The 243,793-nt window shown below is 30.3% G+C and overlaps 29 protein-coding genes, 4 long non-coding RNA genes and 5 other non-coding genes across 53 annotated transcripts in view; 15 read left to right on the forward strand and 23 right to left on the reverse strand.

The window, feature by feature from the left end:
* Positions 1 to 1,396, forward strand: part of LOC103570319 (mucin-17) — an 8,435-nt gene extending 7,039 nt beyond the window's left edge. Inside the window, exons 3-5 of the mRNA XM_008548023.3 lie at positions 1 to 232; positions 290 to 382; positions 796 to 1,396. The exon at positions 1 to 232 is cut by the window's left edge and continues 5,731 nt beyond it. Of these exons, the coding sequence (XP_008546245.1) occupies positions 1 to 232; positions 290 to 382; positions 796 to 1,043 (573 nt within the window). The 3' untranslated portion in view covers positions 1,044 to 1,396. The remainder of the gene's footprint in view (positions 233 to 289; positions 383 to 795) is intronic.
* Positions 1,397 to 3,500: 2,104 nt separating this feature from the next.
* Positions 3,501 to 5,413, reverse strand: LOC103570318 (TD and POZ domain-containing protein 4). The gene is made up of 2 exons (XM_008548022.3): positions 5,254 to 5,413; positions 3,501 to 5,038 (listed from the first exon to the last, which is right to left on the reverse strand). Exon 2 carries the CDS (start codon positions 4,948 to 4,950, stop codon positions 3,994 to 3,996), a length of 957 nt encoding a protein of 318 aa, XP_008546244.1. The 5' UTR covers positions 4,951 to 5,038; positions 5,254 to 5,413; the 3' UTR covers positions 3,501 to 3,993.
* Positions 5,414 to 6,350: 937 nt separating this feature from the next.
* On the reverse strand, positions 6,351 to 8,396 carry LOC103570316 (TD and POZ domain-containing protein 1). The gene is made up of 2 exons (XM_008548020.3): positions 8,273 to 8,396; positions 6,351 to 7,655 (listed from the first exon to the last, which is right to left on the reverse strand). The coding sequence occupies exon 2, from the start codon at positions 7,598 to 7,600 to the stop codon at positions 6,653 to 6,655; it is 948 nt and encodes a 315-aa protein (XP_008546242.1). The 5' UTR covers positions 7,601 to 7,655; positions 8,273 to 8,396; the 3' UTR covers positions 6,351 to 6,652.
* Positions 8,397 to 9,327: 931 nt separating this feature from the next.
* Helicase (putative viral DNA helicase and primase) lies at positions 9,328 to 14,561 on the reverse strand. The gene has a single exon (NM_001414867.1). The coding sequence runs from the start codon at positions 14,512 to 14,514 to the stop codon at positions 9,742 to 9,744; it is 4,773 nt and encodes a 1,590-aa protein (NP_001401796.1). The 5' UTR covers positions 14,515 to 14,561; the 3' UTR covers positions 9,328 to 9,741.
* A 1,342-nt stretch (positions 14,562 to 15,903) lies between these two features.
* LOC103570314 (uncharacterized) lies at positions 15,904 to 18,013 on the reverse strand. The gene is made up of 4 exons (XM_008548018.3): positions 17,883 to 18,013; positions 17,032 to 17,130; positions 16,837 to 16,950; positions 15,904 to 16,747 (listed from the first exon to the last, which is right to left on the reverse strand). The coding sequence occupies exons 1-4, from the start codon at positions 17,931 to 17,933 to the stop codon at positions 16,172 to 16,174; spliced, it is 840 nt and encodes a 279-aa protein (XP_008546240.3). The 5' UTR covers positions 17,934 to 18,013; the 3' UTR covers positions 15,904 to 16,171.
* Positions 18,014 to 20,113: 2,100 nt separating this feature from the next.
* LOC103570313 (uncharacterized) lies at positions 20,114 to 22,243 on the reverse strand. Its single transcript, XM_008548017.3, has 4 exons — positions 22,114 to 22,243; positions 21,173 to 21,274; positions 20,991 to 21,098; positions 20,114 to 20,911 (listed from the first exon to the last, which is right to left on the reverse strand). Exons 1-4 carry the CDS (start codon positions 22,162 to 22,164, stop codon positions 20,192 to 20,194), a joined length of 981 nt encoding a protein of 326 aa, XP_008546239.1. The 5' UTR covers positions 22,165 to 22,243; the 3' UTR covers positions 20,114 to 20,191.
* Positions 22,244 to 25,260: 3,017 nt separating this feature from the next.
* LOC128667692 (U2 spliceosomal RNA) lies at positions 25,261 to 25,438 on the reverse strand. The gene has a single exon (XR_008403642.1). It is a non-coding gene; the product is annotated as a U2 spliceosomal RNA (small nuclear RNA).
* Positions 25,439 to 32,432: 6,994 nt separating this feature from the next.
* LOC128667693 (U2 spliceosomal RNA) lies at positions 32,433 to 32,610 on the reverse strand. The gene has a single exon (XR_008403643.1). It is a non-coding gene; the product is annotated as a U2 spliceosomal RNA (small nuclear RNA).
* Positions 32,611 to 39,604: 6,994 nt separating this feature from the next.
* On the reverse strand, positions 39,605 to 39,781 carry LOC128667694 (U2 spliceosomal RNA). The gene has a single exon (XR_008403644.1). It is a non-coding gene; the product is annotated as a U2 spliceosomal RNA (small nuclear RNA).
* A 6,977-nt stretch (positions 39,782 to 46,758) lies between these two features.
* On the reverse strand, positions 46,759 to 46,935 carry LOC128667695 (U2 spliceosomal RNA). The gene has a single exon (XR_008403645.1). It is a non-coding gene; the product is annotated as a U2 spliceosomal RNA (small nuclear RNA).
* A 6,977-nt stretch (positions 46,936 to 53,912) lies between these two features.
* Positions 53,913 to 54,106, reverse strand: LOC128667691 (U2 spliceosomal RNA). The gene has a single exon (XR_008403641.1). It is a non-coding gene; the product is annotated as a U2 spliceosomal RNA (small nuclear RNA).
* Positions 54,107 to 55,218: 1,112 nt separating this feature from the next.
* On the forward strand, positions 55,219 to 59,259 carry LOC103570312 (anaphase-promoting complex subunit 4). 2 transcript variants are annotated; one of them, XM_014442181.2, is made up of 6 exons: positions 55,219 to 55,418; positions 55,655 to 56,547; positions 56,993 to 57,216; positions 57,422 to 58,176; positions 58,689 to 59,124; positions 59,198 to 59,259. In XM_014442181.2, the coding sequence occupies exons 1-6, from the start codon at positions 55,313 to 55,315 to the stop codon at positions 59,226 to 59,228; spliced, it is 2,445 nt and encodes an 814-aa protein (XP_014297667.1). In that variant the 5' UTR covers positions 55,219 to 55,312; the 3' UTR covers positions 59,229 to 59,259. The 2 variants fall into 2 exon arrangements, with proteins under 2 accessions (XP_014297667.1, XP_008546238.1); XM_008548016.3 differs by lacking the exon at positions 59,198 to 59,259 and having other exon boundaries at positions 58,689 to 59,149.
* Positions 59,260 to 63,136: 3,877 nt separating this feature from the next.
* On the forward strand, positions 63,137 to 66,187 carry LOC103570310 (uncharacterized). Of its 2 annotated transcripts, XM_008548013.3 has the most exons (7): positions 63,137 to 63,232; positions 63,524 to 63,577; positions 63,647 to 63,834; positions 64,462 to 64,600; positions 64,682 to 64,828; positions 65,036 to 65,194; positions 65,258 to 66,187. In XM_008548013.3, the coding sequence occupies exons 1-7, from the start codon at positions 63,190 to 63,192 to the stop codon at positions 65,392 to 65,394; spliced, it is 867 nt and encodes a 288-aa protein (XP_008546235.2). In that variant the 5' UTR covers positions 63,137 to 63,189; the 3' UTR covers positions 65,395 to 66,187. The 2 variants fall into 2 exon arrangements, with proteins under 2 accessions (XP_008546235.2, XP_053594201.1); XM_053738226.1 differs by having other exon boundaries at positions 63,524 to 63,834; positions 65,258 to 66,082.
* Positions 66,018 to 66,883, reverse strand: LOC103570311 (hypothetical protein). Its single transcript, XM_008548015.3, has 3 exons — positions 66,521 to 66,883; positions 66,288 to 66,366; positions 66,018 to 66,231 (listed from the first exon to the last, which is right to left on the reverse strand). The coding sequence occupies exons 1-3, from the start codon at positions 66,597 to 66,599 to the stop codon at positions 66,018 to 66,020; spliced, it is 372 nt and encodes a 123-aa protein (XP_008546237.1). The 5' UTR covers positions 66,600 to 66,883.
* A 2,556-nt stretch (positions 66,884 to 69,439) lies between these two features.
* Positions 69,440 to 71,766, forward strand: LOC103570309 (ribosome biogenesis protein BRX1 homolog). The gene is made up of 4 exons (XM_008548012.2): positions 69,440 to 69,644; positions 70,007 to 70,124; positions 70,782 to 71,058; positions 71,133 to 71,766. The coding sequence occupies exons 2-4, from the start codon at positions 70,011 to 70,013 to the stop codon at positions 71,720 to 71,722; spliced, it is 981 nt and encodes a 326-aa protein (XP_008546234.1). The 5' UTR covers positions 69,440 to 69,644; positions 70,007 to 70,010; the 3' UTR covers positions 71,723 to 71,766.
* A 904-nt stretch (positions 71,767 to 72,670) lies between these two features.
* Positions 72,671 to 74,140, forward strand: LOC128667683 (uncharacterized). Its single transcript, XM_053738876.1, has 3 exons — positions 72,671 to 72,747; positions 73,361 to 73,526; positions 73,635 to 74,140. The coding sequence occupies exons 1-3, from the start codon at positions 72,717 to 72,719 to the stop codon at positions 73,912 to 73,914; spliced, it is 477 nt and encodes a 158-aa protein (XP_053594851.1). The 5' UTR covers positions 72,671 to 72,716; the 3' UTR covers positions 73,915 to 74,140.
* Positions 74,141 to 77,548: 3,408 nt separating this feature from the next.
* On the forward strand, positions 77,549 to 82,481 carry LOC103570308 (uncharacterized). The gene is made up of 5 exons (XR_548970.3): positions 77,549 to 77,659; positions 79,076 to 79,178; positions 79,258 to 81,840; positions 82,135 to 82,243; positions 82,467 to 82,481. It is a non-coding gene; the product is annotated as an uncharacterized LOC103570308 (long non-coding RNA).
* A 934-nt stretch (positions 82,482 to 83,415) lies between these two features.
* LOC103570306 (disintegrin and metalloprotease-like protein-1) lies at positions 83,416 to 86,689 on the reverse strand. Its single transcript, XM_008548011.3, has 8 exons — positions 86,441 to 86,689; positions 86,256 to 86,357; positions 84,964 to 85,021; positions 84,420 to 84,592; positions 84,176 to 84,336; positions 83,946 to 84,107; positions 83,667 to 83,789; positions 83,416 to 83,569 (listed from the first exon to the last, which is right to left on the reverse strand). Exons 1-8 carry the CDS (start codon positions 86,507 to 86,509, stop codon positions 83,521 to 83,523), a joined length of 897 nt encoding a protein of 298 aa, XP_008546233.1. The 5' UTR covers positions 86,510 to 86,689; the 3' UTR covers positions 83,416 to 83,520.
* A 125-nt stretch (positions 86,690 to 86,814) lies between these two features.
* On the forward strand, positions 86,815 to 87,760 carry LOC128667686 (uncharacterized). The gene is made up of 3 exons (XR_008403636.1): positions 86,815 to 87,276; positions 87,381 to 87,583; positions 87,683 to 87,760. It is a non-coding gene; the product is annotated as an uncharacterized LOC128667686 (long non-coding RNA).
* Positions 87,761 to 88,010: 250 nt separating this feature from the next.
* LOC103570300 (uncharacterized) lies at positions 88,011 to 90,088 on the reverse strand. Its single transcript, XM_008548006.3, has 3 exons — positions 89,975 to 90,088; positions 89,397 to 89,895; positions 88,011 to 89,291 (listed from the first exon to the last, which is right to left on the reverse strand). The coding sequence occupies exons 1-3, from the start codon at positions 90,086 to 90,088 to the stop codon at positions 88,012 to 88,014; spliced, it is 1,893 nt and encodes a 630-aa protein (XP_008546228.1). The 3' UTR covers position 88,011.
* Positions 90,089 to 90,925: 837 nt separating this feature from the next.
* Positions 90,926 to 92,382, forward strand: LOC103570301 (AN1-type zinc finger protein 6-like). Its single transcript, XM_053738878.1, has 2 exons — positions 90,926 to 91,548; positions 91,629 to 92,382. The coding sequence occupies exon 1, from the start codon at positions 90,931 to 90,933 to the stop codon at positions 91,519 to 91,521; it is 591 nt and encodes a 196-aa protein (XP_053594853.1). The 5' UTR covers positions 90,926 to 90,930; the 3' UTR covers positions 91,522 to 91,548; positions 91,629 to 92,382.
* A 137-nt stretch (positions 92,383 to 92,519) lies between these two features.
* On the reverse strand, positions 92,520 to 93,881 carry LOC103570302 (hypothetical protein). The gene is made up of 4 exons (XM_008548007.2): positions 93,734 to 93,881; positions 93,330 to 93,536; positions 92,833 to 92,928; positions 92,520 to 92,747 (listed from the first exon to the last, which is right to left on the reverse strand). The coding sequence occupies exons 1-4, from the start codon at positions 93,785 to 93,787 to the stop codon at positions 92,736 to 92,738; spliced, it is 369 nt and encodes a 122-aa protein (XP_008546229.1). The 5' UTR covers positions 93,788 to 93,881; the 3' UTR covers positions 92,520 to 92,735.
* Positions 93,882 to 95,192: 1,311 nt separating this feature from the next.
* On the forward strand, positions 95,193 to 97,317 carry LOC128667684 (uncharacterized). 2 transcript variants are annotated; one of them, XR_008403635.1, is made up of 3 exons: positions 95,490 to 95,754; positions 95,875 to 96,518; positions 96,639 to 97,317. It is a non-coding gene; the product is annotated as an uncharacterized LOC128667684 (long non-coding RNA). The 2 variants fall into 2 exon arrangements; XR_008403634.1 differs by having other exon boundaries at positions 95,193 to 95,754; positions 95,875 to 97,317.
* LOC103570303 (general odorant-binding protein lush-like) lies at positions 95,956 to 97,893 on the reverse strand. The gene is made up of 6 exons (XM_008548008.3): positions 97,600 to 97,893; positions 97,439 to 97,508; positions 97,118 to 97,194; positions 96,414 to 96,516; positions 96,254 to 96,330; positions 95,956 to 96,018 (listed from the first exon to the last, which is right to left on the reverse strand). Exons 1-6 carry the CDS (start codon positions 97,666 to 97,668, stop codon positions 95,956 to 95,958), a joined length of 459 nt encoding a protein of 152 aa, XP_008546230.1. The 5' UTR covers positions 97,669 to 97,893.
* Positions 97,894 to 99,421: 1,528 nt separating this feature from the next.
* On the forward strand, positions 99,422 to 107,194 carry LOC103570304 (double-stranded RNA-specific editase Adar). The gene is made up of 9 exons (XM_008548009.2): positions 99,422 to 99,521; positions 99,967 to 100,024; positions 100,482 to 100,513; positions 100,579 to 100,633; positions 101,535 to 102,362; positions 102,819 to 103,207; positions 104,051 to 104,345; positions 104,504 to 104,694; positions 106,171 to 107,194. Exons 2-9 carry the CDS (start codon positions 99,973 to 99,975, stop codon positions 106,267 to 106,269), a joined length of 1,941 nt encoding a protein of 646 aa, XP_008546231.1. The 5' UTR covers positions 99,422 to 99,521; positions 99,967 to 99,972; the 3' UTR covers positions 106,270 to 107,194.
* Positions 107,195 to 113,207: 6,013 nt separating this feature from the next.
* LOC103570299 (adipocyte plasma membrane-associated protein Hemomucin) lies at positions 113,208 to 118,908 on the forward strand. Of its 3 annotated transcripts, none has more exons than XM_008548003.3 (5): positions 113,208 to 113,403; positions 116,410 to 116,549; positions 116,616 to 116,818; positions 116,922 to 117,207; positions 117,289 to 118,908. In XM_008548003.3, the coding sequence occupies exons 2-5, from the start codon at positions 116,440 to 116,442 to the stop codon at positions 118,022 to 118,024; spliced, it is 1,335 nt and encodes a 444-aa protein (XP_008546225.1). In that variant the 5' UTR covers positions 113,208 to 113,403; positions 116,410 to 116,439; the 3' UTR covers positions 118,025 to 118,908. The 3 variants fall into 3 exon arrangements, with proteins under 3 accessions (XP_008546225.1, XP_008546226.1, XP_008546224.1); XM_008548004.3 differs by lacking the exon at positions 113,208 to 113,403 and adding an exon at positions 113,411 to 113,505; XM_008548002.2 differs by lacking the exon at positions 113,208 to 113,403 and adding an exon at positions 115,355 to 115,589.
* Positions 118,909 to 121,402: 2,494 nt separating this feature from the next.
* LOC103570297 (major facilitator superfamily domain-containing protein 6) lies at positions 121,403 to 127,748 on the reverse strand. 4 transcript variants are annotated; one of them, XM_008547999.2, is made up of 12 exons: positions 127,594 to 127,748; positions 127,052 to 127,519; positions 125,582 to 126,092; positions 125,016 to 125,510; positions 124,817 to 124,938; positions 124,497 to 124,722; positions 124,253 to 124,387; positions 123,912 to 124,181; positions 122,817 to 123,075; positions 122,453 to 122,743; positions 122,192 to 122,313; positions 121,403 to 121,697 (listed from the first exon to the last, which is right to left on the reverse strand). In XM_008547999.2, exons 2-12 carry the CDS (start codon positions 127,468 to 127,470, stop codon positions 121,578 to 121,580), a joined length of 2,970 nt encoding a protein of 989 aa, XP_008546221.1. In that variant the 5' UTR covers positions 127,471 to 127,519; positions 127,594 to 127,748; the 3' UTR covers positions 121,403 to 121,577. The 4 variants fall into 4 exon arrangements, with proteins under 4 accessions (XP_008546221.1, XP_008546222.1, XP_053594144.1 ...); XM_008548000.2 differs by having other exon boundaries at positions 125,582 to 126,071; positions 127,052 to 127,748; XM_053738169.1 differs by having other exon boundaries at positions 127,052 to 127,748.
* Positions 127,749 to 128,616: 868 nt separating this feature from the next.
* Positions 128,617 to 129,746, reverse strand: LOC128667590 (uncharacterized). Its single transcript, XR_008403533.1, has 3 exons — positions 129,365 to 129,746; positions 128,786 to 128,819; positions 128,617 to 128,701 (listed from the first exon to the last, which is right to left on the reverse strand). It is a non-coding gene; the product is annotated as an uncharacterized LOC128667590 (long non-coding RNA).
* Positions 129,747 to 131,520: 1,774 nt separating this feature from the next.
* LOC103570296 (tubulin alpha-8 chain) lies at positions 131,521 to 134,620 on the reverse strand. Its single transcript, XM_008547997.2, has 6 exons — positions 134,444 to 134,620; positions 133,538 to 133,782; positions 133,251 to 133,478; positions 132,699 to 132,957; positions 132,316 to 132,468; positions 131,521 to 131,840 (listed from the first exon to the last, which is right to left on the reverse strand). The coding sequence occupies exons 1-6, from the start codon at positions 134,618 to 134,620 to the stop codon at positions 131,583 to 131,585; spliced, it is 1,320 nt and encodes a 439-aa protein (XP_008546219.1). The 3' UTR covers positions 131,521 to 131,582.
* Positions 134,621 to 137,907: 3,287 nt separating this feature from the next.
* Positions 137,908 to 153,440, forward strand: LOC103570295 (monocarboxylate transporter 13). Of its 2 annotated transcripts, XM_053738305.1 has the most exons (6): positions 137,908 to 138,398; positions 138,503 to 138,799; positions 149,115 to 149,327; positions 149,398 to 149,524; positions 149,616 to 149,795; positions 150,865 to 153,440. In XM_053738305.1, the coding sequence occupies exons 2-6, from the start codon at positions 138,658 to 138,660 to the stop codon at positions 152,129 to 152,131; spliced, it is 1,929 nt and encodes a 642-aa protein (XP_053594280.1). In that variant the 5' UTR covers positions 137,908 to 138,398; positions 138,503 to 138,657; the 3' UTR covers positions 152,132 to 153,440. The 2 variants fall into 2 exon arrangements, with proteins under 2 accessions (XP_053594280.1, XP_014297661.1); XM_014442175.2 differs by having other exon boundaries at positions 137,908 to 138,799.
* Positions 153,441 to 154,037: 597 nt separating this feature from the next.
* Positions 154,038 to 157,470, reverse strand: LOC103570294 (UPF0547 protein C16orf87). Of its 2 annotated transcripts, none has more exons than XM_053738545.1 (4): positions 157,453 to 157,470; positions 155,985 to 156,186; positions 155,538 to 155,726; positions 154,038 to 154,374 (listed from the first exon to the last, which is right to left on the reverse strand). In XM_053738545.1, the coding sequence occupies exons 2-4, from the start codon at positions 156,033 to 156,035 to the stop codon at positions 154,138 to 154,140; spliced, it is 477 nt and encodes a 158-aa protein (XP_053594520.1). In that variant the 5' UTR covers positions 156,036 to 156,186; positions 157,453 to 157,470; the 3' UTR covers positions 154,038 to 154,137. The 2 variants fall into 2 exon arrangements, with proteins under 2 accessions (XP_053594520.1, XP_008546216.1); XM_008547994.3 differs by lacking the exon at positions 157,453 to 157,470 and adding an exon at positions 156,338 to 156,417.
* A 308-nt stretch (positions 157,471 to 157,778) lies between these two features.
* LOC103570293 (calponin homology domain-containing protein DDB_G0272472) lies at positions 157,779 to 164,294 on the forward strand. 2 transcript variants are annotated; one of them, XM_008547992.3, is made up of 5 exons: positions 157,779 to 158,030; positions 160,178 to 160,395; positions 160,473 to 160,630; positions 161,389 to 163,348; positions 163,900 to 164,294. In XM_008547992.3, exons 2-5 carry the CDS (start codon positions 160,315 to 160,317, stop codon positions 163,990 to 163,992), a joined length of 2,292 nt encoding a protein of 763 aa, XP_008546214.1. In that variant the 5' UTR covers positions 157,779 to 158,030; positions 160,178 to 160,314; the 3' UTR covers positions 163,993 to 164,294. The 2 variants fall into 2 exon arrangements, with proteins under 2 accessions (XP_008546214.1, XP_008546215.1); XM_008547993.3 differs by having other exon boundaries at positions 160,331 to 160,395.
* A 289-nt stretch (positions 164,295 to 164,583) lies between these two features.
* On the reverse strand, positions 164,584 to 168,057 carry LOC103570291 (conserved uncharacterized protein). Of its 4 annotated transcripts, XM_053738544.1 has the most exons (5): positions 167,706 to 168,057; positions 167,317 to 167,409; positions 166,166 to 166,361; positions 166,047 to 166,084; positions 164,584 to 165,416 (listed from the first exon to the last, which is right to left on the reverse strand). In XM_053738544.1, the coding sequence occupies exons 1-5, from the start codon at positions 167,785 to 167,787 to the stop codon at positions 165,178 to 165,180; spliced, it is 648 nt and encodes a 215-aa protein (XP_053594519.1). In that variant the 5' UTR covers positions 167,788 to 168,057; the 3' UTR covers positions 164,584 to 165,177. The 4 variants fall into 4 exon arrangements, with proteins under 4 accessions (XP_053594519.1, XP_008546210.2, XP_053594518.1 ...); XM_008547988.3 differs by lacking the exon at positions 167,317 to 167,409 and having other exon boundaries at positions 167,706 to 168,042; XM_053738543.1 differs by lacking the exon at positions 167,706 to 168,057 and having other exon boundaries at positions 167,317 to 167,695.
* A 619-nt stretch (positions 168,058 to 168,676) lies between these two features.
* On the reverse strand, positions 168,677 to 169,872 carry LOC103570289 (hypothetical protein). The gene is made up of 2 exons (XM_008547987.3): positions 169,301 to 169,872; positions 168,677 to 168,838 (listed from the first exon to the last, which is right to left on the reverse strand). The coding sequence occupies exons 1-2, from the start codon at positions 169,696 to 169,698 to the stop codon at positions 168,751 to 168,753; spliced, it is 486 nt and encodes a 161-aa protein (XP_008546209.1). The 5' UTR covers positions 169,699 to 169,872; the 3' UTR covers positions 168,677 to 168,750.
* A 288-nt stretch (positions 169,873 to 170,160) lies between these two features.
* LOC103570287 (conserved uncharacterized protein family 3) lies at positions 170,161 to 176,206 on the reverse strand. 2 transcript variants are annotated; one of them, XM_008547983.3, is made up of 7 exons: positions 173,557 to 173,889; positions 172,457 to 173,431; positions 171,599 to 171,780; positions 171,276 to 171,526; positions 170,817 to 171,043; positions 170,625 to 170,730; positions 170,161 to 170,546 (listed from the first exon to the last, which is right to left on the reverse strand). In XM_008547983.3, the coding sequence occupies exons 2-7, from the start codon at positions 172,578 to 172,580 to the stop codon at positions 170,276 to 170,278; spliced, it is 1,161 nt and encodes a 386-aa protein (XP_008546205.1). In that variant the 5' UTR covers positions 172,581 to 173,431; positions 173,557 to 173,889; the 3' UTR covers positions 170,161 to 170,275. The 2 variants fall into 2 exon arrangements, with proteins under 2 accessions (XP_008546205.1, XP_014297658.1); XM_014442172.2 differs by lacking the exons at positions 172,457 to 173,431; positions 173,557 to 173,889 and adding an exon at positions 176,132 to 176,206.
* A 281-nt stretch (positions 176,207 to 176,487) lies between these two features.
* Positions 176,488 to 177,711, forward strand: LOC103570288 (splicing factor 3A subunit 2). The gene is made up of 2 exons (XM_008547986.3): positions 176,488 to 176,595; positions 176,788 to 177,711. Exon 2 carries the CDS (start codon positions 176,813 to 176,815, stop codon positions 177,632 to 177,634), a length of 822 nt encoding a protein of 273 aa, XP_008546208.1. The 5' UTR covers positions 176,488 to 176,595; positions 176,788 to 176,812; the 3' UTR covers positions 177,635 to 177,711.
* A 7-nt stretch (positions 177,712 to 177,718) lies between these two features.
* Positions 177,719 to 179,691, reverse strand: LOC103570286 (60S ribosomal protein L27a). The gene is made up of 7 exons (XM_008547982.3): positions 179,656 to 179,691; positions 179,352 to 179,415; positions 179,053 to 179,150; positions 178,823 to 178,975; positions 178,440 to 178,574; positions 178,163 to 178,181; positions 177,719 to 177,794 (listed from the first exon to the last, which is right to left on the reverse strand). The coding sequence occupies exons 1-5, from the start codon at positions 179,656 to 179,658 to the stop codon at positions 178,446 to 178,448; spliced, it is 447 nt and encodes a 148-aa protein (XP_008546204.1). The 5' UTR covers positions 179,659 to 179,691; the 3' UTR covers positions 177,719 to 177,794; positions 178,163 to 178,181; positions 178,440 to 178,445.
* A 968-nt stretch (positions 179,692 to 180,659) lies between these two features.
* On the forward strand, positions 180,660 to 225,030 carry LOC103570285 (eukaryotic translation initiation factor 5B). The gene is made up of 15 exons (XM_008547981.3): positions 180,660 to 181,156; positions 181,653 to 182,350; positions 182,602 to 182,793; positions 182,864 to 183,243; positions 183,308 to 184,474; positions 184,600 to 184,817; positions 184,897 to 185,099; positions 185,186 to 185,451; positions 185,519 to 185,600; positions 185,686 to 185,867; positions 196,619 to 196,695; positions 196,773 to 196,980; positions 197,874 to 197,969; positions 211,335 to 211,496; positions 224,656 to 225,030. The coding sequence occupies exons 1-15, from the start codon at positions 181,110 to 181,112 to the stop codon at positions 224,761 to 224,763; spliced, it is 4,086 nt and encodes a 1,361-aa protein (XP_008546203.1). The 5' UTR covers positions 180,660 to 181,109; the 3' UTR covers positions 224,764 to 225,030.
* The last annotated feature ends 18,763 nt before the right edge of the window (positions 225,031 to 243,793 follow it).

Below are 243,793 nucleotides of genomic sequence, written 5' to 3' on the forward strand. Positions count from 1 at the left end.
CTGTCGGCTTTGTATCAGTACCCGGATAATTTTATGACGAACAAGGTTATTGGTGATTTGTTGGAAGCATTCAAATATGGAGAATATGACAGATGTCTGGTGCCGGCTATTGCTTTGATCGCGAAGAGAGAGGGCACTGATTGGACTTACAAGAATATTATCAAGAAATTGCTGCTGATGATTGTCAATAAAAACGAAAGCTATAAAATTTATGAAACTTTTAAGTTACTCGGTAAGATTTTTTTTTTTTTAAATTGAAGGCTGGGTTCAAATTTCAATTTTTTGTTAGGATATTTGCTGCGCCCGTTTCCGGTCGAAGATGAGGGAAAAGAAGTAGAGAAAATCGTCAATCAGCTGTGCGATATTTTGGATGCTGGTACTGGTGAGTTTCGAAAAAATTTATGAGATTTCAGGTTATGATGAATGGCAAGAAGAATTAATGTGCTGATTTTTGAAAATTAGATTTTTTTTGCAAAGCTCATATATGTATATTTATGTAGTCATATTTATATACTTTTTGTATAGTTTGAAAAGATAGGAAATTTGATGGGCTTTAAAATGAGTACCAACAATCCATATTTATTTTAAATATTTTTCAAGATACATCATATAACTATATATATCAAGATATATGTATATGAAATATTGAAAAATAAATATGGCTTGTGGGTACTCATTTTAAAGAGCATTGAATTCTTGATCTTTTTACAAGCTCATATATGTACATATATGTGTAAAATTTCGATATATCGATTAAAACACGTATTAATGAATAAACAAATTGGACTTTTCCAGTTGAACCAGAAATTCAAGAAGGTATCGCACTGACACTATTGACATTAACCCGACACTATTTCATCAGCATCAGTACGACACTTCTCCGTTGGCAGCCACCTCGTCCTTTAAATAACGAATTGCAACAATTGCTGCAAACTTTCTTCCAGTCACGAACTCCAGAGTACTGGAAACAACTCGCTAATAAAAGAAACCCTCGGTTTCCGGCTATTAAATATAAGTACAATCCCTCAACCCTAAGTAAATAAGTCATAACTACATAGAGATATAACTACAGTTTCATTTTTGTGAAACTGTAGTAATAAATGCGAACAAATACAATTTCTTTTTTTATTTTGAAAATCAATTTAATTTTTTTTTAAAAGCTATTGAGATAAAAAAATGTGTCTCATTATTTTCTATTTTATTTTTATAATTTTACTGTAATAATTAATTTCCCAAGTGATATTATTATCTAATTAAATTTAATTTAACTAAACAGTAATTAGCTGTATAAATACATAAATGTTTATATTTTTTATTAATATCAATTATCATTTAAGAAAAAATTACTGTATACTTGGCTAATAAGAGTTGACATTTCCTTCGGTAATTGATTTACGGAAATGTCAATAATAAAAATAAATAAATAATTTTATATGTTCACTGCAATATTTAGTACTTTCATTTTTTTTTATAAGCTAATTAATCATAATTTCAAAAAACATAATAATAATAATTAGATAGAATAATATGATGTTGCGTTGAAATATTTATAAATATAAATATTTAATTCAATATTCAATAGATTATTACTTTTTTTAACTTCCCGCTATGAAAATTAAAAATTTTTAAACATAAGGAACTTCGTTCCGATTCAGTTTTTGAAAATCAAGTTTTTATCAGATCTCAAAGTTTTGAGGTCCTGGGAAGCTATTCTAACTATTTTCAGATGTCCGCGCGCGCGCGTATGTGTGTTTGTAAATTTAAATATTTGAAAAATAATATATTGGAAATGAGAAAAATTAAAAATCGTGTCAAAACAAAATGGCGGCGATGATAGAAAAATATTTAAAATATTTAAAAAAAAACACTTGAGTGTTTGAACAAACCTTGGCGGAGAAATAATATGCAGAAGGGTGTCCTAATACACTTGGAGATTTGAATTAAATTGCTCCAAGTGTATTCCAGCTAAAAAACGTCACTTAACTGCTATTTCCCACCAGACGATGCCAGATGATTTTGCTCAGGAACGAGGAAGTTATCAGCATCAGCAATTCGCAACACCTTACACTCGAACTGAACACTTGCCACTTTACACTAGCACTGAATACTTAACTACACTACAGATACTTTGCAGAATTTAAATTAATAAAAGATAAATTTAACAATCACTGCACAATTTTACACGACTTAACTGCAATACTGTGTTTTAATTCAAACGTAAAGAAGACGCTGGACTACTACTGCCATTGTCGAGATACTGACTGCCGCTATCGAACCGTCAGTTGAAACAAAGGAATCGATTTTGCGATTCATCGACCGCCCCCACTTAGCAAAAATTTGAACGCCGAATACAGCGACGCGTAGTGGCACAAACTTGACGCGAAATTTCAAAATTCAAATTTAATAATTTTATTAAAATTTGTTTGTAGGTTTTTAGTCAAACGTTGCCATATAGCAAGAGCTTGAGCTAGATCATTTCCGTTTGATACAAACTATTTTTAATAAAATTATTAAATTTGACGCCATGTTGGCGCCACTACGCGTCGCTGTATTCGGCATTCAAATTTTTGCTAAGCAGGAGCGGTCGATGAATCGCAAAATCGATTCCTTTGTTTCAACTGACGGTTCGATAGCGGCAGTCAGTATCTCGACAATGGCAGTAGTAGTCCAGCGTCTTCTTTACGTTTGAATTAAAACACAGTATTGCAGTTAAGTCGTGTAAAATTGTGCAGTGATTGTTAAATTTATCTTTTATTAATTTAAATTGTGCAAAGTACTTGTGGTGTAGTTAAGTGTTCAGTGCTGGTGTAAAGTGTCAAGTGTTCAGTTCGAGTGTAAGGTGTTGCGAATTGCTGATGCTGATAACTTCCTCGTTCCTGAGCAAAATCATCTGGCATCGTCTGGTGGGAAATAGCAGTTAAGTGACGTTTTTTAGCTGGAATACACTTGGAGCAATTTAATTCAAATCTCCAAGTGTATTAGGACACCCTTCTGCATATTATTTCTCCGCCAAGGTTTGTTCAAACACTCAAGTGTTTTTTTTTAAATATTTTAAATATTTTTCTATCATCGCCGCCATTTTGTTTTGACACGATTTTTAATTTTTCTCATTTCCAATATATTATTTTTCAAATATTTAAATTTACCGCGTAATGATAATAATTAATAAATTATTAATAAAAATAAAAAATTTCGAGTATATTTTTTAGTCTGGGTGCATCCGGAAATCCTCTAGCTATAGCTCTAGCCTATTGTTGCCATGTAACCAAAGCTAGAGCTACAGCACTTCCAAATGCAGCCTGAATTTAGTTTTTTTTTGTTTTTAAACTACAAACTGTGGTTCATAAATTGAGTAATTAATATTAGTGTTTGTGTGGATAATTCAAATTAGTATATTTGAATATGAATAATGAAATTTTTGGAAGAAGCAAAATTAATTAATCACAAGTGTTTAAAATGTAAGTTTTTTTTTATTATTTTTTAAAAAATTGTTCCTTATTTATTTCTTATGCTCTAACAATAATTTATTGCTTACAATTATTTATTTAATTAATTACTCACAATCATTAATTTTTATTTATAAAAAGAAATTTCTGACAATTTTTCGCGCCAAAATTACTTTATTTTCAAATAACAACTAGAATAAAAATCGCGAACATATGGCTATCATTTTATAAAAAAAGAAATCTTACGATCTACTTCGTTTGATTTTTTAAACAATTAATTTTAAAGAAACTCAGAAAAATGCAAGTAATTAAAAGTTATTTTGCGCTTTTAAATTTTTTAAAAGTTGTTTTTACCGCTGCTATAATAAATTACATAGACTTTGTCATTAAGTCTAAGTGTAGCCGTCGTAAAATAGTTTATAAATTTCAAACAAATAAATGAATAAATTAATTAAATTTAAATCAAACAGACCCAGTCAATTATTAAAACTATTTTCTTATAAATCTAATCTATTCGTCAGTAACTTTTATATCAATAATAAAAGTTTCAAGAAACTAGGGCCAATTTTTTAATTATTGCGGTCATTATCTCTGGGTGTCGTTGAGACAAATCAACGTAATCACTCGAAGGAATTACTTTCGCACGATTCATTAAAATAAATGAAGTCACACGTTCTTTTAAAATAGGTGCATTATACACATGAGCGACTTCTAATAACTGAACCACATTACCCATGTTTACTTTGTTACCTAAAATTTTCTCACACACAATTTCCAGTGCGTTTATTTCATATGTCTTCGCTATTTTCAGCATTAAAATGCAGGCATCAACATTCGTTTTCGATGAGCCCAATTTCCCCTCATACAAAAATTGCATTAATTCTTCAGCGACTTGTATACATTCATCAGGCAGAGTCATACAATCTTCTTTGAGTTCTCTCATATCTATTGATAACGTTTTTTCAAAAACTGGACTGCGCGCTGCCAAAATTATTTTGTGCGCTCGAAATTTCTTGTCGCCTACTTTGACAATTACGTCACTGAATAGATGTCTGTCTGGTTTCAAATACTTATTTATATCTAGTGACACATCTGCCGTCTCGTACTCGTCATTAAATCCATACCAAGTTATCGTACATAAAACTTTTAAATTATACCCGCAAAATTTGCAAATATTTGCTCGGTAAATTCTTGAACATTTATCACAATTCACATAATGCGAAGGAATAGGAACGTTGTCAAAACAGCATTCTTCAGTCCAATTCTTAAAATCTGTTATCATCCAATCTTTTTTTGCTACTTGTAGTTCAATTACTGCAGTCGCTGGTTTTAGATTGTGCTTTACTACTTTTATCGACAATTTATTCTCAGCATTTATTATCGCACAGACATTAAACTCCAGAAAGGGAACTACGTTCTTCAATGGAAAGTATTGTGATTTTGCCCATTCATTTTTTTTAATTAATTTTATAGGAATACTACGAATTGTCTTTTTGACTTGCATTGATAGGCCGGTTTTTAAAAATATTTTAAATATTTAAAAGCGAACTGATACTTTTTTAAATGTAGCTGAATAATTCAAAACTTACAGTCTGTAAAATAAAAAGAAAAGAATATTAATTAATTTTTGAATGTCGTTTCGTAGGAAACTGAAAGCAGCAGACATGAAAAAAATTTATTTTAAATAAACTAGTAAACTACTTGGAGGAAACTTTAGATTGCAATCAAAATTCCAAAATTTTGATGCCTGGTACTTTCACTTACGTTTAATTTCTGACTGCGAATTTTTTAAAATTAATATACTTACATTTTATTTATTGACTTTTGTTTATTAATTGATTTATTAATTAACTAGAATTATCTAGAAATTAACTAGAAAAGAATAATTGGCAAAGAGACTACGAACTTTGATGCAGACTACAGTATGAACTGAGGTTCTCTTCTATTACTTCTAGGCCATTGTTCAAAAAAGGCCACGTGGCAATTTTGTGAAGTTATCAGTAAATAAATATCATTAATTAACTGTAATTAAAATATCCCTATAAATTTAGGGATATATATTATTCCAAAATTAGTAGATAATTAACAATTTTTGGATTTTTTAGATTGAAAAATCAGTACGTGCCATTTTAAATTTAATTATTTCAATTAATTAATTTTATTTATATGAGTCTTCAGTATCCCTTTAAATTTGGCGGTAAAAAATTCAGCAGAAAATTAAAAATCTCAAAAAAAAAAAAATCTAAGCGCTAATGGAAATTTAATTTCGGGTAAAAATAAAACTAAACATTAATTTATAAAAAAAAGAAAATTTTTATTACAATGCAATTAATGATATTACGTAATTATTTATCTTCATACATGACTTTAATTAGTAGAATTATTAATTACTTGTTAATCAAATCTTGAAAAATTAAAAAAATTTCTCATTTTTAATCAGTCATTTTTTTTAATTGCTTATTTAATTAAACGATATAATTTTAATTATCACATATTTTTAGTTATTAATACGTTGGCAATTATAATTAAGTAAATCACAAAAAAATCAATACTGAGTTTTAAATATTTAAATATTTATTAGTTAATTTCTTATACGAAATTCTAAGCCTCTATAATTCATGACTGCTGATTCGTAATCATGATGTATTAAAGTTTTTACTCATGTATTTTTATCAAATGCATAAGTTATATTATATATATATATATATATATATATATATATATATATATATATATATATATATATATATATATATATATATATATATATTTTGATAAAACAAAAGTACAGTATTGTACATAAATCTATTTATTTAAATAAAATAATTATTCATTGTCATTATAAAAAATTCAGAATCATTTAAACTTTTTTAATATTCTAAGTACTTTTGTACCCATTTTCTATCTTATCATAGTGCTAAAGTAAACAATAATTGATAATTATGTATCTAGTACTCAGTTAAATATTTAATTAACCCCGTAATTAATATTTTGTTATTTATTTTTTTTAAATATAGAAATTACGTGAATTTAAAAATTGTATTTTGTACTGCACAGAAGAAAATAATTTCTTGGCACAAAAAAATTTTTATTCGCCTTAAGAAATCCTTTTTTTTGTGTAGATATTTGATCAAAAACCGATTACAAATAATTATAAAATATGTAAAAAAAAAAAAACATTGAGAAATTTTAAATTAATCTGAGTTTTAGTCAATGACTTTTTCAATGATTTTAAATAATGACTGGGGTATGAATTTACACGACTCTTTAAAATTATCCAAAGTTAGAATTTCTCTGCGATTGTTCCAAATAAACGCAATCGCGCGTTGTTGTAAAATAAATACATCGTCTTCTTTCTGGTCTTCAACTAATTTTAGCAAATCCAGTACATTTTCTCTCGTTATTTTATTACTGAGTAATAATCCGCATAAATTAATCAAACAGGATATCTGATAATCTTTCGCGACATCAAACAATTTGACCGCTAGTTCAAAATCGTCATTAGCTTTGTCGACTTTTCCAGTGTACAAAAACAGAAATAATTCTTCTGCTGTTTCCGAATCAATTTTCGGTAATCTGATATATTTTTTTCTGAACTTGTTCGTAGTCGTCATCAGCATTGACTTGAAAACTGGACTTTGTGATACTAAAATTTTTTTATGACACGGAAATTCTCGGTGCTTTATTAGCACAACGACGTCACTGCATTCGATATTTATGAGAAATTGTTTCATATCTCGATACAAATTTGTTGCCATCAATTCGTCTTTGAATCCAAACCAGGTGATTTTGCATTTAATACTCAGGTAATATTTAAAATTATCATTTCGTTCAGCATTTGAGTATTGCAAGTAATAGTACGGGAAGTCGATATTAAAATTACAAGACTCTTTCCAATCAGGAACATCTTTTATGTGACAGAACATTCCGTTTGTTTGTAACTCAATAATTGCCATCGCTGATTTATCGAAAGTTTTTGTTATTTTGACATCCAAACTACTCAATTTACCCAATTTTACTGAAATATAAAATTCTCCACATGAATCTGAATCTAATAATATGATGCGATGGGAATCCAGCCATTCATCATAATTATCTTCTATTTTTAACAAGAAGTCGTGAGTAATTATTTTATTTTGCGTTGATTTGGTCATTTTATGACAGTGCTTTAATTTTAAATTGACTATAAATTTACAATAATTCAATTATCTGGAATGAAAAATATATAAATTTTTGACATACATTTGATTTTAATAGAAAAAATGATACAGAAGTCTTCAGCGGGAATGTAACTGACGATTTTAAAAATACTAAAATTAGCCGCGTCTAATAATTTGATTTTTTTGAAAAATTTAAAAAATGCATTTACAGTTTTTTAAATTTTCTACATGTGTATATTTTTAGTTTTATTTTTTTTTTTGTTTCAATTTAATTGTTTAAAAAAACATAGAAAATTTTCAATGTAGCAGATATATGACAATTTATAAATTTTTAATAAATAATTAAATTTAAAAAAGCGCGCCTGATATTTTAATTATCTAAGTGTGCATTTTTGAATTTTTATTAAAAATTTAAAAAATTTTTAAGTGTCTGCTATCTTTACACTAATACTAAATAATTTTTGAATTTTTTTTCAAAAAATTGCACCTTCAGTTTTTTCAATTTTCTACATGTGCTATTTTTAGTTTTTTTTTTTTTGTAATTAATTAGTAGAAAAAAATTCAATAATTATTAATTGTATAACTTCCGGATATGAAAAAAAAAGGTTATTTTAATTGTAAATGAGTATTGAGAGATTAAATTAAAATCACAAAGAAAAAACTCACTGTTTTGTAAATAAAAATTACCAGATTTTTCAATACTATTTTTATGAGTATTTTTTATGGGATTTATTAATTAACTAAACGTTTATTTACTCATTAATTGCGTGTTATTTGTTTATGTGAACACTACAACTATACGTATATTCAGGATATTAAAACAGAGTTGCCAAATATCTCTATTGTTTTTCCACTAATTGGTAATTAATTTTCCCCTAGATTGAATATTTACATCTTCCAAAATAAAAATTATTATTTTTTAATAATTCAAAAATTTAATCATTTGAAATTAATAGTGTTTGCTATGAAAATTAATATTTTAATATTTGTAAAGCCTAAATTTTATAAAATTTATTTTTTTAAATGGCGAAGCAGTAATCGATAAAGAAGAAATGGTTTTGAAAATTTTTTTGGCGGCATTTTGTTTATAATTAAAAAATTTAAATAAATTCAAAAATTAACAAGTGAGAAATGTTTACTACAATAGGGGGATGTCTTGTTACGTTTTATGAAAACAATTACAGAAATTTTGGAATTAAATCATTCAGACCCGCGCAGAAATGATTCAAAAAAATTCAAAACGATTCAATTTTAATACTATATAGATATACATTCCTCATGTTAGTAAATCGTTTTGTTTAATCAGGGAAGAAAGCAGGAAAGTAAGGATAGGAAGGAATTGAAAAGGAGAAAGGAACTTTCTTACCCTGGTTAAAAATACTGATTGAAAAGAATTGAGAAGCGGTAAATTTATAGAGCCTGCATATCTATATATACAAACAAAAGAATTAAAACTATTGAAAAGAATTCGAATTTCATCATTTTAAATTCTTTTCAATCAATATTTTTAAGCAGGGTAATCAACACTTTATAGATAAATTCAGAAAAATAATCATAGTCTGAAGCAGGAATCGAACCCAGACCATGCCGATTACTACTTTTTTTTTTTTTATATAAAGTTTATTTGCATTATCATAAAAAAATACATCTTTATACTTATTGCTAGGCTGCAAACGAAACTTAAACATTATGCCTGTTACATATTAGTATTACATACATGTGTTGTAATGTTGGTCTTCTGGTTTGGAGCTACTTACATTTATGAAATCTTTGATAAAGATTCTGTTATTAGTTTCTGATTGAATATGTGGTAAAAGTTTCTCTATATGTTAAGAATGACATCTATTGTTTGTGTATTAGCGGTGAAAAATAATAAAAAATATACCGTTACTAATTCTCGTAAATAACGCTGTAATGCAGAAAACTATGTATTCATACACACACATGTGTTTCGAAACTTAAAAATTAAAAGTTTTTTTTCAACCAGTCCGAAAACATCTAATAAAAATGAATAAATTCTCGCAAATTCTAAAGCTTCTATAAGAATGAATAAATTCTGCGAAGGAGTATTAAACATTTTTTCATACAACCACAAAAATCTATCATTACTTTTTTTTCTAGAAATATAGTATACATTACTCACTGGTTATGATTTGGAGACGATCAAAACGTTGTTCATTGGTATTGTAAAACTTATAATACGCATTCTTAATTTTAAGTAAAATCCTCGTTGCATATTCCATCTTACGATCAGTTATTGCATTAGTTGCCTTACTGACTTCGCGAATGATCAAGTCTCGCATTTGAGGAATAGATATACTGCAATGTTCATTTTCGGACAATAGTTCACTAATATTCCCGCATATTTTACCAAATACTGACTCTATCAAATTAACATGACTAGCATTTGTTGGTGGTAACCCAACGCCGATATATTCAATCGACACATCATTATTAGAATAGTCATTTCGATTACACAGTTTTCGAAAATGTTGGCTGAAGTCACTTATGAAATCGTTCAATTGGTAATTGTTTCTCGTTGCTCTCTTTGATTTCTCAATAGCGCGTTCAACTCGATATTTCAAGTCGTCCATTTTAATCGAATACCCAGTAACAACTTCTATTCCACAGAGATCCATTATATAGTACATGAGACTGTTATGAATCAGAAACTTTTTCATAATTTGAAGCGACGAGTGATTTTTTATCGTCGGTATCACCAGCCCGAATTTATTTCGCGTTAAACAAAATGTTGCATATATCGAATTGTAAAGTCCGATCGAAGTTGCCAATTCTTCAATAGACGGTTGAATAGTGCATTCATTTATGTATAAAAGTAATTGATTGTCATCAATAACCTCGCGGAAATTATAACACGGTTCAATACGATTCGTAAAATTGAATATTGAAAGTCGGTCTTTGATCGCTTCATCAGCTTCGATCTGCGGAATCTGATTTGAACACCCAAATATGAAGCAAATTGGGGTAAGTTTTTGGTAGCCTTTGTACAAATCCCGTTGGTCCATATGATCTTCACCGGTTATTGTTTTGAGCAGTGATTCTTCTAATCGACGCACTTCTTTGATGCAAACAACGTATGACTGAAAGGCCTTTATCAGATCCGGTGAAGGCGATGCTGCGGTCGCTGCTGTCGCAAGGTCGGATAGTACATTAAATACACTAGGTTCCGCTGCACGAATTATCAAATTGGCTAGGAATGACTTTCCGCATCGTGGCTCACCGTAATACAACGTGAACTTCCGGCAATTGTTGAATGGTTGAAACAGTAGTGCGCAGTGTTCTAAATAGTCCGTTATGGTCTTGGTATCGAAACGGAATATTATCGATATGCTTAATAACGCATTATACATACAAATGTCTAGTAGCTGCACAGGCTCATTTATTGTCGACTTCTTATTCCGTTTGACATGACTATTAGACCCAGTAGCTCTTTTCTCTGAATCAGCCTTTTCGGAATCGTCATTTGATGGCAGTCTTTGAAACGTTATGTTAAAAGCTCGACGAAAATTTTCATTTGTTTCGCAGGTAAACTGACTCAAATCAAATTTCTGCTTTGTCAAACCAAATGGATCACCTTGTAATGTAACAGACAGTTTTTTTTCTTTTGATGACATGATGCTTTCTCTCATTAATTGAATATTTCGAGAACGTCGCGTTATGTCAAATTTAACACGAATAATGTCCTCATCAGAGTTATAATATTCCATGAGAGACCACACGAATGCGACCGAAAATAAACGTTTATGCGGGTGATATGTGAACCCATTAATGATATTATCAAAGAGATCATTCGGGTTCGTATAAATTTCATAGTCAAATTGACTATCGCGCTTACCCCCAATAGCTTTGTACAAATTGTTCAAATCACTTTTATAAAGATTGTTGAAGACGTTGCTCAATGAAGATGTCGTTACTACAAAGTTCTTTTCATTTATCAACGAATCTATACAACGTGCTATGGCCATTATTGAATTGCAGTCAATACAGTGATACTGCATAACTGGTAACAAGTAGAATAATTCGTCTTCATTTTTTGAACTTCTGTCTTTGAGTATCCGATCAGTAATAGTATTAATTGCGAGTAAACGGGTTTGCTTATCGAATACAGATTCTCCTATTTTTAGCAAACCTGGAACCATTACTGACAAATAGAACAATTGGTCTTGTGATGTTAAGTATACATGGATTAGCTTTTTCCAATTGTCGATTCTAATTATCAGCTCGTCATTGATAATGCGCAATTGTGTTTGATAATTATGTCCGTTAACGTTATTTACAGTGGCCATTATATTCAAACTGCTATTATTACTATCGATATTTTCATTACTACTATCGCTATGCTCATTATTATTACCGGCGGTCTTATCGAAATTAGTCTTTTCATAGTTCGCAGTATTCTGACTGTAATTGTCGTATCTATTATTATGAGTGTCGCTTATTCCTATTGGCGGCAAAATACAAAAACTGCTTGCGTTTTCAAAATATAGCTGTGGTATTCCACTCATGTACAGACCGGTTATGTTATTAAATACACCACGCAGTGTACACACAAAGTAACGATATTTACCAAAATGGACATTTTTCACAGGAATATGTTCGTTGACGTAATTATACCAGGCGTTTTTTATAATCTTCATAGCCAAATTTCGACACTTAGACTCTGTTATTGATGAGTTTTTATTTGCAAATATTGGGATTATATACATCTGTAACTTGTCGTACATGAATCGTAATTTGCTGTTAGCTGTTGTATCACTAACGAAATTAGACATTTTGTATTCGATGTATAATGGGTCTTTATAGATGTACATTACGTTATTGTTCATAACGTTGCGATAAAAGAGTATTAAGTAACGACGAAAAATAGTTGTTACGATTTCTTCCAACATAAGGTCCGTCAAATGTTTGTACAAAGGTAATTCATCGTGCAAATATAAGCGGCATAGTTCGTCGAAAAGTAACACATCATAGCTAATTGATGTACTTGAAACTAAACTACTTGTTTTGTTTGGATTTTTTATACGCTCGCGACTAATATCACTTGGGGCTGAAATAAGTGCGTCGTTAACCAGCCGGGATTCAACTCGACGGCGCATGAATACAGAGGTCGCTAGTTGCTTCAATATTCGTAATGGCTCGGGAAAGATACGACCTAACTCAGCCATACAATCTATTTTTATCAAAGAGTCAAGGATCCAAAGCAACTGCCGATTATCATAAGAGTCATACAAAGTAATTGCGCGTCTAATCATTGCAAAAATGACTTGTTGGTTTTCTGCGTTAATCATAAGCTTTTGCGTTGTATACATTACCGACAGTACTAAAACATAGAAAGCGTAGCCAGCTGAATTATCTGGCTCGTGGCAAAACTGAACTAAGTAACTCAAGTACCGATGGACTCCCCGGAAGTTAACGCTATTTCCTGGGCTTATTTTCGTCTGTTCGTTTGATGAGAACGTATCAGTTATGGGTGTTTCTATTTGATAAACATGTCTAGCAATATTTCTTCCAATGCTGTCGAGAGTCAGTAAAATATGGCGTTCTAACTCTGTTGCGTCGACATGAACATGGTACAAAGGGTGCTGATGGGAATTCGCATTTCGATAGCATTTGTTGTAATTTTCCTGTAATAAATTCTGGACAAATTGCTGAAAGTTACGATTGTTGCTTTCTAGTATAAAATTTCGATGGCTCCGAATGAACGCAGGTATTTCACATGCTGCGGTATTGAACACGGGGCATAATTTTGGTATGCCATCATCACTATCAACTGATGGCTCACAGTCTTTTAGTATTGCAATTACATAGACCACTTCCATCTCCATGTTATCTGTTATGTCCCACTCTTGAGAAATTTCATCATGATATAACTGTTGTGTCAATCCGCCATGATGATTAAATACTATCTTAGCAAGAATTATATCCTTTCCTATATTAAAGTCATTCGTTAATTGCATCTCAAAATCAATGTAATCTACTGCAGATGGAATAATGTCGATATTGTACAGCTCATGGTTTCCTTGAAGCGACAAATTGTATATATGCCCATCGTGATCTGTTGAATATGGTAATGGTACGCGAGAAACATGGCTTATTTCATACCGTTTAAGTATGGGCTTCATATAATCCGATTTTGATTTATTGAGAACATTGATAATGTGTTCATATACGTTTATCGATACTGATACATTTATATAAATATGAACACTACATCCATTGTCTCGAAAACATGCGACCACATTTTCTTGTAAGTTTATAGACGATAGATCTAAATGTGAATTTATTTCCTTCCATAGATTAAGCAAAATATCGTCTAAGTATGAAGCGTACTGGCTACTGGTCATTTTTGATGCACATGTGTTTGTCTTACACGGTAAGCATTCTAGAACCAATGTTAACATTGTCACGTAATTTCTAGTCAAATCAAGATATAAAGCATGTCCACTTAAATGGAAAAGATCCTGAAAGTTCTCCAGAGAAAATGGCACGTTAGAGTCAAAATATAAATTTTTTTTGTTAAGTGCATCATATAACACTATTTTACTGCCTTGATATTTATTGATGTTAGTTATATGATATGATTCAAATTTATTATAAAATGAAGTCATTTGTGAAGCCACATTAGCATTATTTGCTGTATTGTAATGTTGCAAGATATTTTTCTCAGAAGCTTGAAATGCGCCTTTTTCTCGGGAGTAGTCGTCATTACCTACGTCTTGAGCTTCCTCAATGGGTAAAGGTGTATTATTAACGCTAGGGTATAGTTGATGGTGTGATTTTTCTATCGCAATAGGGTCATAACACTGACGTTTGAAATTACACTTTTCAGTAACATTGATACTATCATTGTTTCGTTTTTCACCAATGGAAGCATTAGTGAAGTCCATTTTGTCGATGGTGAAACACTGAAGGCTAATTTTTTCAACGATTACTGATCATTAAGAGCATTCTACCTAAGTAGTATAATATGTGTAATATATCTATCAATCGCATATTGACTTAAATACATGTCATATGGAATATATTTGTCGCTATGACAATATTCACTTATCTTTTCTGTTTTCGAATGCATGATAGTATCAAAGTCCGAATAAATTGTCGAAAATTCGGATTATTCTATTGTTAACAAATCTTATGTTTTAATGACTTAACATTATTCTGTATGTCATCACGACCCAATGACGTTATCGTGACGCGTATAACTTTGTTTTTCTTTATACTACAAGCTCTATCGATGAAATATCAAAATAATAGTCAATATACTGTTAAAAATTGAAAGGGCATGTAATAGTGTTCTATCTTTTAAGCATAACCTAAAAAAATTTAAAATAATGATAGCACTGAAAAAGTTTCAAAATTTTTTCAAACGATGTAATATTTTTCGCAGAAATGATTGAATCTTATATTTTTTGCAGGCGCAGCGATATCACTGGAATACAGCTATATACAATTTTATTTTTATGTTCATTTAGCTTTGACATTTTTTGATAGTCGAATTCTATTAACTCGGAACTTCCCCTCAGTCGTAACCCCCACTACGAACTTCGCTGTCCCCCACCCGATGTCATATATTTGTATGTGGATATATTCATAGCATATAAGAGCGCATGCGTGTAGTTTATTCTCCGATAGAGAAGGGGCATTCGATAGTCGGAATTTCTGATATTTCATAGATTAACATCGAGTTAATGGAATTCGATGTTATTGTTAAATTGTTCTTTAATATTTCTTAATGATGTACGCAATTAAGAACTAATTAGGATACCTACACATATATAAGGCATCATTTTTTATTACATCAAGTTGACCTTGTCGGCCACCTCGAAAATTTGTCATCAATTTCGAACGCTCGAAATTGATAAGAAGATATCGTTCAATGAAATTTGAAACTGCGCATATAACGATACAGTTAACGGAATAATTACTCTACAATATCAATGATATAAATTTTTGTGGTATTTAATGGTATTTACCAGTATGAGCTGTTTTTGTAAATCATCAAAATGCACTCTTTAATATTTTACTGTAAATTAATAGCCTGTTCTTACTTTAAAAAAATCATAATGATCAAATCCAAAAAAATATAAAAGTTTGAATAATAACATTGTTAAAAAATTTTAGTTGCAACAATAAAAAAATATGTATGTAGATAACATATATACTGTAATTAATAATAGATAAGCCAAACAATGCTTTTTAACAATTAAATTAATAGCAGCGTAAAAAATTTATCAATAAAAAAATTCATACTCAAAATTTTATAATTTCAAAATATCTTTATTTTTTCAAATGATTATTTATTAAACATGATATTTTTCTGTACTATATATAATTTGTGGTTAATTGCATTGTTTTTTAAGATCATAGTATACATTTTTCAGTTCTCAAAATTTGGAATCATGGAATTAGAATAACAAAATACAAAAATATAAAACTGATATAGAAATAAGTAAACATTCAATTTTTCATTTTAAAAATATTGTTAATTCATGTTCGCATAAATCGAATTCTTCATAGTTGTCACATGTAAATTTATGTTTCTTATTAATAATTTGTAGATACTTTCCTTGATCGTTCAAAATAGTTTCCTATTTCGATAATTTCATCTGTTGATAGCTCTCGTGTAATTCCATCAGAAATAAATAAAAATTTAGGAATCGATGACCTTACGGTGGGAGCAATGTTTGGAACAAAAGGTTCTGGGGTTATGGTTGTGGTTGGAGGCTTTGACGGAAATGGGAGTGCTGGAGCTGGTTTTACAGGGTTCGGAGAGTATTCGGTTGGTTTTGACGGTAATGGGAATACTGGAGCTGGTTTTACAGGGTTCGGAGAGTATTCGGTTGGTTTTGACGGTAATGGGAATACTGGAGCTGGTTTTACAGGGTTCGGAGAGTATTCGGTTGGTTTTGACGGTAATGGGAATACTGGAGCTGGTTTTACAGGGTTCGGAGAGCATTCAGATGGAGGGTTCGATGGAGATGGACATGTTGGAATTGGTCTGTCAGGAATTGGAGCAGCCTTCGGCCTGGGTTGAGCTGGTACAGATCTTTCTGTTGGTTGAAATTTGCTTATGATTTTTCCTATTGCTTCCCCTGCATGAGTCTTAACTTTTTCTACAGCCTAATAATAAACCACAAGTTTAATATTTGATCAAAAACACAGTAAATAAATTAATTATCAATTAAATAATCATAAAAATATATATTTACTCTATCGGCTTTGTCAGCAAATCTATATTTAGAATCACCAATAGCCCGTAAGATATCACCAGAAAGAGAATGCCTAGGTTTGTCAGAATTATCGTGAGGATGGAATATACTGAACTTAAAATATTTAAAAAGGTATTTTATTAAAATTTCTTATAAAAGTTATCGTTATATCAATTAATTTGTTAATTTAATTACCAATCTATCGACAGCATCACCTTCTCTATACTTTAAATCACCTATTTTTCGAAAAAAATCTCCAGTGTAGCTGTGTTCTGTTGCAGCAGCATAATTGTCCTATATTAATGTGGGAAATAAATTTCAAATTATAACCAAAATTACCCCGTGAAAAATGAATCATATGTGCTTTATATATGGTCTGCATATCGCTATATATGACTCATATATAGATCATATCTGACACATATATGAATCAGATATAGATCATATAGAATCAGATATAGATCATATATGAATTAGATATAGATCATATATGAATTAGATATAGATCATCTATGAATCAGATATAGATCATATATGAATCAGATATAGATCACATATGTGTCATATATGGTCATATATGACACATATGATTTATATTACATATCACCATATATGAATTATTTATGATCCATATATAAATCATATACGGTTTATATATGAATCGTAGATGTCATATATGACACATATAATCTACATATCATCATATATAGAGTATATATGGGTCATAAATGACGCATATATAAATCATATACGGTTCATATGTGGATTACATATGAATCGTATGTGACGTAATATGTATCACATATGACATATATACGACTATATATGATTTGTTTTTTACGAAATCTGAATACAGTTAATTAACTAAATTACCAATATATTAAATAATTGTTAATAAGTAAAAAATTTATTTACGTAATGTAAAACCAATTTTATGATCGAATTATTAAAAAGGGAGACATAAAAAAATAATTTTTATGTGAAACTTTCAATGGGAAAACAAAATGAATAATAAAAATAAAAATTATAACGAAATCGAATAATACCTGGAGAAATATGCAAGCAGACAGAACTATGATGAGTGATTTAGTCAACATTTTAAGTTATTTTGCGTGATAACTTGATGTAGTTTGAAGTAATATAATCTTCGAACTAAATTCACTATGATATAATTGATTGATTTGGTCGTCTATTTATACTTATAATTCCCGCCATTGAACAAACGTCATATCAGTATAATGATAATAATAATTTACAGAATAGATATCACGCTCTGGTTTAAATATGAAAAAGTTTCGATTATTGGATAAAATTTTTTAATTCAATCATATTAGGATTAATAAAAAAAAAAATTTTATGAAACATTATTTTGCAGAAATATGCTTTATCAATGATTTTAAAGGAAAAATCCTTAAACTAAAATACAAAATTTATTTTCTTATTATTTACTGAAAAATTATAATCTATCCTATATGATACTAATTGATTTGGATGTCTCAGATCTTTATTGATAAAAAACCATCTATTTACGTTTTTTTTTATTTTGACAGGGATGTTATTTATAGGAATCATTGCAGATCTAATGATTTAGTTCCTTTTAATCTCTTGACTTCTAAGCTACGGTCCAGTAGTTCAGTTGCTAATTTTTTCGGGTGTTTGAAATTTTTATCAGATTTTGATAGCGCAATTAATTGCAAATAGTTGTAGTTGAAAAAAAACAAATTTTATGCTAGAGTATTACATTTTATAAAAATTACGTTTCATTGTGACGGTTACTCATGAGTATAAATTGACTCATTTTTTATTTTTTGGTATGAACTAATTAATAATGTACGCGATAAAAACCTCATTAAGAATCTATCGACGATCGGTTTTATGATTTGAACAAAAAATTATTGGCTGATGTATGAAAATATTTTGTAAAATCTCTGTTATTCTTATTATCGTACCTTAACTATTTATTCAGTTATCCGGAATAGTATAAACAACATTTTCATCTTTTTTAACTTCCCGCTAAGAAAATGGACGATTTTCAAAAATTTCGGGAAGTTATTGTTTTCACCCCGATTTTCGAAAATCGAGTTTTCATCAGAAGTCGACGTTTTGAGGTCCTAGGAAGCTATTCTGACTATTTTCAGAATGATGTCCGCGCGCGCGTGTGTGTGTGTGTGTGTGTGTGTGTGTGTGTGTGTGTGTGTGTGTGTGTGTGTGTGTGTGTGTGTGTGTGTGTGTAAACTCTTTGTAACTTTTGAACTAATGAATCGATTTAGATGGTTGAGGTGGCAATCGAAAGAGCTTATTGGCCATCAACTTTCCTGAAAATTTCAGATTATTTGATAGAATAGACTCGAAAATATTTGCGCATTACGAAAAAAAAAAATTTTTTTTTTAGTTTTTTATTGATTTCTCAAAAACGACTTATACGATCGACTTCAAAATCCAATCAGCTCTAGTATTCAATAAAACGCGTCGATTGCCACCTCAAACATCAAAATCGGATAATTCGTTCGAGAGTTATCGCGGGAGAAAGAAATGGTGAAAAACGGTTTTTTCTAAATATTTTCGAAACGACTGACGCGATCGATTTCAAATTTTAATCAGCTCTAGAATTCAATAAAACGCGCCGATTGCCACGTCAACTATCAAAATCGATTGATTAGTTCAAAAGATATCGGCGTTGAAATGTTAAAAAAATAACATTTTATGTTATTTTTTCCGGATAAATCATAATATAACGTACTAAAATGTGCCTGATATCATACAAACTCATCTTTTTTATGGTTTTTTTTTATCATATAATGTCATCGAACTTGGTTTTTAGTTTAAATCATATTATCAACAAAAAAATCAATAAAACGTAGTTTTTAATATTTTTATCGGATATTTCATATTTTATTGTTTCTTACATGAGTCAAAACTTATTTAAATCTTGATTTTGATCCCTGACATTGATTTCTGCCTCAATACACTTATTTTACTGAACATAATTAGGAACTAAATTTTAAAAACCGCTTCATTGATGATTTTCGATTCTTAAATTTTCAAACTTCAGCATAACAGGTAACTTGTCAGAGCTTGAAAAGATCGTAAAAAAACAATTGCATGTGATAGCATTCTGAGCTCGAAAATATATCTACACTAATGTTTTCAAGCTCTTTGAGGCCGAAAACAGCGGGAAGTTTTGGGGCTGGCCCGCAGGGTCAACCGACGCCCAGATTTGTTTTTTTAGATAATACTAGTAACAAACGGAAGAGATAAAAAGTAATTGTAGACAATATTATTCTTAAATTTATATTGCGATCTTTATACATAAGAGTAATAACTAATATCATTCATATAAAATTTTTGTTTAAGTCTATGATGTGTTTTTTTTATCTTTGAGAGCTGCTTTTTTTGCTTCTGCCAGATATTTTCCAGCTTCAATAATGTCATCGATCGTTAGATCTCTTTGTCCTCCATCATATATGAATACGAAACGGCCTTCTGCTTTTTTCACGTCTGGATATGGATACACATCGTAATCGGGGTAGTATCCTGCTGATCCAGAAAAGTCTATAGATCCTGCAGGTGGTCTCGATGGATATCCAAGACCTGGCTGTGATCCTTTTTGTGGTGGGAAAGATGGATTATATGATCCAGAGATGTCTATAGATCCTGCCGGTGGTCTTGATGGATATGAAGGACCTGGCTGTGATCCTGTTTGTGGTGGGAAAGATGGATTATATGATCCAGAGACGTCTATAGATCCTGCCGGTGGTCTTGATGGATATGAAAGACCTGGCTGTGACCCTGTTTGTGGTGGGAAAGATGGATTATATGATCCAGATAAGTCTATAGATCCTGCAGGTGGTATTGATGGATTTGAAGGACCTGGCTCTGACCCTGTTTGTGATGGGAAAGTCGGAGTAAATGACGCAGAAAAGTCTGTAGATACTGCAGGTGGCGTTGGAGCAGGTGGTGTCGTTGGGGTCGAAGGATGTTCACTTCCTGAATGTTTCTTATTCAAAAGTCCTTGAAACATCCCGGAAATAACCGATGTTCCTTGTCCTACCTTATCTTTGATTGATCCTACTACCTGTTGATCAATTACCAATTCCGTAACCACTTATTGTATTTATCATTGCAACCATGAAAAATTATTTATAAAAACTTACATCATCAGCAGCATCTGCCGCCCGATACTTAAAATCACCAACACCTCGTAATAAATCACCAGGAGCCGTATGAGCTTTCCGATTACCGTGAAATTTCAATGAATTAAACTTAAAAAATTGAAAAATAGTTTATTAGAATATTTTTTAAAATTTTTTTACTGTAAATAAAATATTTTTATTACTATACTGTCAGCAACTTCAGCTTCTTGATGTTTGAAATCACCGATTTTTCGTAGGAAATCTCCAGTAAGACTGTGAGGTGCATTTGGTGCTACGGAATGAGGCTGAAAATTAATAAACAAAAATTTATAGAAACAGTCAATTATTTTCAAATATAAACTTTTATCCTTTGAATGATAGTATAACCGATTTCTTTAATAGATAAAATTATTTTTATTATTGATTTGTTCGTATTCTTTATTAATAGAACTGCAGTTTTTATAAAGAGAATATTAAATTATTACCTAACGTTGATTATTACATTTAAAAATAAAAATATGAAAATTATCTAAAAAATATGCCTCAATACTCTACAATATATAGAAATTATGATCTCCCTGATCAGAAATCTCATTTGAAACGATTCAATCCATTTTAAAGTGTACATCTATATACAGTAAATTTTGCCAACTTTGAATTGTTTCGAATCGTGTTTGAATTATTTCATATTAGGTTTCTCAATTAGAGTTGTTTAGTAACTTTTCGATAGTCGTATTCAAATATGTATAACATTCGGGGTTAATTTTAAAAAAGAGACATCGGACCGACATGCTAAGGATAGGATTCGCACGCGGGAGATCAGGGTTCGAATCTCGGTCAAGTCAAAATTATTTTTGAATATAAAAATCAACACCAACACATTACATATGCCATAAATAATAGAAACAATTATGATATTAATAATATTATAAGTATAATTAAGTTAAAAAAGTTAATAAAAATTTAATTTTACTTAATTCTGTTCTAATATAATAAAAATTTATAGTCAAGTTTACTAATGAAGTTTACATTCATTTTTCTTAGTAATTTTAACTCATATTTTTAGGTAAAGTTCCCAATATTTTTTTTCTCTGTGTAATTGTTAAACAATAATTAAATAAATAAAATATAGTCTAATAATTACCTCAGCAAATACACATGCAGAAAGAGTTATTATAAAAACTTGAATATACATTTTTTTGTTGTTTGTAAAAAAACAATTCAAGTATTATTTTATGTAGTTCAGACAAGACCTTAATTAACTATAATCTGAGAGAATGATTTATTTGACTATTTATACGAATATTCCCCGCTATCGAAAAATATATATCTGTGTTATAATAATATAAAATAGTCACGGCACTTGTTTAAATAATAAAAATCATTAGCATAATTAAACCGTAAAATAATTATTACTTGTGTGAAATATGAAATAAATCAAATTTAAGTTAAATTGGATGAATTATTTGTTTGCGTAATAATAGTCTATCACTAAACGTCGATAATTCAGAAAAAAAATATTTTTTTTAATTTTTATATATCATATAAGTTGAAACTTATAGAAAAATTTTTCTCTGCCTAATTATCATGAATTTGTTTTAGATGAAGTTAGAAAAATATTTTGAGACAAAGATTAAAGCGTAAAAAAAAATTCATGCTATTAAAAATAATATTCTAATAATATGTTTTTTTTTTTTTTTTTTTTGCTGAAATTCGGTTGAAATCATGCCTAAGTCATAGAATTTTTTTTCAATAAAATTAAATGAAAATAATTTAAATGAACTATCAGTTTATTACATTACAAAAACAAAAAATTGTATTACCATAAAACATCATGTGACAAAGATTAATTAATGTATGCTTTTTTACGTAAGTGTTTTAAAAGTAATTGCTAACAGTCCATGTGTCGAATTAATTTATGTTTTTTCGATTTTTTATTTTATGTTTTTTTTTTTTTTTTTTTTTTTTTTTTTTGTAATTAATAACTTATCAGTAAAACTTTGTGACATTTCTTTGCAGTAACTTAATTCTTTAATTTATTAACAACATTATAATTTGAAGCAGCTTATAAAACACTTGCACATATATTTAACTCATGACTATGAATATTTGAAAAATGTAAATTACGAAGTAACGAAATAAAATTTAAAGAAATTAATTTTTTAATAAAAACAATCGTTAGAGACATACGATTAAACAAAATATAAATTATAATCATTATTTATATAGAATGTTGATTTTTATGTGCGTTAATGATAAATTGAAAAAAGAGTCGATTACGAAAAAATTTAGTTCTTATCTATAAGCGACATTTTATTGTCAATAATAATTATCATTAATTTAGTAAAATAGTTTGAAATTCAAAAATTCACATGAGGATCCTCATTACATCCATGTTTTTGGGATTTTTTAATTTATTTGGTCTACATTCTTCAATGCGTTCTGATTACGTAGCAGTATAAATGTTACTGATTACTGATTACAAATCTGTAGATTCCGAAGAAATTCTTCGTAACAAAAAAAATTTCTAATGAGGTTAATTATTACAAGATTATACTTTTAGTTGATCTACATAAGAGTTTTGATTATAATTATAATTCAGACGTAATGATGATAGATCCTAGGTAAGCTAGTTATTCATTAATATAATTAGGTGTATTCAAGGTTAAACAAATTAGAAACAAATTGTCTTATCACAACTATAATTAAGCTGTTAGTCATTACAGCATTTGATATTTAATCGAACCGATGATCAGAAAATTATGTGTTTGAATTTGAAATACATTAATTCTTGATTTTATATAACAGTAGACATAATCATAAAGGAACATCTATCTATCTAATTATGATTAGAAGTAACATCTATTATCAGAGATGATCTTATATAAATGCATATGTAGTTATAATTAGAAATGTAAACCTGATAAAAAGATAGCTTACATGCATTTTTATATCGGATACCAATCGTGACCATAGATGCATCTATTTCAGTATATAGGCTTCCATTCTAGTAAATAAATCCACGGTTCGCATCTAATTATCAGATCTGAGAATCATTAATTTCGGTTGTACCGACTGACCCTGAGTACCAATTATTACCGACTGGGATAAAGAAGAGTGCTGGTATTACCGACACTTGCCAGTGTCAACAACCGAACTTCCGGAAGTGGGTACTCAAATATATTATCAGCCAAAAAGTCCTTTACTTGATAAACACATTCCGCTCTTGAGAAACTTGTCTAAAAGTTGTGATCTGTATATTATAATTTTGAGTTAACAATATTTGTAAGAGTAGAACTTGAATATTATAATTTATTTAACATAAATTACTATAAAACTTATTTCAATTTTTATTCATTCTATAATATTCAGTAGTTGAAATAAATAATATAATTACACTCAAGAAGTTATTGAAATAGTATTTGTATACTGAAAGAGGGATTTTTTAGCATTTAAGAAGATTTCTTAATATTTAAGAAATCATTTTTTTGTGTTTAATCCATAATTTTTTAAATAGTAAGAAAGATTTGGGTTAGAAGTTCAACGTGGCCTAAAAAAAAAACTTATAATAGTCGAGTTTAGATAAATGTAGCATTGAGAAAAAATATTTTTATCTCACAAAAAAAATGTATACAATCGAGAAATCAATTTTTAGTAGAAGTGAGTGAATTCTCATGTCATAAAAAGGACACTGCGGCAATACTGTAACTACGCGAGTTTCAATCAATATCTCTCGTGGGAGCACCCGAATGTAGATATCAAGTACTTTTGCCGTACTTGTAATTACAAATCGCTAAAGCCTAAAGCCGTAGCGTTGAAAGACGTCAAGGCCCACTTTAGAAAGGCTCATCCAGGTGCCTTCGCGAAAGATGTTGACCTACCCTTCGGAGAGTCCGAGCTCCCCGTCGTCAAAGATCGAATCCGCAAAAGCAGAAGTCCAAGACGTAAAATACCCGAAACAAATAGTCCCGAGTCAGTAAAATTTATTGGATGTATATGAATCGTGCTCGAAAACTTTAAATTATTTTATTTATAATTTAACCATTTGTAGAATTGAGCGTTAACAATACTTATTTATTCCAAGAATATTTATATATTTTTTGAAGATGTCAAGTATTCTTTGACGGAAAAATAATTTTTATTCGAAAAATATCCAATATGAAAATTTTTGTTCGTATAGGATTTGGTAAAAATAAGAAATTGTGAAAAATGAAAAATTTTTATTTTTCACTATTATGTGAAATTCAATAGTCTAGAACGAACCTAGAAAGAGATGTTTTATGTTTAAAGGTATTATTGAGCTGCACCAAGCGACACTGCAATGCCAGGGCAACTCGTGACAAAACCGGAGCAAGCCCCGGATTTTCGTCTGGTTTCAAAAATCAGATTAATATACTGGATTCTCAATGAGAATCGTATCAGATATTAAGCTGATAAGAACAGATTAAATTCACTTTATTTAAAGTCATTAAAACTTCCCGGTGGAGGCGAACCCCCACCGGGTACAGCAAGTGTTTTTCTTATTATATAGGTTCAATTAACATAAAAAAACACTTATAGAACAATACATATATAGATATTCAGGTGGCGGGAGTCATCACATTGAATATATACAGGAAAAATTAGTCAAATAGTTTACATAGTCAAATATCGTATTATACCCGCAGTGAATCAATCTCTGTGGTGTAAAAAAAGAAAAAGGAAAACAAATTGTGTACATAAGGTACGGTCAATGAAAATAATATTTACATCACCCCCTTCCCCACATGACAATGGTCCAGCATTGTATGCAGCGAAAGGGGTGAGTTTAGTCAGCAGAAGTAATATATACGAGAAAAGAAAACATATTGATAAATACGCATACACCATAATAAATAAATAAATACAATAGTAAATTAGCGTGTGTGTATGCGTACATATATGTATAAAAATATATATAAATAGTTAATAGCGCGTAGCAATAACGACAGTGACAGCAAACGTCAGATGCAGTAGTTAGCGCGCGAGTCAGTAAGGAATTTAAAAACATTAATTAAATTTGCAGTGGCGGCGATCGCAATGGTGGAGGCACTAGGAAAGACGACAGTGGTCCATTGGTCAGGTCCGTGTCAGGGCGGACGCACGAAGCATCCTCGCTTGGCGCCACGGTACCAACATACTGTCTTTGACCAGACACATGCTCCACATATATATCCCGCGCCCAGCGAATGGTCTCCGACACAATGAGACGTCTCATCAGACGAGCATAGTATGGTGAGATACTAAGCGCCCTCAGAACCGCCTCATTGTTAGGGTCCCATCCACCTAGAGAGCCGACAACGATCGCGTCAATACGCACCTGATACCCCTGCGCCCTTAATGCAGTAGCGAGCTCATGATACGTATCAATCTTAGATTGACGCGCATCATCGAAGGCTACGCACTGGTTCTCAAAGGCTACAGTGACATCTACAATGAGCACCGACTTGGCCCGTTCGTTCCTAACAACAATGTCAGGTCTGAGACGTGCCAGATCCCCGTCAACTCCCTGAACGCGCTTATTGACTCGCGTATCTCCCGCCGCCCTCGAGGCCTGTGATACCCTGTTGAGTATGGAGTTATGCCTTAATTGATATGCCGCTGAGTGCGTCATACAATGATTCAGGACATGAGGAAGGGATTCCAGGCTATATCCGCACACTCTGCAGCGTTTATCTCGCTGCCCCCAACGAATTGCCCCGTTAAGAGGCAAGACGTCTAGGCGCGCACGATGGATAAAGCGCCACTCTGCGAAACGAATATATTTACCATCCCGCAAACAGAGATTGCTCTCACGATTGCGGGCCGTGACCTGCCATACCTTACCCTGGTCCTTCTTCATTGTAAGCGTCTCATAATAAAATGCTTGGGCCGCCTTTCTTAGGCGCCATATTACTTGTGATCTTAAACTAGGGCCAATTAAAGCATAACGCCCCTCAACGTCCTTGCACTTTAGTGCGAGCTCCTCGTTAGCAGCACACCATTCCCACGATAGGCCAAACCGACTAGCTTGACGCCTTGTCGCGATCCGCACCCTCGACCATAGACTTGGGTCACCTTGGTTCCGCGCAAACGGTCCTTCCAGTGAACCCGAAAGATACTGTGCAATTTCTTGCATCGAAGGTTGGTGACTTGTACGTCTCTGGACCGCCTGCTCAAGTGAGGACTTCGCGATTTCCGCCACTTCAAGGTCTTTACAGGATAACATCCTAAAAGCCTGAGCGATGACAGAAATGTCCGCTAGGTCCGCAAGCGGGAGGATACCACCTCCACCCTTCCACGGTTGCAAGTAAACTACTTCGGCACTTGCTCTCTGTGGAAGGTGCATCCAGCCTTTCACCAACTTTCTCAGCACTTTATCAGCCATGATCAACGGTGTCTTATCGATCTTTCCCCCCCGTAAAATATAATCAATCCGTGGCATAATAAACGTCCGAAGAGCGTCCATTTTTTGCCACGGAGCAAGAAGAGACCGGTCGATCGATCTAGCATCAGCTAGCATTTCACCTATTGTAGCAATGGGAGTCTGGTTAATGTTGAAGCCCACAGGGACGCCCAGGTAATCATAAGACTCTCCCTCCGCCAATGACTTTAGTTGCCCACCGTCAATGTTGAACTTGGTGTCAAGTACACCACGCTTACTACCCTTGCCGGAGACGTGCAAGGTGACACATTTTGAGGTGTTGAACTTAATGCCAACCCTTTTAGCGGCAACACTGACAGTCAGCAACATCTGCTCCATGTCCTCCACACTATCAGCAACAAAGCAATAGTCGTCGGCATACGCTCTGGAGGCGACCCGCTTGGTCTTTAACATGTAGCCCCGATTAAGTTCTTCTATCGCTCGGAGAACAGAATCAGTGCCAATGTTAAAGACGATCGGACTAGTCGGACATCCTTGCTTTGTTCCTCTCATGAGAAGAACAGGATCAGTAAAGCCCTCACTGGTACGAACCCTCGTCGTGCACCCAGTATACAAACTCCTTATCAGGTCCTGAAACACTTTGGGTGCTCCAATCCCGTCAATAGCATCATATATCACCTCGTGTGGGATGGATCCAAAAGCATTGGAAGCATCCAGACACGCGATGATCACATCTTTACCCTCACGCGCTCCATCCGTTAAGACTTCTTGAACTACATAGTTGTGCTCTAGACAACCTTCGTACTTCAAAAAGCCTTTCTGGGCGGAGGTTAGCCTGTTCCCGTTGACAACAAAGTTCGTCAGGCGATCAGCAATCAAGGCGGCGAAAAGCTTATAGATGGTATTGCCCATCGCGAGGGGTCGCCAGTTTGACAGGTCGTTTCGGTCTCCTTTCTTGTAAATTAATACAGTGTTAGAGACTTTCCACGACACTGGTATGGCCCCTAGACGGTAGCACGCATTGTATGCTGCGGTGAGCAGTCCGGAACCAGGATCCATCCTCTTAAGGTCACTGTACTTCAGACCGTCGGGGCCAGGTGCAGTGTCCTGCATTCTGGCCAACCTCCGGCTGACCTCAGTGGCCGAAAGAGGAACGATCAAGGCCTCGGCCAACTCATCGCTCTCGTCCAGTGGCCATACTTGTCTCGCTGGCAACTCCTCATTGAAGGGAGAATCGTCAGAGTACAACGCGCGGAAGTACCTGTCGACATCATCCTTAGGCACCTGGCAAGAGGGTGATGGGCCTTCAAGCACCTCCTGCATCGCTTTCCTCCGATTCTCCCTGTACAATTTTTGAATACGGGTGGCAGAGCGGATTCTGCCACCGTTACCCTGTTCTTGAGGGCCTTCGCGAACAAAATTGCCTCCTTGATTATTGATTTCCGTCCGACCTCTAGGTTTCCCTCGACCTGCCGGCCTGGATTCTGTGGTGCCCTGAAAGAACACAGACAGTTCCCTGTCCATCTCCTCCAGTTCATCCCAGGATTCAGTAGCGTTAGCCATCGCAATGAGTTCTTGACGCTTATTATCGCGCAAGACCACTCGCGTAGGCCCAGCCATATTCCTTTGGGTCGGTTGTCGCTGGTTTTTCCGGCTTTGTGGGGGGTGGGAATTATGACGCGTAGAGTTTGTTGTGGTTTCGCGCCGCGGGTTTGGCAAAGGGGGGTTTTGGGAGTTACGCGGTCGGCGCAAAGAAGTATATGTGTCGCGCTGTAGTATGCGGCCCGAAGCGTCACGCGGGACACCCGAACGACCGCCCGGGCACGGATCTAACCCATGGTTTACATCTCCACTGTCGTCATGGTTTAGCAAATTAAAAACATTGGAGGTGTGTAATACCGGGCTATTATTGGTGACTCTACTACTATTGTTAAATGTGTTGCGTCCACCATTGCGACCGCCGCGACCGCGTTTAACTCGCGTCCATTTATTTATGTTAACTACATTGTTATTATAATTATTGTTATTATTAGAATTACTGCTGCTACCGTTCAGGACAGTGACGCCATTAGTATCACCGCAACTGCTCAGGCTATTAAAAATATCAGGTGTGATGCGCCTACCGCATTCACACCTGATGCAAGAGTTGTTGTTGTTGTTATTGTTATTGTTGCAGTCACGGTAATTGACGCCCCTGCCGCTCCCGGCAGCAGCAGTGTGTCGACTAGAACTAAAAATACTAAAAAGGTTATTGCTGTCATTGTCGCCATTGCTCGCGCTATTAGGAGTGTCCGCCCTGCCGCCACCAGTCATGAGACTATTGTTTGTTGTGGATATATTTACTGGGTTATTGACTAGACTATTGTTTTGTGTTGTAATACTATTGTCGTTATTGTTGTTTGTTGGACTAGAATTTTTGCTATTGCATGAAATAGTAATACTGTTGTTGAGCGGTGGGTAAGTGGTGACGGCAGGGCTGACAGTCCTAGGGGCGGGAGGCGTAGCCATGTTTGGGGGTGAATTTATAATAATTTGGGGGAACAGATGCTGCTGCGGATGGTCCACGTCGCCCGCAGATGGTGTTGGAGTTGACGTGGACTGCTGCTGGTGTTGTTGACTGTTCCCCGTGCCCTCATCATGGTCATTATCGTCGGTATTGTCGCCAGTAGCCCCATTGTGCACCCTATCGGCCTCTCTGATGGTGCCCAGTCCGCTTGACGTTGTTGGTGGTGTCGTTGGGCTGCTTGATATACGGGGCGAGGTAACAGAGCCCCGTATCACTGTGGTTGTGACCGTGGCTGTGGTAATAGCCGCTATGTTGGTGGAAGTGGCAACGGCAATGTCCTTTCTTGGTCGACCAGGTCCCCTTCTGGCAATTACTGGAGTTGGCGGGGCAGATTGTGCCCTTGTACCCCTGGCGACTGTAGCAAATGACACTGCAGGCGTCACCAGGGTCGCAGAAGATGGTGGTTTGCTGTTAATCGGTGGAGGGGGCACACTGCCTGCCCTCATTGACCTGGTCAGGACTCGTGATGGTGGTGAGGGAGCCTTGGAGGCGGCCCCGCCGCTGCCTGGGCTCTTTGAGGTAGATGGTGGTATTCTCTCGAGCCGGACTACTACCTTCTTCTTCAATAATACGTTGGAAGCCACGGTCGGCCTGGACTTCTTTGGCAGGACTGAGCACGTGTAGCTCGTTGTAGTATTAACAGAGGGCGTTGTTATTGGTATTATTGTTGTTGTTGTTGTTGTTATTGTTGTAGTTGCTACTGGTTTGGGGGTGCATAGGCGACTACTGGGACCGATGCCGGCAGCGCTAGAGCATACCGGTGGGGCACTGGTTCCCGTACCCGCTGGACTTCTGGAGATGGTGGTTGAAGTGCTAGCAGGCGACGGACGTGTACTGGGCCTGCTGGGGGGTGAGCGAGTAACGGGACTTGAGTTTAAGGGGATGCTACGCCTCGCGCTTCCGCTTCGGCGGTTCCGATCTTTAACGACGGGGAGCTCGGACTCTCCGGAGGGTAATTCAACATCCTTCGCGGAGGCACCCGGATGGGCCTTTCTGAAATGGGCCTTGACGTCTTTCAGCGCCACGGCCTTAGGCTTGAGGGACTTATATTTACAGGTACGGCAAAAGTACCTGATGTCTGCATTCGGGTGCTCCCGCGAGAGATGTTGATTGAAGCTAGCGTAATTACAATACTGGCGCAGTGTCCTCTTCATGGCAGTAGCACAAAGAGGGCACCGCACAGGAAAAACAAAAGGGAATTGGAGCTCGATCTCCATGTTGAATATCGCCGACAAGCCTCACACAAAGAGGTATATGACTACCCCTTTAGTCGCGGGGGTATCCCTGGGGAACGGAAGAATACGGAAGAACCGGTACGGGATAAAAGGGGAGCAAATTTGTATTTGCTACCCTCTTACACCAAGGGACCGTGATAGGAAAGAGATCGGTACAGAGTTGCAAGGGAAGCAAATTGGGATTTGCCACCCCCTGAACCCGAGGGACCGGGATAGAAAAGAGATCGGTACTGGAGCGACGGGAAGCAATGGGAATTGCAACCCCTCACACCTTAGGGACCGGGATAGAAAGAGTTTTCGGCTACTAGAGAATCGGGAGAGCGATTGAGATCGCTACACCCGACGACTAGCAGTCGGGAAAGAACGAAAGGTATATAGGAGTGAGAGAGAGCAATTTGTATTGCCCGCTCCCGAACCTATAGACCGAGAGAGAAAGACTGTGGCTCTTGTATTGCGGGATGACAGTGGATATGCTGCCACTCGCAATTGGGAACCACAGGAGGGAACGAGAGAGTGACAAGATACGTCACAAACCCGAACAGAAAGAGATAGATGGGTAGGTAGTTGGAAGGATAGAGACTGAAGCGGTCAGTTACCAGTGAAACTGGTTAACTTGTTGCTAACAAGTCTCCGGGAACGGTTTTCACCGCGAGGAGTAAGTTAGGAACCTACTTTATCGACTCGCGTCAACTGGTAAGTTACCTAACCCGGAAATGGGAGAGAGATAGGGTTACCGACAGTTGTCAGCAACGACTACCAGACTCCCGAGAGTAGGTTACTATTTGATTAGTAACCCGAGGTAAAAAAACGGATAAAGGGAAGGTAAGTAGAGAAATGAAGAAAAAGAGGGACCCCGTAAACTAATAAATGTATGAGACTTACCTTTGACAGCCACCACAGAACCGAACTCCACTTGGTTTTGAAGACCTCCGGGGACTCCGAGCTGCTCGTCGTCGTGGCACAAATAAAATCACTTCTCGGCAAAATATCACAGAAGGTGTTTAATAAATAATAATATTGCACTGACTCTAAATTTAATTAAATAAATAACTTAAATAAATAACAATAAATTAAATAAATAAGTTACAATAATTTAAATAAATAAGACCGCACAATGTATAAAATAAAAACTCTGTGAATTTGCGTCTAAAATTGTCATAAAGGAACTAAGGTCAAAGTGATTTTTTTCAAGTAAAAAAAATTTTTTAAGTTTAAATTACTGCTGGGGGTCTGTTGTCCCCCGCAAAAATAGGTCAGGTATATCTGATTTTTGGAAACAGTCTGTGGGAGCTGCACCCGACGGCACTGCAATGCCAGGGCAACTCGTGGTCAAACCGGAGCAAGCTCCGGGACTCGACCGAATTCCAAAAATCAGATTAATATACTGGATTCTCAATGAGAATCGTATCAGATATTAAGCTGATAAGAACAGATTAAATTCACTTTATTTAAAGTCATTAAAACTTCCCGGTGGAGGCGAACCCCCACCGGGTACAGCAAGTGTTTTTCTTATTATATAGGTTCAATTAACATAAAAAAACACTTATAGAACAATACATATATAGATATTCAGGTGGCGGGAGTCATCACATTGAATATATACAGGAAAAATTAGTCAAATAGTTTACATAGTCAAATATCGTATTATACCCGCAGTGAATCAATCTCTGTGGTGTAAAAAAAGAAAAAGGAAAACAAATTGTGTACATAAGGTACGGTCAATGAAAATAATATTTACATCACCCCCTTCCCCACATGACAATGGTCCAGCATTGTATGCAGCGAAAGGGGTGAGTTTAGTCAGCAGAAGTAATATATACGAGAAAAGAAAACATATTGATAAATACGCATACACCATAATAAATAAATAAATACAATAGTAAATTAGCGTGTGTGTATGCGTACATATATGTATAAAAATATATATAAATAGTTAATAGCGCGTAGCAATAACGACAGTGACAGCAAACGTCAGATGCAGTAGTTAGCGCGCGAGTCAGTAAGGAATTTAAAAACATTAATTAAATTTGCAGTGGCGGCGATCGCAATGGTGGAGGCACTAGGAAAGACGACAGTGGTCCATTGGTCAGGTCCGTGTCAGGGCGGACGCACGAAGCATCCTCGCTTGGCGCCACGGTACCAACATACTGTCTTTGACCAGACACATGCTCCACATATATATCCCGCGCCCAGCGAATGGTCTCCGACACAATGAGACGTCTCATCAGACGAGCATAGTATGGTGAGATACTAAGCGCCCTCAGAACCGCCTCATTGTTAGGGTCCCATCCACCTAGAGAGCCGACAACGATCGCGTCAATACGCACCTGATACCCCTGCGCCCTTAATGCAGTAGCGAGCTCATGATACGTATCAATCTTAGATTGACGCGCATCATCGAAGGCTACGCACTGGTTCTCAAAGGCTACAGTGACATCTACAATGAGCACCGACTTGGCCCGTTCGTTCCTAACAACAATGTCAGGTCTGAGACGTGCCAGATCCCCGTCAACTCCCTGAACGCGCTTATTGACTCGCGTATCTCCCGCCGCCCTCGAGGCCTGTGATACCCTGTTGAGTATGGAGTTATGCCTTAATTGATATGCCGCTGAGTGCGTCATACAATGATTCAGGACATGAGGAAGGGATTCCAGGCTATATCCGCACACTCTGCAGCGTTTATCTCGCTGCCCCCAACGAATTGCCCCGTTAAGAGGCAAGACGTCTAGGCGCGCACGATGGATAAAGCGCCACTCTGCGAAACGAATATATTTACCATCCCGCAAACAGAGATTGCTCTCACGATTGCGGGCCGTGACCTGCCATACCTTACCCTGGTCCTTCTTCATTGTAAGCGTCTCATAATAAAATGCTTGGGCCGCCTTTCTTAGGCGCCATATTACTTGTGATCTTAAACTAGGGCCAATTAAAGCATAACGCCCCTCAACGTCCTTGCACTTTAGTGCGAGCTCCTCGTTAGCAGCACACCATTCCCACGATAGGCCAAACCGACTAGCTTGACGCCTTGTCGCGATCCGCACCCTCGACCATAGACTTGGGTCACCTTGGTTCCGCGCAAACGGTCCTTCCAGTGAACCCGAAAGATACTGTGCAATTTCTTGCATCGAAGGTTGGTGACTTGTACGTCTCTGGACCGCCTGCTCAAGTGAGGACTTCGCGATTTCCGCCACTTCAAGGTCTTTACAGGATAACATCCTAAAAGCCTGAGCGATGACAGAAATGTCCGCTAGGTCCGCAAGCGGGAGGATACCACCTCCACCCTTCCACGGTTGCAAGTAAACTACTTCGGCACTTGCTCTCTGTGGAAGGTGCATCCAGCCTTTCACCAACTTTCTCAGCACTTTATCAGCCATGATCAACGGTGTCTTATCGATCTTTCCCCCCCGTAAAATATAATCAATCCGTGGCATAATAAACGTCCGAAGAGCGTCCATTTTTTGCCACGGAGCAAGAAGAGACCGGTCGATCGATCTAGCATCAGCTAGCATTTCACCTATTGTAGCAATGGGAGTCTGGTTAATGTTGAAGCCCACAGGGACGCCCAGGTAATCATAAGACTCTCCCTCCGCCAATGACTTTAGTTGCCCACCGTCAATGTTGAACTTGGTGTCAAGTACACCACGCTTACTACCCTTGCCGGAGACGTGCAAGGTGACACATTTTGAGGTGTTGAACTTAATGCCAACCCTTTTAGCGGCAACACTGACAGTCAGCAACATCTGCTCCATGTCCTCCACACTATCAGCAACAAAGCAATAGTCGTCGGCATACGCTCTGGAGGCGACCCGCTTGGTCTTTAACATGTAGCCCCGATTAAGTTCTTCTATCGCTCGGAGAACAGAATCAGTGCCAATGTTAAAGACGATCGGACTAGTCGGACATCCTTGCTTTGTTCCTCTCATGAGAAGAACAGGATCAGTAAAGCCCTCACTGGTACGAACCCTCGTCGTGCACCCAGTATACAAACTCCTTATCAGGTCCTGAAACACTTTGGGTGCTCCAATCCCGTCAATAGCATCATATATCACCTCGTGTGGGATGGATCCAAAAGCATTGGAAGCATCCAGACACGCGATGATCACATCTTTACCCTCACGCGCTCCATCCGTTAAGACTTCTTGAACTACATAGTTGTGCTCTAGACAACCTTCGTACTTCAAAAAGCCTTTCTGGGCGGAGGTTAGCCTGTTCCCGTTGACAACAAAGTTCGTCAGGCGATCAGCAATCAAGGCGGCGAAAAGCTTATAGATGGTATTGCCCATCGCGAGGGGTCGCCAGTTTGACAGGTCGTTTCGGTCTCCTTTCTTGTAAATTAATACAGTGTTAGAGACTTTCCACGACACTGGTATGGCCCCTAGACGGTAGCACGCATTGTATGCTGCGGTGAGCAGTCCGGAACCAGGATCCATCCTCTTAAGGTCACTGTACTTCAGACCGTCGGGGCCAGGTGCAGTGTCCTGCATTCTGGCCAACCTCCGGCTGACCTCAGTGGCCGAAAGAGGAACGATCAAGGCCTCGGCCAACTCATCGCTCTCGTCCAGTGGCCATACTTGTCTCGCTGGCAACTCCTCATTGAAGGGAGAATCGTCAGAGTACAACGCGCGGAAGTACCTGTCGACATCATCCTTAGGCACCTGGCAAGAGGGTGATGGGCCTTCAAGCACCTCCTGCATCGCTTTCCTCCGATTCTCCCTGTACAATTTTTGAATACGGGTGGCAGAGCGGATTCTGCCACCGTTACCCTGTTCTTGAGGGCCTTCGCGAACAAAATTGCCTCCTTGATTATTGATTTCCGTCCGACCTCTAGGTTTCCCTCGACCTGCCGGCCTGGATTCTGTGGTGCCCTGAAAGAACACAGACAGTTCCCTGTCCATCTCCTCCAGTTCATCCCAGGATTCAGTAGCGTTAGCCATCGCAATGAGTTCTTGACGCTTATTATCGCGCAAGACCACTCGCGTAGGCCCAGCCATATTCCTTTGGGTCGGTTGTCGCTGGTTTTTCCGGCTTTGTGGGGGGTGGGAATTATGACGCGTAGAGTTTGTTGTGGTTTCGCGCCGCGGGTTTGGCAAAGGGGGGTTTTGGGAGTTACGCGGTCGGCGCAAAGAAGTATATGTGTCGCGCTGTAGTATGCGGCCCGAAGCGTCACGCGGGACACCCGAACGACCGCCCGGGCACGGATCTAACCCATGGTTTACATCTCCACTGTCGTCATGGTTTAGCAAATTAAAAACATTGGAGGTGTGTAATACCGGGCTATTATTGGTGACTCTACTACTATTGTTAAATGTGTTGCGTCCACCATTGCGACCGCCGCGACCGCGTTTAACTCGCGTCCATTTATTTATGTTAACTACATTGTTATTATAATTATTGTTATTATTAGAATTACTGCTGCTACCGTTCAGGACAGTGACGCCATTAGTATCACCGCAACTGCTCAGGCTATTAAAAATATCAGGTGTGATGCGCCTACCGCATTCACACCTGATGCAAGAGTTGTTGTTGTTGTTATTGTTATTGTTGCAGTCACGGTAATTGACGCCCCTGCCGCTCCCGGCAGCAGCAGTGTGTCGACTAGAACTAAAAATACTAAAAAGGTTATTGCTGTCATTGTCGCCATTGCTCGCGCTATTAGGAGTGTCCGCCCTGCCGCCACCAGTCATGAGACTATTGTTTGTTGTGGATATATTTACTGGGTTATTGACTAGACTATTGTTTTGTGTTGTAATACTATTGTCGTTATTGTTGTTTGTTGGACTAGAATTTTTGCTATTGCATGAAATAGTAATACTGTTGTTGAGCGGTGGGTAAGTGGTGACGGCAGGGCTGACAGTCCTAGGGGCGGGAGGCGTAGCCATGTTTGGGGGTGAATTTATAATAATTTGGGGGAACAGATGCTGCTGCGGATGGTCCACGTCGCCCGCAGATGGTGTTGGAGTTGACGTGGACTGCTGCTGGTGTTGTTGACTGTTCCCCGTGCCCTCATCATGGTCATTATCGTCGGTATTGTCGCCAGTAGCCCCATTGTGCACCCTATCGGCCTCTCTGATGGTGCCCAGTCCGCTTGACGTTGTTGGTGGTGTCGTTGGGCTGCTTGATATACGGGGCGAGGTAACAGAGCCCCGTATCACTGTGGTTGTGACCGTGGCTGTGGTAATAGCCGCTATGTTGGTGGAAGTGGCAACGGCAATGTCCTTTCTTGGTCGACCAGGTCCCCTTCTGGCAATTACTGGAGTTGGCGGGGCAGATTGTGCCCTTGTACCCCTGGCGACTGTAGCAAATGACACTGCAGGCGTCACCAGGGTCGCAGAAGATGGTGGTTTGCTGTTAATCGGTGGAGGGGGCACACTGCCTGCCCTCATTGACCTGGTCAGGACTCGTGATGGTGGTGAGGGAGCCTTGGAGGCGGCCCCGCCGCTGCCTGGGCTCTTTGAGGTAGATGGTGGTATTCTCTCGAGCCGGACTACTACCTTCTTCTTCAATAATACGTTGGAAGCCACGGTCGGCCTGGACTTCTTTGGCAGGACTGAGCACGTGTAGCTCGTTGTAGTATTAACAGAGGGCGTTGTTATTGGTATTATTGTTGTTGTTGTTGTTGTTATTGTTGTAGTTGCTACTGGTTTGGGGGTGCATAGGCGACTACTGGGACCGATGCCGGCAGCGCTAGAGCATACCGGTGGGGCACTGGTTCCCGTACCCGCTGGACTTCTGGAGATGGTGGTTGAAGTGCTAGCAGGCGACGGACGTGTACTGGGCCTGCTGGGGGGTGAGCGAGTAACGGGACTTGAGTTTAAGGGGATGCTACGCCTCGCGCTTCCGCTTCGGCGGTTCCGATCTTTAACGACGGGGAGCTCGGACTCTCCGGAGGGTAATTCAACATCCTTCGCGGAGGCACCCGGATGGGCCTTTCTGAAATGGGCCTTGACGTCTTTCAGCGCCACGGCCTTAGGCTTGAGGGACTTATATTTACAGGTACGGCAAAAGTACCTGATGTCTGCATTCGGGTGCTCCCGCGAGAGATGTTGATTGAAGCTAGCGTAATTACAATACTGGCGCAGTGTCCTCTTCATGGCAGTAGCACAAAGAGGGCACCGCACAGGAAAAACAAAAGGGAATTGGAGCTCGATCTCCATGTTGAATATCGCCGACAAGCCTCACACAAAGAGGTATATGACTACCCCTTTAGTCGCGGGGGTATCCCTGGGGAACGGAAGAATACGGAAGAACCGGTACGGGATAAAAGGGGAGCAAATTTGTATTTGCTACCCTCTTACACCAAGGGACCGTGATAGGAAAGAGATCGGTACAGAGTTGCAAGGGAAGCAAATTGGGATTTGCCACCCCCTGAACCCGAGGGACCGGGATAGAAAAGAGATCGGTACTGGAGCGACGGGAAGCAATGGGAATTGCAACCCCTCACACCTTAGGGACCGGGATAGAAAGAGTTTTCGGCTACTAGAGAATCGGGAGAGCGATTGAGATCGCTACACCCGACGACTAGCAGTCGGGAAAGAACGAAAGGTATATAGGAGTGAGAGAGAGCAATTTGTATTGCCCGCTCCCGAACCTATAGACCGAGAGAGAAAGACTGTGGCTCTTGTATTGCGGGATGACAGTGGATATGCTGCCACTCGCAATTGGGAACCACAGGAGGGAACGAGAGAGTGACAAGATACGTCACAAACCCGAACAGAAAGAGATAGATGGGTAGGTAGTTGGAAGGATAGAGACTGAAGCGGTCAGTTACCAGTGAAACTGGTTAACTTGTTGCTAACAAGTCTCCGGGAACGGTTTTCACCGCGAGGAGTAAGTTAGGAACCTACTTTATCGACTCGCGTCAACTGGTAAGTTACCTAACCCGGAAATGGGAGAGAGATAGGGTTACCGACAGTTGTCAGCAACGACTACCAGACTCCCGAGAGTAGGTTACTATTTGATTAGTAACCCGAGGTAAAAAAACGGATAAAGGGAAGGTAAGTAGAGAAATGAAGAAAAAGAGGGACCCCGTAAACTAATAAATGTATGAGACTTACCTTTGACAGCCACCACAGAACCGAACTCCACTTGGTTTTGAAGACCTCCGGGGACTCCGAGCTGCTCGTCGTCGTGGCACAAATAAAATCACTTCTCGGCAAAATATCACAGAAGGTGTTTAATAAATAATAATATTGCACTGACTCTAAATTTAATTAAATAAATAACTTAAATAAATAACAATAAATTAAATAAATAAGTTACAATAATTTAAATAAATAAGACCGCACAATGTATAAAATAAAAACTCTGTGAATTTGCGTCTAAAATTGTCATAAAGGAACTAAGGTCAAAGTGATTTTTTTCAAGTAAAAAAAATTTTTTAAGTTTAAATTACTGCTGGGGGTCTGTTGTCCCCCGCAAAAATAGGTCAGGTATATCTGATTTTTGGAAACAGTCTGTGGGAGCTGCACCCGACGGCACTGCAATGCCAGGGCAACTCGTGGTCAAACCGGAGCAAGCTCCGGGACTCGACCGAATTCCAAAAATCAGATTAATATACTGGATTCTCAATGAGAATCGTATCAGATATTAAGCTGATAAGAACAGATTGAAAGTCGCTTTATTTAGCCATTAAAACTTCCCGGTGGAGGCGAGCCCCCACCGGGTGATACAGCAAGTGTTTTTTTTTTCCTTAATATTAAGTTTCAATATTCATTACAACAAAAACACTTATAAAAAACATTAAATAGGCAATATCAATGTGGCGGGAGTCACAATGAGTATGTATAAGCATATAGCAGTCAAGGAATTACATCAATGTCATATTAAAATACCCGCAGCGAATCAATCACATGGTATCAATAGCAACAAAAAAAAGGTCTACATAAGGTACAGTCAGAGAAATAATATTTACATCACCCCTTTCCCCACATGGCAATGGTCCAGCATTGCATGTGGCGAAAGAGGTGAGTTTAGTCAACAAAAATAGTATAAAAGTTCATAAATATACGTAGATATGCATACACAATAATAAAAAATAGATAAATAAATAAATAAATAAATAAGTACAATGAAGTATGTGTATGCATGTAATTATGTATAAGTAATGTATAGCGCGTAACAATAGCGACAATGACAGCAAACGTCAGGAGCAGTAGCTAGCGCGCAAGTGTTTAAATTAATTAGCGGTGGCGGCGATCGCAGTGGTGGAGGCGTTGAAAAAAGACGACAGTGGTCCATTGGTCAGGTCCGTGTCAGGGCGGACGCACGAAGCATCCTCGTTTGGCGCCACGGTACCAGCATACTGTCTTTGACCAGACACATGCTCCACATATATATCCCGCGCCCAGCGAATGGTCTCCGACACAATGAGACGTCTCATCAGACGAGCATAGTATGGTGAGATACTAAGCGCCCTCAGAACCGCCTCATTGTTAGGGTCCCATCCACCTAGAGAGCCGACAACGATCGCGTCAATACGCACCTGATACCCCTGCGCCCTTAATGCAGTAGCGAGCTCATGATACGTATCAATCTTAGATTGACGCGCATCATCGAAGGCTACGCACTGGTTCTCAAAGGCTACAGTGACATCTACAATGAGCACCGACTTGGCCCGTTCGTTCCTAATAACAATGTCAGGTCTGAGACGTGCCAGATCCCCGTCAACTCCCTGAACGCGCTTATTGACTCGCGTATCTCCCGCCGCCCTCGAGGCCTGTGATACCCTGTTGAGTATGGAGTTATGCCTTAATTGATATGCCGCTGAGTGCGTCATACAATGATTCAGGACATGAGGAAGGGATTCCAGGCTATATCCGCACACTCTGCAGCGTTTATCTCGCTGCCCCCAACGAATTGCCCCGTTAAGAGGCAAGACGTCTAGGCGCGCACGATGGATAAAGCGCCACTCTGCGAAACGAATATATTTACCATCCCGCAAACAGAGATTGCTCTCACGATTGCGGGCCGTGACCTGCCATACCTTACCCTGGTCCTTCTTCATTGTAAGCGTCTCATAATAAAATGCTTGGGCCGCCTTTCTTAGGCGCCATATTACTTGTGATCTTAAACTAGGGCCAATTAAAGCATAACGCCCCTCAACGTCCTTGCACTTTAGTGCGAGCTCCTCGTTAGCAGCACACCATTCCCACGATAGGCCAAACCGACTAGCTTGACGCCTTGTCGCGATCCGCACCCTCGACCATAGACTTGGGTCACCTTGGTTCCGCGCAAACGGTCCTTCCAGTGAACCCGAAAGATACTGTGCAATTTCTTGCATCGAAGGTTGGTGACTTGTACGTCTCTGGACCGCCTGCTCAAGTGAGGACTTCGCGATTTCCGCCACTTCAAGGTCTTTACAGGATAACATCCTAAAAGCCTGAGCGATGACAGAAATGTCCGCTAGGTCCGCAAGCGGGAGGATACCACCTCCACCCTTCCACGGTTGCAAGTAAACTACTTCGGCACTTGCTCTCTGTGGAAGGTGCATCCAGCCTTTCACCAACTTTCTCAGCACTTTATCAGCCATGATCAACGGTGTCTTATCGATCTTTCCCCCCCGTAAAATATAATCAATCCGTGGCATAATAAACGTCCGAAGAGCGTCTATTTTTTGCCACGGAGCAAGAAGAGACCGGTCGATCGATCTAGCATCAGCTAGCATTTCACCCATTGTAGCAATGGGAGTCTGGTTAATGTTGAAGCCCACAGGGACGCCCAGGTAATCATAAGACTCTCCCTCCGCCAATGACTTTAGTTGCCCACCGTCAATGTTGAACTTGGTGTCAAGTACACCACGCTTACTACCCTTGCCGGAGACGTGCAAGGTGACACATTTTGAGGTGTTGAACTTAATGCCAACCCTTTTAGCGGCAACACTGACAGTCAGCAACATCTGCTCCATGTCCTCCACACTATCAGCAACAAAGCAATAGTCGTCGGCATACGCTCTGGAGGCGACCCGCTTGGTCTTTAACATGTAGCCCCGATTAAGTTCTTCTATCGCTCGGAGAACAGAATCAGTGCCAATGTTAAAGACGATCGGACTAGCCGGACATCCTTGCTTTGTTCCTCTCATGAGAAGAACAGGATCAGTAAAGCCCTCACTGGTACGAACCCTCGTCGTGCACCCAGTATACAAACTCCTTATCAGGTCTTGAAACACTTTGGGTGCTCCAATCCCGTCAATAGCATCATATATCACCTCGTGTGGGATGGATCCAAAAGCATTGGAAGCATCCAGACACGCGATGATCACATCTTTACCCTCACGCGCTCCATCCGTTAAGACTTCTTGAACTACATAGTTGTGCTCTAGACAACCTTCGTACTTCAAAAAGCCTTTCTGGGCGGAGGTTAGCCTGTTCCCGTTGACAACAAAGTTCGTCAGGCGATCAGCAATCAAGGCGGCGAAAAGCTTATAGATGGTATTGCCCATCGCGAGGGGTCGCCAGTTTGACAGGTCGTTTCGGTCTCCTTTCTTGTAAATTAATACAGTGTTAGAGACTTTCCACGACACTGGTATGGCCCCTAGACGGTAGCACGCATTGTATGCTGCGGTGAGCAGTCCGGAACCAGGATCCATCCTCTTAAGGTCACTGTACTTCAGACCGTCGGGGCCAGGTGCAGTGTCCTGCATTCTGGCCAACCTCCGGCTGACCTCAGTGGCCGAAAGAGGAACGATCAAGGCCCCGGCCAACTCATCGCTCTCGTCCAGTGGCCATACTTGTCTCGCTGGCAACTCCTCATTGAAGGGAGAATCGTCAGAGTACAACGCGCGGAAGTACCTGTCGACATCATCCTTAGGCACCTGGCAAAAGGGTGATGGGCCTTCAAGCACCTCCTGCATCGCTTTCCTCCGATTCTCCCTGTACAATTTTTGAATACGGGTGGCAGAGCGGATTCTGCCACCGTTACCCTGTTCTTGAGGGCCTTCGCGAACAAAATTGCCTCCTTGATTATTGATTTCCGTCCGACCTCTAGGTTTCCCTCGACCTGCCGGCCTGGATTCTGTGGTGCCCTGAAAGAACACAGACAGTTCCCTGTCCATCTCCTCCAGTTCATCCCAGGATTCAGTAGCGTTAGCCATCGCAATGAGTTCTTGACGCTTATTATCGCGCAGGACCACTCGCGTAGGCCCAGCCATATTCCTTTGGGTCGGTTGTCGCTGGTTTTTCCGGCTTTGTGGGGGGTGGGAATTATGACGCGTAGAGCTTGTTGTGGTTTCGCGCCGCGGGTTTGGCAAAGGGGGGTTTTGGGAGTTACGCGGTCGGCGCAAAGAAGTATATGTGTCGCGCTGTAGTATGCGGCCCGAAGCGTCACGCGGGACACCCGAACGACCGCCCGGGCACGGATCTAACCCATGGTTTACATCTCCACTGTCGTCATGGTTTAGCAAATTAAAAACATTGGAGGTGTGTAATACCGGGCTATTATTGGTGACTCTACTACTATTGTTAAATGTGTTGCGTCCACCATTGCGACCGCCGCGACCGCGTTTAACTCGCGTCCATTTATTTATGTTAACTACATTGTTATTATAATTATTGTTATTATTAGAATTACTGCTGCTACCGTTCAGGACAGTGACGCCATTAGTATCACCGCAACTGCTCAGGCTATTAAAAATATCAGGTGTGATGCGCCTACCGCATTCACACCTGATGCAAGAGTTGTTGTTGTTGTTATTGTTATTGTTGCAGTCACGGTAATTGACGCCCCTGCCGCTCCCGGCAGCAGCAGTGTGTCGACTAGAACTAAAAATACTAAAAAGGTTATTGCTGTCATTGTCGCCATTGCTCGCGCTATTAGGAGTGTCCGCCCTGCCGCCACCAGTCATGAGACTATTGTTTGTTGTGGATATATTTACTGGGTTATTGACTAGACTATTGTTTTGTGTTGTAATACTATTGTCGTTATTGTTGTTTGTTGGACTAGAATTTTTGCTATTGCATGAAATAGTAATACTGTTGTTGAGCGGTGGGTAAGTGGTGACGGCAGGGCTGACAGTCCTAGGGGCGGGAGGCGTAGCCATGTTTGGGGGTGAATTTATAATAATTTGGGGGAACAGATGCTGCTGCGGATGGTCCACGTCGCCCGCAGATGGTGTTGGAGTTGACGTGGACTGCTGCTGGTGTTGTTGACTGTTCCCCGTGCCCTCATCATGGTCATTATCGTCGGTATTGTCGCCAGTAGCCCCATTGTGCACCCTATCGGCCTCTCTGATGGTGCCCAGTCCGCTTGACGTTGTTGGTGGTGTCGTTGGGCTGCTTGATATACGGGGCGAGGTAACAGAGCCCCGTATCACTGTGGTTGTGACCGTGGCTGTGGTAATAGCCGCTATGTTGGTGGAAGTGGCAACGGCAATGTCCTTTCTGGGTCGACCAGGTCCCCTTCTGGCAATTACTGGAGTTGGCGGGGCAGATTGTGCCCTTGTACCCCTGGCGACTGTAGCAAATGACACTGCAGGCGTCACCAGGGTCGCAGAAGATGGTGGTTTGCTGTTAATCGGTGGAGGGGGCACACTGCCTGCCCTCATTGACCTGGTCAGGACTCGTGATGGTGGTGAGGGAGCCTTGGAGGCGGCCCCGCCGCTGCCTGGGCTCTTTGAGGTAGATGGTGGTATTCTCTCGAGCCGGACTACTACCTTCTTCTTCAATAATACGTTGGAAGCCACGGTCGGCCTGGACTTCTTTGGCAGGACTGAGCACGTGTAGCTCGTTGTAGTATTAACAGAGGGCGTTGTTATTGGTATTATTGTTGTTGTTGTTGTTGTTATTGTTGTAGTTGCTACTGGTTTGGGGGTGCATAGGCGACTACTGGGACCGATGCCGGCAGCGCTAGAGCATACCGGTGGGGCACTGGTTCCCGTACCCGCTGGACTTCTGGAGATGGTGGTTGAAGTGCTAGCAGGCGACGGACGTGTACTGGGCCTGCTGGGGGGTGAGCGAGTAACGGGACTTGAGTTTAAGGGGATGCTACGCCTCGCGCTTCCGCTTCGGCGGTTCCGATCTTTAACGACGGGGAGCTCGGACTCTCCGGAGGGTAATTCAACATCCTTCGCGGAGGCACCCGGATGGGCCTTTCTGAAATGGGCCTTGACGTCTTTCAGCGCCACGGCCTTAGGCTTGAGGGACTTATATTTACAGGTACGGCAAAAGTACCTGATGTCGGCATTCGGGTGCTCCCGCGAGAGATGTTGATTGAAGCTAGCGTAATTACAATACTGGCGCAGTGTCCTCTTCATGGCAGTAGCACAAAGAGGGCACCGCACAGGAAAAACAAAAGGGAATTGGAGCTCGATCTCCATGTTGAATATCGCCGACAAGCCTCACACAAAGAGGTATATGACTACCCCTTTAGTCGCGGGGGTATCCCTGGGGAACGGAAGAATACGGAAGAACCGGTACGGGATAAAAGGGGAGCAGATTTGTATTTGCTACCCTCTTACACCAAGGGACCGTGATAGGAAAGAGATCGGTACAGAGTTGCAAGGGAAGCAAATTGGGATTTGCCACCCCCTGAACCCGAGGGACCGGGATAGAAAAGAGGTCGGTACTGGAGTGACGGGAAGCAATGGGAATTGCAACCCCTCACACCTTAGGGACCGGGATAGAAAGAGTTTTTGGCTACTAGAGAATCGGGAGAGCGATTGAGATCGCTACACCCGACGACTAGCAGTCGGGAAAGAAAGAAAGGTATATAGGAGTGAGAGAGAGCAATTTGTATTGCCCGCTCCCGAACCTATAGACCGAGAGAGAAAGACTGTGGCTCTTGTATTGCGGGATGACAGTGGATATGCTGCCACTCGCAATTGGGAACCACAGGAGGGAACGAGAGAGTGACAAGATACGTCACAAACCCGAACAGAAAGAGATAGATGGGTAGGTAGTTGGAAGGATAGAGACTGTAGCGGTCAGTTACCAGTGAAACTGGTTAACTTGTTGCTAACAAGTCTCCGGGAACGGTTTTCACCGCGAGGAGTAAGTTAGGAACCTACTTTATCGACTCGCGTCAACTGGTAAGTTACCTAACCCGGAAATGGGAGAGAGATAGGGTTACCGACAGTTGTCAGCAACGACTACCAGACTCCCGAGAGTAGGTTACTATTTGATTAGTAACCCGAGGTAAAAAAACGGATAAAGGGAAGGTAAGTAGAGAAATGAAGAAAAAGAGGGACCCCGTAAACTAATAAATGTATGAGACTTACCTTTGACAGCCACCACAGAACCGAACTCCACTTGGTTTTGAAGACCTCCGGGGACTCCGAGCTGCTCGTCGTCGTGGCACAAATAAAATCACTTCTCGGCAAAATATCACAGAAGGTGTTTAATAAATAATAATATTGCACTGACTCTAAATTTAATTAAATAAATAACTTAAATAAATAACAATAAATTAAATAAATAAGTTACAATAATTTAAATAAATAAGACCGCACAATGTATAAAATAAAAACTCTGTGAATTTGCGTCTAAAATTGTCATAAAGGAACTAAGGTCAAAGTGATTTTTTTCAAGTAAAAAAAATTTTTTAAGTTTAAATTACTGCTGGGGGTCTGTTGTCCCCCGCAAAAATAGGTCAGGTATATCTGATTTTTGGAAACAGTCTGTGGGAGCTGCACCCGACGGCACTGCAATGCCAGGGCAACTCGTGGTCAAACCGGAGCAAGCTCCGGGACTCGACCGAATTCCAAAAATCAGATTAATATACTGGATTCTCAATGAGAATCGTATCAGATATTAAGCTGATAAGAACAGATTGAAAGTCGCTTTATTTAGCCATTAAAACTTCCCGGTGGAGGCGAGCCCCCACCGGGTGATACAGCAAGTGTTTTTTTTTTCCTTAATATTAAGTTTCAATATTCATTACAACAAAAACACTTATAAAAAACATTAAATAGGCAATATCAATGTGGCGGGAGTCACAATGAGTATGTATAAGCATATAGCAGTCAAGGAATTACATCAATGTCATATTAAAATACCCGCAGCGAATCAATCACATGGTATCAATAGCAACAAAAAAAAGGTCTACATAAGGTACAGTCAGAGAAATAATATTTACATCACCCCTTTCCCCACATGGCAATGGTCCAGCATTGCATGTGGCGAAAGAGGTGAGTTTAGTCAACAAAAATAGTATAAAAGTTCATAAATATACGTAGATATGCATACACAATAATAAAAAATAGATAAATAAATAAATAAATAAATAAGTACAATGAAGTATGTGTATGCATGTAATTATGTATAAGTAATGTATAGCGCGTAACAATAGCGACAATGACAGCAAACGTCAGGAGCAGTAGCTAGCGCGCAAGTGTTTAAATTAATTAGCGGTGGCGGCGATCGCAGTGGTGGAGGCGTTGAAAAAAGACGACAGTGGTCCATTGGTCAGGTCCGTGTCAGGGCGGACGCACGAAGCATCCTCGTTTGGCGCCACGGTACCAGCATACTGTCTTTGACCAGACACATGCTCCACATATATATCCCGCGCCCAGCGAATGGTCTCCGACACAATGAGACGTCTCATCAGACGAGCATAGTATGGTGAGATACTAAGCGCCCTCAGAACCGCCTCATTGTTAGGGTCCCATCCACCTAGAGAGCCGACAACGATCGCGTCAATACGCACCTGATACCCCTGCGCCCTTAATGCAGTAGCGAGCTCATGATACGTATCAATCTTAGATTGACGCGCATCATCGAAGGCTACGCACTGGTTCTCAAAGGCTACAGTGACATCTACAATGAGCACCGACTTGGCCCGTTCGTTCCTAATAACAATGTCAGGTCTGAGACGTGCCAGATCCCCGTCAACTCCCTGAACGCGCTTATTGACTCGCGTATCTCCCGCCGCCCTCGAGGCCTGTGATACCCTGTTGAGTATGGAGTTATGCCTTAATTGATATGCCGCTGAGTGCGTCATACAATGATTCAGGACATGAGGAAGGGATTCCAGGCTATATCCGCACACTCTGCAGCGTTTATCTCGCTGCCCCCAACGAATTGCCCCGTTAAGAGGCAAGACGTCTAGGCGCGCACGATGGATAAAGCGCCACTCTGCGAAACGAATATATTTACCATCCCGCAAACAGAGATTGCTCTCACGATTGCGGGCCGTGACCTGCCATACCTTACCCTGGTCCTTCTTCATTGTAAGCGTCTCATAATAAAATGCTTGGGCCGCCTTTCTTAGGCGCCATATTACTTGTGATCTTAAACTAGGGCCAATTAAAGCATAACGCCCCTCAACGTCCTTGCACTTTAGTGCGAGCTCCTCGTTAGCAGCACACCATTCCCACGATAGGCCAAACCGACTAGCTTGACGCCTTGTCGCGATCCGCACCCTCGACCATAGACTTGGGTCACCTTGGTTCCGCGCAAACGGTCCTTCCAGTGAACCCGAAAGATACTGTGCAATTTCTTGCATCGAAGGTTGGTGACTTGTACGTCTCTGGACCGCCTGCTCAAGTGAGGACTTCGCGATTTCCGCCACTTCAAGGTCTTTACAGGATAACATCCTAAAAGCCTGAGCGATGACAGAAATGTCCGCTAGGTCCGCAAGCGGGAGGATACCACCTCCACCCTTCCACGGTTGCAAGTAAACTACTTCGGCACTTGCTCTCTGTGGAAGGTGCATCCAGCCTTTCACCAACTTTCTCAGCACTTTATCAGCCATGATCAACGGTGTCTTATCGATCTTTCCCCCCCGTAAAATATAATCAATCCGTGGCATAATAAACGTCCGAAGAGCGTCTATTTTTTGCCACGGAGCAAGAAGAGACCGGTCGATCGATCTAGCATCAGCTAGCATTTCACCCATTGTAGCAATGGGAGTCTGGTTAATGTTGAAGCCCACAGGGACGCCCAGGTAATCATAAGACTCTCCCTCCGCCAATGACTTTAGTTGCCCACCGTCAATGTTGAACTTGGTGTCAAGTACACCACGCTTACTACCCTTGCCGGAGACGTGCAAGGTGACACATTTTGAGGTGTTGAACTTAATGCCAACCCTTTTAGCGGCAACACTGACAGTCAGCAACATCTGCTCCATGTCCTCCACACTATCAGCAACAAAGCAATAGTCGTCGGCATACGCTCTGGAGGCGACCCGCTTGGTCTTTAACATGTAGCCCCGATTAAGTTCTTCTATCGCTCGGAGAACAGAATCAGTGCCAATGTTAAAGACGATCGGACTAGCCGGACATCCTTGCTTTGTTCCTCTCATGAGAAGAACAGGATCAGTAAAGCCCTCACTGGTACGAACCCTCGTCGTGCACCCAGTATACAAACTCCTTATCAGGTCTTGAAACACTTTGGGTGCTCCAATCCCGTCAATAGCATCATATATCACCTCGTGTGGGATGGATCCAAAAGCATTGGAAGCATCCAGACACGCGATGATCACATCTTTACCCTCACGCGCTCCATCCGTTAAGACTTCTTGAACTACATAGTTGTGCTCTAGACAACCTTCGTACTTCAAAAAGCCTTTCTGGGCGGAGGTTAGCCTGTTCCCGTTGACAACAAAGTTCGTCAGGCGATCAGCAATCAAGGCGGCGAAAAGCTTATAGATGGTATTGCCCATCGCGAGGGGTCGCCAGTTTGACAGGTCGTTTCGGTCTCCTTTCTTGTAAATTAATACAGTGTTAGAGACTTTCCACGACACTGGTATGGCCCCTAGACGGTAGCACGCATTGTATGCTGCGGTGAGCAGTCCGGAACCAGGATCCATCCTCTTAAGGTCACTGTACTTCAGACCGTCGGGGCCAGGTGCAGTGTCCTGCATTCTGGCCAACCTCCGGCTGACCTCAGTGGCCGAAAGAGGAACGATCAAGGCCCCGGCCAACTCATCGCTCTCGTCCAGTGGCCATACTTGTCTCGCTGGCAACTCCTCATTGAAGGGAGAATCGTCAGAGTACAACGCGCGGAAGTACCTGTCGACATCATCCTTAGGCACCTGGCAAAAGGGTGATGGGCCTTCAAGCACCTCCTGCATCGCTTTCCTCCGATTCTCCCTGTACAATTTTTGAATACGGGTGGCAGAGCGGATTCTGCCACCGTTACCCTGTTCTTGAGGGCCTTCGCGAACAAAATTGCCTCCTTGATTATTGATTTCCGTCCGACCTCTAGGTTTCCCTCGACCTGCCGGCCTGGATTCTGTGGTGCCCTGAAAGAACACAGACAGTTCCCTGTCCATCTCCTCCAGTTCATCCCAGGATTCAGTAGCGTTAGCCATCGCAATGAGTTCTTGACGCTTATTATCGCGCAGGACCACTCGCGTAGGCCCAGCCATATTCCTTTGGGTCGGTTGTCGCTGGTTTTTCCGGCTTTGTGGGGGGTGGGAATTATGACGCGTAGAGCTTGTTGTGGTTTCGCGCCGCGGGTTTGGCAAAGGGGGGTTTTGGGAGTTACGCGGTCGGCGCAAAGAAGTATATGTGTCGCGCTGTAGTATGCGGCCCGAAGCGTCACGCGGGACACCCGAACGACCGCCCGGGCACGGATCTAACCCATGGTTTACATCTCCACTGTCGTCATGGTTTAGCAAATTAAAAACATTGGAGGTGTGTAATACCGGGCTATTATTGGTGACTCTACTACTATTGTTAAATGTGTTGCGTCCACCATTGCGACCGCCGCGACCGCGTTTAACTCGCGTCCATTTATTTATGTTAACTACATTGTTATTATAATTATTGTTATTATTAGAATTACTGCTGCTACCGTTCAGGACAGTGACGCCATTAGTATCACCGCAACTGCTCAGGCTATTAAAAATATCAGGTGTGATGCGCCTACCGCATTCACACCTGATGCAAGAGTTGTTGTTGTTGTTATTGTTATTGTTGCAGTCACGGTAATTGACGCCCCTGCCGCTCCCGGCAGCAGCAGTGTGTCGACTAGAACTAAAAATACTAAAAAGGTTATTGCTGTCATTGTCGCCATTGCTCGCGCTATTAGGAGTGTCCGCCCTGCCGCCACCAGTCATGAGACTATTGTTTGTTGTGGATATATTTACTGGGTTATTGACTAGACTATTGTTTTGTGTTGTAATACTATTGTCGTTATTGTTGTTTGTTGGACTAGAATTTTTGCTATTGCATGAAATAGTAATACTGTTGTTGAGCGGTGGGTAAGTGGTGACGGCAGGGCTGACAGTCCTAGGGGCGGGAGGCGTAGCCATGTTTGGGGGTGAATTTATAATAATTTGGGGGAACAGATGCTGCTGCGGATGGTCCACGTCGCCCGCAGATGGTGTTGGAGTTGACGTGGACTGCTGCTGGTGTTGTTGACTGTTCCCCGTGCCCTCATCATGGTCATTATCGTCGGTATTGTCGCCAGTAGCCCCATTGTGCACCCTATCGGCCTCTCTGATGGTGCCCAGTCCGCTTGACGTTGTTGGTGGTGTCGTTGGGCTGCTTGATATACGGGGCGAGGTAACAGAGCCCCGTATCACTGTGGTTGTGACCGTGGCTGTGGTAATAGCCGCTATGTTGGTGGAAGTGGCAACGGCAATGTCCTTTCTGGGTCGACCAGGTCCCCTTCTGGCAATTACTGGAGTTGGCGGGGCAGATTGTGCCCTTGTACCCCTGGCGACTGTAGCAAATGACACTGCAGGCGTCACCAGGGTCGCAGAAGATGGTGGTTTGCTGTTAATCGGTGGAGGGGGCACACTGCCTGCCCTCATTGACCTGGTCAGGACTCGTGATGGTGGTGAGGGAGCCTTGGAGGCGGCCCCGCCGCTGCCTGGGCTCTTTGAGGTAGATGGTGGTATTCTCTCGAGCCGGACTACTACCTTCTTCTTCAATAATACGTTGGAAGCCACGGTCGGCCTGGACTTCTTTGGCAGGACTGAGCACGTGTAGCTCGTTGTAGTATTAACAGAGGGCGTTGTTATTGGTATTATTGTTGTTGTTGTTGTTGTTATTGTTGTAGTTGCTACTGGTTTGGGGGTGCATAGGCGACTACTGGGACCGATGCCGGCAGCGCTAGAGCATACCGGTGGGGCACTGGTTCCCGTACCCGCTGGACTTCTGGAGATGGTGGTTGAAGTGCTAGCAGGCGACGGACGTGTACTGGGCCTGCTGGGGGGTGAGCGAGTAACGGGACTTGAGTTTAAGGGGATGCTACGCCTCGCGCTTCCGCTTCGGCGGTTCCGATCTTTAACGACGGGGAGCTCGGACTCTCCGGAGGGTAATTCAACATCCTTCGCGGAGGCACCCGGATGGGCCTTTCTGAAATGGGCCTTGACGTCTTTCAGCGCCACGGCCTTAGGCTTGAGGGACTTATATTTACAGGTACGGCAAAAGTACCTGATGTCGGCATTCGGGTGCTCCCGCGAGAGATGTTGATTGAAGCTAGCGTAATTACAATACTGGCGCAGTGTCCTCTTCATGGCAGTAGCACAAAGAGGGCACCGCACAGGAAAAACAAAAGGGAATTGGAGCTCGATCTCCATGTTGAATATCGCCGACAAGCCTCACACAAAGAGGTATATGACTACCCCTTTAGTCGCGGGGGTATCCCTGGGGAACGGAAGAATACGGAAGAACCGGTACGGGATAAAAGGGGAGCAGATTTGTATTTGCTACCCTCTTACACCAAGGGACCGTGATAGGAAAGAGATCGGTACAGAGTTGCAAGGGAAGCAAATTGGGATTTGCCACCCCCTGAACCCGAGGGACCGGGATAGAAAAGAGGTCGGTACTGGAGTGACGGGAAGCAATGGGAATTGCAACCCCTCACACCTTAGGGACCGGGATAGAAAGAGTTTTTGGCTACTAGAGAATCGGGAGAGCGATTGAGATCGCTACACCCGACGACTAGCAGTCGGGAAAGAAAGAAAGGTATATAGGAGTGAGAGAGAGCAATTTGTATTGCCCGCTCCCGAACCTATAGACCGAGAGAGAAAGACTGTGGCTCTTGTATTGCGGGATGACAGTGGATATGCTGCCACTCGCAATTGGGAACCACAGGAGGGAACGAGAGAGTGACAAGATACGTCACAAACCCGAACAGAAAGAGATAGATGGGTAGGTAGTTGGAAGGATAGAGACTGTAGCGGTCAGTTACCAGTGAAACTGGTTAACTTGTTGCTAACAAGTCTCCGGGAACGGTTTTCACCGCGAGGAGTAAGTTAGGAACCTACTTTATCGACTCGCGTCAACTGGTAAGTTACCTAACCCGGAAATGGGAGAGAGATAGGGTTACCGACAGTTGTCAGCAACGACTACCAGACTCCCGAGAGTAGGTTACTATTTGATTAGTAACCCGAGGTAAAAAAACGGATAAAGGGAAGGTAAGTAGAGAAATGAAGAAAAAGAGGGACCCCGTAAACTAATAAATGTATGAGACTTACCTTTGACAGCCACCACAGAACCGAACTCCACTTGGTTTTGAAGACCTCCGGGGACTCCGAGCTGCTCGTCGTCGTGGCACAAATAAAATCACTTCTCGGCAAAATATCACAGAAGGTGTTTAATAAATAATAATATTGCACTGACTCTAAATTTAATTAAATAAATAACTTAAATAAATAACAATAAATTAAATAAATAAGTTACAATAATTTAAATAAATAAGACCGCACAATGTATAAAATAAAAACTCTGTGAATTTGCGTCTAAAATTGTCATAAAGGAACTAAGGTCAAAGTGATTTTTTTCAAGTAAAAAAAATTTTTTAAGTTTAAATTACTGCTGGGGGTCTGTTGTCCCCCGCAAAAATAGGTCAGGTATATCTGATTTTTGGAAACAGTCTGTGGGAGCTGCACCCGACGGCACTGCAATGCCAGGGCAACTCGTGGTCAAACCGGAGCAAGCTCCGGGACTCGACCGAATTCCAAAAATCAGATTAATATACTGGATTCTCAATGAGAATCGTATCAGATATTAAGCTGATAAGAACAGATACTACACTTTGATCTTAGCTTATAGAAGCCGAGAAGCGATACTACATTGTGCTTTTAAAACGAATTTAACAACTTTAAAACAACAATCTTATAAGGGACAAAAAATTTCGCCGGGCGACATCTTTCGGAAACTTGAAAAAATTCACTTGTCTCACTCTGACAGTCCTTGTCTAGCACTCTATTCACGCTGTATATAGACGTCTAATCGATACTCTTTCCATGCAACAGTAATTAAATTCATTTGCAAAAAAAATTTTTTTTTTTTTTTTTTGGTGCCAGAGGTGGAGTGGGGGGAGGTCATTTTGTGACCATTTTTGTAACTTATGTATTTTTCTTTCAACTTCTTAATATAAAATTAACTATATTTTAGTTTCTATCTAAATAATCTATCAATAATTATTAAATTTATTGACGGTAAAAAAAAAATTTTTATTTTTTCGGGAAAAATGGGTCACCCCCTTAAAAAATGAAAAAAAAAATTTCTGAAAATTGAATAAATTAAATTTCCTTATAAATTACTTATAGTTTACATAAAGAAAAAGTATATTTCAGATAATTATTGAATGCAAGAAAAGAAAAAAAAATTTTTTAATAGTTTTTGTGATAAAACAAGTCATAAAAATTTTTTCACATTTTACAAAAACATAATTTTTCTAAAACAGTCAAAAATAAAAAGCTACTCGACCTCCGATGTGAAAGTAGTTTTCTTATTCTTTCTGTATTTTGAAGTTTTAAGATAAAATTAAAGTATAGTAGTGTATAAACTTTTGAACCAGTGCTATTTTTGTAACCTACTCGATGAATTATGATAGAATATGTTGAAATTTTTTGAAAATTCCATTATGAGGACAAATGCGAAAAATAGATTTCTATAGAACCTTCTAAAAACAATTCAAAATAATGATCAATAATTATATTTTCAAAAGTGATTTTGAAATAGGGGAAGGGGGGGGGGCAAAATGGGCCCCCAAAATTGAAGGGGCCCATTTCCCGCTCTTACCCTATTCAAGGAACATTAAAAAAAAAAAAAACTTTTTCCAAAATTTTTGGACCCCCTCATAAAATGAGATACGAACTCCGCGCATGCGCATTCAAAATTTTCATCTAGATGTCTCTAAAATACTTTATCATTATTATTATTTTACTGTTTATGTTTACAAATTTTTCCAATAGTGTTTTTCTACTTTTTCTATTTATTTACAAATAAATAATTAACATTAAATATAATTACTAATCAAAAGTAAACATGTCCGGTACAATAAGACAATTAGAAGAACGTCAATTAGCTACGGAAGTAACAATAATGCGATGGTCTCCTAAAATGGACCTTTTAGCTGTTGCTAATAAAAAAGGTTAGTTTTCATTTTTATTTTTTTTTTTTTACACAAATTTACTAATCAAATTTATTCATTTTATTTGCAGTCATTACCAAAAGATAAAATGATTATTTTTATATTTATTAGTAACTAAATTAATTATTACCATAAATAAATTTAAAAAATTTTAGTTAATGAATAATACTCTGCATTTTTGTATTGCTGGTCTACGTCAAAAAATGATATTGTCTAATTAATTTTTTTTTCTCCAGGTGAAGTGTCGCTACATCGCTTGACATGGCAACGAGTTTGGCTGGTAAACCCACCAGAAGAATTCGAAGTAATTTCCAATTTATCATGGCATCCTGATGGTAAATTATTAGCCGTCTCGTATGACAACACAAAAATCCTTCATTTAATTGACATTGAAAATAAAAATATCATTCATAAGCAAGAATACAAACCAAATAATCACATAACTTGTATGTCTTGGTTGTCATTATCGACCCAAGACTTGGGAAATGATAACTTCAGTCAATTAAATTTACAAAATAATGATAATAAATCAGTATTGTCACCTACTGGTCCATATTTGCCGCCATTACCCACTTTGAACCATACGTTCACACACGAACCTGGACGCAAAGAGTTCACGGCTAAAAATCTTGACATACTTTTCCTGGGTCATGAATCTGGTGAGATATCGATGTATGTATTCGGTATGTTCTATTGCGGGAAATTAAAAATATCCGATGGAACAATAACGGAAATAACTGGCGGCTGTGGTAATCCCATTTGGATCAGTTGTAAATTTAATAATAATACAGTTAAAGTCTATAGACTGTCTTGTCCTTTATTGGAGAGAAGTAAAGCGTTTTTAAAATTAGCGCAAATGCAGGCACAGATTGATTATTTGATGGATTATTTGTCTCAGACATTGATGGCTATTTCGGAAGCATGGGAAACGATATTACTAGAAATGGATGAAAAATTAACGCGCTATGAAGATAATGAACCGCCTGGTACTTTGGCTGCTGATTTTTTAGAGTTATTGATGATTGGTATTTCATCAAGCAAATTGGCTAGTTTTTTGTTACATGATTTATCAGACAAGGGGTTGAAAAAATTAGCACATAGTATTGAAATTTGTTACAGTAATATTCAGGTAATTATTATTATTATTAATGGCCCGATTCAATGATAAAAAGTAATTACACTCGAACACATACTGCTGAAAAAACAATAACGTACAGAAAAATTCAATGGTATAATAAATAATGATACTGAAGTCAGCGGACGTCTAATAATTTTTGAATTTTTTTAAAAATAAATTAAAAAAAAAATATTGTAAAAAATTGCACGTGTAGCTTTTTGAATTTTCTACATGTGCATATTTTTAGTTTTTTTTTTCTTGTCATTTATTTGTTAAAAAAAAATCCAAAAAATGTTAATTATCTGCTAATTTCAAGATCATCTAACTTTTGGGTCATAATAAATAACCTAATACAATCAGATAAAAAAAACACTAGGAAGATTCAAAAGATCAGTGAAAACATACATTAAATGATGCGGTTAGTGGTATAAATTTTTTTTTTGTTTTTTTTTTTTAGAAATTGGTTTTGAAACATTTAAATAGTGTAGGAATGGCTTTAGCTTATCAATTAGGAGAAATGCAAGGTATGGCAAGATTTGGTGGTGACTATGAAGCACTTGGTCTAGAAAATGATAAACAAATAACAACGGCATTACATGCTGTTGAAACATTTTTAGCTAAATCCTCTGAAATCCAACAGGTTATTGATCAAAGTATGAAAGAATATAAAGCATTTTTCAGGTAATTTTTATTTATTTTAATACAACTCAGATTTATGATCCTGGTTGGTAAAAAATTCATAATTTTCGAATTTTTTACTATAAAATAAATCCTAGGGGTAAGAAAAAAAATTCTTATTTTTCGATCCATTCCACTGTACAGTAAAATCATAAAATATATCAACAAATACTTTATTTATATTAACATATTAAGATATTATTTTCAGGTGGTTATATGTGGAGATTGCAAAATTAACTGATGAAAAAATTCCATCAGAAGCCAGTAAAATATCCCAGCAAGAGTTGACGTTTATCGCCGAATTTTTACTTAATTTCGATACCAGCAAAAATAATAAAATTAATGACACAACAAATCCCAGTACGAGCACATCGTCACACATGGACATGACCAACATCAGTAGTTGTAGCAGCAGTAGTAGCAACAATAACAATAATGATATTGACAATAATAATTCAAGTACAAGTCGACGTAAAGGAGTGAATCTAGAAAAACTGGGTCAGTATTTACGCCGCGAACCCTTGAAAATTCCGCTGTCAGTTGAAGGAAGCGAATGGGGTGCGATGCTTCAAGAAAATAAATGTCTGCTCGAACATCCATTAATAATAAAACAAGATTTAAATATGTCGTTATTACAAGCCCATGACCGTGTGGTTGAAACCATTGGGAAAGTATTTCTGGATGCGTACAAAGGATTAGTCAATCATTTCAAAATTGACTCGATTGATCTGACTACTGATAAATTTACGAGTAATGATAATAATTGTGATCAGCATAATTTATCATCGCAAATTGTTGATGACAATGGGGAATTATTTTTTGCTACCACTGACAGCAATGGCAAAATTTTGAGAATTTTTAAAATAGAAGTTTATGAATGCGATGATGATGATGATGATGATAATGATAATAATGTAGAAATGGTTTTTAAATGGACAATGATCGATTTTAATAATCGACGAGGTAAATATTTTTTTTATTAAAATAAAAAATTGGGACATCCATAAATTACGTAACAATTGAGGGGGAGGGGTAATTAGGGGGAGAGTTGGTCAAAAATATGTGTAACATAAATTTATTTCGAGATTTAGTATTAATTTATTTTTTAAATTTGAATTTCGCGCGCGCTATTTAAATGACTGGTCTTATTTCTCTAAAAACTACGAAAATAACGATAACGTCACGTTTTTTTTATCAGTGGTATGAATTTTAGTTGAGTGCAAAAAATTGATCTTTTTCTGATAAAATTATTACTGCGCATGCGCATTAGTTCAAATTCAGCATACATTTTTTAGTTGAACTTCTCCCAGAAAGAAAATGCACTTCGGAGTTCCCCCACTACTTACTTTTAATCTGCGCATGCGCAAGAGGTAGGAATATTTAGTACATAGAATGGGGGTAAAAAAGTTTATGTAATTTATAGATGGCGCCAATGCAAAGTTTTAATAATTTAAAAATGAAAATTTAATTTACAGAATCATTTTCAAAAACTGCAATGGATTTAAAAATAATAGACTTACAATTTTATTCAATAAATTATTTAAGTTTATTAGTATTTAATAAAAACAATAGTACTACTTGTTTAATACAATTACCGATCAAGGAAGATAAATTATTTAGTGATAATGATGACAATTGTTTGAGCATCAGTGATTTTATTGGCAATAATTTGCCTAAGTCATTTAGCGGCATAACGGCTGGTAAAATAGTCGTGTCTGGGCAGCGAAAAGTTGCTGCGATATTGAGTGAAAATAATCGTAAGATTCGGCTACTGGAGACTGAAGTTGAGCCAGATGATGATGATGATGAAGAGGATGAAGATGATGATGATAGCAGTAATGTAACTAAAAGTATTAATGATTCACGGCAAGATATTTCTATGGATATGTCGAATATCAATGAAAGTTTATCGTAAATAAATAATTTATATAAAGAATATTATTTATTTTTTTTGTAATTTCTCTAACTTGAATTTAATTTGAAGAATAGTGGAGGGAATCGTCAGAAATAAATGACAAAAATATGTTATGTGCTTAAATACTTTTATTAAATTTATAGATGAAATATATAACATTTTAACGAGTCGTCATAAATGAAAGTAAGTCAGATGAAGAGAATTAATTTATTCGCAAATTAATTGTCCACAACAAGCAGGATAAGTTTTCTCATTGTCATCAGGTTCACGTCCTTTAGGATTTTGACCGGGTGGGCAAATGTCGTTCATACAACTGCATAAAAAAATATATATTTTATTTTTTAATCATCAATTTAAATTATGGTTTTTTAAAAAACTGTCGGCTTTAAAAAATTCGAATTTCAAATTAATTTACTTATGCGCAAACAAAATTATTGATAAATAAATTACAAAAAAAAAAAAAACTAAAAATATGCACATGTAGAAAATTTAAAAAACTACAAGTGCATTTTTTTAAATATTTTTTTTTTTTAACCGACGACTAATAACTTTTGATTTTTTTTTAAAATGATAAACTATAAAAAAAAATTTTTAAAAATGCACTTGTAGTTTTTTAGGTTTTCTACATGTGCATTTTTTTAATTTTTTTTTTTTTTTTTTTTGCAATTGATTTATTGAAAAAAAATCCAAAAGTTGCCAACTGTAACTCCAGAAAATTTCTAAGTGATCTTTATTTTTTTCATTTCCTATCAATAACTTTTTTTTTTCTCCTAAAATTAATTAAAAATTTTTTTTTTTAAAGCTGTCAGTTTTTTTTTTAAATTGCAATTTAAGTCTAAAATAAAAAAATCAACTGATTAAATCCGATAGAGTTTCAGTTTCAATCGAAATTTTTAATCAGGGATTACAATTAAAAAAACTGTAATTTTTTATACAAAGCCAATTTCTGTCGCACTTTTGCCAAAAATTTTATTTACTTGAAGTAAAATTTCTAAATAAACCAACAACTTACGCGATATTTCTTGCTTCTCCAGTTGAACATGTGATTTTGAAGCATTGGTCAACCTTATCACCCATTGCCGTTAACATTTCTTCAGTACATCCATCCTCTAAAATTAAAAATTAAAATAAACAAATAAAATTAATTTCCTTAATTACTTTCACACAATTTAATTATCAGTAATTGAATTTTCTATTTCATTGCTGTTCATCAGTTTATTTTTTTTTTTACAGATCAGCGGCAATTTTTAGCATCCAATTAAAAAATTTCTTACCAACAAGAGATTTCTGTGTTGAGAAATGAACTGCAATTAGCAGGCAACTAACGAACAATACGAATTTCATGTTAGAGTTGTTTGCTATATACTTGTTGCCGGAACAAACAATCTATAGAAACTGATAAATTTAAATCACACAAATAGATGTATTTATATCCGTCAGCTATCATCTTGCCGGGAAGTTCTCCTCAATAATTGAACCACTGTAGATAATCGTATTATCTTGATAATAATAATAACAATGTATGTAATACAATAATCATTTCAAGGAGACGGTAGTTACATTACGTAAAAGTCATAATTTTATTTAAGTTTATGCTATTTCAGCTTTACAATCATTGATGTCATCTATTTATTCCATTTTTTTTTACTTATTTATTTATTTATATATAATATCTTTATCCATGTTTTCATTTTATGTCGAATAGTACGAAGATCATTTGAATGGCCCCTTAACTCATTTCTTATCAAAATTACACTGAACTATTCTACAGTGACATGAAATATAACTTTTATTATATTTATTTATGAGTTTATGACCGAATTCCCGGTATTTAAATCTCAATATTTAAAAATCCCCCCCCCCTATAATAATTTTTGAGTCTGAGCTAATTCTCCATTCGATGATTAGCCCCCCGATGAAAAAAGATTTTATACAAAAGTATATAATTATATATTAATTATATACAATTGTATATAATTCTATATAAAAATGGAAAAAAGAATAATGAAATTATATACAAGTGTATATATTTGTATACAAATATATAGAATTGTATATAATTATATATAATCTATAAGAATACAGTATGTAATTATATAAAAATGTATATATTTGTAAACAATTATATAGAATTGTTTATATTTATATATAATCTATACGAAAACATTATGTGATTATATATAAATTATATACAAATAAAATATAATTATGTACGATTGTATACAAATGAATCAGGCCATTTTTTCTATCCAATTGTATAAAATCTTTTTTCATCGGGCCGATGGTTAATTTTCAGAAATTGGGTTAATTATGAGCATAATTAGAAACTAGAACCATTGGGTCCACTCTTGACCCAATGGTCAGCAAGGTTAGGTTTCTAAAACGACAGTAGACAATTCTGCTCTCTATAGTAATAGAATTCAAAATATTCAAATTATTTGCAAATTTTATAATAATTTGTAAGTTTTTGAAATATTTGAAAAATTCAAATTATCCAGTTTTTGAAACATCAGAAAATTTTTAATTATTTAAAAAATCTATCATTAGAAAATACAAAAATTTACTGATAGCGATTGGAAATCGTAGCATATAATTGAAAAAATAATATACATATATATATATATATATATATGTGTGTGTATATATATCTATGTATTTGAATTAACTGCCAATATAACACTTATTCATATTCAATAATCACGAGCACATGTTGCAATTGAATGAATGTTGATTATAGACATCGGAGATAAGATTTATAATTTTATTGTCAATCAAACAGTCATTTATCATGAAAGATATTAAGTTTAATAATAGAGTTTGTAATTAATAATTAATCAAGAATATAATTGATTTGAATAAAAAAAAGGGGGATAAAACAATGTACAGAAAAGTTGATTAATTATTTAATCATACACTTTTTAAATATATTTTTTGCACATAAATTTCGGTATCGACGATTTCCAATCTATAAGAATATATACTACCTAAAATCTGTATATATTTTCAATACAAAAGTCCAGATATCCCGAATTCTATAAATTTCTTTTATAGGTTCAGCAACTCAAATTCTTATACATAGATTTTTCTCATGGAAATCCAAATACCCATAGCTTCTTACGTCTATGCTCTGGATTTTCTATATGGGAATCCAGGTTCTCATACTTTTAAAAATTCTTAGAACGATTTTTTTAATAGGGCTGCCAATTTCAGACCAATATGATTTAGCAGGCAGAAGTTGATCAGTTTCTCCCCTAAAAAGCAACATATACAAGTTTTTCTGATGTCAATTATAACAGACAGAATGTTGATGCAAAAAATATTCTGTTTTCGATTTAGACCTTGAAGTCTAGTATTATCATTCGTAAAACTGAATCTTGTAACAGAAAGTGGATAAATAATTAATAATTACTCAAGTTTAGATAATAAAAAAATATCTAGACAAAAGTAGTCTATAAAATTATACGTTTGATATATCAGCCGTGAGAATAATTCAGTTTGAAAAATTTCAGATCTTAAAATATGATTATAAATGAATATTTATGAGCGTTATAATAATGTGTGATTTTAATATCTGTAACTTGTATCACTTCGGTTTTTATTTTTTTTTTTTCATTATTTTCCGTCGCATTATTAAGTAAAAAAATATCGCGCTAATAAAAACACATCTATCAGCATTTTTTGCCCTAGAGGCAAAAGCGTATTTTTTTTTAAATCATTTCAAAGCGCAAAATTCAAACTCAAATAAAATTGATGCCCGTAATTATTTCATAATTAAATGCAATTAATGATTTTTTTTTTTACCTGAACATTAATAAAAAATATATATGTGTAAGTAACATTCATTTACACTCTATTCTATCAATTAGTGGCAATAAATTCAATACTAATTACTTGCTTTATCTTGGATTTTTTTTTTTATTTATAATCTATAATAAATTAATTAAGGCTGCTCACAAAGACCTACTTTATTTTAAAATACGTTCTCATTTTTATAAAAAAAAAAAAAAAAAAACAACTGCCACACAATAATACGCGACTTTAATTAGTGAAAAAAAATAAATATGTATTTAAAGTGTATTTTTTTATTACTATTCAATAATTACTGTAAGTAATTTTTACAAATCATTTAAATTTGAATTTTTTTTTTTAATAAATTTTTTATTTATAACGAATAGTCAAAAAAAAAATAAAATTCGACATTTGATTACACATATATTTGTCTATATATAAATATATCTGATGCATAATAAGATATAAGTAAATATTATTATATATAGCTATACAGTCATGTTTTTTTATATATAATTATATGAAAAATTTGAATATACTTAAATAAAAAATGTCTGGATTTGATTTTTTTTTGGGTAAATAATTTATATATTTTTTTATATTTAGTGCCTTCAAAGCTATCACTTGTATCGAATGTAAAAAAAATAAATTTAAATGAAGGTAATTTATTAGAAACGAATTTTACAAGTTCAGAAAAATTTGACTTTTTTTATTCAAAAAATTATATAGACGAAGTACATAATTTAAAACCGAGGATAATAAATGATATGAAAGAAGATAAAGGATATTATTTACGAAATACACAAGTGGAATTTGAATGTAGAGCCTATGGGTATCCACTGCCAAAGATGTATTGGGATTATACAGACAACTATTATAACCCAGTCGAAAATCCAGTCGGGAATAAGATTTTTACTGTTAGTAATTATTCATTTTTTTTTTTTATCACTATATAAGACAATAAGGGAGGGGGCAAAGTTGACTTTTAAAAGTAAAAAAAAAAAAAAAATACAAACGAGCAATATGGGCATTGGGCAATATGGCCACCCAAAATTTCTTAAAAAAATTTTTCATCTGATTTTGAACGCAAATTTTTTAAAAAATAACATCAAAATTTTCTCTTATGTCAGTCAAAATTTAAATGAATTATATTTTTGAAGCTGTAAATATTTTTATGTAATTTTTTGAAAATTTTGAGCTTTAAAAAATCCACTTTTGACAAAAGACGGAAAAAAATTAAATTTTGTAACTTCCGTTAATTTGAAATTTTCCCGGTATTTTTTATGAAAAAGTACAACAATAAAATGGATTTCTAATAAATATCAAAATCCACCATAAAATTTCTTTAACTTTTACACTTCCAAAATTTGAATTTCTCCCATTTCTTACAAAAAGTAGGAGAGTATCTTTCTACAGTAAATTCAAACTTTGATCCCATAATTTTCAAGCCCTGCGTCAAAATTATAAAACTTACTTTTTATGAAAAGTCGTTGTATTGCATGACAAGAGGATATATTATGATAATTTAAATTTATATTTTTCAGAATTCGGGAACTGAGTATAATAAAACACATATAAGATCTATTGTTAAAATGACGATAGGGTCTTCTGCAAATCTTTCTTGCAAGGCATGTAATGATTTTGGTTGTGACTCCGCCGTTATTCAAACTATATATACTATGGGTAATTAGTAATTATAATTACTAATTAATAATAAATAGAAAAAAATGCAATAAAATTATATTGTGACTCCTTTGTTTGCAGATGTACCGAACGGATTTTACATGATAAAGCCTATTTATGACGTAAAAGTTGGCGATGGATTAAAACTATTTTGCTATGCGTCAATTTATAATTATACTGATATAATTCAGTGGTACAATGGAAGTAAATATATCATTGATGACACAGGTTAATATTCAAATAATTTAAATTTTTAAAAATTACACAGAAAACAAAAATTTTTTGGATCATTAGTAGAAAATTCAAATTTTCTTGGGTCAATAAAAAATTATCTGGGGTGAAAAAAATATTCTTATGCGTCTACTTCACAAATTTCTTTTTTAAAAATATGTGATCACCTTCAGAGTTCAAAATAAATTTTTTATATATTTTTAGGAAGAGTAACAATCAGTAGGACAGTAGTAAAAGGGTCTTCATTTGTCTCAGAATTGACGATTCATGAAATAAATAAATGGGATGCTAACTTTTATTCATGTGCAGCGAGATCTAAAGATGGCGTATATAAATATAATAATTATGAACTTGTTCTTTCAGGTAACTATCGATTGAATTATTTTTTTTTTTAACACGCATGAGTACATGAAATTTATTTTACAGATAAAGTGATATATTCATATCCATGGACTGATACATTTTATGAATTATTGTTATCATTATTTTGTGTATTTCTTATTATACAATTTTCTATTCTCTCGGTTCATTTTTTACTTAAAATTTGGTCTAATGAAATCTAACAATAGTTCATCATATATATTATACTCATGTATGCTAATTAGGTCTCTCTCGAAAATATCAATATGGAAATCCGGCCTAGATTCCCATATGAATTTTTCGGATGGATTCCCTTTATTATTCTGTTCTTTTATTCATGTACGCAAATCAGTAGCTATCAGGCATAGAAATCCAAATGATCCGGATTCTATAGAAATTATTTGTATAGAAACCCAGATTCCTATATAAATTTTCCACAAAGAAATCCATATACCCTAGTTTCTAGATCGAAATTCAGGTACCTATAGTTTTTTACTGGATTTTCCATATGGAAATTCATATATTTAAGTTTTTATATCAATATCCAGGTACTGTTTCCTATTTGAATTTCCTACATGAAATTCCAAGTACTCACATTTTCTTAAGTGGATTTTCCATATGGAAATCATACCCTCAGTTTCCTCCATGGATTCTTCAAAAAAGTCCATACACTTCTCTATTAATTACCATGAATTCTTACATAAATTCATACTTTCCTATATGGATTCCTATGGGATCTCTTAATTTATAAAAAAAAAAAATAAAATTTTGTATTTCATCATTTATTTATATAATTTCATTTGAAATAATCAGCTATCTAATTACATTAATCATCTTTTTCCTTAACGTTAACAATTATCAGATATGTTTGCGCCAAGTAATGAAGAATACAATCAATTGTTATAGAAATAACTAGAAAAGTAATAACAATTATAAATAAAAATGGTAATTTTTTAAAAACCCACTCGAATCCATGCTCCAGTCCCATTAAAACAATTAACGCAATCGTTGATGTCGCAAGAAAAACATAATAATTATCCCTGAAAATTTATTACAATTAATATCTATTAAATTCAAATAATTTTACAGTACTTACATAAAAGCAATAACTTTTATTATTGCGAATATTAATAATAATTTTAGTACCGGCTGCCGTGAAATTCCGTCTCTTAATACTAAAAAAAAAATATTCAATTTGAATTTTTAAAAACTCCCGCTAGTGACATCTAGTGAGTCAAGAAATAAATGTTATTAAGTACACGTGGGTTATTTATTTTTTTTTTTTTTTTCGAGAAATAAAAATAATTTGTAAATTGGAAAAAAAAATACCGTTTATTAGAGGAGTTATTTCTTGTAGAATTATTTGATAAAATCGCCGGTTCTGACGATTTTCAAGATCGGGCTCCATATTTCAATGCACGTTTTTGTTGTTGTTGTAGAATATGTATGTATATATATATTTATATTTGTAAGCTGATGATGACAATGACTATTTATAACGCTCTAGCGTTGCAAGGACACTAAGAGCAGATGGTTATAATTTTAATACATACCTGATGTCTTTTGGGAAATTTTAAGCTCGAGAGAAATGGAAATTCACACTTGTAGATAAGATTTATCTTAATTAGTTTTTAATTTTTAAATAAATTACTGTCAATACCAACATTATTTTTATTTTTCTCTTCGATGGTACAGCAGTAAAATTATGGAAAATAAAAATTATTATTTGTAGAAAAATAAGAATTTTTTGGCGCAAAAAATATTTTGTATTTTAAATTAGACAGAAATTTCTTGCGCTAAAAAATTATTTTTTCTTTTTACGAAGCCGTGATTTGAAAAAAAATTAAAAATAATTTTATGGAAATATTTTATGGAATTTAAAAAAAATTACGCTGTTTAGAAATTCTCAGAATCTGATAAATTTTGATGGAAGATCTTATTTTTAAATTATTTTGAATTTTTCACTGATAAATGTCAAAAATTAAAATTACAATGTAATTTATTTTATTTAATTGCAATAATCAATTTTTATCGTCCGTAAGTCAAATAATTCGAATTTTGAACCTGATAGTTTTTTAAAAACCTGAATTTTAATTTAAAATTTTTTTTTATGTAATTATTTTTAAATCCTAGAAATTTCATAGCAAGACTTTATAATAAATTCACAATTATAAAAAAACTAATTGAAGATTTAAAAAAAAAAAAATTAGCAGTGTAAAGATTTTTAAAATTCAAATCCAACTCATTATTTTCTGTGAAAATTATGTTTTAATTTTCCTAATTATGTGGAAAATTTTTATAAAAATTTTTCAAATTTTTAGAAGCGTTAATAAAATTAATTAAAAAAAAAGTTATCAAACATAACTTACAAAAAAATATATGAGGGTGAATTTTTCGATATAATCAAAGCGTTGATTATTTTGTTGTTATAATTTAAAAAAAAATTATTTAAAATTTAAATTGTAAAGTAAAAGACCCAATACCCGATCAGGAAACTAGTACTCGATTTAGTATACAGATATATAAATATATGAGTAATCGAGTACTAGTTCCCTGAACGAGTACTGGGTTTCTTACCTTACTCAGTATAAATTTTATATTTTATTTTTATATGTATACAAGGCTCAATATTTAAAGTTTTAGTAACAAGACGCAAGATGTATTAACATTAGTAATAATATGTGCCACAATATTGAATAATGAGGCAGTAGGTGCATAGAAAAATAATCGATTGCGCTGTATGTTTGTTAATATTATTGTATATTGTAAGCTCTAATCAATTTGCAAAGGGGTGATGGTGAAAAAAAAATAGACTAGATAGGCGTATATGAGACATTGCATAAAATACGCGATGCTTCTTTTCATACTTTTTAATATTCTCTTTACTTTTTTTAATTTTTGAGAAAAAAATATGAAAAATATATTTTTTGGGATTGATTGGATCAATTTGTCTGATAGTCAATTGTGTTAGAAGTTTTTTAAACTTGTAACTGTGTCTCTTTATTAAGTAGTGGGAAAACTGGAATTTAAAAAAAAATTTGCATGATAAAGTAGCAGACATCAGACAATGTTTAAATTTTTATAAACAATTTGATTGTAAGTTAAATAAAATTAATATAATTATTTACATAAGTAATTTTTAATAAAATTATTAAATTTCCATTTTGAAATTTCGCGCCAAGTTGCCGCCACTACGCGTCGCTGTATTCGACGTTCAAATTTTTGCTAAGTGGGGGCGCGGTCGATGAATCGCAAAATCGATTGCTGAGTATCAACTGACGGTTCGATAGCGGCAGTCAGTATCTCGACAATGGCAGTAGTAGTCCAGCGTCTTCTCTACGTTTGAATTAAAACACAGTATTGCAGTTAAGTCGTGTAAAATTGTGCAGTGATTGTTAAATTTATCTTTTATTAATTTAAATTGTGCAAAGTATCTGTGGTGCAGTTAAGTGTTCAGTGCTGGTGTAAAGTGTCAAGTGTTCAGTTCGAGTGTAAAGTGTTGCGAATTGCTGATGCTGATAACTTCCTCGTTCCTGAGCAAAATCATCTGGCATCGTCTGGTGGGAAATAGCAGTTAAGTGACGTTTTTTAGCTGGAATACACTTGGAGCAATTTAATTCAAATCTCCAAGTGTATTAGGACACCCTTCTGCATATTATTTCTCCACCAAGGTTTGTTCAAACACTCAAGTGTTTTTTTTTTTTTTTTTTAAATATTTTTCTGTCATTGCCGCCATTTTATTTTGACACGATTTTTAATTTTTCTCATTTCTAATAATTTATTTTTCAAATATTTAAATTTACCGCGTAATGATAATAATTAATAAATTATTAATAAAAATAAAAAATTTCGTATATATTTTTTAATCTAGCTGCATTCGGAAATGCTCTAGCTCTAGCTCTCGGCAATTTACGTATATACAATTCAAACTTATTTCCAAAGTATATATGTATATATAATTCGCGCAACCGGCCCACAATAATCCAAATTTGTTATCAATATAATTTTTACCCAAAAGTGAAAAAAAATATATCGCAAATGAATGAAAAATACTTTTGTATTTATCAAATTTACATAATTATCATTTTTTAAACAAATTAAAACATGAAAGTGAATTTAGCTGACAATTTAAAATTTTTTAAATTCTGAATAAATAAATAAAGTATTGGAATATAATAAAAATTAAAAAATGCGTAATTCGATTATTAAAAAATTGCGCGCGCATTTTTTAAAATTTTATTATTTAAATTTATTTATTTAAAATTTATGAATTGTCTCATATTTGTTACATTCACACTCAACATTTTTATCATCAAAAATGTGAAGGTCTAGTGCACACCGCGCACACTTTACTTTCTATTCATCGTTTTATTTTCTACGCGCACGTGCATTTTTCAAACCTTAACCTCAAAAAATATCTTAAGACATTCCAACTACTGGAGTTTATCATCAGGTAAGTTGTATTTAATTAATTTAATTGTTTAATAATAATAAAACAGAAGCTGTAAATTTATTTTAAATATTATTATTTATAATTAATACTATTAATAAAAATTAATGAAATTAATTTTATTATAAAATTAAGAAATCAGAAAAAAAACATTGAGTTCTAATTCTGAAAATTTTGAGTTTTTGATAAATTCAATAAAAAAAATTTATGTTTAATTATAAATATTAATAATTTACATAAATTATTATTTTAGAATGATGTAAAAATTTTTAAATTTACTTTTATATTTTTTCTACTTATTTTTAATACCTGAATTTTTGTCAAAATGGAATAATTGTTCATTTACTTATTTATTGTTTTTATAGAATTATGAAGGTGAAAAGTAAAAAAACTGAATCAAAACCCACGTCTAATTTAAATAATGAACCAGAAAAAGTAATTCTGCCGCCTAAAAGAAGGTCTGATGAAGTTGCTGTAAAAAAGGTTAGTTTTTATAAACATCAACATGTATTTAAAGTTAAATTTAATTAACAAAAAAGAAAAAGAAATTTTTTATCTTAATAATTTAATAAAAAAATCTTATAATAAATTTTTTATTATTCAAAACAATTTAAACTTTTCACTGAAAAAAAGAGAAAAAGTGCTATTGCACTGTGTAATTTTTTTTACTGGGTTTTAATACAAAGCGATCTCTGATTGAATTTATTTCTAATTTAAAATTTTTTAACTTTAAAATATTAGATTATTTTTATTCATTCATTTGGACTCAAGTTACAGCCTATCAAAAACTTAAAATTCTTTTTTATGTATAAAATATGAGACCCAGTACCCGATCATGAACTAGTTCCTGATGAAGGAAGTAGTATCTGATCAGAAAATTAGTATTCGATCACTCTATGTAAGGTCCGAGACCCAGTAGCCGATCAGTGAACTAGTATCTGATCAAGGAGCTAGTATCTAATTAAAAAACTAGTACTCTATCAGGGAGATAAGACTAGATCTTTTATCTCATAGACATTTAGAATAATTTTATTATAAATTAAAAATTTCTAAATAAGTTGACAGTTGACTAATTATAATTTATTTTTAAACAAACAATATTAATAAGTTAATTATTAATTTGAAAATTTGTATTTACAGGCAAAATGGATAAACAGGCAACGAGTTCTGGTTCTGGCTTACAGAGGAATAAGTCTCAGATCTCGTCACTTGATGGAAGATTTAAAAAAAATTATGCCGCATCATCGACCTGAGGCTAAAATTGAACGACAGAAAAATCTCCAAGCCATTAATGAAATTTGCGAAGCGAAAAATTGCACTAAAGCTATTTTATTTGAAGGCAGGCTTAAACGGGATCTCTATATGTGGCTGGCTAATGTTCCTTCTGGTCCTTCTGCTAAATTTCTCGTTGAAAACAGTAAGTTGTAAAATGATTGCATAAACTTACAGTGCAATAAATTTGTTTATTAATTTATTTTTTTAAAATTACAGTTCACACGATGGGAGAATTAAAATTGACGGGAAATTGTCTAAGAGGATCACGTCCATTATTGTCATTTGATGAAAACTTTTCAACCGACGTACAATACGTTCTTCTGAAAGAATTGATAACACAAATTTTTGGAGTTCCAAATCATCATCCAAAAAGCCAACCGTTTTTTGATCACGTCTACACTTTTAGTATTTTGGACAACAGAATATGGTTCAGAAATTATCAAATCCTAACTGAAGACGGCGGCTTAGTAGAAATAGGGCCTCGATTTGTTTTGAATCCCGTTAAAATATTCTCTGGTAGTTTCTGTGGGCAAACTGTTTGGGAAAATCCTCATTATATTTCTCCAGGAAAATATCTGAGGTCATTCAAAGAAATAGCGGGAAAAAAATATTTGAATCGCATTGAACAGAAAGTTGCGCTTGAAATAAATAAACCGGAAGTTACTCATGTCCTTAATCCACTGGATGATATTTTTGCCAAGGATGTTACTAAGAAAGCTAATGAATTGGATAAAGTAGAGTCTAAAGCTGCTAGAAAATTAAAAACAACGAAATTTTCAAAGAAAAAAAAAATTAAGAAAAATTAATGTTTAATATTTTATATTTATAAAATAAAACTATAAATTTTATATGGAAATAGTTTTTTTTATTATTTCTCATTTGCAGCGTCGTTCTTATCAGAAAAATCCATATGGGAATTCAGCCTAGACTCCTATGTTCCCATATGACGTTTTCAGATAAATTCCCATATGGTTTCCTATAGAAATCTAGCATAGATTCATATTCACGTATCAATCGACGATAGACATAGAAATTCAAATCCCTGTATAAATTTTCCATAAAGATTTCTATAAATCCCAATTCCTACATGGGAATCCATGTGGAAAACTATGGGAATCTGGATTCTTTTATGGAAAATCCCCATAGGAAACTATGGGTAAACTTCACATGAGTATTTATTTGATAAAATATACCCTACTAAAAAAAATCCATATGAGATTGCATGGGAACCCATAGGAATTTATATAGAAAAGTATGGATTTACGTAAAAACCCATAAGAATTATTATAGGAGTGTATGGATTTACATAAGAATTCATATAGGAAATTTTGGTAAAATTTTTATTTGATAAAATATAAAATTTGAATTTTTTTTTAAATTTAAATAAACAAATAAAATATTTAGAGAAAAAAATTTACAAAAAAATTTTTTTGTATTAGTAAAAATATTTTTGGTTATGCCCTTGTATATATTTTTTTTATATGTATATATATATATATATATATATATATATATATATATATATATATATATATATATATTTAGTACAAGTTCGACCCTTATTTCTAAGCCTCCCTTCAATTTCAATGACTCATCATTTTAATAATAATTTTAACATCCTGCGTATTATTTGGTCGTAGTTAATAAATAGTAAAAGAAAAGATGATGAATCTTAACTCTCAAGTGATAAATTGTTGTTTAAATTTGGAATAAATAAGTGTAACTTTTTATCATAACATTTAAATATATTGAAATTTGTTTACTTATTGAAAATATTATCAAGGATATTTTTTAAAAACTATGAAGTCTAATTTATTTCGTATATTTTCTGGTAAGTATTTATTATTATATACTATATAATTATATATACAGACTAAGGTAATTTAAAAATAATTGAAATGATAAAATTTTATAAAAATTACAATTATAATTTTTATGACATTTTTCACGGAAATTTAAAGTTACGTAAAAAGATTTTCGTATTTAAGAATTTTGAAATTTGAGACAGTTTTTAACTTTGAGTTGATGATTTTTGGAACTGCCTCAAAATTAAAAAAAAAAAAGTTTCAATCTCCAGATCTCTTTTTTGAAAAGTTCTTACAGTAACAATAAGTCGGATTATTTTGCTTAAAAAATTAACAAAAAGCTAATAAGTTATGAACTTTTTTTGAATATTTTTAAAATGAAATTTTTTCCACAAGTAAATATATCAACAAAAATATCCACGAGACATAAAATCTAAAACAAATTTAATATTTTACATATATATATCCTTTCTTCAGGAAAATCGTGTAAATTTTTATGTCTTGTAGATATTTTTGATATGGATATTAAAATTCTTGAATAATTTTGTCGTGGAGATTCAATCCCTTCACCAGTAAATTTAAATTTTATATTTAAATTAATTATTATTTATTAATATTTATAATTATATTGTTTTGAAGCAACTGGATTAGGCATCACAGCCACGTTACTGTCGCCGCAAGAGTATACAACAATATGGATCTATTTCATGTTCATAATTTTTGAAATATATTTTTTGTACAGCTGTGGGTTGGGTTTTTATCTTACTAAAAAAAATGAAATTTTCAAAAGCGATTCCTACTTTGAGTGAGTACTTGAGTAATTTTTCAAAATATAATAACATACATAAAATATTTATTATTCATAAGTATTTTTTAATTTATAATAATAATAATAATAATTCATATATTTCAGAGATAAGAAAGAGGAAAGAGCTGCAATAGATCCACGTGATGATTATTCTAAATTTTTGCTACAACTGTGTATTGAAGAATTCATTTTAATAACTACAATGTTATTAAGTTCATCGAATGAAAGTTTCAATATGATAGCAGTAAATGGAAGGAACATATTATTGTTTTTTGCAATAAAATGCTTCTTTTCTTTTATTGTTTCGATGACTGTAATACCACTGATGTATAACATTCCGTGTTTGATTAAAAATTGCCGTACAAAAAAAATAGATTTTTTATAAAAAAATAAAAAAGCCATTTGGCAGCTGAAATGGAAGGTAGATTTTTCAAAATAGTATATTGTGGTACGAGGGATGATAAAATGATTTCAGGCCAGGGTGAAATTGGCTGCCCGACGGCAATTTTATGTCTTCATCCTGATTAAGAAGTCTAATTTGAAATGATTTGAAAAATCTAAATTATTTCATATTGTTTTGTATCATAAATGATTCAATTTAATTTAAAATGATTCGAGCGTTTAAATTATTTCAAATAATTTAAAATCATAAAATAACATTTCGTTATTTCTTCATTCATTATGATTTAAAATGATTCATTCCAAAATTTGTACTTGCAAAATTGCAATTATCCATGGGTTAAAAAATAGAAAATTTTAACTATTTTAGATATTAATTTTAGAATATTTGAGTAATTCATAATTATTAGGGATGTGTGAATAGTTTGAACTTACGAATTATTCGTATCGAATCGAATCGAACTATTTAACTGCGAATTGAATAATTCGAAATTTCAAATAATCCGTAAGTTTCCATATTATTCGAAAATTTATGAATAATTTCAAAAGTTTATTAAACGACGAAATTGTAATATTTTTTCGAATAACTCAAATTTTTGTTTAAATTTACTTAAGTAAATAGAGCTTACACGAAACAACGAAAAAATTATTTTTAGTAACTTTGAAAAGTAAGCCTTCCATTTTTTCATAAATAAAAATTTAATATTTAAATCCTGACCAAAATTTTCTTGATTCGAATCGAGTAATTTTAAAAATTACCCATAATTTAAAAACTTGGATAATCTTAAAATTGATGAATAATTTTAAAAGTTACGAATAATTCGATTCGAACCCGATTCGAAAATCCCTAATATTTATACATCGAAACAAAAAAAATAATTTTTTTATAAGAATGAATTTTTGAAAAATTTTGAAATCAATAATTATTATAAAGACTTTATTTTTCAAAATAATTTTAGTTTTACAAAGTATCGACAGTTAAATATAAGAAAAATTGTAAAATTTGTAAATAATGTTTATGCGTAAATAGATTTTATGTAATATTTTTACTAGTTTTCATTTTCTCAAATTATGGGAACTGCTACTAAATATCTAGTCATGTAATTATTAATGGAACCGACAAGTTACTAATTTTTTTTTTACTATCAAAGATTTTTACCGAAAATTTTATTTTTCGTTGGAATTTACTAGTATATTTCTTAAAATATGTTTTTTACACTGAAAAAAAAAATGACTAAAAAATATTATTCTATTTTCTTACAAAAAAATATGCTACTGGAAATTTTCAATCTCATATATTTTCATTGCAAAAATTTGAAAATTTCCTTAAAAAATAATTTTTTCAATCGATGTAACTAATAATGTAAAATTTTTATTGATTTACTGAAAGAGAAAATATTGTTATTCAAAAGTTAATTTTTTTTCAGTGTAAGCCATGAAAATACTTTATTTCATTCCTTTTACAAAATATATGTTTATATATAAGCAAGACTGGTCTATTTTAGAATATAATAAATTTATACTATTTGTTAACAATTGTAAATTATAATTATTCATTGTTAAAAATTTAAAACATTTAATAAATATTAAAATTTTTACCGAAATTCTGTTCAATTTTTTTTACCATGGAAAAAATGAATTATTATCATTTTAATAATTTTTTTTCGAATCATGTTCTTTATACGAAATTTTTATAATAACAAACGTAACTATTTCGAATTTTTTAAATAATTTATTTTCTAAATGAAGAATAGTTTTTTTTACTAAAAAAAATAATTATCTATTTTTCGATTCTTGGATAGTTTCAATTACCTGACCCTTTTTAAGAAACCAAAAATAAAACATTTTTAAATTTAGCTCATAGCTTTTCTACTTCAAGTAGACGTGCTAGATGGTGCTCTTTTAGTTACTTCTCGCAGGTACTTGTCAATAGTGTAGTTTGAATATATAACATTTTCAAGGTAGAGGTTGTCGGGTATTACCAACCAAGTCATGTTGGGTGCCTAAAGGTTCTTTGCTAAGCGGTCAATCAGAATACAGAAATGACAAAATGCGAAAGCAAAAGACATGAAAGTCCTACGTCTGGGGACAGGTTCTCGAAAGAGAATCATCAGGCAAAAAATATGACAGACCGCCTGCAAAGGAGGGGTAGCTCTGATCCAGGGGAAGCGTAATGCACTTCCATACCGGATTGGAGGGTAGAAGTACACTAGGCAACTACTACTCCGTTACTCGCCTCAGCTGAAAAGTCAAGGTCGAGTAATCCTTTTGTTTTTTTTTTATTTAATGGGGTTTTTTTTTCATTGCAAAATTATGACTTTTTTTTAGGCTAATAATAAAAAACAATTAAATTATTTAATCAATGACATTTTTACGGGGGTTGGTAGTTATTCCTGTCGAAATTTTTCTCTTGAACAATAACTTTAGGCAAAATTAAGAACGGGGCTCATAATTTGCTCTGTAATCTAAGAATTTACGATACGTTTTTATTTTTAAAAACGATCATTTTTGTGGGAGAGAAACACGTGGACTATCTATTTACTGCGCAAGTGCGAGAAGGATAGTAGTATTTTTTCACTTGGGTGTGATCGAGAAAAAAAAACAGGTCCCCATTAACCTTGAAATTTTTATTCTTATTGAGAAAATATTTTTTCTAATAGTCAGGCAGTAGCATAAACTACTATAATGTCTGTGATATACTTTTGGATTGAATTCTCAATTATTGATGTATATAAGACAATGCACATTAGAATTACCCAAAAATTTGTATCCCATGTAGTGGGAACTTGGATTTTAGAGCCGATTTTACATCATGAAATTTTTTCATTAAAAATTTTCGAAGGTTCGTTTCATTCCTTTCCAACCCTCATTTGTAAATTTCTCAGTCACGACATAAAATTTTCATAGTTCAGTCGTAGATAAAACGGGTTCGGCTTTAACCAAATACAGGATATGATATTGGAAATTTCGGAATGTTACTTTTCCAGCGATAGCCCAGATTCCCAGAATTTTCGGTCGGAAAGTTAAGAATTTTCGGGAAAGTTTAAGGCAACTTGTAGTCAACACATGAAATTCTAATTTTTGCCTTCAACTTTGTCAGAAATTTGACGTCCAGTCGTCTTTTGGGTTCAACTTGACAGCAAGTTGCAGCAGTAAGTTGTCATTACTCTGTCTAAAAAAATCCACATGGGATTGCATGGGAATCCATAGGAATCCATATAGAAAAATATGGATTTACGTAAGAATCCATGTAGAAAACTATGGGTATGATTACCATTAGAAAACCCACATAGGGATCTAGGCTGGATTTCCATATTAATTTTTCTAATTGTAACTTTCCGTCGGCTTGGCTATAAGGGGAAGTTTCAAAAATTTTATAAAACAATAATTCCGAGTAATTGTTAATTGTCTACTTATCAATTTAATTTAAAAAATGATTAGAATATATAAGACATTAATTAAAAGACACTATTGTCAAATGCGTCAATAGAACGATTTCTCATTAAGAATTTATCTACTATTAATTATATTTTTGATTAAAAAAAGTTAAAAAAGTCATTATCGATATGTGGCAATATTGTAATGACGTTATTGGAATTGATTATTTTCAATTTCATAGCGATTTATATAGGATGTGTTTCTCTTTAAATACCAACGAAAGTCGGTTTTTTATTCATAGTCTTGATTGCACCGACATTCTATACATCAACTCCTGCAGTATAAATAATTAAGTAAGTAATAAATGAATTATTATTAATTTAATTAAGATCGTGATTTATGGAGAAAAAATAAAATACTAGAACTATTTTTAACTGTCAATTAGTCATTTATTATTTTAGATATTTTTTTTTTTATTCAAAGTCAAAAGTGTATTCTTTTTATAAGACATTATTAAAAGGACCACGGAAAAAAAGATATTAGTATAATTAAAACCATAAACGTATAATTAAAACCATAATCTCGGGAAAAAAATTATATGTAACTATATAAAAATATATATAAATCACTATATAAAATTATGTATGAGTTTTGGCCATATATAGTTATGTATAATTATATATAATTATTAGGGTGGCCCGAAAAAACCGTCCATATTTTTTTCGATTCTCTTATGAAAATTTGATGGTTTACGATGTTTTAAAAAGCCTCTCTGAAAATCAGCTCGATAAAAAATTTTCAAGAGGTCGCTCACGAATTTTGAAAATATTAAAAAGGATCGAAATTTGAATTTTTATTTCAAATTTTTTTATTTCTCATGACAGCAATAGTTTTTATTTATTAAATCATGACTACGCTGAAAATATAAGCCCAGAATTTAAATATTTAAACGGCGTTCAAGAATTTTGAATGTTTCCGAGTGCTGTCTTTTGAACGTTTTCGAGTGACCCGAGAATATTAGTAATAAAGCTTCTCGATTTTTTCACCATTAATTTGCATCACAATGAATAGAAAAATAACCCGAGAAATAGAAATAATAAATTATTTACATACTTTTTCATTTTTTAATTCAATTTTTAGTTTTTTTTTCGCTTATCCAAAACTTACCAAATTTTATTGTTTAAAACTGTCCTGTATATTTTTGGTTATGCAAAAGTTATATTTTACTGAAATGACAATAATTGAGTTATAATAAAATACAAAAATTAATTCAAAGTATTAGTCACAAATTATCAGTTAATATTCTCAAAATTCTTGAGCGCCGTTTAAATATTTAAATTTCGGGCTGAAATTTTCAGCATAGACATGATTTACAAATATAAACTATTGCTGCCATGAAAGAAAAAATTTGGAAGTAAAAAATCCGGATTTCAATCATTTTTGATATTTTCAAAATTCGTGAGCGACCTCTTGAAAGTTTTTTATCGAGCTGATTTTCAGAGAGGCTTCTTAAAACATCGTAAACCATCAAATTTTCATAAGAAACTCGAAAAAAAAATAGACGGTTTTTTCGGGCCACCCTAATAATTATATATAATTATACATAATTATATATGACCAAACTCATACATAATTTTATATAGTGATTTATATATATTTTTATATAGTTACATATAATTTTTTCCCCGAGATTATGGTTTTAATTACACGGAAAAAAATAATTGAGAACAGGCATGTAATTTAAATAATTTATAATTTGAAATCAACAGCTATTCAAAAATGTCCAAGGTACTCTTCTTATTTATTGCATTGGTAGCCATCATTTCGATGACGGAAGTTGGCGCTGAAGATTGTAAATTATTCACACATGCTGTAAGTTTTTCAATATTATATATTTTATAAATAAATAATATTAATGATAATCACAATAACTATGATTTTTCTTCATCAGTGCGAAACTAATGCAGACTGCTGTTCAAATGTTTGTGCTTCAAATTTCTTGGGACGCTGGTTTTCAAGAACCGGCAAATATTGCTCAATCTCCATAGTCGGTAACATGCCAAAACGCAGTTAATAATGGATAAAACTATCTAATATTGTTTGTAACGTGTATACTAATAATTAATTATAGTAAATATAATGATTTGAAGAAAAAAAGCATTTTTTTATTATATATTTACCCGAGAAAAATAAGTTAGAAAAAAACTCGACATGTCGAGCTTCGCAATTTGAGACAAATTCAAACTTTTGTTGAATTAATGCCTCAGTAAGCTGCAGTTGTCTAACGATTTATTTCTGATGACTCAATTGCTATAATTTGGTCTACGTCAGACAATTCTATTAATTATTATTTCAATATTTACTCTGAGACTGAGCAGTATAAAATTCATGTAAATAAGTATTTAATAGGGATGTCATGAATAATTTTTAATTAGAATTTATAAAAAATTATATATATTTTTTTTGTATTCAAGTAAAAATAAAATTATTACTGTAGTCAAATTGAGGATGAAATTTCCTCTAATTTGAGTACCCACATCAATATATTTAAAAATAGTTAATTAGGTCAGCCTACATAGGTCAAAGTTCCCGCCATTTTCAAGCTCAACAATAATTTTTTTTTAGCAAATAAAATTTACAAACAGACACACATATGGACACCCATCGGAATCACAGTTTTCTATGTGGATTTCCCATATGGAAAACCAGGTACCCATACTTTCCTACATGGATTTTATATAAATTTATACACTCTTACATCATTTCCTATGGATTCTTCTTTATAAGACGTGTATTTATGAAGATATTTTTAAAAAACTTTTCTAGATCTTATCAATCGGGCATTTTAATGATAACGAATTTTAAAAATGACGTGTTTTCATAAATATAGACAACATCGTAGCTCGTTACATATCAATTATTAAGGCTTGTTACACTTTCTGTATACTTAGAAAAATGTTATTTTCAAAATTTGTAATCCTCAAAACGCTCAATTAATCAAATCTGAAAAAAGTTTTTTTAAAATATCTTCATAAATACAAATTTTTTAGAAAAAATGAACATAACCTTTTTTGCCAAGAATTTAATTTCCTACAAAATTGTTCCTATGCTTTTTTCCTTTAATCTGCATATTTCATGAGATATTTAATGAAAACCTCGATTGTATCGAAAAATGAACTTCGATCGTCCTTCGGCACGTGTTCTTTTTACTTAAAACGAAAAAACTGAATTCCCCACGTATTTTTTCACTAAAAAGAAGCATTTTATGAGGCGTCTGAGAAAATTTAATTTTTAACGATCATCCTAATATATATTAATATTTGTAAATATATATGATTAAATACAATTATTTATTCATGTGGGTTCTGCATGAATATATCTAACAGAAGTGGTAATTGATTATCAATGTCGGCTTGTTTATTCATGTCTGAGTTTTCGAAAAATAAAAGAAAATACAAGTGGCGAATGTGAATACATAATTAATAAACATCAAGGTGTTGTTTACATTAGTTGGTACAGAATTGATGTGTTATCTCTGCAAAATTAAGGCAAATTTATTATTTTATTGTTTAAAATTTTTTTCGATAGGTAAATGAATTAATATTTTCCTTTTTTTTTTAAAATGTCGATAGCAATTGGGTGTAAATAAAAAAAATTTGGAAAATCTAAAAATGCACGTCTTATAACGCTTATTTAATTTTCAAGTCGAAAAAACTTGTGTTTCTAAATTATAGAGTAAAACAAAAAAAAATTTTTCTGCTATCACGCACCACTGTTTATATCAACATTTGACGTCAAAGAAATCGAAAAGAAATTCAAAAAGATTTGTACAAAAAAAAAGCCGATTCAGTCCGATTTTTGAAAATCGAATTTCTAAGAGATCTTGACATTTTGAGGTTCTAGGATGCTATCCTGACTTATTTCACGATAACGTCCGAGTGTATCAGTGATTACGACTACATACAAAACAGCCTATACATACAGACTTGCGGATGTTCAAGTACATTTTTTTTAAACTGTTTTTTTCTTCAAATTAGCAAAAAAATGTTTTTGAAAAAACATAGAATAAGTTTTCTCCATTCTTTTCTTGAAATACGTACTCATATTATTCTATCGATGAAATATGAACGTTATAGAGTCATTTTAAGGCTAGAAAATCGCTTGACCTTGACGTGTTGAGAGTAGAGCACTACCTCAAACACTTCGCGATATATTATTACAGATGTAATAATATTATCGAATTCGGCTTATTTATTTATGTCTGAGTTTTCGGGAAAAAAATACAAAAGCCGAATGTTAATACATAATAAATAAGCATCGACATGTGGTTCTTATCAGGTAGTTTGGAATTGGTGTCTTATTTCTGCAAAATAAAGACAAATTTATTATTTTACCGTTTCATAATTTTCTCTGTAAGTAAATAAATAAATGTTTTTGTTTTTTACAATGCCGATAAAAATTGGGTATAAATACCAATAATTTGAAGCAGTTGTTATGTTCACATACTTCGGAAGTACAGCAATTCACTTATCAAGTAAGTTGCAGACAATAATTATTATTATTATCATAAAGTAAATTTTAAAAAGTAACTACGGATACCTGGATTCCCACATAGAAAATTCTGGGTATCTGGATTCTCATGAGGAAAATCCATATTGGGACCAGATACCTGGATATCTTGTAAAATTTTTATATAATTAGAGTATTATAATTCTAACTCCTATTCCATTTCTGAATTTTCATAATTTCCAAAGTAATTAATTTTTTAAAAGTACATAACATTTATTATCTCAATTAATTTTTAATATTAGCGATCTATATATTTCAGATTTTCAGAAATCATCTCTTCTAGAATGATGTTCAAATTATTGTCAATTATGTTATTACTTGCATTAATAGCCATCAGTGCAGAGGCATGTGCTAAAGAGGGTGAACCGGTAAGTATATAGATAATAATTTAAACCATCCAAGTGAATTTTATTAGGCTTTTAATTATAACGAGCATTTATCTTGAGGTAGAAAAACTTTTTGAACTTTAAACTACAAGTTCAAATGTGAAAAAAAACCGAGCGAAAAATATCATTGTCTCAATAAATTCATTTTTAACAATCATGTAATTATTGATAAATTCTAATTAATTGTTGACCATTGAATTTTTAGTGCACTTGGGGAAATGGAGATTGTTGCTCTCCGATGAGATGTTGGCCTCCAAGTTCAGGACCCGGAGTTTGCAGAAACTGGTAAACGTCTACTGGACCAACGCTATCTGGTGGTAGGAATGACACTATTCTTATCGGATTGTGTTTTCTTATTTTCTTTATTTTTTCGCTATCCAGCAGTTAAAATTAGAATAAGATAACGCGTATCTTGATGCCACTTACCGATAGCTGATAAATTTTTTTGTTATTTTCTGTATGAATACGCCTTATTAATTTGGTTGTACTTATATGGTTTAACAGTAAATATCATAATTTTATCAACATCAATAATATTGTTTTATAACCGATATTTGCCAGTAGTTTCCATTATTTTCCTCTTCCTTTCTCATGACAACCGATTTTCAATATAATTGACTTGAGTTACAGTAGAATCTCTCTATATTTGATTCATCCGTCCAGGACCTTTCTCTGTATTTGACTCGTCCTTTCGTCCCCACTACAGCAACACTATTGTCTCTTCTGCGCAGGTCTGCGCAACTCAATGCGCAGTGTGAAAAAATAGTTTCTATGTTATCATCTGTATATAACCTCAATTACAAAATATAACATTGTATTTTTATATTTTTGTATAATATTCTCATATTATATAGTATTTTTCATGAATTATTAAGTTTTTCTAGTTAAAAAAATCTAGTTAAGTTCGTATTTACAAATCTTTAGTTAACTAGCTTACTCAGAACATTCAATTTGAACCTGGGGTAACTGGATTTCTATGTCTATCATTTATTGATACGAGTATATGAATCTATGCTGGATTCCTATAGGAAACCATATGGGAATCCATCTGAAAATGGCATGAGGAAACTCATATAGGAATTTAGGTTGAATTCCCTTATCGATTTTTTTTATAGGGTATTCAAAAATAATGTCTAATGAGAAACAAATTCTACTAATGATTTAGTTTATATATTTCATTGTTGAGTCTTACATTTTAGACGAATCCTATAAACTATCAGAATTTATATATCGACTCAATATTGATGAAATCCAAATTATTAACGCATAAATTTCGGTTTTTCTTTCAAACATGATGGCCAAGAAGTGCTGAAAAATAAAATAATTTCAAAATTTTATAATCACAGTTCAATTAAATTTTATTTTCGTAGTAACAATTATTGTAATTGTAAATTTTAATAATTACTTGAAAGATTTCTTTAAATTCTTAGGTGTGCATTCAGGATGACTTGTTAAATACTGATTAGTATCAAAACCAGTCCTTATATAACTATCGGGACATAACCAATTTTTCCGTTGACCGTCGATGCTAAATGCATAAAAAATATCAAGTAATTAGATTATATGATAAACTCGATTAATAGTAAAATTTTATTTTATTACAAATAAGTATATTGAGTACTATACATTAAAAGTCTTTTTGATGAATGAAATAAATCAAATAACTAAAATTTTATACACTTACTAGTGAAGAAACTCAAGATAAGGATGAACAATATTGTCATTTGTAATTTCATTTCTCGCAATTATGACAGGTGGAGATGTTAATGACGATTTATTTGAATGACAATTAAAATATCCATAGGACGAACTATATATATACAAATCATAGGACTTTAACATCCATCTATGATAAAAAAAGGCATTTGTTATTATTCTTGATCCGGGATATTTCGGCTGAGTTATCGTACTTACGATGATAGTATAAACGAAAAATCAAAGTCAATATCACCAATAATATTTTTATAAAAGAATAACCACTGCTGCATTTTTAGCATTATATTGGATTTTGAATGAAGTTCAAAATGTTCTGTAGAATAACCTGGTGGATTCAGAAAATCCATCACTAAAAATTTCTGAAATAAATAAAAAAAAAGGCCTTAAATTTGAGGAAATACTGAAATAGTTCTACAAGTAAACCACAAAATATAATAATTACGGTTGGAATTATGATCCCAGTAACTACAAATTTCAATTTCGGATACTCGAATTTTGAGGAAAATGACTCCATCATAGACATGTATGACAGAACACGATTAACCACGTTTTGTTCATCATAATCTTCATACATGTAGTAGTCAGTGATCACTAATACCTTCAAATACAATGTATCTAAAAAAAAAAATCATATTAATATTATTTTTGCAGTTTTTACGATTAATCAACGTTTTGAGGTAGATAATCTTCTTCAGGCCAAAATTCTATTAAACAGAAGATAAATGTTCATGTTTATAATGTTATTATAATATGAAAACAATTAATTAATGTGACGGGATCGAAGTCCACCTCCGTTTTACGGAAGGCTGTTACAGCCCTCTTTTGGGTTCCTTCCTATCTTCCGACCCAGAGGACACTCTTAGCCAAAAAATATAATCGAGTGACGACCAAGGTGGACGTATCCAGAGGTATAATCTAAACTCCTCTTTTTTCACCAAATTGAGTTAAATTTTATTTGCTAATAGTTTTTTTTCGTTAAAACTTACATGGATTGATGTCCAAAGGGTTACAGTGAAACGTTGCATATTCAGACTTCTTCAAAATCTGCATATAATAGATATTTACAATTATACATATGATAATTTTTGTAATACCATTTCCGAAAGTTAGATTTTTGAGGACAGTAAACTCTCTATAAAGTTCCACTGAATAGTTCCGTCCTCCTCAATCTTTTCCCCTTCTCTTTAATATTTTCTCTTCGTTCGCATGACATTAGGCAGAGGATATTTATATGTGTGAGGTTGATAAGATAGTTATTTTGTAAACCAGCTTAGCCTTATTATCATAAAAAAATTAACATAACCTCTGCGGTATCACTAGAGGTGGGTAGTTCCGGGAACATTCCGTATTGAACCTAGAACGTTTCTGGAGCGAAAAGGAACTAGTTCCTGGAATCATATCCGTGAAATTATTTAATGTTTTTAATTCTCATGAAGGTTCAGTATTTAGAACGTATACATACGAAATATTTCAGTATACACAACATCATGCTATGCGAGCTACGTGTTTAAGACGCATTCACGGCGAACTATATTATTTTATACTAAATAGAGAATGAATTATGATTGTTATTCAACTCAAAATTCCATAAAAAATCATCAATCAAAAATTATTCTGCTGCTTGACTGCTTGTTGGTAATGATGACAGTGGCGCGAAAAAGAGAACTAGTGAGCATACTAAAGTGAATTTTGAGGAACGACCGGATACGTATCCGACAAAAGACATAGTTCATGGAGCTATACATGTCCGGAACTACCCACCTCTAGGTATCATTATAAGTATTAGTAAACATGTAGTGCATATTATAAAGATATTTATTTAGTTATTAATAATTCTAATATTACAAATTTTAAAAGTTATCAATATAAAACGAATATTTAAATTTCCTGGGCACTATTTCAGTGTATTGGTCAGTTACCCTTCTTTGGATTCATTTGTTTATAAAAAATAAACCACGCCTATTTAAGATCTACTTTGAATAGTTTCCTAACCCCAAGACCGAGTCTTTATAGAGAGTTTACTGTACGTTGAGTGAGAGTAAAGTATGATTTCAAATTTTATTTGCTACGGTACAAAAAATTTTCACTTGTGTACTTTTGTAAATGTATACCATAAACTTTCAGATTATGCCGCAACTTTTTATCAGAAATCCCTCACTTCCCTGATGGATCCAAGATGCGGTAATTTCCCGTAATTCGGATCCACCAGGGTTTGCGCCCTGCCCAAAAAATCTACTTTTATCACATATCTTTATTTCGTGCAAACGTATTTACTCACGTCTGTTTTTTTCTCGAATATCATATTTTGAAGATCAGTTGATACGAAATAAACTGGAGTATGAGGATCGATCAAAAGAGGCTTGTGTGATACGGCAGCTGGCTGTTGATGTCCATGGAAAATAAAGATTTTCGAAAATTAACAATATGATTTAAGATGAATAATGGTAAATTAGTCATACTTACTCTGGGAATACAAGCATCGGTATAGACAACAAAATTTATGAGTGCAAGTATTATTGTTATATGCTTCATGATAAAAAATCTTCTAGTTTAGTGAAAAAAAAAGAACCTATAAATTTGAAGAAAATTACAAGTTTATAAATTATAATTGAAAATATTATATTTGAGGCTTGAAATATGGATTCAATAATGGTGGCTAAATGATAACTACGAAGAACTTTCGCAATATAAGATTTCTTATTTTTAGTTTGATTCAGGTAATTCCATTTTCTAATATCAGTAATCAATTGTTTTTTTTATTTAGTTAGATATTTTTTTAAAAAAACGGTCTACTGTAATTGACTAAGTGACGTCAATGACAATTAAATTTAAAAAAAAAATAAAGCAGCAATTAATTTTTAAACTATTAATATACTGAGGCGCTGATAAGGTTTTATGATCAAATGTATCGTTTTGGTTTTTATAGCCTTTACAAATTTTTGAAAAATTACATTTATTTAAGGACAAATTTTATTATTGTCGAATTCCTTCGACTCGGATTCCATTAACTCGAAACTTCCCCTGAATCTTAACCCCTACGAGCTACGCTGTCTCCCACCCGATGCCATACATTTGTATGTGTCTGTGTGTACAAGCGCATGGGTTGTCGCTTAATATTGAAGGAGAAAGGACATTCGATGTCGAAATCTTCAGGAAATTTCCAGTCCGTAGACTAACTGTCCGAGTTAATGGAATCCTGCTGTAAAAATTGAACTTTTTACGAAAAGAACATTTTGGTAACCGTTCCTCGTACGTTTATGAAATATCAACCCATAAATTGGAGGATATTAATAATAATAGTAATTATTGTAATTTATATATTTTATTCTCAACAAATTCATTATAGTACAAAAGAGAAATAATAAGTATTTATGTTTACAATATTAAAATTCATTCATTATAGATTTTAACATCCAATGGCATCCCTATTCAAAAGTTTCCATAGAATCCATTCAAATGGGTCAAAAATTCCATAGAAATCAATAGACGCATTGGTTTCTATGCGGTTTAAACACCGTATTTACTAGATGTATACTGCAGTATTTGAAAAATTGAAACTTATGTGAAGTAAATCAATATAGCAGCAAACATAGCGTGTAACACGAGGTATATGTTCAAGGGTTTAATTGTTTTACCCTCATTCAATATTTACCAAATAGCCTTGAAAATTATATATTTATGATTAATATACTCTTTTATTTGCAGCATATCACACGGAGAGAAAAATGTTGTCAGAATGACTACGCTAATTAAGAAAAATTATTTGAAATGATTCAAAACAATTTGAAATGATTTAAAACAATTGGAATCAACTAATATAGAGATATACATTTAGCATGGATTAAATCATTTTTCTTAATAAGGTTATTCAATGTATTTTCAAATGACGTGTCATCAGAATAACGATACAGTTATACCTTATTTAAGAATACTCACATGTTTATTTAATCGTCTATAGTATCATTAAAACAAGGATATTATTATTCCAATTTAAATTTAGTTCAAAAACAATACAAAAAAAATGACCTCACGGATTATTTTATCGGAATAAGTCGACCACCGATATAGGCAACTTGTCTTTCTGAAGTGTTGATTACTTTTTTTTTATGCTGAGACTTTTTGTACTTTCCTATGACTATTTCAACCATGAAAATCAAAAAGCCAAACCCAAGACCAATTGCCAAAAATATGAAAACGATTTTTAAATCTTCGAATTCAACTTTTTCAAATTCTGTGGGTGAATCAGTTTGAGAGTTTCCAGGAATATCCGGAATATCTTTTTGTACCCATAAGTTGAAAAGACCTGACTCTTCAAATCTTGACACTACCATGTCAACTTTATCTTTTAGAGCCCAATTTTTTCTGACCCAATAAGAACCGTAAGCATTACATAATTTTTTTTCTGCCAAATGCAAGTTATACTCTTTAGCTGCGTATACTTGATAAAACGTAAATGCAATGCATGCATTTGAACTGTCATTCAAAACTTGTTCATGACAAGTCGATGGATGATGGGAAAACGGGTGCAGATACTTTCTATCGTCATTTAGCCACAAATGCTGCATATCTATGAAATCTTTTATATAAAGATGATAGTAAACATTAAATTTGAAGTCATGCAAATCTTCCAAAGTTTGCGGATAGTGATATTTGGGCTTAGCTAATAAAGAAAAAACCTGGCCTAGTAATGCTGGAGACATAAGAAAAACGAATAAGGTGGCAGCCAGAAAAATAATACGCATTGATAATCTATTTAATGGAACCATTATTCCAGCACTCAAGAACAATCGAATAATATCTAAGAACCCATTGCCGTAATCATGGTCGTTGTTGAAGGCCATTATGATGAACGTTACAAGCATAATAAAAATCGAAGCTCCGATAATTTTTGAATTCAGAAAGTTTCGGAAATTGTCAATCTTAGTTTCCAAATTTTTACGCTGGGTCAGTATCATAAAGTTAAATTGATAGTGCATTTTAACAGAATCAACATATTTCATGAAATCGAAAGAACTACGCCAATTTAGGCAGATATCATGTGTGCCATCGATCAAACTTTTCAAAGTTCCTACTGCGGTATTATTAATCCAAAAAGTAGGAACATCATAATGGATAGTGGGAGTAGCATTCAAGTATACAAATAAATTTTTAGAAAATGTAAATTGTGACGGTAACTTCACATGCTCTTTTAAAGTGTTTATACCATAAGTTTTATTCCGAGTGTAAGTTGACAGAGATCTACTAACAGCTTTAATGTTATAGCCATCAAGAAATTGAGTCTTGTCGAAAGTTAAGCTGCCACAATATATTTTATCTGCAACAGAAATTTATCTATTACTAGACTAACTGTCCGAGTTAATAGAATTCGACTGAATATTCACTTTTGATTCTGAAAAGCAATTATAAGAATTATAAATACCATTTGAATAAGGCTGCTTATAGAGCGTCCATTTATCATTTGGTTTGTCAGCGGATTCAACTTCTACCCAGGGTGCAGGCGCTCGGTTAGTAAAAGGGTTGTAAGTATACAGCATCATAACTTCCTTGTCAGACTCACAGCAGACGTAGAAAGACGATATCAGGTCCAGCTTCCAAAGCATTTGCATCATTTTTGATGATTTCCCACAGGAAGTTTCAGTGAAATCAACGATAAAAAAAACCGACGAGATCCTCCACCCTGATGATGACTTCAATGAGAGCAAAAGAGCCTCAAGTTTATCAGTAGATTTCGAAGATAGAATATATATCGGGTAAGAGCGTTTTAATATTTTGATGTTTTTTGTTCTATAACTATGGTTAATAATGCTAATGTCCAGATGTGCGACGTCTTGGAAAGTTTTGTGAAATGTATCAACCATGTTCTCAGTGATGACAAAGGAATTTGTTTGATCAAGGAAACATGATTTGATCAACTCACCCTGTATGAGATAAACAGAAAATAAATCATGTGAAACGCGACTTTTATTTATTTCCTAAAATAGCTTTTAACTTAATTACCAATTGATCCCAAAGGAATACAGAATTCCATGGTGTTGATTGATTGAATATCCTACTGCCACTGCATGTAGCCATTGTTGTTAACCACCATACAAATTTATGAACCCATTTCATTGTTAATTATATACTTATTATAAACAAGTATTTAAGTATTTAGAAAAAATTGCTATCAATGCAATTATTCTAATAAAAGTAATCTGAAAAATTACAAAAATCCTCCAAAGGAAAATTCTTATAAGATCGCACTGTTCAGTTCTGCAGAATATTTGCGACTAATCGTGACAAAATTCAAATCCTCTCATAATTATATCAATTATAATATGATACACATCTAGTATTATATATTTTTCCAACCTAGTTGAATTTATTGCTGACGCAACTTGGAAGCTAATTGGGATTCCGTGATTGCGATAAACGAATAATGTGAAAAAAAACATATATTACATACAATGAAAATGATTTCTGAGCAATTTGTTTTTATTCATTATATATGCAAACATCGTGACGGTATAAATTTATGAACAAGTCAATATTTTTTATTGATAAAGTAATTTTTGTAAGCATCCATGAATAATATTGACCATAACCAATTGAAGATATTCGCTATATTTTTATAGATATATAATCTCTTCTATTAACAAGATATTAAGAATGAAAAAGTTTCATACTTGCATGAATCACTTTTGTATTTTTAATACTCTGTATAAGTCTTATATTCTGCTACAGAACATGGATTAATACAACTGTTTCAATCAATAAAAATTGTAAATATTATACCTCCTATTATAGTTACAACATTTTGCCCTCGCCCTTCAATTTTAAAATAAAAGGGAATTGTCTTTGATACAATTTCGTTGATTTGTAAGCTTCAATAATAAGTAATTACACTAAAGAATTAATACCTAGATACATTACTAATATAACTTCTATCTAATACGAATAAACCATAAAAAAAAATGGAGCCCAAGTCAAGCTTGACTCCAACTCTGTGTCGCAATGGCTGCCGATCCTACGGTTCACCAGATACAGATGGTCTCTGTTCTCTATGTTTCAAAGAAACCATGAAAGATAACCAGCAACCGACAGTTAATACTGATTCACAAAAAATATATGAGAATTCCGATCAGCTGCCAAGTATGCCCAGTAATCCTGTTTCCATGAATACGTCTATCGAATCTACTATTTCTACGGTTTCGCACTCTGCCACAGAATTATTAAATTTAGAAGAAATCAACAGTGAAATAAAAGTTAGTGATATAGTTATTAATAGTGACGTAACAGATTGTTCAGCCCGAAAAGTTGACACAGATGATTGGGTTAATGAAAACAGAGCCCGTAAAAAATCTAAAAAGCCTAAAAACCGTTGCGCTGAATGCCACAAAAACACCGGCTTAGTGGGATTTGACTGTCGCTGTGGAGGACTTTTCTGCTCCAAGCATCGATATAGCGACATGCATGATTGCAAATTTGATTACAAAGAAATGGGCGCTCAAGAAATACGGTCTCAAAATCCAGTTGTAATCGGCGAAAAAATCAGGAAAATTTAAACTATTTAAGCACATGTTAGCCGTCAAGTAATTGTACTTGTTCATAAATTTACTTAAAGACAATATTTAAAATGATATATTAAAACATAAACTTTTCTTTTATGCAGGTTGAAAATGAAGGAGAGACCCGCAAAACTTTAGTCTAGTATGATAAGTTTACACTTTCAAGATATCAAAAAATACTTGTACAAATTGGTAGCAGTCAACAAATATATAAGAAATTCCTAGTTAGCACGAGTCATAAGATCGTGTTAATTACGTTCCTACCCTTTGTACAGACAAACATTGAATGATTTAGTGAGATCTTCGGACTGATGCGCAACAATTTTTTTGCATTGCTGATGTTGTTGAAAAAATGACCAAACTTGATTATTTAGAGGAAGCAAAAGTTGTAACAATGTTGATAATTTGAAATAAGATGCGAAACATGAAAATTTTAAATGAACCATTTCCATAAACGATGCATGAGAAATTCCTAGTTAGCATGAGTATTAAGATAGTGTTGATTACGTTCCTATTCTTTGTACAGACAAACATTGAATGATTTAGTGAGATCTTCGGACTGATGCGCAACAATTTTTTTGCATTGCTGATGTTGTTGAAAAAATGACCAAACTTGATTATTTAGAGGAAGCAAAAGTTGTAACAATGTTGATAATTTGAAATAAGATGCGAAACATGAAAATTTTAAATGAACCATTTCCATAAACGATACATGAGAAATTCCTAGTTAGCATGAGTATTAAGATAGTGTTGATTACGTTCCTATTCTTTGTACAGACAAACATTGAATGATTTAGTGAGATCTTCGGACTGATGCGCAACAATTTTTTTGCATTGCTGATGTTGTTGAAAAAATGACCAAACTTGATTATTTAGAGGAAGCAAAAATTGTAACAATGTTGATAATTTGAAATAAGATGCGAAGCAAGAAAATTTTAAATGAACCATTTTCATAAACAAAAATATAAAAAAATTGACATTTTATTCAAATATAGTAATTTTTGGACGTGTCTGATAATTTGCTTTATTCATTTTTGATTCATTAATTTTTATTTACAAGTGAACTATAAACATGGAAATGACAAATTTTTCACTTCAGTAAAAAATTATAAATTCCCATACAATTTGCTTTATAATTATTATTTATTTCTCTTCTTTTTGGGATACATCGACCACGAAGCGTCGGCTGCTTTACTTACTTTTTTTGTAACTTATCCGTAATACTGTAGTTAATAATTTAAAAAAAATTTTTTAATTAGTCAATTGCGTATTCAAAAATTATATAAAACCTAAAAAATAATTTCTTACATTGTCAACGTAATCAGCATAGTCATGTGTATACTTTGCACATAATCTCAGAAGTCCACCAATAATAGTTGGTTCTTGGTAACCAAGATCTCTTGACTATAAAAGAAACCAATATTTATTGAAATTTACATAACCTAATTACCTTAAAATTTATATCTATTCAGCTCTTCGAGTTAGAATAAAGTTATATCTTGCATTGAACTACGAACCGATTACAATAAAGTTTGCAATAATTAAAAGAAATTGTAAAGGCGAAGATCTGGTCATAATTTTTGAAACATTTACTAATCTGCATTATGAGTTATTTGGGGAAAAGAACGTAAATTGTTATTTTTGAAATTTTTCCCTCGCCATATTCATCGAACAAATTAACCGATTAAGATGATTCTTCCGGCAATCGACTCGTTTTATCGCGCGCTAGAGCTGATTAGATTTAAAAATCAACTGATCAAGTCATTTTTGATAAATTAAAAAATAAGAAAAACATAATATATTACCAATTTATCGTATCTATCAGCTAAATTATATTTTAAATTTCCCCAATCTCTATACGCCTTTCCTAATGGCGATTCATTTCTTTTTGGAGGCTGTGGAGTGAATGAGTTTGGGTTAGGAGTTGTAGTCTTTGGAACATGTATGATATCTCTGTTTGGTGTATTCGATTTAACTTCAGAATTTTTTGAAACTATTCTATAAGAATAAACCTGAAAAAGTATCAAACATTGAATCTTTAGAGTTAACAAATAAATATAAAAATAGTACACAATAGTAATAAAAGCGACGATCTATTTACAAGGTTGCAATTAATGATTAATGAATTAGAATGCTTTCAAAAAGACTACTAATGAACAATTTTACAGTTTAATCTATTGTTCACTGATAATTTAATTTGTGTATTTACCTCAGAAATGGCGCAGATGATGAAGATCATGCAAAATAATTTGTTTAAAGACATCTTGTTCTTAAATTGATTTTAATTTAGAGGTCTAATTTTCAACTTTATAAAATTATTATTTTATCGGCAAATGACCAACGTAATCTATATACTAATGGTTATAACTATTTTATACTCCTTATATATTATTGCCACGTTCAAGTATACCTTCGAAAAAATTAACAGTTCAATGGAAAGGGAATTCCCGGTCGAATATGGATTTAGTCGTAAATGCAGATAATTATTTGAAGAATACTTGGGCATAATAATTGTAGCAAAAGTCTACATAATAATGAAACAAATTTTTAAATGCCTACTGTATAATTTCATACAGTAAAGCTGCATTCTGAAATAATTGGATACTGTTTGATTACCTACGGAACTATTTGATACTGTTTTATTGTCAACAACAAATATTTTAAAAAATATTTACGAAACGCCTGATTTCCATGATTTAAAAAAATGACTTGGAATAATTCAAAATAATTTGAAATGATTTAGAACAATTTGAATCGAATAATATACACCTGTTGGAATTGAAGAAGGATGCTATGGAATTGGCGTATATAGAGAATGTACAGTATATTGGAATTGTTTAAATAAGGTTGATAATAAATACAATACTGACACTTTATTGATACAGAAACTAATAATAAATGAATACACTTGAATAATAAAATGAACTTGAATAATGACAAAACTTAATGTCTATATGTATACAGTACACTGTAAGTATGACCCGAGCTGACCGATACAAGGATTAGATAGACACTGACTCTGTTCTCAAAAGAGGTACAGGGAGTACCTAAGGGATGTAAAGTTTCCCTTCTCTAGGTACACACTTTTTCGGAAACTGTATATATGTAACTGTGTAGGTGTTGTATATAGTGTAAGTGTGTATAAGTATTGTTGTAATACACCAACACCCCTCCTCAATGATAGCTTCCTCTGTTGACGATAAATGTATTTATTTTGAGTATAGAAATACACTTAACATGCAACAAATTATTTTTCTTAATTGGGGTAAAAGCTATTCTGGTGGAAATTTTTCGGACTTCTGTCTTAAAAACTCAGTTCCAGAGTTCTAAAAACTTTTTCAAAGTTCCAAAGACTTTTTAAAACAAAAGTCCGAAAAATTTCCACCAGGGTATTCATGTTTTTCAGGAAAAAGTGAACTTAATAGAAGTATTAAGCGATTAAACAAAAAATTTTCTTTGCATTTACAGAAACTCATCTCTATAGAGCACTATAGGAAATTTTTTTGTGCTTATCATTTGAATATAATTTTTAAAAATATGAAATTCGAAAATTTTATTCGGACATTCTAGGAAATGTAAATTCGTCAAAAAAAGCATTAGCTTTTTTTTTTTTAATTAATTTTTTTTTTTTTTGTTACAGTTTATAGGTGTTTTGATATATCCTGCATTTTAAAATTAGAGATAAAAACTTAATTAGAGAAAACGGTAGATCATTACATATATTTGGGAATTTTTAAGACAATTAACTAACACACATATAATGGTTACTTTATCATATGAACATCACAGCAAATTAATATTGTAGATTAGATATTTCTTATAGTCATTAAGTGTCAAATGAGAAGAACAAAAACAAAATACTTACGTTTCAATTACTTTGGCCTAATGATATATTATTTAATGATATTTTTTTGATTCCAGGAATTTCCTATACTTACCAAATACTCAATCGCAACAAAGAAAAAAAAACTTATTATATCATCAACTTTGCTGATAAAAAATTATTAAAATTTTCGAACAAAATTCGTTCTCTTTGTCTGCTTGGTTTTTTCCTTTGCCCCTTCTTCTACTCATTTTTTAATGGAGTTATGATCAATTTGATTGGCTGCAAAAAGCGTCGATAAATTTTCGATTTTACATAAATAGCGAAAAAAATTCCGATTTAATAATTATTTGCTTGACCGAAACTCCGGAGAAGCTCGAAACTATTGTACATCCATTTGAAATTTAGTAAGAAATTTGTTGTTTAATAAAATACGATTATCATATATTTATGTATTTGGCTATGAAGTTTAAGCTTCTTGCTTATAAAATTAATTATTTTTCCTCTAATATTTTATATTTTTACAGAAAGTAGTTGAAAATAAACAATTTTTACTAAAAGTTGCAGAAAAAAAAATCATTGACAAAAAATTTTCTTTCGATTATCCTCTATTGGGTCATTTTCAGAGGCTCATTTGATGGTGGGTGAAAAAGTCCTAACATCTCATACATCTGAAAAAAATCATTTAAATTTAATAATTGAACGAAATTAATAAAAAATTATGATAATATTCAAGTTGCTTGAAAAGAGGCTGAGAAATTTTAGGGTTAAGGAGGAAATCTCTACCCTTATATACATTATATATATATATATATATATATATATATATATATATATATATATATATATATATATATATATATATATATATATATTTGAAAATTATTTAAAGTCATTAATGCATACTTCAGGTGCTTTTTCTTTGAAACATTGCACTATTTCTAGAGCGTTTTTGCATCCATCGGTGGTCATATTTGGTTTGACTAAAAAAAAATAGACGTATAATTAAAAGAAATGAAAATGATGTTAATTCATTTTTTTTTAAATAAACTACTGCTGCACGGACCTGAATCATAACACATGAATATATATTTCCTAGCAGCTTCTCTCAAATTATCTTGTACTTCTTGCGCAGCGAGATTTGGATCAAACTCTCCTTTTTCGTTCATCTGTAATTGAATTTTTTTTTTTTTTTAATTGAAATTGTATTGAAATTCATAAATAATATTGACAATTGTGTAGCTTTGTAATTCTATTAATTTTAGTGGGAATTTAATTTTTAAATTTGTAGCTAATTTACGAAGAAAAATGGAGGCGGGAAAAAAGTCAATTTTGTCATCTGTTGTCTAGATAAGAAAGTAGTCTGAGGCAGGGGTCAGATTTTACTGACGACCCTGATTGCCAGACTTTCTAGTCAGAAAATTGACATCCATTTGTTGTGAGCAAATTGATGACAACTTCGGTTGTAACTATTGACTGCAAGTTGTTGCTGACTTTATCTGCAAGCTGTAGACAACTTTCCATCAATTTATGGAATGACTTGCCTGCAACTTTCATTGAAAGTTGACTTCCAGTTGTCGTCAACTTATGGAAATACCACTTTGCCATTTTTGCGTTCGGGCTACAAGTTGCGACTTGCAATCTGTCAATTTGGCTATCAGGAGAGTTTCCATTACTAAATTGTTGTCATAGTATTTTACAAAATTGTACGGTTGGCTATTTATTCTAAAGATGTTTATTTAAAAAATGCTACAACATTAAAAAACTTACAATATTGATATCTTTGAATAAACAAAATAGATAACAGCTGAAATCACTTGGATTTTCTTCTCCTAGTTTGAGGATTTCTATAAAAGAAAAATAATAAACTTTCTGAGAAAATTGAAGGCAATTAATGGGATGCCAACTTTTACAGAAAGTTGACATCCAGTTGTCGTCAACTAATGGATGCCTTTTGCCACCAACTTTCTCAGAAAGTTGCTATCAACTTATGGAAATGAAATTTTTTGACGCCAACTTGACGTCAAACTGATGCTAACTTGGCTATTAGGTGCAGTTATTATGAATAGAAAAAAAAACTTTCACTCTTACCATCACTTAACTTAAATTCACTGCTACATTTTTTTCGTGTAGATGCATGTGGGTCTGATTGATCGATTGCCTGCAGAAATAATTGATTTTAAATAAATAAATATATGAGCAAACATAAAATATCGATATTCTATTGAAATGAACGACCCATTATTGCTTACTTCAGAAGAAAACATAAAAACAACAATAAATATATATAATAAACACATATATTTAATATTCGAATCCATTTTTGTTTAATTATTTCACTTAATCTCTTTCACTAGAAAAAAATCAGTGTCTATAAAACTGAATTTTTTTTCATATCCAAATAAAAATGACTTTGTTGGTTGCATTTATAATAATCGATTATTATTATTATACTATACATGGAAATAAAATTATGCATATTATGTTAATTTTAAAAATTACATCCTATCATTATTTATATAACAAAATTCATTGACTATTATTATTATCAGCGAAATCGCAGTAAATTATTTATAATAATTACAATATCAGTTCAATTACAAGTAATTGTAGTTAATAAAATACTACATAATTTCTAAACAATTATTTAAGAATGTGATTGTATGAATTTTATCAAAAAAACTAGTATATAATAAAAAAAAAAAATTATGCGTTCTTTTGGCTCTAAATTTAAAGATCAACCCCCAGGAAAAAAAATTTATAAAAAAAAACATACATATAAAAATATAAATAATATGTTAAAAAAAATATATTTTTCATAGCTAACTTTTGACCGATTTTTGTATATATTTTAAATATATATTTTGTATATATTTTTAAATACATTAAAAATATATCTTAGAATATATAACAAATACATGTCTGGAAATATAGAAAAAATGTAATATAATAGAAATATATGTTTAATATATTTTTTTTATATTTTCATGCATGTATTTTTGATATATCTCAATTATATTTAATATATATGAAAATCGGTCAATTTTAGCTATTAAACATATATTTCATATGTATTTTGTACATATTTTTTTTATGAAGAAGGCCGAAAAGGGTAAAAATATGTCCTTTTGAAATTAATGACTAAGACTTTCATCATTTGAATCCTATAAATATTTAAAAATTTTAAATATAGCTCTCCGATTCCTGCCGACTCTTAAAAAAAAAAAGCAAAAGGATTACTCGACCTGAACTTTTCAGTAGAAGTGAGTAACGGAGTAGTAATTACAGTATATTTTTACACCTCCAACCCGGTATGGAAGTTCCTTGTTTCTTCCCCAGATCAAAGCTACTCCTTCAATGCGTTACCCTCAATTTGTTGCCTGATGGTTCTCTTTCGAGACCCTGTCCCCAGACGTAGGATTTAACTTCGCTTTGCTTGCGCAATTTTTCATTTCTCTGAGATTGTGATAACTTGCAAAGAATCTTTAAGACCCAACAGGGTTTCGTTGGAAGTACCCATCAACCTTAACCTTCAAAATTTTCTATATTCAAACCACTCTAATAACGAGCACCTGCGAGAAACAATTAAAAGCGCGCCATCTGTAACTTTTTCTAGAACTATAAAAATAAATTTGAATTTAAAAATCACCATAATTTAAAAATTCAAATTTCCCACGTAAAACCATATTACCATCAAAATAAAAATTATTTACCCAAAACAATTATAAAATATATGTTTTATTTTTTCAAAATTTGAATTTTATGTCAGAAATAAAAAAATATCAAATATTAGAAAAACTACAGGTAATTAAATTTTCCCGCGTAAATTTATCTATTGACCAAACATACTATTGATTATATTCAATATATTTAAAATATAATATCTCACGTGATAAATATTTTGTTTTTATTAATTGATTAGTTTTAAAAAATTCAAAATTTTTTACCGCGCAAATAAATAAAACTAATTAATACACATAATTATTGTTTGCGATCAGAATAGACAATATGAAAAATATATAACGTTTTATATATAAAGTATAACAAAAAAAAAATGTTCTATCTTATCGACGAAGCGAACCAATGAGAATCGTCAACAAGCTGCAGTGCGCACTTCCATTCATTCGTTAAATTATTAATGCGCTGCTAAATAATTTTTGTTTTTAAAATATACGTAAGTAATTGAATAAATATATACTAAATTATTATTTAATAATAAAGTTTTTTTTTATTCATTAATTTTAATATAAATATTATATTTATGACATTTTTGGAATAAATTTATCTGGAAATTTTGTACCAGCTTCCATTGTTAGAAAATAAGGTTAGAATTGCATCGCAAATATATCTTTTACATATATATATATATATATATATATAGAGAGAGATTAAAGTTTTCTTGAGGATTATCAAAAATAAAAAAAAAATAAAATAACGTCAGTGGCGCTGGTTGTGTTGAGTAAAATATAATCAAAATCAATGCATTAGTGCAGTACTTTTTGGGGGCTGCTTTGCAGATACTTATTGCACCCTTTTTATTCTTATAATTATAATTATTGTAATTGTTATTAATAATTTAACTTAAAAAAATTTTATAACTGTGATTTTTTTTGTTCAAGTTCAAAATGTCTAACGGGGTACAAATTCTAAATAATAATCAATCACAAATAAAAAAAGGTAATCGTAATAAATAATAAATATGAATGTATATTTAACAGTCATTAGAAAAAGTATGAGTGTGAATGTATCAGATATAAAAATAATTTTGAATTATATATAAATAAATTTATGATCCTGGTTAATTGACAATTCAAAATTTTCGGATTTTTTTTTCAACATAAATTACGAAAAAAAAAAAAAAAAAACAACTAAAAATATGCACATTTAGGAAATTAAAGAAACTACAGGTGCAATTTTTTCAAATAATTTTTTTTTTATAATTTATCTTTTTTGAAAAAATTCAAAAATTATTGGAAGTTGGCTAAATTCGGTATCGGAATTTTAACAGATTAAAATTAATTTACTTTTAAAAAATATAATGATGACAAATTTTTATTTCTATACATCCACAATTTAGTAGAAATTTTTTTTACATTAACAATTATTTTTATTAATAGAATTTTTTTTTTTTTAGGATCTCAGTCTTCTAGACGTCAAGGAAAAAATGTAAGTCCTTTTTTTTTTAATCGTTTAGTTGTTTATTTTTTTTTTTAATTACTTTTTGTTTTCAGATGGATCAAAAAAATAATTCAGGGGTGAAAAGACCCGGAGATCCGATTATCGAAGGTATGCTTTATTTTATAATTGTAATTAATTATAATAACATTAAAATATTGTTACATCCGGTTAGATACAAATATTACATTACATATTATATTATATTAAATTACATTACATTTTTAAAGGCTATGCTATTTTTCGGTATTAGACAAAACCAAACGTAAAATTTTTATAAAAAATAAATTTTTCTCAACAGATAGGCCCGATATGAATTTAATTTTATCGGTAAATGAATTAAATTTACCAAAAATTTTAATTATTTCATGACCCCAGACTAGTTACAGCATCTCACACAAAAGAGTCTCTGAGAGATCGAATGTGAGAAATTTTTTTTAAACAGATTCACTTTATTTGAACTCCATTCCATCATGAAAGTTGAAATTGAGTAGAAAAAATTTAAATTACCGAAGATTTCAATAATTTCACGACCCCTATCTCTGAGAGTTCGATTGTTAAGAAAAAAATTTTTTTCTAACAGGAAGACTTTCGGTAATAATTAGGGTAGAAGTATAGTTTTTGAACATTTGAAAAATCTAAATAATATAATTTGTAAAATTATATATATGTGACAATATACATAAATATATGTAAACGTGTAAACATCACTTACATGATGTGTAGATTTTTTGCACATATATTTTCCCAATAATATGATAGCTTAAATCATAGTCTCGTAAATTACTTACAATATAAAATAATTAATTTAATTAATCTCATCATTCTTATCTCGTTTATGGAGATATATTTCCAAGACTTATTTTCTAAGATAAAATGAGGGGGAGCCGTTTTCTCATTAAAGGATAAAATAACCCGAAATCCTGATATGATAACGTAATCGAAAAATATTTCCCGTACATTATCAACCGGAAACAAAACAATAATAATTATTATCATTATTACATAACAGGCGCGCCGATACCAAAGAAACGTCACAAAAATCCTCAGCCCAAGAATGCAGTCTGTGCATTGAATGAACTGAAAACCGGTGCTGTGTACAAAGTCGTGTCACAAACAGGACCAACTCACGCTCCGATATTCACAATAGCCGTGCAAATAGACGGTCAATTGTACGAGGGTAAAGGTCGTACTAAAAAAATGGCAAAACATGCGGCCGCCGAATTAGCATTGCGCAATATCGTGCAGTTTCGTAATACACCAGAAATTCATCAGGCGATTGGATGTCAGGCATTGACTACCGTCGAGCCGGATTTCACATCCGACGTCACGGAAAAAGACAATCATCTTGTTAACGCGTTCAAGCCCTTACTGCAGGAACCAAAAAATCCCTCAAAGTTTATTGACAAAGGTCCTGTCGCTCTTATCAATGAACTGTATCCTGGTGTAATTTATAACTGTGTATCAGACAATGGTGAGAGTTATGCTAAATTTACAATCGCTGTGACCATCGACGGTGAAACCTTCGAAGGCACTGGACCAAGTAAGAAGTTAGCGAAAGCTGCTGCTAGCAAAGCGGCGTTAGCTAAACTACGTAATGTGCACAGTTCGACTTTTTGCATACCACTGCCTGTACGTGTGCTACCAAATTTTTCAAACTTTTCGTCAACCCATGAGTCGATGAGTTTACCGCAAATGCTCGCTGATAAAATTGGGAAGATGGTTAACTCGAAATTTACTGAGTTGATGCAAAATAAACCCCAGCACGCGAGACGTAAAGTATTGGCTGGTATTGTACAGACAAAGGGCACTGATGCTGAATTAATTTGTGTAACTACAGGTAAATATACTTTTTTTTTTAATCGACTATTTTTTAGTAATTTTGTGTTTGATATGATTCTGAAGTTATACTAATGTTAGCCAACATCTAATAATTTTTGGATTTTTTTAAAAATGATAAATTTTGAAAAAAATGCACCTCTAGTTTTTTTAATTTTCTACATGTGCATTTTTTTATTTAGTCGATTTTTTTAAAAAAACATCCGAAAATTAGTAATTATCTGTTAATGAGGACTTTCTGAAGTTAACAGACGATTAATAATTTTTGGATTTGGTTTTCAATAGATTGGGTACAAAAAAAAAGAAAACTGAAAAAATGCACATGTAGAAAATTTGAAAAACTAGAGGTGTATTTATTTCAAATATTTTTTTTTTTTTATAATTAGTAATGATTGACATTTACTAATTAATTTAATTGATAATAATCATTATTATTATTATTTTTTTTTTTTTCAAGGGACAAAATGTATTTCTGGCGAACATTTAAGTGTGACAGGGGGCGCATTAAATGATTGCCATGCAGAGGTTGTAGCACGTCGTTGTTTATGTGAATATTTATATCAACAATTAAAATTACATACAGACAATCGTGGTGACGAATCAATATTAGAAGAAAAAAATAAAAAAGGTTTTAAATTAAAACCTGGTATACAATTTCACTTGTATATAAATACCGCGCCCTGTGGTGACGCCAGAATATTTTCACCACATGAAGAAAATGAATCTGTTGACAAACATCCTAACAGACGAGCACGTGGGCAATTGAGAACTAAAATTGAATCTGGCGAAGGCACTATTCCTGTTAAAAGTAGTGAAGGAATCCAAACTTGGGACGGCGTACTTATGGTAAATTTTTTTTTATTTGTTTACTATTTAGGTAATTAATTATACATGTAGTAAAATCTTGATACTTATTTCGAACTGTTCATTTTATGATAAGAGAGATAACTTTTATTATTATTGTTTTTTTTTTTTTTGTATCAAATTCAAATTATCAAGGTTTTACTACACCGTCGGGCCGCTGAAAAATGAAGTGAAATAACTGATATTTCAGTTGATTTACTTTTTAAAAATTATATTCATACATTCAAATATTCGCAATAACAACAAAATTCGTATCATTAAAACAATTCATTAATGAATAAAACAAACACAAAGTCACTATTAAAACAATGATTAAAAAAAAACCTGTGATGTCCGTCAGTAAGTACAGATGTTAGTAAACACAATAACTTAAAAAATACCCGACCAATGGATCTATTTTATTTTTTATTATATTTGAGCTCCGTAATAAAATAACCCTATGAAAAATTACTACCTCAATTCTTGTAGTTTAATTATAATTAATAAGAAAAACTTAAAACTGGCATAGAAAAATTCAGCCGCCATTTTTTTTTCATACAGCAGCGCCTTCTATCGATAACTTTTTGAATGAGCAAATCCTGCCCAAAATTTCCATTTTTTTTTTCCATGACCGCGATCAATTAAAATCTATTAATTAATTTTTAAAAAATCGATCTCTGTATTAGCGACACATGAAAAAATTCTTAGAGGCTAATTAACGTCTTCTGTTAGTTACCCAACTTAATTTTTCAGCGGCCAGTTAAATTGTTGGATTTGTTATATTTCCCCAATTACGTTTTTTTTTATTTTTTTTTCTTTATTTTGTTTTTTTTTTGTTTTTACTAGGGACAAAGACTGCTGACGATGTCGTGTTCGGATAAAATAGCTCGATGGAACGTACTAGGTGTGCAAGGTGCATTACTCAGCCACTTCATCGAGCCTATTTACTTCCACAGCATCGTTCTCGGCAGCCTATTAAATCCTAGTCATATGTATCGCGCGGTGTGCGGCAGAATTGAAAATACAATTCAAGGATTGCCGCCACCATATCGATTAAATAAACCACTTATGAGTTTAATTACGTCTTCCGAAGTTAGACAGCCGGGTAAGGCGCCTAATTACAGTGTCAATTGGACTACAGGTCAGCATTTATATATTTATTTTTATTTATTACATATTAGTACAATAGATTATTCATTATTTGCTACGTGAGTTAAATTAAGTATTTAATTAAATTTTTAATATTTATTGTTATTCAATTGTTGACATATATATCAATATATGTATATATTTTTGTAGGACAAAGTGAAGCTGAAGTAATTAATTGTACGACAGGAAAAGACGAGTTGGGTAAACCGTCAAGAATTTCAAAGCAGGGTTTGTTCCGTATGTTTTTTAATTTATTGGGAAAGATCAGTACAATTGATGACGTTGATCGTGATGTATGTCATCAATATTATGACGCTAAATCTACGGTTCAAGATTACTCGGTAATTATAGTTTTATTTTATTATTATTAAATTGTAGATTTTTAAATATGGAAAAATTTGTTTATGGTGATGGTGATCTCTATAAAAAAAATCCGTATGGAAATCCAGCCTAGATTATGTTGGTTCCCACATGGTATTTTTTTTATGGATCATTATTATCCATCATTTATGGTATTACATAATAAAAGAGTTACGAATATTAGAGATTGATGTGATATTAAAATTAATGAAACTAAAATACAATATGTGAATGAGACTAATTACTTAGGTATTGTTATTGATGACTATCTTTTGAAAGTAATGCTCTATATGTTGCTCGTCAAGTCGCTCAAAAAATAAACATATTAGATAGACTTGGTAATTCAGTATCTAGTTAAACTAAAACAACAACTTACAAAAGTATTATTTTGCCGCATTTTGAATATTGTTGCACAATTATGCTTGATTATAATCAATCTGTAATGAATAGACTACAAAAGCTACAAAATAAAGCTATGCTTGTACTTGATGTGAGTAGATATACCGAAATCGAACTTATGTTGAAAATCTTAGGTAGGATGTCAATTTATCAGCGTTTAATTTTTAACTCGTATCATGATTTATAAAATATTAAAGGGATTAACACCTGAATATTTATCAAATTACATTGTTTAGTAGTGATTACCATAATTATAATACAAGAAATAGATCTTTACTACAAACTTCTGTTACTAAAACTATCACAGCTAAAAAGTTGATTCTTGATAAAGATTTGTTGTGGTTTAATAATAATTTATAATGGTGGTTTAATAATTTACCTAAAAATATTAAGTCGGTAGCAAGTTTAAATATATTTAAAAGGCTCCTTAAAGAACATATTAAATTAACTTTTAAAATTTCATAAAATAGTGTTTTAGATGTATAGTTAAGTATTGTATATGAATATATAATTCATATAATTCATGTATCATAGCTTTTTGCTAAAATTGAGTAAATACACTTATTATTATTATATGGACGTTCTAATTAACAAATTGTCTAATTCCATCAGAAAATCCATTTATGCGAAAAAAAGTAATTTAACAATTTTTTTGCATCTAAAGACAATTCTATATCTAGTATATGTACAATATTCTTGTCTAGGTTATTCAAATAATATTTTTTCTGAATATTACTATCTGAAAATTGCATAGAATCACCTACTAAAAAAATATTGTTAGACAATTTGCTAATTATAACGTCGATATGATTTCCTATAGGAATCCAGAATCGATCCCGATTCACATGGAAGTCCCGGAACCCAATTTATCAAGCTATATAAAAACCCATGTAGAAAACCATGTGAATCTACGCTGAATTCCCATATAGATTTTTTGATAAGCAAATTACTTATATAGGAACCCATTCCTCTATGAATTTCCCATAAAGAATTCCATAATCCAAGTTCCTTTAAATATTAAAAAAAAAAGAAAAGTTAATAAAATTGAATTATTCTAGCACGCAAAACGTCAATTAAAGGAAGCATTCGTGCGCGCGCAATTAGGAAATTGGGTAAAGAAACCAATTGAGCAGGACATGTTCGAAGTTGATATCTGACTGATTAACAATGACAATAGTGATAATATCAGCAGCAATAATAATAACAACAATAATGATGACAACAATGGTAACAACGTTAACCTATCAGCGTTTAATCATACAGGTGATGATATTGATATTAATAATGAAAGGCCTCATAAATATTATCAGTATCAGTATTTAGCTCATAGTGCAAACTAGATCGCACGTTCGGCGTGTCACGGCACGGCAGAGTTTGGCATTAGTAAAGCATTAATCATAGGAACTTGCACTTAATTAATTAATTAATAATTGAAAGTTTATCATTTTCGTTTATTATTTTTAGGCAAATTTATGTTTTTTTTCTTTAATTATCTTACATACTCACTATGTAAATTGATCTACTAAATTAATCGTTTCGATCAGTAGTTTGTAGGCTTTGTATCAATTTTTTTTTTTTTAATATTTAAAAAAAAAAATTATTTTCAATTGAGTTTCAAAAAAATTTTTTTTTTTTTATATTTCGTCTTGAATTTAATCTACAAAAATTTGCTGAGTGATTAATCGAACAAATTTAAATAAAACAAAAAAATAGTAATTAAAAACTCGAACAATTTTTTTTTTTAATTAAAAAAAAGTTGACAATTTTATTGAAATAGAAGGCAGTAAAAAAATTATAGCGGCCTTAGACTTGCATTGAACTCTTGTTTATTAATCATTATAACTTAGGATTTAAATTTAAAAAAAAAACTAGAACTGTTCCTTAATATAAAATTCGCGTATTAATTATAATATTAACATATCGTATGTTCAATATGTATCGATACATATAAATCTATAAATATACACTATCAATTAATTAGATAATTGAAAATGAATAGTCCGGATTTAAATAACCGGGAATAGAAAAAAAAACTTTTTTAGTAATCGAAGTGTAAAAAAATAATAGATATTAAAATTTTAATCATCGCAATTATGATATTAATTTTAAAAAATTTTAACTATTTCTTAAAATTAATAATTAAATAATTAGTATTTAGTAATTTTTAAAAATTCCATTCGATAATTGAGTGGAATAAATTTTTAAAATTAATTATAATAGTAATCAATTAATCATTAATTAATTAATATAAAGTAGAAATAATTAATTGTAATTAGGATATAAAATAATTAATTTTTTTCTGATCCTCAAGTTAGCAGACGATTAACAATTTTCGGATTTTTTTTTTCAACGAATCATTTGCAAAAAAAAAAAAAAAACTAAAAATATGCACATGTAAGAAATTTAAAAAACTACAGGTGCAATTTTTTCAAATATTTTTTTTTGTATTTTACCGCCTAAAAAAAATTCAAAACTATTAAACGTCGGCTAACTAGTATTAAATTTTTTTTTTAAATAATGGATTTAAAAATAAACAAAAATGAAGTCTCGTAAAATAAATTATAAATTATGACATGACTAATAAATTTAATGGATAATTTGCTTATAATCGATGTATTTTATAAATTAATTGCATTACCCTAAAGGCTGTGACCTATAATTGAACTTAAAGGAATCGAAATTTTTATAAATGATAATTAAAAATAATAAATTATCTTTTGACTTGAGTGTTGAATGAATTCAGGGTAAAAATATATAAATCTTGCCCAAACTTATGATTAATTATTTTATTCAAATAATTAAACATTATGCAGTTAATTAAATTAGTTAATTGGTTCTATTAATGATATTAATAAATTAATATTAATGAATTTAAAATAATCCTAGGATAATTGCCTCACTATGTTCCATTAAAATGTATTTGATAAATTAATTAAATATAAGAATTAATTGTTTAATTAATTTAATAATTATAAATTTATTTTTAAACTCTGCCGTTAGTGATACTCTGCCCGATGTTTATCCAGTTTTTGTGTTAATGAGTTCAAAACATTTTTTTATAATGATATTGTAATTAATTATTATTTATTTATTTATTAATTAACATTAATATCTTTTCATTAAAAAAAATAATAGTACCAAACAATAGTCAAAATTGAACTTAATAATAATTAAGTAATTTATTTATTCAAGAAATAAATCCACCGTACTAGATATTAATGTTTTTTTTTATTTAATTAATTAGTTTTTATTATAAATTTCTGTGCCAATGACAATTTTGTAAATTAACAAAATTGAAAAAAAAACTTTGTTTATGATCTTTTTTTTGCTCACACTGTAAACGATCGGGAGTGAATACGGATTTTATTTGAATCCAAATTCACTCCGTTATTTGGAGTTCCAGAGTAAAAAAAAACTCTGCGTACGAAGTTAATAGAAAGTTTTTTATCAAATGAGTGATTTCGGAATGATCTAGATTTTATTTGAATCCGGAGTTTCAATATTGAGAGAAAATCCTTTCTGGAGTAGATTTACTCTAAGAGGTTAAATAAATAAAGTCACACTGAGAGAAAAGTGTATGGTTGTAGTAACTAGAAAGAGGTGGGAATGAAAAAATAGTAATGTTAACAACGGTTATCAGATAATTTTGTCCAATCTTTTCTCTTAAATAAAAGCTCTTAACGCAAAATAAAGACACAGGCCTGCTTTACTCTATGAACTAGCGAAGTGCACTTCAATTTTTTGATAACCTCCATTTGTTTACGAGAAAAGCTTGGACAGAGTTCACCATTTACTGTACAATTGCTACAAAAATAGTTCCGTTTATCCAGTTGAGTGCGAATAGAGAAACAAATGAAAACGCATCTTAACCAATATTTATAGTTTCTCGAACTATATCATAGTGCCCGAAACTATTTGAAAGTAGTAGTATTAACTAAGCATTTGTTTTGTTGTAACTATTTAATATTATTTCTCAGAACGTATACTTCAACAGAATCACAAACGTTTCAGCAATGTACGATTATAATTTCATTAATTTAGCATCATTTGAGTCGACGAATATAATTAAGGATTTTTCTTGATTATTTTTTTGTAATAAGAATAGCATCTTTCACTTGGTTATGTTAGCTATTGCCATTATTCATTGAACTATAACTAGAGGTGGGTAGTTCCGGGAACATTCCGGATTGAACCTGGAACGTTTTCGGAGCGAAAAGGAACTAGTTCCTGGAATCATATCCGTGGAACTATTCAATGTTTTTAATTCTCATGAAGGTTCAGTATTTAGAACGTATACATATAAAATATTTCAGTATACACAACATCATGCTATGCGAGCTACGTGTTCAAGACGCATTCACGGCGAACTATATTATTTTATACTAAATAGAGAATGAATTATGATTTTTATTCAACTCAAAATTCCATAAAAAATCATCAATCAAAAATTATTCTGCTGCTTGACTGCTTGTTGGTAGTGATGACAGTGGCGCGAAAAAGAGAACTAGTGAGCATACTAAAGTGAATTTTGAGGAACGACCGGATACGTATCCGACAAAAGACATAGTTCATGGAACTATACATGTCCGGAACTACCCACCTCTAACTATAACACAGTTAAAGCATCTATGATATCATCGTATATTTTACAACTATATATTAATTATCCGAACTGAGTGTAATAGTAGAGGTTATGTTTTTCACAGTTCAGAAAACCAGAGTTTTTCTCTCAGTGCATCTGTTTTGAATTAACTCCGTCGGAGTTCAAGAATTAAAAAAAATGACTCCGCATACGGAGTTAATTTTTTAGATGAGTAATTTTGGATCTGGGTTTTATTGAAAATCCACATTAATTATAATTTTCAGTTTTGATGTTAGAATAAACTATCTTTTAGAGTGAATTCTACTTCAAGAAAATTAAATGAATAGAATGATCATCTGCTCCGAATTAACTCCGGATTTAAATCTGCGATGACACTGAAAATTTTTTTCAGTTCATAATAATCAGCTGACAAATAATTAACTAATTAATAAGTTCTATTAATTAATTATTGAGTTGTGAATAAAGTTAATTAATATAATAATTAATAGCTCATTAATAATTAATTATTAAAAATGTTTAATAATTATCGAGAATAGAAAAAAAAAAAACAAAAAAATTTAAAAAAAAAATAGCAATTCTTGCCTTTTTAAATTCGCTTCCACTACTGAACTTGTAATTAAATTTTTGAATCAATAATTAGTATTTAATGTTTCTATACTATAATTAATAGTGATAATAGTTCATTAAATAATAATTAGAAATTGGATTAATCAATTGGATTAAAAGTAGACTTGGAATTAAATTTAATAAAAAATAAAAATAGAAATTAAATAAATAATTCGTTATTAATTGCGCACATGTCGAATAAATGATAAATTTATAAATTTAATTTTTTTAAGTGTTAATTATATTTTTTATTTAATGCATTTGTTAATCATTATGAAAAATAATTTATCTAAGATTTTACAAAAATTTTTTAGTATTTTTTGTGTAATTTAAGTGATTAATTATTTATTTATTTTTTAGCAGCTTAGTAATTTTAAAAATATTCAAATTTATTAATTAAATTCCTCTTTTATAAAAAAATCTACACAAAGGAAATAATACTACTGCTAAAATTTATTTATCATAGAACCTGAACTCATATTTTGTATTTTTCTCTTGTTAACTTTTGGAAAATTACCTATTACTAATAATTGATTAACACTAAAAAGTATTAAGAGTTTTCTGGGCAAGCGGGATTAATCAATCGTGTTAATAAATGACAATAAAAGTTTAATTAATGTCTTTTCCGATCGATGTTTAAAAATAATTCCATTATTTCTTCATCGAATATTTTTTTATATATTTTTTATTTATTTTTATTCTAACATGAGTCGCATTTAAGATGAGTAGTTTCGTATTTCTCGTAAGAGAATTTCTTTGCCCAAAAATCTTGACCAATTTTTTTTTTTTTTTTTTTTTTTGATAGGGTAGAAACCCGTTAGTTTCTTCTCAAGGGAACAAATTGATCAGTTTCTGCCCGTTAGATTGTATTGGTCTGAAATTGGTTTGTTTCAACTGACAAAACAGCCAAAACACAGTTTTTGTACGAGTGATAAAAAAAATAGTATATTGTGTGACGAGGTACTAAAATAGACGATTTCAGACCAAGGTTAGCTAACATCCACGGAGTGAAATCGTGTTTTATCTACGAAACAAACTAATTTAAGGCCAATGGTGTGATCGACTATTAGCGTAAGTGTAAGTTGTGTTTTGCCAAATAGTATATTGCACATGTAGAGAAAAAATAGGATATTTAAACCCATGGGTGTAATTGTCGACTCGAAGGCGAATGTGACAATCACGTGGATTGGGAATTCCTACTTTTTCCGAGGCTTGTAGATCATTTTTCGACACATCTGTAATGAAAATTTTGAATTTCTGTCATTGTGTCACAATTTTTTCTTTTTTATAAAAAAAATTCATGTGGGATTGTATGGGAATCAATATAGGAAAGTATGGGTTTAAATAAGAATCCATGTAGGAAATCATGGGTGTGATTCCCATATGGAAAATTTACATAAGAAATTACGGGGACTCAGATTTCCATACAGAAACTTCCCATAGCAAATTGGGTATCTGAATTTATATGGAAAATCTCCATAGGAAACCATGGGTACCCGGATTTCCATTTTGACATGATACAGATTTCCATGGGAAATTTCGTAAAAATCCCCATGGGAACCCATATAAATTCGGCATGGTATAATTTTCCATAGGAACCCATGTGAGAATATATATTGGTTCAATGCTAAATTTCTATAAAAAACCATATGGGAATTCATCCATAAACGACATGTGAGAACCCCTATGGGAATCTAGGCTAAATTCCCATATGGATTTTTTTATGGGAAATTCCCATTAAGAATTTAAGTTTACGACACAGAATTTGTGAAAAATTTCATTGATGTATTAAAGAAAAAAAATTAAAATTCTTATGGGACTTTTAGTCATCACACTGAAATTTATAAAAAAAAAAAAAGTTAGTGACACTCTATTCATTTATAAAAAACAAGCACTGCTCAACTGGTCATAATAATAATAGTAATAATGATTATTCACGATAAATGATAATGTAAAAATGTTTAAAAATGAAAAAAAAATTGCAATCTTAGAATTTATAGTTCTTCCACAAAATATTTTTGGAAGATTTGCGTATTTTATTTAGCAATAATTTAAATTAAATAATTAACAAAATGAAACGAATTAATTATTATATAGAAAAAGTAAAATTACTCAATTTATAAAAAAACAAAGTATGAAAAAATAAATAAAAATCTACACTTAAATATTTAAAAAATTTTTAATTAATTAATTAGCAAATGAAATTCAATTTTTATTAATTACTATGATAAATTTATTGTTGACAAAAAAAAGTTATGGTCGAAAATAAATAACGAAAGGCATTTAATTAATTAAAATAATTATAATTTAGGCAAAAAAATCGTCGCTAGAAATTGAAGCTTCGATAGTGCCTCTAGTCGTACTTACATTTTAAAATAATAATAATTACAATAATAATAACAATTAAATAATAAACAATTCTTGAATATACTTAAAATAATTAATATAATTTAATATTAAAGTAATAATAATAAATTATTTATTAATAAAATGTTTAATTTACTAGTAAATATAAAAAGAAATTACAATTTTTTAAGTAGATAATATTTGTAGTAATTATTACCTCTCCTTAATCCTCTATATATATATATATATATATATATATATATATATATATATATATATATATTGGGATAAATAAAAAAAAATATATGAAAATAGTGTATTTAGAATTTTTTTTTTTAGACATCCCTAAATTTGAATAAAATTACGGAAGAGGAATTTAAACAAGGGGGACAGACCCCATGAAAAGGTCCTACTGGTCATATATATATTGCGATATTTGTTATACATTTTGACCTCATAATTAATTCATCATTTGTCTCACGTGGCGAGCGGCCATTGCTCTGCGAAAGTCATAGCCTTGACCTGAGTACACCTGGCAAGAAAGTGTTTCAGACAAAATGTGCTATCATCAGTATATTTATATTTACAAGTTTGTAATGATTAAATATATATGAATATATATATATATATAACTGACTCGGAATAAAAGACAGTTGAGACACTCATTAGTACGTTGATTACTTGAGCTGAACTTGGACTTATCGAAGACTACGAAAATCATATTTTAGATTTCAAAGTAAGAAATAAAAATAATATTTTTTAAGAGAATACAGACAGTAGCAGAATCAGCAGTTGTTTTATCAGCTGTAAAAATATAAACGAAAGATTTATAAAAAAGGTATTTAACTACCTGTTATATTTGTCCTTAGATAGATTAAATATATAAAAATCTGCAAATCATTAACGGTTTATTTCTATCTAGCTTGTAATTTCATTCAAGTTCGCTAATTTACGGTTTTGTTGTATAACTGTTATATCACAGACTCATTTCAGCCGTGTGTTTAACACTCGATATAATACATGAAGACTGTTATTGTACAATGCTATTAATTATCTATTCATCTGTCAATAATTATAATTCATACATGCGATAATATAATTCATCAATATGATAATATTCATGAATTTAGTGTCTGATTTTTTATGATATACTAAATTAAAAGGTTAGAATCCTACAGTAATACTTTACCGCACTAGTGTTTAAAGTAACCAACAAAAATTAAATGATAGCTGCGTCGATAAGGTTATACACGGAAAAAAATGACTATTTTCTATTGTCGTATAAGTATTTCTTCAATGTTGGCATAGGAAATTTTACTATGGTGTCCTTATTAAAAAAAGTGATTTAAAACGATTTGTAATGTTAAATGTCCAAAAGAAGGGCGATTTGAAAGTATTCAAAATTTTTTTTTCTAATCACTTTAAATCGCATCTTTTAATAAGGGTATATAGTAAAATTTTATATAGTATTCCTGAGGTGTTATCATACAATAAATATGTAACATGGCGAAAATTTTCATGCTAACATTAGGAAAAGTTCGATGCTATTGCCTTACTAGCTATCTTAGTCAAGATCTTGAAATCATAGTATATATGGATAATATATAATTTTACGCTGTATTATCGAGTTGCTCAAGATTCACTCCAGAATTGATCAGTATTGCCACTAGGGTATAGAAATTTTTACCATGCCACCTTAAGAGTGATTTTCATGTTATCATACATGAAAAAAAAAAGTAGTTTTCTTATGGTTCATAGTATTAACTGTGTTCTCGTAGGAAGTTTTACTATGTCTACGTGGAAAAATTTACTATACAACTTAGGAATATTTATTTACTATGGTGACATAGTAAATTTTTCTATGTTAAAACAGTGAAAATTTCCATGATAGCATAAATAGAAATTTCATTTCGTGTACATAGATAAAACTCCTATATCAGTCTTGGTAGAAATTTTTCGGACTTTTCTCTGAAAAAGTCTTTAAAACGAGGTTTTCAAAGAAAATTCCGTAAAATTTCCACCAGGGGGCATAACAAAGAAAAAATCCTTGTGTACCATAGAAATTCCTGTGTTACTCAAAAATTTTTACAATGCACATGGAGAAATTCTTGTCTGAAACACTGGTTTCACAGTAAACTCGGGCCATGTTGGCCACCTGACGGAAATTTTTATAAACACATGGAAAAATTACTATGACTCTACTAAGTAAGTAAGTTTATTGTTTAAAAATTCTTTCCAAGTGTGCACACGAGATTATAAAAATTGTCATCTAATGAGAAAATTCTCTATTATTGGAAAATTTCCATTTTCATTTTCTTCCGACACTGAACCTTTCATTATAATCCATTTTACCCAGTTTTCGCAATCATGACTTTTTTCAATGAACTTCCAATTTTGTTAAATTAAACGTCATATTCTTTCAAGACTTTTTGACAGTTTGATCGATAAAATATCTACCTCTCATATATATATATATTTTTAAATTTTTGTTCTCTCTAGTGAAAACGATTTAAAAATTTTTCTAAATAATTTTGTTGCGAAATTCTTAAATCTGTTATATTTGCAAAAAAAATTTCCATGAAAATGACATGTTATTGTTTTTTATTGAAACATTGGTTCTTGAACCCGTAAAAAGATTAAAAAATTATCATTTATTACACGAGTCTTCATGGGTTGTGATAGTTGCTTTATCTAGAGGTCTCATTGAGATCGCCGGTTGCCAGGGAACCAGAAATAACCGTTAGTTAAGACGAGGTATTATACACAGTTGTCTGCCAGTCTTTCACGAGTATATTTGCAGTGATATTTATTAGTTAAATACTTATTAATATCAATTGAAGAATCGACAATTGAAGAATTTATTCAATTATATTCAGTTTTATCGAGGCTGAATGTTTAAATAATTTTCAGTTCATTAAGCGGGTAAGCGAATTTCAATGTAATATTTTTTACTAGATGACACCAATTGTGAAAAATTTTTGACACACGTAAGCAGTTTTTAATCAATTCAAAATAATTATTTATCAAACTGATAAACGGGTGTGTTACTTAATAAGTTGTAATTAAATTTTTAAAAATTGTGTGGAATTTTTTTCAATTCTGTGAACGTGGAAAATAACGTGACTTTAATTACTAGTAATTTTTTTTTAATTTGTATCATAGCAAAATGTTAATTACGTTGTCGTTTCTCAATAGTGATTCAGTTTTTTTACAGTTCAGTATTTCAATTTTTATACGGTTTTAACACAGAAAAAAGGATTTTTTACTGAAAATAAATATTTTTGATTCAAGAAAATTTTTTTTAAAAATCTCAATTTTCTTGGATTTTTCTCCTCTGACCATGACAAGTTTTCTTGGTTCAAGAAAATGTTGACTTAGTTCCTGAAAACTGTCTTATAAAATGATTTCTTGAATCAAGAGAATTTTTTTCTGTGTAGGAAAATTTTCTTGACTCAAGAAAATTTATATTTTCAATTTATAATGTATAAAATTCTTGGCTCAAGAAAATTGTTGTTTTCAATTCGTAATGCGAAAAATTTCTTGGGTCAAATAAAACTTTTCTTAAAGTGAGAAAAAATTTTCTTGAATCAAAAAATCTTTTTTTTTTTCTATGCAATTGGATGTCATGGAATTTATTAAAAAAGTGAGGGGGATACTGCCTAAAATTGACCTTAAGTCGTTTAACTTTTTACATAAAACTTTTTCGAATCCATTTAAATTAATGAATAAAAACTAATTTCAGAACACATCGTAAGCAGAATATCTTTTTACAATGGGATACTTAAAATCGCTAGGCACTGGATTTGTGTGGATTTGCACATTCCTAGCAATAATAACTTTCATGCCTGGATTGCCACCAAATATCGATTTCAAGCCTCACAAGTAAAAAACTTTTTTTTCTCAACATTAAATTTTCTATTTTTTAAATTATTTATATTTTTCTATTAGTATCACGTTGCCAACGAAGATTTCCAAGCCAATACCCAATGAAAATTTGAGTAAAGCTGAAAAACTTTTCCAAGGGAAAATATTTGGGCCTGAATCTTTCGACGCTTACGATGGTGTTTTATATTTTTCTGCTGCTGGAGGCAGCGTTTACAAATTTGTCAACAATGATTTCGTAGAAGTTGTGAGATTTGGAAAAACTTGCCGTGAGTATAAAAAATTTCGCGCCAAATTTTTGAATTCAAATAATTTCCTATTTTCGTTGCAATCACACGTGGGCTATTAAAAAAAAAAAAATATTTATTTTAGATAACATGTGGAAAGAAGATTTATGTGGTAGGCCGTTAGGTTTGAAGTTTGATAAGAGCGGAAATCTCTATGTCGTTGACACGTATTACGGTATCTTCAAAGTCGATGTAAAAACCGGAAACTATGAAAAAATAATCGACACATCGCAGCCTATTGAAGGAAAGATTCCCATGATTCCTAACAGTATCGATATTGCCAGCAATGGCGATCTCTATTGGACCGATTCGAACACTAATTTTAAACTTTACGAGGGGTTATTTTCGATACTAAGCGATCCGAGTGGACGGTAAGTATTTTTATAATTACAATCGAATTCCAATAAGTTTGAACTTCCTCTGAATTTTGTTCACTTTTTTGTTTTCAATAGATTGATACATTACAATGCGAAAACAAAGGAAAATAAGGTTCTATTAGAAAATCTTGGATTTGCCAATGGTATCAAAATCAGTGACGACGAAAATTTCGTAATCGTTGCCGAAACTGCAATGTCCCGAATAATAAAGTATTATCTAAAAGGACCAAAAGCCGGAAATGGCGAAATTATGGTCGAGGGATTACCCGGTCTTCCTGATAACATTCATTCAGACAATCAGGGTAACTTCTTAGTGAGCTTAGTCGTCGTTACAGACGAAGACGAGCCCAATCTTGCCCAATCTCTACTTCCTCACCCGTTAATTCGTAAAATGATAATTCGTTTTGTAACCCTATTGAAGCTTCCATTCAAATTATTGGACTTGATATACCCTAATAGTTATTGTAGCCGAGCTTATTATTGGATCGGGTCATTCAAAAGCGCGCCATCTGTATTTTCAGAGAGAACTATCGTATTGAGAATTGATAACGATGGAAAAATTCTTGACGTGTTAATATCCAACAGTGAAGAAATTTCTAGCATAAGTTCTGCATTCATATTGAATAATTATATGTGGCTTGGAAGTCCATTTAATGATTATCTCGCTAGACTTCCTATCGATAAAATACCTGAGTTTAAAAGTAAAAAAATTGAATCGAAAGAAAAAAAAACTAAACAGCCGGAAAAATCTGCTCCTAAACCAGCAAAACAGGATTCTAAAAAACCATCTAAAGTTAAAGTTGAATTATAAAAATTAAAAAAATAATTAATTAGGTTAAGTCAGAAAGCGAAATTTTAGAGATTGAATGTTAATTATTTTTAGAAAATAATTTAGTTATTTTTTCAAAGTTTTTTTTGTTGTTCCAAAATGACGCGTCTTAATAACGATATTTGTAAAATACAAATATATGACAGAATTGATGATATTTAATTATATATGATGCTTTATATTGACCTAATAATTATATATAAATATATAAAATTATGATTGAAGAGAGGATATATTATGTATTGTCATATATTTGTTGACATATATTTATTTTATTTAATTCTTTAATTTTTGCAACCACAAATAGGTAATTATTAAAACTGTTAATCAAATAATTTACTCAGCGACTAATAAAAAAAAGAGTTAAATAAAATACTCTATAGTAGTATAAAGATATTATAATCCTTTTTATTACTTTTTCAATGAAAAAGTTAACCTTAATTCTTCTCCTTACTGCTATATATTGCAGTTTTTTAAAAAATATGGAAAATGGTTGACCCTGTGAGTCAGCACTAAAACTTGCCGCTGTTTTCTAGCTCCAAAAGCTTTTGCGTCGCTCGCGAGAGTGATGTGCATGAACTTCTCTCCGAGAGAGAATGAACTTCGGGTTGCCCCCACTATTGATTATTTCTACTTTGCGCATGCGCAAGGAAAAGTGGGAGAATATTCAGTCCATAAAACATCTAGAGTAGGAGTAAAAACTGAAAACACCCGAGATACATTTTTTTGCAGAATAATTTTAGTCGTTTCTGTAGACAATGCAGCATAACCTGACGTAGCGCCACTACACGTATATCGCAAACCCTCATTTTAGTCATATGTATCGAAAATATTATATGGATAATAAATGATCTAATGATAATGGATTTACGTGAAATTAAGATAAATAATGTTTTTTTACTTTCTTACTCATTCATTATTTTTCCTTATTACATCTTGACAATAAAAGCTTAAACTTAATCGCTAATTGATATGTATCGATTGTTTGCTAAAATTATAATTTTTTCGTTTAATTATTTTAGATACATGTGTGTTAACAAAAAAATTTTATCATTAATTTATAAATAAAAATATTTTTTTTTGCATAAAATAAAATAAATAATAAGCAATTTAGTAAAAAAATTTTTTAATAAAACCAATAATACGTAAAACGAAATATTTTATTAATTTTTAACTTCCTGATTTTTTTTGTAAGCAAAAACAATTTTCAACAGATCATATAAATTAAGTATCTAAAAAAAATTTATCGAAATTTTTTAATTTACTGATTGCCAAATTTTGAATGCAAGCTGATTACATTACACATATGTGATAAATAAATAAATATGTACTTGAAAATTTAAATACAGTCAAATTTAAAAATATACCGAGTAAAATATATAACAGAGGTCTTAACAATCTCGGTTTTTTTTTGTTTACAGTTTCGAATAATAACCATAATAGTAATTTATATATCTAGTGCGATTATGCATAAGACGCGAATCGTGAGAATTTACACCCGAGGTTAGGGCGAGTTTCCAAAACGCGAGCGTCTTATACATAATTTTATATTTACATTCGAATTCCATTAAGTCGGATTCCATTAACTAGGAGCTTGACCCCCACTACGAATTATCCTTTTCTACTCGATGTCATATATTTTTACGTATGCGCATATACTTGAATGTAAGGCGCATGCGTGTAGTTTAGCCTCTAAAGGAGAGAGGGCATTCGATAAGTCGAAATTCAGGAAATTTCCACTCCGTAGACGAATTTTCCGAGTTAATGGATTTCGGTTGTGATAATTTATAATTTTTATTATTAAAAATAAATTTAAATTTAATATTTCATTCTTATTTTTATATTAAAATATTTTTAAAACAAATAAAATTCATTAATTAGTTAATCAATTTTACAATAATTATTATGATAACAAGAAAAGGCAAACATTGCATTAATGATACATTTTTAATTATTATAAATAAATTTTCTAAGTTTAAATAATTATTATTCACTCATTAATAATTAATTAATTAATCATTAATCATTTTTAATCAACCGCATTTTTTTAAAATCATTAATTAATTTTTTTTGTGCCTTTAAGAGTGCGAAGGCTTTTTCTTAATCATCACTCACTCAACAAATTCCGTAATTAATATAATTCATAATAATTGTTAATTAATCAATAATTAACACACTTTTTTTAAATAACGAACTGCTCATTAATATTGTTATCTATTACTAATAATACGTTATTTATAATATACATAATATATATATAAATATATATTCATATATATATATATATATATATATATATATATATATATAATATCCACTGGTGATAATAATTTAGTTTAATTATTAAATATAATTAATCAGTTGGTTTTCTTTATTTTTCAATTAATTATTTATTAATAAATAATTTGTAGGCGTATTGTTATAAAGATCGTCCGATCCGTTCCCCATCAAAAAAATCCATATTGGAATACACCCTAGATTACTATGGGAATTCCCACATGGCGTTTTCGGATGGATTCCCATATGGTTTTCTATAGAAATCCAGCATAGATCCCGATATAAATTCTCACATGGGTTCCTATGGAGATTCGAGTACCCATACTTTTCTATGTGGGTTTCCTAATGGGAATCTAACCCATGGTTTCCTACATGGATTCTTATACTAATCCAAGGACTCCCATATTAATTCCTATGGATTCTTACATAAAACCATACTTTGCCATATGGATTCCTATGGGTTCCCATGCAATCCCACATGGATTCTTTTGATAGGATTTTTTTTACTCTCTCTCTATTAGTTTTTATTTTATTATAAATTTTTTTTTATTATTATCTTCTCTATTATTGTTATTTACAATCGCGCTTCTATGATAATCTCATTTTTTTTTAGTTATTTTTTAACACAAAAAAATAATTTACAATGAGTTGGCATATATATTTTTTTTTTTAACTTTCAATCGATCGTTAGTACGTTGCAATAATTTATATACACTGTAAAAAATCGAATTTGGTTATTTATTAAATTAACATCGATATTTTTAGAATATTTTATGAAATTTTAAAAATAATAAAAAAGATAAAGAAATATTTCTGCCACGGAAAAAAATGTTACAGTGTAATAAATTAATTTTTTAAATTATTATTTTGCAATACGGATGGCATTTTTTCGTTAGATTCGTTACAATATGGACCATTATCAGTATATTCATTCAATAATTTAAAAAACAATATTTAACTATGATATGATGACAGTTTTATGTAATTTTATGTGGAAAATTATTTTTATTCAAAAATTATTATTTTCTTGCTATTCGATATTCTCTCATTTACTTGCGTTATTTTATTTCCAACTATGGAGTTATAAAACTCTATTATAATTCTAAAAAAGGAATTCGATCTAATTCATCAATTAATACTTAAAATTTTTTTCATTAAAAACAGTTTTTTTTTCTTCTTTAAAATATTTTAGGTTAGAATGAAATAGGATTATTAATTTTCACTCTGTGAAAAGACTCTTTACTTAAAATTTGTATGGTTACCATTCATAATCATGCTGGTGAAATGGATTAGTACATGGTTGTTGAACATGTAAATGTGTCGTAACGGCTGGTGGTTTCATTACTTCAAATTCATTGTCCACTACTTCACTGTAAATCTGTAACAGTGTAGTAATAACGGTAAAAATTATAAATTAATGTTCTTATTATTTCAAATTATATAAATACATAAATTCCCCATAGACAATAAATGTTATTTTTTTTTATTACAACTGAATTTTATTAACTCGGACAATTTACGGAGGAATAGAAATTTCCGGGAAATTCCTACTAAGTCCCTAACGGATCCAAATGCTGGTAAATTATCGCAAATTACCGTAAGTAATCGTATTTCGCGGCAAAATGCGGTAATGTATGGCAAATATCGTAATTTACCGAAATTCGGATTCACTAGGGTCGAATGGTAGTGGGGGTCAAGATTGAGGAGAAGTTCCGAGTTAATGAAATTCGATTGTAATGAATTATTTACTTAAAAATAAATTTTTAATTTTTTGGCAGGTAGAGGACAGAGTCTACCTCGTTCGAAGTTCGGTATTAATTAATTTTTTTTTTTAAATAGTGACTTCCAGTTCCAACTTTTTTTTTTTTATACCTGGAAGCTCCTACGAATGAACTCGTCCTCTCCTTTACCGGTCCTACCGTAATTGTAATTGCCTCCGACGTTTCCACCAGTATTACCTCCGCCGCTTAGAAATGGATTCGTTGGATTAGGAGCTGAAAATTACAAAAAAGGTGTGATTATTACAGCTTGTAGACCAGAAAAAAATACAGTCGTTGCGTTATGATTATTTTTTATTGAGTCGCAATGTATAGTTTCAAAAAAACCATGTATAATTTTCATTTGAATATTTACCGCCGTTTCCACCGGGTACATTGAGGTTTCCTCCAGTTGTTTGATAAGTGGCACCATAACCTGGATCTTGAGCAAGTTCATGAAGTCTACTTGAACTCAGAGCCCGTGGTATAGCATTACTAGGTACACCATGTGGCGCCAAATGTGTTGCCTCGGCAACCTGATGGGGATCTTCGGTTTGGGGTAAGTCCGCAATAAATCCAGTATCTTTTCTGTAGAAATTAATAAATATGAAGGCAGCAAGTACAAGGGCACAAATAAGACCATAGGCACGAAATGTTGCGGTTGTTCCTATTAAATAACAAACAGGTAATTAATAATTTAATTTAACAGATACATACATTTGTTAATAAAATTGAATTACCATAGCTGGCTACAAACATTCCACCAATAACAGCACCGCAACCTCGTCCTAAGCCATGGTGAAGTCCTTGTAATACACCCTGAGCACTTGACCTTAAGTGCGGAGGTGTATTGTGTGCTATATAACTGCAACATGCTGCCCAAACAGCAGCATGAGTTATTCCTTGCATAAACTCAAATGGTAAAACCCACCATGGATTTTTTAACCATGAGATGTAGAGAAACCGTATGATGTTACCACATAGACCAAGACAGAGCACCTGAAGAAATTCGTTTTATTCAACGCATGCCTGATTATCGCGCCTTATCATGTCTGCAAAGTGAACCCCAAATGGCCGTTACCGATCAGTAGGTAATAATTTGTCAAAAAGCAAATGACTTCCTGTGTCTTTTAATGGCGTTTGGTTATGGGGCTCATAAACAAACGCATTTGAATTTATAATCACACCGAATGTATTTGGAATGATTATTACACATATAACCCCGTAGGATTTAGGGTTTACTTTGCTGATATAATAATTTGCAAAAATCAGGCATTTTTTGAATATACTTTAGTTTATAGCACGTGGGCTAAGCCATCAAATACGATATTCTTCCTTATTCAAAATATCCTATAGTGTTCCCTCAAATAGGTAAAAAACTGCATAAAATCTAATAGACGTATTGGTTTCTATGATGTCTTTGACCCACTTGAGTAGATTCTATGGAAACTTTAGATAAGGTTAGCACTCGTCTTTCAAATAAACAATTTCGCCCTCATTTCAGCCTGACTAGAGTCATATGGATCAAATGTGTGCAAAGCTATACACTTCGAACTGAAATGCATGGGTTTGCGTACACTTGCTACACATGACTATGGTATTTTGTCCGATAACTACTGCATTGAGGGTCAACTGAGGAGCAAAGTTTGTATGTAATTTCATCTTCAACTAGCCCTACATAACCTCACCAAAGTTGATCGAGGTTACGGCTAAAAAGTCGACTAGGGTTCGCGCGTGGGCGCCAGCCACTCGTGTTAAAAACATTGTGCTTCCGTATAAAGACTTATCAACCCACTCGCTAATTTTTTCTTAAATCAATAGAGTCGGAAACAAACCTTAACATGACCAATTTGACGAATCAATTTAAAACTGAAGAAATAAGCAAATATTTCAGAAATGTGATTGATTACTGATGCAACGCCAAATAGTGTTGGTGTACCACCGTAGTCTTGTAGATGCCAAAATAAGAATGTAAATATTAAACCAATTCCAAAACCCATAAACCAAGCGACAAATAAAAAGGACGCGCATTTAAGATCTTTAAATTGTTTTATAACTGTAACCCATTCTGGTATTTCTCTTGTTGTTTGTGCAAACATTTTAGTCTGCAAAAATAAATATTATAATATATAGTTTTAATCACAATTTTAAGTATTTTTAGTAATTAAATACAAACTTTTCCCTCAGGTGGTTGAGGTTTTGGCAGCGGTTGCGCTGATGAATCTTGCAATCCTGGAAGATTTAATTGTTGTGACAATTGACTTTGCAATTGTTCTTCACGAGTTGGTTCAGCTGGTGCTTTATCCACTTCCTTAACAAAAAAAAGTTTCATTCAATCAATCGATATTTAACCCGTGATTAAAAATAGATCAGAACAAAGAAGGCTTTTGAAATACTGGTTAAAATATTTATAGATTTACTGTTTCGGTATCAATGAATTCATATTTGAAATTAATCTGCGTGGCTGTTATCAACGCGGCACCCATTAGTACACTGAATATTGCAAAACATATTGTATAATTTTTCTCTTTTGGCCCCGGACCGCAAGGGTGATCTGGGAATGATGTGCTGTGGTCTAAAGCGATACCAACAAAAAACATGGCTAGGCCCCAACCTAAACTTCCGAACATTCTCTGGTGTCCGTATCTGCGTTCGAAATTATAAATTATGTTTATATGTTATATAAAGTTATGTATATATATATATATATAAATAAGGCATCATATAGACGACCAATTACCGATCAGCGTCTTCACCAAGAAGAGTAATTACAGCTGAGTCAGCCAAAGTGATTGCTGGTGCAGAGAAAAATTCTCCAACTAGAACCAAGAGTAGCAGAAGAAAGAACGTTTTTTGGATATCCTGAATAAAAAGACAACAATAGACTATAAATAACTGGAATTATAGAATAAAACAGACGTCACTTCATCGACTCTTACCGGCAGTCGGTAGACAATGGAACTAAATTGTGGTTTAACCCAATCTTTATTCTCTTTTTCGTCATAGTTAACAGCGAAATTAACAGGCAATGGACTGCGACCCAATGGCAGATGAGGAAAACGTAGACTTCTACGCCTACGAATTAGCGGAACGTCGAGTTCTTCTTCATCAGAATCTTCATCCATTTCGTCATCATCATCCTCTTCTTCTTCCTCTTCAATTTCTTTTTCGCGCTGCTGATCTTCTTCTTCGTCATTCAATTTTTCATTATCATCGCTGTCATCTGGATAAACTGGAGCTTTGGAATACTTTTTTAGTTTCGTTTTCAACCGGTTGTCAGTTTCATAAGTTTCGTCGCTGTTTCCGGTAAAAAAATCGTCATGCAATTGGTCAGCTTGCCGTTTTACCATAACTTTTGTACGAACGGGTTTTGAACGAGTTTTCGTTCGTGTGTGAGCTTTTTTTGGTGGCCTTGATTCGTCAAGTGGTTCATTCTATCAACATAAAAAATATTTCCATTACTAAAATTAAGGATTGTTCGAACATTTCATTAATAAACACTTACTTTTAAAAATCTTTTGTACTCAAGAACATCAGCAGGACGATTTTGCTTTGCGATAATACGAAAATCAATTTCCTTCGCGTTGGGATCTACTTCTGGGGTATCTTCCGGTACGAATTGTTTATACTTCAAATCAGTTGTATCACCACTGCTACTGCCATCAGCACCACTAACTGTTCTTTTAAGTCTATTACCCCTGATACGTAATTTATTAATTACCTTATTATCATTAGAACTTCGCCTTAACCTTTCAAAAACGACATTAGCTGCGACCTCTAGGTTCTCATCCTCATTATCATGGTTTTTCTGATAATAATCCTTGTCATCTATAGATCTTTTGCTACGCCCACCAACTTCAGGTACTTCTAACCTCCATGTACCATTTTTTTCCAAAATACACGAAGTTGCTGGGGGTTGGGCAAAACCCAATGGTAGTGTGAATATAATCCAGCATGCCAATGACGCGAGCAAAATTATTTTTCCTTTCTGCCACCTGTAAAATTTAAATGGTTCTCTGGTCGTTCCCAAAGAACATATTCCACTACTTCTACATCATTTCTAACTAATTTCTACACACACATGCGAAATAAAAATTATTCATACAACGTCTATAATAACAAAAAAATTTTTTTTTAACTATAATAGCATTTTTTGACAGCAGTATTTTGAATACCAACTAAAATATTTATTATATGCATAGTTTACAAGGAGAAAAATGGCCCGAATTTTTAATGTAAATTTTTAAAATTACTCTAGAGAAAATATTGCAAAGATTCAAAAAAATGAATGAAAAGTTGAAAATTATGACCGGGTTATTCTTCCTATTCTAATTTTATAAAAACGCTTTTCAATATTTCAAAAACGATAAACTTTTTAGTGTTTTATAGTACACCCTACAAAAAAATGGATTCTCCCATGGCGTTTTCGGATGGATTTTTAAATGGTTTCCTGTAGGAATCTACACCATGCCATAATATATGGGAATCTAGTATCGATTCCCATATAGATTTTCACGATGATTTTCCATAGAAATCTGCAAAACGTCAAAATCCATATGGGAATCCTGATACCCATGGAATCTCATAAATCCATGCATTCAAAAATTCCTATGGATTTTCACATAAATATACTTTTCTATATGGATTCCTATAATTTTTTTTTATAGGATATTTAAGTATAAATTATTTCCAGTTCGATAATAAACGTATAGTTTAAGTATTATTTTATGCGACATTAATTTTTCAGTAACTCAGTAGTAATAATTTATTTGATCGCAGCCGTATATTACAAATGTGCCAGCATATTAAAATTTTAAGACTGCAGAATTTATTTTTAGAATTCACTTGATAATTTTTTTAGTGTAGCTAAACTACGAATATTATGACAAATTGTATTATTAAATTTATTTTTGAGTCCCATTTTTCTCCATGTTCTCTTCAATCAATAGACGTGTATATTTAAATCTAAACTTACCTATCAGCGAGTGAGCCCCAAAAAGGTGCGCTTAAAAATTCAACAAATGGCCTTAATCCAATTAATAGACCACATTGTCCTGCATTCATACCCATTTGTTTGAAATAAACACCCATAAGTGGAAACAATGATCCAAATGCAGAATAAAAGAAAAAGTAAAATGTTTTTACAGTCAGTAATTCTTGATCAACAGAGCCAAAAAGATATTCTAAAAAATCATTTTTTCCACGGATTTTGTGTGTCGCTTCTTTGGGTGCACCGTAAACCGATGGGTCAACTTCCCCAAGTGCTTCGGGATCAACCATCGGTCTTGCACCTGGTACTTGTGGTAACGATCTTCCCTGATTATTTTCCGTCCCATCATTAAATCCACCACCTCCACCACCATAATTGTATTCTTCATTTCCAAAATTTTGCATTTTTTATTAACTTATTAACACTTTTTATTCACCAGAACTAAATATCTCTCTGAAAACACGGAATTATTTTTTATTTTTTGTATTTCGTAAACTATGGGCTTCTAGTAAATTAAAATTTTTTACTTTAATTCCGTGGAAGACTCAAATGACCTCGTCACTACACAAAATCTCTTTAAGCTTTGTGTCAAATCGATGACCGAATATGCCACAGTTTTCTTTCGTCGGAAGAAGAAAATCGATAGATAAGCGTTTGCGCTGAATCGTAACTTTACCTCAGCCTATAGAACCTGGTGTTATATTAATTTGAATTTTATATTTCTACACACCGAGTGTCCATGCGTTTTACACAGTAAAAATATATGACTAGTGACATCTGGAATTGATATGGGCAATTGTCGATCAAGTAGACAAGGGGAAATTACTATTTATGTCAAGCGTTTCCGTAACAATAATTGTAACGAATTAATTTCCTATTGACGTTTGCATACGTCGATTGCTATTGTATTGTTTTTATAGTTTGACTAATTATGAATATTCAAATTTGAAATTCCCGGGTTTTTATTGATTCTTTTTTTTGGTAATCACTATGGTGTTTATAAATATTTATAAGCATGAAAACGCAGGGGAGAAAAACCAATAGCATTATTTGGACGGAATGAGATAAAAGACCCCTATTTAGGGATTAAGGAAGAATTGAGGATTACTTTCGTGAATTGGTGGATCTGAAAATTTTTTTTGCACACCATATTAATGGTGTGCACAAAACATATCTTTCTATTAAAAGGTGAACCTAATGACTCCACCATCCATCTTACGGCTAATCTTAATGATTATCCGATAAGGTAATCGTCAGCACATTATAAATTTCATTTTACCCTTAAAGTTCGTACCAGACTTAACTTTGTTACCGCACCTGCATGACAGTTGCACTTTTTTGTCACAGAAATAGGAAATTATACACCAAGAGAGGAAAGTAGGGCATTATTATAAGCTGATTGTGCATTATATTAAAAAAGCCCATTTACTACTTTGTCATAAAAAATTTTATTATTTAAAAATAAAAATCGCGGGACTCATTGGAATTTTCTTACATGATTGTTATGAATGATAATGAAGAGCCATCTTAATAATTATGATTTGAAAATTATTTTCGGTAGTACGTCGATAGTTGATTGCCCTGGAAATGCTGCAGCTGATGCTGAAGTTGAAGATGGCGCCGGTTTCGGTGGCCCTTCGAACATAAACGTTTTAGCTGTTTTTAGTAAACGTCCATTGTTAAATGTTCGCCAATAAACCGTTCTGACTGCTTGTTTACCAGCGACATAGCTAACTGCCCCACCAATTAACATCTAAAACAAAACAATATAATATTTTTTCAGTAATTTCAGCATTTTTTAACTCTATTCAGAATATTCGTTAATTTTCAAAAATATTCAAATTTTATAATTATTTTTGTTTTTAAATTATCCATATATTTTTTTAATCTTTTTCAGTTTTCGAATAATTCGCAAGTTGTCGAATTATTCAAAAAAAAAATTAAATATTTATAAACTACTCTAAAAATTTTTTATGATTTAGCAGAGGTTAGATAAAAATTTCACGTTCGAAATTGAATTAAAATAAAATAATTTAAATTTTTCAAATAATTCAAAAATTTATTAAAAATTCCAATCATGAAATTTGATTCGATTCCAACACTCCCGTCTAAAAAAAAATTTTAAAGAGTGTTGACTATTCTAAACTTCAAAACGTGACACAACGACGAACTTTTTTTGAACGTTTTTTAAATTTTTAAAAATTCAAGAGAAAAATCAATAAATATTCTTGTTTATATTATTTCACATAAATTTATAATTAATTTAAAAAAAAATAATAATAATAAAACTCTACTAACCTTGACTTACAATTGACAAAACCTACGATTTTAAAATGACTAATATTTGTCAATGTAATTTAGAGATGATAATTAGGAAAGCCCGCGATTTTTCATCCGTACTTAGATGTTGTGTTTAGTACGACGTTATTGCAACTGATTCTTTAGCTTTGTTGTACGTCAATTTATAGATGGATGAAAGCACTCACGTTAAAGCGCAGTGGCTTGAGGAAAATTGATAAGAATGTGACTTTTATAAAAAATTTAAAATTAAAATAAAACTCAATTATGAATCACACTCAAGTAGCATGATTTCACATTTCTAAAGGGTTATTATTATTGTTATCAGTATTCTATGTCTTTATTACATTAATATCATTAATCATTGTATCTTTTATTGGTATTTTTATGCTACTATTTCATCAGAAACAGAATAGGTTAGAATATTATTATTTTTTTAATCAATAATCCTCTTATTCATGATATATCCATAGTAATATGGCGTAGCTCTCCCGCCATTATTATTTAAGATAAGAAATAACACGTGTTCATAAAATGATGATAAAAAAACTACATTCGAATGTAATTTTATTATTATTCATACATAATTATAATTATTGTAATTATTGTAATTATTACTGTAATTTGTTTAATGAATTTAAGGGATGATAAATTTAAATAAAATTTTTTTTTATATTTCGGATTATTAATTTTAAGATCGAAAATTTTAATATAATTTTTTGAGCAAAATTAGAAAATTAGTATTATTGATATATATATTCAATGAAAAATATACTTAATTCAAGTTAGTTTACTTACTTGAATAATGCCAAGTATTTTTTTTCTTCAATGAAGTAAAATAATCACTTGATTCAAGTATTTTACTTATTTGTTTAGTACTAAGAAAGAAAAATGATTTTGTCAAAGAAATATTATTAGACACAGTATTTTTTTATTTAATGATGTTCGGAACGTCTCTGGACCTTAACAAACATTTTTTTTATAAATAAATAATTTTACCCTGCCTAAGATTCGAACCCAGATCGGTCACGCGAGAATTACGACCTGCGCACGCTCGCCACCGTAACTTATTGGAAATAATGTTTTTAATAAACTCTCTTATGTTATTCATTGATGTCCGTCATCTTAAATATTAATTTACACAACTAAATAATAAAATTTGAATATTCAATAGTTTATAAATGTCGCTCTCGAAAAAATTAATATATTTTATATTTTATCAATGCCAATAAGAAATTTCACGCAGATAAAAATTTTAAAAACTCAGAAATTTATTACAGTAAAAAAAAAAAAAATAAAACAAAAAACAATTTCCATGTTAACTAAATTGATATTGTTATGAAAAAAAATTTTTTTTCTTAGTGCAAGAATTTTCTTCTAACTTATAATTAAGTCTTTCTTAAGTTCAGTTTATTTTTATTTAACCAAATAATTGCTTTATTGAAATTTCCAATTGCAATAAATTTAAGAATGTATCAACTAAATTGAAAAAATATTTGCTTGCTTTAAGAAACTCATGCTTATTGAAATTCATTACTAAATACAAGCAATAGTTTTTTAAAAATAATAACTATCAATTTCATTTTAGTAAAAATTACTTATCTTAAGTATTCATAAAGACAAATAAAAATTAAGAATTTAATTTATTTTTCACTTAATATAAATATCTTTGCTGGGGAGTTAGTTCGATGACTTGTATCTTTTTATTGACATTACATATAATTTTCATTGAAATCTTATCTTTTGTTTTTATGCTAAAAATAAACATTGTATCGGAATTACCCGTTCTTTATCACAAAATATTTAAAATATATTTATTAATTATAAAAATTTTATTACTCACTATACATATTCTTGAGAAAATTAAAGATAAGTCACTGGAATCCCAAATAGGAAATGATTATTCCCTTAAAAAAAAATTATTTTCAAAATAATTAAACATTCATAAATAAAAATAAATAAATGGTCATCACTAAAAATTTTTTTTTTTGTTCTAAAATATATTCCATATATAAAACTAATAACAAATGGTGCCTGTATGTCTAGTCTATTTATCACTATCTCTTTAATCGGTCGATGTAAATAAATATAAAAAGTAATTATCAGTAGATAATTAAATCTACTGAGTTATTAAACTCAATATTGATTTTATCTAATTAATAACAATAAAAGTTTTTTTTTAAATTAATTAAGTAAGCAAAAAAAAATGTAAGTAATTTTACTTCTCGACGTCTTTGTAATCATCAATAAGCGTTGCAATGTTATCTCTGGCTTCAAAAAATACCGACTCATCTAATCCTTCGTTTACAAAATGGTGTACAAATGCGCGTTTTTTGAACATTAGATCGTACTTATGTGCCAGTCTTGACCAAGCATGACGTATCGAGGTGTTATTACATAGCATTGCTAATGATTTGTCCGTTTTACCCAAGTCACCACCTGGTACAGTTGTTGGAGGCTGATAATTGATTCCAATCTTTAAAAAAAAATTTATATTAATTTTCTTGTAGTTTATTTAGAGCAGGGCGTAGGCTACCTTAATATTCCAAATCGATTTTAAATTCGAATTTCCAAAAAATTCAAAGTATTCGATTCAAATTCAAATATTCGTTACAAACTGAACATAAAGGTTTTATTTAATTTTTAATAAATTATAAGGAATTTTTTACAGCAATTTCAAAAGAATTCAGATTTTTCCGAAGTATGTTACAAAAATTAAAAAAAAAAGACTATTTTTTGAATAAATAAAATTCAAATTTTGAATCCTTATTCAAAAAATATACAGAGCCAACTTTTATTTTTACTTGGGAGATGGGTGGAATGGGACAGAATTTCACACCGAATTAAGAAATTTTTCTGGAGTAGCATTCGACTTATTATTAAATACCATTGTAGTATACCTTCATAAGTATTGTTAATTAAGAATAATAATAAAAAAATGATTTATTTACCTTGAAACCAGTGGGACTCCAATTAACAAATTGAATATCTTTTTTTCCTTTCAGTGATTTAATAGTATTATTAACATCATTTGGATTAATATTACCTCGATATAATAAACAACAGCTCATATAAGCGCCATTTCTAGGATCACATTTTACCATCTGTTGTAATTTCAAATAAAAAATATAAAAATATTTTTCTTTATTTTTTTGAACTGAGCTCTATTGTAGATAAAATTTAAATCGTTATCACCTAACGATCTTAAATATATATAAACAATATCATAAATTTATTTTCCGCGGATTGTTGATAATGACTTAATTAATTTTCTTATCGAAAAAATAATTTTGTAGACTACAAGAGTAGGTCACATACTGATATATTTGTATACCTGATTCGAAGGTTGGAAGCATTCATTTGTAATATGCGATACGTTGATATCTACATTAGCCGCTTGTCTCGCAGTTATTATTGGGGAATATGTTATCAGAGGAAAATGAATTCGTGGATATGGCACGAGATTTGTTTGCAATTCTTCTAATCCGACATTAGGTGATCCTTCGAATCTTAATGAAGCCGTTGTTGCTGAAACTACTTGGGATTGTAGACGATTCAAATTGGTGTAAGTTGGACGTTCAACTTCTAAATTACTGTAAAATTCGTAATAAGATTTAATTTTTTCGTAATTTTTAATTTTTATTTCGAGACATATTTTGGTACAAGGGATCAAATTTTTATAATTTATACGAAAATCGAAATTTTAGTTATAATTAAATTTATGATAAATTGTATTCCTTGTATCAAAATACAAAAATTATGTTTAAATCATCTATTGTCTATTTTTGAAAATATAAATTTTCCCTCCTAAATTTAATGAGAAAATTGTGTTCGTATCCGCAATTAATTAAGAGAATAAGTAAAGTATTTAAAATAGGATGCGTACTTTGAACAGATATCATAAAGAGCTTCATTATCAACAATAAAACAACAGTCTTCATAGTCAACTGTTCCATGTGTAGTTAAAATAGCATTATAAGGTTCGACAATAGATGTTGATATATGTGGCGCTGGATAAATTGAAAAGTCTAATTTTGTTATTTTATCATAATCTGGTTTAAGACTTTCCAATAACAATGTTGTGAATCCACTTCCTGTACCCCCGCCAAATGATCTGAAAATTTTTATCATAACATTTATACTATTGCCCAAAATTTAATTTAGTTATCTTACCGAAAAATAATAAATCCTATTAATTTGGAACAATCTTCACATAAACGACGGATACGATCTATGGCAGTATCAATAATATCATGACCAATATTACAATATCCTCGTGCAAAATTATTAGCTGCATCTTCTTTACCAGTTATTAATAACGTTGGGTCAAACAATGATTTATAACAACCAGTGCGTACTTCATCAATTACAGTCGGCTCTAAATCAATCATTATTGAACGGGGTGTTAATTTATTCATCTGAAATATTAATTTTGATTAATAATTTATTTTTTATTATAATCATGTGGGGCAAGTGTGCGCTATTTCCCCGCATTATTCTAATGCTAATTATTATTATTATTATTTATTAAAATTTTCGAGTTCTAATGTTTTAATTTTCTAGAAGACTAAATTTTTGGTAAATTAGGGTTAGAATGATTTATTTCAACATTTCGGTAAATTTTTACAGTACAAGACGGTAATTTGGATATTAAATTGATAGATTTACCGTAAAATAGGCGATTCTACCGAAAATTTCAAATTACGGTCAATTTACTGAATTTAACGACAGGTTTTGCTGTAAAATTGGTGAAGTTACCGGAAATTAGATCTACCAGGGTCAGAGTCTTAAGCAAAAATTCGCGCTTACTCTGGGACTAGCTAGATTTTTTTAAGATTTGCTCAAGATTTATTTATTTTTCCCCAAGGGAACATGACCTCAGGTTTCTAACCCTTATTGTAAATTTTGAAAAGCGCATGCGCTTGTTTATCTACGGAATCTTATGGACTTAGAGTAGGGGTAAAGCCGATGATACCCGAAGTCCATTTTTTGGATGGGTCCAGAGTTGTTTTGATGTAATATTAATGTATGTAATAAAGCTTAGAATTGTTTTATTGTATTTAAATAAATGGAATTTACTTGAGATGGTGAGAAAAATGCTTGATAAGAATTGTCATCGCTATTATAACCTTGGACCACACAACCATCAGGGTTTATACCATGTTCGAGACAGAAAAGTTCCCAGCATGCATTGCCTACTTGAACTCCTGATTGTCCAACAAAAATTGTTACAATTTCGCCTTCTGTGTTACTCATATTTGTTATATATTTTGTTTATGTCAAAAGTCTTATTTATAAAAATGTAAAGGATGTTATTATAAAGTACGAATTTTTGTATTGTCCGTAAAAAAAATTTTTTATTTTCAATTTATTAAAATTTTATTTATCACTTGAAATTTTGAAATAATTTTTGAGTCTAAATTTATTAATTTGTTAATTTTTATTTTTCATTTTATTTATTGGTCTACGCCATTTTTTTAATTTTTACTTATTAATATATCAACTCAATTGTTTTTGTAATTAAAATAAAACAAAATTTTCATAACACGATTTGAATTACAATTTCGAAAAATAACAGTAAAAATTTTAATTCGGTAAAATCTGTTGATAATTTATCAATAATTTTTTTCTACTTTGTCGACTGTTAGTTTATATTTCTATATTATATATATATATATATATATATATATATATATATATATATATATATATATATATATATATTCTGAACGAGAACAAGAATAAGATTTTGATTTTTTTTCAAATTCAATTTTGAATGAAAGATAAAAATCACATTAATAAAAAATCAGCAAAACATAAAATAAAATTGTTCTATAAAAAAAAAAAAATTTCAAAAAATTGATTAAAATTTTTTTCATAACTTTATAATTTTGAAAATAAATTGGGACAAAGCAATAAATGTAATTATAATTGATATAAATTTTTAAACGAACATACAACTAATTAATGTGTTTACTACGGCATTATCGAGTTTAGAATTCGCGGTAAGATTCCACTATTTAAAACGCGTATTTTAATTAAAGGTCAGTAGGTTTAAATTAATCCTGTAACATACAGCATGCGTTATTATTATTATAAATTACAGTTGATCTGATAATTAATGTCAATTTATTTATAAATTGTGTCGTACGTTCATTACTTATTTGTCAATATTTAATAATATGCACTTGATATGCATGTCAACAAAAACGAAACGGGGAAAAATACTTTTTTTTGTCTATAACTATAAAAATAATTGTTTATAATGCTCTATTATTATCAATAATGATTTATTATTTTTTATACATTCAATTTATATTTCCGGAAGAATGTTAAAAATTTCTTTCTTGATAACAATCATTTTTTTTTAATTTTATATTTAAAATTACGAATTGCAAGAAAGTAACAAATTTTAAAAAACAATATTAAGAATTTTTTTTTTATTCAAAATTTTACTTACTACGTAATTGATAATTAATTACAATAAAAGTAGTAAATAATTATTAATATATAACGCATTAACTTTTAATCTAATCATTAATTATTAATATTATCAGTAAAACTAATCTTAAGAATAAATTTTTCCTTAATAATAATTTTCATACTCTACTTATAGTGAATATATATATATATATATATATATATATATATATATATATATATATATATATTGTTGTTGTTTTTTTACGAAGAATCTACAAATACCAATGTAACAAAAAAATATTTATCATTGACCAATACGATCTACTGAACATTCATGACATACGATACATAAAAAATAAAATTACTTGTAATTCTAAACATTTAGTGTATATTCAATGACATTTTTTTTTTTACTTACATTATTTAACACTGTAATGATAATATTGGTAATGATAGTATTATCAGCTTGTTAAAAGTTAATAAATATGTTTTTTCCTTTTTTAAAGCTTTGGAACACCTAATAAATATATGACAAAGTAATATCTAGATAGTAATGATTTAATGATTAATAAATTTTTCCATTACAAAAGATTGTAATACCACGAGATTACATTGTATTTTTTGAATTTTCAAACATGGAAAATTATGTGTAATTTTTTTTCATGGGTATTATCAAGTTTTGATCTATTAATAAAAATATTTATTTTTGAAACGATGTTTTGTCACTTTATGTATGTATCTTATGGTAATTATGTATATTTATATATTTTATGTTTTGGATGTGATCAAAATGGAGAATCAAAAATAATGTATATTTGTATATTTATTTTGGAAATATAGTTTTCAAAAATTATATATTAGTTTATTATGAATTTCAAAACTGCTATCTGGTTGCCAAAAACGAAAATAGATTTTTCAAAAAAACAAAAGTGTAATTTAGAACACTCATGAAATTAGTGAAAATTAATATAGTTCAAAAATATATAGTAATATATGTTATGATCAAAATATTTTATATATTTTGAATGATTTTTATTATTTTCCCACAGTAATTTTATTTTTTAAATGAATATTTTACTGTTAGGCATATTATTGAGAATTCTTTTAATTAAGGCTGGGCAGTACTAACCGAATTTTCAAATTTTGCTTTTCTAATTACGTTTTGAATAATTACGTCACTCGAATGGTGAAAACCTTCCGAAAAAGTTTGTCTCACATATTTTTTCGGAAGCTATAAAAATTTCCATAATAACAATTGATCAATAAATTAAAAGAAAAGTAAAATTCAAAAATTCGTTTAGTACGGCCCAGCCTTAATAAGCTAATTCGTTAGAAATTCAATCGATTAATCGATCTCAGAACGTTCTGATTAACCAATAGGATTTAAATAAGAAAATAATACATTTTTTTTTCAATCGCATCCAATAGACGGCTGCCCGATTTCAAATCACAGTGACAAATTTTTGAAAATCGATTTTTTAGTATTTTTAGTTCCAGTGGAGTTTTGTGAACATGATTCTATATAATTTCAAAAATTGTATTTTTGTGTTTTAAAATTCGGCAGCCGTAGAATTCTTTTGAAATTTTTCAGATGCATTAAAAAAAAAATCTCCTTTTTAACTTTCCATCGGATTTCAAATTTCTGACTTCAATTTAAAATCTTCCATAACAAATTCTACATCAATATCAATGTTTATAAAAACATAACCTCAAAATATTAATTTCCATACTTAATATTTTTTGACCAAAATTTTATATTCATACAAAAAATGAATGAAATTTGTAATTCAAAATTTAAAAAATTATTAGACTTCAAAATACTTCAAATAATTAATTTTACAAAATATAACATATCTTTTGAATTTAAAATTTTTTATACTTTTTGAAAGTCCAAAAAATATATTAATTTTCTATAAATATATATTTTCAATAATTAGAACAATAGTTTAGTAATTTTTAGTATAATTGCAGTAAATTAATTTAAGTATTTTATTTTTTTGAAAATTTAAAATTTTGGAACGTGTACTATATTTATATGACTACAGTATAGCCTTCTTACTCAACATATCTTTCTCTCTCCCTCTCTATATATATATGGGTATATATATGATAGTAACAGCTGATCGAGTCGATTCTACACATGCCCAATACACAGAAGCCTCAAATCGTGAGCATGAACATGAGCCTGATATTAAAAACCCAAAGCCTTCAGTTTCATTTCAATTCAGTTGGCTGTTGGCGTTCAGTCTTAAATTTTCACAATTCACTCTCATATAAATCTTATATATATAATACAATAAAAATATATCCATTTTCGTGTCATCGTACCCATGTGCTCAAACAAAGAAACAAAGAACTTTTTTTTTAGTGATTTAAATTTATAAATATTTAAAACCGAGTTTAAAGAAAAATCTTTTTAAATAATTACTCATTATTTAAGTAAGCTTTTGTTATTTTAAATTATTAAGTTTTGTGTATCAGTTAATAAAGATCTTATGTGCGGTCGAAAGCAATTGCGTTGCCAGAGGAGAAGAAAAAGGTGCGAGAATTGCCGGAAGTCGGAGTCTATGAACTCCGAAGAGGCCAACGACGACGATTGGACTGATAATTGGTTATTTATTAGTTTATTTAATTAATTTTAACTTTGCTTTTTTTATTTTTTATTTTTCATTTTGTTTCGTTTGATTTTTTTTTAATTTTTTCTTTGGTTTATAGTTGAAACAATTTAAATTATTGTTGAAAAAAAGCAACAAAGAAATTGTTTTGTTTTGAATTACAAATTTTTTCAAACGGGTTTTGTGAAAAACAAAAATATATTTGTTTTTTTTTTTTAAATAAATAAATAAATAAATAAATAAATAAATTTAAAAATGATTGGTGACAAAGAAGTTGACAATGGAATTAATATTAAAATTGGAAAGGATAATAATGATGGTAAAGGGAAATATCGACCTATTTCAATGAAACAAGCGCAAGAAAATAGAAATGGAGTTAATGGACACGTAAAAAATGGTGAGATTTTTTTTTTTATTTTTATTCATAAAATTCAGAGTTAATTCAAGTGTTCTGTACACGATAATTTATCACAGAATAATTTTAAAAATGAAATTGATGATAAAAATTTTTCAAATGTAATTTTTTAATTTTGTTTATTTAGTGGACATACATTAAAATTTTTTTTTTATTATTACAGATAAAAAATTAAATTTTGCTACAGAGCTTTTGTTTATTTACGTTTTTTTTTTTTTATGAAAAATAAACTCATTGTTTTTTTATTTTTTAAATTTTATTACTTATTGTTTTTTGAAAAACAAAATCAAAGAAATAATTGTATATGTATATATTATATATATATACCTGCATATACTGCATTCACCATTGATTCATTTCATTACTCTGTCCTTCAGTTTTACTCTCATGAATACTTTAATTATAATTATTATAATTAATAAATTTAATTAAAGTTATTTATTTTGACTGTCGTGTTATAAAAAAAAAAAAAAAATTTATAGGCACATTGTCATTTTGATAATTTTATTTTAATCATTTTTTTTAATTACTAAAGATTTAAAAGAAAAAAAATAGTTAATTAGAACTTTCATTAGCACACCCTTGGGTATTTAAAACATACAAAATTATATACAACAGAATCTGTATCGATAGAATAATTTCTTAGTAATTAACAAGATTTTAATTCTAGAAATTTCATATTAATTAATTTTTTTAACAATTAAAAAATATTTCTCTACATAGCAGCAAAAAATTTAAATTTCTACCCAATTTAGCGGGAAAAAAGTTTTATACTATACCTGCACTGAAAGTTTAAATTTCTGTCATGTTTAGAGTGAATAAAGTCTTTTTTTTTTTTACGAGGAAGTAAATAATAGAAATTCGATCATGCGCTATTGTTTCCGCAAACGGAAGTATTAGTATATTATACACCAAGTAAGGAAAGTAAGACATTTCAACCCACGTGTATAATTGGCTATCCTAGCCGAAGACACGTGGCAAACACACAGATTGAAACATCCTATTATATATTTTTCTATGGTGCATTTTTAAGTTTAAACTTTACCTCTTTTCGCGGGAAAAATAGCACATGTTCAAATTTTTATTATTTGTTGTGTCACAAGAGAAAACAAACTTTATACTATTTTTCACTAGACCTAAACCTGTAAGTTTGAATTTTTTCACCATGACTGCATTGAAAGTTTAAATTCTGAGTATGTGTAGTAAGAAGAAAGTTCTTTTCTTTTATAAGATAACAAATCATAAAAATTAGCGCATACGCCCTCTTTCCGCAAACAAAGAAGAAAATTAAAACTTTTAGGTTTAGGTCTGGTGAAAAATAGTATACACACCATAAAGGAAGAGAGAACGTCCCAGTCCATGTGTTTACTATCCTCTGTTAGACAATTACACAAATGAGTGATAATGTTCTATTTTTCTCCCTAGGTGTGTAATGTACTAATTATTAATTTTAATTTTAAAGAAATAAACAACAAAATAAATTTCGTAAATTTTTATTTACAATTTTAAATAAATAAATAAAAAAAATAATATCTAGATATGACGTCGAATTCTTAAGCCACAATTACAATGAATCATAACGAAAATAAAATGATCTCATTTCTCTATACTAAAAAATAATTACTTTTTTTTATTATCACAAAGAATATAATTGACTTAATCAATTTTCTTGTTACACACTTACTTATATAATTTACTATAATATATAGATATTAAACTCTTAAGTAATTTAATAATAATTCATTTCCGTTAAATTTCATTATATCTTACGCACATTTAATTTAAAATATTAAATAATGCTTTTTAAAATCAATTTAATTGAAAATTGCCGTAATTCGATGAGTAACAATTTCAAATAATTTCTCTCAATACTCATTGTACACAATTTTCATACTTCAAAGTTAAAAATATAACAAGCATAAATATAAAAAAAGCAGAAAAATTATATAATGAAAAATGGCATTAATATGCAATTAATTAAAAAAAAAAACTGATCTAAAACCGGTTTTCTTATAATTTCTAATCAATAATCATTGATATTAACACTGTAATTATTATATATATGTGGTAGTGTAAAGTTACAAACGAGGACATATAATTTCATCAAACATATACATAATATTAGAAAAAACTAGTTTTTACTTTTTATTGTCACTTTTACACCCGCAGTTTCAATTTTCAATGACAAGAAATCACTCATGTTTTATTATATTCATATATTTCTTATGATACTTTCCATAAAAAAAAAATTAATTATTGTATCCATTTATTACTTAATAAATTTCTGATAATTTATTCATTTATTATTCATATTACTAATTATATTATACATATTTATTATTATTTTACTCTTATCATTTAATCTTTTGTATATAAATTATTGTAAGTTAATTTTATATATATATATATATATATATATATATATATATATATATATATATGACATGAGAATGAGTAATGTTGGCACAAAATCTAGTTCGAAACCTATTTATTTTATTTATATATTTAAATTATACTTTTTTTTTATATTCTGCTCATAAATTTTTCATATTTTTATTTGACATTCAAAATCACTCTTAAAATAAAAATAAGTTTTTGTTAATTTGTAAAAATTTTATCAATTTAACTTGAATATCGATTTATTTTTTTTATCTTTTAGAATTTTTATAGTAGAAAATCTAGTTGATTTTGAATTTTATCTAGGCGATTTTTGAGTCTAATTAAAACGTTTTTGAAACGTAATTGTGAAAACGTCATATTTACTACATTTTTTTTTTTTTTTGCAATAGAGATTTTCAAACAGTTTCTAAACGAAAGAACAATCAAGTAAAAATACGTTTTGAAAATTGTTTCAAAAACGTTCTCGTCTGGCTCAAAATTCTTCCACGCGCGTAAAATTTTAAATTTACCATATTTTTGACTATTCAAATTCTCAAAGTTTGAAAAAAGTTCAATTTAAAGTTCCCATTTGTTTCAAATTTCGAAGTTCTATCTCTTGATGTTTTTTGGAATCTTTTTGAAACAAATTTTTATTACAAGTAATTTAATGTGATTATTAATTGAATAGTAGCATTTATATTGATTATGATGAAAGACCTGAAAATTTATAAATTTATGTCCAAAATTTTAAATCATACAGATGAGTCTTGATGTCAAATTGTTAAGGTTAGAATTCCATTACTTATAATTACCAATTTTGTACACTGTATATTATTTTGTCTTATGGCCGCCAGAGGGCATAAGCCCTATAACCAAAAAAAATTAAATCACATCATTTAAAAAAAAAAAAGATTTTTGGTAATAACTACAGATAATAAGTATAATAGTCATATATTTGAATAAATTCAGTCATACAAAAAATTTTTGTTCAAAATTAAAATTCAAATTTTTTATTACAACATTCTAATAGTTTATTCTATTTGTTAAGCTGTAATTGATAAAGTTACAGTGAAAATGACATTTTCATTTTATTTTCCAAACAATTGGTCAATGTTAAATCAAGTTAAATGACACATTGTTACACAGTACAGTACACTCAATTTATTTTAAATTACATTTCTTTATCGTTTTTCTTTTCGCATAACTTTATTTTCATACTCTACTTCATTTCATTTCTTTTTATTATTTTTTTTTTTTATAGTAATAGTTTTTTGCAATTACAATAATCAACGATAAAATTTTATATAAAACTTGAGTAAATTTATTTCTTAAATTAGATAATTTTTGATTACCGAAAAATATAAAAAATTTGAATTTAAAAAAATAAAAAAATTATTGAAACCTTGAAAAATGTTATCTAAAATTATCTGAGAACTTTTAGTCTGAGCAGAAGAGAAATAAAATAAGAATGAGGAAAAGAAGAAAAAAGAAGAAAAAAAAAAGAAGTAAAAAGATCAGAAATAAAAATAAAATGATTGAAATATATATATATACGATATAGGTTCCGAACTGCCCACGTAAGATGAGTTTTATATTTTCGAACGGTTGGTCTTCTCTCCTTTCTCTGTGGAAATTTCCTACGATCCATCGATCATAAATTTTAAATAGTTAATACTATTCGAAGAATACTTGTACGGTACATAGACATTTTATTTTAGTAATCAGATAAAACTAATATTTTATAATTAAATCTTCCGTAAATTTTTTTATATTCATATCTAAAAAAATTAAAACCTTCAAACTTTCTAATTAAACTATCAAATCAAATATCTCATACTTTATTCAAATATTTTTTTATATCTTATCTCTTATCTCCATAGATTACAAAATAACTTCCCAGAAAGTTTCATACAATAAATTACAAATAAATTTATTTATTAAAAAATTTAATAACAATTGAGAAAAAAAACACATCTTACACCATAAAAATTTATAGTGCTAACAGTAAAGCTGGGACTTTATCAAAAAGATTGTATAGGAGTCTATAGAAATATGTATGGGAAACTATGGATTTATAGTAACATCCATGAGAAATATAGAAAAGTACGGATTTATACAAGAACCCATGTAAAGTATGAAAACCTGGATCCCCATACAGAAATTTCACATAGAAAACTGGGTGCTTAGATTCCCGTTCAAAAAATTAATATCAGAACAGATATCTAGATTCTTATAGAAAACCCCATAAGAATCTATATAGGAATTTACACTGAATTTCTATAGAAATTCATGTAGGAAAGAATGGATACCTGAATTCCCATAAGTAAAACAAAGTAAGCAACTAAGTCCTAAAAAAGGCAGATAATTAAGGGCATCTACAAATATGATGAATAATTTTGTCACAAGATGGCGCAATGGGTTACTTCGTTATTTTTTGCACGTTAGCTATAGTACATGCAACTAAAAAATATTTTTCGCACGACCGGTGGCGCCACTTTGAATAATAGGTTATCTTTATTATCCGGGATGTCAAATCTAATATTTTAAGTTGCCGACTTCAGGCGTAAATTTCGAGTGTTGCAAAAATCGTTGATTATTAGAGTCTTCGTAGAGATAATCTTGACATTGAAAATATATGAATAATGAATATTATAGTAATGCGTAAATATATCAGTTGCAAAGGAGGAACTTTGTGCTGTGGCAATCATATTCTTGTCAACAATAATATTTGCCACATAAATTATTTTTCCCGCAATTTCGTGATAAAGCTTTTTATTGTAAACAATTATAGTGATAATATATAATAATATATCATATTATTATTTTTGGCAGGCTTTTATCTCTATTGTTAAAAAAATAAGCGAAATTTAATTGCTGCCCTCTGGTGAAAATTTTTCAGACAATAGTCCGAAAAATTTCCACCAGGGCCATAATTGAATTATTTTCTAACGGCAGCTTAAATTATATAAATATATACATACCCAAAAAAAAGTATTTCCTGACCTAAATATTTTTGTTTGTCTCAAAAAATGTTTTCTTTCCATTTTTTAATACAAAATATTCCTTGCGCCAAAAAAAATTTTTTTTTCTATAGTATTCGTAAAATCTTATTCACTTTCGAATTTTTCAGGCTCGCTTCGAACAAGCAACCAAACATGACATTATTTTAAATATTAATACTTTTTTTTCGAATATTCGAATACTGATGATTCATTAAAAGTAATTTTAGAATTTCAAACGAAGTAGAGTTTCTTTTTTTTGTCCATTGACGACAAGACTCCAAAATTATATTGCATACATTCATCTTATTTTATAGTTATATCACGTATATATTTACATATATATTTATATACCTACTTGTATATATATATATATATATATATATATATATATATATATATATATATATATATATATATATATATATATATATTGAAACCAGTTCAAATGCAATACATCACCTTACATACGTTCCAATATCGTAGGTCAGTCGTTTACCTCGACCTTCAACATGACTTACATTTAAAATTATTCATTTATTTTATTTATTTATCTTAAAATAAAATAATGGCTTTTCTTTTATTCAAATCCTATTAATTAAAATTTTATTTATTATTGTTTTATCTCATAAATATCGTCAGTCATTTTTTTTTATCTATGAAAAATAATAAAAAAAATTTCTAACCAAAATTGTCAGTTCATTAAATTTTCAAATTTATATTTTTTTAAATAATTTGAATAAAACCGCGGGCTAAATGAGTTAATTAACAAATTAACCGTGTAATGAAAACTATTTTAACAATTTTAACGCTCGTATTTTTGAGCTTTATCGCAACATTAATTTATGTTAATGAGAATAGAACAAATTGTGAAGAATTGATTAATGAAAAATTTTTGAACAGAGATTTTAATAATATAAATAGTAAATTATATGATAGTAGGAATAATTATAAGGAAAAATGGCAAAAGGAAAATGGAAAAGTTGAAGTTGATCTTGAACGTTTGATGGATTTGTTGTTTGAAAAATTGGAAAAGGTTAAATTTAAGTCTACATTACCACTGGAAAATAATTATGGTTATGATAAGAATAATAAAGTTCCATCAATTTGTCACTGCGGATTTGATAAAAGCGATTATTTACCTCCAGAATACGACAATAATTGTATAGACCATAACGCTGATGAAAATCCATTTGAAAATTACAAAGAAAGTTCAGGTGATTATTTTTTAAATTTTGAATCAATTTTTGTAAATTAACATTCGATTTTTTTTCTAGAGTTCATAAAAGAGAAGTTTAAGTTATATAGCAATAAAAATAAGGAAAATTCGCATCGAAAAGGTTGAATTTTTTTTACGCATTAATAAAAAATGCGGGTATATTTTTTATATATTTTGCACTGAAAGAAAAAAATGTATATTTTCAATGAAAAATAATTAATACAAGTAGTTTACTTACTTGAATAGTGCCAAGTATTTTTTTTCTTCAATGAAGTAAAATAATCACTTGATTCAAGTATTTTACTTACGTTCAGTACTAAGAAAAAAAAATGATTTTGTCAAAGAAATATTATTAGACACAGTATTTTTTTATTTAATGATGTTCGGAATGTCTTTCGACCTTAACAAACATTTTTTTTATAAATAAATAATTTTACCCTGCCTAAGATTCGAACCCAGATTGGTCACGCGAGAATTATGACCTGCGCACGCTCGCCACCGTAACTTATTGGAAATAATGTTTTTAATAAACTCTCTTATGTTATTTATCGATGTCCGTCATCTTAAATATTAATTTACACAACTAAATAATAAAATTTGAATATTCAATAGTTTATAAATGTCGCTCTCGAAAAAATTAATATATTTTATATTTTATCAATGCCAATAAGAAATTTCACGCAGATAAAAATTTGAAAAACTCAGAAATTTATTACAGTAAAAAAAAAAAATAAAACAAAAAACAATTTCCATGTTAACTAAATTGACATTGTTATGAAAAAAATTTTTTTTCTTAGTGCAAGAATTTTCTTCTAACTTATAATTAAGTCTTTCTTAAGTTCAGTTTATTTTTATTTAACCAAATAATTGCTTTATTGAAGTTTCCAATTGTAATAAATTTAAGAACGTATCAACTAAATTGAAAAAATATTTGCTTGCTTTAAGAAACTCATGCTTATAGAAATTCATTACTAAATAAAAGCAATAGTTTTTTAAAAATAATAACTATCAATTTCATTTTAGTAAAAATTACTTATCTTAAGTATTCATAAAGACTAAATTACTTGAATTTAATATTTTTTTCTCTCAGTGTAAAATTTACTAAAAATAAAATATGAAATTTTATTCAAAAATTTTTAGCTAATTCTTGGGATAAAGATTATATACCAAATTTTGGAACTAATAATTAACAATGGCGCATGTCTGTAAGACATGTCTAGATTCGTATTCCCGCTATCAGAAAGTTACTGATAATCCAATAAATTTAAGAAGAAATTCACGGTATTGGTATTTAAATACTTTGACTCCATACTATGAATTCTTACGAACAATAAAAAATTCAATGGTCACCAGCATAAAGAATTTTGAATTTCGTGTACAAGATTTTTGTCAAAAAAATTATCAACTTGTTTGTACACTCGAAAAAATCTCCATCGGTATAATTTTATTTTGGATTTTTTATCAAAGCATTTTTAAATACTTGACATATTTTTTATGGAATATTGTTTATATTTTATGGTGTGTTATCGTCAGTGGTCTATTATTTATTTTTTTATTGAGTCAAAATAACAATGATGAAAAAATAAAATTGACCGTTAATAAAAATTATAAAAAGTTTGATAACTACGAAAACTATCGTAAAATTAATAAAAAAATAAGTAATGGTTCCTTATCAGACATTGACGATAATACTGAGATAAAAATAATCAATAACAACAAATTCAATAAAAAATCATTCGTTAATAATAAAAACAGAATTAAGAAACGACGCAAATTAGATACGATTGTTCGAGAGTTTGAATCGGATTCTGACACTTCATGCCTGGGTTTTCGTAAAAAATTATAAACAATAATATTTTTTGTTTGTAACATAATTTAATTATTTTTATTGTGATAAATTTGACTAATAAAAAAAACTTAATGTATCAATATTTGTTAAGTTTTTTTTATTATTATTAATTGACACAGTATGTGGCTAAATTGATAGGATGTTATCTTAACTTATCAGAATTGTCACAGATGATTATTGTAAAAAGAGTAAATACATTTAAAATTGACATTAATAACGTGTTCCATTTTATTCATGGAAGTGTATTTTTAAATAATTATATTTTTTAACTAAATTATACGGAAGTATGCAAAATTGGGACATCTTGATGATAGAATGGATTCCTTGGACCTCAAAATGTTGACATCTGATGAAAATTCAAAAATTCCACTGAAATTAATAACTTTCCTCTTCTTTGGAAATTTCAAATTTTTTGGCGGGAAGTTTAAGAACATTTGAATTTTTAAATAAAACAGACTATTTGCAAATTTAGAAAAGTGATAAATTTTGATCCCAGATTTTTCTCAGGAAATAAAATTTGGAAACGAACATACCGCGAAGCCAAGTATACTTGGGATAGAATAAAGTTTCGAATTCCGAATATTTGGTTAAAATTTAAACTCAAATAAAAATATTCCATATAAACATTATTTGCTTAACAAGTGTTTAATTTTTCATAATTAATTATTGTTATTTATTTATTTGTTTTATCTCAAATGTATTGTTGGTTAAATAAAAATAATACATGAATAAAAAATTATAATATAACGATATCAGCTGTAATTAAATTTATCTAATCTTAATTACGAGTTTTACTGAAACAATTAATTACTACTTTTTAACATCAATGCATAACTAATAATTATTACCTGATGAAAATAATAAATAATAATAAAAAATTTGCTTTTAAGTAGATATCAAATATAGATCTAGATTATCGCAAATGAAATTTTTGATAAAATTTTCGAAAATGTGCCAACATTGATGCCAGTGAGATTATTTTTATTGAATTAGTTCATTATCAGATAAAATCTATCATAAATATTTAACCATAATAAAAAATAGGACGATTTTTTTATCAGTAAGTTATCAAGAAATCGTTATTTATATTTAAAATAAACAATTTTCATTTTATTATATAATATGATAATATTAAATTGCACACCTTAATAAAAAAAATAATTTCAATGTTAACTAAGAAAAATTTTCGGTTAATTTTTCAACAATTTGTACAGTATTTTATTTCTATACTGTACTTTCTGTCAAATTGAATGGAAATTTTTTCAGCAATTTGATTGAAACTTACACTGTGAAAAATTCCCATTAAATTTTACTATGGTTACATTGTAACCCCGGACCATAAGAAAACTGATACAAAATTTACAAGTGTCCCATAGTAAACGCATGCGCATAGGCCCCAATCGTGTCGTCTGCGGGGTTACAATGCACCCATAGTAAAATTTGTTGGAAATTTTTCACAGTGTAGTTCCCGAATTTGATGGAAAATTAAATTGGCTATACTAATGGTATGCATACATGGAATTCCTTACCGCCAGAACAAACGACAATGCGAACTTTTGAGAAATTTAAAATTGCTTGTTTTAATAATTTTTTGAATGTCAATAATTAATTAATTAATCAGTATATTAAAATATGTAAAACATATACATGTATATATTTTGTAAGATTTCTTGTATTTTTCGATGGCCCTCAGGGAGCTACGGCTCTGTGATCAAATAAATATATTTATCTATCTATCTATCTATATGGAACATATATATTATTTATATATTTTTTGGTGCGAGTAGATTTCTTTGCTAGGGAGTTGATTCAATAAATTAACAACTCACCAAATTATTTTTTTATTTACAGTCAATGGCGCATTACCTGAAGGAGAATGGGTTCCACCTGATGGTGGCTGGGGTTGGCTGATTCTATTGGCCGCCGTGATGGTAAATGTTCTTATACCAGGAACAATTAAATCATTTGGTGTTCTATTTGTTGAATTCCTGAACGTCTTCGAAGGTGGCCGATCAATGGCCGCATGGATTCCAGCGCTTTGTTATTTTCTTTACAGTTCGCTGGGTAAATAGAACACAACTATTAATTTAAATTATCAATTATTTATAAAACTACTAATTACATCTTCCAATAGGACCACTGTCGAGTATTTTATCTGTTAAATATTCGTACCGCACAGTCACATTGATTGGTGGGACATTTGCAGCTGTTGGAATGATGCTTAGTTATTTTGCAAACTCTATTATATATCTTTGTGTCAGGTAATTAAAATGACATCATTTGCTGTCTAGTTCTGATGAAACCAAGTAAATAAATATGTTATCTTTTTTTAAATTTAAATTTAATTTGTAGTTATGGTGTCTTTCTGGGTATTGGTGCTGGTTTAGCATTTCCGCCAACTGTTTATATTGTTACGTCTTATTTTTTGAGACTAAGAGGGTTCGCTAATGGTCTTTGTATATCAGGAAGTGCATTGGGATCCATATTTTTACCACCACTCTTAAATTATTTGTTACAAGAATTTGGATACAGGTAAACAAATATATATATATATATATATATATATATATATATATATATATATATATTATTATTATTTAGTAACATTGGGGAGTGATTTGGCCGCTGAGAAGCAGTGGAGTAAACTAATGAACTTTATTCAAAAAATCTAGACTGTTCGGGTGTAGAAAGAGTTTAAAATTCAATGTAAAATAGCAAAGTTTTAACATCGTAATTTTAGACTACACTTTAATTTCGAAAATTTGAAATGTTCTTTTAAAATTTACTGTATAGGTTACATTTTTCACTACTTAATATCGTAATTTTATTAAAGGCTTTTTTGGAGTTAAGGTTATTCGGGAAAGAACGAAAAAAGAATTAGAATTTAAACTTTTGTTGGCTGCATAGTGAACGTGGCGCCACCCTTTTTTACATTTTCATTTTTTTTTCGTAATTTTGTTTTGAATAAAACTTCTGAAAAAAGAATGAATGCTTTCTTTGAAACTTTTTGAAAATTTTAGTGTAATTAGTAAGTAGGAAAGTATTAAAATTTGAATATTTGAGACTAAATATGAAAAAGTGGCGCCCAGTGCGAGTTTATTTTCAAACTGCCGTCAAGTTTTGTTCCCGCTAATTCTGTCCGTTTTACCTCGTGTTTTTAAAAATTTTTATTAAATAAATTCATTTACAGTTTTTGTACCCAACAGATTTATCTTACCATTCACTCAATTTATTTTTGCATAAAGACTTTGGTCGAGACATTCTTATGCAAAAATATCTTGACCTATACAAAAATCTGGTTCCAGTAATTTAAATTTAAATATTTTCATTAAAAATTCAATATTTGCCACGAATATTTAATTATTTTCATGAAATTTAAATTTAAAAAATATCTTTACAAAATTATATGAAAACAACTTATTGCATTTTTAAGTCTTTTGCGTCACTATTCTGTTTAAAATTTATGAACTGATTTGAAAAAAAAAATTTTGATTCATTCATAGAAACAATAAAATAAAATTCATAGTTTACTTCACGTCTCAGTCTATGAAAAAAAAAAAAAAAAATTATATTAATAAATTAAAAAAAAAAATTTTTTTAGAGGCGCAGTTTTAATCATGGGTGGTATTCTATTGCATGTATGGGCCGCAGCGCTTTTATACGAACCTCTAGAAAAACATATGAAATTCGTGCCACTAGAAAAGTTAACTAACGAACAAGTTGCCGAAGCTGAAGAAGAAGAAGAAGAAGCAGAAGAAACCGATCAGCTTAATCACACTGAAAACTACAAAAATTCACTTCTCATAATCCCTTCAATAAAAACCGAAAAGCAACCGCTAAACAATACCAACAACTTATCGCCAAAAGTAAAAGCCGTACCAAAAAGCGCGTCGAGCGTCGCATTAGAAAACTACAAAAACACCCCCGTACAAAGTAGAACTCGTAAAATAAGTATGCCAACAAACCGGGAAATAACCTCGCAAATGCACAGTACTCCAGCATTACATGCCGTGCCAGAACGCAGTAGTTCAACAGTGCGCCGTAAATCGACATTACGTTCCCCAAGTATTTCATCATTTAATTACATAAGTACGCCCTATCATGGCAGTACATTGTCCGCATTACAGCCAGAATATGCGTCAAACTTAACATTAAACGCTATTTCGAGTACATTCCGTAAATCGCCTGAAAAAACAATAAAACCTTCGAACAATAGTAAAAACAATACAGCTGAAAAAGCAAAAACAAAGTTCTTTGACTTATCGCTCTTGAAAGACCCGATTTATCTTGTTATCTTAATATCGAACTCAACAAATGCCGTTAGTTATACTAATTTCATTATTTTACTGCCAGTCTACGCTATTTCTTTAGGTTATGACAGAAATCGCGCTATTGTATTGCTATCATTGAATTCGGCTTTTGATTTAGTCGGGCGTATTGGCGGCTCAGCGTTGTCGGATACCAAAATGATGCCGAAGCACTGGTACTTTGTCGGCGGGTTATTAATATCAGGCATTGCGCTAACATTAATGCCAACTTCTACGAGTTATACGATGCTGGCAAGTTACTGCTGTATTTTCGGGTTATCCTCGGGTATTTACGTTGGTGTCACTGCTGTTATTATGGCGGACATGTTGGGCACGGAAAAGTTAACCTCTTCTTATGGTATTTCTTTGTTTGTTAATGGAATTATACAACTTGTTGGACCGCCAATTTGTGGCGCGATTTTTGAACATATCGGTAGTTATGGACCAATCTTTGGTAGTTTAGGTATTGTTTTAATTGCTGGCGCGTCATTGTGGGCTTGCGTTCCGTTTCTTAAAAAACGCCAGGCTAATAATCTTGAATTGCAAGCTAGTAAAGTTTAATATGACGCCTACTTTGTTACTTTTTTTTTTTTTATTAATTTAGGGGTCGGTTTTTTTTTTTTGTATATTCTTAAGTGATTACTGTATTGGATAAAAATAACCGACCCTCGTAAATTAAATTAAAGTCACTGCCGTTTTTTTTTTATTTTATAAAAATTTATTTTAGTTAGAATTTTTTATCTCTCGCGATTATTGCGCTTGAAATTTGTTACATTTAAACTTAATTGTAGTTAGATATAATTAAAATTGTTCATGAAGAAAGTTTAAGACATTAATGTCTTGCCTTATTAACTATAATGTGTAATTATAAATTTATATAAATAAGTTAATGAGTAAATATATAGGTAGATTATATATTCATACATAAATGCACATAATTGCAAAATCATTATTTTTTTTATTATTTTGTAGGAAAATGATAATAATTAATGAAATAGACTCAAAAAAGATTATAAAATAAAATTTAAGTCTTAATTATAATTATTAACTTTAAGTAGGTACTTATATTGAAATATTACGTAAGTAGAAAGCACAATAATTTTTAGGGACCGTACGTAAAATTTTTTCGCACTTATGGGAGGTCGCGACGATCGCAGCTTATGAAACAATTTTTCAAATTTTTCTTGGTTGTTTTTTTAATTTCATTTTTTTACGATAGAAAGTCATTTTTTCATATTTATGTATATACATATTTCTATGTATCTAATTCTGTCATAATGGAGGGGGGAGGGGTAAGAAGTAAAATTTTGCGTGACGTATTTTATGAAGTGTCTTTATATTATTTTAGATAAATTTTTTTTACAAAAAAAAATTATGATCCTGAAGTTGGCAGACATTTATAAATTTTTGGATTTTTTTTTTTCAACAAATTTACTTCAAAAAAAAGAAAAACTAAAAATATGCACATGTTGAAAATTTAAAAATCTATAAGTGCAATTTTTTGAAAAAATTTTTTTTTTTATAATTTATCATTTTTAAAATAATTCAAAAATTATCAGACGTCGGCTAACCAGTATCATAAAAAATTGATCTTTTTTTTTGTTATTCAGTTAATTTAAAGTAATTATTTATAAAATAATTAAGGAACTAAATATTAAATTTAAAAAAAAAATGTATTTTTTGTGATAATTATAAAAGAAAATGTTGAGTTTTAAATGAAACGAATTATTCACCTATGCTAGAAGTATTTTATTCAGGGAATATATTTGCATTTTTAAATTACGAAATTTGATTTAATGACAAAATAAATAAATCGCTCAAAAATTATTCAAATAATATAGATCAAATTTTCGCTTTTGCGATTGCGCATAAAATTTTATTTACAAAAAAAAAACAATGATTTATATTAATTTTTATTACACTGACCATCTTTCAAATATTTTGTCTATCATTCAAATTTCGATTTAAAAATTTTTTAGTAGATTAAAAAAATTATTAATAAAAAAATAAACTTCCGATTTAAAATTTTAAGTTTTAAATATAATAATTAAACTAATCATTAAAATTGTATAAAAATCATGCCATCAATTTTATAAATTAATTGTAATTAATTAATTCATTTATATTTACAGTATTTCTTTTTTTATATAAATACATTTGCTTTATTTTTTAATTTATCATATAAATATTTATATTGATGTAATTAATAGTAATGAAAAGAGAATAATTAAGTAAATAAATAAAACTCATTATATATAAATATAAGTATATATTTAAGTAAACAATAAATAGTATGTTAAATAAAATTAATCAGTAATTATTATGAAGAATGATAAAAAAATTGTATTTTATTGCACAATTATTACAATTGTTATAAATGAATTAATGAATGAATTGTAATTGTACAATTAATGTAATGTATTTTATTATAAAAAAAAATATATATATATATAAATATATATATATTCAATTTAATTATTAATAAACACGTAATTATAATTAATATTATTGTTAATTGATGCTAAATTAATGAATCCTTATAAAAAATAACTTAAAAAGTAAAATAATCACATTGGCTTCCAGGCAACATTAAGAAATTTGCTATTTATTTCTTGTAATATTAATGAACACGTTAATTGTTTTTCAGGTGATAATGCATTGACACCTTCATTATCTTCTTCATCATCACCGACACTACCATTACCACCTGTACGATTACTTTTTGTTTTACTGACTTTACGTTTTTTCTTTTTGTTCAGCTGAGCGCAATTATTGAATGAATTTGGTTCAGCTGCACGACGTAACTATAATAATAAATATTCAAGTAGATTTTTATTTACATCCATAGGAATTAGAGCGGAGAATTTAAAATAAAGATCTTAAGAAGAAATAACGCGTAATTCGACCGCCAATGTCTCGATTTTTTATAGAAAGTCTATAGAATTTCTTAGATGACAATTTTGATAAAAACTATGACGTAAAGCGAACCCTAAGTAGCCGTTTATCGACTGGGGTTCTGTAATAAAGAGAAGGCAATGCAGATTTCTAGATTTTCTACCAGCATATTATAATGAGCTCATAATGATACTCTTTAAGGAGGTTCGACCGACATTAGTGAGTCAAAGTAGTGTTTGAATTTTTTGTTTGCTAAATTCTCCTAATAGTTATGAAAATTCATTATTTTAATTTATAACAACATAACGAATTCATAAATTAATATTTATTGCTTATTTAATTAAAGAAAGTAATTAAATGACTTGGTTATTTTTGACTCATGGTTTAATAAAAAGATTTGGCAACAGCGCGTTCTAACTTCTTACACATCGATATTCAAATTAAAGCGGGAAAAATTTATTTCTAATCTCGTCTCTCGTATTAATGTATTTCCATCTTTGTTTTTTCTCTCAGCTGCTTCCGCGACGTTGCCAATCCTTCAAAATATGTATCTCTGTTGATGAACGAGATTACATAATAAGGTTTAACTTTAATTATTTAAATAATTACAGCGGTAACACTATACTGTTAAAATCTTATCTTTTATTTTTGAAACTTGGGAGGTTAATATTGAAAAAAATCGAATAAGTCATGTTGGGACTTGTCCGCCATAAGCCTGTGTATAAGAACCAAAAAACGTCATTTTAAAATTTTTTTTTTTCTAAAAAACTAGAGGTTGGATGATACTCAAATTTTGAGAATACGTAGATAAAGTACTTCTGTACATGTATACTAAGTTTCAAATCTTAAAGTTGGAAAATCTCTTTTACATTAGATTCGGTCGAACCTTAAAGATATTGCGCTCGACGAATAATGGCTGACTTAGTCCACTTGTTACGTAATGTACTATTTTATAATACATGACATATCAAAGATAAGTTACCGGGATTCTTCTTTACTCAAAGCTTTGGAAATTTCTGATTAAATAATTAATAATAAAATTATATAAGACAACAAATAAAAGTACACTCACCTTAGCAGTTTTTTTTGTTTGCTTATCATATTCTAGAGCATCATAATAATTAATCCGACGTTTTATTCTATTAGTACGTCTTGTTTTCATAGCACCAGTACCGTCAGGACTTGGTGGACTTTTTATTGAATTTCTACGTGCGTTAAAAAATGAATGACCACACGGACATGCTTTGCAAGCTACTGGAACCTTTTTAAATAAATTTAAAAATTAATTAATCAAATTTTTATTTTTGTTCTTTTAGTAGAAAAAAATTTACATTAAATTGTGAGAATATTTTTCTGAGCAATTTTAGAAAAGAAAAAAAGTTTCTAAATTTCACGACCGGGTGTGATTTTTTAATAAGACAGAAATAAAAATTTTGATTCAACAGAAGAATTTTTTTTGAGAAATTGATACAAAAATTAATAAATAAATAATTGTAATAAAATAAATTTTTGGCATTACCTGTAATTCACATTTCGGACATCCTTTGCTAATTGTTTTTGTCTTCGCCATTTTAATAATATTTTTAGTTATAAATTAGCTTTTAAAAAAATTTGATTAGAATTATTTTTATCTTATCATTATTATAAATAAATATATAGAACTGGTATATCTATATATGTATGACACTCATAATCACAACAAAAATTTGTGGTATTTTAATCTGAAACAATACATATATAAATTTATAAATATATATATAGTTACTAAGTAATTATTAAAATTTTATTTGTTATAAAAATAAAAAAACAAGACTAGTAAAAAATATGTAAATAAAATTAATTATAAAAAAAATATTGTGTTTAATTACTCACTTTATTTCGATGAATCGAATAATAATAATAAATATAATAACAATAAAGAATAAACACGCTTTGTTTAATTTTTTTTTTTTTTTTTTTTTTTTTTTTTTTTATTTGTAACCTTAGTAATAAATAAACTGTGACTAGACTATACATAAAAACATTATATCGAAGACTACATATTTAAACGATTCGATTGATCGTATCGAATGGCACAGTAATTAACTCAAGTAACAAAATCCCTAGGTTTTTAAAAAGCGCGCGGAAATTTAAAAGCCCGTAGAGTTGAATGTAGAACGTACCCAATGGGTGCATTTGGAAATACTCTTGCTCTAGCTCTCAATATATGGGAATGACTGGCTAGATCTAGAGCTAGAGCATTTTTGATTGCAGCCACAAAAAATTTTAATAAAATTATTAAATTTTAATTTTGAAATTTCGCGCCAAGTTGGCGCCACTACGCGTCGCTGTATTCGACGTTAAAATTTTCGCTAAGTGGGGGCGCGGTCGATGAATCGCAAAATCGATTGCTGAGTATCAACTGACGGTTCGATAGCGACAGTCAGTATCTCGACAATGGCAGTAGTAGTCCAGCGTCTTCTTTACGTTTGAATTAAAACACAGTATTGCAGCTAAGTCGTGCAAAATTGTACAGTGATTGTTAAATTTATTTTTTATTAATTTAAATTGTGCAAAGTATTTGTGGTGCAGTTAAGTGTTCAGTGCAAGTGCAAAGTGTCAAGTGTTCAGTTCGAGTGTAAAGTGTTGCGAATTGCTGATGCTGATAACTTCCTCGTTCCTGAGCAAAATCATCTGGCATCGTCTGGTGGGAAATAGCAGTTAAGTGACGTTTTTTTAGCTGCAATACACTTGGAGCAATTTAATTCAAATCTCCAAGTGTATTAGGACACCCTTCTGCATATTATTTCTTCACCAAGGTTTGTTCAAACACTCAAGTGTTTTTTTTTAATATTTTAAATATTTTTCTATCATTGCCGCCATTTTGTTTTGACACGATTTTTAATTTTTCTCATTTCTAATAATTTATTTTTTAAATATTTAAATTTACCGCGCAAGTAATAATGATAATTAATTAATTAATTAATGTTTAAAATATTTATACTCACCTCCTCATACTCCAATTTTTTTACTGCGCATGCGCGTGTAACATCCGTGAAAAATTTATTTATTAACTTAAATAAATTAATTATATTAATTTAATGTAAAATTAAATTACAATTTTAAATAATTTAAAATTACCGCCAAATTTAAACTTCAAACGTGCCGCCATTTTGTCCCTATAATTGTTTCTCAATCGTTGACAAGTCAGAACTTTTCTTTATCAATATCTTAAAAGAAATTATTACCGATATATATTCATACACATGTGCTCATCACATATATGTATATATATCTAATGTATACTAAAATTTGCGGAATGGAATTGAAATCTTTCTGTCCGTCTTCCGGTCACGATACTGCGTATGATGAACACACTATCAAATAGTTTTCTATATAATAATATGCCGCCAGTTATTGTGATGTGAATGTATGAGTGTCAGATAACAAAGATACAAAATCAAAAAGTGCTAAAGTGAGAGCGAAATAATAAATAAATGAACGTTAACGTGAGTGTGAAAAATAAAAATGGCCAACGAGTTTAAGTTTTTAGTTGGTGTTAAATGACGCTACTACTAAATTAAAGGTAATGTATGATAATAATTATTGATATATTATCAAATAGATGTTAAATTACTACTTAAATATGATAATGTTATTTTGCATCGAGTTTGCGGGGATGTTATATTGAATTTCCATTATTATTTTAGTTATTTATATTTTGTTATGGGTACACTTTCTAATTTAACTATAATCTAGTGACCATTTCGTCCATGGGCCCGCGCAATGTAACGGTGTGTTTATTTTCGTTATATATTTTGTGTATATACATACATTTATATATGATTTTTTTAACAATATATATCATTCATTAGAACACTGAAAAAAATAATTAATTTTGAATTTTGAGTTTTTGAATTTTGAATTTTTGTTCATAAATTTGAATTTTTAAAATGTCTTTTATATATTATGATTACACATGGATAAATTTTTTAGTTGATTTATTAAATGAATTGAAATTTATGACAATGAAATTACCCGGGGTCTAATAATTTTTTGATTTTTTTTTAAAATTATTAACTATAAAAAAAAATTTCAAAATTTGAACCTCTGCTTTTTTCTACATGTGCATTTTTTAGATTAAAAAAAAAAATTAAAAAATTTTTAACTGTCTGCTTATTTCAGGATGAGGCTAAAAGTAGACAAAAAAAATTTTTCCAAAAAAAACTTATGAAAATTTCATATAAAAAATTTCAAAAAAATTTCATTTACTTACAAGGACTTTTATGAAAATCAAAAAAATTTCTGCTAATTTCAGGATTTTTTTAATTTTTATTTTTAAATTTCAAAATATCAAAAAATAAAATCATGACAAAAATTTAATTTAATTTAATTCAATGAATAATTATTAATTTTTTTAAAATCTTTAACTAGGTACGTATCAGTAGCAAAACACTTAAGGCAGTAAAACTGAATGATAATCTCACAAATACTTTGATGAATCATATAACTATCATGTACATATATATTTATACATATATAGTTAATTGGAAATATTAATTTATCAGAAAAAATCGATTATATTATGTTTTTAAATGGCTGTAGATAAGCAATAACGTAACTTCCTATCAAAAAAATCTATATGGTTATCCAGCCTAGATTTCTATGGGGTTTCCCACATGGCGTTATCACACATATTCCCATATAGTTTCTCATAGAAATCCAGCATTCCGATATAGATTTTCACATGGGTTTCTATGGGTATCCATACCATGCCAAATTCACGGAAATTTAGTATGGGTTCGATTTCCCATGGGAATCTGTACCATGTCAAAATGGGAATCCATGTACCCATAATTTCCTACATAGATTCTTATATAAATCCATACACTTCTATATTAATTCCTATAGATTCTTATTTAAATTCATACCTTTCCTTATGGGTTCCCATACAATTCCACATGGATAGACGAAGTTTTGAGAAAGCTTCATTTAAAAATTCAAAATTATTATTGATAACATTTATTTTGAAATATTTGAGTACAAAAAAATGTTCATTAAAATAAATCATTAATTAACTTTCTGTTAATTTTTTTTTTTTTTTTTTTCATTCAAAAAAATTTATATTTTATTGCAACATTTCTTTCCTTTGTAATTTAAAATAATTCTATAAATAAGTATATAAATCTTAAGTTTTTTATCAAATAATTTTTTAAGTCTGAAAAAAAAAAATGTCATTCTTTATTCTTTTTATTAATATCTAATGACTAATGTTACAAATTCACTAACATCCATCTACTGTAACCGATAGTGATAATTAGACCAATGTTATCATGATTAATGATAATTAGATAAGGTGGTTTTAGCGCCATTATTGACATATAACACATTTTTTCTTTATTCTTTTCAAAGATTATTTGTTCAGTTAAAAGTATTTTGCAGATACGAATTAGATTTCACTTAAATATATATTCAAATATTTTATTTTTTATAGAAATTATATTTTATCTCATTTTTTTTTTCAGTCAAAAAAGTCATTTTTTATAATATCATTCAATTAAAAAATTTATCATCTATATAAAAGCAATTAAATTTATCAAATTTTTTTTTTTACTGTAGTTTTTTAAATTATTATACGAAAAAAAATTAACCGAAGTAATTTTTACTGTTTATTAAATTTCTTTGCCACAAATAATTTATACAGATAATCAATTAATAATTAAAATTTTTCAGATAATACAAAAAAATCCAGAAAAATATATATATATATATACATATATATATATGTATATATATATATATATATATATGTTTCTGATTATTTATATATATGCTAATTGTTAATTGTAAATGATTACAATTAAAAAACCATGACAACTTTACAAGATGTGTCTGCGCAATTGATGAAACCTGCTAAAGATTTAGCTGATTGGAATTTCCCTCTGTCAAAGGTCGTACTTATTTATAATTAATTATAATTTTAATAGTGGTTATGATAACAGTAATAATAATAATTTTTTTTTAACAGGTGCTAGAGAGTTATTATACGTTACTTGATCAACAAGAAGATTTAAATTTTGGTGAAGCTGCATTAGTTTTGCAAAATTCAGCAAATGTTTATGTAAGACGAGTTGAATCTTTGTATCAAGAGACAACAGCATTACAACAGTCTTTTTTAAACCATGAGTAAGTATATTACTTAAATTTATCATTATTATTAGTATTAATATTCGTTTTCTGCTCTCCGGCTGGAAAGTAGCAACTTTTGGACCGCTGCCCTAAACGAAGTTGCAACTTTCCAGCTCCGTTGAGCAGAAATAGTATATTACATACCTAGGCCACTAAAATAAGAAAAGTTTCAAACAACATGTTTGTCAGCCTGGGCAATAATTACATATGATATGAAACTTTTCTTATTTTACTGACCTGGTTATGTAATATACTATTGTTTAAATGCTCAAGGTGTGATCCCTGGTAGTCCGACTACCGACGATCGCTCCTGAGTATCATCGTTACTGTTTCGATGCTTCATCAACAAATTTTCAAGGGCATCAGCCCTAATTCTGTTTTTTAAATAAGCGAAAGAATCCGAGAATAACAGCCTACTGAATTTGCGAAGCCAGACACAACTTGCGACGAACAAACTAGTATGTGACGAACAGAACTGTTTCATTCCTCCAGTTATATAAAATTTTTAATCTCAGACTCAAGTGGATATCAATATATCTATTTCTATGAAAACAAATTTAACAAAACTACTACGACAACCTAAACAGATTTTGTTAGATCTGATTTATTTTTTCCCGGCATTCAAAGCATTTAGTTTGCGTTTGCTTCAATATTATTTGTATTCATTAAGAATACAACTTTAATGGTTTAAATTGCGTGAAAATTTTAGGCTATTATAATTATTTAGTACAATAAAAAAATTGAATTGTCTCCAGACACGAAGAGGAAGCAGAAAAGGGAACAAAATCAACCCGGCGATCCCGTAAAACTCAGATAGATTTCAAAAATTTTGATTTACTGAACTTATCATCCGAAACAATTAAAAATTCAACTCAAAAATCGACTCCGTCTAAAATTCAAAAAATAAAACTAATTAACCAACGTTACCCTCAACTAGAAAACATCACACGTCAAACATTCACCAACAACATAATTGACATCAATGGTGAAATAATCGGCAAAAAATACGACTTTCGTTGTAATCAACAATTATCAACATCACGTATGCTAATAGATGCAATAACCCCATTAGAGTTTACGTCCACACCATCAATTAGTCAGTCCACGAGTTCTAATTACACTTCCGAAAGTTCAGAGTCAATTTCTGTTGATTCTAATCCGCAAAATCTTGATGTTGATACAAATACTGATAATATAGAAACCGATTTGAATTTTGAAAATTTTGATTCATGTTCCGATTACGACACCCATGCCAACGGCATGTTGAGTCCGACAATTGAATCAGCTTATGGATCAACGACATCGAATTCAAATCCCAATACCCCTAGCTCGCGTATAAATTCAGATTTTTCAGCACCAATCAGTGACTCAAGTGGTCGTGATTCTGATGAACCATTGCTGTCATCAGACACCGATACTCCAATCGATTGTGATACAAGTAATGAACTTATTGATGAATCTGATAATGTGACACCTGATTCACTATCAGATTTAAATCATAGGACTCAAGAATCGGGAATTGGAACTCAAGAATCAGAGACAAGCCCAGAATTAGTGACTGAAAGCACACAAGTAGAGTCTAGTAGTTTAGAATTAAATAATTTATCAGTAGAGTCTGAAAATAGTAAAACTCAAGTACAAAATTCAAATAAATTAATTGAAAATTGTGATAATAACCAAAGTCTTGATAAAATTCCAAGAACACGTGACTCGATAGAAACTGATGCTGGTTACACATCCGGTGATCCTGATGATTGTCTATCATTTTCACCAATTAAGAGATTGCGTAGTTCAGTAAATTCCATTCCAGATAACTCTGATTCAAACAATAATAATAATAGTAATACTAATAGTGATAACATCAGTATACTTGACCCAATACCATTTGAATCGAGTGTACCAGACAAATTACCCCGTTTGAGACGGGAATTTAAGCTGCCCTGTCATGTCGCTCTTTTGAAAGGGTCGAGGAAAACTAAGAAACGCAAATTGACGGACAATGAGTGGAAAAAAAATCAACTTAAGTCATTTTTAATGAGCGACAATGAGAGTTTGAGGGATAAAAAGTTGAAAAAGTTAATTTCTGATAACAAACAAGAAATAAAGCGGATGTTCAATGAACAGAAGGAACTCGTTGAAGAAATTGAACGCGCTAATTACTGTCCTGTGATGATCGGTGATGATTTGGTTGGGTATGAGTCCAGATTGGTGGATGATGACGTAGGCTGTGATGATGGCATGAGGATCGATGAGGAAGACGATGATGATTGTCAAAGCGAAAGAAGGATTGAGACAAAGAGGAATAAAATGTTTACGAGTTATTCTGATGGTTTCTATTCATCCCCACGGTCCCTTGATGATTTTTCTGATCTCGAAACAACTGGAGATTTGGAATTAGCGGAGAGACTGCAGGAGACGGAGTCAGCTACTGTTGATCAGAGTCTGATGGAGAGAATCGAGAGGAAAATGGAAGAATTGAGGAAGGAATTTGATGTTAGAAATGAACGGGAAGAAGAATCTGCTAAATGGCTGGAGACTATGGAAGCTCTGAAAGTGGTCGCTAACAGACCGAGTTTTCATGTCGATGAGTATGAGAAAAGAATTTTAGACAGTTTGAAAATGAAGGAAACGCATCAAGTGGATTTCCATGAGATCGCGGAAAATGAAGAAGAACCGGGAAATATTGCGAGACTGTTCGTTGCTTCGTTACATTTGGTAAGATTTCATTATTTCTATTATCTTTTTTTTTTTTTATTAATCGGTCAATCAGAAATGATCTGTGTTTATCAAATCTATGATAGCAAGACTCTAGTCGGAAAGTTGATGTCAATTTGTTACGATTAACTTGACAACTTTTAACTTTTGTAATTGTTGACTACAAGTTGTTAGCAACTTTCCTAGATAGTTTAAGGCTCATTCTAGACATTGTGCTTAAGGAATAATGGCTAACAGTCTACTCTTTACGTAATGTTCTATTATGAGGCTGATCCTGAAGTTAGTGGACAATTGACAATTTTTGGATTTTTTTTCAACATCAATTAGAAGAAAAAAAAAAGTTAAAAAAATGCACATGTAGAAAATTTAAAGAACTATAAGTGCAATTTTTCACAATTTTTTTTTTTTTTATAATTCATCATTTTAAAAAAAATCGAAAAATTATTAGACGTCTGCTGATTTCAATAGGATGTCAGACATTTAAAGGAGTTTATTTTGGTCATGTATTACATAAAAAATGCGATAATTAATTATATTTTATTTGTTTACAGGCGAATACTTACAATGTAGAAATAAATGTCAATGACATCAATAGTGAGGTCAATTTAACGTTACTAGATAACACTGATACAGAAACAAGTTGAGTTTAAAAATTCGACATTGTTTAATGACTACCAAAAAGTGTTCGTATTTAAATGAAAAGAAAAAAAAAATTCCATTTGCTAAGTTATCGAACAATTGTTTAATTGTTTGGAACAACTCATTGAAACGAATCAAAAACTAAACATCTGACAGGACGAAAGATATAAATTGACTTAATAAAATAGAATATATATTTATCATTAATTTAAATCTATAAATATTTTTAAAAAACTGACATAAACAATATATTGATATTTTTCTACAGAGTTTTGTAGTTGAAACAAAAAATAAATTAAAAAAAAAAACATTGTTTAAAAATTTATCAAAAGTTTATATATATTTTAATTACTAATTTTAATTTTTAATACTTTGTTTTATTATAGTTTTTTTTTTATTTTAAAAAAGAGTAATATATAAAAATGTTTTATTTAAAATATACTAAAATATTCATCATTTTTTCGTTTTATCATGAAAATTATATTTTAATTTATCATCGCAAATTCATAGATACAAAATTTATGTGTATAAAAGTATCCGAAATACATCCATTTGTTTTTTTCAAATTTGATAAAAATAAAAATTGACTCAATATATTCCATATTAGATAACAATAGTTTTTATTATTATTTGTTTTTACATGTAAATAATTTTAAAATGTATTAATAATTTATTTATATTTATAGTTTATAAAATAAATAATATGTTAACACTGTGAATAATTGTTTTTTATACATAAATAATTTTCAATTGGTTTAAATAAAAATAAATTCATGTTTTTATTGCTAATTGTTATTTTTTCCCGAAAATAATATTTTTATGGTGAACCAGGGCTTGTTGTCAAGCGGACAACAATCTTGTCCTAGTCAAGTACTGACAAGGCTTAGGTTCGAATCCCACAGTAAGCAAATTAATTATTTTTCACAAGTTGAGATAATACATTGCATATGGAGACTAGACTTCTCTAGTCTTCATGGCATTGTTCTTTGAGGTTCGTTCCATATAAACGTCAGACTGCCATCTGTCTGAAGTCTTGCCCACTAACGCGCTTCGCGATTGCTAAGTGTGGCAAAAAAGATGAGAAAAGACAGCGAATGAGGTTATGAAATAAAAAAAAAGAAGAAATGAGCAGAATATAGTCCGAAAAAATTTGGGGTAATTTGCCCCATATTTAATTTGTTTTTTTTTAATTAAGCTGATGAATTAAGTTGTGATTGCCATGAATTCGGAATGAGTTCATCAAGACGGCGATCAAGAAAATGAAGACAAGTAGATAATTCAGTTGCTGCATCTTCAATTGACTTTACATACTTATCATTTAAATTTGGCAATGACGTTTCTGCTGATTTGACACGATTTTCTAAATCTGTAAATTTAGATTGTATCGCATCGATGTAACTCGGTAAAATTGTACGACTTTCGACTGGACCTGAAAATTTATTGTTTATTATTCAGCTGGTCAAAGTAAACTAAAATTTTATAATTACATTGACAAAAAAAGGTTTATGATGTTGCTAAACTCAAAAAGGCGGGAATTTTTGTTTTTTTTTGCTAATCAAATGGTAGAATTATTCTGACTGAAAATAAAAGAAAAATTCGCGCCAAAAAGGCGAATGTCTTAATCGTTAACGGTTACATAGGGTGACTAATTACCTCAGGTTTAAAAAAAGTGTAATTAGAGATCTTATACCTTTCAAATAAATTGGTCAAAAAACTTTCAAAAAAAGAGAGTTACGCATTTTTAGGTTTAAAGTTTTACAAATTTTTGAAACTTCATTAAAATTTTTAAATTGTCAGTGATCTTTATGAGAATTGTCAATATTCTCATGGAATTAGACCTAAATTCCGACATTTTCGGGACACCAGGACAATCTTATTTAAAATTTCAAATTGTGAACAAAAATTTGAACTACTGTACACGTGGAAAATAATTTCTACGCATTTACAGTAATCATTTTTAATTCAAAGTTTTTTTTCGTACATCGTCATTGATTCCTATTTTTATTGTAACCCGTCTTTGAGATTAGCAACACTATACTTTAATACTAATAGTAATTACAAAATTGATGAACCCCAACGACGTCTATAATAAACGGTCTGAAAAACAAAATCATATTAAATTAATTAATGAATATTTATTTATTTATTTATTTATAAGAAGAAATAATTAAAAAATACTTTTCAGAAGATGATCCATTTAATAAAGTTGACATTGGGATCAGATTATTGTCAAACCGTCGAACTTTAAGTACTCGTGAGCTATCATCCTCAATATCAATCGATCTATAAATCACTGATTTTAATTCGTCCGGAATTAAATTATGGCCTAATGTTAACTTCTGTAAGCTTGTTTGCAATTTTGCTGCATCAGATTCTAAAAAAATTATAATCATTAGATATAATTATATAGATAAGAATTCGAATTTCATCATTTTTAATTCTTTTCAATCAATATTTTCAAACAGGGAGTGTATGTATAAATTATTTACGTATTGTGTCTTACAAATAGCAAATATTATTTTTTTAATGAAAGAATATACAATTACCAAGTTTATCGTATCTTCGTATCAAAACCCAAGTGTTTATTTCTTTCATGCCCATTTTTAAATAAATTTATTAATATGATTTGGTAATTTTTAGTTAGTGTTAAAAAACAAAACTACGATTCTAATTATGATATATAAAAATAGGTGAGAGTAAACAGCATATCAATATCTAGAAAACAATCTGTGTGAATATAGCAGACATACGACACTCGAAAGCTTCAACAATCGATAGCTCTGCGTAAAAACTGTTTTTCAATCGGGAATATTACTTTTTTAAATCATACTCCTTTACGTGCCTTATTCTATTTATTTTTTCTTATTAAAAAATATTTTCATCAATATATATAATAATATGAAAAAAAAAAAAAAAAACAGAAAAATCTATTTTTATTCTCTTCTACGCCCTTTTTTTTATTAAAATTTTCAGAATGTATAGCAAACTATAATTATTTAAAAAATGGCTATAATAAGAGTGCATGAGTGCATTTTTTAAATTTACTTTCACATAAAAGTTATCAATATTTTTTTTTACCAGGAAGTCTCTATTTTTTCATTCAAAAATTTCTATAATGAGATCTAACGACAGAAATTTTTTTTTTATGAATATAAAAATTAAATAGAATATATCTATAAAAAAAAGTCATATATTTAGTGATGACACAAGATGTTACTTTTAATTATAATTTATCCCTGAAATTTTTTTTTGACTGATATTAATTATAACAGATTATAAACCAATATTTTAAATGAATAAAAGGTTACTGATTTTCAGAAACGATATACCCTGATAGCCAAGTTGACGAGAAACTTGCAGCCGCAACTGGACACCAAGTTGGCCGCCAACTGTTGGTACCTCCAAAAGTTGATAGACATTTTCTGAGAAAATTAGTGGCAAAAGTTGTAAATCCAAAAAGTTGACGGTTACTTTCTGAGAAAGTTGGTGGCAAAAGTTGGCAATCATAAGTTGACGGTAAGTTTCCTTTCAATTGTCTCAGAAACTTGCATTCCAGTTGCGGCTCCATACTGGCGCCAACTTTCTGAGAAAGTTGGCGGTAACTTGTAGCCAAAAGTTGCAAAAGCTGAAGTTGTCGATAACTTGTTGTCAAGTTGATCGGAAACTAATGAATGACCAACTTTTTCACGATCAACTCGTGTAATCAGGAATTACTTACTACTTTGAACCCTATTAAAAATCGTTCTGTAAAATATTGTCTCAGAGCTCTTGAAGATATCAGTAGATGGCGCAAAAGACATAGTTCTAAACTATTTTAGAACTCGGTGACCATGACCGAGCGCTTCAAGGCGTAAGACTTCGGAGAGTAGACTACTATGAAAAAAACGATCAATATATTTTTCAGACACATTTTGTCCTTTTTATAATTTTTTTAATTTATAAGAAACAAATTGAACTGATGACTGGTTTGTTGCTAAGTGTTTTAATGACTAAATCTTCATTATATATACTCTCACTAATTGTTATTGAGTTATTATTATCGTTATCATTGTTACTACTATTTTTATTATTGTTATTATGTGTAATTATGAGATGTCGAGGTGGAATTTTTTTGAGTTTAAAGATAAGCTTATTCTTTTAACGCGTAGATTTTAAGTTAATATTGGAATGCTTAATATATATATATATATATATATATATATATATATATATATATATATATATATATATATATATATATATATATATATATATATATATGTACACATGTATATACAGATAATGTGAACTTACAATCTACGCGTTAAAAAAATAAACATTTTTATACCTTATCTAAAAAATCCACGTAGGAATCCAGCTTAAGTTCTCACATGGCATTTTCGAATAGATTTTCATATAGTTTCTTATAGAAAACTAGCATTGATTCCTATATAAATTTTTTATGAGTCTTTTCCCATGGAAAACCTCACCATGCGAACCTGGTTCAGATTACTAGATGTCGATTAATTGGAAAAAAACCAATAACTTTCTTTTTTTTTTAATTTTCAATTTTCTTAAGGGAATTTAAAAAAAATTTTTTTAAAAAATCTGTGACTTCAATATGTACGGATGTTTCTAAATACAAGGACTTAAACAATACACTTAATAAAAGCTTAAAACTGCTAATTCATGAAAAAATTTAGCCGCCATTTTTTTTTATTTTCATTAAAATTGTATTTTATTTTTGTAATATTTTCTTAACATATTAGAGCGCCATCTATCTTTTAATTTTGTCTTTCTATTAAAACAGTCTTCTGATCGCAAGTTGTAACCATATGCGGTCTCTGTGTACAATAGTATGAGAAGCAGGTCCTGCAAAATAAAAAATATGAACGTATAACAAAATTTTGTACTTTGTTCCAATTTTACACCCAATCCGCGTATTTGTTACCCATGCCTTCGTTTTGGATAGACAATTACACACGTGTTGGAATGTCCTATTTTTCATCCTCGGTATATAATATACTATTTAATTAATTTTCTATATCTAATAGCTTATAGCTACACTGTGAAAAATTCCCATTAAATTTTCCTATGGGTGCATTGTAACCCCGGACCATAAGAAAACTGGTACAAAATTTACAAGCGTCCCATAGTAAACGTATGCGCATAGGTCCCAATCGTGTCGTCTGCGCATACCGTTTACTATGGAACACTGTTGTAAATTTTGTGCCAGTTTTCTTATGGTCCGGTGTTACAATGCACCCATAGTAAAATTTGTTGGAAACTTTTCACAGTGTATAAATCATATATATATAAATATGAAATGCTTACGCGTCATAGTAATAGTAGCAACAAATTTCAATAGGTTCATCAGCCATTGTCTTAACATCAATCACACAATCGTAATATGGATTTGCGAAGCGATACTGCTCATCTAACACTTCCTTTTTTACAGGATACTTCACATTTATATGATACTGCCTTTCTTTCCCAACAATTTTGAGAAGACTATTGTTTACTTCTTTAACTATTGTTGAGTTATTCATCTTAGTCGTCTCATTTTTAAAAAAATTTTCTTGGAGGTAATCAAAAAATTTATTAATTCCTTTCTGCACAAAATACTCAACTTCTGAGTTATTTTTCGGAAGCGTCAGCTGAATATCTTCTTCATTAGCTCGAGTAATAGTCACTTGTAATGTTATGCAAATAAGAACAATTTTATAAATCATTTTATAGATAATTAACTACTTTTAGTTTTTCCACAATTTTTTTTTTTTACTATTGAATACTTTTTCTACCACAAATTAGTATAAAATAATCGGATATTCTAACATAATGAAGATAAATACGATAATAAGCAGCACGGAATGGTTGTCATAGGCTATAACTAATTAACTGAGATACGGAACGACTTGTGTCGGCATACGATGACGCATTAAAAAAAATAATAAGCAACGTAATTAAAAAATAATAATATAATGTAAGTAAGATTTCAGTCTTTAATTTCGAAATGTTCTATTTTCTGAAACAGATTTTGAGATAAATTTAGTTTAAAAAATTAACCCACAATCAAAATAAGCACAGTGATAGAGTCATGTGGGGCAAGTGTGCGCAAACCCATGCATTTCAGTCTGAAATGAATGGATTTGCGCACACTTACCCACAGTGCCGCTCATTTTACGCGTATCAATAAATAGTGGACATAGAGTTCATTTGTTTTATTTTGAGAAATATTTTACAACTGATATGACATTAGTAAATAAAATATATAGAATTACAATGAAAGTTTATTTGACAACTGCCTTATTATAAATTTGTGAAAATTTTCAGAGCTAGGAATCCACCATATCCAGGTTGACCACGATAATACCAGCCAATACCCTTAATAGGTGACGGTGGGTTCGTAACGATTTCCTGTAGGTCCACAAATGGTACGACATGTTGTATCTGAGCAATATTCCAAGAAGTTCCCCCGAACAATATATGATGTTTGCAGGATTCACTCAGTTGTTTATTTTGTCCCAATAAAGATGTAGACGGCAGTAAAAACCGTGCACTATGCACCAAATCGATCGTTCTGTAAAAAGATAATTTATACCGAATTTCTTGAGAATTCTAACGCTCGTAAATATATAACGTTTATGTGATTAATAACCTGTTTTTTTGACATTGACTGAATTTTATTTCTTTATATCTGCTGGTACTGATATCACCATCATTTTCTATATGATGACCAACTAATGATTTAGTAAATGTTACACCTAAAGTAATGTTATTATTGTATCAGTATATAGGTAACTTTTGATCGTTTATTATTGTTCATAATATCACTGCGTGTGATACAGACCTGTCACAACAGCATCACTATCTAAAATCATATCTTCTAATACAATTTCTAACGCTCGGTAACGGAAACCATCGAAATCATCAATTACTTTTCGTGAAAAAGTACAATGATTTGAAATTTTCCAGGTAACTGTTTTTGCATCAATTTTTCCATGTTTTAATTTTCCTTGTTGGTGTTCGAGATGTATTATGTTATTGTATCTTTTAAATCTCACACCAGTAGCAACACTAAAAATATACTTTTTTATTAGGAACCCAGGATGGAACACGATTTCAGACGAGGGTGAAGTCAGCCTTCGCGTATATGGCAGCCTTCACCCTGGTTTGAAATCGTTTTGTTTCATTCCTTGTCACACAATATACTATTTTATTTATGTATGCTGAATTTTTCAGCGCGTTAATAAGTAGAAGTAGAATACAGAAAACAATACAAGAATACTTAAAGAAAGACAATACTAACAAACCAAAATCTACATGTGAAGCATCAAAACAAAATGAATCGAGTAGTTCACCACGTGGAGTATAAAAATCTGGATTGTAAGTACGTTCACATAGACATCCACAAGTACCCCCTGTATGCTCATATTTATATTTATATGGCTGTAAAGCAGCACGGTCAATCAAATAAGTTCCACCCAAAGGATGTACCATAATATGACGTGCTTCCATCTTTTTATAATCAATATATGCCTGAGCTCGTTCATTTGATCCCTGATTTACGAAACGGAATAAAATTATTTAGAAACTGATGTTCAAATCATTATTTGTTTATTATATCATTACTTTTTCTAGCCAGCATTTACGAATTGAGCCAAAACAATTATTTGGATGACTCAAATTAGCATCATGATGTTTCGTAGAGTTAGTGTCGAGTGCTGAACAATCACCAGCACAATATCCATCATTGTTTAAATTTGTCTCGTCGATCATGACTATGTATATACTATTGAAATATGCATTTGCACCTTAGACAAAAAAAAGTAATGAAGAGTGATGATCACCGTATTTTACCTAAAATATCGAAATTTACTGCAAATTTGCTGCATTTTGCGGTAATTTGTGGCAAATGTGGGTAATTCGCAGTAAAATGCTGTAATTTACAGCATAACATGCAAAACAGCTTAAATTACCACAAAACGGTATTGCACAGTAAAATAGCTCAATGTTACCGCAAATTTGCTGTAAAATAACGCTTTTTTACCTAAAATACCGCAGTATCGCGACAAATTTGCTCTAAAATGTCGTATCTTTAGGTATCATACCGTATTGTACGGTAATTATACCGAATACTGTAAATTACGGTATTTTATGGCAACTTACGGTAAATATCGTAATTGAAATCCGCTTGGGTTTATAATAGTTTTACAATAGTTATTTTTCAAATATTGAAAATGAAAATGTTATTGCGCAATAGTCGAAACGGATATCAAAATAGTTAACGGATCAATGTAAAACATGGTTTTATCTACGTTAAAATAGCTAAGGTATATTTTTTATACGGTAATTGGCACTGACCGGAAATAGGCTGCTTTAAAAAATAATCAGTAAAACTCGAAATCCCATTGCAAGAAGTGCAAAAACACCTTTTCTAATCAAGTCATAGTAATCGCGATATTAAAGACAATATTTATACATAAATACCTTGCCAATTATCAGGATCACCTTTAGATATTGCAACTAAGGATATTATTAATGGTATATTAATGATTAGAATCACAACAATAATCCAAATCGACATACTAAATAAGCCAACGTAGTATTTCATGATATCGCTGGATTTATTTCTAAGATTATCTTCGTAATAGTGCTTTAAGTAATTGCTATAGAACGCGTTCCAATTAATGATTAAAAATAAAACAAAATCCACAGTATTAAATACTCAAAGACTACGTGTCAATATTTTTTATTGTTACCCTGAAGCAATAGATTGCATTTTTCAACACACGTTACAAACATACCGTAGGCAATTCATTTTTCCTAATATAATTATGCTTTTATTGGATTTATCAAAATAGCTTTATTAAATACATTGTAATCTTGAACTATTAACGAGCGTGGTGTTTCGTTTAATGGCCGGAAATGTCATTCTTTCCCTATCGTTTTTTCAATATCAATTTATTTATTTATTGCAAAAGAACGCCAATTGGCAGTATACATTAAAAAGAACAATGATATATTATAAGTGATATATAATATTAGTGTAAACATAAATAATGAACACGAGACTAATTTAATTTTAAGATTGGTGACATTGTACATGTATTAGTTGTTTAGTATTAGAGTTTTGATCTTTGTTATAAATGCAGACATTGAATCCTCGAAGAAGTTAGAACCTTGGTTGTGTTCGTTGACTAGATTAGCTATCCTATTCCTACCCTCGCGGTTTTGAATCACCCTGGAAACACGGTGGGTTTTTTATCATGTTATCACCATGATTCCACGGTGAGTACACCGTGTAACCATCGTGGAAACACCGTGTATACACAAAAAAACCCACCGTGTAACCGCCGTGATTCCATCGTGTTTCCAAGGTGATTCAAAACTGCGAGGGTAGGACCATGGTAAACATAGCTTTTTGTTGTCTTAATAATGTCCCCAATTTAATATAGTGGAAACCTAAAACATGCAAACCTTTTAAATAAGACAATTTATAGATAAATTGAGAAAAATATAGATAGCCTGAACTGGGAATCGAACCCAGACCAATAACGTCCAACAATCTATGTTGTCTTGAACCTAACCTCAGATGGAAAATTTGAAATTGTTCGGGTATCTCCAGTGATTCAAATTATATCCGTTGCAATTTAATATTGAAAAGTCCAGAAAACAGTGGGAAGTTGCGAGTCAGCGTCACAATTCAATGTAAAGTTTTTGATAAGCCTTACGACTATATTGTCATCCCGCCAAGAGATTGGACTTTGGGTGTCGTCGGTTTTTACTCCGAGTGTTGATGTTTTATGTGCTAAATGTTTTCCCATTTCTGTACGTGTGTGCAGTTCATAAATGTTCGGTAGTGAGGGCAATTTCCGAGGTCTATTCTCTTACTAGGACAACAATACTTTCGAAATATAAAAAAAAACCCTGATTTTGAATACCGATGATTTATAAAAAAATAATACATAATATTTTGAAACTAATAATGGTTGGAAAAAAATTATTATGTTTTAAGTATAGCAACTTTATGACATAGCTGTTAATAAAATTAATGTCACTGCTCTAAATTGTAGGCTAAAACAAATAGAATCTATTTATAACAACATAAAAATTGTGATTGCTGTATAGCCACAAGTTCAACAACAATTCTATTTCAATCACGAAAGATAAGTCATTGAATATCGTTCAATATGTCTAAAGAAGTAATATTTTTTCTGATAGTATTTTGTTCTATGATAGTTTATAATCCGGTTCAAACGTGTGGTTGTGCAAAATTTACATATAAACCGTATATGGAAAGTAATAAATATTTAGCCAGATTGCCAGATTCAAAAAAATTGAACAATCTTGCATTTATTGGAACGCATTTATCACTATCTTATAATGCAGAAGACGAAAAATTACGTACTCAAGAATTGAATATTGAGCAGCAATTGAAGTATGGAATTAGAGTTTTAGATATCAGTGTACGTCCATCAAAATCAAAGTACTTTAAAATTATCGCAAGTCACACTTATTTAAATCTGAAGTTGCATAATATTTTGTTTGTAACTGATAAATTTTTGGATGACAACCCTGGCGAATTTATAATAATGTTCATACAATCAGAGCATACAGCAGTGCCCAATGCTACAATAAATAATTGTAAAATTATTGATAACTACATTGATGATGTTTGGGGTGGATGGCGATTGGTAAAGAACTGGGATCTCAATGATCCTATTGGAATGTATCGTAATAGAATTTTACTAGCAAGTGCGGACCCTTCGTTCTTCGAATGCGCGTTTAATATTAATACGCGATGTGCAATTGATAATCAGGTGAATCAGCGGGTAGACAGTCATATATATAATATACATCATATACAAGCGTTTATTCTCCAATCAGTATTGAATAGTTTAATTACTTCTCGACATTGCAACATTATCGATATTAGTGTATCTGATAATGACCGTCGTGATATCGTAAAAGACGGTGGTTATAAAATAGGGAATACTTGTGTTCGTCCTGTAAATCATTTAATGACTGAAATGTTTCAATTTTCAAAACGAGCATTGACTATTGTTTTAGCCGATTATGTTACTCAAGAATTAATTGATAAAATTAATGATAAAAACTTTCGAAATTCATCATGGCGAGGAGGATGGGAGTAAAATGACATTGTAAGAAAAATATTGACCATATATTGGGACGGAAGTGATCAGACTATTAAGTTATAAAGTGTAATAAAAGCATCATTTTGAATAGTATTTCATTAATATTCGATTGAAATGAACCCTTTCTATACAAAGAGAACGAGTCTAAATTTAAAATTGAATGGAATTGAAACAATATCTAGAGTTCTGGATATTTCATATCATACTTCTGAAAACTACATGGATAAATTTTTTGCGCGAAATTTTATGGTGTCATATCGGAATGCTAGACTATGTTAATTACAGAACGCAAATGTGAATAGTAATGTAAGAAAATCATAATATAAAAATTCATATCCTTAACAATTATATCACAATTGACTGTATACATTTTTGAATAAATCTGAGAAACTCTTCTGGAAGAGTCCAAATATTTTGGAGATTTCTCCCTTTAAATTACATATAAAAAATTCAACAGACTTTTTCATTCTTTTTCAGAAATTTTCAGAGAACCCTGATTTAAAAAAGGGATTTAAAACGAAAGTAAGACTTTTAAAAGTTTTATTCAGAGTTTTACAAGAATTATTCTGACTTTCTAACGAGAAATATTTCCACCAGGGTAGTAGTATAACTACATAATAGAAAAAAATTCTCCATGTTCTAAAAAACTGTTAACTTGTAAACATATAATAAAATATTAAGAATTCTAATTTGTTATATTTTGATGCATATAAAAGACGATATTAAAATTAGCCATAGTCCCCTGTATGTAACCTGTCTCGTAATTTCTCTTGCAATCACGGGCCATAGCGTGACTCGTTAGATAGACACTGCCCTTGATAGCACGAATTGATCGTGAAAAAGTTGGTCATTCATTAGTTTCCGACCAACTTGACGACAAGTTGTCAACAACTTTAGATTTTGAAACTTTTGGCTACAAGTTACCACCAATTTTCTCAGAAAGTTGACGCCAGTATGGAGCCGCAACTGAAATGCAAGTTTTTGAGGAAATTGAAAGTAAACTTACCGTCAACTTATGATCACCAACTTTTGCAAGCAACTTTTGCCACCAACTTTCTCAGAAAATGTCCATCAACTATTGGAGGTACCAACTGTTGGTGGTCAACTTAGTGTCCAGTTGCGGCTGCAAGTTTCTCGTCAGTTTCTCGCCAACTTGGCTATCAGGGATGCCTTCAAGTTACGTCTCACATTTCGACTTGGGTAGGACTTAGGTAAAAGCTTGCTATTAAAGAAATTTACTTTACCCCTAGAGTAGAGACTAAATATTCCCTACACACAGTTGGTAATAATTCAAATATTTTTTTACAATTATCTTCACCAGGTGGAGCTATTACACTAAATGTTTACGGTTTAAAAAAAAATGCTACCTATTCTACAGAACATATAAAATAAACTTTAATTGTGAAGTGTCTACTCGTAGAAGTGTTTAAAAATTTTAAATAATTTTTTGTTAATAATAAATATATAAATGTAAGTAAACTGTCATCTATTTTTTGTTTAAAAAGAAAAAACTATTTACTTATTTTTTTTTTTTTACTACTCTTAAAATTTTCTAGGTTATAAACTCCAATAAATATTTTTATTATCAACCCTAGAAAAAAAATTTATTAATTTAAAAAAAAAAAAAAAACTGAGTAAAAAAAACTAAATTTTTTTTTGCAGTTGATTGAATAAAAAAAAACCAAAAATGGATTTTCAAAATCGTCCGGGTGGTAAAACCGGTGGCGGAGGTGTAGCATCATGGTCAGAAAGTAATCGTGATCGTCGCGAACGTCTACGTCAGTTGGCATTAGAGACAATCGATCTAAACAAAGATCCATATTTTATGAAGAATCATTTAGGATCTTATGAATGCAAACTCTGTTTGACGTTACACAACAACGAGGGCAGTTATTTAGCCCATACCCAGGGTAAAAAACATCAAGCGAATTTAGCACGACGTGCTGCAAAAGAAGCCAAAGAAGCGCCGCAAACATTGGCGCCGGAAAAACCCCGGGTCGAGCCGAAGAAATTTGTAAAAATCGGACGTCCGGGTTACCGAGTCACTAAACAACGAGACCCAGAAACAGGACAGCAGAGTCTACTGTTTCAAGTCGACTATCCAGAAGTTGCTGACAGTGTGATACCACGGCACAGATTCATGTCAGCTTATGAGCAAAGAGTGGAACCACCTGACCGTAAATGGCAGTATCTTTTATTCGCAGCCGAGCCGTATGAAACTGTTGCGTTCAAAGTACCGAGTAGAGAAGTCGAAAAGGCTGAGGGTAAATTCTGGACTTACTGGAACAAGGACACGAAGCAATTTTTCTTACAGTTTGCGTTCAAAAATGAGAAACCGACTGTAGGAAAAATTCCACCGCCTCCGGTGCCGTTGATCAGACCAGGACTTGGTCAGCCGATGATGCCAGTGCCTCCACCGCCTAGACCTCCGATGTTCAACCCAGTCCCTCCTCCTCCGGCAATGCTAGGTGGGGTTCAAATCCCACCCCCACCTCCACATTTAGGCTAAAAGTTTATTTCTTTTTTTACTACTAATAAATGTCACTTAATAATTTATGATAAATAAAAATTTTATTGAAATAAATACTCGAGGTCTTGTTATTGAAAAACATTTTATTTTTATCAAGGATTCATGGTTATTATACATTTGTAGACAGGTCTTCGGGTCTCTGAAAAAATAATCAAAATTTTTGGTAATTTAGTTGTATAGAAAAAAAAATTGATAATTATTTTTGAATAATTAGATATCAGAAATGAACGAATCTACATGGGTGAAAGTGATGTACGCACTTTAAGACCGCCCGTTCACATTATCATCATAATAAACATTTTTTAAAATAAATAATTATTATTTTTAGACCAAGTCGAATACAATTTTTATTAAGGACGTAGATAAGCAATGGCGTATCAACTAACAGATGGTATTTTGATAAAATTTTGATTCAAGATTTAGAAATATTTTTGAAAAAATTTATTAAAGTTATTCGAGCACTAATGACTGCGTTTATTAATCAATTATAATAAAAAACAGACGTACCACTCAAATTCTCGGCAATCTGAAAAAAAAATAAAAACAAAAATTAATAAATTTGTTTTTCTTTTTTATTTTTGAATGTTGATAATAAAATTTATTTAAAATCAGTTATTGAACATGATCAACAGTAATAAATAGTGTTGTACGCACTATTCAGACCGCCCGTTCAGTATCAATCATTTAATCTTTATTATTAATTACAACATTTAATTGGTATTTAAATTGAAAATTATTCTTGATAAAAATTAATTAAAATTTTGTATTATAAAAAAAAATTTACCGATAATTAAGCGCTGAGTACACAGGCACCTCCAACAGCCTTGATTTTGTCTTCTGCTTTCTTACTGAAGAATTTAGCCTTAACGATAACGGGTTGATCAGGTAGACGCCCTTTGCCCAAAAGTTTATAATAACCCTAGAAAAAAAATTATATATTTGTAAATTAAAACTCATGAAAAATGATCTTGGAGTTATCAGACAATTGACAATTTTTAGATTTTTCTCAGCATATTAATTTAAAAAAATAAAAAAATGCACCTGTAGAAATTTAAGAAAAGCTATAGGTGCAATTTTTTTTATTTGATTTTGAAAAAAATAAAAAATTATCAGACAGCGGATAACTTCAGTATCAAAAAATGATCGCTAATAAATAATTGTCCTTACAGCCTTGGAAAGATCGATGACAGGAACTTTTCCATTGGTATTGTCCTTGTATCTTAATCTAGTTTGCTCCGAAACAAGAGTCCATAATTTATCCAGGTTAAGGGTTGGACACCATGTCGAGTTTTTGCGCACGTGATAATTTCTCATACCGAGCTGATGAAAAATAAAAAGAAAATTGTTAATATTTACTAGTAATTTCCAACCAAAACACAAGGGAATTAATTAATTACCTTTCCAAAGTATCCAGGATGGTATTTGTCAAAATTAATACGGTGGTGGTGCAGACCTCCGGCGTTACCACGACCTCCAGGATGTTTTCTATGTTTGCCTAAAGTAATTTAAAAAAAAAAATTAATTACTAGTCAGTAAATATTAAACGCACAAGTAAACGCCAGGCAAATCAATACATTAATTAATTAATTATTTAATTACGAGAGAAGTTATTTGAAGAGAAACTGAGGTTAGAATTTTTAAAAAAGTTGCGCATGAAAAATTTAAATTTGAATTTGAATTAATTAAAAAAACTCACCAATACGACCGTGGCCGTGGCTTACATGTCCACGGAGCTTCCTGGTCTTCTTTTTCGAGGTGGCCTGTAAAAAAATTTAAAAAGATAAATTTTGCTGCCATGTTTACACGACACACGCGAGCGAAGGGTTGACGCGGTTGGAATAATTGAAAATAATGGGGATGATATAAAAATTTCGGGTAACTATGAGGATTTTTTAACACAACAGTAATTGATTTTAGTAAATAATTGAGATTTTAAATTATCTTGAGACGGATGTATGCAATAATTTCGGATAAATTTGAGTAAAAATCGTGACACTCACCATCTTGATCGAATCGTAAAGAAAAAGGAATGATGCGGATGATTATTTTTAGGCGCATGCGTTTTAAATGTCACTAACGTTACCTATCGGGAGTTTGGATTATTATATTTTTTTTATTTAATTTGAATTAGAAACTTTTTTTTTTTTTTAGAAATTATAAATAAATTTAAATTAGGAGATTTAAAATAATTTTTTTTTATCTGTTGTTTTATTTTATTTTTTAAAAAAGGCGCGGGAAAAATGATATTTTTTTGAATTTATTTCGCGCGAAGTTGAGGATCAATTTATGGAAAAAACATATTTATAAGATAATTTGAATTATAAGTCCAATATATATATACATTTTTTAAGTTTTTGATAAAATAAATATGAGTACGTAAGTAGAATAATAAATAAAAAAATGATTTTGAAGTGACCAGACAATTAACAATTCTCAGATTTTTTTTTTAACGACTTAATTTAAAAAAAAAAAAAAACTAAAAAAATGCACATTTAGAGAATTCAAAAAACTATGGGTGTAATTTTTTTAAAATATTTTTTTTTCATAATTTTTCCTTAAAAAAAGAATTCAAAAATTATTTAACGTTGGATTTCAGTCTCATAATAAAAAATATGATACTGTCAGGTGTTAATTCTTTTATTTATTTATTTAAAATTTATAAATCGTCTCATGTCTGCTACACTCACTCGTGTTTCGAATCGAATATACTAATCGATTCGATTTAAACTCAATTCCCACATGCCTACTATTTAAATAACTAAAAATTCAGTTTACACATTTTTAAAAAACTGAAATATTAGCGCGCGCTTTTTTTAAAATTTAATTATTTGAATTTATTTATTTAATTTATAAATTGTTTCATATCCACTACATTATACTCACAATTACGTGCACCTACGCAATGTAAAGTTCAATATCGAAGTTTCAAATATCGAGTAATCGAACTAGGCAACAATCGATAAGTGTAAAATAAGTTCTTGATAAAAGTGCAAACTTCAAATCATAAAATTGTTGCAAATGTAAAAGTATTGAAAACCGGTGTGTGATTTTCGATAGTACCATATTTTTCTTGACGTATGTTACAAAATAATATTAATTTCACAAAATCTTTTACATTAACAAATTACCGTAAGAAATTAAAGTCCGTAAAAAAAAAAGTTATACTCCCGACTAAAATTATTTGATTAATAATAGTTAATTTTTTTTACCTAAATATAAATAATACACGTCATACTTTTATGTCATACATAAAACACATTTAACATTTACTTTTTTTTCAATAAATTTACTTTAATTAGTAATAACTTAATCAATTAATTAAGTACATTAATTGTTTTAATTATTTAAAAAAAAAATAGTCTATTATTTTTATGATTTTTTTTTGCGCTCCGAGTGTTACTCAGTTAAGTTTCTTTTTTTTATTTTTAAAATAATTATTTTTAAATTATAAATAATGGGAAAGCCTAAGAAAGGAAAACGTTCTGGTAAAGATGATGATTTGTAAGTATTAATTAATCATTAATTAATTAAATATTTTTTTAAAAATTTAACCTGCAACAATTCAAATAATTTATTTACTAAATAACCTCATGCTTTTGTTTATTTATCTAAATAATTTAAATTTAAAAATTTGAAATTTTTTATTGTTAAATTTAATTAATTTGTATAATTAAATAAATTGATTATTTCTTATTGTGATGTAATATAATTGGCAGTAGAATTTATTTATTTAAAAAATATAAAAATATGTTTTATGATGATGCAATTAATTCAATGATCTAGCCAACAAAATTGAGGTTACAAAAAGGCGCCACAATCTTAATATTTAAATTTAAATTACTGTTTTAAATTTTAGTGATTTTAAAAAATAATTTTATTGAAAATTTAATGACATTTATTTTACATGAATATTAATTTTTAAAAATAATTTTAAAAATTAATTATAGTGAAAGTTGTATGACAATAAAGTCAGTAGATAAATAAATTTTTTTTCTAGGGACAGTGATATTGATATCGAAGAACAATCAATAGCAAGTCAAGATTCAAAAACAAAATCATCAAAATCGACTGGTAAAGATAAAAAGAAAAAGAAAGATGACATCGATGACCTAGCAGATGATTTAGAAGAATTAAAAGTCGATAAAAGTAAATCTAAAAAAGGAAAAAAATCAAATCGTAAAGCTCATGATGATTCTGATGATGAGTCGATTAGTTTATCAAATAAAAACGTTGCAAAAAATAAAGGAAAGAAAGACGAGGATTCGGATTCTGAGTTTGAAGTAAAGGTCAGCAAAGGAAAGAAGAAGAGTCAAGTAAAAAAAGGATTCGCTGCATTAAATGATTCTGATAACGATGATGAAGATGATAATGATGATGATGATGAGGAAAAAGTCGCGGCAAAAGCTAAAGGAAAGTCTAAGAAAAAGAAAGGAAAGAAAGGGCATGACTTTGATGATTTTGAGGATGATGATGACGAGCGTGTTAATATTAAGATTCATGATGATGATGATGATGATGATGTGTCGGCTGTAGTTAAAAATAAAGTCAATAGCAAGAAAAATAAAAAGAAGAAAGATGATGATTTTGATAATGACAGTACTAAAGTCAAAGGGAAAACGAAAAAAGGCAAGAAAAAGTCTTTGTCTGATGATGATGATGATGACATCGTCAGTAAACCGGGAAAAAATAAACAAGGTGAGTAATTTTATTCGGTGACACTGGGGGTAATTTTAAAAATTTTTCTTGATTTTTTAAATTTTATTTTTTTGTTCTAATATAATATTTTCAAAAATTGGACCTGCAGATTTTTTAATTTTCTACATGCGTATATTTTTAGTATTTTTCTTTTTTTTCGTTGATACAAATTAATTATCTGGGTAATAAATTTAATTTCTCTCCCTTAATTTATTGCAATTTTTATTTGAAAATAATCCTTTTTTTTTTAGTTAAAAGTGTCTTTGCATTACTGGATATTGAAGGAGATGATGATGATGACGATAATGATGATGATAATGATGACAAACGTCAGGAAAGTGAAGATGAAGAAAAAGTTGTCAGTATAGAGAGACCTAAAACCAAACAACAAAATCAGAAAAATCAAAATCAAGAGTCTGCGCACAATAAAAAAGGAAGAAAAGGTTTTTATTTATTTTATTAAATTATTTTAACTAATTTTGAATGATTATTTTTTATTGTAATGAATTTTAGGAAAGAAAAAAAATGACAGCGATGATGAAATTGAAAAAGTTTTGGCTGAGTTGGAAATGGAATACTCAGGTAAAAAAGGTGAAAAAACTGATGTAAAAGATGAAATAAAAACTGAAGAAAATAAAGACAATAAGGAAGAAGGTGAAAATAAGGATAAGGATGAAGAAAAGAAGAAGAAAGACAAGAAGAAAAATAAAGCTAAAGCTAAAGATGATAAAGAAAAAGATCAAGAGAAAATAGCGACAGCTGAGGAAGTTAAAGATATTGCTGATGATGATGAGAAAGATAATGATGAAAGTGGGACAGTAAAAACGGCTGCGCAGAAAAAAAAAGAGAAGAAAGAACGAGAGAAAGCGAAAAAATTAGCACAGAAAAAAGGCGTAAGTACATAAAAAATTTTATTATTAAAAAAGTAATGATTTTTTTATGTCAAAATAATTTCAGGAACTTCCGAAAAAGCCGCAAGATCAAGCAAAATCCGAAACACCAGAACCTGAATCATCTCAACCTGCCGAGGCTACTGAGGAACTTGACGATGATTCAAAGAAGAAGAAAAAACTCAAAGAAGATCCAAAAGCAAAAGGTAAAGGCCCGTCAAAAGTAATTCTCGCTAAAATGCAAGATGCTTTGAAGAAACTCAAAGAAGACGAGGAACGCGCTAAGCGTGAAGAAGAAGAACGCATTCGTCAGGAAGAACTGCGCGAGCAGCTCCGTCTCAAGCAGCTGCAAGAGGAGCAAGAACGCAAAGAAAGGAAGAAACTAAAGGAGAAACAACGGAAAGAACGTCTGAAAGCCGAGGGTAAATTATTGACACCGAAACAAAAACAAGATCGTGCGCGTGCCCAGGCGATGCTCGACGCTCTCAAAGCTCAGGGTCTCGAAGTTCCTGATAAAGGAGAGAAGAAACCTCGGACACGTCTGCCCCCTGGTGCGCGACCGCGGCTCAATAAACTGAAGCAAACTAGTCAAGACAATAAAACTGATGACAAGCAGGAAGACAAAGAAAAGAGTCAAGTAAAAGAAGATGACAAGGAATCGAATAAAAATTTGAATGATCAGGTACAGCTGGAGATCATCGACTCTCCTGCTGTCAAAGAAGATGTCGGAGAAATTAAAGACTCCTGGGACGTCGATTCAAGTGAAGGTGATGAAGACGATAAGTCTGATGAAGTCAAAGAACAGAAGACTGATAAAGTTGACAATAAATCTGGGAAGAAAGTGCCGGGGAAAAAAGTCGAGAGTGAAGAGAGTGAGGACAGTAGTGACAGTGATGAAGAATCGGACGATGATGACAGTGAGGATGGTAGTGATGCCAGTGATAACGATGACAGTATTGATGAGAAGATGACGGATGCTGAGAAGAAAAGAGAAAGGGCGAGAATAAGAATCGCCAACAGACGGGTTGAGGCAGAGAAGAAAAAAACGTTAGATAATTTACGGGCTGCGGTTGTTTGTGTACTTGGTCATGTCGATACTGGGAAAACTAAAATTCTGGATAAATTGAGAAGGACTAATGTTCAGGATAGTGAAGCTGGTGGTATTACTCAACAAATCGGAGCCACTAATGTACCTATTGATGCTATTATTGAGAGTACTAAACATGTTAAAGGGGTAAGATGTTTTTTTTTATACGTCTTATGATTTTTTTACTTTTTTTTTTAATAATAAATTATAAAAAAAAAATATGTTTGAAAAAATTGCACTTCCAGTTTTTTAAATTTCATATAAATTTACAGATTGCTGATAAGAAATTCAAAATACCAGGATTATTGATCATTGATACACCGGGTCACGAGTCCTTTAGTAATTTACGTAATCGTGGATCATCATTATGTGATATTGCTATTTTAGTTGTTGATATTATGCATGGATTAGAACCACAAACACTAGAAAGTATTGGTCTTTTAAAGGCTAAAAAGTGTCCATTTGTTGTTGCCTTAAATAAAATAGACAGGTAATTATTTATTTTTATTTTTATTTATGTTCTACTTGATAATTATATTAATTTACCCGTGACTTTTTTTTTATTAAAGATTGTACGATTGGCAGACGATGAATCGTAAAGATGTTCAAGATATAATAAAATCCCAAGCACAGAACACGCAGATGGAATTTGAAAAGCGAGCGGATGAAGTTATTGGACAGTTTGCTGAACAAGGATTAAACGCTGCGTTGTTTTATAAAAATCCTGATCCACGTAGTTATGTTTCTCTTGTACCAACGAGTGCTATTACTGGTAAAATATTTTCCTTTTTTTATTCATATATTTATTCATATAAATAATTTAATTTTATAATCTAATATGTATGTATTTTTTTTTAGGTGAAGGTATGGGTAATTTGTTATCATTGATAGTCGATGCTTGTCAAGGACCATTGGCTAAACGTTTAATGTACAGTGAAGAATTACAAGCAACTGTACTAGAAGTAAAAGCATTACCTGGACTTGGTACGACAATTGATTGTATTCTAGTCAATGGAGCACTCAGAGAAGGTGATACTATGATTGTTGCTGGTACTGATGGTCCCATTGTTACACAAATACGTTCGTTACTTATGCCCCAACCACTTAAAGAATTACGAGTTAAGGTAAAGTATTTTTATTTTTAATTTAAATATTAATTATAATATTTTATTGAACTTTTTTTTTTTACAGAATGCTTACATCGAATACAGAGAAATAAAAGCAGCTCAAGGTGTTAAAATAGCAGCGAAAGATTTAGAAAAAGCTATTGCTGGTAAATTTTATTGATATTTTTAAAATTTTAAAATAAAAATTTAATAATTATTTATTATTTATTTATATTTATATTTTTTCTGCAGGATTAAATTTATTAGTTGCTCAAAAACCAGATGAAGTAGAATTATTAAGAGAAGAAATAGCTAGAGAATTATCCAAAGCATTGGGAAGTATAAAATTAGTTGAACGCGGTGTCTTTGTTCAAGCATCAACTTTGGGTGCACTGGAAGCATTGTTGGACTTTTTGAAAGCCAGCAAAATACCGGTGAGTTTTTTTTTTTTAAATCTATATTATTAGAATAAGGAAAAGATTTTTTCAGTCATAGCTCTGATAAAATTAGATGTTATTAATTCTGGTATCGTTGTGAAGATTTTGACTTGAAGTTGTGTCTTTTCATGACTTTATTTATTTATTATTAATTCAATGACTGAATTTTAATGACGATATTAAAATTTTGATAATTAATTAAAAAATAATTTGAAGTATTAATTTTAAAAACGGCTATGGAGTTACGATTCCGCCAAGAAAGATTTTTAAAAAAATTATTTACAGTTGACGTCAATTAGAAGTTAAACGAAATTTGGTAAATAAATTTTATACTTAAAAATTTGGCATTACAAATTATAATTTATTTTTCGCGCCAAAAAATGTTGGTATGATTTTATAAAATTTCTCAATACTTCGAGATTAGATACCGATTTTTTTTTGTAACAATAAAAACCAACCCTTTCGTAAAGCCTCAAAATTTATGATACTGGTTTGCCGACGTCTTATAATTTTTAGATTTTTTTCAAAATGATTAATTAAAAAAATCCGTCTATAGTTTTTTTAATTTTCTACATGTGCATATTTTAAGTTGAATTTTTTTTTGTAATTAACTTTCAAAAAAAAAATTAAAAAAATTTTAATTGTCTACTTACTTCAAAGTTTCAGTTTTTTGTTTCTTCATCGCGGTCGCGATATTTTAGAAAAAAAAAAAAAAATAGACGAAATAAAAAAATTTGACTGCGTTGATTTTTTTTAAGAATCATAAGTCTAATTTTAGAAATCAATTAGTTTGCAAATTAATGAAAAGATTCGAAGGTAAATTGTAAAAATTTTGATAAACAATGAAATTTAAATGACATTTATTAAATTTAGTAGACACTCAGACAGTCACGTAATAACTGCGCTGCTCATTTTATTTATCTTGATATTATAAAATTTCCTAAATTATTTTATCAAGTAATTTTGCGTAATCTGAATTCGAATAATACAATTGTGGGATAATATTGTATAGTATAGCTTTTATAATGTATAGTCTCGAATGGTGATAAGGTTGTTTCGGCATTTAAAGTGTATGTGGACGCGGTAGTCGCAATGAACCACTTCCTTCTTAACAGTTTAGCAGGATACGGCTCATTGCTCATGTACTCTATGCATTTACTCTCTTTCTCTTTTATTATAAAACTACTTGTTATCCATCGTATTCAACTATCAACTCAAAATTTCAATATTTCAATTTTTACTTTTATTATTTCATCAAAATATAAATCATTATTCATTCAATTTACTAGTATTTCAATTTCATTTAATTTTCCATCACGAAAATTAATTGCTTTTATTAGTACGGGGTAATTTGAAATTTTTATGCTTTATTACGTAGATTACCTTAAGTAAAAATTTCCGTTTTCAAAAACTAGTTTTTTTTTTTTTTTTTAATTTTTTCGAGGGGATTTTAAAAAAATTTTTTGTGTTGATACTTTTTTTTTAAGATTTAAAAATTTAGTAATAGGAGATATTTATCGAGAAGTTTCTTGTCTCGGAATATAAGTAATCCCACCGGATGAAAGTCGTTGTGATTTTAACGAGAAGGAAGACCAACTTCCCGACGTGGAGATACGGTACGCCAACTCTCGACGAATACAATCCCAAAGAAATCGAGTGGGTGGGATAAAAAAAAAAAAAAAAAAAAAAAAAAAAATGAAATTTTAACCATAAGAAATTTTTAAATAATTTTGTAAATTCATTTTTTAAAATTTTAATTGTATGAGTAGTTTTTCATTTTTTATGCAAGTGTACATTTTCTTGAATTAAGAAAACAGAATGACTTGTAACAAGAATTCAATTTTGAAAAAAAAAGAAAAACTTGAAACAAGAATTCAATTTAAAAAAAAAAAAAGAAAAACTTGAAACAAGAATTCAATTTTTTTAAAAAACAGAATAATTTGAATGAAATATTCGAATTTAAAAAAAACTGAAAGGCGTGAAGTAAGAATTGAATTTTTTAAAAACAGAATAACTTGAAACAAGTATTCAAATTTTTAAAAAACCGAAAGACTTGAAACAAGAATTAAAATTTACACATAAAACAAATTATCTTGAGTCAAGAAAATATTTTTGAAGACAAACGTTTTCAGGAACTAAGTCAAGATTTTATTGAACCAAGAGAATTTGTCTTGGTTAAAAAAAAATTGTCTTGGTCAGAGATTTCTACTTTATCAGAGAAAGCGGGTCCCCAAAAAAATTTTCTTTAATCAAGAATATTTACCTTCAGTCGAGAATTTTTTTTTCTGTATAAAAAACTGAAAGACTTGAAATAAGAATTCAATTTTCGAAAAAAAATAATTCTTGGTTCAAGTAAAAATTTTTTTTTCTACAAAAATCAAAATTTAAAAATAGCAATTAATTACCGACATTTTCTACAACTAAATGCCATAAATATAAAAAAAATAGCCACGTGGGTGCTACGAGACACGAGACAGTAATACCCTTTCTCTCAATCCCTGAACAAGTTAGGTCCGATATCACCTTTTCTTACTATTCTTTCCCTTTACTTTGTTATACCCTTTATTCTAATTCACCACAAGTAAACTCTCGTATTTATATATTGTGTTACATATATTTTAAAGAGACACATATGTAGTAAAAGGTGGGTGCTAAGTACGTTAGCTTGTTCCTTTTATTTACAAAAAATACGTTGTGAGGATGAGAAAGAAGAATGAGACATTTCATCACAGATACATGACCTCTGTCTTGTCAACCGCTGTTATATATCTTATCTAGGACCCCGTGTGCTACAGATAAAAATATTCTATGTACATTCAAATCAGTGTGAAAAGTTACTAATGTAGTGTCTATCAGCTTTCGTCTATCACCTCCTATATATATTTTATATATTTCATTCCCTATTTTTAAAATTCACTTGACAAAATTTATTTTTAAACTTTTTTTCTTCCTCACTATTCAAAGTTGACAAGTCAGAAATTTTCAAATAAATAATTTTATCGATAACTTTTTTTGTGGCAAAAAAAAAAAAAACTGAAAATAAATTAAAAAATTTTTTTAAAGTATAAACATAAATATGAATGATAATGGATAGGTGTATTAAGTGGCCTAAACTTGAACATAAATTTAAAAAAAAAAAAAAAAAAGAAAAATGATATATGAAGTGAAAGAGAAAGGTAAAGTTTGTAAGATAAAAAAGAAAAAGATAAATGAAAAAGAATGATGATTTTACAGTCTTGTCTGTTATTTTATGTCTGAGCTAAAACCTAAAAGCCCTGAGGACCGGAAATGAACGCTGCATTTTATGACCACCTTTATATATATATATATATATATATATATATATATATATATATATATATATATATATGTATATATATATATATATATATAGTTGATTCGATCTCTTGTAGTTTTTGAATTATGTTTACCCAAAAATTAGTTAATTATATATATTTATGTGTTTATATTTATTTGAAAAAAAAAAAAAAAGAAGGAAAAATGTATTTCCGATCTATACGTAATATAGACGTCAATTTTAAAAAAATAAAATATTGTTGGTGGAAAAAGCAAAAAAATAAAGAATATTAAGTTAAATTTTTTTTGTACGCGCATTAAAATTAAGAAAGAAACTTAATACTTAATACTCTATTTGAATACTAAGCCGTCATTGCAGTTTCCGGCGTGACAGAAATGCGAGAATACCTTCTAAGTTTTCATTTCCGGACTTCCTGGATTTACAACTCTATTCTTTAGTGTTACTTTACCTCAACTTTTATTTTTATCTAACACTATTCTTATCTTAGTCATACTTTATGTTTATTTTTTACAAGTTATTAAAAAAAAAAATTCGTTGGCATTCATTAAAAATTTTATTTTTTTTCGAAGTCTGAATTGATCTTTTGATTGATAAAAAATTTAAATTTTTGAATATTTGAATTTTAAAGATTTTTTTTTTTTTCTGTATGTGATACTAAGGGATGGAAAAATGATTTTAGTCAAAGATAAGATTTGTTAGTTGGAAAGGCATGGGCTGGAATCACCTGGCCTGAAATTAAATTTTATATTGTACCCTAGACTATTTTTCATAATTACCGGCATTGAAGACGAAGATTTTCAATGTTTAGTGATTTTAAACAAGTCAGTTTGAAACTGACAGCGCATTCAAGCTGTTTGAACCTGAGCACATTGGAAAATTCTAGGAAAAACACGCAGGGTCAACTGGTTTTAGAATTTTATTTTATTTGTTTATTTTTTTTTTACTGTAAAGCTTATTATCCTGCTGCGTACAAATCTTATCCTTCCTACATCCGTCTTTGCAGCTTAACAATCTTAAGTACATACTTACAAATTACAAACACTTTAAATACAAACCATTCATTCATGAAATTTTTTCACCGGATGTGACCCATTATTTTTACGTACTTGGTTTATTTTTCATGTTATTTTTATTTTCGCGCTGTATGGAAAATAACGTCGTTAAAAATACAAATTTTTTATTTATGATCTATAGTTACTAATAAAAATCATTCCACTGATAAAGTTAAAAAATGGGACAATTCTCATAATTATGGTAATAATTCTTATATCGTATGGTAATGATTACCATACTTATGAGAAGTATTCCCATAATATTGTGGCAATCGTTTCTGTATCACTACGGCAATGATCCCGATGATGTATAGGAATAAGTACTATGCTATTGTAGCAATGATTACCATCGTAGTTATGGTAATGATTACTACAATAATGTGGTAATCATTACCTAAATATAAGAAATTTTCGAATGTCATTGTGATCGTTATAGAATTTTATGGTAATCATTACTGAAAGTTATAGTAATTGTTACCATATGTAATGGTAATAGTTACCACAATACTATGGGAAAGATTACTATAATAATATAGTAACCACTACTTCATTATAAGGAATTTCCAAATTTTATTGTAATCGTTACCGAATTTTTTAATAATCTTTATCATATATTATGATAATAATTATCACAATAGTACGGTAATGATTACTATAATAATATAGTAACCATTACCTTAATATAAGAAATTTCCAAATGTTATTGTAATCGTTAACAAATGTTATGGTAATCATTACTAAATGTTATGGTAATTATTACCATATGTGATGGTAACAGTTACTGTAACATAATAAATTTCCAAATGTTATGGTAATCGTTACCATATATAGTAACATTTACTATGCTATATTGTAATGATTATCATAATAATGTGGTAACAATTACTGTGATAATTCGGTAACCATTACTATAATATAAGAAATTTACAAATTTTATGGTAATCATTACTGAATGTTATGGTAATTATTACCATATGTAATGGTAATAGTTACTGTAACATAATAAATTTCCAAATGTTATAGTAATCGTTACAATATATGGTAACATTTACTATGCTATATTGAAATGATTATCATAATAATGTGTTAACAATTACTGTGATAATACGGTAACCATTACTATAATATAAGAAATTTCCAAATATCATGGTGATTGTTATCGAATATTGCAATAATCATTACTGTATACCATAGTAATAGCTACCAGAGTATTACGGTAACCATTACTATAGTATATGATAACAATTACCTAAGTAACATGAGAATGATTACCATAGTGACATAGTAATTATTACTATAATTTAATAGAAACTATTCCAATATCATAAAGAAATGATTATTATAATTTTTATGGGCGCCATTCCTATAATTAATATTTAAAAAAAAACCTGTTACCATAAAATATTGTAATTGTTACTATTTCTCTCCCTGTACTATAATTTTACTTGCTTCTTTTGGATGTTTACATAAAAATCATATGAATTTTTTTTATTTATTTTATTAAATTGAGTATATTTAATATAATAAATTAGCATCAAAATAATGGTAAAAATAAAAAAAATAAATGATTTAATAATAATCGAAGAAACAGGATGTTCGCACGACTCATCTACTCACCATTATAGTAACTTGTAAATTATCATCCTTCATTCAATCGTTACATGAGCTACGAGGTTAATTGGATGTACTACGCTACGGTACACGTATGGTATATGAATTCCCTCTTTATTCCTCTCAGCCCATTTCTCTTTATCACTCTTTCGACGGATCTCTTTATATTATTATATATTATTCTTTACACTTTACTTCCTTATGTTAGATTTAATGCGGAGGTGTAGCGTATTAAATAAAATGTGTAGAACAAAGTAAAATTAAATATTATGATTAAATCATATTTAACTTCCTGTGAAAAATTTTAAATTGAAAAAAAAAAAAAAAAAAAAAAAAATTATTCATTTTAACCCGTTTTAAAAATAGATCTCAATAGATATCTTCATTTTTGATTTATTCTTGAAAACTATTTTTAGAATCATATCTCAGGATGTGTGAATAAAATATTTCATCTTCTCTTCAAACCACGAGAAAAATTTCACTACTACACATTATAGTAAATCGTACTATTTTATTGTAAGTCGGGTTACCACAACATTGTGGTAAAGATAAGAAGAGACTGTTATTTTGCACTGTCATTTTTTAAACCCAATTTGCGGTCACCCCAACTACTGTTATTGCAGTGACAGATTTTTTTTTTGATAATTTAAAATTTTGCGAAAGGCGGGAAAAAGGAATTGTTAAGAAAGTAACGAAAAAAATATATATTCGGGCAAATTGCATACATGAGACATATATGCCTCATATATGAAATTTGCCCGCATATATTTTTTTTTGTACGGGTTTATGAATGGCCTGAAGAAGAATTTCAAATAAAATAAGTTTTTTACCAAATTTTGAGGTGATCCGTTTCGATCGCCCTTCCTCTATGTACATATATACTTCCTTTATGTATATATATATATATATATTTTTTTTTTATTTATTTATTTACTTATAATGTGTGGTAATAAAGGCATATAAAACTCGTGGAAATTCATACCAAAAGCTGACGAAGCATGCATCAGACAATTCGTATCCGCTCTCATGTCTTTAAATGTGCTTAACCGGTAAAAAGACAATGCAAGGAAGTTTAAACTTAAGGATAAAGACGCCATATTATCCGGGCGTTACTAAAAATTTTATATTTTGATACTCTATTTATCCATAAATTCTTAAAACAATTTTCCTATGAAAATTTATTTTTCCGTAGAATTTCTCAGTCTTTGATGTTTTTTAATTTTTTTTTAACGCCAAACTTTTCAAAAAATCTGTTCTTCGTTCACTGATACGTTACTGCTTACACCCAATTAATTTTGAAATTTTGTAAAAAAAATACTAGTACTTCTTATTTAAATTTTATAATTCAAATCCAATGACATTTTTATTAATTACCATAGACCATAATTTCCTATCGTTCATGGTTTTAAAAAAAATCCAAAAATTATTTCAATCAATTGATTTTCTTCGAAATAACCTGAAATATTTTACACACTATTAGTATTCTTATATATAAAAAAGTAACAAATTTTATAAAAATATATAAATTAACTAATTTTTTTAATTGACAATTAATTAATGGTAGTAATTTAAGCCTTTAAACATTAAGACGTTAGACAAGTGAAAAATATTAGTTGATTGTCAATCATTGCACGCGCCTATATCGTATTCCACGAATGATCGGTATGTGTATATAAATATATAAATGTATGATGTATATGTATATTAAACAACATATATGTGTGTGATGAAATAGCGTTAATAAATATAAGAGACGGGAAAAATAATTCACGCTAAGAATTGTTAATTATCTTATGCCATTGTGTTTCATTGTTCCTTCCTCTGGTTCGTGGAATTATGATTATTATGAGCCACTTGCATTGATCATTCTTTAAGAATTAATTCTTATGATATACAAGTGTAATTATTATTTATTTTTAAACGCTACAATATTATTTATTTACTATTAAATACAAAAATCCGTGGAATGGTAACAAATTAAAAAATGGCGCGAAATTCAAAAGTCGCACCTCGTTAGTTCTTTTATTTTTAATCACCACTTTTATTTTATATCATTAATTAATTTTTTTTACAGTCAATTTTTATTTAACTTTTAAATTCTTAGTTTAATTTTTTTCTATTAAAATTTTTTTTTAAATTTCCCGCCTTTTTGTCTTAGATGTCGCTCTTTTTTAAAATCGTGTTACGCTAGTGCTGCTGCCAGTAGTTGGTGGAGAAAAAAAACAAAAAAATAATAATAACGGTAAAAATAAAAATGGCCGCTAAATTTTTTGTGAATAATCAGTTTTACGTTTTTAATTAATTACAATTAAATTAAAACGTTTTACATAATGATTTTCCATAGGGTTCTTGTGATAAAAAATACAAAGATAATAAAAAAAATTTAGGCCGATTAATCGCGTCTATCGAGAGTTATCGAATCTACTGAATTTCATACTCGACAACTAACGACTCTCTGGGATTTAAATTATTTATATCTAATTAATAAAATTAATTATAATAATTAATCGACTTAACATTGGGTAGAAAATTTAAAAATTAATTAAATTGAAGAAATAGTTTTTTCAAAATGACAAATTATGTATTTTGAGGATTTAATGACCATAAGAAAAGTAATTATTTGAATGAAATTTTTTACCCGGCGTAATAATTAAATTTAAATAATCCGATTTCGTGAACGGGTTTGTGTACATAATTGTCAGGTGAAATGAGCCTACTTTTACTTGGAAGCATTACCGACTTTATGTAGTATATATATACATATTCATATATTTTTAAATACGTATTCAGGTATACTATGTATTATATAGTACGCTTTCTACTGTAGAAAACGTAGAGTAAATGGTATACTCACTATTTAATACGTATACGTAACTCAACATTTCATTCATTACTTTCTTGAAAATTCTCATTCATTCATTTATTCAATGAATTCATTCATTCATTCATTCGTTTTATTGTTTTATCAATAGCTTATTTACAGTTAGTTTAACAGGTTTAGTTTTTTTTTTTAATCAATTTTATTAAATTATATTTTTTGATTTTAAGTAACCATATTATTAATTTTCTTAATTTAAAAAAATATTTGAATATTTTTAAACGTTTAATTTAATACTAAATATAGTAGATATTTATTTGTAAAAATTATTTATAGGTTATTAAAATATGTGTTTACTTATTTATTATGAAGTCTATGTAATGGCTTTTAATACTTCAAAAATAGTGAACACGAAAAGTAATTTGAGTATCCCGATATGAAAATATTTATTTCTCAGAAATAACAACACGCTCATCGTTCTTCGTCGGATTCCGAATATTATAAATATATTTTCCGTTCGTTAAATTTCATGATTATATTTTTACATAAAGGCTATGAAATAGTATGTTTTTATAAAATTTGTCATCATAGAATATACATTATTTTTTGTATATACATGGAAAAAAATGATGCTCAAAATTTTAATAGTTTGTAGCTTATTTTCGACTTAAAATTAGTATATTCCATACTAATATCAAACCAGGATCTTTATATATATTACAAAATGGCTATTATTTATATTCAAATTTGATACACATAGAAGAGCTAAATTTTTAATTTCGTATATTTAAATTAATATGAAAAAGAATCGATAAATTGGTATTTACAGTTATTACTATTCAAATAAACATACAACAAATTTTAAAAATGAGGAACCGAAAAATTAGTAAACGTACATATTAATATAAAAAGATCTAGTATACAAATTTTTCATTTTATTATTTACCACTTTTTCGATATATGTATATAATAAACTAATTTATAATAACGAATAAATAACATTTTATATTAATTATTAGTCAATGAGATAGAATTTATAAAATAAGAGTTTAAAATTTTTGGTATTTTCATGAGCAACAAAATCAGTATCTAGTATACTAATATTTCATTTTATTATTTACCACTTATTCGATTTATGTATATTGTAAATTAATTTATAATGATGAATTAATGATATTTTAAGCTAATAATTAATAAGTGATATCGAATTTATAAAATAAAAGTTTGTAACTTTTGAAATTTCCGGCGGGAAAAATCAGTATCTAAGATAGCAATTCTTAATTTTACCAATCATTACTTTTTAATAAATTTTGCCATAAATTAATTAACTTTCACTAATAAGTCACGTATTATACCTAAAAGTAATAATATTTAGTTACTTTTTGAAATAATTGATAGTAGTTTTTAGGAATCTACAAAAATTAGTAAACTACTTTGCATTAAGCACATAATAGTACTAATTATTGATAACAGATTCCATTATTTACTATTATTTATTAATTTTTGATATTCTGTTTTTTCCATGTACTGATATACAAAACGTTCTAATAACTTTATTTTCGTTGAGATTAGTTTAAAAAAATATTTTTTATGTGATTGCGAACGAGGGTAAGAGAGTAAAAGTGACTAATTACGACCGCGACGTGCCTGACCCCTTCATGTTTGCTTATAGGTGCGTATTTTACGCATCTTGCGTGGCTGAGGAATACGCGAGCTATCATTACATACATTTTACCATACGGTTCAGCTGCACACGAGAAACGTGCGTCAGATGTTATTTTTGGTAAAACGCCTTTACTCTCCCTGACACATCGTTCCCGCATTTTTTATCTTACATTTTTTTTTTCCTCTCTTTTAGAAGAAATTTTTTTTTATTCGCATAAAAAGAAATTTAGTCGAAAAAATAATTTCATTTAAAATCATGACAAATTTTTTTTTTATGTTACAGTACGCTGGTATAAGAATTGGTCCAGTGGTAAAAAAAGATGTAATGAAAGCCTCCATAATGTTAGAACACGATAGTCAGTAAGTGAAAATTTTTCTTTAATTTTTTTAAATTAAGTCTATGTTCCTAAAAAAAATTTATTATTAATAATTTTCAGATACGCAACAATTTTAGCGTTCGATGTAAAAATTGAACGTGACGCTCAAGAGCTCGCAGACTCACTAGGTGTTAAAATATTCCAAGCGGATATAATTTATCACTTATTTGATAAATTTACTGCTTATCGAGATGAATTAAAACAGCGAAAAAGAGATGAATTTAAACACATTGCAGTATTTCCTTGCAAGTTTCGTGTTTTACCTCAGGTAAATTTAAATTTGAATTTATTTTATTTATTTCTAGTAGTCGCTATTCATATTTTTTATATAAATATAAATTTAATAATTTGTTATTGACATATTTACGATGAAATTTTTTATGTCATTTGACTTTTGATGACAAATGAAGAAAAAAAACCTATCAATAGTATTTATTACTTATTAATAGCGAAATATATATGTATATATATTATATGTATGTATGTATATAAGTTAAGGGGAGGGGAAGCTTATCACTGCCGGATGTTGAACCGTAGACGAACAGGAAGTCGAATCGCGACCCCATTTTCATCATAAACTACAACCGATAGCTTTTGTAATATTTACTTTATTTTTTTATTTATAATAATATCAAATTTATATGAATTTATCATATTTTTTATATGTTGAGTTATTAAATTGAAGCGTAGAATGGAAGTGATGCAAAAAAAATTAATTATTTAATATAATTAACGTTTAATGTCTCAATTAAATATATGCATATATATATATATACTTGAGTATAGATTGAGATGCGATAACAAAAGCAAATAAATAAAATAAAAAATGCGCGCAATGTTTATACAATTTAAATTTGATACCTCTCGCACGCGCGATAACCGATTCTACGAATATTTTTTTGCCATCGTGTCGGTATAGTAATTCGATAGTAACGTTTCATCAAAGTAGGGACGTATAATAAATTGTCTCGATAGCATTATATGATATAATAAACATATATTTGTATATATATGTATTTTTTTTTGCTTTTTATTTATAACGATTTAATGATATTCTGCAAAAATAGCAAATTTTTTGCGTTATTTAGAGCAGACATCAAATAATGAGAATTCTTTATTTTATATTGTTATTATTATTATTATGTTTTTTTTGTTTGATAGCATATTTTTAACTCACGCGATCCAATTGTTGTGGGTGTTATGGTCGAAGCGGGAATCATTAAAGAAGGAACGCCTGTTTGTGTACCTAGTAAAGAGGTAAGTCAAATATTACTACTATAATTATTATCAATTATAATTTATCGTTATGAATGTCCAATAATTGTTATTTGAGACTCTTATTAAAATAAGAGACCCAATATCTGATTAGTAGAAGTCTCGTAAATAAACTAATATTTAATAGACTTGGAAAATTTTATGGTATTTTTTTACATAGAAAATTTATGGAAAAGTTAGTACGGTAATAGCGACATAGACAGTGTGGAATTATAGTGTAAATTACTGATGTAGAATTTTAAAATTTAGATCAAACAGAATTTACAATGTGCGTAGTAATTTTGACAAAGCAACAGATTCAATTTTATTTTAGAAATTTTTACCAGCTGCATAGTAATTGGTTATGCCAAATTAGAATATTTAGTTAAATATTTGTAAAAATTAAAATAAAAGCAATATATTATAAAAAATTATAATTATAAGAAGGCTGGGGATAAATGATTTGGTTGGATTGATAACTCGATATACATTCAATCACCTAGTAACCACAAAATATATCCGTGTTAATTTTCTAAAGTAAATTATAATTTATTTATTGATTTGAATAATCGCCGTTAGCAATAATGAAAATACTCCATCTGATAGATTTATCCAAAATTTAATAACCATTCAAATTCATATTTATAATTATAATACTAATGAAAATTCACAAGATAGTATACGCAGAGACGCTCGCTTATGTGTTAATACGTCGCGTTATTACTTAATTCTAACCTATCAGAACTGGAATCAACGAAAAAAGCCGAATATTTCCGAACAAACTCGAATTTAAAAGATTTTTTATAAAATTACCATGTTGCGTAGTACAAAGTTCCAGAAGGGTCGGAATCTTTAAGTTTAACTTGATAAATTCCCTATTGCCAGTAGTTTTTTTAGTTATCGTTTATTGTAAATATTAAAACAAAGTAATAGACTTTTTGATAAGTCAGAAGTACTACTATGTGGTATAGTAAAAATAGTATTCTTTTAGAGTATTCAATTTCCTTTAAAATTACTTAAACAAATAGTATAATTTTCAAAAATGTCGTACGAAAAATTTGAAAATATTATTTTCAGCTTGTAAACAATGCTAAGAATCTAGAAATGGCCTGTAGGTGATGCGATTTTCGTGTTTTTTTGTAATAATTCACTTTCTTTTTCTGTAGTATACCCTATCTAATTTTATTTTACAATCTAATTTTATTCAAACGATTTTTATTTACATGGTAACGATCTAGATATAAAGATATTTTCCACCCACATAAACTAATATTTCAAGCAAACATGCGCAAACGAAACGACTATATTTCGCCCACTAAAATTTCATATATATTATTAAACTTTAATAAATTATAACATAAAATTTATCTGTCCAAATATATATATGATACCTGAAACATAAATATAAATTAAACCACCTTGTTAATAGTTTTCATTATGAATTATAAACTACTACTTAAATTTCCACGTCGCATCGAAATTAGTAAATTTCACTTATAGAAACATTCACATCTTGATAAAAGCTCATTAATGGTCGCACGGTTATCCTAACCCCATTTTTTTTTGTTAATGTAATAGACTTCTTTTTCAGAAATATTTATAGAATTAAACTATCGCGTTATTTAATGAAAGTTAAATAGTGAAAATTAATAAAATGATATATTTTATTAATATTTATATTACGAGATTTCTCGTGTAGGTGAACCAGTCAACCGACTTTTTGATGTCGTTGAAGATAATATCGATATACACGTGTGTGAAAAAAATTAAAAAAACGTAAACGGAAAGACACTAGTCAAGAGTTAAGAGTACTCGTAGGAGGACGACATTTTTTCATAGTTTATTCTCTATTCTTTTATTGTATTCCCCACACACACACCATCACCTAATAGGCTACAAAAATCTAACATTCTTCGTATATTATTTTACTTTCGTCCGTTGAATTCTTATTTATTTTCAGTTTTCTGTAAAAGAACACTTGTAGAATCGCTTTGTTGTCCGCTTCGCTTTTTTAATGAATGCTTAATATCGACATTTTCTTTCATTATTAAGAAATTGAGGTTATGGCGAAATTCGTTTTTTCAAATTCAACTGAATAGGGTTTATGGAAGAAATTGAACATTTTTTCCATACCTGCGCCGAAAATTTAAATTCCTAACCTATATAGAAGGAAAAAAGTCGTTCTTTTTTAGGAGGGGGGGAATGATAAAAATTAGCGCATGCGCCATTTTTTACCCAAAACAGACAATTTAAATTTTCGGATGTAGATCTGGTGAAAAATCTTATTCACCCCAAAAGTAGAAAGCAAGACATCCCCCCCTCCCTTCACCCTTCGCCTCTTCTATTTTCGAAGACATGGAATTCGAAAATTCGAAAAAATTTTTGACTTTGAACAGATTTTTGAAAGCTGTTTGTATTTAACCTAAAAATTGACATTTCCATCAACGAAAAATCATTTAAATTTTCTAATAATAATAAATTAAAAATTATAAAAAGTTATTCTTTATGAATTTTTAATTGTGGTAATTTTAAATTTTAAAAAAGTAAATAACATTAATTATTAAAGATTAATATTGATGGATGTCAAAAATGTCAAGTTGTGGGTATGAAACTATCAATTAACTTTTTAATGAATAAGTAACGAGTATTGCGTGTGCGTTTAAGTGGGTTGTCGTATAAGATAGTTTATTGAAGTTTTATGCTCTCTCAGCATTTATTTATTTTTGCTTAATTTTTTTATTATTATTATTTATTTTTCATTCATTTATTTTTGCTGGGTAGACGGCGAAGACCACAAGTAAGACTTTAAGACGAAGACAACAACGACAACTAATGTAAAAGAGGTTGGACTTGTGCATTCTTTACTGTGTCGCCCGCGCATAGAAAGCAGACCTAGCCATATTGTTAACCCACGTTTTACGTGTAATTCCACGCTTGTTGCTCGCAAATTGTAAGAGCGTACTTTTACTTCCTATAGTATCATCGTAAAAAATTTGTTTCAACTTACAGTACATCGTAAGTTACTAGATTTCGCTAAAGTCATGGAATCGTACTATTTTTTTTTTAAACATAACTACTAAGCTCGAAATTCGATTCGACTAACGCAAGTTTTTGAATTTCAATAAAATCGAGATTCGAAAATGATAAAACTTTTGGTAACTTTTCAAATTGTCAATTTTTGAATTATCTGATTTTCCAATTATTCAAACTTATCAAATTTGATTCGAATTGAGGAAATTCTGGCCATTTTTCAAATTTTAAATTTTTATTTAATAGAGCTTACTTTAGAAAGTAACCAAAAACAACTTTTTCGTAGATTCGTGTCCAAACTTTTGACTTTTGACCAAATTTCGAATTATTGGAAAAAATATTACAAATTTAAGTCGTTCAACAGAAAATTTATGAATAATTTTAAAAATTTGAATTATAATGATAATTTGTGACAGAAGATTTAAAATGTGGTTTTAGATGTGTTTATAAGAGTATCTACTTAATTTAAGTGTTTTTTCCATACTTAACATATATAAGTGCATTATAAAATTGATAAAAATAATTTAAGATGAGATCCACTAAAAACGTTTATAGCGAGAGTACGACTAACGCTTCGCGCTTGAAGTGTCCGATAATTTTTTTTCCCGTAAAAGTCTGTCTAAAATGATATTATTGACGTAATATATATCTTGAGATAATTTCTCTCACCTTACGTTCTAAAGTTTAGACGCTGTAACATGATGGCCATAACATCCTAAATGGCCTGAGGCAAATAATCTCGGCCGGATATTGGCCGTCACGAAGTGTTGGCTTAGGTCAAGACACAGTAAAGATCTCAGCAAAGATATTGCAGTCTTTTACATCTAAAGCAGACACAAACTTTTTATTTTATCTCTCTCTTACTTTAAAACATCTTCACTTACATGAGCTCCGTATAAAATTTTTTTTTTTTTTTAGATGTTTTTAATGTTCAAGTATTAAGGTCTTGCTGAGTTATACGTGATCTTACAAGTAAACTGTGCATTAGACTCATTTATTTCCGGTCTCTTTGTATAATCTGGCATACTTTCATAGTTTTTCACTTGTCACAAAATTTTTTTCTTTTTATACAAGTTATTATATATTTTTCTACATATATAAATTTCAAAGTGTACAAAGTGTAAAACAATAATTTTTTTGAAATTACGAAAAGTAAGAGAAAGCGGATAATAAAAGAAAGAGAGAAAGATAGAATTCAATAATCGATTCCTGGTCAAATCTAGTTGTCGTGTAGAAAACATCATTTTTGAGTTTAACGGTTCCCAACATATATAAATATATATTATGTTTTTGAGTTCCTTCAATTCAAAAATTTCTGAAAATTTTCGGGATGACTAAAGTCAGCCATTTTCTATTTTTTCTAATTCTGTTTGATGATTTCTGAATATCATCAATAGATTGAAGTATACTATAACTGAATATATGATGCTTCCTAACCGTTTTTTTGGGCATAGTGCTGTGCCACGTTGAATGACAAAAGTGAAAGAAAAACGCAGTATGTGTAAACAGATAAGACTAGGTTGCATTAGCACCAGTAGCTGAATCTGAATTGGCTGATGAGTGAGAAATAGATATAGTTTAGAAAAAGTATGAAAGCCATGAAATCCTCAAAGTTTAACCCTGTAACTTGTCTTATTTTTCCGACCCTTGTCACTCATGATGACTGCTGCGACTTTAAAACTGAGCGTAGTAGCCTATAATCTGTGAACACTCAAACTAAAACTTACTTCCGGTTTAAGTCTAACATGACAATATTGTTCATAAATTTTTTTACTACACACTCACTCATACTGAGTGGTAACAATGTCTTTCAACTAGTTTTCTATTAAAAGTTAGCGATTGCACAACGCACTCAAACTTTCGCGCTCAAATGCGCAGTATCATTAACAGATTGTTCAATAGATGTCGCTTTTTAATTGAATGAAAAGTTACTAACCTCAATTCGATCGGGTTTAAAAAGTGAATTTGAATTTGAATTCGACTTAATTGGCCGGATATAGAATTACCCGAGATCTTAAAATATATATACCTTAAAAAAAAAAATTTATCAAAATCTTCGCGGTTTTTATTTTTAAATTTAAAAAAAAATGGCGGATTATTTAAAAGTCAAATTGTTTTGATAAAGTTTTCAACACAGTTTATCAAAATAATGATTAGCGAGTAATTAAAAATTTTTATTTACTAAACAAAGTAATTATTTATCACTTTTGAGGAATATTCAAAAAGCTAAATATCAAATTAGTTAGTAAAAAACAGATGATGTTATTTAAAACTGTCTCTTTACTTAAAAAAATTCTACGAAATTCCTTACGATCCCATAAATGGAAACGGCGGCATCTTTTGACTGGCATGTGCCACCGGATGAATTCTAGTTTGGCCACCAACAGCAACGTCCCGTCTGGCTTCCGGCTTTAGGTACATAGTATGTGTGGAAACGCCCCCAGTTTCCTTCCGGTCGTTTATCACCCACTAGAGACAAAAACGGAAGAGGAAGTATGATAGAAAAATGGAATAATACGTATATACAATATAAATATAATATAAATATACACATATATATGTATATTTGATTAAGAAAATATGTAGAGGACAAAGACGCAATGGAAATCGGTTTAAAGTCTTAAATAACTCGAAAAGGGAATTTGAGTCTTTTGTTCACTAAAAAAAAAAAAAAACACAAAAATCTTGAGATAATACCAAGGAAATAAGCGAGAATAAGAATTAAGTAGACATATACCTCGAAATAACGGAAGTGACGATCAATTTCCCGGATGTGAGTTGTCATCTTTACAATCTGTGTCTATACTAATATATACTGATATTTTTATAGAGTTATATTTATGTTAGCACTGTAACCTCAAGCCAGTTTGAATGGCATAACGAATACTACTATACGCACTTCATCATATGCCAGACACTAAATCATGAGCTATTTAGTACACGGATAAATTATTCTCATTTTAAACACTACGGTGTCATAATAAACTCGGACAATATTGCAGACATGTATTTTCACCATATTTGCATTGAAAGTTTTCATTTCTGCCCTATTTAGACGAAAAAAGTCCTTCATTTTCTTTATGAAAGACTTATGATAAAAATTAGGAAATAAACTGAGTTTAGGGGTGTTCAATAAAATTTTAGAAAAATATTTCCTTTTGTATTAAAATGTATCATATTCATATGTTTGTCTTATGTAAAAAGAAGACTACTTTGTCTTACATAAAATTAACTTTTAATTTCCGCCAGATGTCAGACACTTTTATTTTAATTGCGAATAGGTTTGACTGGAAAATTATATGTAGGATTAAGTCTCTTACTTTTACTTAGGTTCAGTAATTTTTATTATGCACTACTTAATTGCGAAGCGATTAAATTACACTTAAATCGCGAAGCGTAAAAATTGCACACATCAATCGCGAAGCGTAAAGTTACACACCTCAATCGCGAAGCGTAAAAATTGCACCCCTCAATCGCGAAGCTATTCATATCTTATAGAAAATTTGTCTCAGATTACGCGATCAAAGATATTGGGTTCAAAAATAGGAGGCAAGTCGAAAAAAATTTAGTTTCTACATTTTAACAAATTTTAACGCATTCTTGAATGTATTTATAAATTTTCTTACAATTTGAGTGAGGAAATAAAATTAGCATTAGTCAGTGTTCAATATCCATTAAGATTATTTATTTTTTGATCAAAATTAGAATAAAGTTTATACTTATATTCTTCTTGTATATAATTATGATAAATTCTGCGTGAGGTCTGATAGAACATCATAATAAAAAAAATACTAAAACCATTAAGATATGAAGATATTCATCCATTTTAAAAAATGTTGAAACGATTTTAGTTTTTTTTACAATATATACATATATTAATTCTCTTAAAGTTAGTTTTAAATTTTTTCATTGATAAAAAAAAGAAAAACAAACGGAAATCCACTTTCCCTGAAATTTTCATATGAAATTCACGAAAATTTTTTTTATTTTTAATAAAATAAAATTTAATTAAAAATAAATTGTACGGTGTAAAAATTTGAATAATATTTGAATATGAAAAAATAATTTTTGATATTATTTGAAATTGAGTAAATGAATGAAAGAAAAATATAAGGTATATCTGTAAAAATAAACGATATTGAGAAATAGCAGCTGCGCAAACGTAAATGAACTATAGATAGGCGTTGACAACGTATAGTTGAAAGGCCAATTGATCCTCAATGAAGTTTATTCATAAGGATAAAGTAAAAGAGGATGTAGTAAAATACGTAGCAACTTCAAACCAATGGTTATAAGATTTTATTCTTATAAATATTTGAAAAAATCCCATGCAAGTCTAAAATTTTATTTCATAAATTTTTTGTAAAAAAAACGCGCCAAAAAATTTGATCTGTTTTAAATTAAATAAAAATTTTAAGTTATTTCTATTTGTGTGTAATTGACAGTTTTGTAGGCAGGGGAAAAGGGGGGCAACATGGACCCCTTAAAAAATGAGGGCTCTTATATAATTTAAAATTTAAGGGACCTCTTTTACCCCCCCCCCCCCCCCTCCCCCCTACTATTGCTTACGTAGTCTATTTTCCGGCTTTTTTTCAATTATTTTTAGTCTTGTTTTGGTCGCCTCTAGATCAAAATCATACTTTTACTGTCTATTATTGTTATTAGTCTGTTTTTGATCGTTTTTAGATCAAAAACAGCTTAAAAATTTAAAAACAGGCCAATTAGTCTAAACACAATCTATTTAGACTAAAATCAGATAAAATTTTCTAACCCGGGAGAATTCAAAAATTGAGATTAACTATATTTTAGTTTTTGATCTCCCAGGGTAATAATTTGAGAATTTTAGATCTAAATGATTAAAATTATTGTATTTGATTATTGTAACAGCACACGCAGGACGTGTGTAAAAAATAGCTAGTATGTTAAAAAAGTAAAATAAATAAATAAAATGAGTAAAAAAATAAGATACGAAGAGAAAAATTTCGTAGTCACTGAGGGCGGGTTAGTGAGTTTGACATAAACCGCTTTAAGCAGACGCCGTCCGAGACGGGAACCGGAAGTCTATTTTCGTAGCGGTTACCAATTTAGAATCCTTTATAGTTTATACCGCCTGTGGCACGAATACACAAGTTGAGAAGCAACAGAAGAAGAAGAAGAAGATATAAGAGATGATGAAAAAAAAAAAAAGAATTATAAGTCACGCAAAAAGTTAAGTCGTCAGTTTTTATCTATTGCGTATACATTTTGCAGTATATATATGTATATATGTCATGCGGTTAAATGTGACACTTAATGCTATACAGCTCAAGAAAAAAAATGTATTCACGTCCAAGCTCTGAAACATCATATTGATGTAAAGAATAAACAACATTATTTTTATTTATTGTGTTGATGTTATGATTAAATGAAGTAGACTATTATAGCAGACTGTTCTGTAAAAATCAAACAGTGGGCGCCATTTTTGGTTTGGCTCAATAAACGTGTCCGAAAAATAGTTATCAATCAAAGGGATGAATGGATTGCTAGTCCATAATTTGAAAGCGATATAAATGGAGCTGCTAGTGGCCTGTTGACCAGTACAGGGTTGGCGCCACAAGGGCCTTCCCAAGACTTTGTCCAGAGTTTCTTTATTTCCTGAGATGAAAGTTCATCATGCCGACAGAGGGTTCATGGTGGTTGTGGTTAGACATCATAGATCAATAGTTCTTTAATTTCTCTGCTGGTCCTATGGTGTCACTTGATTAGTCTTCAATCAAGGTATGGGGGTAGATGGCTCCCAAAAGATTAGGAAACGACCCCCGTACATAAGGGTGAGCATTTGAAAGTAATCAGTCTCTAGTTCCAATAGATTAAAGGAGGCAAAGGGGTCTGAGTTACAAAAAAAAGAGAATGTGATTTTTTTTTTCAGAGTTCCTTCTTTTCGAAAATTATCAAAATTTGTGATACTATTAAGTATCACTTCAAGAATATTCTCCTAAATTTTCATGAAAAAATATTGAAAAATAAGCAGGTGGCAGTGGGGAGAGACGAGTCACTTGAAAAAAGTCTCTAAGCGGTTTTCTGTGTACGGATTCGTGTTTTTTTTTTGGCTATATTATCAAATAATATGTGGGTAACTTAAGTACCATACCACCTAGGTTTACTTACAATGAGATCTTGGACTACAAATCTAACATGGGATTTCAAGCAGGAACCCACACTTATGCTTTTACAAACCCACGATTTTACTTTTACAGACATACGTGGGTTATCCTCATCTCCTCTTCATCCTCATCGTCCCTATTATTTATCTCACTCTTTTATTATCCTCATTACTATCATCATCATGTGTGTGACAACACAGACTCATATCCGGAAATCATGACACCTGACAGCCAATTCAATGTATGGACATGTATGTCTATAATTATAAAACTAAAAACTCTTGTAATAAAATAACTCGGAAAATTATATACTTTGTATATATTTATGTGAATACTACTGGTATATATTACGCGCGTATCGTTTTCTGTATTTATTCAAATGGATATTGCTGTATACATTTATATGCGGTATTTTACCAATCAGGTGTTTGGAAAAGGGGCTTCATTCGTTTCTCATTTATTTTTTATTACAGAAATATTACGTCGTATCGGACAGCCCAAACGTGTACATTAGAACACTATTATTATTTTTACCTTTATATATTTATATTCGTTTGTGTCACCATAAATGGATTCTCATTAAAACAAATTGCCATCTAGTGTCTGTTTGTAACGCCTACTAAAAATCCTTACACTCAAAGCTGTTAAAATATACATAATTTCAAATAGTGATGTTTTTTTTTTATCTTTTTTCTTTTTTCTTTAAAGTAGTTATTCAAATTTTTATTGAATAAAAATATCCTATTAGCAGGGGGTCATTTGTTAACTATTTATTTATGATAATTTTTCATTTTTTTTTTTTTAATAATTCATTTTCAGTAGTTATTTTTTTGTATAATTAATTAGAAAAATAAATTTTAATTATTTAATACACAGAAAGAAAATATTTCTTGACGAAAGAAAAATTTTTAATTGAGAAATGAAAATAGAAATTTTTTTAAGGATTAGAAAATATTATTTCCTGGCTCAAAAAATTTTTTCTTGGCTCAAAAAAATTTGTCTTTCTTCTAAGAAATTGTTTTTTGGCTCAAGAAAATTATTTCTCGCTTCAAGAAATTATTTCTTGGCTCAAGAATATTTTTTATCGCTTCAAGAAATTTTTTCTTGGCTCAAAAAAATTTGTCTTTCTTTTAAGAAATTGTTTTTTGGCTCAAGAAAATTATTTCTCGCTTCAAGAAATTATTTCTAGGCTCAAGAATATTTTTTATCGCTTCAATAAATTTTTTCTTGGCTCAAAAAAATTTTTTCTCCTTTTAAGAAATTGTTTTTTGGCTCAAGAAAATTATTTCTCGCTTCAAGAAATTATTTCTAGGCTCAAGAATATTTTTTACCGCTTCAATAAATTTTTTCTTGGCTCAAAAAAATTTTTTCTCCTTTTAAGAAATTGTTTTTTGGCTCAAGAAAATTATTTCTCGCTTCAAGAAATTATTTCTAGGCTCAAGAATATTTTTTATCGCTTCAATAAATTTTTTCTTGGCTCAAAAAATTTTTTTCTCCTTTTAAGAAATTGTTTTTTGGCTCAAGAAAATTATTTCTCGCTTCAAAAAATTATCTCTTGGCTCAAGAATATTTTTTATCGCTTCAATAAATTTTTTCTTAGCTCAAAAAAATTTTTTCTACCTTCAAGAAATTATTTCTTAGCTTACGAAGATTATTTCTTGCTTCCATAAATTTTTCTTAGCTCAAAAAAATTATTTGTCGTTTCAAAAAATCGACTTTCTCAGTATATAGTTTTCATGGATTGAAATTTACTGAAATTTTGATTGTTTTTAAAAAAATGACAATATTGATATGTACTTATTATTACTATTAAACATAAATGCAAGATGTACTAAAGGTACATCTTACTAATGTAAGTTCAAGTTGAGTTAGTATCTGCGTATGTTTAACTACGAAGATGTGGAATTTGCAATGTAAGACCGATTGTAAAAGACGTAACAGACTTTCAAGGCGTGTCTGGAGTTGAGAAAAGCTGGTTTAACCCACGCGAGAATCAAGAAATCTTTACTGCATGTCAGAATTTATTCCAATTTTATTTATTTATTTTTTTTTTTTTCAAACTATTTAACATTTTATCCAATAAATTTTTTATTTAAAAATACTCTTCCGGTCTTTAAAAGAAGTGTAATTAAAAAACTATTTTTTTACGCCCATTGTAGCTATTTTATGACTTATAGACTTAAAAAATGTCTGAGATCACAAGATAGTATGACTTGAATACTTTCTTTAAGATTTCATGTCAATATTCTGATGAAATTACTAAAGTTACTAGAAAAAAAAAAACCTAATTAAATGTATCACGTTTTAAGAGTAATAAAATTGAAGCAATTAAACTTTGGAATTTCTAAAATACCTATTAAAAAATAATGCACTTTATTGGGTTTTTTAAAAATCATAAATTGAATGCCATTAATTTCTATTAATAATGATTAATTTTATTAATTAGCTGATGAGTTTGAAAATATTAATTAAATTTTGACCCGAAGATTCAAAAATAGTGTCAGTACCGAAAAACGGTAAATTAAATAAATAAATTAAAAAAAGAAAAAGTTATCTTGGGAAGTGATATTTTTTTGATCGATATTATATAGTCAGTAGTTGTGAATGAAAATTTCTTGTAGCTTCTACTCGCTTCAATGGAGTAAAAAATATTATAAAACCGGTTGACCCAGGAAGCCAGTTCTAGAACTTCCCACTATCTGCGAGCTCGAGGACCTAATTAAAAATATGTTTTTGATTTGAGAAGATAAAAACATTTTATTTTATGAAATTATATCTTTTTAATAGGTAACTAGTGAATTATAAAGTCGATTAACTTAAAATTTACTAAGACACTGAAATAATAATAATAATAATAATAATTAAATGGTAACTGAATTTTTTTCATAAATTGCTGCACAGAAAAGGCAGAATATCAAAAATTAATAAATAATAGTAAATAATGTAATTTGTTATTAATAATTAGTACTATTATGTGCTTAATGCAAAGTAGTTTACTAATTTTTGTAGATTCTAAAAAACTACTATCAATTATTTAAAAAAGTAACTAAATATTATTACTTTTAGGTATAATACCTGACTTATTAGTGAAAGTTAATTAATTTATGGCATAATCTATTAAAAAGTAATGATTGGTAAAATTAATAATTGCTATCTTAGATACTGATTTTTCCCGCCGGAAATTTAAAAAGTTACAAACTTTTATTTTATAAATTCGATATCACTGATCAATTATTAGCTTAAAATATCATTAATTCATCATTATAAATTAATTTACAATATACATAAATCGAATAAGTGGTAAATAATAAAATGAAAAGTTAGTATACTAGATACTGATTTTGTTGCTCATAAAAATACCAAAAATTTTAAACTATTATTTTATAAATTCTATCCCATTGACTAATAATTAATATAAAATGTTATTTATCCGTTATTATAAATTAGTTTATTATATACATATATCGAATAAGTGGTAAATAATAAAATGAAAAATTCGTATACTAGATCTTTATATATTAATATGTACGTTTACTAATTTTTCGGTTCCTCATTTTTAAAATTTGTTGTATGTTTATTTGAATAGTAATAACTTTAAATACCAATTTATTGATTCTTTTTCATATTAATTTAAATATACGAAATTAAAAATTTAGCTCTTCTATGTGTATCAAATTTGAATATAAATAATAGCCATTTTGTAATATATATAAAGATCCTGGTTTGATATTAGTATCGAATATACTAATTTTAAGTCGAAAATAAACTACAAACTATTAAATTTTGAGCATCATTTTTTTCCATGTGTTCGTATTATTCACTAATAAATTATCTTTCAAATGGTACAAATTTCGTTCTCGATCATATTTGAATGTGTAAATATAAATTTTTCGAGTAATCGAATCAGCTGTGACCTAGTAAGTGTTAGCAGAACGCATTCCACTGCTTCGCGATTTAAATGTACAATTTCACTGCTTCGCAATTGAGGTGTGCAAAAATAAAAATTACAAATTTATGAATAAAAATGAAATTCTCCAGACTAAAAATTACAAAATTTCAATAGTGTCTTGAATTTCCAACAGCAATTTACTAATTTTAACTCGAATTTTTGAATAAACCCTATATTTTTTTCTTAACAAATAATAAAACTAAAAAATGATTAAATATTAATTCTTAACTGTTTTTCTGGTCTTAGTTCGTTGACTTGGGCGTGGTTACAAGCATACAGTACAATCACAAGGACGTTGAGTCGGCGCGTAAGGGCCAGGAGGTTTGCGTAAAAATCGAACCGGTGCCAGGTGAAGCACCTAAGATGTATGGACGGCATTTTGATGACAAGGATATGATTGTCAGTAAGGTAAGAACATCTCATACATTTATTCATTCATTTACTTCATTATAACTTCTGTAACTAGTATCAGACCATTTAAATAATACATCATAAATTATCATATACACAACCATAAACTTCGCTACTTAATTTAATTATCAATTAAAATTACATTTTTTTTCATGCTTCGTTAAAACTTGACTTCAACTTCATTTCCGTTACTCTAATGCTCGGATAGTTTTGAGTAATTATGTAATTAAATAAATGAAATATTAATTAGGCAATGATATCAATAGCCAAGTTCGGAAAATTTTAAACGATAACGGGCTTAAAAAAGATGTTTAAAATTCATTCAGGATTTTATTATTATTATATATATATATATATATATTTTTTTTTTTGTATCACCATTTCGTGTCATCCATTCATTGATCCAACTCATTCATAAATATCCGCCCTCGTGTCTGGTCTCATTGATTGCACACGAAGCTATCCAACGCTTGCGCCATATCGAGTTTGTAAGTTTAGATGACTTACGTTTAGTTATTTTAAGCGTATAAATTTCGTCATTTTTATAACCGCTTTCTAAAGACAATTAAATGCAAAAAAATAATATATAATACTTACTATTTTTTTTTTTTTTATTATCAAAAAATACTATTTATAAGTATTTCAATTATTGACCGGAAATAGTTTTTTTTAAAATTCATTACAAAAACAAAAAGTATGCACGTTTGCAAAATTAAAAAAACTAGCGGTGCAATTTTCCAAAATACTTTTTTTATAATTTCTTATAAGAAAATAATAAAAAAATTATTATACGTCGGGTAATCAGTATCATATATATATTAGTATACATAAATAATGATAAAAATAAATTTTCTAACGGAAGTAATATACAACAACTTTATTATTAATGATTGATAAATAAATATTTGTCTCTTACGTCGATAACTTAGCTGTACACTTGTACATACATATATGTTATTCATATATATATATATTCCTACGTGCTCGTTGATTTTCCAAGCACCCACGCTTTCCGCGCCCGCATCCGGTCGTCTGGTATATCCCGAGTCACGCGAGATATGCCTGTCCCGCGTTTCGATTCCGCTTTGCTTCTATCCCACGCTTATATATATATATATATATATATATATATATATATATATATATATATATATAAATCATAACTAATAAATATGAGAATAGAAATTCGGATCCACTAGAACTCTCTTATTTTTGCAATTTTTAGGAGCACTTGCGGAATTTTGCTTTTATATATATATATATATATATATATATATATATATATATATATATATATATATAAATTTTAAATTTTAAATTATACTAAATTTTATTATTCTCTAAAAAATAAATATGATATCAATTAAAATAAATTTTTTTAATCATTTTATTTTATTATTTACTATTTTATTTATTAATTTAATATGAATTTTTATTGCTCTATTTTTTTATCTACTTGTTTTTAATCGTTTATTTTTTTTTTTTTTATTTCTTACATTTTTACTCTTTTTATATTGAAGAAGCACATGTGCTTAACATATGAAATGTTCTCTGCAAAATGGCACGCATTTTTTATGTGTATAGTATTTTAATGATGAAACATAATACAAATATTAAAAATTTTTATTTATATGTTTTATAAAATAATATTAATTAAAGTAATTTAAATAAATGAAAACGTAAAAACGGACTGATTGATAAAAAAATTTTGCTTTTATGTATACTGTAAAAAAGAGTGGGGTAAATACAGCCGGTGTGTTAAAATTTTCGGTGTTAAATTTTAACACCAAAACCGGTGTTAAAATAACACCTTCGGTGTAAATATTCAACTTTGTAAATATTTTTACTTATTCGATCACTAAAGTTAAAAAATATTTTTATTAATTAATTAAATTAATGGTAATTGAAATCCTAGGCGTAAAATTGTGTAATTTTTAAATAAATTATATATAACATGAATAATTATTTAAATACCCTGATTAAAAGAAACGATTCGAAATAATTTGCAATGTTAAATGACCATAAGAAGGGCGATTCAAAAGTATTCAAAAGCATTTAAAAAATTTTTTTTTTCTAATCGTTCTAAATCGTTTCTTCTAAGAAGAGTAAGTACACATCAAAATTTTAATTTCCTCTAGATAAAATTCATTAAATTTTTATATTTTTTTATATACAATAAATTTTTTAAAAATTTCTATACATGAAATTTTTTTACACCGATGTAACACCGCTAAATTAAATCTACACCGATGTTATTTAATTTTAACCGCGCGATTTAAAATTGTCCGCTCTTTTTGCAGTGTAATTATGATCAACATATAATATCTATCCTGTTCTAAAAAATTGATAACCGGATGTCATATCGTTTTACGTCACTTCTGTGATTATTTTATTCGGATGTCGATTGGTCGACTGAGATAGTGGCGGGATTTTTGAAAAAATCAAAGCGAGCATGTTATGTAGTTAATTTAAATAATAAAATTTTTTTTTAAAATTTTATTATACTTTTTACTGTCTCGATTTATGTCAACTTAGTACACATATGTAATATAATGATAATAATAATAATTATTTAAATGCAACGTCTATAATTTTAAAATCGTGAATGTACTGCTAGTGAGGTCTAATGTCGACGCATTTGAATTGGCTAATGTCCGTCACTCGATCATTCATTGCGTTGCACATTATATATATGTATGTGTATATATATATATTATGAGTTATATTTCTAGGCCAGCCAGACGTTTATATTAGATAGTCTCCAATAATATAATTCTATTCCTTTATACTCTATGAATCACACCTTACTCTAACTTTATCATACTGATTCTAATTCGATATCTTTATACTTTGCCAGTATTATTCAAACATAGGATAGGCGGGGGTTAAACACTCACTCAAATAAATTTATTTTACACAATAAAATTTTTTAAAAATATCGCGCCCAAAAAAAAACTTATAGTTGACCGCAAATAATTATTTATGGAAACGCACCATTCATAAAAAAAAAAAAAAAATAAAGGTGATCAAATATATTTACTATGTAGGCAAATATATATAAATATAGAGCATTAATAGATAGAAGTTTGTTTACTTGCTTTAATAATAGAGTCATGATAAAAGTAAATAAAGTTTAAATTTTAGCCGCGTAGAGTAAAAAAGATTAGACAAAAATAGAGTTTTATTAGTTGTATATATAGGTATATATATATATATATATATATATATTTATTTATTGACGCAGAAGTCAACGTTTGATACTCAAGTCTATGATAAATGTAATAAAAATTGTTAATAGTACTCTGTTAATATACATTAAAGTAAGTATAGGTGTGTGATAAAAAAAAGTAAGAAAGAGAGAGAAAGAGAGAGAGAAAGATAAAAAAGTATGAGAACGAGAATCTACACCGGATGTAATGTACACGCCTACGCGGCTGCGAGGTTGCAAATTAATTCGTGTCTTCATCTTTCGTCCGCGCCTTAACAGTTTACTTTAATAAAGTATTGTAAGAGCACACCCTGTTGATATTCTTTGGCAATTAATTCAATTAAATATATTTTAGATGACAGATAAAACAATGTCATAATATTGCGTTGTTGGTATTTAGCAAGTTTGCTAAACTTTTATTTTTGGGGTTCAAAGTTTCGGGTAGAAGATTATCACTTCATAAACTAACGATGAAATTCAACAACTTCTGAAATAAAATAGTGTAGTATAAATATATATATATATATATATATATATATATATATATATATAAATATAGATGTACATATATATGGAAGTTATACATGAAAAAGAATTTTCAATTTATTTTTGAACATAGAGAATTTTATGATCAAAATTACCCAAAAATTTTAGATAACGGGGGGTGAGTTTGATATTATAAAGAATTGTGCAGTTTAAGTGATTTTTGAGGACACTGAATTGAAAGATACTCTAAAAGATTACTATTTTTACTATACTACATAGTAATACTTCTGACTTATCAAAAAGTCTATTACTTTGTTTTAATATTTACAATAAACGATAACTAAAAAAACTACTGGCAATAGGGAATTTATCAAGTTAAACTTAAAGATTCCGACCCTTCTGAAACTTTGTACTACGCAACATGGTAATTTTATAAAAAATCTTTTAAATTCGAGTTTGTTCGGAAATATTCGGCTCTTTTCGTTGATTCCAGTTCTGATAGGTTAGAATTAAGTAATAACGCGACGTATTAACACATAAGCGAGCATCTCTGCGTATACTATCTTGTGAATTTTCATTAGTATTATAATTATAAATATGAATTTGAATGGTTATTAAATTTTGGATAAATCTATCAGATGGAGTATTTTCATTATTGCTAACGGCGATTATTCAAATCAATAAATAAATTATAATTTACTTTAGAAAATTAACACGGTCATATTTTGTGGTTACTAGGTGATTGAATGTATATCGAGCTATCAATCCAACCAAATCATTTATCCCCAGCCTTCTTATAATTATAATTTTTTATAATATATTGCTTTTATTTTAATTTTTACAAATATTTAACTAAATATTCTAATTTGGCATAACCAATTACTATGCAGCTGGTAAAAATTTCTAAAATAAAATTGAATCTGTTGCTTTGTCAAAATTACTACGCACATTGTAAATTCTGTTTGATGTAAATTCAAAAATTCTACATCAGTAATTTCCACTATAATTCCATACTGTCTACGTCGCTTTTACCATACTAACTTTTCCATAAATTTTCTATGTAAAAAAATACCATAGAATTCTACTCAGAAGTGTATATATTAAAATTACACAATTGAATGTTTCCAGAATTCAAATCTATTCTAAACCTTGAATATTTTACCGTAACTTTTCCCGTCTCATATTAAAATTCATCAGTTCCAAAAATTAAAACCTCAAAAATTTTCAAAATATCTAAAGGTATTTTCTATTAAAAAATAACAGTAACAACTGGCATATCCATACACAAAACCAAACTCATTGAAATACAAATGAAACCACTGAATGAAAGCCATTACATTCATAAAAGTCATTCATCGCCAGCTGTATCGATCCGTAACCATCGTAACAGACAGTATCAGGGGTGGCATAAAACCCTGGGGTTCAGTAGGGGTGTAGTCTCATATATATACATATATATTTGGATGAAAGCTTCATTGAGCTACTGTGGTGTTTTATTGAATACCTAGTCCTTGGAATGGAAACCAGGACATCCGGGCTTGCCCTCTTTCTATCTACGAGCTATCCCCTGTAGTTAGATCATGAGTTGGCTTCTACGTTGCCCATTCACCCACAACCCTTAGGTCGTCGTTCTACTTTAGTATCTATACCTTCTTCTTCTTTCTTTCCTTTTTTTTTCTTTATTTATTGGACATCTCAAACCCAAAAGTCTCTGTTTGTATAAATATATATGACTGAATATTTTTTGAACAATTCAATGAATCGACTCAAATTTTTTTTTTTTTTTTTTTTTCATGAGCTTCAATTTTTATAGAACTCGACCCTATCGAATTTTACTTTTGCGTTATTAATTTCATATCTTGAAAAAAATATATTTTCAAAAAATTTTGGAAAAAGTTATTTTTTGTTTCTATTTATTGACTTTGAAAATTTTTTAAAAAATACTTTTTTTGTAAGAGAATTCGAGTTGTATGTAGGCCAGATTGTTTTGAACGTCAATACAAAAATAATGATAATAATTTAAAGCTTTTCTGGAAAATTGGGTTAGTGGGACATTACAATGACGTCCTACGTTGCCAAGGGGATGACCTAGTGTTATTAGATTGAGGTCGGTAAAATATAAATTCACCCTTTGAGAAAACTCTGTGAGACGAAATGATTTTAAAATAGAGACGGGTTTCGTTTCCATAAATCAATGAATAATAAACCAACAAAAAAAAAAAAAAGAAAAAATTGTTATTAAGAAATTACAGCGGATGTATGGATGAGTATTTTTAGATATAAGAAACGTAATTAGATTTTGTGGTTGATGAGATATTCAATTCTGGAACTATATTTAGGATCGAGATGATGGATTTTGTTGCTGTTGCTTAATGTAAAATATAAAACAGTTAAATATAATAACACGGCTGTAAACCACAAAAAATACTCGAGAGGAAATCAAATTTTAGTAAATGGATTTCGTAAACCATAGAAATTTCATTGGTGTTTAGGGTGGCCCGAAAAAACTGACTTTTTCGAGTCTTTTATAAAAATTTGTTGGCTTACGAAATTTTAAAAAACCTCCGAAAATCGATGATAAAAAATTTTCAAGAGGTCGCTGACGAATTTTGAAAACATCAAAAATGATCGAAATTTGAATTTTTATTTCAAATTTTTTTCTTTCATGGCAGCAATAGTTTATATTTGTGAAATCATGACCGTTGAAAATATATGCCCAAAATTTAAATATTTAAACCTCGCTCAAGAATTTTGAATGTTTCCGAGTGCTGTCTTTTGAACGTTTTCGAGCGACCCGAGAATATTGATAATAAAGCTTCTCGATTTTTTTACCATCAATTTGCATCACAATCAATGAAAATATAACCCGAGAAATATAAATAATAAATTATTTACATACTTTTTTATTTTTTAATTCAATTTTTAGTTTTTTTCGCTTATCCAAAACTTACCAAATTTTATTGTTTAAGACTGTCCTGTATATTTTTGGTTATGCAAAAGTTATATTTTAGTGAAATGACAATAATTGAGTTATAAAAAAATACAAAAACTAATTCAAAGTATTAGTCACATATTATCAGTTAATATTCAAAATTCTTGAGCGCCGTTTAAATATTTAAATTTTGGGCTTAAATTTCCAGCACAGACATGATTTTATAAATATATTGCTGCCATGAAAGAAAAAATTTCGAAGTAAAAAATCCGGATTTCAATAATTTTTGAAATTTTAAAAATTCATGAGCGACCTTTTAAAAATTTTTTATCGTCGATTTTTGGAGGCTTCTCAAAACATCGTAAGCCATCAAATTTTCATAAGAGACTCGAAAAAAAAAATAGTCGGTTTTTTTGGGCCACCCTAATGACCATAGTAAAATTAACAGGTTACTATAAATTGTGATATGATCTTTTTGAATTTTACTATGACTATACTAATTTTTTATATGTTTTTTCGAATTTCCAACAGGTGGCCAACATAATCCATCATTACTATGACACCAAACACGGAGAAACTATTCTTGTTTGAAATTCTATGGTGTCATAGTAAAGTTACCATATTAGCCACCTATCGGAAATTGGAATAACCACATCTAAAAATTACATATTTAAAATTACTGTAACCATTAATTTCTTTATTTCAATTTCCGTCAGGTGGCTAACATGGTTCGACTTTACTTTATATATATGTGTATATTTGTATATATATTTAAATCATAATTTTTAATTACAATAAATGCATATTACTTACATTTAAATAATAAAAATACACAGACCGATAATAAGATAGTATAATACACAATGAAACCGACAATATAACGAAGACAAGTAAGTTAGACACGCCGGAAAACGTCGGGTGTGCTTACCGGATGTGCATCTTCCTTTTTCGAATGAAGTCCCGCATATTAACTTCTCAATGATGCCGACAACTTGATACACGTAATCTTAAAATAAAAAATATAAATCTACTTTTTTTAAATTTTAAATTCCTTTGAAAAAATTTTTTGCCGCCAAATATTTAAATTAACAGTTGAAAATAAAAGTAGTAATTCAATGGCGAATATTAATGTTGAGTTAAAGGGGATATTGTTTATAATTAATTAATTGATTAATTAATATAAAAAAAGTAATAAACAAATAGTATTTAAGATAAAGCATGACGATGTAATTAAATAAAATAGCCGTCTGAGTAGTTTTTAGGGTTCTTGTGATGTTAGGGTGATGAAACGGAAGTTGTTGGGTCCCAGTCTCCAATTGCAGAAGGGCCGGAAGTCGGTTGTTCCCACGATGATCATCGGCTTGGTAGTTTCACGCATCACCCGTTCGAGTTCTCATCTTAAAACGTCAATTCTATTTTTCTATATGACTTTATAGTAAGAAAAAAAAAAAAAAAAATTTCACAAGATTAAAAAATATAAAAAAATATAATGACGTAAAATATGATGATCGTTGAATTATATATAATTTTTTAGATTACATAGTACTGAAAATAAATATGTTTTAAAGGCATGAAAGAAAGTTTTAAATGCGGAAGAAAATCCTCAAAAAGGTCTACTTAGATTTTTTTAAGAAGGTCTAACAAATGGAAATAATAATAAAAATAAATATCATTGGATGTAGAAAAATTTGTGAATAGATGATTTCTGTTAAAATTTATGAGAGTGACAATACTTTATATACTTTGAAAATTTCATGGTTTTTTTTTACATAGAAAATTTATGGAAAAGTTAGTATGGTAAAAGCGACATAGACAGTGTGGAATTATAGTGGAAATTACTGATGTAGAATTTTTAAATTTACATCAAACAGAATTTACAATGTGCGTAGTAATTTTGACAAAGCAACAGATTCAATTTTATTTTAGAAATTTTTACCAGCTGCATAGTAATTGGTTATGCCAAATCACAATAATTAGTTAAATATTTGTAAAAATTAAAATAAAAGCAATATATTATAAAAAATTATAATTATAAGAAGGCTGGGGATAAATGATTTGGTTGGATTGATAGCTCGATATACATTCAATCACCTAGTAACCACAAAATATAACCGTGTTAATTTTCTAAAGTAAATTATAATTTATTTATTGATTTGAATAATCGCCGTTAGCAATAATGAAAATACTCCATCTGATAGATTTATCCAAAATTTAATAACCATTCAAATTCATATTTATAATTATAATACTAATGAAAATTCACAAGATAGTATACGCAGAGATGCTCGCTTATGTGTTAATACGTCGCGTTATTACTTAATTCTAACCTATCAGAACTAGAATCAACGAAAAGAGCCGAATATTTCCGAACAAACTCGAATTTAAAAGATTTTTTATAAAATTACCATGTTGCGTAGTACAAAGTTCCAGAAGGGTCGGAATCTTTAAGTTTAACTTGATAAATTCCCTATTGCCAGTAGTTTTTTTAGTTATCGTTTATTGTAAATATTAAAACAAAGTAATAGATTTTTTGATAAGTCAGAAGTATTACTATGTAGTATAGTAAAAATAGTAATCTTTTAGCGAATCTTTCAATTTAGTGTCCTGAAAAATCACTTTAACAAGCTTCGCCATTTTTATAATATTAAATTAGTTTTCTACGCAAATCACTTGTACTACAATTTGAAATCGCTGTAGAAACATAGAAAACAATACTCCATGAACTTAACCGATTCTTCAGTTTTTGAAAATGTTTCTCATTTCCGTTACATAACCACCTTTAGTAAAACAAAAATACAATCGTGTCATCGTATCAATGTCTATAACTATGTCTCACCATTAGTGAAAAAATCCTTTATACCCAAAATTTTTCCATGAATTCTTCAATTAACTTCAAACCTATTTTGTAAACAAAAATTAAAATCTACAGCTTTATAATACTATTTCCATCAAAATAATACTATATCCATACATAACAGTATAAACGACATATGTTTATATATTATACTCACACACACATATATTTATATATATTTATATATATATGAAGTTAAGTAAGTGCAGTTGGTTATACCGCAGTGGGGAAAAGAGAGAACGTCCTCAATAGCTACGTAAAAATACCATTGTGACCGATTCATGAATGAAACGGTACTTCCGGTGCGTGCGGGTGGGGACGGAAACAGTGTAGAGCGTTACGTTATATACCGATGAATGGAGGACAACCGTTTTCCTTCTCCATCTTCTCTCTCTCGCTTTCTCGCTTGCTGTCTCTCCCTCTCTCTCTCTCTTTTTATACATATATATCTATGTATATATGTTAGTAAGAACTTCAGAATATCAATAGGAGTAAAATAAGTAGCCAGAAATACCAGAAGCATGCCGGCTTTGACAATTTCACGCTTTGCATTTTTACACTGACCTTTTTTTGACCTTCCTCTAATATTTCTATCTCTACTCGCTACTTTTTTAAACCGAGTTTTTACTTTTTATATATATTTATATATATATTCCATACAAAAAAGTAGACTTCTAATACTATATTCATATATTTAAGACAATCTCTATTCAAAAATATGAATTTTTTGATATTTTATAAATTTTGTCTTTGATTCAAAATTTCAAAAATTTATAGCGGGTTATTTTTTGTAGATACAAAAAAAATTTCTTATAATTTTTTGTGTATTTTTTTTTTCTCTAAAAGTTTTGTTTGAAAATTTTTTCCATAATTTTTTTTGTTTACGAAAAATTTGCGAAAAATGTATTTTTGGGGGTGAGTTTTTTTTATTAACCCCTGGGATGACTTTTTAATTTTAGGGGGGGGGGGGGGGGGGATTTGAAAATATAAATAATTTTTTTAAATTTATGTATAGAGTTTTGTAATTATTGAAGACGGTCCTGAAATTGTTCAGTCGATTATGAAATAATGTTTATTATGTAATGAAATATTTAATGATAATGACAATTGATTACTAGAATATGATTGACATTGACGAGACTGATAAAAAATCGTTGACGTTTTGATATTGATGTATTTCCGGTATTTGGTGATTACAAGTGTTGTAATTTTTTTTATTTTTTTATTCTTCTGTCCGTAATGAGAGAAGTAATTAAGTGTATGATAACTACTAAAGTAATATATACTCGGAAATTGAAATTAAAGTATATTTTATAGCTCTAGTTGCTAAAAGAAGTTATTATTTCATTTCTTTTCAGTATAAAATTACTTTGAAGACAAATCGAGACATACGGATTTGAATTTGTGACACAAAGCAAAAAAACAAACTAGACTATATTTCAAATTCAAATAAACCGCGTTTTTTTGTACTGCAAGCCTGCAAATTTTGTTAGTAACGCCATCTATAGAAAGCGGAGAGAAGAATAATTAATCGAGAAAATGGCAGCTAAATTTTTGAGACATAGATTTTTAAGTTTTTATGAATTATGATTTTAAAAAAAATTTGAATTGTGACTTTTTTTACATCGTGTGAAAAATTGACAACAAGAAAATGTACTTCGGGTGTTTTCGGTTTTTACTCCTACTCTGGGTGTTTTGGGTACGAAGTCTCTTCCACTTTTCCTTGCGCATGCGCAGCTTAGAAATAATTAGTAGTGGGGGGAACCCGAAGTTCATTCTCTCTCTGGAGCAAGTTCACGAATGTTCGTACCTAGTGATTGATCCATTTGTTTTTAAAACAGAGGTCTCAAATTACTCTATAAAGTGGAGAAATTCGTATCACAGTAATTTTTTATTAAAATACTGTAGTAAAAAATGAACAAGTACGCGATTGTTTTTCTAGTGTACACTGAAAAATAAGATTTCAAATTCTTACATAACCTCTTCAGTCCCTAGGTACATGTACGTGTACTTGCAATTTTTCGATTCTAAGACTCGGAACGTCATATTATGGTAAATAGTTGGGTGAGACAATTAGCTTCCGGTTTCTTCCCTCTCCATTCTCATTTGTAATTTGAAATTTAGAGGTTATTTTACTATATTATGCAATAAACATGATGCTAATTAGCGTTAACCAAAAAAATTGATTGAATAAAAATGATGTATATTTATGAAAATATAATAATTGACCTTTTATCAAGTGTAGTAAATTATCCTAGTTGTCAAAGTAACTTCAAAGAAAAAAGTTTCTGTGTGAATAAATAAGATTGTATAAGCGAGAATATCTTGGACGTATATCAAATTTCAATAAGATATTGATTTTATGTCATTGAACGAATATAACATTTCTACACTTCTATTAGCCTTGTAATGTAGAGTAACCAGCCAGCCATCCCATTTTCTACTTAATTCTCGAACAACCAACACCTACGTGGGCGTCAGTAATTTCATTTAAATGATACTATTGCGTAGGTTGCTTTCGTTTATAGACGTTTCAATGAGTTTCAAGGACTTTTATATATATATATATATATATATATATATATATATATATATATATATATATATATATAAAGTTCGATTATATTTTTCAATAAATTCAATGTATATTCAGTAGCAAAAAAGCTCCTTTATTTTTTGTTAAACCACCCACGTAATACGTAGATAACATATTTTGACAAAACACTTACGGAATATAGATGCAATAAATCATAAAATAGAAAAACAGAGTATTTATATGAGGAGAAAAGAATATAAGAATTCGTGCTTAATCACATATATATTGGCACTGAATTACAATTGACATTACAGTTTTTAAAAAATAGTACATTACACACCGAGGGTGAAAAATAGGTCATTACAGTCCGTGCGTGTAATTACTTATCGTAACCTAAGGCTAGGGTAGCAAACACGTGAATCGGGACTCAGCGATCTTTTTTCAGTGTGTATACTATTTTTTACCAGATTCGCATCTTATAGTTTGAATTTATGCCCTGTTTAGCGGGAAAAAAGTCGATCTTTAAAATGAAAAAATGAATGATTAATATTCGCGTATGCGCCATTCTTCTACAGAGGCAGGTTTAAATTTTCTCCGATAGGTGATTACACACAAGCAGCAATGTCCTACTTTTCACACTAGGTGCATAATCTACTAGTTTCTTTTACCTGTGGGAAAAACGGTGCATAGCTAATTTTAATCATTTGTTTTCTTTTAAATGGAAAGAATGACTGTCTTCCCGCCAAACGAGGCAGGAATTTAAACTTTCAGTGCAAATATGAAAAAAAAATGCATTGTCAATTCTGAAACTCAAAAATTAGTTCAGTAATTTAAGGTATTGAATCAGTTACTAAAATTTGGTTAAAAAAATATCAAAAAGGCTTTAAGTCTGGTTTTTTAGTTTGAATTACCCGCGTCATTGAAGGAACTCTAATTCCAGCAATAGAGGGACTTCGACTAATTTAGTTTGGCAAAATGTCACTAGAGGGCGAAAACGATATTGTTTATGTTGGAAAAAAAAAGTTTGGTTAAACTTATTTCAAATTTCTATTTTATAAAATAAATATTTTCTATTCGCACTTACCAATTAAAATACTTTAAGTATGATGATAATAATAAATAATTTTTTTTATGTTACAGATAAGCAGACAGAGTATAGATGCCTGCAAAGATTATTTCCGTGATGATTTACTGAAAACTGACTGGCAATTGATGGTCGAACTCAAAAAACTCTTCCAAATTCTCTAAACAGAATCATCTATTTATAAATCATAAAATTTAATCCAAACATCGCCACTAAATAAAAAAAGAACAAATATAATATTATAATTATATATTTTTTTTTTTTATTGATAGATATTTTTTTTGCAGATAATCTGTAAAAAAAAAATATAAAAAATCATTTGATAAATTGGAAGCATAAAAAAATCATTTTTATAATTGAAATTTTTAATTAATGAATTGAATTATAAATATTAACGATAATTAAAATAAATTACTGAGTAAAATTACGAATAGTTAAAAAAAAATAAATATGAATAACAATAAAAAATATAAGTAAATAATAAATCAAAGATATTATTATTGAATGATAAATAAACTTGAATGAATCGTTCAATGATCAATTTTCTCGCGTCATTCTTGACCTTCCAAGACAATATTCATTCACATTATTCACAACTCGGCTGTTTTATTACTTATTACATGAAAAAATACAGTGTATATTATTCATACTATTTATAAAAAATTTAGCAGATCAAAAAGTCCACAGCTCAGACATTTATTCTTTATTATATAAATTTTTTACCAACGACTCTAGCAAAAATTTTTAATTCTTATTTTCGACGACAGAAATTTTTGATATCAAGATGAATATGACGATAAGAATTCCATTCAACTGAAGGAACCTGTTAATGGTATTTTTAATTTATTTATTATAAATTATTAATGAGAAGAATATGATTTATTTCTATAAAAATCTAAAGATATTGAGAAAAAAAGAATATTCTCATAGACAGGAATCTAAAATTTTTAAATTTACCGCCTTTTTATTTCCTTAGTACTCTTTTTTACCGTGGCGCTGCACGGAAAAAAATTATGGCGGCCATTTCTGGTATTAATGGAAACAACTCCTGAGGTTACAGTTTTTGTCATACTGGTATGAAATTATGGTAATAATTACCAGGCTCATAGAAAAATTTCCCGGAAAATAGGAATCAATCTTACATAGAAAAGTTTTTTTTATTTGAAATTTTATGGTATGGTAAAGTCGGGTCATGTTGGCCATCTGACAGAAATTGAAATAAAGATGGAAAAATCACCACTATTAAATGTGAGGTTAGTTTTTGGTTTGAAATATTTTTCGTATTGACGCACATAATACACCTGAACGTCATTCAAAATATATTATATCATAATACACCTGAATATTCATTCAAAAGTACCCTAATTATATGAATAAGAATCTTGAGTTGTTGACTGAACTTCTGCCCAAGAGAGAATGAACCTCAAAGTCTCTCCCACTACCAAAAATTTCTAAACTGCGCATGTGCGAAAAGGGAGATTAAGTCCATAGAATACCCAGTGGGAGGAAAAACCGAAGTAAACTTTACTGCTGGGGCAATTTGACACTTTATGGTGTACCCTGGGTAGAAATTTCTGACTCGAGTGAATTGAAGTCAATTGAAGAATAATTTTCTATTATTGTCAATAAAATTCAAACGTAATTTACACAGGTAACCTCTAAATCAGCTAATTGAGTTACGGAAATTTTTTAAGGTTAGTAATTTGTATTGCAGAATTAAAACTAACTATAGAGGGCTCTCACCCCATATATGCTTAAGGTGTGAAAAAAAAAAGTGTCGTAATAAAGATTACTGAATTCCTTCAAATAATATCAGATTAGAACAATGAATTATACATGAAAATGAAATTAAATTAATTTTAAAAAATAAATTAGTCATCATTGTTTTCATTTTTAATTAAATAGAATACAATCAATAATTATAGTAGGTATGATATAACAAATAAATAAATATATATATATATATATATATATATGTAGTTCTCAGACTTAAATTGTACAGAAATGTGTCATGTCCTTGCTGATGTTACAGCTGAATGTTGAGGACTGAAGAGAGAGGATAAGAGAAAAAGAGGCGAGATAAATAGTGACAGAGACAGTAGAAAAGAACGAGCGCGATCAAGAGTGAGAGAGAGAGAGAGAGAACACGAGGCACCTCAAATACACCAGAGTCGGGATCTGAATGAATGCACGTCATTTCGAGTCATTCATATATCCGCAGGTTGTCCTCGCGCGGGTTCACCTCATTCTCTTGCGTGCGTTGTAAAAAGTTAGAGCGTTCGCTAACGTACGCAACGCAGCTCAAACCAGTGAGTATAGTAATATTATATATATATATATATGTGATAGCATATTGTGTACAGTACAGTAGTTGTAGAAAAGGACTTAAATGTTGCACTGAGGTGAGGTGTGGAAAGGGAGTAGATTCAAGGATCTGCCAATGCCGTATATAAATTTTTACGTACCCTCATATTTATTGTTAATGACAATGATGCTATCGATGATATAATTTCTATATTAAAAATATTATTCACTTGGATGTTATACAAAAAAAAAAAGAACTGAAGCAATTTTTTTTTTATCCTTAGACTAAAAACGAATTTTTAAGGATTCTGTGCATGACTGAAATTATAAAATTACTGAATTGTAGTAAATTGTGATAAATTTTATTAGGGACTCTGTCCGTGAATTGGGACATAATTTTGAATGTGGCCCAAAAGGATGTTAAAAAAAAAAAAAACACTATTTTCCTGTAAAGAAAAAAGTATTTTAAAAATCCAGACAAATGTCGGTAGATAATTACTTGCTGAGATTTCCCGAGGGAGGATATCCGGTGCGGAAATGTATCCTGTTCTATCAAGTTAAATCAGCGAATGCATTTCCGTTTACTTCTCACGTTCTTTCTCTTTCTTTATATCTTTTTGTTCTCTTTTCTTTATATTCATTTTCAATTCATCAAATTATTTTACTTTTAAGCATATCCGGAAAAATGATAGAGGTAATTCACTTTTATTCTATCAATGTAATGGTTCAACGTCTTTAGGATAAAATTAATTATTTTATTTTTATTACTTTTTTTTTTATTACTTTTTTTTTTTAATTAAAAAATTGATACCAGTATTTATTTAATATTTTTAAAAAACACTGACCCCGGATGGGATCGAACCCGCGACCTTTGAATTAGAAGTTTTGTCTACTATCCACTAGACTGACCTACGTCTGATATCTTGAGCCAAGATAATTTTTTGGAAGACAAACATTTTTGGGAACCAAGTCACGATTTTCTTGAGTCAAGAGAATTTGTCTTTACCCGGGAAAATTTTAATTTTCAAAAAAAAATCTTGAATCAAGAATATTTGCCTTCAATCAAGAATTTTTTTTCTATGTATAAAAACGCTATAGAGGTCTCTGTTTTTCATGAATTAGGTAGTCACGCGCGGGAATTTTGAAAACGACTGACATTTTTGAAATAAGTTTTTACTACTTTTGCTTTAAGTTGGTAATCAATTGAAACGAAAATTTAAATTTCTCCAAACACTTGTTTTTGGAGATTCAAGAAACGTATACTTGAATCAAGAATTTAAATTTATTGATCGAAGAAATTTTTTTTTTGAATCAAGAATACCCGTTTTAAGAAAAAAATATTTTTGATCCAAAAAAATTTTCTTAACTCAAATATATTTTTCTTGATTCAAGTAATTTTTTTTCTCTGTATTTTTATAAAAGTTTTTAGTATCAAACCCTTATTATTCAAATTTTTCTGAAATCTTAGAAATTATAATTTTTTTTTAAATGGAGTTTAAAAGGATCCCATCAGAAATTTCAAATTTTTGATTTGATTTTTCAATCACAAATAATGTTATCTAGTGTATGATTAAAATTTATGAACATACAGAAGTTAGACAACTATATTTTTTTGTAAATTGAACTTCTAAAGACCTTGATAGTTATTTTTAACTTTTATACTGTTGTGTCATCCTATCTTCTTGGATTTGATCTTCTATCTTCATAACTTCAGATAACATATACTAAATTTCATTCCAAGTTATTTTGAATTTAATTGATATATAGAGGGTTATATTTATTCTCAATTTGTTCCATTGAACTGTCGTCGATTAAATAAAAATAAATTTTATCAATTAAATGTTTTAATGTTTTTGTTAATTACTCAATTAAAATTACTTGGTAATTATTTTTTTTTAATGCTCAAAAAAAAAAAACATAAAAAATCAAAACAGTGAAATTCCCAGACTAAAATTAGAATTTTTAAGTCATTAATTTTAAAATAAATTTTTAACTTCCGGTTCTGTAAATGAAAAGTCAATTGTTGGTATCATACTTATTTTGAGGACTTATTTTTCATATATTTGATGTTTCAAAAATTAAAAAGTCATTCTTATCTATTTTCACCATAACAAGTGTATGAATGTTCTAGAAAAACAAAACTTGAATCAAGAAAAATTTACTTGAGTCAAGAAAATTATTATGGAAATAAAAAGTTCAAAAATAATTTAAAAAAAAATGATGTTCTGGATTCCAGAAAAAATTTCTTCGATCATTAAATTTAAATTCTTGATTCAAGTAAAACTTTCTTGTTGAAAAAAAAAAATAAGTGTTTGTGTAAATAACCTTAAACTCTTGTTACAACTGTATTACCGACTTACAGTAAAAGGGGCAAAAACTTTGTTCAAGAATATAAGTCTTGGTTTTAAAAAACAGACCTGACTCCACAGTCCTTAGAAAATAGAGCATTTTCATAGAATTTCTTAAAATTTTGAACTCTAATATCTCGGACATACATCAGTCTTGTGGGTAACAGACAAAACTTTTAATTCAAAGGTCGCGAATTCGATCCCGTCTGAAGGCAATGATTTTCAAAAAATAAAATTTGAATTTTAAAAATATCGAGTAAGCACTCACTAGATTTTTTTAATTAAAAAAAAAAGTATATGTTTAGTATCATAAAGCGCCGTTTTGAATCAAGTCGCTAGTGTTAAGTCAAGAGAATATTTTTGAAACAAGATCGTGCTCAGTCAAAGAATTAAAAAAATTTCTTTCAAGATATTATAATTCTTGATTTAAGAATAATTTTTTTAACTAAGATCGGAGTACTTAAATTAATTATTTCTAGTTTTCGATGCAAGTGTGCATTTTTTGAGTCAAGAAAACAGAATGAAGAAACAAGAATTTAATTTCCAAAAAAAAATTATTGATTCAAATAAATTTTTTTTATGTCTGCAAAAAATTGAATTTTATTCTGTCAGTGTTATTTTCAAAATTTCTTTTTTATTTTCATTCATATGAAATTTAATCTCATAAATTTTCAATTGATATTTTTCTTATAATATTCTTTAAATACTATACTATGAAAACATTAAAAAATAATAATAATAGTGAATATAAAATAATTGATGCAACCTGTTTCTAGAAAAACGTTATAACCGTGGCTGCGTGACTGCTTACGTTCAAATTGCATACCTGTAGTCTCTATATTTTTTTTTAATTTTTCCTCAAATTTACCTCAAATATTTAACACCAAAAATATGCAAATTATGTTTAATTTTGAGCGCGCAAATTTAAAAAATCTGTAACCCAAAATCTCATACCGATCAAAAAAAATTATTTCACTATCAATATTCTATCTACCGTTTGTTAATTAAGTTTTCAATTAAACATAATTACAATTTTTTTTATTGTAACTAAAAAAAAACAATGATTGCATACACAAATAAAATTTTTTTAACAACAATCGTTTTTCAAATTTATAGTTTAGATAATTCCGAAATTTTTCATTCAAAAAAAAAAACTACAGTTTCAAAAATTCAAAACCAATAATAAAGTCAAATGAAAAAAAAAATTTCAAGTATTAGGCGCGAGATTTAAAAGTTACGTTCCTGTAATAAAAGATGGTCGTTGGCTTTCTTCAGCCTCAAACGTAAAACCTCTTACTAACACTCTGTAAAAACCACAAGCATTCAGTTTTTTTTTTTTTACTTTAACTAACTCGCTTGCTCTCACACACAAGCAATATTTTAAAAATTTTTCTAGTAAAAATAATTTCCATTCACCAAAAATCGTATCAACAAATTCGATTAATTGTCAAATATATAAATAAAAAAAAAAAAAAAAAAAAAAAAAAATAGTGACCCTAGTAAACAAACTGTCGGATAAAAAAAAAGAATAAAAAGCTGGCAACTGAAAGGTAAAAAAATAAAATAAAATAAAATGAAATGAAAGAAGAAGCGAGAAACAAGATCCTGAAGGAATTGCGGGACGCGGGGTACGGCTATTTCTGTGGTCGTAGGGGCCGGTATAAAATAAGCATTGAATGAATAGAAGGAGCCTGTTTACTGGCAGGCTACGCGATCTCACTCTCTACCCCGCGCAATCTCCGTTCATTCTCGCTTACACATTTCGTCTCTCTCTTCCGTATTTCCCTCTCTCTCTTTATATGCTACTATATACACACATAAAAAAACATTTTGATCTCGATCGCGCTCACGCGATCCCGCCATTTTGAATTTATCAACTGCGCATGCACTTACTCAAATGCGCATGCGCAGTTAAACCAGCGCGCGCATGTGGTAACGAGACTTACAGCAGTAGTGGGGATTTCGGAAACGACTCGCGAGATTGCCAGTATGTTAGGAACCTCCGTGAGTTTCCTATCGTTATATGAAAAAAACGTTTATACATATACATATATATACAAATATATGTAGTTTTTTATAAAATGTTTTAAAAAAGTTTCGCTGTTGATTTCGCGGTTAAATTAAAAATGTGATGTGATTTAAAAATGATTATTTAAATTATATTAAATAATTTATGATATATTAATATAAATATATATAAATAATATATGTTATTATTTATATAAATGTTAAGTGTGTGATTGTGATAAATATTTAAATATTAATATATAGTGAGGCATGAATAAAAAAAAAAAATACAAAATATTAACATATTTTATAGTTTAAGACAAATAATTGCCATTACCTGTGAGAAAAAGTATAAAAAAATACTTATAATAATAAAAATAATAATATATATAATAAAATAAAAAAAAACGTCTTCGAGGGGAAGAGTTTATCGTGGACAAGAAGACGGGGATTGGTGTTGCCTCGGATTATCATTTTTTTTGAGTGCGCGCTGCGCTAAATAGGCGCTAAAATTTGAAATTAAATTCAAATTTAAATTTAAATTATTTTTTTTTTTTTTTTTTTTTTTTTTGTAACAAAAGTGAATGAATGAAAATCTCGCTGAAGATAATTGGCGGTACTTTAAAAGGGTGGGGTGAATAAAATTTAGCGTTTGGTGAATCAAAAGTGTGGAAGTGTGGATACCTTGGACTGTCCCCCGCCCCCGGCGCTGCCCCCGCGGCGCCCGCCTTGGCCGCCAAATCGACAATTAAGCTGTAACACATTGAGAAATATTGAAGCTGTTGGCACAACTGGAGCGACGATAATCGGTGGAGGTGGTGGTGGTGGTGGTGGAAGTGGTGCTGCTGGTACTACTTCTACTTCTGGTACTGCTAGAAGTAGTTGTAGTAAAATAAATTCACAATCACAATTAATAAATTACAGTGGTAGTGGCTCATTAATTAATACCGGCACGATTATTACGCCTATTGGTACACCAATAATAGCTTCCGGTTGTGGAAGTGGAAGATTTAAACAAGGATTGAGGTGTCATCAAACTCCACCACCACCACCGTCTCTTGTACCACCACAATATCCTGCTCCACCACGGCCGCCAAGTCGTAACGGTCAGTTCATGTTTCTTTTTTTTTTTTTATTTCATTAATCAATTTTTTATTTATTATTGCTATCGATGATACTAAAGTTAACTGACGTCTAATAATTTTTCTTTTCTTTTTTAATTGATGAATTATAAAAAAAAAAATATTTGGAAAAATTGCACTTGTAGATTTTTAAATTTTCTACATGTGCATATTTTTAGTTTTTTTTTTTTTTGTAGTCGGTTTGTTAAAAAAAAAATCCAAAAATTGTTGGCTGTTAATTTCAGGATCATAGTTAACCGACGTCTAATTTTTTGATGTTTTTTTAAGAACTATAGAATAAAAAAAAAAATATTTGAAAAAATTGCACTTGTAGATTTTTAAATTTTCTACATGTGCATATTTTTAGTTTTTTTTTTTTGTGTAGTCGCTTTGTTAAAAAAAAATCTAAAAGTTTTTAACTGGCTGTTAACTTTAGGATCATAGATAGCCGACGTCTAATTTTTTGATTTTTTTTTTTAGAACTACAGATTAAAAAAAAAATATTTGAAAAAATTGCACTTATAGTTTTTTCAATTTTCTATATGTGCATATTTTTAGTTTTTTTTTTTGCAATCGGTTTGTTAAAAAAAAAAAATCTAAAAGTTTTTAATCGTCTGCTAACTTCAGTCATTACTATCCTTTAATTATTTAATTATTGTTATTAATTTTATTTAGTTTACTATTTTTTAAATTTATTAAAAGTCCTAGATATGAATTCTGAAATATCGGTTATCATTTTTGTTTTTATGAAGATAATTAATTTTAAAAAACAATAAATTTTTTATTAAGCGATAATAGATATTTTGAAGTAATCTAATAAAAAATATCGAGTAGATTAAAAAAATTTTGAAATAACCTCAACAGTTGAGTAAATAGATAGTTCACTATAGTAGTTATTAGTAAAAATTTAATAGGATGGTATAAAATTTATTAATAGCTCACTTCTTTAGTGTAGTGATGATTGGTAGATTATATATGGGAACCCATAGAAACTTATAAGAATACTATGGATTTACATGAGGATCTATGGGGGTCAGTATAGAACACTACGGGTTTATATAGGAACCCATGAAGAAAAGTATGGATCCCTGGATTCCCATAGGAAAAATATATATAAATCCCTAGATTCCCATATGAATTTAAAATTATGTGGATTTCCATAAGAAACTATGTTAGAATCTATATAGGAATCTATGGTGAATTGCTATAGAAAATCTATCCGAAAACGCCATATAGCAATCTAAGCTAGATTCCCTTATGGATTTTTCCATGGTTTTAATTCCCATAGGAAGTCATTGTAAAAATCCACAGAGGAATCCATACTTGATTCCCATAAGAATTTAAAATGATATAGATTCTTATGGGGAGTCATGTAAAAATTTATATATAAATCTATGCTCGATTTCTATAGAACACCATATGGAAATCTATCTGAAAACGCCTTAGAGGCATCTAAGCTACATTCCCACATAGATTTTTCCATAGTTTTAATTCCCATAGGAAGTCATTGTAAAAATTCACTAAATTCCCATATGGATTTAAAATCACGTGGATCCCCATGGGAAATCACGTAAGAATCTATGTTAGATTTCTATAGGTAACTCTATGGGGATTCATCCGAAACCGGCATAGAGGAGTCTAAGCTGTATTCCCACGTGGTTTTAATTTATGGGAATAATTGTTGGTATTTTTAAATTTTAGTTTTGTAAATTTTTAAACCAGGTGTAATTCTATTCTCAATTTTTTTTTTTTATAGTACAAATAAATAATTGCTAAAAAAAATTAATTGACATAATTAACTGCCTAAAGTAATTATGTTACGTGATATAAAGTAGATAAATAATGATAATTATTATTATTTTTCGATATTATTGAATTGATCGGTCTAATGAGCATTTAATCATTATCTTTTTAGTTTTACAAAGGTGATTAGACTTTTTTTTTCATTGTATCAATTATTTGATGTATTACTGTAGTCATTGTTGTCACACGTAAGTGATAAGATTTTTTATTAATGTATAGCATACATATATTTGAAATAATATGAGTATACTATAATAGATAAATGTTTTAATTTTGATTGTGAATGAAATAATAGATAAAGAGTTGATAACAATATAATTGAACTATCGATTATATAATCGTGTAAAAAAAAAACAATTTATAAAAAGAAAATATGAATCATTTTCTTTATGGTTTTATTTTTAACTTTTTTTCTAAATATATATCAGGTAGTTCTTTAAAAAAAATCCATTTAGTATTCATGGAAATCCATCGAAATTTCTATACCTATAGATTCCCGTGTAAGAAATTTACATCGGAAAATGGGAACTTGAATTTCTCTATAGAAAATTTCTACAAAATTTGGGGTTATGAGATTATTGTATAGAAAATATACACGAATAATCTTATGTAAAATTATTATGGTGTAATTTCCGGTACCTAAATTTTGTGCAAAAAAATTTCCAACCACTTGAAAAATTTAAATATAAAAAAAATAGAGAACACATTATAAACATCAATTAACGCGCGTTTTTGAAATTTTGTCTTTTCTATACGAAATTCCCATATGGATTTTGTATGGTGTAGATTCCTATGGAAAACCATGTAAGAATCTGTTGAATTCCATAATCCTTATGGGAAACCATAAGGAAACCCATCCGAAAACGTCATGTGGAAATCCACATGGGAAGTTATGGTGAATTTTCATGTGGATTTTCTTGATATGAATATAAAGGAATCGTATAAATTTGTAGAAAAAACGTATATTTGTTCATATAAGTATGATACAAGTAGTTTTTGTTGGAAACTACCATAACCTCATATTTAGTATACAGAATATTGTTAAGATCATGGATTATAGTTATTTTGTAACATTGTGTTATTGAATTCAAATTTCTAACTGAAAGATACCATAAAAGGTTTAATAGTAACCAATATACATAATTTTTTATTTTGAGAATAATTTAGTACAGTAGTGTAGATCATCGGTCTTTTTATGATGAATGAAACTCTAAGATATAGAAAGCTACGAGAAAGTCTCTTAAAACAAGTTGGACGCTTCCGTTCTTGTAGATAATATACAACGTTACTAATATAAAATGTAAGCACAAAGATATGAGTACCTAAAGATTATTATTACAAGCTGCATAAATCATCATATATTTCTAAAAATTTCTACGGATGCAACTTATAATGTTGAATTTTTTTCATAGTGTACATTAACAATGAGAAAGTGACGATTTTTCGGAAAAGGATATTTTGACTTAAGAATCATTTCCGGGTCCAAAAATAAGTGAAATTTGATTTGTTTCGACTCGAATAAATACTTAATATATAAAGTTACCCAAAAGGAACTCAAAAACAAAAAAGTGTTTATCATCCATTTTTGACTTTTTTCGCTCAATTGACCTGCCAATTTCTATTCAAGTCCCAAAATTCAAACTTAACTTATTTTTTTGACCCGGGATTTCCCTCTGAATTGTAAAAAACATTCTTAGGTCGAGGTTTCCTTTTTTCTGTGTTTATACTATGATACTAATTGAAAAGTTTTATAATTTTGAACTACGCAAAGAAAATCGTTTCAATATCTTAGAAATCGTATCCTATTACAAAGATGTTTGCTAAATGTGTATTTTTGTGAACAAAACGTTTATTTCAATTCTGTTGAACAAGATCTTATAAACAATTCAATTATAACCTTAATCTAGACGGATTCAAATTTCTACGAATTTCGACATGATTTTCAAAAATAAAATTGCAGTGTTTTAGCATTTTTCGAAATTCGATCTGTTGCCAAATAATCTTAAATTTTGGGCTTGACTCCTTCGGTTGTTTTGAAGATCTTCTAAATCGGTGATTTAGTTCCCTATAAACAAGCATAGAACAAAGTCTGAAAAATTGATAATATTGGCTGAGTTTTTTTCATTGCTAATCATATCATGGTTATTATTATAAAAAATAGAGCTTACTCAACGCTTTTAGGCTTGAGGTATGCATTTTCGAGCTCTTCAAGGTGATAATGATATTTTTAATCATATCTTAGTGCTCTTTGAACTTAGACTTCGAGAAGTTCTAGGGATAGCCCGCGAAGTCAACCGGTTTTTGAAATTTGATATCTTATGTATTATATAAAAAAAAAAATCTTCAAAAATTAGTTGATGACCATAATCTGAATGTTCTACATGTAAATCATAAATTATCACCCCAATTTTAGAATTTTGATGTCGGGGAATATATTTCTGGTCAAAGTCATTGTTTAGTGAAATCGTAGCCTTTTCCTCATTTTGCAAACAAAGATAAGAAAAAAATACTCTTACAGTATTTTTATATACCAATTTTTGATTTTCTTTATTTAATCTCAACAGCTGCATAAATTATTTTTTCAAAAAGTTCAAAAATATTTTTTTGGAAAATTTATGCGATCACTTGTAGGAAAAGTTGTATAGTCAGCCTTTTCGTACTTTTTTTTTTTTTTTAGATTTGACATGATGTAAATTTTGAAAATTGTTAAAAAATGAAAACATGTTTTTGCAAAAAAATGGAACAGTATTAATTTAAAAATACACTTTTAATGAGTTTTAAAAAATTTTACTGATATCTTAAAAAAAGTTAATTTAATTTTTGTTTTGAAAACAAAAAATTTTTATCAATTCTGTTAACTGGCATTAAATGCAATATTTAATATTAAATTGTGCTCGTGACTTAAAAGTTTATGTCGATTGCGCACGCGCGTTGTTGTAAGCAACGTGGAACGTGTAAAGGAAAAAAAAAGAGAGAGAAAGAGAGTGAGTTGAAGGAAGAGAGAAAAAGAGAACGTGGTACGATAGCATGAATGAAATGCTTGGTCGTTTGTTCTGTTCGTTCTAAACCTTGTACCTCGGTGTTTATAAATGTCACGCATGCGCGTTTTCCTAAATTAATGTTGTTAAATATTTTCATTTTATACATAAATATATATGACTATAGACTAAAATTACTTTTAATATATAAGACAATGTCTTGCACACTCATCCCGAGTTTTATTTCATTGTAATTTTTAATTAATAAATCGCAATTTATTTTTTCAATGAACATATCTGCAGATACGTTGAACAATGTATTTTTAGAAAAGCTATGAATTAAAAAATGAATAAAGTATTGAATTAAATGGTTGGCATTGATCTTATACGTTAATAACATCCTCTTGTTTGCTATCTCTGTTTGCCAACCCCATTATCTCTGGCCCCTTCGACTCTCCTTGTTCTCTGTCTCTCTCACATTTTCTCGCTCTATCTTTAATACTGTGTCTCTATCGATTTCTCACTATATAATGTATACACAATTTTAAGTATGATCTACATTCATTATTATGTGCCATCACGTCACATCCGGTCCGTATGTTCCTTTTATTTTATTTTATCATATGTTTGAGTATCTATAAAAAAATGTATAGCTTTTCACTGTAAAAACACTATTTTGATAACATGGAACAAAAGTTTATTAATAATGACAGTTTCCAACAAAAAATTTCGAGATAACACTGAATAATATTATTATGAGTAATTAATTTCATTTCTTTGTTGATTATTACTATTGCCCGTATGAAAAAACAATATATGCTTAAAATATATAAAATCATGTATGTTTTCAACAAAAAAATATATGATATATTACATTGTATATTATAAAAAATCATAGAGATTTTCGCCGATTTAGTATAAAATTATATGCAGTAGTAAATATATGTATTCTATATATGTAACTTATATGTTTTTTATATTAAGCCATATATACATTTACATTTACCTTATAATATATTGTATTGATATATTTCCTTTTATATTCAAAAATATAAAATTTTTATATGAATTGAAATATATGGTAGCATATAATTCATATTATATATGGCATTATATATTTTCTTTGTTATATTTAAGCATATATTTTATTCGGTGTATGTATATGTATATGGGTATATTATATATTCGTTTCAAATTAACTAATTTTGATAATTTTATCTGGAATTTAAAGAGTATATTAAAATTTAGATCTAATTTTATTGGAGTGGGTCATAAGAATAAGAAATTTTTTTTTTCCATACACAATATAAATATATGTTTTTATATATGATCAGAATATATTTTTCGTATATGATAGAAATATATATTTTTATGTATGATAAAAATATAGTTTTTGTATATGACAAGAATATATATTTTCATATATGATGAAAATATATTTTTTGTATATGATTGACATATATATTTTATATATATATACTAAACATATACGGAATCGTATATGATAAATATTATATTTTTTAATATAAAAAAAATATACTTAAATTTTCTACATATATTTTCTGATATTTATATATTTTGACCATATATTTTATTTTCATACGAGTGGTATTGTAATTTTTACTGTTCAGAAAAATTACATGGAGAAATTAGTGTTGTTTGAAATGCTATGGTGTCATACCAAAACCGGACCATGCCATCTTGCGGAAATTGAAATAAACACATGGAAAAATTACTATGACTATAGTAGAATTTATGTTGAATATATCATAAAAGTCCCTAACCATAGTAAATTGTACTATGCCCATGGTAATTTTTTCATATGTGGCCTGACTACTATGATACTATAGAATCTTAAACAAGAATAGTTTTTCCATGTTATTTTCAGAAAATTTCTGTATTTTCGAACCATTTCAAGTTTGCAGAATATAGTGACCTTTATTCAAAACAATGCATATTTTCAGATTTTGATAACATTTATAAATGATCTACAAGCATAACGACACATATATAAAATATTGTAGTACAGCAATTTTAAACTTTTTTTAAATTATTACGAACAAAAATAAACAATAACTTTGTTATATTAAATTTGAAACAAGTCTGACTATTGTGTAGGCAGAACGACAGTCTTGTGGGTTGATGGGTGGGTGGACATAGCTCACGACCATATGGCATCCACATTCTTCAGCTTTAGTATATACAGCTCAGACTTGATTTAACCAGAGTTTGAACTTATCCTATAATAAAAAAAACGTTAAATGTATGAGAAACCTCTTTTCTGAACACCTATTTGGCTCAGCACGACATAGAACTATACACAATATATAGAAACTATATCTAGAAAAAGACAATCGTGCGCTTGCGCGTGTCACATTAGCTAAGTACACTTTTCTCTTCTTCTATGATAAAAGACATGAAATTTATGGAAAACCAATTTATTCCCTAAATGGTTAAATATCACTGAAATACATCATTTACACGACAATATACATTTAAATAAATATAACCACCCCCCGGTTCACCCGCGAAATTTAAATTATTCACGGATCGAAAAATAACCTAAATTTGACTTGAATGGATACTTAATGTGATGTTGGCCAAAAACAAACATGTCTTTCACTCACTTTTTGATTAATTGACTCACTTAGTATCCATTTAAGCCAAATTTTTTTTATCATACCTAAACCAAAAATTTGAATTCCCGCCATTTATCCCACAGAGGCAAGAATCGAAACTTTCAGGTTTAGATCTGCTGAAAAGTAGTATACATCCCCAAGTAGGAAGAAAGGATGTTCCAATTCGCATGTTTGCTATCCTTGTTTTAGGCTCGGGTAGACAATTACACACGAGGGTCGAAATGTCCTATTTTCCATCCTTGTTGTATAATGTACTATTTTTTTTTTTTTTACTATGGAAGCGTAGAATTCCTATAATAATTTTTCGAAATTTGAAATTTTACTATTGAAGAATAATAATATGGTTTATGAAAATGAATACAAGTATTTGAAGAGCAGAGAAATGATACGTCCCTGGGATCAGTGTTTTTAGTTGATCCATCGTAGCCTTCTCTCGTGACTACGGATACGGACTATGTACTCCCCACTCAAAGCGACCGTAAGGACCGACGACTAAAGCCCGTTTGTTGGCACGAATGAGAGGGGTATGGAGTAGAGAAATAATGTAATGAGTATAGAAGGCAGAGAGAGGGCGAACGCGTTGGACTCAACTCTTGAGTATTGCAATGCATTCGTGTGCGTTCATTCACGTTTATGGTCCCAAAGGAAGGTCCTTAAGTAGTGTGTGAAACGCGTAAGTGCGGGAGCCAGCCAACAAGCACCAACAGGTCGCCACTGACTGAAATCACACTGTCGTACGCTCGACAGAGAACACGATCTTGTTTCTTTTCCTCTTTTTTTTCGCTACGTACATTTTTTTTTCTTTTTAAATGTATTTTTATACATTTCTCTTCTGTTATGTGACTATTTATTTTTAATCGTAAATAATTTGTTGACGAACGTCCATTATCTATTTGAGTACTATCTCTTGTTGTCTTAATGGGCCTATAACCTCACTTATTTCTCTCGTGCATCGTTCGTGTTCTGTTAGTACTTTATATGTTACATAGAGACTTTTTTCTTTAGAGCTTGACTTGACCCCCCACTACTGACCATTCTTCGTCGTGGTCTTGGTCTATGTATTTAGCGAGTACATAGAAAACCAGCTGTACTTTCGCTGTCAGACTATAAAATACTATCATATTCTTCAGCTGTTTTATTTAGTTTGTTTTCTCTTAAATTTGTAAAAGCTTTTAAATGTATACTATGAAGGGTCGACAGTAATAACCTCAAATAATCTGTAGTAGTAATCAATTAATAAATTACTGAAATCTAAAATTTGATAATTTTTTGGTTATGGCCCAGCCTTAAATGATAACATACGAAAAAAAATATGGTAACCCTACAAAACTCTTGTTTTTATATGGTACACGAAAAATGGTGTAAATAAACTAATTTTATGGCAGTAGTTGCGTTAGTAGCAAAACTTTATCTTAAGAGTATTGCTTATGACAATTTTAATTAGTTTTAATACTTTTATGTCCATGGTAATTTAGTACTAGTTTTATTTATTCTTCACAAAACTAAACCTCTATTGTCAGCATGATTATTATTATAACGTAAGACCCGCATTATCAATTTATTAACATGATACGATCAAGATAAACCATTAAAAGCCGAATCTTACATGTTTTCGTTGTATATTTATTGAGGTTACTTTCTACGGGCTAAAAATAGAATTATAACTATTACCATCATGCATAGTATGATTATTACACTGTGGTAATCATTATCATGCTTTTATGATAATCATCACATTTTTTGCATAGTAATATTTACTATTGCTTATAGTAATAGTTACCATCTAGACGGTAATATTTACCATCTAGACGGTAATAGTTACCATCTATATAGTAATAATTACCATCTAAATAGTAATAGTTACCATTTAGATAGTAATAGCTACCATCTAGATAGTAATATTAATTATATCTGAAAAAAATGATTATTATTATCCTGCAGTAGAGAATATCATACTGTATGTGGTAATCATTATCATGTTTATATGTTAACCATTCTTTTCTTGTATAGTAGTATTTACTATTGCTGATAGTAATACTTACCATCTAGACAGTAATAGTTACCATCTAGACAGTAATTTTTACTATTACTGATAGTAATAGTTACCATATAGAAAGTAATATTTACTATTGCCGATAGTAATAGTTACCGTCTAGACAGTAATGATTATTGTCTCCGAAGGCTGAAAAAAACGCTGTAATGATAATCATTCAATGAATTAATAAAAATCGAAAATTATAATTGTTGAGTACGGCCCAGCCTTAAGATGGGAAGTATTATCACATATTTTCAGCCTATAGGCTATACTTTATACTATACTCTATACTATAGTGAATTGTAGACAACCTAAAAAAGAAATAGAATGAAAAAATAAGAAAGAGGATTAGATGTGTCGTTTGGTGACCCCACGGAGTGAATATCTTCAACCAGATGTCAATCCTCTTCCATAAAACTTTTTCATTCTCTTTTTTTCTACACATTTATACACACAAACACACACAAGTATATATGTGTGCAACAACACAAGTGTTGCTTGTTTCTACATTTGTGTTTAAATTTTTTTCTTCAATTGGTTTTAAAAAATATTAAAATTTTCTAAATATATATAGCAATAAATTTACTATCATATATATTAAACTTAAATTTATGAATAAAATTCTCGAAATATAAATTTAAAATCTTAAAATAGTTCAAAAACGATATTATTATTATTATATATTTTTTGGTATAGTTTTGCGGTTTCTATAAATATTATTCGTTTGCTTTCACGATTGGATGTTTACGTGGCGTTTTGCCGCGAATAATATATATATATATATATATATATATATATATATATATATATGAAAAAATTTAAGCAATTGCTATACGTTCGTAGAGAAAAGTATATAAATTTATAAATTTATACAGTAACTGTATTATACTATATTTGTATATTATGAAGTATAGATGAGAGTATAGAGTGAATTTTATCGTCATCGTCCACAAACTCCACAAGTGCACAGTTAAACGGCGAACAACACAGCATAAGCAAAGAAGACCGACGTTTTCGCAATGTACTGTATAGACTTAAACTTCTCATTTCTTGGCAAGGTTCCCTTGTTAACTCCTGGAAGCAAATACATCGTCGAGTAGTAAGATGAGAAAAGTAGAGGTAACTTGGCCGGATTCCTCATCTTTTTTTTCTTATACTTCATCTTCATCTTCATCTTCTTCTTTAAGCTTACAACGTAGCGACTCTTATTTATACTTGTGAGTTGTTTGGTACAGTAACAAGTTCGATGCTTGCCTAAATTTTCATCACGGAAGCTTATGTGATCTTTCAAAACATTCGCTATTTTAAATGATATGCAGATACTGTGGAAATTTTTAAAAGTGTTATTCAAAAATAGTCTTATACACATCCTATATCATGATGTTAAACTTCATCTGAAGTATACGAAGCTTTGGTTAGTCTAAACGTACTTCTATTCAAAAATGTCTTTTCTTCAACACAGAGACTCAATTAAGGTTAAATATAATCATTTTGAACTGAGCTAACCTCTAAATTGATGATTTTTGAGGTTAGAGTCAGGTTCGGCCAACTTCTTTTCAATTGTATGACTCTGATACATTCGTTCTGTCTCATGCGACCAGATCGTTTTGGACATGTTAGTGTTTAGGCTCAATGTTGTATTTTGATACTCTTCTAGTTACATTTGTTCACACAATAACTTATCAAAGATCATTCTTAATCACTTTGCGATTTTTGGAATTCTCCTCTATTCGAAATTACATCTGCAAATTCCGACTTTGCCTCTTCTACCTGATAATTGCGTAGATGGCAGGTTCATTGTAACAATTAATGACATTCGCCTATGCAACATCCTGTAGAAATTTACATAACCAATGAATCAAGATCGGTACAGTCGGTCGCTTCTGTAGCAACCTCCCTAATTATGGTAGATCTGTCAGATGGAATTTTAAACTAAAAATGATTTTTGGAATTCCAGCC

This window comes from Microplitis demolitor, chromosome 4, assembly GCF_026212275.2.
Source record: "Microplitis demolitor isolate Queensland-Clemson2020A chromosome 4, iyMicDemo2.1a, whole genome shotgun sequence".
In the NCBI taxonomy this organism is placed as follows: Eukaryota; Metazoa; Arthropoda; class Insecta; order Hymenoptera; family Braconidae; genus Microplitis; species Microplitis demolitor.

Bases quoted from the DNA above. Each gene is read 5' to 3' on its own strand.
- LOC103570312 (XM_014442181.2), top strand. From the start codon at position 55,313: ATGTCCGGTACAATAAGACAATTAGAAGAACGTCAATTAGCTACGGAA. The intron at 55,419-55,654 runs GTTAGTTTTCAT...TTTTTTCTCCAG, and splicing joins AGCTGTTGCTAATAAAAAAG to GTGAAGTGTCGCTACATCGC. The intron at 56,548-56,992 runs GTAATTATTATT...TTTTTTTTTTAG, and splicing joins TTTGTTACAGTAATATTCAG to AAATTGGTTTTGAAACATTT.
- LOC103570313 (XM_008548017.3), bottom strand. From the start codon at position 22,164: ATGTATATTCAAGTTTTTATAATAACTCTTTCTGCATGTGTATTTGCT. The intron at 21,275-22,113 runs GTAATTATTAGA...ATTAATTTTCAG, and splicing joins CTGCATGTGTATTTGCTGAG to CCTCATTCCGTAGCACCAAA. The intron at 20,912-20,990 runs GTAAGTTTTTAT...ATTGATCAACAG, and splicing joins CGGCAGATGCTGCTGATGAT to GTAGTAGGATCAATCAAAGA.
- LOC103570295 (XM_014442175.2), top strand. From the start codon at position 138,658: ATGATTGGTGACAAAGAAGTTGACAATGGAATTAATATTAAAATTGGA. The intron at 138,800-149,114 runs GTGAGATTTTTT...TTTTATTTACAG, and splicing joins TAATGGACACGTAAAAAATG to TCAATGGCGCATTACCTGAA. The intron at 149,328-149,397 runs GTAAATAGAACA...ATCTTCCAATAG, and splicing joins TTTTCTTTACAGTTCGCTGG to GACCACTGTCGAGTATTTTA.
- LOC103570304 (XM_008548009.2), top strand. From the start codon at position 99,973: ATGTCTAACGGGGTACAAATTCTAAATAATAATCAATCACAAATAAAA. The intron at 100,634-101,534 runs GTATGCTTTATT...ATTACATAACAG, and splicing joins CGGAGATCCGATTATCGAAG to GCGCGCCGATACCAAAGAAA. The intron at 104,346-104,503 runs GTCAGCATTTAT...ATATTTTTGTAG, and splicing joins CAGTGTCAATTGGACTACAG to GACAAAGTGAAGCTGAAGTA.
- LOC103570316 (XM_008548020.3), bottom strand. From the start codon at position 7,600: ATGACCAAATCAACGCAAAATAAAATAATTACTCACGACTTCTTGTTA.
- LOC103570310 (XM_053738226.1), top strand. From the start codon at position 63,190: ATGTATTTAAAGTGTATTTTTTTATTACTATTCAATAATTACT. The intron at 64,601-64,681 runs GTAATTAGTAAT...CTTTGTTTGCAG, and splicing joins TCAAACTATATATACTATGG to ATGTACCGAACGGATTTTAC. The intron at 64,829-65,035 runs GTTAATATTCAA...ATATATTTTTAG, and splicing joins ATATATCATTGATGACACAG to GAAGAGTAACAATCAGTAGG.
- LOC103570300 (XM_008548006.3), bottom strand. From the start codon at position 90,088: ATGAAATGGGTTCATAAATTTGTATGGTGGTTAACAACAATGGCTACA. The intron at 89,896-89,974 runs GTAATTAAGTTA...TATCTCATACAG, and splicing joins TATTCCTTTGGGATCAATTG to GGTGAGTTGATCAAATCATG. The intron at 89,292-89,396 runs GTATTTATAATT...TTTCTGTTGCAG, and splicing joins TAAGCAGCCTTATTCAAATG to ATAAAATATATTGTGGCAGC.
- LOC103570311 (XM_008548015.3), bottom strand. From the start codon at position 66,599: ATGGAGCCCGATCTTGAAAATCGTCAGAACCGGCGATTTTATCAAATA. The intron at 66,367-66,520 runs GTATTTTTTTTT...TTTTTTTTTTAG, and splicing joins AATAACTCCTCTAATAAACG to TATTAAGAGACGGAATTTCA. The intron at 66,232-66,287 runs GTAAGTACTGTA...ATAAATTTTCAG, and splicing joins ATAAAAGTTATTGCTTTTAT to GGATAATTATTATGTTTTTC.
- LOC128667683 (XM_053738876.1), top strand. From the start codon at position 72,717: ATGAAGTCTAATTTATTTCGTATATTTTCTG. The intron at 72,748-73,360 runs GTAAGTATTTAT...ATTGTTTTGAAG, and splicing joins TTTATTTCGTATATTTTCTG to CAACTGGATTAGGCATCACA. The intron at 73,527-73,634 runs GTGAGTACTTGA...CATATATTTCAG, and splicing joins AAAAGCGATTCCTACTTTGA to AGATAAGAAAGAGGAAAGAG.
- LOC103570318 (XM_008548022.3), bottom strand. From the start codon at position 4,950: ATGCAAGTCAAAAAGACAATTCGTAGTATTCCTATAAAATTAATTAAA.
- LOC103570306 (XM_008548011.3), bottom strand. From the start codon at position 86,509: ATGAAGCATATAACAATAATACTTGCACTCATAAATTTTGTTGTCTAT. The intron at 86,358-86,440 runs GTAAGTATGACT...GGACATCAACAG, and splicing joins CCGATGCTTGTATTCCCAGA to CCAGCTGCCGTATCACACAA. The intron at 84,108-84,175 runs GTAAGTACGATA...TTTTTATCATAG, and splicing joins TTTTCGTTTATACTATCATC to ATGGATGTTAAAGTCCTATG.
- LOC103570301 (XM_053738878.1), top strand. From the start codon at position 90,931: ATGGAGCCCAAGTCAAGCTTGACTCCAACTCTGTGTCGCAATGGCTGC.
- Helicase (NM_001414867.1), bottom strand. From the start codon at position 14,514: ATGGACTTCACTAATGCTTCCATTGGTGAAAAACGAAACAATGATAGT.
- LOC103570294 (XM_053738545.1), bottom strand. From the start codon at position 156,035: ATGGCGAAGACAAAAACAATTAGCAAAGGATGTCCGAAATGTGAATTA. The intron at 155,727-155,984 runs GTAATGCCAAAA...TTATTTAAAAAG, and splicing joins GTCCGAAATGTGAATTACAG to GTTCCAGTAGCTTGCAAAGC. The intron at 154,375-155,537 runs GTGAGTGTACTT...TTATTATTATAG, and splicing joins AAACAAAAAAAACTGCTAAG to TTACGTCGTGCAGCTGAACC.
- LOC103570297 (XM_008547999.2), bottom strand. From the start codon at position 127,470: ATGCAAAATTTTGGAAATGAAGAATACAATTATGGTGGTGGAGGTGGT. The intron at 125,511-125,581 runs GTAAGTGTTTAT...TTATGTTGATAG, and splicing joins AGTACAAAAGATTTTTAAAA to AATGAACCACTTGACGAATC. The intron at 122,744-122,816 runs GTAATTCAATTT...GTTATTTAATAG, and splicing joins AATGTTTGTAGCCAGCTATG to GAACAACCGCAACATTTCGT.
- LOC103570303 (XM_008548008.3), bottom strand. From the start codon at position 97,668: ATGGATTCGAATATTAAATATATGTGTTTATTATATATATTTATTGTT. The intron at 97,195-97,438 runs GTAAGAGTGAAA...TTTCTTTTATAG, and splicing joins TGAATTTAAGTTAAGTGATG to AAATCCTCAAACTAGGAGAA. The intron at 96,331-96,413 runs GTCCGTGCAGCA...ATTTTTTTTTAG, and splicing joins ATTCATGTGTTATGATTCAG to TCAAACCAAATATGACCACC.
- LOC103570289 (XM_008547987.3), bottom strand. From the start codon at position 169,698: ATGATTTATAAAATTGTTCTTATTTGCATAACATTACAAGTGACTATT. The intron at 168,839-169,300 runs GTAAGCATTTCA...TTTATTTTGCAG, and splicing joins TGCTACTATTACTATGACGC to GACCTGCTTCTCATACTATT.
- LOC103570309 (XM_008548012.2), top strand. From the start codon at position 70,011: ATGAAGGTGAAAAGTAAAAAAACTGAATCAAAACCCACGTCTAATTTA. The intron at 70,125-70,781 runs GTTAGTTTTTAT...TTGTATTTACAG, and splicing joins ATGAAGTTGCTGTAAAAAAG to GCAAAATGGATAAACAGGCA. The intron at 71,059-71,132 runs GTAAGTTGTAAA...TTAAAATTACAG, and splicing joins TAAATTTCTCGTTGAAAACA to TTCACACGATGGGAGAATTA.
- LOC103570288 (XM_008547986.3), top strand. From the start codon at position 176,813: ATGGATTTTCAAAATCGTCCGGGTGGTAAAACCGGTGGCGGAGGTGTA.
- LOC103570296 (XM_008547997.2), bottom strand. From the start codon at position 134,620: ATGAGTAACACAGAAGGCGAAATTGTAACAATTTTTGTTGGACAATCA. The intron at 133,783-134,443 runs GTAAATTCCATT...TTAATATTTCAG, and splicing joins CATTTTTCTCACCATCTCAA to ATGAATAAATTAACACCCCG. The intron at 132,469-132,698 runs GTATACAAATAT...AAATTACAACAG, and splicing joins GCTTCCAACCTTCGAATCAG to ATGGTAAAATGTGATCCTAG.
- LOC103570286 (XM_008547982.3), bottom strand. The intron at 178,976-179,052 runs GTAATTAATTAA...ATTTTTCATCAG, and splicing joins ATCCTGGATACTTTGGAAAG to CTCGGTATGAGAAATTATCA. The intron at 178,575-178,822 runs GTAAGGACAATT...TTTTTTTTCTAG, and splicing joins TCATCGATCTTTCCAAGGCT to GGTTATTATAAACTTTTGGG.
- LOC103570314 (XM_008548018.3), bottom strand. From the start codon at position 17,933: ATGTTGACTAAATCACTCATCATAGTTCTGTCTGCTTGCATATTTCTC. The intron at 17,131-17,882 runs GTATTATTCGAT...ACATTAATATAG, and splicing joins CTGCTTGCATATTTCTCCAG to GACAATTATGCTGCTGCAAC. The intron at 16,951-17,031 runs GTAATTAAATTA...AAATATTTTAAG, and splicing joins GTGATGCTGTCGATAGATTG to TTCAGTATATTCCATCCTCA.
- LOC103570299 (XM_008548003.3), top strand. From the start codon at position 116,440: ATGGGATACTTAAAATCGCTAGGCACTGGATTTGTGTGGATTTGCACA. The intron at 116,550-116,615 runs GTAAAAAACTTT...TTTTTCTATTAG, and splicing joins ATCGATTTCAAGCCTCACAA to TATCACGTTGCCAACGAAGA. The intron at 116,819-116,921 runs GTGAGTATAAAA...TATTTATTTTAG, and splicing joins GAGATTTGGAAAAACTTGCC to ATAACATGTGGAAAGAAGAT.
- LOC103570302 (XM_008548007.2), bottom strand. From the start codon at position 93,787: ATGTCTTTAAACAAATTATTTTGCATGATCTTCATCATCTGCGCCATT. The intron at 93,537-93,733 runs GTAAATACACAA...ATACTTTTTCAG, and splicing joins TCATCTGCGCCATTTCTGAG to GTTTATTCTTATAGAATAGT. The intron at 92,929-93,329 runs GTAATATATTAT...TTTCTTTTATAG, and splicing joins CTGATAGATACGATAAATTG to TCAAGAGATCTTGGTTACCA.
- LOC103570285 (XM_008547981.3), top strand. From the start codon at position 181,110: ATGGGAAAGCCTAAGAAAGGAAAACGTTCTGGTAAAGATGATGATTT. The intron at 185,100-185,185 runs GTAAAATATTTT...ATTTTTTTTTAG, and splicing joins ACCAACGAGTGCTATTACTG to GTGAAGGTATGGGTAATTTG. The intron at 185,601-185,685 runs GTAAATTTTATT...TTTTTTCTGCAG, and splicing joins TTTAGAAAAAGCTATTGCTG to GATTAAATTTATTAGTTGCT.
- LOC103570287 (XM_008547983.3), bottom strand. From the start codon at position 172,580: ATGAAATACTACGTTGGCTTATTTAGTATGTCGATTTGGATTATTGTT. The intron at 171,044-171,275 runs GTTAGTATTGTC...GTATATTTTTAG, and splicing joins TCACATGTAGATTTTGGTTT to TGTTGCTACTGGTGTGAGAT. The intron at 170,731-170,816 runs GTCTGTATCACA...ACATTACTTTAG, and splicing joins TAGTGATGCTGTTGTGACAG to GTGTAACATTTACTAAATCA.
- LOC103570293 (XM_008547992.3), top strand. From the start codon at position 160,315: ATGACAACTTTACAAGATGTGTCTGCGCAATTGATGAAACCTGCTAAA. The intron at 160,396-160,472 runs GTCGTACTTATT...TTTTTTTAACAG, and splicing joins GGAATTTCCCTCTGTCAAAG to GTGCTAGAGAGTTATTATAC. The intron at 163,349-163,899 runs GTAAGATTTCAT...ATTTGTTTACAG, and splicing joins TCGTTGCTTCGTTACATTTG to GCGAATACTTACAATGTAGA.
- LOC103570291 (XM_053738543.1), bottom strand. From the start codon at position 167,494: ATGATTGCCAACTTTTGCCACCAACTTTCTCAGAAAGTAACCGTCAAC. The intron at 166,085-166,165 runs GTATTTTTTAAT...TTTGTTTTTCAG, and splicing joins AATGGATCATCTTCTGAAAA to ACCGTTTATTATAGACGTCG. The intron at 165,417-166,046 runs GTAATTACTATT...ATAAATTTTCAG, and splicing joins CGTTGGGGTTCATCAATTTT to GTCCAGTCGAAAGTCGTACA.